The sequence below is a fragment of the Hylobates moloch genome, unplaced genomic scaffold (genome assembly GCF_009828535.3).
Source record: "Hylobates moloch isolate HMO894 unplaced genomic scaffold, HMol_V3 SCAFFOLD_6, whole genome shotgun sequence".
NCBI classification, from domain to species: domain Eukaryota; kingdom Metazoa; phylum Chordata; class Mammalia; order Primates; family Hylobatidae; genus Hylobates; species Hylobates moloch.
Window position 1 is genome coordinate 92206849 of NW_026652281.1, and position 283401 is coordinate 92490249.

The following is a 283401-nucleotide window of genomic DNA, read 5'->3' on the forward strand; positions in this document are numbered from 1 at the left end:
CTCAACTGTGAATTGACATAATAATAGAGTCTGCTGGTAGGAGCAAATCACTTAAAACATGTAAAGAACTTAAAATGGTGCCTGGCTTGTGCTGAGTAGTCTCTAATAGCTTTGATTTTAATCTTTATGCATAGCATAGGGATATTTTTCTACCTCTAGACAAATAAGCCAGGCCTGGTGAGCTTAGCTGTGTGTCCCATGTTGTTCTCATCAATAACAGGAACACATGACCTGTGGCCCAGAGAGGGTCCTCCACTAGTCCACAAATATGGATCCATATTGGATATATAAAGCCACAAGCAAGACAGTCCCTGTTTGCATAACAGATGCAAAAGGATTCCTGCCATTTCTGCTATCACCTGCGCTGTTATTTTCCTTAACATTTTCTCTTAAGTAATCATATTTCTTTAATATATTTAAAGGAAAAGCAAACTCCTTGACACTACTGAGAAAAAGAATCAGTCACACTTGCAGATATGGAAGGTAGCCATAAAATTACATGTATATCCCTTCTGTCACTTCCAGAATTGACCTGGACGTTTGTTTATGTTTAAAGATTTCAAGCAGTAAAGAGGTGCTGAAGACATACCCAGGCCAAAGGGAAAGTTTGCCCTTGACCTCTTTCCCTTGAAAAGCTGACTGGATTGAGACCTACAGTACCACTGTTACTGGTGCAGGGCGTCCAGGTTCTTAGCACCTTGAACAAAGAATTTGACAAAATGTACAAAGTAAGGGAGGGAGGAAGCAACAAAAGCAGAGATTTATTGAAAACAAAAGTATACTGCACAGGGTGGGAGCTGGCCCAGCAAGTGGCTCAAGGGCCTGGTTATAGAATTTTCTATGGTTTAAATATCCTCTAGAGGTTTGTCATCGGTTACTATGTACATGAAGTAGTGGCCCGCTATCAGTCTGACTGATTGCAGAAAGCAACCAATTAGAAGCTGAAGTGAAGTCACAAAGTTACTCCTGTGCAGATGAAGATGTAGCCCAAGACCAGCCCAATTGGTTGCCATAAGGGACAAATCAGCGGTACTTTCAATTTCTCATCTGCCATGCAGAGAAAGTGGGGAGGAGCTGCAAACGAAGTAGCCTCTGGTCCTTTTGTTACTTGGGTATGGAAAGTTGGGGTTTTCCTTTTGGTTTAGTTCTAGAAAGACTGTGAATCAGCCTTAGGTTCACTGCCTCCAGAACCTATTCTCTTGCCTCGGCACTTCCACCCTCTGTCCTGGGCTAGTTACTTAACTCCTTGTGTTGTCGTTGTCTGATTAGTAAGATGCTGTCATAAAGAGTATTCCCCTTGAGGGTTGCTGAGACGGTTCAAATAGCCAAAGTGACTAAACAGGGTCTGGCCGAGACCAAAAGCTCTGCAATAGTCAGAAATTCTGAAAGGGAAATAAGCACTTTCCATGCTTCTTAATTTAATGCAGAGTCACCACATCAGGGAAAAGATCCCTCCCTTGGTGATGTCCCAAGCTTTGGATGTCCTTAGTCTTGGTGGGCCAGCTAGGCTGTGGGAAGCCCAAAATAAGTTAAAGCAAAAGAGGACTTAAACAAATATGCCCATCGCCCCCTCAGGAGTGGAGAATGGAAGGGAGGGTGGCAGGGCCCTATGTCCGGCCTGTTGCTGTGAAGAGGACAAACGAGGCCAAAGGACCTGGGTGACTATGCAGGTGGGTCGAAGGTCACATGGGAGGCTGGTCCTCTGCACACAACTCCCTCGCTGCGCTTCCCGCCTCGGTCCTATCTAGGGACGTGAGCACTAGGCTGGGGTAGCACATGGACTTCCACAGAGGCGGGACTCCCACAGAGGTGGGACTCCCACAGAGTCACTGGTGCGGGGTGCAGGGATGGAGATACCGCGACCACCTGAAGCTGGGATCCCGGACCGCCCAGGGCAAGAATGGAGTGCAATCTCCGGGAAATTCGGGAGGGCCGGGATTATAGCAGGGACGCCGCGTACCGCCAGGAGCACAGCCCCTCCAAAGCGAGCGTGAGCGGAGGCGGCCAAAGGGCCGCCCCCGGGGTGCGCACAAGGCACGTTAAGGAGGATCCTGCGCCCGGCCTGCCCGGTGCGCACAGCCCGGCCCTGAACCCAGGGCGGCGCTGACACTGAGCTGGGCGGTTGCGAGACCTGGGGCGGGGCCTCTGCACCCAGCACCCTGCCCTGACTGTAAAGTCAGGCAGCCTGCTCCTGGGCTCTGTTCCGCCTCCCACTGGTTCGCCTGTTTTTTCGCCTCTGGCTTAGGAACTCCAGCCTCACCTGATCTCCAAATGGACCTCAGCTGCTCCTGCGCCACTGGTAAGGGACGCCTGGTTTCGGATCTTAGGATCTTCATTTTCATACCACAGAATAGAACATCCCTGGGGCAGGAGGCAGATGCATTTTGAGCTCTTCCTAAAGTGGACTCCTTTGCTTTGCACTTCTCCAGCTGTCTCCCCGCCAAACGCCTTCATCACCACTGAGAACATTGCCGTCTTTCCAGTGCCTCCCATTTCTGAGGCGAGAGGACTGAGGCTGAAAACTGCCCGGCTGCAGGTCACCCTCAAGGCCAAAGGTGTGCTGAACTAGGACCCAGTGCTCTGTCCAGCATTGAGTTGCTTGAGGTGGATGGGAGGCACACAACACTCACTGCTCACTGCCTGTTTCTTCCTTGCAGGTGGCTCCTGCACCTGTGCCAGCTCCTGCAAATGCAAAGAGTACAAATGCACCTCCTGCAAGAAGAGTGAGTGTGGGGACTTCCCTGCGAATCTGGGGGCTGGGCAGAGTCAGAGGAGGGATCCCAGATCTCCGCAGACAGGAGCAGACCAGTGACGAACTTCCCACATCCCCTTGCTTCAGCAAATGACTTAGGATCACAGCTGGAAGGACACTAGAGATGGTTAATTCCCAATCTTTATTCTTACCAGGGGGAAACTGACACCAAGAGAGCACACCAGCCTGCCAAGCACAGGCCTGATACCTGAGGACTTTCTTCACTTAGGTATATTATTCTAGGAGACTGTCCTTCCTTTCACGGCAAACAGCATGTCACTCCCTCTCGAGTCTTCTGCCCTGTCCTGGGCACAGGAAGGGTGGGTACCTTTTTCATGGCAAGACTCTCACCGCAAAGATCTCCTGACAGAGCAATGCCATCCTGAACTAAGCGTCTTTTGGGGCTGGAGGCACAGCTTGAGCCAGGCCTCTGTTGGGGCAGGGAGATCCCTGTTCAAGCCTGCTCTGATCTCTCACTCTCCCCTTCTTCCCCAGATTGTTGCTCCTGCTGCCCTGTGGGCTGTGCCAAATGTGCCCAGGGCTGCATCTGCAAAGGGGCATTGGAGAAGTGCAGCTGCTGTGTCTAATGTTGGGACAGCCCCGCGCCCAGATGTAAATAATGCAACCCCTACAAACCTAGTTTGTTTTTTTTTTTTTTAAACACAAACCTAACCCATTTACTATGTCTGTTTTCTTAAGTGAAATATGGGAATGATAATAAACATTATTGGCCTTATTCTGCCTCTGATTTTTTGAGGGGTGTCCTGAAATAAGACATCTCAGACCCAGCAGAGCTGGGATCATCCTATATGCTGAGTGCCTTAAGGCAAGTCGGGTCACCTGCCTCAGGTCTGTTTCCTAGCTAAAAATGTAAGAGCATCATGCCAGATGATAGGAGGGCACAGGAATCAGTCATGGACCTATGCTTTGGTGAGATAAATAGATTGAATAAGTATGAAAAATAAAAATACAAAGTTCATTTTTTATATTCAACAAGGAAATCTCAAAACAACATAAAGAACAAAATAACAGGAAAAATAAAATACTAATGCTGCACATCTGTTGTAAGGTGCAGTGATGTTCAGTAGGAAGGCGGAAGGCCCTGGGTGTCTTGTACTTCATGGCAACTGTTAGTTATTTGGCTATTTGGTGAGGGAATTGCTATTTAATGTTCAAAGAGGAAGAGGAGTCACATGGCCCAAGAGTAAGCATCATGCTGGCCTAAAGGTGCTTTGTGAAGAGGGGATTTCAGAAGGTAGCCTGGCCAGGTACAGTGGCTCACACCACTTCAATGGCTCACGTCATGCTCTGCTCAAGCCAAGGCAGGAGAATTGCCTGAGGCCAGAAGTTTGAGACCAGCCTCGGTAACATAGTAAGAATCTCTCTCTATGTAAAACAAAAAATTAAAATAAAACAAGAAGAGAAAGCAGCCTGGGCAAAGTGCAGGCATTTTGGTGTCAGACAAGCAGGTTCACAGCCCACTTCATCCCTTACTGGCTGTGTGACCTGGGCAAGGCGCTTAACCTCTCTGAGGCTTCATTTACTCATTTGTAGAAAGAAGGTTATATCTCTACATTGGGTTGAAATGTGATAGTGGCCTAGCACCTGGCTAGCACTCAATGAAGAGTGCTGTTATAATCATTTGTCCACATGGACTTTCCAGACAGAGAATCCTGTTAGAGCCCATCAAGCTCCTTGGGAAAGAGCCAGTTCCTTGGAAGCATGACTGTGGACTGGAAGTTGGGAATGGGTTTGGAGTCTTGCTGATCTGGTCTTAAGGATATGTGGATGACCTCCTGCACCAACTCTCCAGCATAAGACACTGCTCCAGCATTTGGACAGAAAACAAGCCTTTCCCACCCTTCAAGTCATTTGATCTTCACACAAACCAGACAGACAGTGTGTGCAGAGGCTTCCTATGCAGGGGAGCACTGTCCTCTAGAGTAGTTAAGAACCCGCCCAAGGTCACACAACTCAGCACTACAGGTATAGATGAACTTAAGGTACAGCTGTCCTCATGCCCCCTCCAGAGCTGGCAGATCATTGTGTAAGTGGATGCTAAGCTCTACCTGTCACAGTTCTTAACCGGAAGGACCCTGGTTAGTTGACTCGATTGTGCCCTGACCGGATAGATGGCACACTGATGCTCAAGGAGGTTAAGAGCTATGAAGAGAGATTGACTGCCAGCTCATTACTCTTCTCTCTGCTGTCCCTGTGCCAGGTTTTTCATGTCCTTGTGTTTTACATGACATAGTGACATAGGGTGGTGGTTGAAGGAATGATGTTGCATAAGTGTAAATTTCAGGTGTGTCATTTATACCAGGGCGACACAACCTCTCTGTGGTTCAGGCTCCTACCCTTTTCCCGTGCATAATTACAGGGTCTGGCTGGTAGGAACAAATCAGCTAATTCATACAGAGAACTTAATATAGAATTTGGCATGTCTCAAGTAGTCTGTAATAGCTATGATTTTATTCTCTTTATTCATAGCATAGGGACATTCTAGTACTTCCAGACAAATAAGCCAGTCCTGGTGGGCTTAGCTGTATGTCCCATGTTGTTCCCATCAATAACATGAGCATATGACCTGTGGATCAGAGAGGAACCCCTACCCATCCACAAATAGGGATCCACACTGCATATATAAAGCCATGAGCAAGACAGTCCCTGTCTGCATAACAGATGCAAAAGGATTCTTGCCATTTCTGTCAACACCTGCGCTGTTATGTTCCATAACGTTTTCTTTTAAACAATCATATTTCCTTAATGTATTTATGGAAAAAGCAAACTCTTTGACACTACTGAAAATAAGAATCAGTCTCACCTTGCAGACATGGAAGGTAGCCATACAATTATATATATATCCCTCTGTATCACTTTTGTTGCTTTCTGGATTAACCTTGACATTTGTTTTTGTTTAAAGATTTCAAGCAGTAAAGAGGTGCTGAAGACATAGTCAGGCCAAAGGGAAGTTTCATCATTGACCTATTTGCCTTGAAAAGCTGAGCGGATTGAGACTCGCGGCACCACTTCCACCCTCTGTCCTGGGCTAATTACTTATCTCCTTGTGTTGTCATCTGATTAGTAAGATGCTGTCATTAAGAGTATTTCTCTTGAGGGTTGCTTTTCATGCTTCTTAATTTAATGCAAGGGTGAGCACATCAGGGAAAAGATCCATCCCTTGGGAACATTCCAAGTTTTGGGAAGCTCCATCCTTGGGCTTAGTGGGCCAGTGAGGCTGTGGGAAGCCCCTAGAAGTTAAAGCAAAAGAGGACTTGGACAAATGTGCCCATCACCTTCCCAGGAGTGTGGAATGGAAGGGAGGGAGGCAGGGCTGTGTGTCTGCTCTGTTGCTGTGAACAAGACAAACGTAGCCAAAGGACCTGGCTGGCAATGCAGGTGAGGCACAGGTCACATGGGAGGCTTGTCCTCTGCACAACTCCCTCGCTGCACTTCCCGCCTCGGTCCTGTCTAGGGACATGAGCACTAGGCTGGGGTAGCACACAGACTCCCACAGAGGCGAAACTCAGGTCACTGGTGCGGGGTGCTGGGTTGGGGACACCGCGACCACCTGAGGCTGGGTTCCCGGACCGCTCAGGGGCAGGAGTGGACCCCAATCCCCTGGAAATTCGGTAGGGCTGGGATTATAGCAGGGACGCCTCCTACCGCCGGGAGCACAGCCCTTCCAAAGCGAGCAGGAGTCAAAGGGCCGCCCCCAGGGTGCGCACCGGCAGCGCTAGGGAGGATCCTGCGCCGGACCGGTCTGCTGCGCACAGCCCGGCCCTGAACCCTAGGGCGCCTCTGACACTGCGGGAGTGGGGGCCAGACCTGGGGCGGGGCCTCTGCGCCCGGCATCCTCCCTAACTGCAAAGCCAGAGGTGGCTCCTGAGCTCTGTTGCCCCTCCCACCAGCTTGCCTGCTTCTTCGCCTCTGGCTTAGGTGCTCCAGCCTCACCTGGTCTCCAGATGGACCTCTAACTGCTCCTGCGCCACTGATAAAGGATGCCGGGTTTCGGGGCCTTAGGATCTCCATTTTCATGCCAGAGGATAGAATGTCCCTTCGGCAGGAGGCAGGTGCATTTTGAGCTCTACATAAAGTGGATTATTTTACTTTGTACTTCTGGTGCTTTTTCTCTTACCAATCACCTTCATTATTATCACTGAGAACATTACCGTTGTCCCAGCGCCTCCCATTTCTAAGGCGAGAGGAATGAGGCTCAAAACTGCCCCTGCTCCAGGTCACCTATAGGCCAGAGGTGCTGAGCTGGGACCCAGTGCTCTGTCCAGCATTTGAGCTGGCTGGGCTGGTAGGGAGGTGGGAAACATTGCTTCTTCAAGATTTCCCACTGAAGTCCCCGTGTGCTATGAAAAAGAGGGCGCCTGCCGATCCGAGCCTTTGTGGAGAAAAGGTGGGGCTGGGCTTCCATGTGCCTGAGTGGAACAAGGTACCAGGTTTCCCGTGCACTGAGCAAGAGGATGCTGAGGGCCTGCTCCTAACCCTGCACCACGCTCACCACTCACTGCCTTTCTCTCTTTCCTGCAGCTGGGTCCTGCACTTACGTCAGCTCCTGCAAATGCAAAGAGTGCAAATGCACCTCTTGCAAGAAGAGTGAGTGTGGGGCCTTCCCTGGGAATCGGGGTGCCGGGCAGAGTCAGAGGAGGGAACCCAGAGCTCAGCAGGCAGGAGTAGGACAGTGACCAGCTTCCCACATCCCCTTTCTGGCAAGTGATTCAGGATCACAGCTGGAAAAACACAAGATAGTTGATTCCCAACTTTCATTCTTAAAATGGGGAAACTGAGGGCATGTGTGTGCACCAGCCTGCCAAGCACAGACCTGGCACTTCAGGACTTTCCTCACTGAAGCATATGGTTCTGGGGAACTGGCTTTCCTTTGTCCCTGTAGCCCCAGTCACTGCCTCTCCAGTCTTCTGTCATCTCCCAGGTATAGGTTTTTCTGGGCAGCTTTTTCACTGGAATACCCTCACCCCAAATATCCACCAGTTGACTCCTAACAGAGCGATGCCACCCTGAACTAAGGGTCCTCTGGGGCTGGAGGCAGGCCTTGAGCCAGGCCTCTGTCAGGGCAGAGAGATCTCCGGTCGAGTCTGCTCTGACCTCTCACTCTCCCCTTCTTCCCCAGACTGCTGCTCCTGCTACCCTGTGGGCTGTGCCAAGTGTGCCTAAGGTTGCATCTGCAAAGGGGCATCGGACAAGTGTAGCTGCTGTGCCTGATGCCAGGACAGCCCTGCGCACAGATGTAGAAAGAGTGACCTATATAAACTTGGAATTTTTCCCATACAACCATGACCCATTTACTCCACTTGTCTCTCTTTTATTAAATATGTGAATGATAAAAGTTGTTGACTTATTCTGGCTCTGGTTTTCTTGAAAACCAGGTTCCCTGTCTCAAATCACTTTTTCAGCTAAAAAAGATTCCTTTAAGATTATAAAATGGTATTTTTACTATACCTTTCTGTGTTTAGCTACACAAATACTTACCATTGTGTTAAAATTGCCTACTAGTGTATAGGTTTGAAGCGTAAGAACAATAGGCTAAAGCAGACAGCCAAGGTGTGTAGCGGCCAGTATCATCTAGGTGTGTGTGAGTACATTCTACAATGTTTGCACAATGATAAAATTGCCTAAAGACACATTTCTTAGAATGCATACCTCTCATTAAGCTACACATGACTGTAATAGGGTTGGACTCATAGATGCCAATGTTTTAATGGATGTAAAGAACTCAGAATGGTGCCTGTATATGACCAGTTGTCTATAATATTAACCACTATTTTGTTATTATTATTCATGGCTGCTATGGCCTGAATGCTTGTGTCCCTCCAATATTCAGGTGTTGAAATCTAACTTTCATTGTGTTGCTGTTAAGAGGTGGTGCATTTGGGAAGTGACTATGGCATGCGGGCAAAGTGGCAAAGTGCTGGGATTACTGCCTTAATAAGAGAGGTCTGAGGGAGCTTGTTTAACTCTTTCCACCATGTGAGGACCCAGCAAGAGAGAGACATCCATGAGGAACGGGGCCCTCACAAGACTCCAGATATGCTGGTGCCTTGACCTTGGACTTCCACGCCTCCAGAACTGAGAGAAATATATTTTTGCTGTTTTAAGGTACCCAGTCTAAGGTATCTGGTGGTAGCAGCCCAAATGGACTCAGACAATAGCATAGTTGGCATTTTTACTCCAGACAAAAGAGCCAGGCCTGGTGTCCCTCCCTGTGTGTCCCCTGTCTTTCTCATCAGCCACATGAGCATTGACCTGTGGTCCGGACAGGGTCCTGCACTCTGCCCACAAAATAGGGATTCAAACCAGAAATATAAAGCCATGAGCAAGACAGTCCCTGTCCCCATCACAGAAATGGAAGGATGCCTGCGAGTTCTGCTACCACCTGCACCAATATGTGACTTAACGTTTTTCTTTCAAATGATTCCTATTTCCTTAGATATATTTATATGAAAAGCAAGCTCCTTACCACTACTGAAAAAAGAATCAGTTTAACTTCCAGACATAGAAGGTTGCCATGAAATTCTCCTTATTCATACCCCTCTGCATCTCTGTTTTGCTTCCAGGACTGACCCTGACGCTTGGTTTTGTTTAAAGATTTCAAACAGTAAAGAGATGAATATACCTAGGCCAAAGGGAAGCTTCATCACTGCCCTGTCTCCCTTGGGAAGCTGACAGGATTTGGACCTAGCAGTAACACTTCCTAGCCCTCTGACCACGGGCTAGTGGCTTGAAATCCTCGTATTGTCATTGTCCAGATTAGGAATATGGGTTCATAAATAGAATGTATGTCCCTTTTGGGTTGCTGTAAGGGTTCAAAGATGCAAAGTGACTAAACAGGGCTTAACATGGATTAATGTTATGTACAATAATAGGAATATGGAAGGAAATTGCTTTCTAATTTCATCCAGGATCTGCATGTCACCTTCGATGATCCCTCTTCTGGGGACATCCCACATTTTCCAAATTGCCATCCTGTAGTAGGGCGGCCAGCTAGGCTGTGGGGAGACCCTGGAGAGATTTACGCAAAGGAGGACCTGGACAAATATCCCCATTCAGCCTCTCAAGAGTGGAGAATGGAAGGGAGGGAGACAGAGCCCTGTGTCTCTGTCCTGTTGCCGTGCACAGGAGAAATGTGACTGAGGGACCGAGGTGGGGACATACTCAGGCAAGTTGGGAAATCCAAAGGTCACAGTCTCCACCAGTCCTTTGCACACAACTCTCTCCCTATGCTCCTGCTGCTGCTGATCCTGAAAGTTGAACACGAGGCTGGGGTTGCACACGGTATCCAGGGAGGGTAACTATGATAACAGTCCTGAGTCAGGCCAGGTCACTGCTCACGGCCCAGGCAGGGACCATGGGCAGTGCAGACTCAGCAGGGGTGAGTGCAAGGGCCAGGGCGGGGCCTCTGCACCCCACCACCTCCCCTGACTATAAAGGGAGCAGCCAGCTCCTGGGCTCCGTCACACCTTCCTCCTGCCCTACTGACTTCTCATATCTTGCCTAGGAACTCCAGGCTTGTCTTGGCTCCAAATGGATCCCAACTGCTCCTGCACCACAGGTATGGGACACCTGGCTCTGGGCCTTGAGATGCCCATTCCCGGCCACCGTACACAGTGTCCCTGGGTTTGAGAAGGTTGCATTATGAGATGTGAGTTGAAGGGAACTCCTTTACTTTTTCCAGTGCTTTCCTCTTGGCCAAGCTCCTGCGAGCATTTCCCTCCTCTGTGCTTGTAAGTCAGAGTTGGGGATTCTGAGGATCAAGGCTGTCCTGCTCCATGTCACCCACCTAGTCAGAGGGCTTCTGGCTGAGCCCCAATGCTCTGCTCTAACTCTGAGCAGCCGGGATGGGTGAGGGGTGGGGGACATAGCCTCTTCAGAGTTCAACACAGAAGGTTTTGGCCTCCAGCCCCAGTCTTCTTGGACTGTGTGTGGAGCTGGGACCTTCCTGATGGGGTATATAAAGGAGGGTGCTTGCCCTTCCCAGCCTGAGTGGAGAGGACATGGGGCTTCTGTTCCTCTGCTCTGAGTGGGAAAGGAGCTCTGAGGGCTGGCCTTGCAGAAAGGACAGCGCACTGGACACTCATTGACCCACTTCTGTACCTTCAGCATCTTACTCATGGCTCACTGCCTTTTTCTCTTCCTTGCAGGTGGCTCCTGCGCCTGCGCTCGTTCCTGCAAGTGCAAAGAGTGCAAATGCACCTCCTGCAAGAAAAGTGAGTGTGGGGTCATCTCCAGGAATCTGGGGCTGTGGTTAAGCTTGGGAGGGAACACAAGGTTGGCCCTGAGTGCACGCTTTTGGGAAGTGGTCTTCCTTCGCCCCTGTTGGCTGTGTCATTCCCTCTCCAGGCTTTCTGCTCTGAGCTCAGATGGGTCAGGGCAGACTTTTTCTATTGGGACACAAACCTCAAATGTACCATCAGAATAGAGCTGTGCCAACCTAAAAATGCATCCTCTGGGTGTGGGGGCTGAATTTGAGCCAGGCCTGCTGTTGGGACAGAGAGGTCCCTGGTCAAGTCGGCTGTGACCTCTCACTCTCCCCTTCTTTCCCAGGCTGCTGCTCCTGCTGCCCCGTGGGCTGTGCCAAGTGTGCCCAGGGCTGTATCTGCAAAGGCTCATCAGAGAAGTGCCGCTGCTGTGCCTGATGTTGGGAGAGCCCTGCTCCCAGACATAAATAGAGGAACAAGTACTAACCTGGATTTTTTTTTTTAAACTACCCTGACCAGTTTGCTACATTCTTTTTTCTATTCAATATGTGAATGACAATAAAACACTTTTGACTTGATTCTGACTCTCCTTTCCTTTGTGTGGCTTGGAAATAACAGTTGGAGTGGGGGACTGAACTGGGAATTTAAAGACCTGGTTCTGGATGGAAATGTGAGCCCCTAACAGTCTGAGTACCTTCAGGCAAGCCCGGTTACCTCCCTGAGCTCCATCTTCTGTAAAATGGAACTGCACTGTGCGGGATCACATGACGGGGTCGGGGGGACACGCATGATCACCTCGAGTCACGTCAAATGTGCAAATGTGGCACAGAAACTTCTCCATCTCTCATTTTTATTTTCTGCCCTGCCCGGCTTCAGTCCCTCATTAGATTTTAGGCTTGAAAGTGATGACGGGGTGGAATCCAACTCCTCAGTTGTTTGAGCTCTACACAGGGCCTCTCAAACTCCACAGTGAAGAGACAGTTTTTAATTCCCATCCATCCCAGGCCTAAACCTTTGTAAATAAAATAATATTAATTACAGATACAATGAAATCAAACACAAAATACAGAAACCATTTTAAGGTTCAACAGGAAAAATTTCAATAAGTATACACAGAAATAATAGGAAAACGAGAGATTCACAAATTTTGCCCATATTTTGCTGATGCGCATTGCAGACTGGAATCAGCAGACTGGTCCCAGGGTGTGGCTCACACACCTTGAGCAGCACTGCCCAGCACGTCCCCACAAGGAACCATCAGGCTTGGCCTGCCTAGTGTCACTGACAGGACACTCGCTGACCCCTGAGAGCTCCCAGTTGTGACTTGGCTCTGAATCTTTGGAAGCTCCACCCAAGCTCAAGCTGAATTTGTTCCTCTTTCTAAATTCCAGCCTTTGCCTGCTTCAAAACATCAAAGCGACTGGAGATTGGAGGGAAATGCCAGGCATGTTCCCAGCAAGGTGCAGTGTGTGTGATCGTGGGTTGCAGAAGAAGTTCTTCGTGTCTGCCCATGCAGGGGTGATGGAGGACTCTGCGGGTGGGAGGGTGTGGTGGTGCTCATTAAGGAGTGAGGCCCTGGCTGATTTATAATAAAAGCCAACCGTTAGTCCCCCTGGCTCTGTGGAAGGTATGCTATTTGATGTTCAGTCAAAGAGGAAAATGAATTTCCTGGCCTAGAAATCAGGACCACGCTTACCCACTGCTTCCCTGTGAAAAAGAGATTTCAGAGGGCAGCCTGAGCCTAGGACATGGATTTTCATGTCAGGCAGTCTTGGTTCACAGCCTGCTTCGCTACCAAAAAAAGAGTAAGATTCTCGTCTCTGAAAAAAAAAAGAAAAAAAGATGAAAAAATTAAAAATAAATAAATAATGAGGCTTATGATTATTCTCTCTACACTGACTTTCTTTTTACTTATTTTTTAATTAATCACTTTTTTTGAGATGGAGTCTCCCTCTGTTGCCCAGGCTGGAGTGCAGTGGTGGGATCTCGGCTCTCAACAACCTCCGCCTCCTGGGTTCAAGCGATTCTCCCGCCTCAGTCTCCTGAGTAGCTGGAATTACAGATGCATACCACCACGCCTGATTAAGCTTTGTATTTTTGTAGAGACAGGGTTTCACCCTGTTGGCCAGGCTGGTCTCGATCTCCTGATCTCAAGAGATGTGCCAATCTTGGCCTCTCAAATGCTGGGATTACAGGTGTGACCCACTGCACATAGCCTACACTACTTTCTTAGACAGATTCTGTTAAATCCCAACAACCTCCTGGAGAAAGGCTCATAGGTTTGGAAGCATTACTCTGGATTAGATGCTGGGAATGAGATTGCAGCCTGGTGATCCTGCCGGGAGGAATGTGGTATTGGATAAGATGCTGCTGCTTGGCATTTGTACAGACACAAACGCCTTTCTCACCCTTCATATCACTGGATCTTCACAGAACCTTGGGAATGAGAGCCACAGGCCTCGGAACTGGGACAGCAAATATGCAGGGCCTGGAGTGCCTGTGCTGTCTTCCAGAGTAGTTAATCAACCTGCCTAAGACCACGTAGCTCAGAAGTGAAGGGATGCATGAACCTATGTTACTCCTGGCCTGTTGTCCTGGTCACAGCTGGCAGAGCATGATCTGCTAATCACTGGATGCTAAACTCTGTCTACCCTGTTTCAAATCTATAAAGATGCTTTGGGATAGACCGATTTTGCACTTGGCTTGAGAGATGAGCATTGAAGCCCAGAGAGGTCACAGCACTGTGCAGGGGGAAAGTGACCGCCAACTGAATGTACTTCCCACTGCTGCCTCTCGGCCAGATTTTCAGTGTCCCCATCTTTCTTGTGACTTGGTAGCATAGAGTGGTGGGTGAGGGCATGATGCTGCCGTTAGCATGCATGAGTGCAAATCCCGCCTCTGTTACTTTAGCTGTGCCTCGTAACCTCTCTGTGTCTCAGCCTTCTCCCCTGTAAAAGGTGCAAAATAATGGCATCTGGCACGTAGGATTAAATAATTTAATACATGTAAGAAACTTGGAATGATGCCTGGCAAGTGGTGAGTAGTCTGTAATATTAGCTGTTGCTTCTTTAGAACAATCATTACACATAGCATAGGGGATATTTGTTCATTCACAGACAAAGCAGCCAGGCCTGGAGTGCCTAGCCGTGTATGCTGTCATTGTCATCTACCACTAAAACACAGGTCCTGTGGACCAGAGAGTCATTCACTGTTCCCACAAAAATGTCATCAACACAGGATTGTAAAGCTATGAGCAAGATGCTGTGCCTCATGTCACAAATAGAATGACAGCCATGTCTGCTGCCATGTGCACATTTTATCATTTCACATTGAAATGATTAATACTTTCTTAAATATATTTTTATGAAAAGCAAACTCTCTTCCACCACCAAAAATGAAAATCAGTCTTATCCATATGTAGAAGATAGCCAGAAAAGTATATATGTGCGCATATGTATGTATGTATGTGTGTGTATGTGTATATATATATATATACATATATATATATATGCATATTACACTTACGGATTGCTTTTGTCATTGCCCACGGTTGTGCTGGTGACTTGCCATTATTATTATTATTATTATTATTATTATTATTATTATTATTATTATTATTTTGAGACAGAGTTTCTCTCTGTCACCCAGGCTCAAGTGAAGTGGTGCAATTTTGGCTCATTGCAACCTCAGCCTCCCAAGTAGCTGGGATTACAGGCTTGTGCCACCATGCCTGGCTAATTTTTGTATTTTTAGCAGAGATGGGGTTTTGCCATGTTGGCCAGGCTGGTCTTGAACTTCTGGCCTGCAGTGATCTGCCCACCTCGGCCTCCCAAAGTGCTGGGATTACAGGCGTGAGCCATGGTGCCCGGCCTGACTTGTTATTATTTAAAAGATTTCAAGCCATAGGGAAGTTCCAGCAATAGAGAAGGCATAGCTGGGCCAAAGGAAGGCTTTATTTCAGAGAATTTCTCCTGAGAGGCTGGCTGGATTCAAATCAGTGCACAACTTTTTAGCTCTGTGACAATGAGCACGTTCCTTGAACTTTCTTTGTTGCAGGTGTCGTCCATTTATTGATATGGGTTCATGTGTAGTACTTCCCTTTACAATTGTGGTAAAGGTCCAAACAATGAAAATGATTAAAAGGAGCCTGGCACAGACTCAACCTTAAGCAATAGCTAGTAATATTGAAGGGAATTAACCACTTGTCTTACTTCTTATTTTAAGTTTTTATTTTTCTTTTTTTTTTTTTTTGAGAGGGAGTTTCACTCTTGTTCCAGGGTGGAGTGCAAAACTGGTGCTATCTCGGCTCACCGCAAACTCCGCCTTCAGTAATCCCGCTTCCCGGGACATCCCACATTTTCCAAACTGCCATCCTACAGTGGGATGCCCAGCGAGGCTGTGGGGAGACCCTGGAGAGATTTATGCAAAGAAGGACCCAGACAAATGTGCCCATTCAGCCTCTCAAGAGTGAAGAATGGAAAGGAGGGGGGCAGAGCCCTGTGTCTTCCGTGTTGCTGTGCACAGGAGAAACATGGCCAAAGGACTGAGGTGGGGGGACAGGGACAGGGACAGGTAATGCTAGAGATCCGAAGGTCACATCCTCGGCCTGTCCTTTGTACGCTACTCCCTTGCTAGGCTCCCTGCTCCCGCCAATCCAGACAGCGGAGCAAGAGACTGGGGTTGCACTGGGACTCCAGGAAAGGCTTAGCTGTTGACGAAGGACCGGGGCGGGGCCGGGGGGCGGGGCGAAGGCCAGGATCTCCAGGTACCCGGAACCCCAAGGGGCGGGTGTAGCAGGCAATCTCGGCGAAACTGGGAAGGGTGGGCAGGAGGGCAGAGAAGCCGCTCACCCTGGCACAAAGCGCCTCCCGCTTGAGCGGAATCCAAAGGGACGGTCCGCGGTGTGCAGCAAGCTGCGCTCAGGGGACTTTGCGCCCGGCCCGTCTGCTGCACACAGCCCACCCAGGACGCAGCGCTGCCTAGCGGGCGGGTGCAAGGACGGGGCGGGGTCTCTGCGCCCGGCCCCCTCCCCTGACTATCAAAGCAGCGGCCGGCTGTTGGGGTCCACCACACCTTCCATCTGCCCCACTGCTTCTTTGCTTCTCGCTTGGAAAGTCCAGTCTCTCCTCGGCTTGCAATGGACCCCAACTGCTCCTGCGCCGCTGGTAAAGAACGCCGGGTTCCGTGCCTGGGGATGCTCGATTCCCAGACACCACAGAGAGTGTTCCCGGGTTTGAGAAGGCCGTATTTTGAGATCTCAACTGAAGGGGACTCCTTGACTTAGTCCAGTGCTTTCCTCTTAGCCAAGCTCCTGAGAGCATTTCTTTCCTCTCTGTGCCTCTGTGTCAGAGTTGAGGGTACTGAGGCTCAAGGCTGTCCTGCTCCACCTCACGCGGTTGGTCTCAGGGCTGTTGGCTGAGCCCCAGTGCTCTGACCAGGCTTTCAGCAGCAGGATTAGATAGGAGGCAGGGGACATTGCCTCTTCGGGGTTCAGGACAGAAAGTCGAAGTCGCCGTCTTCCCAGGCTGTGCCTGGAGCCTGGGACTTTCCTTTGGAGTGCAAACAAGAGGCTTCTTGGCCTTCCCAGCATGAAGGGAGAGTACATGGGGCTTCTCTTCCTCTGCTCTGAGTGGGAAAGAAGCTCTGAGGGCTGGCCCTGCACAGAGGAGGGGGCACTGGAGACTCATTAACTCACTGCTGTACCTCCTGCGGGTCACTCACCGCTCACTGGCTTTTTCTCTTTCTCGAAGGTGGCTCCTGCACCTGCACCAGCTCCTGCAAGTGCAAAGAGTGCAAATGCACCTCCTGCAAGAAGAGTGAGTGTGAGGCCATATCCATGGTCTGGGGCTGTGGCTAAGGTTGGGATGGAACCCAAGGCTGGCCCTGAGTGCATGCTTCTGGGGAACTGGCCTTCCTTTGTCCCCGTAGGTTGTCACTGCCTTTCTAGTCTTCTGCCCTGTGCAGGGCACCTGGGCAGCTTTCTCATAGGAAGACCCACCCCAGATATTTCCCAGTTGTCTCCTGACAAAGCCATGCCATCCTGAACTGAGGGTCCTTTGGGGCTGGAGGCTGTGTTGGGGGCCTCTCTTGGGGAGGGAGGTCCCTGGGCAAGATGGCTGTGACCTCTCATGCTCCTCTTCTTCCCCAGGCTGCTGCTCCTGCTGCCCCGTGGGCTGTAGCAAGTGTGCCCAGGAATGTGTCTGCAAAGGGGCGTCAGAGAAGTGCAGCTGCTGCGACTGATGCCAGGACAGCCTTTCTCCCAGATGTAAACAGAGAGACATGTACAAACCTGGATTTTTTTTTTTTTGATACCACCTTGACCCATCTGCTACATTCCTTTTCCTGTGTAATATGTGAGTGATAATTAAACACTATAAACCTGATTCTGACTTCAGTTTCCCTTATGTGCTTCGGAAATCAGAGACTGGGGTGGGGGGTCGAACTAGGATTGCAGACTCCTGGGCTCTAGATAGCAATGTGAGCCCCTAACAATCCGAGTGCCTTAAGGCAAGCCAGGCTGCCTCACTGGGCTTCCTCTTCTGTAGAATGGAGTAACACTTCGTCAGGTCATTGGTGGGGATCTGGAATACAGGATCACCTTCATTCTCAAATGTGGCACAGAAACTTCTCAATGCCTCCTGTTCCTTCTCTGATTTCTCTGCCCAGCTTCAATTCCTCTTTGGATTCAGGTTAGAAAGTGACTACAAGGAATGGAATCAAACCCCTTAGTTATTTGAATTCTACACGGGGCTTCTCAAACTCCAGGGTGAAGGAGGGGTTTTTAATTCCTATCCATTCCACATCTAAACCTTGGTAAATGAAATAATACTAATGATGGAAGTCATGAAATTAAATTCAATATACAAAATCCAGCCGAGCAGGATGACTCACACCTATAATCCCCGTACTTTGAGAGGCTCAAAAGGGAGGATCATTGACACCAGGAGTTTGAGACCAGCCTTGGCAACATAGGGAGACCCTTGTCTCTAAATAAATAAATAAACACTTAACAAGGTGTGGTGGAGCAAGTCTGTAATCGTAGCTACTTGGAGGCTGAGGCAAGAGAATCCATCTAGCTCAGGAATTGAAGGCTGCAGTGAGCCATGTTTGCACCATTGCATCCCAGTCTGGGTGACAGAAGGAGACCTCATAAAAAAAATTACAAAATCCACTTTTCGACCTAAAGTTCCTATTGAACTTTAGGAAAAAGTTCAATAAATATAAAAGAAATACCAGGAAAATTATAACTTTATAAACTATGTATATGTTGATGGATGCCGTGCATGGCAGACTGTAAACAGCAGACAAGCCCTAGTGTGTAGATTACACACTTTGAGCAGCAGTGGTCATGACATCCTGACAAGGAACCATCAGTCCCGGCCAGCCCAGTGTCACCAACAGGACACTCGCTGACCCCTGAGTGCTCCTGTAGTGACTTGTGTCTGAATCTTTGGCAGTTTCTCCCAAGATTAAGCTATTTTTTTTCTTTAAATTCCAACCTTGATTAATTCAGGGCAGCAAAGTGACTGGAGATGTGGAGGAAAGCGTCATCTTGGCAATGCAGAGTCATGAGAATGACTGGGTCCAGATGAAGGATGCTGAGTGTGCTGATGCAGTGGTGATGGCATATTCTGCAGTTGGAAGGTGTGTTGCTGTTCATCAAGAAGGAGAGAGGAGTCACCCTGGTGACTGGTAGTTAGGCCAACAGTAGGTTGCACTGGCTACTGGTTCGAGAATTGCTATTTGATGTTCAATCACAGAGGAAGAGGAGTCAAGTGGCCCAGGAGTCAGGACCATGCTTGCCCGCAGGTGCCCTTTGTGAAGAGGGCATTTCAGAAGGCAGCCTGGGTCATGTGCAAGTCTGGGTGTCACATAACCAGATTCACAGCCCACTTCACACCTTCCTGGCTGTATAGCTGGCACAAATCACTTAACCTCTCTATGCCTCCATTTCCTCACTTGTAGAAAGCAGATTATAAATATATGTAGGGATTAAATGTGATAGTGCCCTGGCACCTGGCTTGGGCTTAGTAAACAGTGCTGTTATAATCATTTGTCCATGTGCACTTCCTGGAGATAGAATCCTGTTACACCCCATCAAGCTCCTTGGGTAACACTAATCTGCCTGGAGTTATATGTGGACTGGAAGCTGAGGATGGGTCTCTTGTTGATCTGGTCTCAAGGGCATGTGGATGACCTCCTGCACAAAATTCTCCAGGATGAGACACTGCTGCAGCATTTGGACAGAGAACAATCCTTTCCCACCCTGTTGAGTATAAAAAGTAGACTTTGTTTTTATATTTCATACTAATTAATTTTAGTTTATTTTGCCAAAGCTTAGGTCTGTTACAGATGCCCATACCATTATATCTCTTACATGCTATCCTCAACTGTTCCCTTCCTCCCTCTGAGCACCGTCGCCACGAGCTTTGTCTCTCCGGGGTCCGTGTGCAGCTCCATCCTCATGCTCACCTTCTATACTGGCTGTAGCAGGGAGCAGAGCTAGTGAGCAGTGTGCAGATGAGCCACAGTGGAGGTGACTTTTGCTTCTCCCTCGCCCTCCCCTCTCATTGTCTGTCCTTCTTCCCACCTAGGACCCTCAAACTCGTTTCCCCTGTAGACAGAACGTGGTGACCATGGGTTGGCCTCTCTCTCTGTTCCTTGGATGCTCCTCCTCTGAGGTGATGGCGGGCACATTTGTCAGTTTCCTCCTTTTCATATAGTTCTCCCAGACTACCCCAGGCCTGCCAGCCACCCCACTGCAGGATGGCAGTTTTGAAAATGAGGGATGCTCTCCAAAGAGGATGACTTTAGGTGACATGCAGACCCTGTGGTCAATCAAGGAGAGTAGTGGGTATTTCTCTTCAATGTTCTTATCATGTAACATTTAGAATGTTCCAGGCCTCTTTAAATCATTCGTTCTTTGAACACTCCCAACAATCCTAAAGGGAAATACTATTTATGACCCGTTTTACTAATCTGACAACTATAACAAGAAGTTGAAGTAACTTGCTCAACATCACAGAGCTGAAAACTTATCACTGATTTGAATCTAGCCAGCCTCTCAAGAGAAGCTGTCCATGATCAAGCCTTCCTTTGGCCCAGGTATGTCGTCAGCACTTTTCTATTGCTGGAAATCTTTTTTTTTTTTTTTGAGACGGAGTCTCCCTGTGTTGGCCAGGCTGGAGTGCAGTGGCTCAATCTTGGCTCACTGCAACCTCGATCTCGGCTCACCGCAACTTCCGTCTCCAAGGCTCAAGTAATTCTCTTGCCTAAGCCTCCAGAGTAGCTGGGACTACAGGAGTGTGCCAAGATGATGCTTGCCTCTGAGCTGGCGCAGGTGCAGGACCCACCGGCAGGGAAGAGAAAAATGCAGTGAGCAGTGAGTGTGGTGCAGGGTTAGGAGAAGACCCTCAGCATCCTCCTGCTCAGTGCACGGGAAACCTGGTACCTTGTTCTGCTCAGGCACACGAAAGCCCAGCCCCACCTTTTCTCCACACAGGCTCGGATGGGCAGGCGCCCTCCCAATTTTACTCCACAAGACCTTATGTCAGGAATCCCTAAGAGGCAATGCTCCCTGCCTCCCATCCACTTCAGGCAGGTCTAATGCTGGACAGAGCACTGGGTCCCAGCCCAGGACCCTACTGGCTATCTAGGGGACCCGGAGCAGGGCAGTTTTGAGCCTCGGTCCTCTCCCCTCAGAAATGGGAGGCACTGGGAAGATGACAACATTCTAAGTGGTGATGAAGGCACTTGGCAGGAAGAAAGCACGAGAAGTGCAAAGTAAGGGAGGCCACTTTAGGGAGAGCTAACATGCACCTCCCTCCTGCCCCGGGGACATTCTACCCTCTGGAATGAAAATGGAGATCCTAAGGCCCCGAAACCCCGTATCTCTTACTAGTGGAGCAGGAGCACTTGGGGTACATTTCGAGCAGAGGTGCAGCTGGAATTTCTAAGAGAGGGGCGCAGATGCAGTGGGGCAGGTGGAAGGCATGGTGGATTCTATGAACCGGGCGATCAATTTATAGTTAGAGGAGGGGGCCGGGTGCACAGCACCCCCTCCCCCACCCCCACGCGGAATCCGCGACGCCTGCGGTCCTAGGTTGGGATGTGCGCAGCAGGCGAGTAGGGCGCACCATCCCCTGAGTGCAGCCTGGTGGGCCCCCGGGGGCCGTCCCTTGGGCGCCCGCTTCTGCGGGAGGGGCTGTGCTCCCGGAGGTACTTGGCGCCCCTGCCACCCTGAGGGCTATTTTCTATTCCCAGGTGGTCGCGTTATCCCCATCCCCCGCCCTGCACCTTCGTCATCAGCTCTGCCTCTCCCGGGTCCGTGTGTAGTTCCATCCTCGTGCTCACCTTCTTCATTGGCGGGAGCTGGGAGCCCAGAGAGTGAGCCGTGTGCAGATGTGCGGCGGTGGAGGTGACTTTCGTTTCTCCTTCGCGTCCTCCCCCCCTCCCCCCGCACATTGCCTGTCGCTCTTCCCACCTAGGACCCTGAAACTTGTTCCCCCCGTACCCGGAACCTGGCGACCACGGATCAGCCTCTCTCTCTTCCTTCGATGCGATCGTATAACATTTAGATTTTGCCAGGCCCCTTTAAATCATTGCTTCTTTGAACCCTCCCAACAATCCTAAAGGGAAATACTATTTATGAACCCGTTTTACTAATCTGACAATTATAGCATAAAGTTTAAGTAACTTGCTCAACATCACAGAATGGAAAAACTGTCACTGATTTGAATCTAGCCAGCCTCTCAAGAGAAAGTGTCCATGATCAAGCCTTCCTTTGGCCCAGGTACGTCATCAGCATTTCCCTATTGCTGGAAATCTTTTAAACAATGTCAAGCCACAAGCTGAACCATAAGCTGTGACAAAAACAATCTATAACTGTAATATATATACACACACATACAACACACATTTATACATCTTCTGACTGTCTTCTATGTGTGGAATAAGACTGATTTTCATTTCTCGCTGCTGGAAAAGAGTTTGCTTTAAATGAAAATATATTTAAGAAAATATTAATAACTTTAATAATGTATGTTAAGTAAAGTACAGTGACTGGGAGGGCAGAAATGATATTCTTTTTGATCTGACATAAGGCATGGAATCTTGCTTATAGGTTTACATCCCTAGTGTTAGCGAATGTCCCTTTGACCACAGGATACATGTTCATGTAGTAGATGAGAATAACAAGATACACAAGTGAGAACATCTGGCCTGGCTGCTTTGTCTGTGAGTAAATAAATATCTCTCATGCTAAGTATAATGAGAAAAAAAAGCAACAGTTATTGTTGTAGATGACTTACCCCTTGCCAGGCACCATTCTAAGTTCCTTACATGAATTAAATCATTTAATTTTACAAGCCGTACTATTATACTCCAGTTGATAAGACTGAGACACAGATGTTGTGTCACACACAAAGTGGCAGAGGTGGGATTTGCACTCATGCAGGCTGACTGCAGCATCATGTCCTTACCCCATGCTTTATGCCACCAAGTCAACACAAAGATGAGGATGCTGAATGTCTGGCCGGGAGGCAGCTTTAGAAGCACATTGAGTTGGCAGTCAGATCGCTGTGCATAGCCATGACCTCTCTGGGCTTCAGTTCCTATCTCTCAAGCCAAAATTTGTTCATCTCCAAGGTCCTTTATAGCTTTGAACAGAGATTGGCAGGGTTTGGCATCTAGGGATGCCATGATCTGCCAGCTGTGGGCAGGGCCAGAGGCCAGCTGTACCATAGGTTCATCCATCCCTTTCCTTCTCAACTGTGGGGCATTGGACAGGTTGCTTAATTCCTCTGAAAGATGACTTAAGCACACCAGCCCCTGAATATTTTCTGTCCCTGTCCTGAAGCTTGTGACATTCATTCAACAGGTTGCGTGAAGGTCAAATGACATGAAGAATGAGAAAGGATTTTATGTGTGTTCAAATGTTGGGGCAGTGTCTTATCACAGAGGAGTTTCTGCAGGAGGATATCCACACTCCTCTTGGCACTGGATCAGCCAGGTATGCAACCCCTTCACAGCATCCCATCCAGAGCAATGCTTCCAAACCAATGAGCCTTTCTCTAGGAGTGAGTTAGGATTTAATGGTATCTTTTTCCAAGAAAGTCAGTGCAGAGAGAATGATCATAATCACTGTTGTTTATTAAAACCTAGGCAGCAGCCAGACCACTCTCTTATTTTCTTTTCCTTTTTTTTTTTTTGAGACAGAGTTTCATTCTGTTTTGTAGCCTGGAGTTCAGTGGCAAAATCTTGGCTGACTGCAGCCTCTATATCCTGGACTTAAGCAATCTTCCCATCTCAGCCTCCAGAGTAGCTCGGACAGGCACAGGCCACCAGAGCCATGTAATTTTTGTATTTTTTGTAGTAATGGGGTTTCTCCATGTTGCCCAGGCTGGTCTCAAACTCCTGGGCTCAAACAATCTCCCTACTTCTGCCTCCCAAAGTGCTGGTATTACAGGCATGAGCCACTGTGCCCAGCCCACTCTCTCATTTAATCCCTGCATTGAGATATAATCCCCTTTCTACAAATGAGGCACTAGATGCTCAGAGAGTTTGGGTGACTTGCCCAAACTACACAGCCAGTAAGTGGTGGAGTGCGCTGTGAACTAGGACTGCCTGACAACTAAAACTATGCCCTAGGCGCAGGCTGCCTTCTGAAATCGCTTCACAAGGAAGCAGCAGGTAAGCATGGTCCTGACTTCTATGCAAGGAGACTCATCTTCCTCTTTGACTGAACATCAAATAGCATTCCCTCCAGAAATGGAGGGACTAACTTGTCATTAACAAGACATCCAGGACTCTTTCCTTCCTAAGGAACATCACCACACTCAGCAAGCTGCACGATCTGCCATAGCTGTGTTCTGAGAACTTCGGTAAATAAAGTAATATTAATTATGGAGATAATGAAATCACAAGCAAAATTCCAAAATAACTTCATCTGCAACCCATGATCACACTACATCTTGCCGGGAATATGCTGGTTTGAAGTAGTCAAGGGCTAGAGCTTGAAAGAGTAGCAAATGAAGCCTGACCTTGCGAGGAACTTCCAAAGATTCAGAGCCAACTCCCAACAGGGAGCTCTCAGGGTTCAGTAAATGTCCTGAGTGTGCTGTCTGTGACACTGGCTAGGCCAAGCCGGATGATTCCTCATGAGAATGTCCTGGCCTGTGCTGCTGAAGGTGTGTGGTCCACAGTGAGGCCAGTCTGCTGTTTCCAGTCTCCAATGCAACTCATCCATGAACGTGTGTGCAAAGTTTGTAAATCTTCCATTTTTCTATTATTTCTGTATGTATTTATTGATTTTTTTGTGTAAAATATAAAACATGGGTTCTATATTTCGTGTTTCATTATCTTCATAATTAATATTACTTTATTTACAAAGATTTAGGTCTGGGATGGATAGAAAATGAAAACTGTCCCTTCACCATGGAGTTTGAGAAGCCCCGTGGAGGATTCAAGCAACTTAGGCATTGGAATCCACCTCCTGTGGTCACTTTCAAGCCTAAAATCCGCTGAGGATCTGAACTTGGGCAGGGAAACCTGAGAATAACCATGAGGAATGGAGAAGTCTCTGTACCATGTTTAACATGATTGGAGCTGATACCGTATGTCCACATTCCCACAGTGCAGATGCATTTTACAGAAGCTGGAGGTCAGTGATGTAACGGGGCTTGCCTGAAGTTGCTCAGACTGTTCGGCGCTCACATTTCCATCCAGAACCCAGTCTCTAAACTCCCAGTTCAATCTCCCACCCCAGTCCCTTATTCCAAAAAACACAACAGGAACCAGAACCAGAATCAAATCTAAGTGTTTAATTATTATTCACATATTTCACAGAAAAAGGAATGTAGCAAATGGGTCAAGATTGTATCAAAAAACAAAAATCCTGGATTTTACAGGTCACTCTATTTGTACTTGGGAGGGCTGTCCCAACATCAGGCACAGCAGCTGCACTTCTCTGACACCCCTTTGCAGATGCAGCCCTGGGCACACTTGACACAGCCCACAGGGCAGCAGGAGCAGCAGCCTGGGGAGGAAAGGAGAGTGAGAGGTCAGAGCAGACTCGACCAGAGAACTCTCTGCCCCAACAGAGGCCTGTCTCCATCCCTCCAGCCCCAGAGGACCCTTAGTTCAAGATGGCATGGTTTTTGTTAGGAGACAACTGGTGGACATTGGAGTGAGTCTTCCTTTGAGAAAGCTGCCCCACCCCACATAAGCCCTGGAAAGTGCAGAAGACTAGACAGGCAATGACGGCCTACAGGGACAAAGGAAGGCCAGTTCCCCAGAAGCACGCACTCAGGGCCAGCCTTGGGTTCCCTCCCAACCTTAGCCACAGCCCCAGATTCCTGGAGATGGCCCCGCACTCACTCTTCTTGCAGGAGGTGCATTTGCACTCTTTGCACTTGCAGGAGCCGGCGCAGGCACAGGAGACACCTGCAAGAAGAGAAAAAGCCAGTGAACTGTTAGTTAGATGCAGAAGGTACAGCAGTGGGTCAATGAGTGTCCAGTTCCCCCTTCTCTGTGCAGAGCCAGCCCTCAGAGCTCCTTTCCCACTCAGAGCAGAGGAAGAGAAGCCCCATGTCCTCTCCATTCATGCTGGGAAAACCAAGCACCCTCCTATTTGTACTCCAAAGGAAAGTCCCAGGCTGCAGACACGGCTCAAGAAGACGGCGACTTCGACTTTCTATCCTGAACCTGGAAGAGGCAATGTCCCCTCCTATCCAATGTCTCCTATCCAATCCGGTTGCTCAGAGTCAGGTTAGAGAATTGGGGCTGACTCTGAGCAAGCAGCAGAGCAGCAGCCCTGTGACCAACACACAGCAGCCCTGTGACCAACCAGGTGACGTGGAGCAGGACAGGCTTGAGCCTCAGGACTCCCAACTCTGACATAGAGGCACAGGGACGAGGAAAATGCTCTCAGGAGCTTGGCCAAGAGGAAAGCACTGGACGAATAAAGGAGTCCCCTTTACCTCAGATCGCAAAATACGACCTCCTCAAACCCAGGGACACTCTCCATGGTGTGTGGGAATTTGGCATCCCAAGGCACAGAACCCGGGCGTCCCTTACCAGCGGCGCAGGAGCAGTTGGGGTCCATTGCAACCCAAGGCGAGACTAGAGTTCCCAAGCGAGAAGGGAAGAGGCAGTGGTGCACGTGGAAGGCGTAGTGGAGCCCAACAGCCAGCGGCTGCTTTTACAGTCAGGAGAGGGGGCCGGGCGCAGACGCCCCGCCCCGCCCTTGCACCCGCCCGGCTGAGTCCGCACCGCCCGCGGTCCTGGCCTGGGCTGTGCGCAGGAGATGGGCCAAGTGCAAGGTCCCTTGAGCGCAACTGGGTGCACACAGCAGGACTGCCCCTTTCGCACCGGCTCGCGAGGGAGGCGCTGTGCCCCCCCATGTGCGGCTTCTCTCACCCTGCCAGGCCTTCCCAGCTTCCCCGAGGTTGCCTGCTACACCCGCCCCTTGGCGTTCCGCCTACCCCCGTATTCTGGCTTTCCCCTCACCTTCACCAACGCCCAGGTCTCTAGTGAATAGCTAAGCCTTTCCTGGAGTGGAGGGCAACCCCAGTCTTGTGCTCCACTTTCTAGATCTGCCAAAGCAGGGAGCATAGCAAGGGAGCAGTGTGCAAAGGGCAGGCCAAGGGTGCGAACTTCGCATCTCCGGCATTATCCGCCCTGTCCCCGTTCCCACCTCAGTCCTTTGGCCACGTTTCTCCTGTGCACAGCAACACGGAAGACACAGGGCTCTGCCTCTCTCTTCCATTCTCCACTCTTGAGGAGCTGAAAGGGCCACATTTGTCCAGGTCCTCCTTTGCATAAATCTCTCCAGGGTCTCCCCACAGCCAAGCCGGGTACCTCACTACAGGATGGCAGTTTGGAAAGTGTGGCATGTCCCTAGAAGAGGGATCATTGAAGGTGATATGAAGATCCTGCATTAAATTAGAAAGCAAGAGCGCTGGTTATTTTTCCTTTCATATTCCTATTACTCCACATTACACGGGTCTGTGTTTGGCCCTGTATAGTCACTTTCTATCTTTGAACTCTCACAGCAACCCTAAAGGGACATGAGTTCTATTCACAAACCCGTATTCCTAATCTGGACAATGACAAGGAGTTCAAGCCACTAGCCCAGGGTCAGGGGGCTGGGAAGTGGCACTGCTTGGTGTGAATCCTGTCAGCTTCTCAAGGTAGAGAGGTCAGTGATGAAGCTTCCCTCTGTCCTAGGTATGTTTATCTCTTCACTGCTTGAAATCTTTAAACAAAACTAAGCTTAAGGTCAGTCCTGGAAGCAAAACAGAGACATAGAGGGATATGAATAAGTACACTTTGATGGGAGGGAGGCAGGGTCCTGTGCCTTCCGTGTTGCTGTGCACAGGAGAAACGTGGCCAAAGAACTGAGCTGGGGACGGGGACAGAGACAGGCAATGCCAGAGATCCGAAGGTCGCATCCTCGGCCTGTCCCTTGCACACTACTCTCTCGCTGTGCTCTCTGCTCCCACCAATCCAGACAATTGAACAAGAGACTGGGGTTGCACTGGGACTCCAGGAAAGCCTTAGCTGTTGACAGGAGTTGGGCAGGCCTGGGGGTGTGGGGCGCAGGTCAGGATCTAGGGGCATGGGGAACGCCAAGGGGCGGGAGTAGCAGGTAACCTCAGGGAACTGGGCAGGCCCGGGAGGGTGAAAGAAGCAGCTCACCCAGGTGCACAGCGCCTCCCGCGGGAGCCGCTGCGAAAGGGGCGTCCCCGCAGTGTGCACCGACCTGCGCTCGAGGTACTTTGCGCCCGACCCGTCTGCTGCGCACAGCCCAGCCCAGGACCGCGGGCGGCTCGGAAACAGTGGGTCGGGTGCAAGGGCGGGGCAGGGTCTCTGCGCCCGGCTCCCTCCCCTGACTACAAAAGGAGCTGCCAACTGTTGCGCTCCACCACGCCCTCCACGTGTTCCACTGCCTCTTCTCTTCTCGCTTGGGAACTCCAGTGTCACCTCGGCTTGCAATGGACCCCAACTGCTCCTGCGCGGCTGGTAAGGAACGCCCGGGTTCTGTGCCTTACGATGCCAAATTCCCAGACACCATAGAGAGTGTCCCTGGGTTTGAGGAGGTCATATTTTGCGGTCTGAGCTGAAGAGGACTTCTTTACTTCGTCCAGTGCTTTCCTCTTGTCCAAGCTCCTGAGAGCATGTCCCTCCTCCCTGTGCCTCTATGTCAGAGTTGAAGATCCTGAGGCTCAAGGCTGTCCTGCTCCACATCACCCCGTTGGTCACGAGGCTGCTGGCTGAGCCCCAATGCTCTAACCAGCCTCTGAGCAGCCGGATTGGATGGGAGGCATTGGATAGGTGGGGACATGGCCTCTTCGGGGTTCAGGACAGAATGTCGAAGTCACAGTCTTCCCGGGCTGTGCCTGGAGCCTGGGACTTACCTTTGGAACACAAATGGAGGGTGCTTGGTTTTCCCAGCATGAATGGAGAGGAGATGGGTCTTCTCTTCCTCTGCTCTGAGTGGGAAAGGAGCTCTGAGGACTGGCCCTGAACAGAGAAGAGGGAACTGGACACTCATTGACCCACTGCTGTACCTTCTGCATCTCACTCACAACACACTGGCTTTTTCTATTCCTTGCAGGTGGCTCCTGCACCTGCGCCAGTTCCTGCACATGCAAAAAGTGCAAATGCACCTCCTGCAAGAAGAGTGAGTGCGGGGCCATCTCCAAGAATCTGGGGCTGTGGCTAAGGTTGGGAGGGAACCCAAGGCTGGCCCTGAGTGCCTGCTTCCTTTGTCCCCCTAGGCCGTCACTGCCTTTCCAGTCTTCTGCCCTGTCCAGGGCTCCTGTGGGGCTGGGCAGTCTCTCATAGGAAGACTCACCCCAATATCCACCAGTTGTCTCCTGAAAAAGCCGTGCCATCCTGAACTAAGGATCCTCTGGGGCTGGAGTCTGAGCTCGAGCCAGGCCTGCTGTTGGGAGAGGGAGCTCCCTGGTCAAGTCTGCTGTGACTTCTTTCTCCCTTTTTCCCCAGGCTGCTGCACCTGTTGCCCCCCGGGCTGTGCCAAGTGTGCCCAGGGCTGCATCTGCAAAGGGGCACCGGAGAAGTGCAGCTGCTGTGCCTGATGTCGGGACAGCCCTGCTCCCAGATGAAAACAGAATGACACGTAAAATCCAGGATATTTTTTCTACAACCCCGACCCATTTGCTACATTCCTTTTTTTTTCTGTGAAATATGTGAATAATAATTAAACACTTAGATTTGATTCTGGTTCTGGTTCCTGTTGTGTTTTTTCGAATAAGGGACTGGGGTGGGAGATTGAACTGGGAGTTTAGAGACTGGGTTCAGGATGGAAATGTGAGTGCTGAACAGTCTGAGTGCCTTCATGCAAGCCCCGTTACATCACTGACCTCCATCTTCTGTAAAATGCACCTGCACTGTGCCGTATCATTTGGGGATGGGAACATATGCAATCAGCTCCACTCATATTGAATGTGGTACAGAGACTTCTCCATTCCTCATGGTTATTCTCAGGTTTCCCTGCCCAAGTTCAGATCCTCAGCGGATTTTAGGCTTGAAAGTGACCACAAGAGGTGGATTCCAATGCCTAAGTTGCTTGAATCCTCCACGGGGCTTCTCAAACTCCACGGTGAAGGAACAGTTTTCATTTTCTATCCATTCCAGACCTCAACCTTTGTAAATAAAGTAATATTAATTATGAAGACAATGAAACAAAATATAGAACCCATGTTTTACATTTTACACAAAAAAAATCAATAAATACATACAGAAATAACAGAAAAATGGAAGATTTACAAACTCTGTACATATATATGTTCATGGGTGATTTGCATTGCAGACTGGAAACAGCAGACTGGCCCCATTGTGGACCACACACCTTCAGCAGCACAGGCCAGGACATTCTCATGAGGAATCAACAGGGTGGCCTAGCCAGCATCACAGACAGCACACTCAGGACACTTGTTGAACTCTGAGAGCTCCCTGTTGGGAGTTGGCTCTGAATCTTTGGAAGTTCCTCCCAAGGTCAGGCTTCATTTGCTCCTCTTTCAAGCTCTAGCCCTTGACTACTTCAAACCAGCATGCTCCTGGCAAGAGGCAATGTGATCATGGGTTGCAGATGAAGTTATTTTGGAATTTTGCTTGTGATTTCATCATCTCCATAATTAATATTACTTTATTTACAGAAGTTCTCAGAACACAGCTATGGCAGATCGTGCAGCTTGCTGAGTGTGGTGATGTTCCTTAGGAAGGAAAGAGTCCTGGATGTCTTGTTAATGACAAGTTAGTCCCTCCATTTCTGGAGGGAATGCTATTTGATGTTCAGTCAAAGAGGAAGATGAGTCTCCTTGCATAGAAGTCAGGACCACGCTTACCTGCTGCTTCTTGGTGAAGCGATTTCAGAAGGCAGCCTGCACCTAGGGCATAGTTTTAGTTGTCAGGCAGTCCTAGTTCACAGCGCACTCCACCACTTACTGGCTGTGTAGTTTGGGCAAGTCACCCAAACTCTCTGAGCATCTAGTGCCTCATTTGTAGAAAGGAGATTATATCTCAATGCAGGGATTAAATGAGAGAGTGGGCTGGGCACAGTGGCTCATGCCTGTAATACCTGCACTTTGGGAGGCAGAGGTGGGAAGGTTGTTTGAGCCTAGGAGTTTGAGACCAGCCTGGGCAACATGGAGAAACCCTGTCTCTACAAAAATTACAAAAATTAGACGATGTGATGCCATGCACCTGTGGTCCTAGCTGCTCTGGAGGCTGAGAAGGGAGGATCACTTGAGCTCAGGAGGTAGAAGTTACAGTCAGCAAGATCGTGCCACTGTACTCCAGGTTGGGCAACAGAACAAGACTCTATCTCAAAAAAAAAAAAAAAGAAAGAAAAAAAGAGCGAGAGAGAATGAGGAATGATGCCTGGCAAGTGGTTATCTATAATATTGCCTATTGCTTATTTAAAACAATCATTACACATAACGTAGCGGATATTTGTTTATTCACAGACAAAGTAGCCAGGCCTGGAGTGCCTAGCTATGTATGCTGTCATTATCATCTACCACTCAAACGCAGGTCCTGTGGACCAGAGAGCCATTCACTGTTCCCACAAAAATGTCATCAACACAGGGTTATAAAGCTATGAGCAAGATGCTGTGCCTCATGTCACATATAGAATGACTGCCATTTCTGCTGCCATGTGCATATTTTATGTATCATTTCACATTGAAATGATTAATACTTTCTGAGATGAACAAATTTTGCTCCTGGCTTGAGAGATAGGAACTGAAGCCCAGGGAGGTCATGGCTATGCACAGGGGTCTCACTGCCAACTCAACGTGCTTCCACCACTGCCTCCCAGCCAGACATTCAGCGTCTTCATCTTTGTATTGACTTGGTGGCATAGAGCATGGGGTAAGGACATGATGCTGCAGTCAGACTGCATAAGTGCAAATCCCACCTCTGCCACTATGTGTGTGACATAACCTCTTTGTGTCTCAGTCTCATTAACTGGAGTATAATAATGTCTGCTTGTAAAATTAAATGGCTTAATTCATGTAAGGAACTTAGAATGGTGCCTGGCAAGGGGTGAGTCATCTATAACATTAAATGTTGCTTTTTTTTTTCTCATTACATATAGCATGGGGGATATTTACTTACTCACAGACAAAACAGCCAGGCCAGATATGCTCACTTTGTGTGTCCTGCTATTCTCATCTACTACATGAACATGTGTCCTGTGGTCAAAAGGGACATTTGATCTTCCCATATAATAGTCATCAACACTAGGGATATAAAGCTATAAGCAAGATTCCATGCCTCATGTCAGATGAAAAAGAATGTCATTTCTGCACTCACAGTCACTGTATTTTACTTAGCGTATAACATTGAAGGGATTGACATTTTCTTAAATTTTTTTTATTTAAAGCAAACTCTTTTCCACCAGTGAAAATGAAAATCAATCTTATTCCACACATAGAAGATAGTCAGAAAAGGCTGGGCACGGTGGCTTATGCCTGTGTTCCTAGCACTTTGGAAGGCCGAGGCAGCCAGATTACCTGAGGTCAGGAGTTGGAGACCAGCCTGGCCAACTTGGTGAAACCCGGTCTCTACTAAAAATACAAATATTACTTGGCATGGTGGCACATGCCTGTAGTCCCAGCTACTGTGGAGCCTTATGCAGGAGAATTACTTGAGCCCGGGAGACAGAAATTGCAGCGAGCGGAGATCGCGCCACTGCACTCCAGCCTGGCCGACAGAGGAGACTCCGTCTCAAAACAAAAAACAAACAAACAAAAAAACCCAAAAAACAAAAAACAAAACGAAACAAAAAAAGATTTCCAGCAATAGAGAAGTGCTGACAAACTTGGGCCGAAGGAAGGCTTGATCATGGACACCTTCTCTTGAAATGCTGGCTGGATTCAAATCAGTGTAAACTTGTCAGCTCTGTGATGTTGAGCAAGTTACTTAAACTTCTTGTTATGGTTGTCAGATTAGTAAAACGGGTCATAAATAGTATTTCCCTTTAGGATTGTTGGGAGTGTTCAAGGAATGAACTATTTAAAAAGGCCTGGCACATTTTAAATGTTACATGATAAGAACATTGAGGAGAAATCCCCACTTCTCTCCTTGATTGACCGCAGGGTCTGCATGTCACCTAAAGTCATCCTCTTTGGAGGGCATCCCTCATTTTCAAAACTGCCATTCTGCAGTGGGGTGGCGGGCAGGCCTGGAAAGTCCCAGAGAACTATATGAAAAGGAGGAAACTGACAAATGTGCCCGCCATCACCTCAGAGGAGGAGCATGGAGGCAAGAGAGAGAGGCCGACCCGTGGTCGCCACGATCTGTCTACAGGGGAAACGAGTTTGAGGGTCTTAGGTGGGAAGAGGTACAGGTAATGAGGGGAGAGGGCGAGGGAGAAGCAAGTCACCTCCACCGTGGCTCATCTGCACACGGCTCACTCGCTCTGCTCCCCGCTCTAGCCAACGAAGAAGGTGAGCACGAGGATGGAGCTGCACACGGACCCGGGAGAGGCGAAGCTGATGGCGACGGTGCGGGGCGGCGGGAATGGAGGGGGTGGGGACAGCGCGACCACAGGGTGGCAGGGGCGGCGCGTACCTCTGGCACCACAGCCCCTCTAGCACTAGCGGGCCCCAAAGGGGCAGCCCCCGGGAGCCCACCAGGCTGCACTCAGGGGATAGTGCGCCTGACCCCTCTGCTGCGCACAGCTCGACCCAAGACCGCAGGCGCCGCGGATTCCGCGTAGGGGTGGGGGAGGGGGTACTCTGCACCCGGCCCCCTCCTCTAACTATAAATTGAGCTTCTGGTTCCTAGAATCCACCACGCCTCCCACCTGCCCCACTGCTTCTTCGCCTCTCCCTTAGGAACTCTAGCTTCACCTCGCCTCGTAATGGACCCCAACTGCTCCTGCTCCACTAGTAAGGGATACCGGCTTTCGGGGCCTTAGAGTATCCATTTTCATTCCAGAGGATAGAATGTACCCGGGGCAGGAGGGAGGCGCATGTTAGCTCTTCCTAAAGTGGCCTCCTTTACTTTGCACTTCTCGGGTTTTTCCCTGTCAAGCGCCTTCATTACCACTTGGAATGTTGCCACCATCTTCCCAGAGCCTCCCCCCCTTTTTTTTTTTTGAGACAGAGTCTTGCTCTGTCCACCAGGCTGGAGTGCAGTGGCCGGATCTTGGCTCACTGTAAGCTCCGCCTCCCGGGTTCACGCCATTCTCCTGTCTCAGCCTCCTGAGTAGCAGGGACTACAGGCGCCCGCCACCACACCCGGCTAATTTTTGGTATTTTTAGTAGAGACGGGGTTTCACCGTGTTAGCCAGGATGGTCTCGATCTCCTGACCTCGTGATCCGCCCGCCTCGGCCTCCCAAAGTGGCCCTCCCATTTTTGAAGCGAGAAGACTGAGGCTCAAAACTGCCAGGTCACCCAGATAGCCAGTGGGTTCCCAGGCTGGGACCCAGTGCTCTGTCCAGCATTAGAGCTGCCTGAGGTGGATGGGAGGCAGGGAGCATTGCCTCTTAGAGATTCCCGATATAAGGCCTTGGGGAGTAAAATTAGGAGGGCGCCTGCCCATCCGACACGGTGGGGAAAAAGGGTGGGGCTGGGCTTCCGTGTGCCTGAGTGGAACAAGGTACCAGGTTTCCCATGCACTGAGCAGGAGGATGCTGAGGGCCTGCTCCTAACCCTGCACCACACTCACCGCTCACTGCCTTTTTCTCTTCCCTGCAGGTGGCTCCTGCACCTGCACCAGCTCCTGCAAATGCAAGGAGTGCAAACGCACCTCCTGCAAGACGAGTGAGTGCGGGGCCTTCCCTGGGAATCGCGGGGAGGGGGGGTGCTGGGCTGAGTCAGAGGAGGGATCTCAGATTCTGCAGGCAGGAGCAGGCTCATCACTAGCTTCCCACATCCCCTGAAACGGATTCAGGATCAGAGCTGGAAGAACATTAGAGATGGTTGATTCCTACCCAACCTTCATTCTTAACAATGGGGAAACTGAAGTCACAAGAATGTACCAGGTGGCCAACTACAGACCTGATTCTTGAGGACTTTCCTCACTGAAGTGTATGGTCCTGGGGAATTGCCCTTCCTTTGTCCCCACAGTCCCAGTCACTGCCTGTCCAGTCTTCTGCCCTGTCCTGGCTCAGGTGGGGCTGAGCAAGTTTTTCATAGGTAGGCTCTCACTCCAAAGATCCACCATTGTCTCCTGACAGAGCACACCATCCCGAAATAAGGCTGCTCTGGGTCTGGGTGCGAGCTTGAGCCGGGCCCACTGTTGCGGCAGAGAGGTGCCTGTTCAAGTCTGCTGTGACCTCTCTCTCTCCCCTTCTTCCCCAGGCTGCTGCTCCTGCTGCCCCGTAGGCTGTGCCAAGTGTGCCCAGGGATGTGTCTGCAAAGGGACATTGACAAGTGCAGCTGCTGTTCCTGATGTAGGAAAAGCTCTGTTCCCAGAAGTAGAAAGTGTACAAACCCAGAATTGTTTTCCATACAACCCTGACCCATTAGTACATTTGGTTTTTTAAAAATAAAATTTGTTAATGATAATAAAAGCTGACTTTATTCTGGCTCAGTTTTATTTTGTGTGCCTTGGAAATAAGTGACGTGATACCCAACAGAGCTGGGATAAGTGATTGCATTGAGAGTCCAGACACATGGGTGCTGGTACCATGTCCTATCACCTTACACACTGAGTGCCTTACGGCAAATCACATTACCTGTCTCTGCTAAAAAATGTAAAAGCATTATACATGTAGGCCGGGCATGGTGGCTCACACCTGTAATCGCAGTACTTTGGGAGGCTGAGGTGGGCAGATCACAAAAGGTCAGAAGTTCAAGACCAGTCTGGCCAACGTGATGAAACCCCCATCTCTACTAAAAATACAAAAATTAGCCATGAGTGGTGTCGGGTGCCTGTAATCCCAGCTATTTGGGAGGCTGAAGCAGGAGAATCACTTGAACCAGGGAAGTTGTGGTTGCAATGAGCCGAGATTGCGCCACTGCACTCCTGCCTGGGTGACAAGAGGGAAAGTCCAATTCAAAAAAAAAAAAAAGCAGTATACATGTAAGAGATATAATGGCATGGGCGTGGGCATCTGTAACAGACCTAAGCTTTGGGAAAATGAACTGAAATGAATTAGTATGACATATAAAAACAAAATGTACTTTTTAATATTAAACAGGCAAATTATTAATAAATATAAATATATGAAAATAAAATACATACAAAAAACAATATATGAAAAATATATGACTATATTTAAATAAACATACAAAAAACAGAAATATAAAAATTTACAAACATTGCATATATGTTCTAGGGTGTGTATTTCAGACTGGGAACAGTTTGTAGACTGACCCTCGTGCGTGGATCACACACCTTCAGCAGTGCTGGCCTGGACATGTCCGAAAGGAACTATCTGTCCTGAATGGCACCATGTCACTCATGGAACTCTCGCTACCCCTGAGAGCTCCTTGTTCTGACTCGGCTCTGAATCTTTGGAAGTTTCTCCCAAGGTCAGGCTGCAGTCTCCTCCTTCAAATTCCAGCCCTTGGTTACTTCAGGCCAGTGCAGCGAATAGGCAGGTGGAGTGAAGTGTCCAGCATCATCCTGGCAAGCTGACTATAGATAGCAACTGGGGTTCCCAGGTGAAGTATTTGACGCTGCCTCTGCAGAGGTGATGGCATATTCTGTAGTTTGAAGGTGTGTGGTGTTCATTGAGAAGGATGAGGACTGATCATTGCTACCAACAGCTGGTCCCTCCAGCTATCTCCTCAGGGAATTGTTATTTGCGGTTCAATCACAGGGAAGATGAGACAGGTGGCCCAGGAGTCAAGCCCTAGATGGGCTGCAGGTGGTCTTTGTGATGAGGGAATTTCAGAAGGTAGCCTGGGCCAAGTGCAGGCTTTGATGTCACACAACTGGGTTCACAGCCCACTTCACTCCTCACCGGCTGTGTGGCCTGCACAAGTCGCTTAACCTATCTGAGCCTCAATTTCCTCATCTGTATACAGGAGATTATATTTCCATATAGAGATCAAATGGGACAGTGGCCTGGTACTAGGGGCCTAGGGCTTACTGAACAACGCTATTATAATCATTTGTCTATGTGGACTTTCCAGACAGACAATCCTGTTAGCTCCCATCAAACTCCTTGGAAAAGGCCCATCTGCCTGTAGGTATTATGTGGACTGGAAGTTGGAGATGGGTTTAGAGTCTTGCTGTTCTGGTCTCAAGGGCATGTGGATGACCTCCTGCACCCGCTCTCCAGGATAAGACACTGCTCCAGCATTCAGACAGAGAACAAGCTTTTCCCACCTTTCAAGTCATTTGATCTTCACACAAGCCAGAGACACAGTGAATGTGCAGGGTTCGGTGAGATGGCGTTGTCTTCTAGAGGAGTCGTACTGTCTTTTAGAGGAGTTAAGCAATCTTCCCAAGGTCACGCAGTTCAGAAGTAAAGGCATGAATGAATCTATGCTGTGGGTGTCCTCATGCCCTCGCCATAGTGAAAGATCATGCTGTCAATGGATGCTAAGCCTGGCCCCTCACATTCCAGAGCTGGGAGGGCCAATGGTTAGTTAGCCCAGTTGTGCCCCTGACTTGATAGTTGCGGAACTGAAGCCCAGAGAGGACACAAAGCTATGCAGAGGCTCTGATTGGCAGCTCAGTGCTCTTCCCACTGTGCCTCTGTGCCAGAGTTAGTGTCCTCATATGTCACATGACAGGGTGACACAGGGTTGTGGTTGAGGGCATTATTATATGGTCAGCTTGTATGAGTGCCAATCCCAGATGTGTCATCACGTATACCTGGGTGACACAACCTCTCTGTGGCTCAGTTCCTGCACTGTAAAAGGGGCAGAATATAATAATACATCATGTGCTGTATAAGGGCATTTTAGTTATAGACGCATTGCATATGGCGTAGTGGTCCTGCAAGGTTATAAGGTAATCGTACTGTACCTTTCTATGTTGGGCTGCATCTAGATACACAAATACCATTGTGTTATCATTGCCTTCAGTATTCAGTAGAGTAGCATGCTGTACAGGTTTGAAGCCTAGGAGCAATAGGCCATATAACATAGCCTAGGTCTGTGGTAGGCCATAATATCTAGGTTTGTTATTATACACTTTACACTGTTTGCACAACCATGAAATCACCTAACAATGCATTTCTCAGAATGCTTTCCCATCACTAAGCAGCATATGACTGTAATCGGGTCTGACTTGCAGAAATAAATGATTTAGTAGGTATAAAGAAATTAGAATGGTGCCTTGCACATGGCAAATGATCTATAATATTAACTGTTATTTTGTTATTTTTATTCATGGCTGCTATGGCCTAAATGCTTGTGTGCCTCCAATATTCATATATGCAAATCTAATTTTCAGTGTGTTGGTACTGAGGTGGTGCATTTGGGAGGTGACTGAAATAAGAGGACCTAGTGCTCATGAATGGGATTAGTGCCTTAATAAGAGAGGCCTGAGGGAGCTTATTTAACTCTTTCCACCATGTGAGGACCCAGCAAGAGAGAGACATCCATGAGGAACGGGGCCCTCACAAGACTCCAGATACGCTGGTGCCTTGACCTTGGACTTCCACGCCTCCAGAACTGAGAGAAATATATTTTTGCTGTTTTAAGGGACCCAGTCTAAGGTATCTGGTGGTAGCAGCCCAAATGGACTCAGACAATAGCATAGTTGACATTTTTACTCCAGACAAAAGAGGCAGGCCTGGTGTCCCTCCCTGTGTGTCCTCTGTCTTTCTCATCAGCCACATGAGCATTGACCTGTGGTCCGGACAGGGTCCTGCACTCTGCCCACAAAATAGGGATTCAAACCAGAAATATAAAGCCATGAGCAAGACAGTCCCTGTCCCCATCACAGAAATGGAAGAATGCCTGCGAGTTCTGCTACCACCTGCACCAATATGTGACTTAACGTTTTTCTTTCAAATGATTCCTATTTCCTTAGATATATTTATATGAAAAGCAAACTCATTAGCACTACTGAAAAAAGAATCAGTTTAACTTCCAGACATAGAAGGTTGCCATCAAATTATGCTTATTCGTATCCCCTCTGCATCTGTTTTGCTTCCAGGACTGACCTTGATGCTTGGTTTTGTTTAAAGATTTCAAGCAGTAAAGAGATGAATATACCTAGGCCAAAGGGAAGCTTCATCATTGCCTTGGGACGCTGACCGGATTCAGACCCAGCAGTGTCACTTTGCAGCCCTCTGACCCTGGGCTGGTGGCTTGAACTCCTTTTATTGTTGTCGTTCAGATTAGAATATGGGTTCATAAATAGAAGTATGTCCCTTTAGGGTTGCTGTGAGGGTTCAAAGATGCAAAGTGACTAAAAACGGCCTAACACGGATTAATGTTACGTAGAGTAACAGGAATATGGAAGGAAAAATAACCCTGTTTCTTGCATTTTAATTTAATCCGGAATCCGCATATCACCTAAAATGATCCCTTTTCTGGGAGCAGTCCACATTTTCCAAACTGTCATCCTGTGGTGGGGTGCCCGGCTAGGCTGTGGGGCGACCTGGAGAGTTTTATGCAAAGGAGGACCCGGGCAAATGTGCCCATTCAGCCTCTCAAGAGTGGAGAATGCAAGGACGAGGGCAAAGCCCTGTGTCTGTTCTGTCCCTAGACATAAGAGAAACGTGGCCAACAGACCTAGGTGGAGAAGGGAACAGGGACTGGCAATGCAGGAAATCCGAGTGTCACATCCTCGGCCTCTCATTTGCACACTGCCCCCTCGCTATGCTCCCCGCTCCCGCCGATCCAGGGACGTGATCCAGGGACTCTGGGAAATGCAAAGCTACACACAGCGGAGCGGGGGCTGGGGGTGTGTAGACCGCCGGGATTCCGAGTTTCCCGGCACGCCTAGTAGAGGGAGAGGCAGGCAATGTCAGGGAAATTGGGAAGGGCAGGCAGGACGCCAGGGACGCCACGTACTGCCAGGTTCACAACGAGGTGGGGCCAAAGGGGCGGGCCCCGCGGTGCGCCCGGCGCTTGGCTCACGGGTTGGTGCACCCGGCCCAGGATCGCGGGCGGTGCAGACTCAGCTGGGGCGGGTGCAAGGACGAGGCGGGGCCTCTGCGCCCGGCCCTCTTCCCGGACTATAAAGGGAGCCGCCGGCTTCTGTGTTCTACCACGCTTTTCATCTATCCCGCTGCGTGTTTTCCTCTTGATTGAGAACTCCTGCTTCTTCTTGCCTCGAAATGGACCCCAACTGCTCCTGCTCGCCTGGTAAGGGACACCTAACTCCGCGCCTTGGGATGCCCGTTTCCCAGCCACAGTACAGACTGTTCTGGGTTTGAAGAAGTCGCATTTTAAGTTCTGAGCTGAAGGGGCTCCTTTATTGCGTTAGGTGCTTTCTTCCCGTTCACGTCCCTGAGACCACTTCCCTCCTCCCTGTGCCTCTAAGTCAGAGTTGAGGGTACTGAGGCCCAAGGCTGTCCTGCTTCATGTCACCCAGTTGGTCAGGGGGCTGCTGGCTGAGCCCCAATGCTCTGACCAGGCTCTGAGCAGTCAGGGTGGATGGGAAGCGGGGGGCCATTGCCTCTTCGGAGTTCAGGACAGAAGGTTCTGGCCTCCTGTCTTAGCCTTCCTGGGCTGTGTCTGGAGCCTGGGACCTTGCTTGTGGGGTAAAAGCAAGAGAACACTTGCCCTTCCCAAAATGAAGGGAGAGGAGATGGGGCTTCTCTTCCTCTCCCCTGAGTGGGAAAGGAGCTCTGAGGGCTGGTCCTGCAGCACAGAGGAGGGGGCACTGAAGCGTTATTGACCAGCTGCTGTACCTTCTGCATCTCACTCCCCGTTCACTGCCTTTTTCTCTTCTTTGCAGATGGTTCCTGTGCCTGTGCCGGCTCCTGCAAATGCAAAGAGTGCAAATGCACCTCCTGCAAGAAGAGTGAGTGAGGGGCCTTCCCTGCGAATCTGGGGGATGGGCCGAGTTAGAGCAGGGAACCCAGAGCTCTGCAGGCAGGGGCAGGCCAATGACCAGCTTCCCCAAACCCCTCCTTCAATACCTGATTCAAAATCAGACCTCAAATTGCCTTAAAAATGAGTGAGTCCTAGCCTCTTATTACCAAACTAGAAACTGAGGCCCAGAGAGGTTACCAGATAGTGTTGGGGACAAAGCTGGAATGTGAACCTAGGTCTCCTGCCTCCTGATGCAGCCTTCTAACCCTTCTGGGTCCTGAAGTACTTAAGGCCCAGGATCTTGGAGACCCCAGGTGATTTCAAACCTGATGATCCAGCCCTTTCCTGCAGGGGCAGCTCAGAGCTTCCCTGGCCTTCCCCAGAACTGCTGTGTGAGGGGTTTGCCCCCTGTCCTGTCATGAAGACTTTCCTCACTTAAGTGTAGGTTTTGGGGAACTGGCCTCCTTTTGTTCCTGTACCCCCAGTCACTACCTGTCCAGTCTTCTGTCCTGTCCCAGACTCAGGTGGGGCTGGGCAGCTTTTTCATATAAAACCCTCATCCCAAAGATCCACCAGTTCTCTACTGACAAAGCCATGCCATCCTGAAATGATGGTCCTCTGGGGCTGGAGGCAGGGCTCGAGCCAGGCCTCTGCTGGGGCAGGGAGGTGCCTGATTGAGTCTGCTCTGACCTCTCACTCTCCCCTTCTTCCCCAGGCTGCTGCTCCTGCTGCCCTGTGGGCTGTGCCAAGTGTGCCCAGGGCTGCATCTGCAAAGGGACGTCAGACAAGTGCAGCTGCTGTGCCTGATGCCAGGACAGCCCTGCTCTCAGATGTAAATAGAGCAACCTGTACAAACCTGGATTTTTTTTTTTTTTTATAACCCTGACCCGTTTACTACATCTTTTTTTTTCTATGAAATATGTGAATGGCAATAAATTCATCTAGACTATTCTGGCTCTGGGCACCTCATTTGTCATTGGGTATATGGCACTTGGTTCTAGTTGGGTTGTAGGAAACCCAGATTGTGGGGCATTTCAGAGAGGGAACCATGGCAGTGGGGGTCTGGGTGCAAGGTTCCTGCAATCCTGCCTGGCCTTGGCTCTCCTTTGTGAACTATGGCAAACTAGGGGGTTTATTCTACCACCCTCTAGCAACAGTTAACTGGTAGCTTTTTGTGTAGCTGTGACACAGCCTATACTCACCGGCCACCTATGGTGCACCTACTGCATACACAGTTAGGCACGGGGTTCTTAGTGGTGAGAGGAACAGGGAGCTTATGGACTGCTGTGGGAAGAGAGAATGATAGAATAAGGAATCTCATAAAGGAGAAGGTGCTGTGACTGAATGCACTTGGGGTGAGCCTGAATGAAGAACTCTTTCCACTGGGATCTGATAGCTGCATTCCTGCAGAGGGCACAGCTTCAGCAAAGGTCCAGAAATGGGGAAGAGTCTGGCACTCGGGAAACAGAAGGCCAATGTGTGATTGTGTGAGGGGAGAAGCCCATGTTCTGTTTGGAGAGGGGAGGGCAGAGGCCACGTGCCTCATTCATCTGAAGGATGGCCTCACTGGCTCCACAGCTGAATCACTTGGAGAGGCTGGAAAAGTGCTCGAGCCAGTATTCCACTTCCCCCACCCCTGCAGCCCCCTTTCCAATTTGTTTAGGGCTAAGTGGACCCAGGGAACCTACCTTTTAATTTTTAATAAGTACCTAGGTTTGCAACCCACTGAAGCAGTCAGAATTATTTGGTGAAATAAAATGGCCTCTGCCAGTTCCTCTCTGGTCTCAGGACCAGGAGATATTTTCCATCCCAGTTGGTATTTGGAGCAACTCTCCAACATGTGGCTGCCTGTCCTGGTGGCCGAGGGAACCTGGAGGTGTCCAGCTTCCGGCTGGCTGTGGAGGTAGGGGCTGGCAATCTTCACCATGTAGTGTGGCAAATGTCTTCATGGAGACCAAACCAAGCTCAGAGGGTAGATTTGAGCTTCCTTGGGGGCTCATGCTAGGGAAACACCACCTCACTGAGGTTGGGTTGGTGTCTGAGGTGCCATTCTCTGGGGAGAGAATCTGGCAGAGACCTCATAAGGCGTGGGCAGGAGTGTGATGTGGGCACTGCCCTGTTTGTCTGAGATTTGATCCAGAAGCCCTGGTGCCAAAGTCACAAATGCACCCAGCCATTGCTCTTTCATAACTCTGTTTTGGGAAATTGCAGCTGCCAAACCTCTCAAGGGATAGGTACAAAATATTTTTGCCAGGTCTGACAAACATGATCATTCAACTTACAGCTTCTTTTCCAAGTCATGTGTGAAGTGGCATCCTGTTCCATCCCTCACCCCCAGTCCTGAGCCCCATCTTCCTTGGGGCTGGGTGGGGCATGATTATTGTGGATGTCTGTTGGAGAGATTAATGTACAGTCATTCAATTTTTTTTGATGTGGCTCTTATTGGAATGCCTTGTTTAATTTCCAGAAGCTTCAGTGTCAAGCACACCATCATGAAACAGCCTGGTAAAGCAGTTAAGTGCGTCAGCTCTGGAGCCGGGCTGCCTGGCTAGACCCACAGCTCCATTAGTTAGGCGAATTATGTGGTCTCTCCGTGCCTCACATTGCTTAACTGCAATGTGGGGACAATAATAGGGCCTACGCCGTAGGGTTGTGGTGAGGTTGAATGTGGCTAGCACTGTCCCTGGAGCATATCAAGTCCTCAGTAAGTGTGGGCCAGGTGTGGTGTCTGACAATCAGTAGGTGATCCATAAATGTTCTCTACTTAATTCAGTGAGCACTTATGGGACCCCGTTCAGTATGTAAACCATTGTACTGCCCACAGAGGTTAAGATGATATATAAATAAGAGCCAATTCCTTTGCTGGAGATCTTATTCAAGTCTCTGTTGAATTCAGGGAGAAATTATTTACCACTGCAAGATGCAGCTGCTGGGCTGGGACAGAGAGCCACATGGGGGCTAAAGATTTCTACCTCCAGGAGAAGCACTCATTCCACACTGACTCTGGGATAGGCTGGGTGTGAGACAGGTTAAGACAGAGGTATGGACGCTTTGGGAGAAGAATGTGATTTAGCTGGGCCAGGGGAGCAGGAGAAAAACATTCACTCACCTGGGCGCAGTGGCTCACGCCTGTAATTACAACATTTTGGGAGGTGAAGGAGGGCAGATCGCTTGAGCCCAGGAGTTTGAGACCAGCCTGGGCAACATGGTGAAATGTATCTACAAAAATAAAAATAAATAAATAAATTAGCCGGGCATGGTGGCATGCACCTGTAGCCCCAGCTATTCAGGAGGCTGAGGTGGGTGGATCACTTGAGCCTGGAAGGTCGAGGGTACAGGGAGCTGTGATCGTGCCACTGCACTCCATCCTGGGTGACAGAGCAAGACCCTGTCTCAAAAAACAAAAACATTATTTGGTAGAGATGGAGGTCTCACCATGTTTCCCAGGCGGGTCTCAAACTCTTGGACTCAAGCAATCCGCCCGCCTGGGCTTCCCAAAGTGCTGGGATTACAGGCGTGAGTCACTGTGCCTGGCTTAATTTTTTTAAAAACTTGTCACTGAATGGACAAGACGGGCATTGCTGAAAATGTCAGACTCAAATTTTGATAGCAAGAATAATTTCTTTGAGGGGGAAATAGATGATGAGGAAAGTGTGATTTTGACATTGGTGCCAGTTAAAGATGATCCAAATATAGAATAAGTGTTTCTTCAACTTTAATGTCAAACCGGAGAAGCCTAAGAAACACAATAAAGTTCATCTACCTCAAACAAACAAACAATTCACAGCTCCACAAGAGCTAGATGCAAAATACCAGTCTTTCCCTTGCTGACCATTTTGCCTCCCATTAATAAGTTGTGTCGGGAGACTTTGTGGAACTGGTGTCAACAACGAGGTTTGAGTCCTAATGGCAAGAAAATAGAAGTTTATCTGAGGGCCAGTCGTGATGGCTAACGCCTGTAATCCCAGCACTTTGGGAGGCTGAGGCTGAGGTCAGGAGTTCGAGACCAGCCTGGCCAATGTGGCGAAACCCTGTCTCTACTAAAAATATCAAAACAAACAAACAAAAAAACCTAGCCAGGCATGGTGGTTTGCACCTGTAGTCCCAGCTATGTGGGAGGCTGAGGCAGGAGGATCACTTGAACCTGGGAGGTGGAGGCTGCAGTGAGCCAAGATCACACCACTGTACTCCAGCCTGGGTGACAGAACAAGACTCCATCTAAAAAAAAAAATGTTTATCTGAGGCTCCATAGACATGCTTACCCTGAACAACAGCAAGATATTCCTGAAATGTCACAGGAGACCAGATTACAGCCATGGTTGAGGAAACACAAGGCAGTGACCAAGAGCGCAAGGCTTCAGAAAAGTCGTGAGATGAATGAGAAAGCAGAAGAGACTAATACATTTGAAGTGATAACTTCAACTCAGGAAGCCATGTTGGCATCATTGGCAAGAATTGCTGTGAGAACTGTTCAGCCTAAGGCTGTGAATTCATGTTCTATTCCTGCTTCTGTTGAGGCCTTTTTGATGTAAGCCTCTTGTGTCAGGTGTCATGTGGTCCAAAGCAGACTCATCTCGGTAGACACAAAGGGTTGGGTACACCTGCAGTTTCATGCAGGTCAGGCCTGGGTGCCTACCACTCACAGGAGGATGATTTCTCTCTTCTTGGTACCTGCCTGCATTTTTCCATCCTTAGGCATGGAAGATCATATGTTATGTGCTGACTGTGCTAAGAGGAATAAGAAGATGATGAAAAGATGAATGACAATGGAGAAGCAGCAGCAACCGGTTTGAATGCAATGTACTAGAGAAGGAGAGATGTACTTTCACACCATGTAACATACTGTGAAGGAATGGAAGCAAAGACAATTTGAATGAATCCTCACGATCTACAAAACAAAATCAGAGTGATTAGGACTCCACAGTGAAGACGGTTGACTAGTGACACAGCCTCATCTAAAGAGCCCCACAGAAAGTGAGTCTGAAGGCCCATTAAAATAAAGTCACTGCAATTGGCCTTAACAAAAACAAAAACAGGCCAGGCGCGGTGGCTCAAGCTTGTAATCCCAGCACTTTGGGATGCCAGGTGGGTGGATCACCTGAGGTCAGGAGTTTGAGACCAGCCTGGCCAACATGGCGAAACCCAGTCTCTGCTAAAAATATAAAAATTAGCAGGGTGTGGTGGCGCGAGTCTGTAATCCCAGCTACTCAGGAGGCTGAGGCAGAAGAATCGCTTGAACCCAGGAGGCAGAGGTTGCAGTGAGCTGGGATCTCGCCACTGCACTCCAGCCTGGACAACAAGAGCAAGACTCCATCTCAAACAAACAAACAAAACAAAACCCATTTACTCATTCACTCATTCATTCATTCACATGGTCACATCTTGGCCACAGCAGATACAGCATGGATGGGTGGGTTGGACAAGCAGGAGGTTAACTCTTCTGGAGGGGACTGCCCTGAGGCAGCCCAATGTGGATGATGAAGGCAAACTGAACCACTCAGATCCTCTCTTCTGAGAGACCTGAGGGGCTAACAGGGCTGCCAGAGCTCATGATAAAACTGGAGCTGCATCATGAGAATAGTAAAGAACCCACCCTAAATAGTAGCCATGAGGACAATTAGACCAAACCACACGCCTGCTTTTCCGTGGGAACTGCTATATATCTCAGTCCTCTAGGGACCCAGAGAGGCTGAACATCTGCTGACTGGGGTCCCAGTGATACCCACCTCCCTTTGCATCCTGAAAGCAAACTCTGTATCAGTCAGTGTTCCTTGGATGCAAGCGACAGAAATGGACTCCAGCTAAACTAGGTAAAACAAATTCATTGGAAATATACTGGAGACCCATGGAGTCAACTAGAAGGGTGGAAAACTAGGCTCAGAAAATGGGTGGTTGCTGTGAGTGGTCAGGTAGCAGGTCATGTCACAGGAGCAGCCCGGCTGGGCTGCAGCAGTTTACACAGCTGTCACCACTGCTTCTGCTGTCCCCAAATGCCCCCACCACTGCCACTGGCCACTGGTACTGTGAATGAGTTCTAAAGTATTCACTGAATTCTTTACCTCCAGCTTAGGATTCAAAGTCTCAGGAAGTCCACTGGCTGGCACTGGGGAGGAGAATCTGGCCACCTTCAGGTTCCCTAGTGGTACATGGGACTCTGCACACCCTGAGACTCACCCTGTGGAGTTTCTTCCTATGCCAGGAAGAGTCCTGGCAGGAGATCAGTGAGTCATTGGGGAGAATTTAATAAAGGGTTGTTTACAAAGGAGCAGGAAAGATGAAAAGAAATGAACAAAAGATGCAAAGACTCCCAGGCCTGCAGCACTGGGGAGCAATTGCCAGGCCCAGGCGTTTAGCTATCCCTGGAACCCAGAGAAGGTAGCTGCAGGAGAGGGTGTCCCAAAGGGAGCTGCGACTCTTAGATTGTCACACAACTTGGTGAAGAGGGAGTCCATTCGGTAACCTCCTCTCCATTCTGTGACCTCCACTTCTCCTCTCCCATCTCCTGCCAATGCACTCATTGGCTGAACCCAAACAGATGCTGGCCCTACCACTCCCTCCCTCTCTCTGGGTGGCAGAAGGAGGGTAGAGAGCGGGTCTAGAAAATACCCAGCACACCTGCAAATAGGCTGTGTCCCATCACTAAAGGCCATGTGCGTCTTTTCCATACACCCTGGGAGAATGGAACTAATCTAAAGACAAATTCAGCTTAAGGGGTTAGAGGGGGTCAGGGATGATGGTGGAAGCCATGTATGGTGGAAGCAGGAGTCAGGGTGGGGTGGAGGTGGTGCAGGCATTTGAGGGCTCTCAGAATGTCTGTCTGCAGATGTGGCTGAGCAAGTCTGCTCAGAGCCCCGTGAGGAGTGGAGGTCGGGGAAGAACCTGAATCACACACCTGTGTGTCCCCATGGGATGCTTACCTGGCTCCATTTGTGGCATCACAATACCTACTAAGCCACCTTTTTTTTTTTTCCTTCTTTCCAGGTTCCTTTTCTTTTTTTTCAATTTTAGGTTTGAGGGGTAGATGTGAAGGTCTGTTACATAGATAAACACACGTCATGGGGGTTTGTTGTAAACATTATTTCATCACCCACGTATGAAGCTCAGTTTCCAATAGCTATATTTTTTGCTTCTCTCCCTCCTCCCCCTCCCCCAAGTAGGTCCCATTGTCTGTTATTTGCCCCTTGTGTTCATAAGTTCTTATAATTAGCTCCCACTTATAAGTGAAAACATGCAGTATTTGGTTTTCTGTCCCTGCTTTAGTTTGCTAAGGATGATAGCCTCCAGCTCCATTCATGCTCCTGCAAAAGGCATGGTCTTGTTCTATTTTATGGTTGCATAATATTCCATGGTGTATATGGGCCACATTTTCTTTATCCAGTCTGTCACTGATGGTTATTTAGATTGATTGCATGTCTTTGCTATTGTGAACAGTTCTGCAAGAGCCACATTTTCAGGGTGATCCCTGGGGCCATCCCTGGCTGGCCGAAGCACTACATCCACCTCCCGCCCTGGGCAAAGCCGTGAAGTCAGCAAGGCTGGCCCTAGTTCCACTCATCCTTATCAGCCATCCTTAGTTCCTGTCTGGTCCCCTCCACCCTCCATAGAGAAAGATTCTCCCTCCCTGCAGAAACCCACAACTCTTCTATGCAGGGAGTGGGAGGCTAGGGTGGGATGGAAGGGCTGGCTGCTTTTCAGGAGTCAGAGCCCCTCCCTCTTCTGAGCCTCTGTCTCTGCTGGACAGACTTGGGGATTCTTGAGTCCGCATGGGAAGGAGCAGAGACAAGGCTGGGAAGCTGTTGTTGTCACCCAGGCCTAGGTAATATGAAGGGCTCAGTGGACTGGTCCCCTGGGGATTCCAGAGGCAACCTCACAAAGCCAGGGTATAGACCTGCGCCCCATCACCAGCCACTTTGGCCCGCCCAAAATATCATTTCCATCCTGGGGGTGGGCGTACCCCTCTCAAACCTGAGTAAGGCTAAGCCAGAACCTACACCAGTAGATCAATGATCTTGGGTTTCCCAGCCTGGGAGAGTTTGCCAGCATCAGTGGTCCTTCAGAGAGACAGGGCAATGCTTCACCCAGAGAAGTGACTCTCTAGGGGTGCATTTGGGCTGGCATGGGCTTTGGTAAAGTTTGACTGTCTGGTATCCATCTCCCCAATTTACTTTAGGGGAATTCCCCCACCTCCATTGGGCAGAGCCTTGATGGGAGGGGAAAGCCAGGGTCTGGCTTCAGCTATAAAAGCTGGAGGGCCAGAATCTTGTTCTCCAGGGAGCCTCAGTTGATTGGATGTTCCCTTTGGGAACTCTGAGACGTGGGCTAGAATGTGTCTCAAAGGACACCCATCACAGGTGCACACCTCAACCCCACAGCATTTGCTTGATTTCTGAGAATGACCCCACAGCCCCCACCTTTTACCCTTCTAGCAAATGACCCTTAGCTTAATTCTTTTTTTTTTTTTCGAGATGGAGTCTCCCTCTGTCGCCCAGGCTGGAGTGCAGTGATGTGATCTTGGCTCACTGCAACCACCGCCTCCTGGGTTCAAGCGATTCTCCTGCCTCAGCTTAATTTTATTGCTTGCAACCAGAATCTGGACAGATATCCCTTTGATGGGGAAGGTGTTGGTGGCATGAGGGGGCTTTCTCCATGGCATCACAGGGCCAGCCACTGTGACCAAGCAAGACTGTCCTCACCTGACCTCCAGGGCCTGAGACTCTGAGGGTGGAACTGGATGGGGAACTGGATATCACGTCTCATCCCGGGGCAACACTTCTTCTTGTCTGGGCCTGTGAGACACGCCCTGGAGTGAGCAGGTAGGCGTTTCCTGCCTTTGGGGCCTGCCACTCTCAGGCCTGGGAAAACTTACTTTCCTGGCAAGGATTCAAAGCTTGTAACAGTCCGAAGTGGCTCTTCAGAGTCTGGTGGGTCACATGGGCTGAATCCCTGGTACAGATGAAAAGGCCAAGGCAAGGCCAGGCGTGGTGGTTCACACCTGTTATCCCAGCACTTTGGAAGGCTGAGGCAGTCAGATCACTTGAGGTCAGGAGTTCCAGACCAGCCTGGCCATCATGGTGAAATCCTGTCTCCACTAAAAATATAAAAATTAGCCGGGCATGGTGGGACGTGGCTGTAATCCCAGCTACTACGGAGGCTAAGACAGGAGAATTGCTTGAAACCAGGAGACAGAGGTTGCAGTGAGCCGAGATCGTGCCACTGCACTCCAGCCTCGGTGACCTGGGTGATACAGTGAGACTCTGATGATAAAAAAAAAAAAAAAAAAAGAAAGAAAGAAAGAAAGAAAAGGAAAAAGCCAAGCCAAAATCCCCAAGGCAAGCTCCCCTAGAGGGAAAGAGGCCAAAGAGGGCAGATGTGCAGGGCCCTTGGCACCCCTGACTCCCCTTCAGCACACCCACCCCGGTATGGACCCTTGCTTCTCATGGAGGAGGGGATGATAAGAAAAGGCCTAGAGATGTGAAAGAGTCTTGTTTGATCACTTCCCAGGTGATAGGGAGCCACAGAGGGTTAAGGGACAAGGAAACAACGTGATTGGAGGTATTAATTTATTAATTCCTGGCTACTTCCACTGTGCTGGGCCTGTGACAAGGACTTATTAATAATAGTAAACAAGATAATCCTTGCCCTCCTGGGGTCCTCAGTCTATGGCATGAAGACAGGGGAGTCAACGACACAAATAAATTCAACATAGAGTGAAAGAAGGCAGTGTGGCATCAAACCAGCTCCCGTCACTTCCTACCACCCCATAAACTCCTACCATCCCCTCTGCTGTGGGTCCAAATCACCACCTGCTTCTCCTGGATGACTGCCCCAGCTTCCAACCTGCTCTCCCTAGTCTGTCCTTACTACCTGAACCCTACGCTCAGCCCAGAAGCTAAGGGGGTCTTCCTCTCCCACTATGGGAAATTATGCTCCTTGAGGGCAAAGACCTACATAAATTATTTGGAATTCCTTTATACAGGAGATTTTTTTGTTCTCCTTTATTTATAGGAGCTTCACTGGTCCCTGTCTCACTCTGTGTAAGTCAGAGTCCTTACAATGGCCTTCAGGGCTGAAATAGAACCTATGGATCCACGTCCTCTCTTGGTACATTAGAATTTTAAATTTCTGCAGATCAAATGTGTCCAAAATGGTTTCTCATTGTGACTTTAATTTGCATTTTCCTGATCACTAATGATGTTTATTAGTGATCTTCATATATTTATTACCATTTGTATATTTCCTTTTCTGAGAAATGCCTGTCTATATCTTGCCTCATTCAAAAACATTTACTAGGCCGGGCTTGATGGCCCTAGTAATCCCAGCATTTTCAGAGGCCAAGATGGGCGGATCGCTTGCACTCAGGAGTTTGAGACCAGCCTGGGCAACATGGCAAAACCCTGTCTCTACAAAAAATACAACAACAACAAATTAGCCAGGCGTGGTGGCATGCACGTGTGGTCTCAGCTCTTCGGGAGGCTGAGGTAGGAGGATTGTTTTAGCCCAGGAGTTTCAGGCTGTAGTGAGTCGTGAGGGTGCCACTGCACCCCAGCCTAGGTAACAGAGCAAGACCTTGTCTCAAAAACAAAACAAAACAGACAAACAATTTAAAAAAAATTTACTAAAGTCCAATGCCATTCAGATTTTCTCGATTTCTTGCCTAATGCCCATTTTCTGTTCCAGGGTCCCATCCAAGATACCATGTAGTTTGTGGGTCTTCGTGGGCTCTTCTGGGCTGTGATCGTTTTGTCAGATTCTCCTTGCTTTGGTAACCTTGACAGTTTTGAGGAGTCCTGAGCGGATGCATTGTGGGATATCCCTCTGCTGGAATTTGTCTGATGTTTTCCTCTTTCTTAGATTGGAATTACGGGTTTCTGGGAAGAAAGCAACAGGCTCTTCCTCATCGTGCAGTATCAATGGTATAATACTATCAATATGACTTATCACTATTGATGTTGACCGTGATCACTGGTTGTCTGGTGTCTCCACTGTGAAGTTACTCTTTTTTTTTCCTCCTCTTTCCATTTACATGCTGTATTCTTTGGAAAGAAGTCACTATGGGCTGGGCACGGCAGCTCATGTCAGTAATCCCAGCACTTTGGGAGGCCGAGGCAGGTAGGACTGCTTGAGCTCAGGAGTTCGAGTCCAGCCTGGACAACATAGCAAAACCTCATCTCTAGTAAAAATTAAAAAAAATTAGCCAGTTGTGATGGCGCACACCCACAGTCCCAGCTACTCAGGAGGCTGAGGTGGGAGGACTGCTTGAGCCTGGGAGATTGATGCAGTAAGCCCTGATCACACCACTGCACTCCAGCCTGGGTGACAGAGTGAGACCCTGTCTCAAAAAACAAAAAAGTCACTATGTGCAGCCCACACTTAAGGAATGGGAAGTTATGCTCCTTGAGGGCAAGGACCTATATAAATTATTTGGAATTCCTTTATATAGGAGATATTTTTTCTTCTCCTTTATTTATATATTCAATTATTTAGTTATATCAGAATGGATTCATGGGTATGTATTTTATACTTTGGGTTATAATCCAACACCAGTTTATTGTATTGCTCTAATTGTTCCAGCTTTGGTGACTGGGGGCTCTTTCAGGTGGCTCCTGTGTCCCTTTGACATGTCCCTATCCTTATGGACTATCTTTTTTTTTTTTTTCAGTACTCCATTACTTTCTGTTTGCACCCATTTTTCTATGAGTTACTTGTATGACTCTTATTGCATTATAGATGCTCTTTATATATGTTTGAATTGCATCTCTTGCCTGACTGAGTCTTTTCATGGGCAAAACATCTTACTTTTATTTGTTTTTATTTTTACTTTTATTTTTTGAGACAAGCTATCACTCTGTCACCCAGGCTGGAGTGCAGTGACGCCATCAGGGCTCACTGTGATGGCAGCTGCCACCACTCCAGATGGTTGCCATTGCCATCATGCAGGCTGCACACTCCACAGATCAGTCAGGATCCCCACCCTCCTAGATGGGGCTGCAGCGACCCAAACTCTGGCTGCAGATCTGAGCCACTTTGTGTTCTTGGGGGGCCAGAAGCAGGGAGGAGCTCTGCCCCACTGTGTGGGGCCGCAACCACCCAAGTTGTGGCTGCAGACTCAGGCATCCCTTCACTCCTGGGGGAGCAAGAAGGTCCCCCCATGCCCTCACAGGCTCAGAAGTGTCTGCTTCCACTGCCTGGCTTCTCCCTGCTGTCAGTGCACACTCAGGTGTGGGAGCAAAGTCTGGGCTGAGCCTGGGGGCCATGAACCACAGCAGGAGGCAGACAGATTCCTGGGAGGAAGTGGGTGGTCCTGGTGAGGCCCCACCTTTAAGCCAAGCAGGGCCTGAAGGCTGGGGGCCAAGCTGCCTGTCCCACTGACCAAAGTGGGAACTTATGGTGTCTTTTCTGGGTCCGCCCATGGCTACCCATGGGCCAATCAGTGTGCCCTTCCTCCCTTCAAGGCCCATAAAAGCCCCAGACCGAGCTGAGCAGACTGCAGGACAACCACCAGCAGAAAGGAGCTACCCTCTCTGCTGAGAGTTTCAGAGACCTGCAGAGACCTCAGGACTACCAGCAACCCACTCCAGGGCCTCCTGTCTCCTAGGAGCTGGGCAGACATCAGGACAACCAGTAGCAGAGAGGAGCTACCCTCTCCAAGGCCTCCTCCCTGCTGAGAGCTGAACAGTAAGGATAACCTGCCTGCAGAGAGGAGCTACTCACTGTGGGTCTCCTCTGAGCTGTTCTAACACTCAATAAAGCTCCTCTTCGTCTTGTTCACCCTTCGCTTGTCTGCACAGCTCATTCTTCCTGGATGCAGGACAAGAACTCTTGCAAAGGTGCCACCAGCCACAGAAGTGTCTGGCCGGAAAATTGACACCCCAAAGATCCTGTAATGACTGCAGCCTTGAGCTCCTGGGCTCAAGCCATCCTCTCACCTCAACCTCCTGAATAGCTGAGACCACAGGCATGTGCCATCACGCCTGGCTAATTTTTTAATTTTCACAGAGACAGAGTCTCCCTATGTTGCCCAGGCTGGTCTTGAAATCCTGAGCTCAAGGGATCCTCCTGCTTCAACATCCCAAGGTGCTTGGCTTAGAGGTGTGAGGCCACCACACCTGGCCAAGGTCTTACTTTTAAAGTGGTCAAATGTATCACATTTTATTATATAATCAATACTTTTGTGACTTGTTTAAGGAATGTTTTGCTATTTCAGGGTCAAAAAGGTATTTGAATACCTAAAACTATCTAAAATATTTTTTCTAAAGTTTTGTGTTTGATATCTAAGTCCCTTACTCATCTGGAATGGATTTTTGCATATGGAGTTGAGATGGATCCAATTTCATGTTTCCTGGTGAGCCGTCAGGTCCATTTATTGAGTGTTCTCCTTTCCACCACTGAGCTGACTTGCTACTGTCATATAAGACCTGCAAAAGAACTGAAGGAAGCCTGGAAAGCAGTTGAAGTAATTTCTAATTATCCAGTTAATATGCAGTGCTACCCTGAGTAGGAACTAAAGGCTTCCTCTTAGGCCCATTTCATATATAAATATGGTTGTAAAATGCTTAATATGATCTTTTCTTTTTTTTTTTTTGAGACAGAATCTCACTCTGTTGCGCAGGCTGGAGTACAGTGGTGCGATCTCAACTTACTGCAACCTCTGCCTCCTGGGTTCAAGCAATTCTTGCACCTCAGCCTCTCGAGTAGCTGGGATTACAGGTGTATGCCACCACACCCAGCTACTTTTTCTATTTTTAGTAGGGACGGGGTTTTGCCATGTCGGTCAAGCTAGTCTCAAACTCCTGAGCTCAAGCGATCCACCCACCTCAGCCTCCCAAAGTGCTGGGATTACAGGCTTGAGCCACTGCACCCAACCTAATATGATCTTTTAAAAATCTCGTTCAACAATGCATAACAAAATACATTAAGACCAAGTTTTCCTGGTATGTAAGGAAAGTTGAATATGATAAAGTAAATAAATATTAGTTACCACAGGAGAGTATAAGAGAAAAAAACATAAGATTGTGTCAATAGGTACAAGGGAAAGAAGCCATTTGATAAAATTTGACAACAATTGATGATAAGGATTCTTTGTAAGTTACAAGGTAATTTTCTTAACCTGCTCAATCAGTCAAGGTCCAATCAGGAGATGGTATTTTGAACAGAGAAAGTTAAAGTTTACTGTAAAGACTTATTAACAGGGGATTGGAGTAACAGAATTGATGGTAAGAGTAAAGGAAACTCCAAAGAATGCAGGAATGGCAGATACAGGGAGCAGCTGCTATCCTGGGCCTGTGCTAGAGATGGATGCTAGAGAACCCAGGGAGGAAGCAGAGCTGCTCCAGGGCTGGGATATAGACCTTGATGGGGAGGGCTCAGCCCTGGCTTAGTGTTTGGTGGAGACATCACTAAAGTACCTTGCTGATGGGACTTGCTGGGAATCTGCCATCTGGGATGCTGGGGAAAGCTGTGGTCCACAGAATGGCATTGCACGTTGAAACTTGCTGCAAAGTCACCTGAGAGGATGCCAGGGAACTGCTGGCCACTGGCTGCTGGACACCACGCTATAGAACCTGGGAGCTAGAGAAGCACCTGTCTTAGTCAGCTCCAGCTGCCATAACAAAATGCCATAGACTAGATGGCTTAAGCAACAGAAATTTATTTTCTCACAGTTCGGGAGGCCAGAAGTCTGAGATCAGGGTGCCAGCATGGTTGGGTTCTGAGGAAGGCCCTCTTCCTGGCTTGTAGGCAGCTTCCATCTTGCTGTGTCCTCGCATGGCCTTTCCTCAGTTTCACGTGCAGAGAGAAAGAGAGAGAGCTCTCTGATATCTCTTCCTATAAAGGCACTAATCTCATCATGGGGGTCCCACTTGCGTGACCTCATGTAACCCTGATTACCTTCTTAAGCTCCCATCTCCATGTATCATCACATTGGGGCTTAGGGCTTCAATATAGGAATTTAGGGGTGAGGACAAGAGCATTCAGTCTATGAAATCACTCTCTGCGAGAGCCAAGTGCTGGAGAAACCGTGCCGTGTAGGAGCTGGGTGCTGGAGAAACTGCATTCTACAGACTGTGCTGGAGAAAGTGCCCTACCGGAGCCCACCAAAAAAGACACCTGGCAACCCGGAGGAGAAAATGCCCTCCTCCTGCACTGTCCCTCCAGTGCCTTCTGACATGCTTCACCACGCTCCGGATGGCCCGGGAGAAATATTTATGAAGCCCTCCTCCACGGTCCCAGAGCAGAAAGAGAAGGGTAGATCTGGAGCGAAGAGACAATGAACTGGTCACTGGCTTACCTGGTAAGGCATATTCATTTAAAAAACAAAACAGGCTGGGTGTAGTGGCTCACACATCTGTAATTTGGGAAGCTCAGTGGGGAGGTTGTTTGAGCCCAGGAGTTTGAGACTAGGCTGGGCAACACAGCGAGACCCCCATCCCTACAAAAAAAAAAAATCCAGGCATGGTGGCAGCCTCCTGTAGTCCCAGCTACTCAAGAGGCTGAGGTGGGAGGATCACTTGAGCCCACTGAGGCTACAGTGAGCCACGATCATTGCCACTGTACTCCAGCCTGGCGACAGAGGGAGTACAAAATGCAAAGCAAAACCAAATACAAAAACAAAAAAATCCCGAAAAACCCAAATACGTCAGAAAACCTAGAGTGATTCTCTTCAAAGTCAGGAATGAGACAAAGATGCCCACTGGCACTTCCTCTCCACATTCTGTTGGAGGTCCCAGTCAGAGGAATAAAAAAAGAAAAAGGAATAGAAGCATAAAGATTGGAAAGGGAAGAATAAAATGTCATTATTTGCAGGTAATGCATTCATTTACATAGAAAAACAAAAGAATATACATTTAACTTGTTAGGAATAATAGGAGTGTTTAGTAAAGTGACTGTGTACCTACAACAGTTGTTTGTATTTCTATATACCAGGAGCAAACCACTAAGAAGTGCAATTAAAGAGTAAATACCAAGTACAGCATTATCAGAAAATGCCAAGTGCCCAGGAATAAATCTAACAAATAATCTTCAAAATTGTTACAGGGAAAATTATAGAACTTTATTAAGAGATATTAAGACTTTCTAAACCAATGGAAAGATAAACAGTGGTTCTGAAGCCAGCCAGTACTGGCTCATGGGAGTCAATTGTTAAATTTTCAGAAACTTTGCAAACCACTTTCAAACCCAGCCTTTACTAAAAATTATATAAACTTACAATTACGTAAGTTACATTAAAAATAAAGGGAATAGGCCAGGTGCGGTGGCTCATGCCTGTAATCTCAGCACTTTGGGAGGCTGAGGCAGGCAGATCATGAGGTCAGGAGTTCGAGACCAGCCTGGCCAACACGGTGAGACCCCCGTCTCTACTAAAAATACAAAAAAATTAGCCAGGTGTGGTGGTGCTTGCCTGTAATCCCAGCTACTTGGGAGGCTGAGGCAGGAGAATTGTTTGAACCCTGGAAGGTGGAGGTTGCAGTGAGCCGAGATCGTGCCACTGCACTCCAGCCTGGGTGACAGAGAAAGATTCCATCTTAGAAAAAATCAAAATAAATAAAGGGAATAAATATTCAAAACTCTTCAGTTCTTAATTGCTATACTGTATTTTATTAGTATGCAGGCCAGAAGTCTGCATAACATTTCTGTAAAGAGCCAGAGGGTAATTATTTTAGGCCTTGTGGGCCACATACAATCTGTGTTGCATATTCTCTTTTTCCTTTACCTCCTCTTTCTCTTCCTCCCCCTCCTCCTCCTCCTCCTTCTCTTAAAAAAAAAAAAAAAAACCTTTGAAAATGTGAAACCATTCTTAGGCCACTCAAATCTTGCCATTTTTTAGGACAAGCCAGAAATCCAGATTTTTATGTAAAATATCCAAGTTTTAAACAGATTGTGTGGAACCCTGAAAATATTATGCCAACTAAAATTAGCCAGACATAAAAGGACAAATATTTTATGATTCCACTTACATGAGGTGCCTAGAAGAGGCAAATTCATGGAGATAGAAAAGAGAATAAAGGTTACAAGGGGCTAGTGGGAAAGGGAATGGGGAGTTATTGTTTAACGGTACAGAGTTTCTGCTTGAGATGATGCAAATGTTCTGGAAACGGATGGCGGCGATGGTTACACAACACTGTAAATGTACTTAATGCCACCGAGTTATATACCTAAAAATGGTTACAATGGTCAGTTCTATGCTATGCATATTTTACTGCAATAAAAAGTTGCATTAAAAGAAAAGAGTCAGTTCTAGGAGCTTAAACTAAAAAAAAAAAAAAAAAAAGAAGGTAAGATAAAAGAGGCACACCTCAATCTCAACACTTTGGGAGGCCAAGGTGGGAGGATTGCTTGAGCTCAGGAGTTTGAGACCAGCCTGCACAACAGAGTGAGACCCCTATCTCTAAAAAATAAAATAAATAAATAAATAAATAAATTAGCTGGGCATGGTGCCTGCACCTGGAGTCCCAGCTACTTGGAGGCCAAGGCTCAGGACTGCTTGAGTCTGCGAGGTCAAGGCTGTAGGGGCCTGTGATTATGCCACTGCACTCCAGCCTGGGCTAAAGAGTGAGACCCTGTCTCAGTAAGTAAATAAAATAAAGTAAAATAAAAGAAAAAGAAAAGAAAAGAAAGAAAAAGGTTGTGTGGACCAAAGAAAAGTCAGAGGGCCGGGTCTGGTTAATTTGCAGCTTCTGGTTGGAACATCCCTGTCTGAAATACTAATTCTCACCTATTTCCTCTCTACCCAGCAAAATTCTGCTGATCCTTCAAGGACTGGCCCAAATGTAACCCCTTTTTATTCCCCACAGCTGGAGGTCTGGCAATAGTGGGCCCACTTTTTATTTTTTTGAGATAGAGTCTCACTCTGTCACCCAGGCTGGAGTGCAGTGGCACGATCTTGGCTCACTGCAACCTCCACCACCTGGGTTCAAGTGATTCTCCTGCCTCAGCCTCCTGAGTAGCTGGGATTACAGGAGCCCACCACCACACTCAGCTCATTTTTGTATTTTTAGTAGAGACAAGGTTTCATCATGTTGGCCGGGCTAGTCTCAAACTCCTGACCTCAGGTGATCCACTTACCTGGGCCTCCCAAAGTGCTGGGATTACAGGCATGAGCCACTGTGCCTGGCCTGTGGGCCCACTTTTATACATGGCAACAAGCTGAGCTAAGTGGTGATTGTTCTTTTAGAGCCGCGTTCTCCAACTTGCCCCATTCCTCACCACTCCCCATCCCATCTCCTACCTGCCTGCTTCATCTCTTTATATTACCTTCCTGGCCCTGTAGACATCTGAAATTTCAGTTCCTGCAGACTGTCAGTTTCTGGAGGACAGCGATAATATCTTATTTTCCCAGACATTACGGGTGATTCCCCCTGCTGCATTCTAGACCGGGGCTGGGCTACAGAGAGAAGAGTCACCGGGAGCTCAGGTTTCACATCATGAGAGGTAGGACTTTGTTGGTTTAACCCAGGTTGTCTCAGCCTTGCCACCATCAACATATAGGTTCAGATCGTCCTTTGCTGTAGGCCATCCTGTGCATTGCAGGATGTCTAGCGTTATCCTTGGCCTCAACCTACTAGATGCCAGTAGTATTAGATACCCCTAATTGTGACAACTAAAATTTTCCTAAATTATGCCAAATGCTCCTGGGAAGCAAAATAATACCAGTGCCAGTTGAGAACTAGTTTAATTCATTGATTAGTTTATCAAGTAAGTACCTTCTTAAAATTAAGATCCTAGATAAAGGTAGGGGGATTCTAGGCAGTTTGAAAGCTGGGTATGTTAAAAAAAAAAATCAGTAACACAATTCAGCTATGGTTACCAAGAATTTAAGTGCTCCCCCACCCACTGTCACAGATTCTCCGCCCTTCTGTTCACTTCTGCAAAGCCTGAGTACTTTTTCAAAAGGCACTGACTTTGCTTACTGTACGTTTGCTGTCCCCTGGTGGTAATTTCTCTTTATTGCAAGCTGATGGAACTCCCAATTCAGTGTCCCTAATCAACCCAACCAGCACATGCAAAGGTTAAGACGATGGTGAAACCCTGTCTCTACTAAAAATACAAACATTAGCTGGGCGTGGTGGCACATGCCTGTAATTTCAGCTACTTGGGAGGCCGAGGCACGAGAATCGCTTGAACCTGAGAGGTCGAGGCTGCAGTGAGCCGAGATTGCGCCACTGCATTCCAGCCTGGGTGACAATGTGAGACCCTGTCAAAAGAAAAAAAAAACAGGTTAAGACAGTCAGACTTGCTTTCCTTAGATTCTAGAAAGAAGCCCCACAGCTCAGATCACGTGAGAGGTGCACACACAGGCCTTTGAGAAAACAGTCTGGAGTTAGAAAGAGCTGGAATAAGCAGTGACCTGCCCATTTTCCTCAGGCCTACCTTAGTTTGCATGTTTGGGACACCCACTCTGCCCCTACCTTTCCTACTGCTAAAGGTTCCACTTGAAATGCATTTATAATTTATGATCCAGTGCATCTGAATTCTTTCTGTGAGTATATTTTTGAGAATTTTGTATACTTGGAGATAATTAGACACACTCAGAGTGCCATAAGACAGGAACATCTTATACATCAAAGCAGTGTTTTCCAAATTTGTCTGATCATTAGAAATAGACAAATTAATGCACAGAACTTTCCAGCACATTGTTGGGAGCAAGGCCATCTGGGAATCCTGTGTTGTGGGGGTGTCAGAGCTGTTGCTATAGTGACTCAGTGAGCTGGGTGACCTTGAGGGTGAGGAGTCTTCCTGACCCTCAGTTTCCAGGCTTGGGCCACCTCCCTGTCCATCCAGCCCAGATAAAATGGTTATTTGAGGTTTAGACTTGGGCAGAAGTCAACTTCTTTGGCTGTTTTTAAATTGAACAATACAGATGCTCCTTGACTTCAGGGGGCAGGCGGGTGCTACATCCTGATAAGCCCATCATAAGCTGAAAATATTGTAAGTTGAAAATGCATTGAATACTCCTAACCTATTGAACATCATAGCTTAGCCTAGCCCACTTTAAACACACTCAGAGCACTTCCATTACCCTACAATTGGGCAAAATCATTTAACACAAAGCCTATTTTATAAGAAGGTGTCGCACATCTCATGTGGTTTATTGAATACTGCACCGAAAGTGAAAAGGTGAATGGCTGTATGGGTGTTCGAAGTACAGTTTCTACTGAATGCGTTTGCACCATTGTAAAGTCAAGAAATCCTAAGGCAAGTCATCATAAATTGGGTATTTAATAGCAATAACAATGAAGTTTCAAGAGGCTAGGAGATACTTCAGGCGACTGCAGCCAGAACTGTCATGTATTTTCAGCACAGCCACAGGATTCATCCTGGTAGAACAGGTCACTCCTCTGTTCCAAACCCTTCCATGGCTCACCATTTCTCTTGGACTAGAAGCTGAAGTCCTTATGTTGGCCCGAAAGGCCCTTCATGACTCTCTCCCACCACCCACATTTGCCTCTTCCTTTTCCCCAAGATCACCAAGAGTTCCTACCTCAAGGCCTTTGCACCTGCTGCCTGGGGGCCTGGGATGCTCTGTCACCCGGCTCCCTCCCTCCCTCATCTCCCTCAAGTCTTCACTCAGCTCCCTCCCCCTCAGAAACCCATCCCACTCCTCTTCCAGTTTTATTTTTTTTCCCTGAGCCTCTGTCATTATCTAACCTCCCATATTTTTATTTGATGTTGTCTATCTCCCCTGACAGACTCCACACTCCATAAGGGCAGGGATCTTGTAAATGGAAAAATCCTTTCTTACTGCAGACATTAAATGGCAAGGTGTGGTCGGGCACAGTGGCTCACACCTGTAATCCCAGCACTTTGGGAGGCCTAGGCAGGTGGATAATCTGAGGCCAGGAGTTTGAGACTAGCCTGGCCAACACGGTGAAACCCCATCTCTACCAAAAATACAAAAATTAATCAGGCCTGGTGGTGCAGGCCTGTAGTCCCAGCTACTTGGGAGCCTGAGGCAGGAGAATTGCTTGAGCCTGGGAGGCAGAGGGTGCAGTGAGCCAAGATGGCACCACTGCACTCCAGCCTAGGCAACAGAGCGAGACTCTGTCTCAACATAAACAAACAAACAAATAAAGAAATAAATAAATAAAAATAAATACATAAATGGCAGGGTGTATACTTAAGAAATAAGTCACACTCTGGACATGGTGGCTCACACCTGTAATCCCAGCACTTTGGGAAGCTGAGACGGGAAGATTGCTTGAGCCCAGGAGTTTGAAACCAGCCTGGGGAACATAGCAAGACCTCATCTCTACAAAAGAAAAATTCAAAAAATTAGCCAGGTATGGTGGCATGTGCTTGTGGTCCCACCTCCCAAGGAGACCAAGGCAGGAGGATCGCTTACGCCTAGGAGGTTGAGGCTGCATTGAACTGTGATTATGCCATTGTACTCCAGCCTGAGCAACAGGGCAAGACCCTTCTCAAAAAAACAAAAAACAAAAAAGTCAGACAAGGCAAACTTGTAAATTAAAGATCTCCCTCTTTGGAAGTAGGAGCAGTATTTGAAGAAAAGCAATTATAAGCTGACATATATTATGTCATTATAGGAAAAGATGCTTTATAATGATGCATTAAAATATTCTGTCTTTTTGACTTAGCACATGAGGCAATATAATGATCTCACATCTTGGTTTTATAGGCCCAGAGGAGATCTGACTATATTTTTTCTTCTTATTATCTTAAAGATTTATTCAGTCAAGGAAGGAATAAGAACAGCAAAGGGCAATTGTGAAGTAATCACCCTGAACTTCAGAATAACCACACTGGCAGACGAGTGCCAAGAAATGAATCGTGATTGCTGCTGTGGCTATAATAAAAACAAGAATTTCACCCTCAATGGTTCTGGGGTATGAGGTTCTGGAGTCAGTGTTGGACATGGCATCTGAAGGCCTAGGGTCAAGTCCTGTCTCTGCCATTTACTGAGCATGTCCCTGTTGGCCACTCACTTATTTGAGTCAGTGTCGGACATGGCATCTGAAGGCCTAGGGTCAAGTCCTGTCTCTGCCATTTAGTGAGCATGTCACTGTGGGCCACTCACTTATTTTGCTGTATCTCAGTGCCCAGAACAATATCTGGCACGCAACAGGGGCTTAGTGAGAAAGAACAGGTGAGCAAGAAGCTGGGGTGGCAATGCACCCTTGGGAGTACCGGGGTGGGAGAAATGGTAAGAAGACCCCTGGGATGCACAAGGAACCCCAAGTGGGGAGGGAAAGGCACATGTGAAGGACTCCTCTTCTCTGTTGAAGGTCTCTGAATAATGTAAATTTCACCAACTATAATTGATGCCCAGGGGCCAGGCTCAGGGTGGAGAGTGGGGTCGGGGGATGCTGCCGGGAGGTCAGAGGCCAGCAGGGAGGGCCTGCCCTGGGTATGGAAGCGTACACATCCATCCAGTGTGGGCCTGTGGGGTTTGTGCCTGCTCTAGGGGTCTTATCCAAGGCTCAGAGAGCACTGAGGAAAGAGCAGCCTCTTTTTGGAGGGAGGGGCTGGGGAGCAGGAAACTTTGCATGGGGAGGCCTTGAGTAGACAGAATGAACTGGATGCACCCTGGAGGTGAAAGTGGGGGCATATCTTGGCACAGTAATGATACTTTAGTTTCTTTTTTCTTTCTTCTCCCTTCCTCCCTCCCCCAACCTTGATTGCTGAAGTCATATATGCTTGCGGTAGAAAATTCATAATTATAGAAAAGAACTAAGAAACTCTCATCACCCAGAGATGATCCTTGTGAACACTTCAGTGTATATGCATGTAGTCTTGGGCATTATTAATTTTTAATTATGCATGATAGACAAATATATTCTTCTTGTAAAAAATTAAAACATAACAGATAAGTCTTAAGTCTCAGTAGTCAGCCAGCCCCACTCCTGGTCCTTTCCCTTCAACCCTTGTCACCTCTCAGATCAGATGGCCACTTCATCAGGGTAATAAATAGCACTCTGGACTATTCTTTACATACATAGAAATATAGAGACTTTTCTTTTCTTTCTTTCTTTTTTTTTTTTTGCAACAGAGTCTCACTCTGTCACCCAGGCTGGAGTACAGTGGCACAATCTCGGCTCACTGCAACCTCCACTGCCCAGATTCAAGTGATTCTCCTGTGATTCTCCTGCCTCAGCCTCCTGAGTAGCTGGGACTATAGGCACACACCACCATACCCGGCTAATTTTTGTATTTTTAATAGAGACGGGGTTTCACCATGTTGGCCAGGCTGGTCTCAAACTCCTGACCTCAAGCAATCCACCTGCCTCAGCCTCCCAAAGTGCTGGGATTACAGGTGTGAGCCACCACACCCAGCCCCTGTTTTTCTTTATTTTCTTTCTTTTTTTCTTTCTTTTTATAGACAAGGTCTTGCTCTGTCCCCAAGGCTGGAGTGCAATGGCGCTATCATAGCTCGCTGCAGCCTGGAACTCCTGGCCTCAAGTGATCCTCCCACCTCAGCTACCCAAGCAGCTGGGACTACAGGCAATGGCCACCAAATCTGGCTAATGTTTTTATTTTTATTTTTTGTAGAGACAGGGGACTCACTATGTTGCCCAGGCTGGTCTCAAACTCCTGGCCTCAAGTGATCCTCCCATCTTGGCCTCCCAAAGTGCTGGGATTACAGGCATGAGCCAGCCTCTCAAGTAGCTGGGACTACAGGCATGCACCACTGAGCCCGGCTTAATATGGTACAGTTTTAAAAGCCATTTTCCTATTAACGGACATTTAGGCTGTACCTATGTCCTTTCCTGTATGGATTTCTCTATCTAGAAGTGGAATTGCTGGGTCAACGGGAAAGTACATTTCAATTTCTTTTCTTTTTTTTTTAAGCTTTGGGGTCTTGTTCTGTTACCCAGGCTGGGGCACAGTGGTGCAATCATGGCTCACTGAAGCCTTGAACTCCTGGGCTCAAGCCATCCTCCCATTCAGCCTCCCCAGTTGCTGGGATTACAGGTGTGAGCTACAGCACCCAGCTTTCAATTTCTTTCCTTTTTTTTTTTTGAGATGGAGCCCCACTCTGTCGCCCAGGCTGGAATGCAGTGGTGTGATCTCGGCTCACTGCAACCTCCGCCTCCCGGGTTCAAGCGATTCTCCTGCCTTAGCCTCCTGAGTAGCTGGGATTACAGGCCGCACTACCATGTCCGGCTAATTTTTTTTTTTATTTTTAGTAGAGACGGGGGTTTCACCATGTTGGCCAGGCTGGTCTCGAACTCATGACCTCGTGATCCGCCCACCTCAGCTTCCCAAAGTGCTGGGATTACAGGTGTGAGCCACCGTGCCTGGCCTCTCAATTTCTTAATATTTAAAAAAATCTACATACATATAGACTTACTATGTTATATATTAGCCAGTTTTTTCACCTAACTATACAGTGTGAGTTCTTTCTAAATACCATTCAATATGCTACAGCAATTTCTCCATCCATTTTTAACATACATTTTATTATGGAAAATTTCAAACACATACAAAGGTAGAGAGAATAGTAAAATGAACCCCCATGTACCCATTCCTTGAGCTTCAATAAATATCAACTTTTTAAATACTTCATACAGCACCATTAATGATGGCATAATATGTATCATAAGCATGTTTTATGATATATTGAGTCTGTTCCTTACTGTTGGAAAGTTGAGATTGTTTAATTTTTCACTATGACATGTAGGATTTACCTGCCTCGCCTTTGGTAATGGAAGCATGGGAGGGTTTTGCCCTGATCTCCACTTAGCCCACCGCTGCCCCTTTTCTGCCCACAGACACCCCCTCTCCCACTGTAGTGTTGTAAGGAGTTGTCTTACGTCCGAGTTTCTCAGATGCAGAGCTGGAGACAGGGATTCAGGAGCACGTTATCATGATCAGCGACTGCCTGGGGGCTAGCTGGGCTCGGTGGCTCATGCCTGTAATCCCAGCGCTTTGGGAGGCCGAGGCGGGCAGATCACTTGAGGTCAGGAGTTTGAGGCCAGCTTGGCCAACATGGTAAAACCCCATCTCTACTAAAAATACAAAAACTAGCCGGGCGTGGTGGTGGATGCCTGTAATCCCAGCTACTCAGGAGGCTGAGGCAGGAAAATCGCTTGAACCTGGGAGGCAGAGCTTGCAGTGAGCCGAGATGGCACTACTGCATTCCAGTCTGAGCGACAGAGCGAGACTCTGTCTCAAAACAAACAAACAGACAAAAAACTGACTCCCTGGGGGCAGTGTCACAGGTGGTGAAGGAATTTACCAAGACAGCTGTGGGGAAAGAAAGGTAGCTTTATTAGAGAAAAGCAGGACATATGTTCCAAGGGAGCAACGAGCAACATAGCAGAGGGAATGCTGTCTGCAAAAAGGCAGGGGCTGCAGGGGACTTTATAAAGTTGTGCTGTCTGGGCTGAAGGCTTGCAGACAGGAAGCTTGGGTGCAGGTGGGCTGTGAGCTGAATGCTTGCAACAGGATGTTTGGGTGCTAGTGAGCTGTTTGCAGTTGACCCTATTTCTCAGAACATTCACTCCGCTCTACCCCTGTGTCTGTTCTTGCCAGCTAAGCTCATTTTCAATTTTCTTTTAGCTCCTTAGGGCTCCACACGCGTGACTTATTAGAGGAGCAAAAGAAGCCGAATATGGAAGGGGAAAGCCTCGGCCTGATCCAGGGTGCTCTAGAACAAATTCCTCCAACTGAACTGTCCTGCTGTGGGGCAAGCGGGTGAGCGCTGGTTCTGTTGTCAGTCACCATTTGCCCCCGGGGTGGGGTGTAACCTGCAAGGCATCCTCAAGGGACGCACTGACAACAGCAGGAGGATGGTGACAGCCGGTGGGGGGATCTGGAGCACGCCCACGCCCACATCCTGCATGGTGAGACCCTTACTGACACCTATTTACGAGCAAGGCTTATAAAGAAGCATCCGGGGGGCGCCGGGTGAAGGCAAATCTTCAGGGCTCTCGGATCAAACTGGGAGATTTGGGGTTGGAGAAGCAGGCAGCAGGAAATGAATCTGTCTTCTGTTCATATCTGGCTGCAAAGCTCACAAACGCTCAAGCTCAGGCTGCAGCTGGATGTGGAATGAGATGGAAGATCGGGCCGCATGATAGCCCAAATGGAATTACAAAAAGAAACAACAACAAAATCAGTCAGTAGAAAGGTGGCTGGAGACAAAGGGAAAGGTGGAGGGGAGATAACCCTGAACTTTGGCAGATGTGTAGGCCTTTGGACAAAGCAACGGAAAGACCTGGCGGAGGATCGTTCGAGTCTGAGATGGAGCTCCTCTTTGTTAGGAGATGGGGGCATGCAGGCAGGAGAGCAGTTTCAGAAAGCCCTGGTTCAAGGTGCAGGGGAGAGTGGGTTCACAGAGGGCTAAGCACCCTCATTCTTCAAAGGCCTGGGCCTCTGAAGGTCACTGGCCTGCTGCCCATCCTGGTGCAGATCACCCAGGAGGAAGAGGAGAGCAGACATTGCCATCACCCTGGGCTGCAGCACACCTACAGATATGTTTTATTTTTCTGCAACATGGGCTATAAAAATCAAAATCTTAAGAAACCTGGATCTTCCAGAGCCCTGGGCCATTGTTTCTGCATGGCCCCAAGGGCACATCTCAGTAATGGCCACCCCCTTTAAAGCAGTCCTGCCACAGGCCCCACCATTCCCTAATACATCACACCTGCCACTTTAATCATTTACAAGACCAGGCTGGCCCTGCAGGCAGTTGTGGCTTCCCACTCACCAAGGCTTTGAGAAGTCCAACCTCAATCATCTTGTTTTTTAATCTTCAATCATCTTTTGAGTTTCCATCCTCTACCTCCAGCTACAGGAATGAGTCCAATGTTCAGAAAAGTGAGGGTATCGGGGGCAGTGGAGGGGAAAGTCCAGCTCAGAGGGTAAGGACCTGAGCCCTGGAACCGTCTGGGTTAAAATCCTGGCTCTGCTACTAGTTGTGTGAGGTAGGCAAGTTGCTGAAATCCCCCTGGATTTTTAGTTTTCTCATCCCTAAAATGGGAATAATGAAATGAGTAAATACATGTAAAACTTAGCATTGATGAAGTGCTCAGCTAATGTCACCCGTGACTGTGATTACTAGCCCGGACACTGTTGTCACCAGGCATCCTGCTGCACAAACAAGGCTGCTTTGCGGCTGTGCTTCCACTGGCCATTGGCCGCAGCTGCTTTCAGCAGGCCACAAAGATGCCCTCCCAGCCACCCTCACCACTGACCACAAGCCTCCACGATGGGATCCTGTCTACTCCCCCAAGATCCCAGTATTAGGCACCAGTGTCCCCAGATATTCTGGTACCAGCAGTATCTGAGAGCCTCCTCCAGGGCGCTGTGTGCAGCAGACCCAAGACCTTGTGGTCCCCCAGATTTTAGGGAACCACTCCCTTCAGAGCCGCACACCTCCACACCTTCCTCCCTAGCGTGAGCAACCCCTGTCCATCCTGTCTACTTACATCAAAATTCCCCAGGGAAGAAGGGGTGATAAAAATGCCCCAAAATGTCAATTCCCCCTATCTCATTAGTCACAATCTCTGAGCTCAGGGCTAGCAATTTATATACACACACATACACACACATGTAATTTTTTTTTTTTAGACGGAGTCTCGCTCTGTCGCCCAGGCTGAAGTGCAGTGGCACTACCTTGGCTCACTGCAACACTGCCTCCCGGGTTCAAGCAATTCTCTTGCCTCAGCCTCCCAAGTAGCTGGGACTACAATAGCACGCCACCACACCTGGCTAGCTTTTTGTATTTTTAGTAGAGACATGGTTTTGTCATGTTGGCCAGACTGGTCTCCAACTCCTGTCCTCAAGTGATCCGCCCCCTTGGCCTCCCAAAGTGCTGGGATTACAGGCGTGAGCCACCGTGCCCGCACACACACAATTTTGGGGGTAAAATTACATTTACATTTGATAAAATACACTAATATATGTGTGTATATATACATATATATATAATTTTTTTTTTTTTTGAGATGGAGTCTCACCCTGTCACCCAGGCTGGAGTGCAGTGGCACAATCTCGGCTCATTACAACCTTCGCCTCCAGGTTTAAGTAATCCTCCTGTCTCCCAGTTTCAAGCAATTCTTCTGCCTCAGCCTCTGAGCAGCTGGGATTACAGGCATGTGCCACCACATCTGGCTAATTTCTGTATTTTTAGTAGAGATGGGGTTTCACCAACATGGCCAGGCTGGTCATGAACTCCTGACCTCAAGTGACCTGCCTGCCTCGGCCTCCCAAAGTGCTGGGATTATAGGTGTGAGCCACCGCACCCAGCCACACTTTTCATTTTCTTAATGGTATCTTTTGATTATCAGAAGTTTTCATTTTTCCTGAGGACCAGTTTATCGTTTTGTCGCTTTTGTTTAGTGCTAGTTTTCTAAGAATATTTGCCTACTAACAATTTATATTTTTAACGAACTTCTCAAGTAATTCTGTTATGCACTAAAATTTGAGGTCCACTGGTCTCAGATAATGAAGCACTATTTTTTTTTTTTTTTGCCCTGGTTGACACCATTTCCTCTAACATACATGCCTTTGAGTGTGCACGCACACACACACACACACACCTGCCACATAGAACAAGAAACCCAGAATTTAAGAACCCAAGAAATTGTGGGTTAGAGACAATGGATTTGCCCCACTATCTATCCCCTCTTCCTCTTAGTAATAGGAACCTGACAAGTGTCTGGGATGTAGACATACAGCCAAAACTACATTTCCCAGACTATCTGGCAGCCAAGAGTGGCCATGTGACCGTTTTGTCCGATGATTTGTAAGTGGAAGTGGACATAAAACTTTAGGAATGTATCCTTGAAAGGGACGAGGTGCCGCTCTGGTCCCTGTCCTGTTTCCTAATGGCTGGAACAAGAGCATAATGGTTGGAGCTCCAGCAACCATCTTGGAGACTGAGGCAGGATGCTAAGGATGGGGGAGCAGCAATGTAGGTGGCCAGGTCCTTGATGACTGAAGCCACCACTTGGCCTAGATGGCTTCTCTTCATATTTCTCTTATGTGACAGAAATAATGTCTTATCTTGTTCAAGCCACTAAGTGTTGGCATTGTTGTCACCATTGTTTTTTATTTCTTTATGTAGCTGAATTGAAGTCTAATTTCTATATCTGGCTGCTATTCCTGTGAGAGGATAGGGAAAATGAACTTTTTGGTTTTTGTTAATGGATGATTAGCCTGTTTGTGCTGCTATGACTGCATACCACAAACAGTGTAATTTATAAATAATAGAACTTTATTTCTTACAGTTCTGGAGCGGCTGGGAAGACAAAGGTTAGTGTGCTAACAGGTTCAGTGTTTGGTGAAGGTCTGGTTTCTGCTCCAAGATGGCACCTTGGACACTGTCTTCTCACGTGGCAGAAGGCAGAAGGGCAAGACAAAAACAAGCCAAAAAGGCCTAACTAGTTCCCTGCAGCCTCTATAAATGTCATTGTTGTCAACAGGTGTAATGAAACAATGGGCTAAGCCATGCCCAGCCAAACCCACAGCACAGAAGTTATTTCTGTTCTGCTCAGGTTGTTGTATTTCTTTTATTCATTGCATACATGTAGTAATAGCTTATTCTACACAGGGCTTTGCTTGAAGTGAACATATTTGCATTTTATTTGTGGTAATTAATTTCAGGAAAAACAGAATAGAAAAGTTGATTTTTGCCAGCATAGATTTAAAAAAAAAACAGCAGAGAATTTGATTATTTAAAAAATTAAGACCATGACCAGGTGCGGTGGCTCAGGCCTGTAATCTCAGCACTTTCGGAGGCCAAGGCGGGCAAATCATGAGGTCAAGAGTTCGAGACTAGCCTGGCCAACATGGTGAAACCCTGTTTCTATTAAAAATACAAAAAATTAGCTGGACGTGGTGGTGCGTGCCTGTAATCCCAGCTACTCAGGAGGCTGAGGCAGGAGGATCTCTTGAACCTGGGAGGCAGAGGTTGCAATGAGCCGAGATCGTGCCACACTGCACTCCAGCCCAGGCAACAGTGTGAGACTCCATTTCAAAAAAAAAAAAATTAAGACCATATTGGAATAAAAACTCTTCCTTCACACCTCTGAATTTTTCTCTTTTTTTGAGACAGTGTCTCCCTCTGTCACCCAGGCTGGAGTCCAGTGGCATGATCTCAGCTCACTGCAGCCCCAACTTCCTTGGGCCAAGGAATCCTCCTGCTTGAGCCTCCTGTGTAGCTGGGACTACAGGCAGATGCCACTACGCCCAGCTAATTTTAAAATATTTTTTGTAGAGACGAGTCTCACTATGTTGCCCAAGCTCATCTTGAACTCCTGGCCTCAAGCAATCCTCCTGCCTTGGCCTCCCAAAGTGCTGAGATTACAGGCATGAGCCACCACACCTGGCCACACAATTCCCAATTTTAACTGAACTATGAAACTAAAAATCAGACTTCTCATAATACAAAAGCAAATACATTACAAAAAGTAAACGCTGTGAAGACACTTAGGGATTAAAAAAGCACGTAAACATACTTTTCCATGAAAAGCAAATACAACATTGTCAGCCAGATGGATAAAGAAAGTTTTGTTTTTGCCTGTGCATCCTCTGTTTCCTGACTTTTTGCTTGACTTTTTCAAGATTTTTAAAAATTATTACCTATTCTAAAAAAGAATGAGACCTCTAAGACAGCCATCAACCAGGGAGCTACAGCCTCCAGCTTGTGTGTCCTACGGTTTTCAGAACTGTGGGGTTGGTTTACTGAAGTCTGAGTTCTGCCCAGTGGCCAGCATTGGGCAGTCTTATCCTTTGAGGCTGATAAGATCTAGACAGTTACATTACAGAACAGCTGAACTGGCTGACCCCCAAGAGAGGTCATGTATAGGAGCTGGTCTTCCCTGCTATGCCACACATGCCAGTGTTAGCCCCAGTTTGGGTCAAATTTGAGTTAAGACTCTGCCTTCAAGCAATTGGATAACTTGGGTGATTGGAGCTTCCATTCTGAGAGTCTCCTGGCAGGTCATTCAGGACCTTTTTAAACTGACATTCACTGAACACCCACTAATGGACACAAAGCCTTCAAGCGCTTCCATTCTAGTGAAATTTATGCACAAAACAAAAATTGCTCCTGTAATCCCAGTCCTTTGGGAAGAGGAGGCAGAAGGATCGCTTGAGGGAGTTTGAGACCAGCCTGGGCAACATAGAAAGACCCCATCTCAACAAAAAATTTTTAAAAATAACGGGGCATGATGGTATGTGCCCATAGTCCTAACTACTCCAGAGGTGAGGCAGGAGGATTGTTTGAGCCCAGGAGTGCAAGGTTACAGTGAGCTATGATTGCACCACTGCACTCCAGCCTGGGTAACACAGCAAGACCGTGTCTCTAAAAAATAAAAATAAAAAATTGCAACTTTTTATGATGTGTGTAGGGTACTTGACAGCTTTGCACTGGTGGGGCAAGGAGACCTCTACTCAATTCTAGAGTACTGGGGTCACCGGCCTTGCCAAAAATAAAATGGTTAACACTTACTGAGCACCCATCATATGCAAAACTCTGTTCTAAGTCTTTAACATGTATTAAATAACCCAGTCCTTATAACCACCCTTCATGGTGGGTTACCATTATCCCCATAAGAATATCCACAATGTGAAAGAAATAAATCCCTGGGAAGTAAATGGGGAGAAGCTCTTCGTATAGTTACCAAAGAAGGGTGTTGGAAGGCCCCAAAGCCAGCCGGGTTCACTACTGTTCTCTATACTGGCTTGCTGATATTAATTTTCTTCTGGGTTTGCAGAGAAAGACTAAGTTTTCTGATTTCTTTCTTTCTCTCTTTCTCTTTCTTTCTCTCTCTCTCTCTGTCTGTCTCTCTCTCTCTCTCTCTGAGACAGAGTCTCTCGCTGTCACCCAGGCTGGAGTGCAGTGGTGTGATCTCAGCTCACTGCAACCTCTGCCTCCCAGGTTCAAGTGATTCTTGTGCCCTAGCCTCCCAAGTAGCTGGGATTACAGGTGCTCACCACCATGCCCAGCTAATTTTTGTATTTTTAATAGAGATGGAGTTTCACCATGTTGGCCAGGCTGGTCTCAAACTCCTGTCCTCAAGTGATTCACCCTCCTCAGCCTCCCAAAGTGTTGGGATTGCAGGCATGAGCCACTGTGCCTGGCCTAAGTCCTCTGATTTCTAGGAGTGGCAATAGCTACAAGTCTGTTTCTGTTTTCTACTTTCACTCTTGGGGACACTTTTCTTTTATCATTTAAGTTTTTTTTCTTGAAACTCCAGCTGCAAATACATTTAATAATCAACCACAAGAGAGCCCTTGACAGATGGGCCTTGAAACAGATGGCTCCATTGAAAGGCGGCAATTAAAATTGGAGGGTAATTTGAACCAATCAAGAAGATGGGGTCTCTTGGAGGCAAAGTTTCTACAAAAACCAAAACCATATCCCCCAAGCTCCTGTGGTACATTTTTCACCCACAGATGAGCCTTCCTGGGGGTGGATCCAACTTTTTTAAACATCTGGAATGTTGAAAAGGAAGAGAGAGAAGCCCTTGGGCCTTGTCAATCAAATTCACTTTTCTTTTGGCAAATTCAGCATCAGTGACAAATTGTGCAATTTGACATAAACAAAGTTGATAGATGTCGGCAAAGCTGTTTTTAAACAGCAGCAATGGAGAGATGTGTAGGATGGGGATTTTTCTCATTCAACAGTCAGTATGTTTAATAACAAATAAAACAACCAGATGTTGAAAAAAAACCTACCACCTTGACAATGTCATCTGATAGTCAGCTGCTGCTGATTAATGAGTATGGGATTCATTCCAATCTCAATTCAGAAAGCTGGCAGGAATGTCCATGTAAGGACTTCTCTGGATAATTCCTTAATAGAGTTAACGAAGGGCTCTAAATTCACCTTTGAGGCTTTCTTGAGATAAAAAGCACTGGCCTTGATTTTTATTTTTTATATTTTTTTATTTTTATTTTGAGGCAGAGTCTCACTCTGTTGCCCACACTGGAGTGCAGTGATGCAATCTCGGCTCACTGCAACCTCTGCCTCCTGGGTTCAAGTAATTCTCATACCTCAGCCTCCCGAGTAGCTGGGGCTACAGTCATGCACCACCACACCTGGCTGATTTTTGCATTTTTAGTAAAGATGGGGTTTCACCATGTTGGCCAGGTTGGTCTTGAACTCCTGACCTCAAGTGATCCACCTGCCTTGACCTCCCAAAGTGCTGGGATTACGGACATGAGTCACTGCGCCCAGATTGGCCTTGATTTCAGAAGACTTGAGTGCAAGCCCTGGTCTGCCACTCTTTCCTTATATGACTTGGGTAAGTCATTCAATCCCCTTGGAGCTTAGGTTCCCCATAGGATACATAATGATGATAAACTCTGCCCTGTCTACTCCTAAGTTGTTGCAAGGCTCAAGTGGAATAATAGCTGTCAATCACTTTTTCCTTAATTTAAAATTTTTGAGAAATAATTACATCTAGTAAAATGCACAAATCTTAAGTGTATAGCTTAATAAATTTTTATGGCCATGCCCACTGGCTCACACCTGTAATCCCAGCACTTTGGGAGGCTGAGGTAGGCAAATTGCTTGAGTCCAGGAGTTGGAGACCAGCCTGGGCGACATGGTGAAACCTTGTCTCTACAAAAAATACAAAAATTAGCTGAGCATGGTGGCCTGCACCTGTAGTCCTAGCTACTTGGGAGGCTGAGGTGGGAGGTTAGCTTGAGCCGGGGAGGCAGAGGTTGCAGTGAGCTAAGATCGTACCATCGCACTCAAGCCTGGGTGACAGAGTGAGACCCTACTTCAAAACAATACATTAAATAAATACACAAATAGATAAATAAGTAAATTTTTGCATATGTATACTCCTGTGTTGCCACTCAGCTCAAGATATAGAATATTTCTGACGCCCCAAAAAGTTCCCTGTGCTCTTTCCTGGCCCATAGTTTCAAGGAACAATTATTCTCACCTCTATCACTAGAGATGAGCTTGCTTGTTCTTGAAATTGAGATAAGTAGAATCTCATAGTATGTATTCTTTTATGTCTGGCTTTCAATTGACATAGGTTTTGGGGATTCATTTCTATTGGTGCAACAGTCAGCAGTGTGTTCCTTTCCATTGCTGAGTAGTGTTCCACTGGGTGGCTATTCCAGTTTGTTTATCCATTTTTCTCCTGTGGGTAGACATCTGAATTGCTTCCAGTTTGGGATTATTATGAATAAAGCTGCCATTAACAAAAGACCATGAGATCTGCAGAGGAAGAGGGAGAGCTTTATTTTCTCTCTCTCTATATATATGGAAAACAATCTGCAGAATGGGGAGGCACAGTCTTCAGCATAATGAAAGCTTACTCTGGGAAGAATAAAGGTAGAGTCTGGCTTCAGTAGGGAAAATTCTCAATTAGGTCTTCTTATACAAATGAAGGATTCAAACTGGTTCAGTTCTGATTAGTCAAAATAGCCCAGTCCTAAGCCGGGCGCAGTGGCTCACGCCTGTAATCCCAGCACTTTGGGAGGCCCAGGCAGGCAGGTCACTTGAGGTCAGGAGTTTGAGACCAGCCTGGCCAACATGGTGAAACCCAGTCGCTACTAAAAATATAAAAACTAGCCAGGCGTGGTGGTGCGTACCTGCAATCCCAGCTACTCAGGAGGCTGAGGCAGGACAATCGCTTGAATCCGGGAGGTGGAGGTTGCAGTTGGCTGAGATTGCGCCCCTGCACTCCAGCCTGGGCGACAGAGCAAGACTCTGTCTCACACACAAAAAAATTATATATATAATTGAGCCCTGATTGGGTGGTTTCTAAGCCCTGAGCCAGAAGTCTCTATCAAAGGTTTCTTTCAAAAGGCCCGGTGAGGGGAAGGGGCAGTTTATCTTCCCACTGAAAACAGGCACGAGTTTGATTTGATTGTAGAAAGGGAGGTCCTGTGACACTTTTACATCTTTCTGAGATCACAGAGTACATGACTGCTCACTCACCCACCTATGGTTGCCTGGTTCTGTTTTAACTTTGAGCACCTCAGTTTGCCATGGGAAGTCCATTTCGTCTGTTAGCTGGGAGCATATTTTAACACTGCTATGAACATTTTTGTACAAGTATTTTTGTGTACATGTGTTTTAATTTCCCTTGGGTAAATCACCCAGGAGTAGAACACCCGGGTCATAGGGTAGGTATGTGTTTAACGTTCTTAGAAATTGCTAGTTTTCCAAAGCAATTGTGGGTTTTGTGTGTGTGCGTTTTGTTGTTGTTGTTGTTTTTGAAACAGGGTCTTGCTCTGTTGCCCAGGCTGGAGTGTAGTGGCACAATCATGGCTCACTGCAACCTTTACTCCCTGTGCTCAGGCGATCCTCCCACCTTAGCCTCTCAAGTAGCTGGGACTACAGGTGCGCACCACCACACCCGGCTAATTTTTGTATTTTTTGTAGAGACAGGGTTTCACTATGTTACCCAAACTGCTCTTGAACTCCTGGGCTGAAGTGATCCACCCACCTTGGCCTCCCAAAGTGCTGGGATCACAGGAGTGAGCCATGGCGCCCCGCCACAGGTGTGTAATTTTATATTCCCTCCAGATAGTTGTGAGAACTCTAGTTGCTCTAAGTCTTTTTTTTTTTTTTTTTGAGACGGAGTCTCATTCTGTCGCCCGGGCTGCAGTGCAGTGGCGCAATCTCGGCTCACTGCAAGCTCCGCCTCCTGGGTTCACACCATTCTCCTGCCTCAGCCTCCCTAGTAGCTGGGATTACAGGCGCCCGCCACCACGCCCGGCTAATTTTTTGTATTTTTAGTAGAGACGGGGTTTCACCCTGTTGGCCAGGATGGTCTCGATGTCCTGACCTCATGATCTGCCCGCCTCGGCCTCCCAAAGTGCTGGGATTACAGGCGTGAGCCACCGCGCCCGGCCTAGTTGCTCTAGATCTTTATTATGCTTGTTAACTTTAAACTGTGGTGCCCTCTACAATGTACGGGGTATCACTGTTACTCTGAGGGAGGAGATGTAGTGTTGGGATTAATACAAAGCATGGGTCTGAGTCCTGTTTGAATCATTGTTCTGCACTGGGCTCACTACATGGCCTTGAAATACTAAGGCCCTCTAGCCTCATTTTCTGCATCTGTAAAACAGGGCTCTCTATAGCATCCCTCTCCAAGAGTCATTGTGAGGGTTAAATGAGAAAAATCTTGTAGAGACCTTAGCACAGGGCATTGCACACAGTTTGTGCTTAATTAGTGATTGCTGTGGTCTTTCTTTTTTTTCTCTCTCTTTCCTTTCTTGTCTTTTTTTTTTTTTTTTTTTTTTTTTGATGGAGTCTTGCTCTGTCCTCCAGGCTGGAGTGCAGTGACATGATCTCGGCTCACTGCAAGCCTTTCTTGTCTACTTTTTAACATATCCCAGCAGGAGAGAATACCTTTAAGTGCTACATATCTGTTAGGAGTGCTGACAGAGCCTAAGAATTACGATCCATTTTATAGGGTAGGAGCTGTCCACCTTTTTTGACCAGAAACATCTTTACTGCCCCCAAGATGGAGTGTATACTGAGGATGGCAGAGCAGAGAGATGGAAAGACCTCAATCCTTGGGGAGCTGCTGAATCAACCAACCTGACACTCACCTTACCACTGGACTTCTAATTAGTTTAGCTAATGCATTTTCTTACTGTTTAGGCCAATTTCAACTAGTTGCTTGCAGCTCAATCATCCCGACTGACAGATCAAATGGTCCTGGCCTTCCTCCACTGAGCCTGGATTTGGGATTTGCTCTCAGTATCCTTAACCCTTGGCTTCCCACAAACTCAACCAATTGCCAGGGGTTGGTGTTCTAGAGAAAGCCTGTTTGCTATCTTGGATAATGTCAAGTCACCTTCTGTACCGCTGACATGAGACCCATCTGAAAGGCAAAGTAAGAAGCTTCCCTTTTAAGCTTTTAATGACTTTTTTTTTTTTAATTAAGACAGAGTCTCACTCTGTCACCCAGGCCGGAGTGCAGTGGCACAATCTTGACTCACTGCAAACTTCACCTCCTGGGTTCAAGTGATTCTCCTGCCTCAGCCTCCTGAGAGCTGGGACTACAGGTGCGTGCCACCATGCCAGCTAATTTTTGTATTTTTAGTAGAGACAGGGTTTCACCACTTTGGCCAGGCTGGTCTCAAACTCCTGACCTCAAGTGATCTCCCTGCCTCGGCCTCCCAAAGTGCTGGGATTACAGGTGTGAGCCGCTTTGCCTAGCCAAAGCTTTTAATGACTTTTGAGGAATATTGCTGATCACTCAGCCACAGCTCACCAAGTTTCATGTAATTTGTGACTCCCCACTAAGAAATGTCTCTGGCAGCAGCAGCTCAAGATAGGGGGTAACAATTAGTGGAGCTGGATTCTGTTATTTAAGAAATATTTCTTGCTTTCCTTCCATGAACCACATGCTAGGTATTGTGGGGAATACCAAAGAAGGAAAGCAAGGTTCCAGACTGCCAACAATTAGGGAAAGTGACATGAATTTTGGATTGCAAAAATATTAAGTATTCCGTGGTGAAGGGAATATTCCATTTTATTTTTACTTTTTATTGTAGCATAATGAATAATATATGTATGGTAAAGTGCACAAATCTTAAATGTGCAGCTCAATGAATTTTTAAAAAGTGAATACATCCACGCACTCAGCATCCAGATGAAGAAATAGAACATTAAGAGATCTCAGAAGTTTCCTTCATTCCCCTTCCCAGGCAACAACCTCTCCCTGCTTCGTGATAATCACTGTCCTGACATCTGTCACCATAGATTAGTTTTTCCTTACTTGAACTCTATATAAATGAAATTATACTTTTGTGTCTAGCTTTTTTTGAATGACATTATGTCTGCGAGATTCATTCATGTTGTTGCTTGCAGATGCAGTGCATTCTTTTTTGTTTCTGAATTATTTTATTATATGGCCACAACATAATTTATTTTTCCCTTCTTCTGTTAATGGACTTCTGGGTTGTTTCCACTGTTGGGATAGTACAAATAATGGTGCTATGAACATTGGTGTACATAGCTTTTAATGAAAATATGTACACATTTATGCTAAAGATAGATAGATAGATAGATAGATAGATAGATAGATAGATAGATAGATAGATGTACTAGGTCATAGCGTATGTGTATATTTAGCTTTAATATATTTTGCCAGTTTTCCAAAGTGGTTGTACCTATTTATAAACCCTTGGCTGCATATGATGGTCCCAGTTGCTCCACAACCTCTTGGACAGTTAGTATTGTCAGCTTTAAAGTGTAGCCATTTTCTCAACATCATTAGTTGTCAGGAAAATGAAGACTAAAACCACAATGAGATACTCTGTACGTCTATCAGAATGCCTTGAGTAAAGAAAAAACCTGATAATATTAAGTGTGAGCAAAGACAGGAATTCATACATTGCTCCTGGTGGGAATGATACAACCATTGAGAAAATAATTTGTCATTTTCTTATAAAATTATATATATATGTGCATCATATGACCCAGAATTTCCACTTCTAGGTATTTATTCAAGGGAAATGAAAACGTATGTTTGCACAAAAACTTGTACAAGAATTTTCACAGCAGCTTTATTCCTCATAGCCAAAAACCAGAAATAACCCCAAACATCCATCAAAATGAATGGATAAGCCAGGCGCAGTGGCTCACACCTGTAATCCCAGCACTTTAGGAGGCTGAGGTGGGTGGATCACTTGAGATCAGGAGTTCAAGACCTGCCTGGCCAACATGGCGAAACCTCGTCTCTACTAAAAATACAAAAATTAGTGGGGTGTTGTGGCGCATGCCTGTAATCCCAGCTACTTGGGAAGCTGAGGCAGGAGAATTGCTTGAACTCGGGAGGCAGAAGTTGCAGTGAGCCAAGATCACACCACTGCACACCAGCCTGGGCCACAGAGCAAGATTCTGTCTCAAAAAAAACAAAACAAAACAAAACAAAGATGAATGGATAAATAAAATGTGATATATCCATATAATGAATTCTACTCATCAATAAAAAGGAATGAACTATTGATACAGACATCAACATGGACAAACATAAAAAAACATGATGCTGAGTTAAAGAAACCAGACACAAAAGATAAAGTGTGATTACATTTACATGAAATTTAGCCAACAGGCCTTAACTGCAAAGGGACATGAGGGAAACATCAGGATGATGGAAATGTTCTGCGTCTTGATTGTGGTGATGGTCATACAGATATTTACATGTACTAAACATATCTAAGTGTACTCTTAAAACAGTGCATTTTATTGTATGGAAGTATCCTCCATAAAATATCTAGTTATTCTGGTCTGATAGATATGTAGTGGTTTTTCATTATGGATTTAATTTTCATTATCCTGATGACCAATTGTGTTAAGCACCTTGTATATATTATTGATATTGTATTAGTCAGAGTTCGCCAGAGAAACACAACCAATCAGATGTGTGTGCATAGATAGATAGATAGATAGATAGATAGATAGATAGATAGATAGATAGACAGATAGATAGATCTAATATGATTATGAAGCTTGACAAGTCTCAAGATTTGCAGTCATCAAGCTGGAGACCCAGGACCTAGAAGAGTGGTTGGTGTAGTTCCAGTCCCAGTCTGACAGTCTCAAGACCCAGGAAGAGCTAATGTTTCAGTTTGAGTCGAAAGACAGAAAAAAAAAACCCATGTCCCAGCTTAAAGATAGGTAGAAGGAATTCTCTGTTACTTAGCCTTTGCATTTTTCTCAGGCCTTCAAATGACTGGATGTAGCCCACCTGCATTAAGGAGGGCAGTCTGGTTTACTCAGTCTACCCATGCACATGTTAATCTCATCCAGAAACACCCCCACAGACACACTCAGAATAACATTTGATGAAATGTCTGGGCATCCCATAGCCCAGTCAAGTTGACGCATACAATTTAACCATCACATATCCTCTTTTGTGAAATACCTGTTTAGGTCTTTGCCCACTTCTAACAGGATCTGTCTTTTTCTTCTTGATTTATAAGAGTTCTCTATATAGTCTAGATATGAGTCTTAGTTAGATTAGTGTATTGCAAACTTCTTCCAGTGGTTTGCCTTTTCACTCTCTCAGTTCCATCTAATTTATCAGTCTTTTCTTTACGGTTAATGATTATTGTGTCGTTTAAGAAATGTTTGCCAATCCCCAGAACCTCTAGGTCATTAAGCCTATTTTCTTATCTTTAAGAAAGTTTATTGTACTTTTTTTTCACATTCAGGTCTATAAGCCATCTGGAATTCATTGTTGGTTTATGGTGTGAGGTAAGGATGAGATGAATGCTGCTGTTCTTTTTAAATTTTTTATAGAGCCAATAGATTCAATACCATTTATTGAAAATAGAATCCTTTCTCCCCCTGAGTTACTGTTTTTAAAATCAGGTAACTATATAAGTGTGGGTCTGTCTCTGGGCTCTCTATTCTATTTCATTGGTCTATTCATTCTTTTGCCAAGATCATCCTTTTTAAATTATGACAGCTTTTAAATAAGTCTTGAAATCTTGAGGCATAAGTCCCTCTCCCACATTTTCTTCTTTAAGAATGTCTGAAAAGAATGTTTTTGGCCTTTTGCATTTTCAGATAAATTTTAGAATCAGCTTGTCAATTTCCATTAAAAATGTGCTAGGATTATGGTTGGGATTGCATTGAATCCATAAATCACTTTGGGGAGAACTGGCATCTTGAGTCTTCAATCCAAAAACATGGCTTATCTCAACATTTATTTAGGTCTTCTTCAGTTGCTCTCATTAATGCCTTATAGTTTTTAGCATCAAAATCTTGTACATCTTTTTGTGAGGTTTAATCCTATTTATATGATTTTTATGCTAATACAAATGATATCTTTAAAATGTTCATTTTCCAGTTATTTTTCACAAATATATAGAAATATAATTAATTTTTTATATTGACCTGTTTTTTTACAGCTTTGCTAACTTCATTAATTAATTTTAATATTTTGTCTGTAGATTATTTTGGATTTTCTTCTTATGTATTCATGTCATCTGTTCACGATGGTGATTTTATTTTTTTCTTGCCAATCTTTATGCCTACTATTTCTCCTTCTTGCCTACTGCACTGGCTAAGGCCTCTAATACAATGTTGAATATAAATGCTAACAGCTGTCATCTTTGTTATGTTTACACGACTTTAGGAGAAATATTTATATTTTTCCATTAAGTGATATTTGCTGAAAGTTTTTAATAGATACCCTGCATCAGATTAAGTTCCCATCTATCCCTACTTTGCTAAAAGTTTTTATCGTAAATACATGTTGAATTGTATTAAATGCTTTTTATTGGCATCTATTATGATAAACATTTATATTTCTCATTTATGTTGTTAGTGTGGAGAATTACATACATTTTCTAATGTTACATTCTTGGTAAAAAAAAATTCTTCCTATGATCCTGATGTATTATCCTTTTGCTATATTGCTAGATTTGGTTTCTCAATATTTTATTTCAGATTTTTGCCTTTACATTTAGTAGGGCTGTTCTTCTATTTCTTTTCTTGTAGGATCCTGCCAGGTTTTGGAATCAAGGTTATGCCAGCCTCACTGAACTAATTGACAAGTGTTCTTATTTTTTTTTGTTCTCTGGAAGAGTTTATGTAAGATTCGTATTATTTCTTCCCTAAATATTTGAAAGAATTCACCAGTGAAGACATCTGGGCCTGGAGTTTTCTGGTTTTGGTGTGTTTGTTTGATTTGGTGGTAAGTAGAAGGTGTGTTTTGAAATCCTGTCTGTCCCAGAGGCCTTGACACTTGCTGATCCCGAATAGCTCCACATGGCTGCTCCTTCGGGAATCCAGGTCTCTGCTCAGATGCCATCTCCTCAGAGAGGTCTTCCATTACTTCCCCAGCTGAAGCAGCATTCACTCCCCTCAGCTGCACTTTCTTTTTTTTTTTCCTTCTTGAGACAAGGTCTCACTCTGTCGCCCAGGCCAGAGTGCAGTGGCTCAATCATAGCTCACTGTAGCCTCGACCTCCTGGTCTCAAGTGATGCTCCCACCTCAGCCCCCCAAGTAGCTGGGACTACAGACACGTGCCACCACACCCGGCTAATTTTTGTATGTTTTGTAGAGATGAGGATTTGCCATGTTGCCCAGGCTGGTCTCGAACTCCTGAGCTCAAGTGATCCCCAACCTTAGCCTCCCAAAGTGCTGGGATTATAGGCATGAGTCACTGCCCCTGACTCTTTCTATATTTTTTATATACAGGCTTATCACTCCCTGAAATTAACCTTCCCCAAAATCTGTTCATTTGTTTATTGTGTGTTTGCCCTGTTAGCATGTGAGCTCCATGGGGCCAGGGATCTCATCAATTTCATTCATTCTGAGTCCCCAGCACTCAGCACACAGCAGCACTCAACAAATATTCTTCAAGAGGCTAAATGAAAGGAGGTCAAATGGAGGCCCTTTCCCCACAAAGTCACAAGAATAACAATGAATCACTTTTATTTTTTATTTTTATTTTTATTTGAGATGGAGTCTTGCTCTGTCGCCCAGGCTGCAGTACAGGGATGCAATCTCGGCTCACTGCAACCTCTGCCTCCTGGGTCCAAGCAATTTTCCTGCCTCAGCCTCCTGAGTAGCTGGGATTACAGGTGCTCACCACCCTAACTAATTTTTGTATTTTTATTTATTTATTTATTTCTATTTTTTTCACCAGGCTGGAGTGCAGTGGCATGATCTTGGCTCAGTGCAACCTCTGCCTCCTGGGTTCAAGCGCTTCTCCTGCCTCAGCCTCCCGAGTGGCTGGGACTAGACGCACGCACCACCACAATCCAGCTAATTTTTGTATTTTTAGTAGAGATGGGGTTTCAGCATGTTGGCCAGGATAGTCTCAATCTCTTGGCCATGTGATACGCCCGTCTCAGCCTCCCAAAGTGCTGGGATTACAGGCATGAGCCACCGCGCCCGGCCAAATTTTTGTATTTTCAGTAGAGACAGGATTTCACCATATTGGCCAGGCTGGTCTCGAACTCCTGACCTCAAGTGATCCGCCTGCCTCAGCCTCCCAAAGTGCTGGGATTACAGGCATGAGCCACCGTGCCCGGCTGAGCCTTGCTTTAAAAAATGTTTTAATAGACTTTTTTTTAGAGCAGTTTTAGGAGCACAGCAAAATTGAGCCAAAGGTACAGCGATTTTTCACATACCCCCTGCCTGTACACACCTAGCTTCTCCCATTACCAACATCCCCCCCCAGAGTGGTACATTTCTTACAACTGATGAGCCCATTTGACACATCATGATCGCCCAGTCTGTAGTTTACATTAGGGTTTATTCTTGGTGTTGTACATTCTGTGGGTTCAAGCAAATTTGTAATGCCATGTATCCAAAAGCCTCATCTTTTTAATAATAAAAATTGACCATTGTCTTAATCGAACTTACACAGAAACAAAACCATGCAATATAATTCTGTATTCCTTGCCAAGTTACAATGTCATTGTGGAACAAAATGCAACGAACATGAAAATAAGGCTTTCTCAGCTTCTTTGTAAATGGAACTGTTTAATATTATTTTGTTAATGGGTAGAATAAAATGTAATCTGATGGTGAAAACATTCTTCTTGACGTTGTGGAAAATACCTCCCTATACTGCACGTGATGGAAAAGCAATTCAACTGGGAAAAGTTTACTGAGTTAAGTTTACTGAATTCTGGCCTATTGACCTTATAACAAGCATGTTAGATGAGATGCTGTAAGGGCTCAAGTAACACCTGCATCCTTCAGGATTATTTTGATTGCAAGTGATGTAAAACCTCAGTGAAAATGAGCAAAAAATAAAATTTTCTGGGTCATGCAACAAAACATTCCAGGAATAGGGTTAGCTTTAGGCACAGCTTGATCCAGAAGCTGTGTCACAATGTCACTTGAGTACAGGCTCTCTCTCCATCACTACATTGCTCTCTTCTGTATTGTCTTCCTTCCCAGACAAATTCTTCCCTTGTGGACAATAAACAATTAGACAGGCCGGGCATGGTGGCTCATGCCTGTAATCCCAGCACTTTGAGAGGCCAAGGAGGGCAGATCACTTGAAGTCAGGAGTTCCAGACCAGCCTGGGCAACATGGGGAAACCCCATCTCTACTAAAAATACAAAAATTAGCTGGGCGTGGTGGCATACACCTGTAATCCAAGAAACTAGGGAGGCTGAGGCACAAGAATCACTTGAACCTGAGAGGCAGAGGTTACAACAAGCCAAGATTGTGCCACTGCACTCCAGCCTGGGCAACAGAGTGTGACTCTGTCTCAAAACAAACAAACAAACAAAAATTTGAAAGGAATGATAATGCCTACAAAAACATTTTCACAGTTCTAAATTATTCCAGTCATAAAGATAACTGTCTGAGCAGAACATCTTAAGAGTGCATTCTCTTGATCCTATTGGGTTATAAACCAGTTCCTGAACCAGTCCCTGTGGCCAGGGTACTGCAGTACTCTGCTCTGATTGGTGAGGCCTGGGTCACATGCCACCAATCAAAACACAGGGACTGAGATTTGGGGCAGGAATGCTCCACATGGGAGTCCAAGTGTTAAAAGACGTCCCATTAGAGAGCAACTGTCTGGTAATACGGTATAGTGCATTGAATGCACATCCCATATACTCAGTGAGTTCATCTGAAGACTAAGAATATTCAAAAGCGAAATTTAACCAGAGGAGAGTACAAAGGCCTGTGTTTGTTTGATATCATCATGCAGCCAAAAAAGGCAGAATTATACACTTGGTGTGTATAGAAGACATGCAAAATCTGTGTTACAATACAGGTTTCCATCGAAGACTTCCTTTGAAAAACAGGATTCTGTTAAATAATGTTTGGGACCCAGTAAGACTAAATGAGGGAAGGTAAGGACTCTCCGCCACCACCCAGCTCCCTTTTAAGTAGGAAAGAGCTTGAAAATCCCCACCTCTGAGAAAGGGGCCTTGCAGGGGCTCTGGGGCACATCTCAGAACAATTCTCAAGGCAAAGGCTCTTGAAAGATTCTGAGCTCAGATAAAGTGATGTTTAAGAACGCTCTTCTGGCAAGGCATGGTGGCTCATGCCTGTAATCCCAGCACTTTGGAAGGCCGAGGTGGGTGGATCATGAGGCCAGGAGTTCAAGACCAGCCTGGCCAACATGATGAAACCCTGTCCCTACTAAAAATACAAAGCTGAGGCAGAAAATTGTGAACCAGGAGGCGGGTTGCAGTGAGCCAAGTACACCCCCTGCCTCCAACCTGGACAATAGAGAGCTCTGTCTCACTAAGCTATGTAATTAATTGACAGACAGAAACAGCTCCAGAAATTGCTCTGTTACAGATCTTGCCACCAGGAGATAAAAACTCCTGTCTCTGGGGCATTTGGACAAGACGACAGTTCAAGGAGCGGAGTTGGAGGTGAGTTCAGAATCCTCAAAGGAAATTCTTTGAATCATATACCTGGGCAAATATTGGGAAGCTGATGTTGGTTGTAACTCTGTGCAAACAAAACAAAACCAACCAACTCAGTTTTAGTGTATTTTTTCTGATTATTGGAGTTATACATGGTCACTTCATTGCAGAAACCTTGAAAAGTACACTAGCTTTTAAGGACTCATTTGTGGTTCCCCCAGCCAGGAGAGACATCATTCCCACTTCATCATATTTCAATATCCTCTTTCTTTGTCTCTTGTGTATTTATTTATTTAATTTTGAGACAGGCTCTTGTTCTGTAGCTCAGGCTGGAGTGCAGTGGCATGATCAAAGCTCACTGCAACCTCTGCCTCCTGGGCTCAAGTGATTCTCCCACCTCAGTCTCCTGAGTAGCTGGAACTACGACCATGAGCTACCACGCCCGGCTAATTATTATTATTATTATTTTTGTAGAGATGGGGGTCTCACTGCATTGCCCAGGCTGGTCTTGAACTTCAAGGCTCAAGTGATCCTCCCACCTTGGACTCCCAAAGTGCTGGGATTACAGGAGTGAGCCAATGCACCCAGTTCTCTTAAAAACAAAAGACAAACAAACCAAAAAAAACCAAATAATATATTGTTTATGCACAGATACATTTGTGATAAAACTATAAAACATTGGAATGACAAATATGAAATGTCAGATTGTGGTTATCTCTAGCGATAGGAAGGAATATGGGAACACCATCTGGAAAACTGCAAGGTTTTTTAAGATGAGGTCTCACTCTGTTGCACAGGCTGGAGTGCAGTGGCACGACCACGGCTCATTGCAACCTTGACCTCCTGGGCTCAGGTGATCCTCCCACCTCAGCCTCCCCAGTAGCTGGGACTACAGCTGCACACTACCATGCCCAGACAATTTTTTTGTATTTTTTGTAGAGATAGGGTTTCACCATGTTGCCCAGGCTGGTCTTGAACTCTGAGGCTCAAGGTGCCCTCTTGCCTCAGCCTCCCAAAGTGCTGAGATTACAGGCGTGAGCCACTGCGCCTGGCCACTTTTTCCATTTAACATTACGTTTTCAAGATTCATCCATGGTGTATCTGTGGCTGAAGCACACTCATTTTTCACTGCTGTGTAATGCTCCATTGCGTAATATCACACAATTTATTTATCCTTTTTTTTTTTGGTTAACAGATATTTGGCTTGTTTCAATTTTTTTGCTAATATGAACTGTGCTGCTATGAAGATCCTTGCCGATAACTCCTGGTGCATATGTGTAAGAGTTTCTCTAGGGCATATATCTAGGAGTTGAATTGCTGGGTTTTACAATGTAGAAATATTCAGCTTTAAAAGGCAAGTGTCCTGAATTTTCATTTGGCAATATTGCACAAGCATTTGTCTATGTCATTAAAAGTTCTTTTTTTTTTTTTTTTTTTTTTTTTACGTAAAGGAAAAGCAAGGTAAAAGTATAAAACATTATTCAGATGCAAGATACTATTATCTTTGTAGATATTCTCTGACCACAGCAGGGTCTGGTTACATATTTAATAGCTTCAGGGCAAAGGCCACATTCATACATATTGTTAATCAGCACCAATTATTTATAGAGAACTCACAATATGCTAGTGTGAGGTATTAAAAATAAACAAAGCTGGACACTAGTTGCTATAGACTTCTTAATGTTTGTGTCCTCCCCTTTCAAATTTATATGTTGAAACTCTGTCCCCCATTGGGATGGTATTAAGAGGTGAGGACTTTGGTAGGTGATTGGGTCATGAGAGTGAAGCCCTCATGAATGGGATTAGAGCCCTAATAAAAGGGCTCTAAAATATTGGAGAGCTCCCCTCACCCTTCTGTGTGTGGTTACAGGGAGAAGAGTGCTATATTAGTCTGTTCTCATGCTGCTGTGAAGAAATACCTGAGACCAGGTCATTTATAAAGAAATGAGGCTTAATTGACTCACAGTTCCGCATGGCTGGGGAGGCCTCAGGAAGCTTACAATTATGGTGGAAGGCACATGTTCACAGGGCAGCAGGACAGAGAATGAGTGCAAGCAGGGGAAATGCCAGACGCTTATAAAACCACCAGATCTCATGATACTTACTATCATGAGAACAGCATGCCAGAAACTGCCCCGCATGATCTGGTTACCTCCACCTGGTCTCACCCTTGATATGTGGAGATTATGGGGATTATAATTCAAGGTGAGATCTGGGCGGGGACACAGAGCCAAACCATATCAAGTGCTATCTATGAATTAGGAGGCAGGCCTTCATCAGACACTGAATCTCCGGATGCTTTAATCTAAGGCTTCCCAGCCTCTAGAACTGTGAGAAAAAAAATTCTGTTGTGTATAAGCCATCCAGTCTATGGATGAGTCTGACTCCACTTGTCCCTACTCACCATCTTCCAGCCACACACCCCTTCTTTCTAGTCTCCAAACACTAAGCTGGCTTCCCCTGGAGACTTCACTCTTGTTCCCTCTGCCTGGAATTCTTTGAAGCCAGAACTTTGCAAGCCCCATCCTTTCTCATCCTTCTTTATTCAGCTCAAGATGTCACCATCTCAGAACGGCCTCCCTTCAACATCCAAGCATTCTCTCTCCCATCACCCTGTTTTTCCTTCATAGCTCTTCTTGCAAACTGCAGTTATTTATTAGATTTTTGTTTCCCCTGCCAACCTGGGAACTCAATGAGGGCAGCGATCTTGTCTGACGTGGTCGCCACTGTGTTGCCAGTTCCTAGACTAGGGCCTGGCCCTTGGATGGCGCTCAGGAAGGAGTAAGAAATTCCTTTAACTTAGGGAATTCTGGAATCGCTTTCTCCCGGCAGAGCTGACTCTAACCAAGTGGGAAAGGCGAGGTCCGTGGCTGCCTGTGGCCCAGGGGTGACGGTTTGGCCCAAGGCCCCACCTCCGCCACGCCCCCGGCCCCGCCCCTGTTCTTGTCCTCCCCCACGGGTCTCCATAAAGTTCATTTGGCGGCTCACCGCGCGAGGGCTCCTGGGAGCGGCCAGCCTTGGCCAATCAGGAAGCGGGGGAGAGCGGCGCGAGAAGCGGCGGCCGCGTCCTCAAGCCGGCACCTGAGCGGCGGAGACGGCTGTAGTACAAGGTAAGGATGTGTCTGGTCGCGTCCTTGCGACCCTGGGCATGTCCTTGAACCCAGGACCCCGTGACTGGGTGGAGCGCCGTCCCTACGCTCGGAACCCCGCCGCTCACACTTCCCGTTCTCCTCATGGCAGCCGGGCACGCCTGACGCCGGCGACACAACGCCTTGTCGAGCTGCCCCCGAGGCTTAGAGTCGGGCTGCACCCCTGAGGGTGCCTTTCATTCGCCCACTTTCTGAATGCAGAACCTAGGCCTTCCGACTCCCCCTTCCCCACTGTGGTGCCCTCGCGCCACGCCCCTGCCCTCACCTCCACCTCGTGCCTCGCGAGCCCACCCTGCCTAAGCCTGCGCCACAACGCCCCGCCTGCTTACCTTCCTGACAGTGCCCTGCCTGCTCGCCTACCCCTCGTGGACACACCCTGCAGGGAGGCGTTGCCCTGCGAGGGAAGGGGTCTTTGGGGCGAGGGGAACTTCTCCCAACCCTTGGCTTACCTTTTGTACATCCAGGAGGATGCTAGTGATTGGAACCCAGGGGTGGCCCACCCTTCTCTGTGCTTACTCCATCCCGTCCTCTGCAGAGGCGATGCCTAAGTTCGCAGGGTTTCTTTTGAAAAAATTATGGGGCCGGCCCCATGGGTCCTTGGTGAAAGTATGAAAGACCCGTTGACAGAGCCTCTGGTCTGGATTTGCCCTTCTGCTAGACGGTGGGAAGGAGGTTTTATTTATTTTTTATTTTGACCCAGTTGTCTTTCAGCAAAAGCGAGGGTCACCTTTTTGTATTCTTTCCGGGGGATGTGGGAGGGTATCCTCGGTCATCCTAGCTTTTCTTATTTTTTTCTTTAAATTCTCCTTCGTGCATTTGTGTTTGCAATATTTTTATTTTCATTGATGGTGATCTCATAGCATTAAATACCGATATATCAGAGGCTAACAGATTCCATATTTATATCTCCATCTCACCCCTGACCTTTATCCAGCCACCCACTTAATATCTCCAGGGAGATGGGTTATAGGCAACTCAAATTAAACATGCCAAGAGAGGGCTAGCAAGCTCCCCTTCATTACTCTCCCCAAACTGCTCCTGTTGCCTTTTTTTTCCTCATCTCAATAATAGGAAAGACCCTGGCTAATAACCTTTGAGCCATCGTTGACTGCTGTCTTTCTTTTTCTTTTCTTTTCCTTTTTTTTTTTCTTTTGAGACAGTCTCCTTCGGTCGCTCAGGCTGGAGTGTAGTGGTGCCATCTCGTGTCATCGTGTGACTGCAACCTCTGCCTCCCAGGCTCAAGCGATTCTCCTACCTCGGCCTCCCAAGTAGCTGGGATTACAGGCGTGTGCCACCTCACCTGGCTAATTTTTGTATTTTTAGTAGAGACGGGATTTCACCATGTTGGCCAGGCTGGTCTTGAACTCCTGGCCTCAAGTGATCCGCCCATTTCGGCCTCCCACGAAAGTTTTGGAATTACAGGTGTGGGCCACTCCCATGAAAGTGTTGGAATTACAGGTGAAAAACACCCAGCCCTCTGTTTTTCACACCACAAGTAATATTTGCCACCCTAGGTCAGGTCACCACCTCTGGTTTGGATTATTGAAATAGTTTCCCATTTGGTCTTCCTGCTTCTGTCCTGGCCCCTGTTTTTCGCACAGCAGTTAGAGGGATCTTTTTAAAACACAGGCTGTCAGATCGTATAATTTCTTTACTTAAAAAAAAAAATCCCTCCAATGGGTCCCCATCTCATTAATAATGATAGACAAACCCCTTTACAGTGAGCTATAAGGCTTTATGTAATCTGACCCACTGTTACTTTCCCAGTCTCATTTTCTGCTCCCTCCCTTTCCAAACATCAGACATGCTTTAGCGTCAGGGCCTTTGTGCTTGCAAGTTAATATCCATGTAGTTTGCACTCACTTCTTCCAGGTCTTTACTAGGGAGGTGCGTAGTGAGGCTTTCCCCATTTCCCGCCTCCCTTCATTGCTTTAGTTGTTCTTAGCACTTATATTTCACGTATTTTTCTTGTGTATTGTTGTCTTCCCCCTGTAGAATGTGAGGGGATTTTTATCTGTTTTGTTCACTGATGTGTTCCTAGCACCTAGGTCGGCACACAGTAGGTGCTCAAAAAATATGAACTAGATGAATGTTACTGGCACTCTTGCAGGCATGGGGATGCGGTGGTGAATGAGACAGGCCTGCCCTCATTGAACTGATAAGCCTATGGAGGGTACCACTAGCAATAAAAGCACAGATAGGAAGTGTGATGTCAGGGCTGTTTCTTAAAGGAGGACAGGGATATTTGAATAGAGACCTACTTGAAGTGAATGAGCAGGTCATGAGACTATCTGAGAGCATTGCTGGTAGGGGGTAGAGCAGGTACAAAGACGCTGCAGTGTGAGCAGCTGGAGATGTGGTGAGCCTGAGGGTCTGAACCAGCTTCTTGATGGACTGATGTAGAAAATAAGGTTGACGGAAAGATGGATGTGCCAAGGAGGGGGACAGGTTGGAGCAAAGATCCGAAGGTGAGAGGGCCCACTCCTCATGAAAAAGTTTATTTAAAGAATATGGAGTTAGAGGGAAGATCTTTCACAAGGTGTGTTCAGGGAACAGGTCACTTTAATTCAACAAATATGTATCTGATCCTATTATGTGCCAGACTTAATGCTGAGGACTCGGAGTTGAGCATCTGTGGACCTTACCCTATAGGAAATTTGCCACTAGAGAGGGAGACATATGTGTGATGAAATAATCACAACTGCTGCACTAGGGAAGAACAGTATAGAAGATTCAGAGTAGTGTGGGAGGGGTTGGCATAGGTGGGACTTTCCCAGCTGGCTGCAGCGTACATAGGAATTCCCTATGTGACAAGATAGGGGTGGGAATGTGTTATAGAGAGTGTGTACTTAGCATGTAAGGGATTATGAAGGGAGGAAACAGGCACCTCAAAGAATAGAGAATTGCTAAGGTATACAATTGGGGGAAGGCAGCGAGAGATGAGGATAGTAAGGGTGGCAGTGTCTGTTCTATGGAGAGCACCCTTTATAGCTCTGTCAAAACATGAGCATCTTATTCTGTAGGGGACGGAAGGTGTCCCTGATGGACTTAAGGCAGGAAAGCATTTCAGAAAGACCTCCCTGACCATGGGGAGGTTGATTGGAGGAACAAGGAGGCTTAGTCAGCGTGCAAGTCAGAGAAGGGGCAAGAGATGAGGGTATGACTTTGCAAAAGGTTTGAGAAGTAGATCTTGAGATTGGCTGAGTGTTGAGGAGGTGAAGGGGGACGCTAGGGTGACTTGAAAGGTGGTTTCTGGCTTATTTGACTGTGTGCTAATTGTTTTACCAAAAGAGACTGGGAACCCATGAGAAGGAAGCATTGGTGGTGGCAGTGGCTAAGGAGAGAGAAGTGATGAATCTGATTTGGGACATGTGTAGTTTGAGGCACCCGTGAGTCATCCAGGTGTAGGTATTAGGTGGACAGTTGGAAATACTGGCTTGGGAAAAGAGTTGGGCTGGACATAGAGATATGAGAATCCCCTTTGTTTTGATAGATTAGAGTCCTCCTAGCTCACTTATTTGCCTTATATTAATGTCTGTTAATACCTACATCTCTTCTCCCCTAAATAACATAAAGTTTGAAATATTTTGTAGCTTTATACTTTTTTATATCTTCAACAGTGTCCTCAAACAGCTAGATCCCCCATACACAGTTGCTAACAGCCAGAAGAAACTTCCTCAAACCTTGCCGAAAATTCCTACATTGATCTATAAGGTACACCAAAGTTATAGTCTTCCTTCTTTCATTCATGTAACACATATTTATTGAGCATTAGATGCTGTTGTTCAGTGCACTAGGAATGGGGCTGTGGACAGACCAGACAAGGTTCCCAGACTCAAGGAGCCTGTTAGGAGACAGAAAATAAATGAACAAACAGGTAGACATGTGATGCCAGAAATTGATAACATACTACCAACGAGGTAAAACAGAAATGTAGTAGAGTGGACGGTGGGGCTGCTTTAGCTGGGGTGTGCTGAGAAGCTTCTTTAAAAAGGAAACCTTTGAGCAGAGATTTGAAGGAATTAAGGAGGTTAGCCAGGTAGGTATTTTGGAGGAGAATATTCCTGCAGATGCAGAGGAAACAGTGACTGAAAGCCCAAGTCAGCAGTGTATTTAGCATATTTGAAGAAGAGCGGAAGGCCATAGGACCAAAGCACATAATCCTGGGGAAGAATGGTAACAGAAGGAGTTGGGTCGGGGACAGTCATGTAGGCCTCACGGCACAGGGTGAGGACTTTGGATCTCAGCCTATTGAAGGTTTGAGCCCCTTCAGAGGATCCTTCCCAGTGTGGTATGGAGAACAGACTGGGAAGTGGGAGGGGACAAAGTAAGAACAGGGAGACAGGAGGCTACTGTATCACCCAGATGTGACACATGAGAGTGGCTTGCATCAGCATGATAGTGGTAGAAGAGACAAAAAGTGGGTCTGACTCATGTATATATGAATAAATATAGTGTAGAAATGAATTGCTAATGTAGGATGTAAGAGGAGAAAAGAAGTTAGGGACAATGCCACGGTTTTAGGCCTGAGCAGCTTCTAGCATGAAGATACTATTTACTGAAATGAGGAAGATGGGGAAGGTCCAAGTCCTTGTTAGATGCTAGAATATGGCCTTCCTCTTCCTAACCCCTCCCATTCCATACACCCTACTGCCTGCGCCCATCTCTATCTTTCTGACATGGCTGTTGCCCCTGCTGAAAAACCTGTGTACCAGTTGGTCCCTTTGGACACCACAGACAGGTCAGCTGTGAGGATGACATTAGATTATACAAATAAAGCCCATAGTGAGGACTCATACACAGACAGAGCTCAGGAGATGATGTCGGGCAAATAAATGAATGGAGTAAAAGGAATTTAGATGAGGGAAAATTTCTGTAGGTAATGAGCATTGAGGAAGGCCATTTGGTAGGTAGGACTTGAGTTGGTGGTAATAATGATAGCTAATGTTTATTGAGTGGTTACTTTGTGACAGGTGAGGGAGATACAGTTATTTTTCCATTTCACAGATGAGGCCCAGAGAGAGTAAGTAATTTGCCCAAAGTCATCGAGCTAAAGAGTGAAGGAGCTGGCTGGAGCTCAGGGCTGCAGTGGAAGGTTGGGTAGGTGTTTCTTTTTGGGAAAAATGGCACAGAGCAGGACATGTGCAAGGATAGTCAGGGACCAAGTAAATCAGGTGACTGGTACACAAGGTTTATTCTGGGAGGTAGAAAGTTAAAAGCAGTGTCTCACCGGATGCCTGTGAGTGGGTGCCAGTGAGGTTTTTTGAGCAGGGGCAACAGCCGTGTCAGAAAGAGAGGTGGGGTTGGGCGCAGTGGCCCTCGCCTGTATTCCTAGCACTTTGGGAAGCCAAGGCAAGCGGATCACTTGAGGTCAGGAGTTCGAGACCAGCCTGGCAAATATGGTGAAACCCCAAAAATTAGCTGGGCATGGTGGTGCATGCCTGTTATCCCAGTTACTCGGGAGGCTGAGGCAGGAGAATCGCTTGAACCTGGGAGGTGGAGGTTGCAGTGAGCCGAGATCTCATCATTGCACTCCAGCCTGGGGGATAAGAGTGAAACTCCGTCTCAAAAAAAAAAAAAAAAAGGAAGATAGAGGTGGCCACAGAGAGTAGGGTGCGTAGAGTTGGGGGCAGGGCTAGAAGGATGAAGGCCATGTTCTAGCATGTAAGAAGGACTTAGACTTAAAGGAATGAAGGTCTGGCCTTAGGTGATAGTGATGGGGATGAAAGCAATAGTTAGAGGATGTTGCAAAAGTATAAATACCCCATGCTATTTAAATCTGTTTAGGAGCTGGGTGCGGTGGCTCACGCCTGTAATCCCAGCACTTTGGGAGGCTGAGGCAGGCAGGTCACCTGAGGTCAGGAGTTCGAGACCAGCCTAGCCAACATGGTGAAACTCCATCTCTACTAAAAATACAAAAATTACCCTGGCGTGATGGCACGTGCCTGTAATCCCAGCTACCCGGGAGACTGAGTCAGCAGGAGAATTGCTTGAAACAGGGAGGTGGAGGTTGCAGTGAGCTGAGATCATGCTATTGCACTCCAGGCTGGGCAACAAAGCGAGATTCCATCTCAAAAATAAATAAATAATCTGTTTCGGTAATGAGAGTTTGGAGAGTGAGGAATATCATGTTATCTGAGTCTGTAGTATTTCATTTCCTGAGTTTTAGTTAGAGAGTAGCAATAGTTTGGATAATGAGGAATACCTGCCTGCTTGCTATGGAAAAATGTATCTACATGTGTTTGGTTTCTGAGTCTGAGAGTGGAGGAACACCTGTAAATAAACAATCTGAGGGCACACAGAGATGCAAAGGATCAGGGTGAGTTAGAACCTGGGAGACAGAAGCCGGGGCAGAGGCGAAGGAGGAGTTGGGGGTGGATAACTGCATTTGGAGACATGGTGGGTGTGACAGTTATGTGCTTGAGAGGAGATGCACCAGTGGTGCCTGGAAACTCACGGTTGGAGTTTGAGTGCACGGGGGCGGGTGTGGATTTGACAGTCATTGCCATTGAGGCTTCAAGGGCAGTGGTGAGACACACACTCTGAAGTAGGGAATTTAGAGCAATATTAAAATTAACAAGTTATTAAAAATTATGTAAGATCACATATACTCATGGAAAAGAATTTGCCCTGACAAGGGAATCAAATGAAAAGTAGAAAAGTCTCACAACTCTCACCTTGGTAATGCTAGGTTGTTTCTTGCTAAGTTAGTGTTTTGTTTCTTGCTATTCCTTCTAAAAAACTGTGACTCAACCTTAAGTATACAGCTTAGGGAATTTTTACCCATTTATTCACTTACGTGACCACTGTCCATATTGAAATATAAAGCATTTCTGGTACTTTGGTCAGCTTAGATCACCATAATACAATACCAAAATATCTGTTGTTCTGGCTTAAACAGAAATTTATTTCCTCACAGTTTTGGAGGCTGGAAGTCCGAGATCAGGATGCCAGCATAGTTGGGTTCTGGTGAGGGCCCTCTTCCTAGCTGCTCAGTGTGTAGTCAAGACCTTTCTTTGATGTGTATGTGTGGGGAGAGGTAGGTGGAGGAAAGCAAGCTTTCTGGTGTGTCTAAGGGCACTTATCCCATCCTGAAGACCCCACCCACGTCACCTCATCTGAGTCTAATTACTTCCCAAAGACCCCATCTCCAAATAGCATCACATTGTGGGGTAGGGCTTCAACATAGGAAATCTGAGAGAACACAGTTCAGTCCTTAGTACCCGAAAAGCTCTGCTGTGCTTTCTCCCAATCAGCACTCCCCCTACACTCCCAAGGATAACCAGTATTCTGATCTCTAGTGCCATAGATTCGTTTGTCCTGTTTTTAAGATCCGTATAAATGGAGTCATACAGTGCTTGCTTTTTTTTTTTTTTCTTTTTGTATCTGGCTTCTTCAGCTCACTGTGATGTCTGCAAAATTCATCCATGTTCTGTGTAGTCTGTAGTTTCTTTTCCATTGCTGTGTGGTATACCAAGGTATGAATGTACTGCCATAAAAAGCCCAAGTGGGATAATTCTGTACATGCAGTGGTTTTAAAATTATTATGGTAGGGACCCAGACTTTTGTTAGAATCTGCACACCTTCTGCCTCCCAAGTTGTGACAACCAAAAATGTCTCTAGCTATTGCTGAATGTCCCCTGTGGGGCAAAGTTGAGTAGCATTGGTTTAGAGAGAAGAGCCAGAGCCAAAGCGACAGGGCTTTTGGGGCCAACTTGGTGATCTGCCCCTGTTTATGCTAGTTGTAAGACAGAACTAGTATAATTCCTAAGGTTCTCTATAGAGATAATTTCCATCACCACTAAAATGGGGCTGTTTCCCAGGAAGCATCAAGTAAGTTTAAAGACCGAGTTAAAACATCTCACATTTGTAAATTCTTTAAGGTGAGCAGGCCCTTAGAGATCACCTGAGCAACCCCCTCATCAAGAGAGGATCCAGCCCCAGGGACAGAGGGCTGGCGTGGGATGGAGCCAAGCTGTAGTCCACAGCACTTTCTTCCCAGCTGGGCCTTCTGCTGGACAGCCAAGAGTTTATCAGGAAGTTACTTATGTGGATAATTTATTTTTCCTTGTGATGCCAGGTTATTACTTCTCTTTGCTCACTGAAGAGGAAATAATACAAGTGATATTTTATGTATCAGGAAAGCTGATACTACGCATTCCTTATTGCAAACATTGAGTCATTGAGGGCAGTACTGCTGCTAAATCACCCAAGTCTTTTTCTTCTGTCTAGGTTAATTTATTTTAGGTCTTTGTTTTCTCCAGAACTCTACCTTCTGAATAATGATAAAGTCTAACTCTTTTACTTAGTCTCACAGGGCTATAAAGAACTTTCCAACAGTTTTCTTTTTATCCTCTCCTCTCTTTTCCAGAGGTGTCTGAAACAATGATGTCTGTCAAGATTTAATTTTCTTTTGGGTTGCTGTTGTAATTGACAGCTGACAGATAATAGTAAAAAGTGGAATGATATCGTCATCTAGCTAATTTATGTATTCAAAAGAGAGGAGAACAGAATCAGTATTTTAAACTTTTGATACCTCGAGTGGAGGTTTTTCTCATCAATCTTGGATGAGAAAGAAAGAATCATTCACAAGAATGTTGAACACCATTCTTATGTTTTACTCCTGTCATAGTCTGATTAATAAGGTTTGAGGGCAAAGTTTCTGCTTAAAATTAAATGCTAAATTTCTTTTGAATCACACCTTCATTATGGAAATCTGGATTTATAATAAAAAGCATATTTGGTAGTGGGCAATACAACATACATTTAAACATTTTAATTGTCTTCCAGAAGTTCTTACTTAATGATATAAAGTTGTGATTAAATAAGTTATAATTTGGGATTAAATATTTACTAAAAGATTTTTTGAAGCAGAGATGTTTATAATTAAATGATAAAATGTTGCCAAATTGGCAACTTGGGAAAAAAGCTAAAATAGCATTTTACAATGATATAAATCAGCAGAGTTTATAAGATACTTTTATGTATCAACAACTCCTTGAAGTAGGTAGGAATTACCATTTTTAATTGATGAGGAAATTGAGACAGAGAAATTGAGGTTTTATCTCAGAGGTAAATCAGTTTATCTGCTAGTAAATGAACAGTCTGGATTGGAACCAGGTGTTTAGGTTCACGGTGTAATCTTCTCACCCATTCTGTCTAAAATATGTTTTTATTTTCCATTTCTTTTACTGTTATTAAAAACAGTACTGTTTACTGTTATCTTACTGTTATTATTTAAAATATTTAAAATAATCAAAAATAATTATTTAAAATAATCAAAAAAGGAAGAACATTGTCAGTTGTACATTTGGAAGAAAGGATATAAATAGCAACATCTGTTACTTTCTCTGATGTATATAAAATCTCCCCCTTTGACAACATCAAAAAAAAATAGCAGTGCTAACAACTGTCTTTTTTAGGTTGCATGATCTTTGAAGTTGAAAGAGACAATATTTGGGTATGTTACTACATACATTTTACTAAATTAGAATTCCTCAGTCAGTATTGTTTGATTATATTGAAATTCTGCAGGAAAATATCTGGTGTCATCTCCCCATGCAAGTCAGTGAATGGAGAGAGATTTCATTAACATGGAAGAAAAGACAGATGCCTTTGTCTTTATTCTTTCATCTTTTTCTCAGCCCTTTGTATTTCTTGCATAACTGGGCTGTTTGGATTGTGGGTGATAAGGAAAAGGGAAAATTCACATGAGTTTAGTATGTTGCATTATACTAAGAGCCGTGGATTCCCTTTAGCATCCTGTGCATTAGGTCAATGGGACAGGCATCATCATTTACAAAACAGATTTCTTCCCCAAATATGCTGTCCAAATGAACAGTTTAAAGAGGAAACGAGATGGCAACACACCTATTGTGTCACTCATTTTATCTTTTTAACAATGTTTTCACACTGGGGCCTAGTTAGGGTAGCTTATCAAGTCTAGCTTAAATACCTTAGGCCCAAGGGTTGGCAAACTGTGGCCTATGTGCCAGATAAACTAAGAAGGGTTTTTACATCTTTGGATCCTCGGGGGAAAAAAAATCCAGAGAAAAATATTTTATAACCATGTGAAAATTATATGAAACTCAAATTTTAGTGTTCATGATTAATGTTTTATTAAAGTTTTATTAATGTTTTGTTAAAGCCACGGCTGTTGGTTTACATATTATCTATGCCTGCTTTCAAGCTACAACAGCACAGTTGAGTAGTTCCTACAGAGCCTGGCCCACAAAGCCCAAACTATTCACTACCTGTCCTTTTACAGAAGAAGTTTGCTCACTCTTGCCGTAGGAGACTAGAAACTGGGCAAGCGTTTGGCAGATATGTCTAGGATGGATGGCTCTGAGGCTCTTTTATAGCTTCCTTTGTTTCATTTTCCTTTTCCCTTTGTAGCTTTAGTGCTTTAATTTTCTGGAGTATATCCTGGGAGTAACATAGGCTTAAGTCTAGAGAACTAGTGAGTAACAGCTATTTCTGGGATGACTCAGTGATTCCCCAGCTTGAGAGTCCATAAGCCCTGAATAAAGGAAAAGAGGTATTCTACTCGTGGCTGATGCTTTAAAAATAAAAGAAACCAATGAACTAATAATATCAGAAAACAGAGATGTGGGATTTTAATACAGTAAGCATGAATACTATAACGTTAAGATTCAGACCATCTACAAAATCCTGAAGGGGCCACTCTTTGAGAATACTGATTTACAATGGTTTAGAAGTGCTTAGCTGTTTGAATATTTTAGTATCTACTCTTTCTGGCTCGATTAAATATTTAACATAGTTATTATATTCGGAATGTGGAAATGATTTTATTTTTCGTAAGACTCACATGTTAATAGTAAATGAACTGAAATTATTTTGTGCATTTTTGCTCTGCCTTTATATTTAGTTCATTTCACTTTACATGCAGTTTGGGAATTTTTTTCCACCTCATTTATGAATGTTGATATGTCCTAAAGGGACATGTGTTTTAGACACTAAATGACAGGTGAACGCAGACCAGCATGAGGAAGTAGAAGTTTGGCCAGCCCTTGGTTTAGCCCTAGGTAGGAGCTCTCTCTTTCAAACTGTGGGTTTTACTTTTTTCATTTAGTTAATTTGCTCAGCATCCTCTAGGTGTGGTGAAGAGATCTACATTATGGGACCTTCCCACTGAGAACATTCCTGATTTTTAGCATAGTGGGGTATCCTACTGCAGCTTCTGAAAAAAGGTGGGTCATTGTCTTTTGTTTGCTTGGCAGCAGCAGTGGGGCAGGGAGCTTTTTATTGAAGTATGATGCACAAATCATGAGTCTAGATTGACTAATTTTCTGAAAAGTGAGCATACTATCAACCAACGGTGAGATCAAAAAACTGAAAATTGCCAGCCCCCTTGAAGCCTTCCTCATCCATCCCCTTCTGTTCTTCCTCCCACAAATGTAACCAATCCTGCCTTCTAACAGCAGTGATAAGTTTGCCATTCATTTTAAGGTTCTCAGTTGCCCAGGTTGTTGAGGAGTTTCTATGAAGGCTCAGTAGCACTTCTGCCAACTCCTACTTATAGGGAGAGTAATTTGTTGCCCAAGGCCCTGATACTTTGCGATACTCTCTGAAGTGCCTGCCAGTGTTGCCTTGCCAAAAGATTCCCAATCACGCTCAAGGGCTTGGTCACTGCTGTCATACAGGAGCCCTAGTGCTGTTCCGCAGTCCCTGCTGGCCTTTTCCTGTCCAGCCCCAATTGTGCTGCATTGACTGCTCCGGGTCCTGCTTCCGTGGTTTCTTAGTGTTGCTTCTTCCTGTGCCTCTCCTCCATAGTTCCCCAAGGATGCAGCTGGTGTCCAGGCTACATGGCCAGATTTTCCCCACACACGGCTTGGACTTCAGTTTTTTTCCCCCATAGATCATGTTCATTGTCTCTACTGGACAAAGCTTACTGAGATTATTTTCATGATTAGTTTTTAGTCTCTTGGGTCAAAGTTGATTTAGTGGTTTAATCTCTATATTTTGTGGCTAAATTGATATTTATTCTGTGGTGGGGATAAAAATTATCCTAAATTTATGAAATTAGCCATAAATTGAAGCATTTTAGTGCAGTGGGATGATTAATACATCAAAGTATAGATTTAGTTGCACAATGATGGTAACAAAAAATGTATAAATTTGGAAACTTTAATAAAACTTTTTTGTATAATTAATTTCTACTGGTTGAGTAATAATGCAGGACAGATCCAGTTTTTCCCAAATATGGTATTTCATACATATCTCTCTTCTTCTGTGCAGATGTGGAACAAGCTTATTCTCTTTTTACTCCTATCCTGAAGTTATGTAGCAAGATTCTTTCTATATATATCTGTTTCTTTTGATTTGTAATTCTGTTCACCTGGTTTTTGGTCTTGGTATTTAGAGGGAAAGCACTAGTCTGGACCAAGTGTGATATGAATTCATGCCATTTAGACTGTCACTGCCTTATGCTGTGCTGCCTCAGAAATGTTAAGTATCAGTTGGTAATCTGATACCAACTGGAAGGGAATGTTTTTGTTCAGATCTCTGCTAGCTAGTGGGTGCCCATTTGGCAAGGGAGTGCAGGAAGCCTTTGAGAAGGACAGACTCTCACCAACGGAAGAAAAAACCCCTCCTATTCATTCAAAAAATGAGTACCTGCTATGTGCCAGGCACTGTTGTAGAAGCTTGGGGTACGTCAGTGAACAACACTGTGCTTGTGTAGCTTATATTCTTGCAGAGGTGACAGACAGTAAAGGAGATGGGGGATTGCTGGGGGTGGCTTGTTTTTTTAAATAGCTTTCTAGGTTGGCCTCAAAGGCAGGGTGACAGGTGAGCCGAAACAGATAGGGAGTCAGCCTTGAGTGTTTCTGGGGGAGGAGCATTCCAGTAGAGGAAACGCGGAGTGCAAAGGCTGTAAGGCAGGAATGTGCCTGATCCGTTGAGGACCAGCAAAGAGGCCCCAGAGTGGCTGGCACCCATGAAAGGAGTGGAGATAGGGCTGGAGATGAGTCTGAGTGATGAGGGGAGGTGGGGCCCCTTTTGTAGGGTTTCATTCTGTACAAGAGATTTAAGCAGGAGGGATGTGATCTGATTGACTGTAAAAGGATCACTGGTTGCTGGGTTGCTATAGACTGAATAGACTGTGGGAGGCAAGGGCTGAAGCTGGGAGGTTAGGGAGGGAGACTGCTGAGAGAGTCTAGGGAGGCAGCTTGGATGTGGGGAGGTGTCTAGGTAGAGATGGCGAGGACAGGCAGATTCTGGATGTATTTTGAAGGTAGATTTGAAAGGCTTTCTTGGTTGATTGGATGTAGGATGTAAGTTATGGGGCCATCATGGGTTTTGGTCCAAGCAACTGAATAATGAAGTCTTCACACACTGAGAAGGCCAAGGGGCAGGTTTTGTGGATGAAAAGTTAGAGCCCAGTTTTGGGATATTACATTTAGGATGTTGTTCAGAGATTCAACCTTTATTTTACCATTGTCAAAAACAATTCTATATAATTAACTTAAAAAAATCTTTATTAGACCATGTTAAAGTAAATGACTGATTCTGTATTAATTACTTAAACTCAAATTCATTGCTCAAAATCTTTGGGGTGGGCTGGTCATTTAAGAAGCCGAGCATTTCCTTTGTCTGACTTAGGCATGAAATATTAGTTGTATTTCTTTCTTCCTTTATCTTTCTTTGTCTTCTTTTTTAATCATAGAAAAGTTTTGTTTCATTCAGTTCTTTATTTAGGGATTTCCAAAGTTTTCCTCATGAAAGAAAAAAGTGTTTTCTTTTCCTTGACTCTGTTGGAAAAATTATTTTTATCTTAGAGTAAAAATAATGAGCGGGGGGCGTGGGGTGGGGTTCCAGAGAAGGGAATGCTTTGCTTTTCTTTTCCCTTTCTGGTGAATGACCATGGTTTCGTGTAATTAGTAGAATGTCATTGGCCTTGAACATTCCTGAGAAAACACATTTCTCTATCAGGCCGGAGTAGTTGTTTAAAAATGCCCATCTCCTCAAAATTCTTGTGTTTCCTCCTCTCTCCCCGAGGATACCTTGCTAATTCTCCCATCTCCATTTTCTCACAATAAAGATTGCGAATTACAGCCTGATTATATTGGGTCAAAAAAATTACAATATTTGTTTAGAAACTTGAGGTTAAGAGTTATTGTGTACGTCAATTTTTGTTGAAGATTAAAGTTGGCTTGGAACTTCATAAAGAACACCAAAGTGTCTTTATGTTTACTCCAGCTGAGCTATTTTTGTTTTAACCTTGTGCCTTTGCCTTTAAAGTTAATGTCCTTTAATGCTCATTTTTAAAAGTTCTTAATGGATTTATGGCAGTAACGGTGTCCTTTTGACAATTAACCTGTGCTTCATAGCTGACATATAATTATTCGCCAACATGGCAAAACCCATCTCTACTAAAAATACAAAAAAGCCGGTAGTGTCACCCCGACTGGGTGTGGTGGTGCACGCCTGTAATCCCAGCTACTTGGGAGGCTGAGGCATGAGAATTGCTTGAATCTGGGAGGCGGAAGTTGCCGTGAGTCAAGATCGTACCACTGCACTACAGCCTGGCTGACAGAGCAAGACTCTGTCTCCCAAAAAAAGGAAAAAAAGTATCACAAGAGCTATTGTACAAGTAATTTTTTAATGGAAGCTTTGCTTCTTAACCTTTTAGCAATGTAAAATTTTTTTTTTTTTTCAAGACAGAGTCTCACTCTATTGCCCAGGCTGGAATGCAGTGGTGTGATCTTGGCTCACTGCAATCTTCCCCCGCCCTGGGTTCAAGTGATTCTCCTGCCTCAGCTTCCCGAGTAGCTGGGATTATAGGTGTGTGTCACCACGCCCAGCTAATTTTTGTATTTATAGTAGAGATAGAGGTTTCACCACGTTGGCCAGGCTGGTCTCGAACTCCTGACCTCAGGCGATCTGCCCGCCTCGGCCTCCCAGAGTGCTGGGATTACAGGCGTGAGCCACCGTGCCCAATTTTCTTACCATGGTGCTACTTTTTATCTTCTGTTGATTTAATTAGTGGTAGGAGTTAAAAACATTCTCTTGGTCAAGAACCTTATATAAGAATAGTGCAGTATATATTCTGTACTATTGACATTTCTAAAAGTAGCAGGTACAGTAACATATCTAATGTCCTGAATGTCATATATAACAAGCAGGCACAGATCTGTGCTCTCAGTAACCTTGTAAGATAAAGAATGTGTGAATGGAGACCTGGACATGAGTATTTAAAAAAAAGAAAAAAAGAAGAATTTCTTCTATGTTAGTGAAGGAGCCGGTGTGTTAGAGTAACAGTAGGGGAGAGAGGGAGAGTTAGTGGTGGTTAGTCTGAAGAATGCCTATGTTTTCCTGGTCTTGGTTCAGCCAAATCACAGTAGAGAGTATTCTGGGCATGTAACTCAGCCTCTGTGGATTGGAATTTGTTCTTCTTTCTTTGTTCCTCACAGAGTGGTTGTGAGGATCATTTGAGATAAGGTCTTATAAATTGCCTGGTGCTTTTGGGGTGCTTAGAAAAACACATTCCTTAGTGTTTTTCTAAGATGGGTGGAGAATAAGAGGTGCAGGTTTACTGTTCTTTAAGCCTCCTAGAGGTTGCCACAATGGTTTCCATTTCCTTATCTGCTTTGAGTCTGTGGAAGGAGGCAGGAATTCTGGTCTGTGACTTGATATCTGTGCATTTGTTCTGATGGCAGGAATCAATCTCGGGGCTGTCAATACGCACAGAAATGATCTGTTTTTTCACAGCCTGACTCATTTTCTCTGTCAGGCCTGTTCTTGGGCTATGTTCAGGAACAAATCCTGCTTGTTGATGAGCTGTGTCCTCGTCTGTTTACAAAAAGTTCTGCTGTTTTGTTAAGCTTGTAACAGATTCAGGCAGTGTTTGAAACCTGTCTTTCCCTTGATTTAGATCTTTTCATTTTTTTCTCCCATCTAGGATCTGCATCTCCAATGGATACTGAGGGGTTTGGTGAGCTCCTTCAGCAAGCTGAACAGCTTGCTGCTGAGACTGAGGGCATCTCAGAGCTTCCCCATGTGGAACGGAACTTACAGGAGATCCAGCAGGCAGGCGAGCGCTTGCGTTCCCGTACCCTCACACGCACGTCCCAGGAGACGGCAGATGTCAAGGCGTGAGTACTGGTAGAGAGGCGGCATTAGTACTGGGTGGCTTGGGGGCAGGATCTGTTTCTTCTTTCCTGCCTTGAATTCAGATCCAATCTGTGAATGACAGCCACTAGCCAGATTATTGGGAACTCAGAAAGGTGTTGTAAACAGGACAGCAGCCTTGGTTTGTTTCCCTGCCTCTCAGGTTTTCTAGCCTGCCTGCCTCACCAAGTTATGAGCCGATATCACAGGGAGAGATGATCACAAGGTGGGAGGGGGTGAAAGAGCTCTGTCGTGCTGAATCTGGTCACAGTAGTTCCTGCTTGGGTTCAATGACCATTGGGTCATAAATGGCTCCCATTATGTTAATACATATGGGCCCCACAGATAAGTTTTACCTTCAAAGCCAGAGAGCACTCAGTGATGAGGACAGTTTTTAAGAGCATTTAGAAGAAATTGATGAGCAGTTAGTGACGAGAAACCATCCAAGTGAGGAGTGATTCTGTCTGCTCGTTGTCAGTGACCCGGGAGGCTGCTTCTGAAAGGCTTTGGAAATACAGTGCCCCCAGCTGATTGTAGAACAGGAGAGTGGGTGAGCCCCAAGAGAGTGCAGCTGGGGAAAAGTGCTGACTGACTGGGCTGGCAGCCACTGCTGCCACACAGCATCAGTTGGGCTGTTGATTCCACAAACATGTGTTTAAGGTTCACGCTGTGCCAGGTCTGGACCATCTCTGGGGCAACAACCATGAATTAGACATGGTTCTTGCTCTCAAGGAGCTTATAATGTGGGGAGTGGGGCAGAAAAAGACTATGCTGCTTTCCTTAAGAAATTTGATTTACTGATTATTTACTGTGTGTTACAAGCTTGGCTAGACGTAAGATTTTGCTTAATTTTCACGACCATCATTAGGCTACAATCTCCACATTACAGTTGAGCAACAAAGGCTCAGAGAAGGCAAGTAACTCTTCCAGATCACACAGCTGGCAAGTGGTAAAGTCAGGATTCAAACCTAGTGAGGTTGACTCCAGAGTGCATACTCCTCTGATTGTGATGGAAGGGCATGGGAGGATGGAGAGGGTGCTGCTACTTGTGCCTTTGATGGGTCTGGAAAGACACTGAGATTCTGTGCAGGAAATATGGAAAATTGTCAGTCTTCTCCTCAGTCTTTATTCCTTGAACTTGAGAAAGAACTAAGTGCTGGTGTTAACGTGGGACATTGTCTGCTCTAAGCATTTAACAGATGTCACAGGAGTATTATGTAGGAGTGGGCTACATTCCTGTTCTTGAGAGCTGAATGTTTTGGCTGCTCTGTCGAGTCAGTAAGGATGTTGTGGAAATTCTTCTGTAGGCCTCCCCAAAATGTTATTTTCTAAAATAACTAGTTGATTTTGGTTCTGTTGGCATTGGTAAAAGCAAGTCAGAGGAACCCTGGCAGGGATTTTTTACCCTGCAGCCTTGCAGCTAAATGCAGCCAACTGTTTCCCTACACTGCTTTCTCACAGCCCAACCAGCCTTTAGACACTTCTGCTAACTTGCCTTCCCTCCAGGCTCCTTACCTGCTACTCCTGGCTGCCTGCAGTTAGCCCCAGTCTTGAGCATGCAGGCTCTGTGCTGTATGCAAAGATACTGCTGGAGCGAAAGGCCCATGATGCCAGCTTAGTTGCTATAGTTATAATTTAATTGCATCAGCTTTACAGCCTATTAAGAGCAAAAAGGGAAAATGTTTTCTTGGTAACAATTATCGGTCATGCTCTCTTTCTTGTAAATTTCCATTCATTTTCATTTCTTTCTACCTTAAATTCATTATTTTAGGGAGGAGGAAGTTGGAATGTTGAAAGAATGGGTATAGGGTGGGGCAGGTGCTTAAAAAGAAACCAAAGGGCTGATGACTGTATTTTTCCATCTTCTTGATAGGCAGAGACATAAAGTGTGGTGTGAATATTTTAGTACATACAAGATGAGGGCAGAAGAGAGAACTGAGTAGGAAAAATTTTCTTACATGAAATAAGTTTTGAAAGAAAATTCTGTCTTTAAGATTTTAGATTGTAGATTTAAGATTGAAATGTTATGTGCCAAATTTATTTATTTGTCCAAATACACTGTGTTGAATATTTTGTTTTAGAGAATAGCTTTGATAGCTTTTTTTATGTGTGTGTTTGATCTTTTACAATTGTTAAATTTTTTCCACACATAAAGAAGAGTATGCTTAACATATATAAAAATGTAAATCGGGGTTTACAGCCCATGAGCCACATCCAGCCTTGAAGTTTTGTTGGGACACAGCCAGGCTTATTTGTATTGTCTGCTGCTTTTGTGCTACAGTATGACAGTTGAGTAGTTTTGACAGAGATCATGTGCCCTGCAAAGCCTGAAATGTTTACTATCTGCTATTTACAGAACAAGTTTGCTGACTCCTGGTATAAATAATAAAATGAATGAATACCTATGTGCAGTGCACATTGATCAACTGAAACAGAATATTGAGCTGGGTGCCGTGGCTCGTGCCTGTGACCCCGGCACTTTAGGAGGCTGAGGCAGGTGAATCGCATGAAGTCAGGAGTTCAAGACCAGCCTGGACAACATGGCAAAACCCATCTACAAAAAATTAGCTGGGCATGGTGACACACACCTGTAGTCCCAGCTACTCGGGAGGCTGAGGTAGGAGGATTGCTTGAGCCCAGGAGGTTGGAGGGTGCCCATTATCAATTGCATACCCCTCTTTTCTCATCAAAGACGCCGCACTAGATTTTTCCATTCAAACTCTGAAATCAGGCAAGCTAGAGGTGTATAAAGAAAAAGCCAGTAGTCACTCTTTCTCCCTAACTTTGTCATCCAGCGTAACCAATGTTACTAATTTATTTTTTCACATACTTCTCCATGTTCACGCAAAGCATATATAAACATTTATTACCCCAAAGTTTTCCAGCAAATTATAACTCTCCTTGTGATAATACTATAAGCTGTTGTTTAAGCTCTTACTGTTTGTCAGGCGCTGTGCCATACACTTTACACGCATCATATAATTTCTTTTTAAAATAACCCTGTGAAAGTGTTATCTGTATTTTAAACTTGAGGAAAGTCAAATAGTGAGTGGCCAAGCCAGAATTTCAAATCCAACTTAGTAAGAATTCTTCATATTTGTATGCTACTTTTCAGTTTCTGAAGGATTGTCACAGGCACTCTCCTGACTGGTCTGCAGTGCCTGAGAGGTAGGATAGGCACTTTCCCCCACATTCAACAGAGGAAGAAACTGAGGCTTAGAAAGGTGATGTATCTAATATTTTCAGTAAGTGACAGGTGAGACTTGAACCCAGGCCTCTTGACATTTTATATGCTTCCCATGTATGCAGGGAACAGTCCTTGTCCTTCTACTCTCCTGGAACTGGAAGGAGACTCCAGCTTCCATGACTTTCTGCTCATGCGGGACTGCCTGGCTTTTGGGAATTGAAACAGGTAGAAGGCAGGGAACGTTCTTAAGGATTTTTCCACCCTTACAGACTGAAAGTTTCTAGTATAGGCTTTATTTATAAAGCCATCCCTTCCTAGATTCCCTGTCTCCTTCATCAGTCCTTTCTCTCCCTGCATATGCATCGTATAAGCCATACACTGCATAAGCCACACACTGAACAGTTTCTACAGGTGTCAACCACTTAAATGACCTTTCTTTTCTAACAATTCTAGTAGCTAATTTTTAAATTCTGAGGTTCTCAAAATCCTGGTATACATTAAAATTATTTTGGCACTGGATACATTCTTATGTGTCACTGGTACAGTACAGCACCATGGGACAAAATTTAGACATAACTAGCAAAATTGATCCAGCAATTCCACTTCTAGGGTTTTGTCCCAAAGATATACTGGTAAAAAACACACACAAGAAAACCCTGTGCACAGGGATATTCATTACAGCATTATTTGTAATAGCAAAAATTGAAAACAAACAAATGTCCATCAGTAGGTGACTAGTGGAATAATTTAGTATGTCTATGTAGTAGAGTACTCTTCAGTAGTACAAAGGAATGAGAATATACAGTAATATGGAGCGATTCCAGGACATATTATTAAGTAAAAAATGCAGGGTAGAAAAAAGTGTTTAGTACTCTATCATTTGTGTAAGAAAGCAGGTGAAAGACATCCCATGTTCATGGATCAGAAGACTTAATAGTAAGATATTAATACTCCCTAAATTGGTCTACAGATTCAGCACAGTCTCTATCAAAATCCCAGCTGGGATTTTTTGCAGAAAGTGACAAGTTGATTCTAAAATCCATATAGAGATACAAGAGACCTAGAATAGCCAGAACAATCTTTAAAAAGCAGAAGAAAGTTGGAAGAATCACACTTGCAATTTCAGAAATTACTACAGAGTCACAGTAATTAAGACTATGGTACTGGCATAAGGATAGACATGTAGATTGATGGAATGGAATTATTAATCCAGATAAATAAACCCATGTGTCTGTGATCAGCTGATTTTCAACAAGGGTACCTAGACCATTCATTGTGAAAAGAACAGTCTTTTTTTTTTTTTTTTTTTTGGAGACGGAGTCTTGCTCTGTCGCCCAGGCTGGAGTGCAGTGGCTCGATGTCTGCTCACTGCAAGCTCCGCCTCCCGGGTTCATGCCATTCTCCTGCCTCAGCCTCCCGAATAGCTGGGACTGCAGGCGCCCGCCACCGCGCCTGGCTAACTTTTTTGTATTTTTAGTAGAGACAGGGTTTCACTGTGTTAGCCAGGATGGTCTTGATCTCCTGACCTCGTGATCCGCCCGCCTTGGCCTCCCAAAGTGCTGGGATTACAGGCGTGAGCCACCGCGCCCGGCCAGAACAGTCTTTTCAACAAATGATACTAGGACAGTCATGTCAGAAGGACCCAGAAACCAAGGTGAAGAGGCTTCTACTGGCCAAAGATGAGATTATTTGATCATCAGTTAGGATAATAACTGCATTGGATTGAAACGTATCAAATATGTTTAAAATTTATGAGTTTATATACTAAAACAAAACTCATTGATCGCCTTTGGAGAATGCTAGAGAACCAACTCATTATTCAGGGTAATTACATAGTTGATTTTAGAGTTTCTTGGAATGGAAGTATTCCAGCTAATAAAGATGGAATTAGGATAGCACCATTTTGCAACTACAGAGGAGTAAATGGATCTAAGCAATCATCATCAAGACTGCAAATATTTCAGATAGAGATAACCAGATATTAAATACCTCTTGATGAAAAGTATATAGTAATCTAGCCATAGAAATAGTGGCACCTCAATCTAATCAAACCCTTGGAACTTTGAATTTGCAGGAAATACAGAGGACAAAGGAGCGTGTTGAATGATATCATGGGGATTCCATCAGCAAAACGTTTTCTGTGGGAAACTATAGCCTTGCTACTTTGAGTGTAGTCAATGGATCAACAGCATCAGCATCAACCATGAGCTTTTTAGTAATGGAGACTTTCAGGCTCCATCCCAGACCTATTAAATCAGAATGTACGTTTTTAACAAGCTTTCCAGGTGATTCATATGCACTTTTTTTTTTCTACTCTGTACCTTTGTCATCACATGTACATTTAAAGCTTGAGTAACACTGCTTTACAAGATAAATAATCCAGAATCTTCAACAAAGATTATAAGAAAAAAATGAGATGGAGGGGCAACCTATTGATGAAAAGAAATTTAAGAGGCATATTAATCATCCACAAGTAGAGACTTTATTTGGATTTCATTTAAAGAAACAGAACTTTAAAAGTTGTGAAAAAATTAGGCAATATCTTGGATATAACAAATAAGCATATTTGTTGATAGAGAAAAATAGGTAGGGATGTAGATGAAACAGGGTTGGCTACGACATGTGAATTGTTGGGGCTGGGTGATGGGTATAAGGAGGTTTACTATTTTAATTTTTTTTTTTTAATGAAGAAAAGAGGTTTAATTGATTCACATTTTCACAGGGTGTACAGGAAGCCTGGCTGGGGAAGTCTTAGGAAACTTACAATCATGGCAGAAGGTGAAGGGGAAACAGGCACATCTTCACATGGTGGGGCAGGATAGAGGGTGAAGGGGGAAGTGCTACATACTCTTAAACAACCAAATCTTATGGGAACTCACTGTCATGAGAACAGCAAAGGGGAAGTCTGCCCCTATGGTCCAGTTATCTCCCACTGGGTGCCCCCTCCAACATTGAGGATTACAGTTCGACATGAGATTTGGGTGGGGACACAGAGCCAAACCATATCATTCCACACCTAGCCCCTCCCAAATCTCATGTCCTTGTCACATTTCAAAGCACAGTCATGGCTTCCAAATAGACCCCCCAATGTCTTAACTCATTCTAGCATTAACTCAAAAGTCCAAGTCCAAAGTCTCATCTGGGACAAGGCACATCTCTTTTTCTATGAGCCTGTAAGACCAAAAACAAGTTAGTTACCTCCAAGATACAATGGGGGTACAGGCATTGGGCAAATGTTCCCATTCCAAAAGGGAGAAATTGGCCAAAACACAGGGGCTACAGACCCCATGCAAGTCCAAAACCCAGAAAGGCAGTCATTAAATTTTAAAGCTCCACAATAATTTTCTTTGACTCCATGTCTCACATCCAAGCACACTGATGCAAGGGGTAGGCTCCCAAGACCTTGGGCGTCTGTGCTCCTTTGGCTTTGCAGGGTACAGCCCCCTTGGCTGCTTTCATGGGCTAGTGTTGAGTGCCTGTGGCTTTTCTAGGCACATGGTGCAAGCCGTCAGTGGGTCTGCCATTCTGAGTTCTGGAGGATGGTGGCTTTTTTCTCACAACTCCACTAGGCAGTGCCCCAGTGGGGACTCTTTGTGGGGGCTGCAACCCCACATTTCCCCTCCACACTGCTGAGTAGATTCTCCATGAGGGCTCTGCCCCTGTAGCCGACTTCTGCCTGGATATCCAGACATTTCTCTACATTCTCTGGTAGCTATTCGGAGGCTCCCAAAATTTTGTGTTTTTAATTTTTTTCTATAATAGCTTTAAACAAGTGGAACACTACAATGGCTGTAATCAAAAAGATAGTAACAAGTGTTGGTGAGGATGTGGGAAAAATTGGAATCTTTATACATTGCTGGTGGGAATGTAAAATGGTATAGTTGCTTTGGAAAACAGTCTGGCATTTCCTGAAAAAATTAAGCATAGGGTTATATGACCCAGCAATTCCACTCATAGGTATATACCTAAGAGAAATGGAAATGTATACTCACACAAAAACTTGTGAAGGAATGTTCATGGCAACTTTTAAAAATAATAGCCAAAAGCAAAAATAATCCAAATGCCCATCCACTGATGAATGGATACATAAAATGTGGTATGTCCATGCAGTGGAATACTATTTGGCAATAAAAAGGAGTGAAGTACTAATACATGTTTCAACATGAATGAACCTTGAAAGCATTATGTTAAATGAAAGAAGCCAGTTAGAAAGACTGTATATTGTGTGATTGCATTTATGAGCAATGTCCAGAATAGGAAAATTTATAGAGACAGAAAGTAGATTAGTAGTTGCCAGGGTATGGGGGAGGTTTGGGGGGAAATGGGGAATCACCACCTATTGGTCAGGGGTTGCTTTTTGGGGTGATGAAAATATTCTAAAATTGATTATAGTGATGGTTGTACAATTTTATGAATACATAAAAATCACTGAATTGTAGGCCAGGCTGGTCGCTCACGCCTGTAATCCCAGCACTTTGGGAGGCTAAGGTGGGTGGATCACTTGAGCCTGGAGTTCAAGCCCAGCTTGGCCAACATGGAGAAACCCTGTCTCTAGTAAAAATACAAAAATTAGTTGAGTGTGTTGGTGTGCACCTGTAGTCCCAGCTACTTGAGAGGCTGAGGTACAAGAATTGCTTGAACCTGGGAGCTGGAGGTTGCAGAGAGCTGAGGTTGCACCACTGCACTCCATCCTGGGCAACAGAGCGAGACTCTGTCTCAAAATAAATAAGTAAATAAATAACCAAATTGTATACTTTAAATGATAAATTATAAAGCTGGGCGCAGTGGCAAGCATCCTTAGTTCCTGCTACTTGGGAGGCCAAGACAGGAGGATCTCTTGAGCCCAAGAGTTTGAGTCCAATATTAATCACAACTAATCACAGTCATTGGGAGGAGAGTTTGGACTAGGTTACTCCTGAAGATAGGTGATTCTAATGTGCAGCCAGGGTTGAGACCCACTCTTTTTTTTTTTTTTAATTTTAAAAAATTTTACTTTAAGTTCCAGGATCCATGTGCAGAATACCCAGGTTTGTTACATAGATATACATGTGCCGTGGTGGTTTGCCACACTTATCAACCCATCATCTAGGTTTTAAGGCCTGCAAGCATTAGGTATTTGTCCTAATGCTCTCTCTCTCCTTGCCCCCCACCCCGACAGGCTCCGACGTGTATTGTTCCCCTCCCTGTGTCCATGTGTTCTCAGTGTTCAACTCTCACTTATGAGTGAGAACATGCAGTGTTTGGTTTTGTGTTCCTGTGTTAGTTTGCTGAGAATGATGGGTTCCAGCTTCATCCAGCTCCCTGCAAAGGACATGAACTCATTCTTTTTGATGGCTGCATAGTCTTCCGTGGTGTATATGTGCCACATTTTCTTTAACCAGTCTATCATTGATGGGCATTTGGGTTGGTTCCAAGTCTTTGCTGTTGTAAATAGTGCTGCAGTAAACATACATGTGCATGTGTCTTTATAGTAGATGATTTATAATCCTTTGGGTATATACTCAGTAATGGGATTGCTGGGTCAGTGGTATTTCTGTTTCTAGATCCCTGAGGAATTGCTACACTGTCTTCCACAATGGTTGAATTAATTTACACTCCCACCAACAATGTAAAAGCATTCCTATTTCTCCACAGCCTTGCCAACATCTATTGTTTCCTGACTTTTTAATAATCGCCATTCTGATTGGCATGAGATGGTATCTCATTGTGGTTTTGATTTGCATTCCTCTAATAATCAGTGATACTGAGCTTTTTTTCATATGTTTGTTGGCTGCATAAATGTCTTCTTTTGAGAAGAGAGACCCACTCTTTTAGAGAGTTAACTATTTAGGATTATTAGAGGAGAGAGGCAAGATATGGCAACCTGGAGGGAAAGCCCCGGGGATGGCATCATAGTTGACCTGGAAGAGACAAAAATCTATAGGAAGGAACCTCTGGGTAAATGTAATCTGTTGCTGTAGTATTTATTGTATTAGAACTACATATTCGAAATCCTTTCTCTTCTCCAATAAGTCTGTTAGTTCGGGATTGAAACTTTTAGGTGTTATACCTGTAGGTGTTAGGGTTACATGTGCTGCCAAATTCTCTGACTATTAAGTTACTCAAAGTGAACACAAATGTTATCAGTGAGAGTTTTCGGTACTAATTTATAACTAAAAACAGTCTACAAATTAATGGGCTGGATGTGGTGGTTCACGCCTGTAATCCCAGCACTTTTGGAGGCTGAGGCAGAAGGATCGCTTGGTCAGGAGTTTGAGACCAGCCTGGGCAACAGAGCAAGACCCTGTCTGAAAATAAAATAAAATAGAAGAATGGAATGGAGTGGAGTGGAGTGGAGAGTGGAGAGTGGAGAGTGGTGGAATAGAAATTGAGTTCCCCTAAGTTTCTTTTTTCCAGAGAGTGTTCTAGATATTAGTGCAACCTTTTCTTTAAAAAACAACCCTTGTTATGTTGCCCCAGGTGAGTAGAAATAAAGATGGCTATATTATTCCCATTTCTCTTCGAAAGCATTTACTGATCAGATAACAGCCTCCTATATTATTAGACTGGGCGGCAGAGAGGGAACCTGCAGATGTGCTGAACATGGCGTTTGGCTTTTGAAGGGAAGCCGTGGAGAACTGGCCTTGAATTCTGGTTTGATTGCCCCTGGGCAAATCATTGATCACCTTGAACCTTTAGTTTCCTTAGCTCATGAATGACGTTTATACTAGGTTACTCCTGAAACTTCTACAATGTTGTAGTTCACTATATCCATCTACAGAGGCTGTAAGTGTAGGATGGTGGTTAAGAGTTGTGCTATACAACCCGGGAGGCTGAGGCAGGAGAATCACATGAACCTGGGAGGTGGAGGTTGCAGTGAGCCGAGATCATGCCACTGCAATCCAGTCTGGACGACAGAGTGAGACTCGGTCTCAGAAAAAAAAGAAAAGCGTTGTGCCACAGAACTAGATGACCTGCCTCTGCCACTTCCTGACTCTGTGACTTTGGGCAAGCTGGCTAACCTCTTTGTACCTTAGTTCTCTCATCCATAAAATGGGGATGAATGATAGCATGTACCTCATGGGTTTCTTTACTATGACATGTTTGGAACAGTCTAGTCTGTGGTAGTAGTATCGTTTTATTCTAGACAAGGCTCTCAAATTCAGGCATGATTAGAACTTGAATCTGTTACTACAAAGTACAGTGTTATGGCTCTTATTCCAGGTGATCTCTATGGAAAGATATAAAACAACTATGTAAAAGTGTCTGGAGAGTATATAGGAAGTTTTGAATTAAAAATACTCTCCAGTATTTGATGAAGCATATTAGATGTCCTAATCCTACTTTTCCCCTTACTTATATCCCCCTATTCTATATCCTCACATAGGTCAGTTCTCCTCGGGTCTCGGGGACTTGACATATCTCACATCTCCCAGCGACTGGAGAGTCTGAGTGCAGCCACCACCTTTGAGCCTCTTGAGCCTGTGAAGGACACTGACATTCAGGTAAGGGCTGCCAAGTGCAGGTGGAACCCAGAGCATATAACCCAGGCTGAAGACCGTGGCCCTTTATTAACCAGCAGATTGAGGAATTTCAGTTTTCTTTGTTAATTTTCTTCTTCCTCAGATATTAAGAGAACAGTAAATTCAGCTTTGGAGGTATAGTGGAAAACATTGGGTTATTTTCAGAGCTCTCTGTGTGGCTGAATTTAAGAAAGCAATTCCAACCTGCACTTTTTAGATTATTATAATTAGGAGAACAGATTTCTCTTCCTTCCTTGGGCTTAATCCAAGGCTCAGAGACATTAGTCGCAAGTTTCTTTCACTTTCTTTGCTAGATCTCAAATAATTTTACTATTCGTCTTCCACATTTCTTTTTTACATCTTACTTGTATTGGTTGGCAAAGAGCTGGGGACAACTTAGAGTACTATTTACTGAAACCTACTCAATGATTTCCAAGAAGTGTTTGGCTGCATTAGTGGCACCAGGAAATAGTCTAATAGAGCACTCCAGTCTCATTTAACCAAATATGCCACAAGCAATTGATAGCTGTTTTAATCTAATCAGAAACTGACATAAAATTGTTAAGGAAAAAACTCACGGTCTGTTTAGTTTTTGAGGAATTGGAACACTGCATTTGCATTAGAGTGAAGGGACAGTGGGGCACCATTTTATTTTTTTATCATTGATTTACCTGAAAATGAAAGGATGCCTCCTGCAGAGGCAAATTCTAGTAGAAATGGGCAATATTATTTGGGCTCAATTTGAATTAATACTCTCTACCCCAGTAACCTTCCTAAGAACCATTTTAGTCCATCTAATGGCCACATTTCTGCTGCATTTATTTGAATTCAGAAACCTAAAACTACTTTGAGTTGAGAGTTGAAGAACTATAGATATTTTTCCTATTGCTGCTATGTTCCCAAAGTATGAAAATCCAGTTTTTCCAGTTTTATATGCTAAATTATTTTTGCCTGTCAACTTATAGTTGCCTTCTCATTTCTGTGTAATCTTAAAATGGCATGTATACTTTTTAAACTTTTTTTTAAAGTTTTAGCCCCCCTCCCCCGTACAACTGCTTGAGGCTCTCTGTTAACAAATACATATAACAGGGATGAATAATCACCATATATTTTGGGAGCATCCCTAATAATGTGGAAAGAAATGGCACCTGCTGAAAGGGTTTTTGTTTGTTTTTAATGTTGAAAATACCAGAGAAATTGTTTGTTTGAAAAACAAAGTGTTTTTTACATTTTCTTTGATATTCTTGGAGTAGGTATTTGGAATACTCAACAGCATTTTGTGATGCACTTCATGCATTTCCAGTGATGTGAAACTCCATTTTTTTACCTTAAGGTATTGACAGGTTTGTAAAGGTATTGAGTCATAATGATCATTTCATCTAACCTTCTACTTAATGGAAGAATACCCTCCTTCAACACTGCCATTAGATGGTTTTCTAACAATATATGCTTAGTTACATCAAAGAGAATTTCTTAATTTGGAATGAGCACATCAGAGCTTTGGTCCTGTACCACTGGGAAGTCTCTGAACTTTGAGATTAAGGATGCTTCCATTTCAAAAGTTCACCTCTTGGCCAGGCACAGTAGCTCATGCCTCTAATCCCAGCATGGTAGGAGGCTGAGGTGGGAGGATTGCTTGAGCCTAGGAGTTCGAGACCAGCCTGGGCGACATAGTGATACCCCCTGTATTCGGCCATCCTTACATTACTATAAAGACGTACCTGAGACTGGGTAATATATAAAGAAAGAGGTTCAATTGGCTCATGGTTCCGCAGGCTGTACAAGAAGCATAAAACCAGCATCTGCTTCTGGGGAGGCCTCAGGGAGCTTTTACTCATGGCAAAAGGCAAAGTGGGAGCTTGCACGTCACATGGTGAAAGCAGGAGCTAGAAAGAGTTGCGGGCAGGGGCGGGTGCCACTTTCAAACACCAGATCTCATAAGAACTCACTGTCATGAGGACAGCACCAAGAGGATGGTATTAAACCATTCATGAGAAATCTGCTCCCATGATCCAGTCACCTCCCACCAGGCCCCACCCCCAACATTGGGGATTACAGTTCAACATGAGATTTGGCAGGGACATGTATTCAAACTACGTCACTCTGTCTCTACAAAGATAAAAAATTATCGGGGCATGGTGGCGCACACCTGTAGTTCCAGCTACAGGGGGAGGCTGAGGCGGGAACATCACTTGAGTCCAGGAGGTTGAGGTTGAGGCTGCAGTGAGTCCCTCCTGTGTGCACCACTGTACTCAAGTCTGGGTGACAGAGCAAGACCCTGTCTCAAAAAACAAAACAAAACAAAAAAAAAACTCACCTCTTCGTTGTGCTGTTCCAGAATAGCTTCAAAAATGCAAAATGGTCAGTCCAAGATAACTTGATTAATTAGGAATTGATCATCTAGACCTGAAGTAAAAGTTTAAGGCTTACTAGTTTTGAAATAAGTTCTCTGTTGACTTCATCTTCTTGCCAGCAAAGGCTTAAAGGAGAAAATTTAGCTTTGGCCTGATCTGGGGGAACTCCGTTTTATCAATAGGGATTGGAGGTTTTAAGTTGTATTGTGTGGCTCAGTTGACCTGTGCTTAAACTTCCTATACACATGTCCTTCCCTGACTTCTTATTTAGTAACCAAGTATAAGAGCCAAGACAGCTTGCACTCCTGGCATGCAGTGATCCTCCTCTTAATTCTTCTCATAATGTGTTAGTTATCCAAGAAGAGTAAACTTGGACATTTTCAGTGATTTGTCTTTAGAAAAGCCAGATATACTATTTGATGGACTTTTTTTCATTTATTTTAATTGCTTAAATGAGATATAATTCACATACCATAAATCTGATGGACTTTTGTAATTGAACTTTTGTTTTTCAATCAATGCATTTTTTTTTGAGGTGAGAATGCACCCTAATTCCATGTGCTATCAGTCAGAGGGAAATTATTATGTCAATTTATAAGCCACTTAAAGTACTGTTCATAAAAAGGAAATGCTGATGCATTCTTTGACAAATACTGTCCAGGACTTTGTACTATCCATTGTTAGCATTACTTATAAGCCTAAGGGCATTTTGCCATGTATTCATTGTCCTTTTCTATTTGGTAAACATTGATTATATTTCCTTCTGCTTCTAATGGAGCTTGAAATTAATACCGGTTTTTGTTGTTACCATTTCGTTGTTTGTCATAATCAATAATGTTTGTGTGCATTGTGAATGCATTTTAAAAAAATTGCTATGACCAGCAAAGGTAGTATATTAAAGAAACGCCACTTAAATATATGTAGGGATGATACTAGTAGAATTTTTTTGAATGTTTATTGATTTTATTTTTTGGAAATGGTCATAAAGAAGGCCTACATTTGTATAATAGAGGTGAAGAGTGATAACAGGACATGCTACTAAAACAGCTCTACTGGATCTGTTCTAAATGACTTTGTGGTACTTGGGAGTATGCGTCCTTTCACAGAGATCCACTTGCTCACTTCTGTCTTTGGAGAAAAAAATATTGAGGGCATATTGCACATCTTTACTGTGATCTGAACAGACCTAATGTATCATGGATACATGTATTATAAAATAATAAAGTGCAAATTTACATAGTTCAGTTATATTCTGGGTTTTTTCACTAGATTGCATGTATATTTCAAGAAGTCTGTGCAGAAATAGCCTGAGTTGGCCATGAAAATGGGAGCTGCAGTTTCCCAGCATTAGTCTATAATATTTTTAAGTGGCATTAGACTTTCAAAATAACTAAGAGTAGAATTGGAATGTTTCTAACACAAAGAAATGATAAACACTTGAGGCAAAGGGTATCCTGATTGCCGATTTGATTATTACACATTGTATGCTTGTATCAAAGTATCACATGTACAACTTGAATAAATATGATGTATCCCTAATAATTAAAAATATTTTTAATGGCATTAGACCGTTGCAGAGCAATAATAAATAATTGCCGAACTTACTATATTGAATTCCTAGGGATGCTGTAACAAAGTACTGCAAATTTGGTAGCCTAAAACAACAGAAGTTTATTCTGTCACAGTTCTGGAATCCTGAACTTTGAAATCAAGGTATTGGCAGCACCACACTCTCCATAGGCTCTAGGGGAGACTCCTTCCTCTTCTGGCTTCTGATTGGCTCCTGACATTCCTTGGCTTATGGCAGCATAACTTCATCTCTTCCTCCATCTTCACAGGTTCTTCCTTGTATGTGTCAGGTCTATCTTTCATGTCATATAAGGACACCAGTCATTGGATTTAGGACCCACCCTAAATCCAGGATAATCTCTTCTTGAGATCCTTAATTACATTTGCAAAGGCCCTATTTCCAAGTAAGGTCACATTTACAAGGACCAGAGGTTGGGACTTGGACATATCTTTTTGTGGGACACATACTTCAACCCACTGTACTTATAGTGCCAGAAATTTTAAAACTGTTACTGTAAAGAATGAAACATCTTCAAATCTAACTCTATTTCATATCTATGGGCAGTATTGGGATAAGATATCCATTGCTAGTCGTTCAGTACTGCAGATCCCAACTAAGTTTCTCATGTCATCCTCCTCATTCTCCTTTGAGCCTTTGGGAAATGAGGGTGACTACTTTTATCTGATTTCAGAATTTAATAGTAGTTACTCTTTCTAAACATGTTAACAGTCTGTAATGTGTTTGAGAGATTTATCTAGAAACATTTTTCAACTAGAAACTCTCTGCTTCTTAAAGTGTTAAATAATGTAGTTTTTAAGGTAAGTATAGATAGGATTAAATTTTGGCATTTTTCGAAGGTAGAAGGAACTGCTTGTGTGTGTGTGTGTGTGTGTGTGTGTGTGTGTGTGTGTGTGTATGTGTATATATATATATATAAATGCCCAACCCATTCTTTTTTCTTTTATAACTTATATCTTTGCCCACTGCCTTCACTTGTCCTGGAACATCCAAGCCCTAATTTCAGTCTAAGACCCTAAGGCTTTCCTTAGATGTCACCTCTTCGTAGTCTTAATAGACCTGTCTTCCCCACAGCCTCCAAATATAGTATATTGGCTTCCCTGCTTAGGAAAAGACAAAACTTTCTGAATGTTCCCTTACAAAGTAAATAGAAATCTAGATTATGTTGTTGGAATTGACTTAGCCGCCACTTCTAATCATAGTTAAGTGAAAATTCAGCCCCTTCTACCCAAAAGAAAAAAAAAAAAGACTCTGTTCTGAAGGTCTTCATAATCTGTCTAAATCTCCCGGTGGAAATCTGTCCTATATGAGTAAAGAGGAAAAGAAGTGGTAAACAGGATAAAATAACCATAAAAAAATTAGAGTTAGGGAAGCTGAACTATCATATGTAAGACTAAAGGTGTGATAATAATTGACTGTTAAAAACTTGTTTTGCTTGCCACACTGTATCTATAACATATTCATTGTTTTCTTCCTTTTCCTGTACTTGGAAATGTAGAATATGCTCAAACCACTTTTAGTTTGTCTTTTAAATAGTAAGAAGAAACTAAATGGTTTTGGTAAGTATAAAAATGAATCAGTGGCCGGATGCGGTGGCCCACACCTGTAATCCCAGCACTTTGGGAGGCCGAGGCAGGCAGATCACTTGAGGTTAGAAGCTCAAGATCAGCCTGGTCAACATGGTGAAACCCATCTCTACTAAAAATACAAAAATTATCCGGACATGTTGGTGCACGCCTGTAATTCCAGCTACTCAGGAGGTTAAGACAGAAGAATCACTTGAACCCGAGAGGTGGAGGTTGTAGTGAGCTGAGATGGCACCACAGCACTCCAGCCTGGCGGACAGAGAGAGACTCTGTCTCAAAAAATAAATAAAATTAAAAAATGAATCAATAGTGTTGTAACCCCTTATCACCTGAATTATTTTTATAGTCTGTCTTTTAGTTTTCTATCTTCTGCTCCTTAAATGCAGCTATATATAACAGCAAAGAGGAAAAGTAGTTGCTCACTAATTGGGTGTTTGTAGTACTGGCAAGTTGTTGGTTGGGAACAGGTTGCAGAAATCCTGTGGCAGTTTGTTGGAAAGAGGGTCAGATTTACCTAGAATGATTAGTATGTGAATAGCTCTTCAAGAATTACTGGCAAAATATTAATATTGAAGAAAAAGTGCAGTAAAATTTCCTTAGCTTGAATCAGTTAAGGGAAAGTACAGTCTGAATGGGTAAACAGTATCTTAATTCTAAGACTGAAAGAAATACAGTTGTCATTTTGATCTGTTTCTGAAACTGAAACTGCTAAGCATGTTTACCAAGGAAAAGTATTATTACCAGACCTGCTTTAGCAAATCTAAGGAAGAGATGAAGTTCTTAAAAGAGTTGCATCTGTTTGCGTACTGATAATTTGTGTAACGATTCTGGGAAATGGTTTAAGTAGGCAGAACATCCCTATCTTACATCTTGTTTCTGTTCTTAATATGCCTGAGTGGGCTCTTCTGCACAAAATGGTGATCTAGCCCAAATTGGATGATTTTGAACTGATGGACTGTGGACCCTGAGGGAATAAGACTTTGCTGTCTAAATATTTTCACATAATATAAAAATATAAGAGACTATTCCGTGGAATCTAATGGTGTGAAGGCTTTTAGTTTAGCATTTGCATTTATTGATCTCCTTTGTTATATTCCTCTTGTCCCTAAGAGAACAAACAGGATGTTCATGATACCCTTTGAGTTTTTAGAGGGATATAATGGATATTTGAATCTTGCTCTTTCTCAGCTTATGACAGCTGCCCATCGTAGACTTAAAACAACCTATAGTTAATGCTCCTGGGCTCAGTAGGAGTGATGAATCTGATTATCACCAGATCCAAAGTCTGTTAGTTGAAGAGAAATCCTTTCCTGGAACACTGGGTACATTTTAGGCCAAGATTTGGGTGTAGTGACTGAATTGCATGTAGAAAAGACATTACATCTTACTGTGCCCTGTTCTGGTTGAGGGACAATAAGTGGTGCCAAGCTTTGTCCCCTATGTGAACACGGTGGTGTCTACATCACACCTACTTAATAAACATATTTCGGTTCCTTATCATTAAACCCTGACCCAGTATAAATCTTAGAGCTGGTAAAAACCAGTAAACCTGTAAAAAAAAAAAAATAGTGTCTTCACAGAGGCAGGCTAATGTGCCATCCTGTTTTGTGTTTATAATTAGGTAGCCTAATGCTGATCACAGTGGTAAGAAATTGAAATGATTTAATTTTTCTGCCTGTCCGTGATAAGGGAAAAGGTAGGCATTGTGGTCTGGTGGCAAAGTATGCAATTACATTAAAGTATTCTGTGAATGGAACTAAAAATGGTAACTTTGGAATAAAAATGGGTCTGGGGAAAATGTGAAAAACTGCTTTTATGTGAGCCAGGGATATAAGATTTCAGCCTTTTTATTTATCCATTCACACTTACTCCTCAATGCAAGTCTTTCAGAACAAGCAAGTAAATGGATGCTGAATGCATTCGGAACGAGCAGGAAATGACAGGCTTTTTTGTCTTCTAGGAGGTTTCTTATATCCTGTAGTGAGCAAGAGAATATCAATTACCAACTTAAAGAAGAAAGAAGTTGGAATGGTTCTCTAAGAGTATTTTGGAACAAGCCCCGTGGCTAAAATATTTAACATTTTAATAGAAGACTTCAGATATTGGCCAGGCTCTGGTGCCTTTGAACTGGAGTTGAGTCGTCCCCTCCCTCCTTCACCAGCTGTCTCTTCACCTACCGATACCACTGATGCCCCAGCACTTTGGAGATGAGAAACATAGATTGACATCTTCAGTCTGGCATATATAAATTGCTCGGTTGCAGGAACCAGAAATGGGCGTGTCTTTTTATCTGCTGAACTATTTGATACTGGAGTAGTTATGATTTAAATTGTGGTTAAAGCCTTGTCAGATATTGAATGTTTTACTGTAGACCAGTCTGTTGTTCTCAGATGGCAGCCCTTTACCCAGTGTGCCACTTTGATCTGCTTGCCACAGCACCTTGTGATCTCTTATTTCTGTTTTTGGAATGTTCGATCCAAAGCTGTGCAGGCCTGCAGCCTGATGTGGCAGTTGGCAAACTGAGGCTTCTCGGTTACAAAACTTTGGGGCCCAGGTTAGTAGTGTCTCACTAAAAATCCATGATCTGCGATGGAACCGAGAGAGGGGATTACATAGAGGCGAGACCCTTGGCTTTACTTCTTTTCATTTGTTTGTTTGGTAGGGACCAGGAAAAGAAGCTGGGAGGTAAGATGGGCAACATCCCCTACTGACAAGACCTAGACTTAGAATTTTCTTGTGCTGCAGTGCTCTAAGAACCAGTGTGTATCGCTTCCTTTTAAAGCATCTTTCCATTTCACAGATGCCCAGCTTCCATCTTGCACTTCAGATATGGAGAGGCTGAATGCGTTCCCCAAGCCCAGGTTGCTGACGGCCATGCTGGGGCTAAGGCCCTTGATTCTGACAGCTGCTGGTCTGCAGCGATCACAAGATCAGCAGTGGTGCACGCACCACTTTAATTATCCTGGAGGACAGAAGGGCCAGTCCTTGCCTCTCACTGTGGAGTGGCTGTGAGGCTGAGATGCCATCAGCAAAATCCTGCCTGTGCTTTCCAGAAAGCTGCAGCACTTGAAGCACTGCAGCAGAATCTGCTGAGCAGGGCTGGGCGTGACACAGCTGCCAAGAAATTATTCAGAAAGAACCCTTGTCTTATAAGACATATTTGCAATGAAGACTAGACTATTTGTTTAATTTATAAAACAAAAGGGAGGGAGGGTTAGGTCAGCAGAATGTAAGTGGGAGTGTGGATTTACTTGCTGATTTTTAAAAATTACTGACTAATTTGGTTTATTTCTTTGAATGGGATGAACAAAAGGATATGGGGGAGAGTTTCCTCCACTCCTCCCTTTTCTTTTAAAAAAATAGTCTATTTTAAAATGCTATTGCCATCTTAGGGACAGGTAGAAACAGCCATGGAAGGTTATATGATATGCTTGATTTGCTCAAGGTACCAAAATAAACTAATGTGATATTCCCTGGGAGTTTTCTCTCTTCTTCTTGTAGGTTCTCTCACTTTCACAGTGCACATCAATCTTTCTCAACAGGAGGACCGGTCTCTAAATGAGCAGGGCCTGGCGGACCCTTGAAAGTTTGTGGGCATTTACAGGATCATTTAATTCTGTAATGAGGCCCTAAACTGCCCCAGATGTCTTAGCATTGAATGAATATAGTGGTGGATGTTGTTCATTCAAAAGGTGCTTTTACTGAATCAGTGCTTCTCAAACCAGTTTTTTTCTTCATTTTGTCTCAGACTGAGAGATACTTTTATAAAATATAACGAAAATGAATTACTAGGAAAAAAAGACATGCAAAATACAAGCCCTTTTTAAAATTGGATTTGATAGCTATAAAATTACTCAGTTTGCTGTAAAAATCTCTAAATCCTTATTGTCAGTTTTTGCACTTATCTGCTGCAGACTGGGAGCAAACCGTTTGCGGACCGGTGCTCCTTTAACCATATTTTGAGTACCACAAGTTTAAATAGTTGTGTTTTTCTCTCCTTCCTTCTTCCTTCCCTGTTTCTCACCATTGCAGTGAAACGTAGTACCAGAGACACATTAAATTCTTGTCTTTTGGCCGGGTGCAGTGGCTCATGCCTATAATCCCAGCACTTCGGGAGGCTGAGGTGGGTAGATCACCTGAGGTCGGGAGTTTGAGACCAGCATGACCAACATGGAGAAACCCCATCTCTACTAAAAATACAAAATTAGCTGGGCGCGGTGGTGTATGCCTGTAATCCTAGCTACTCAGGAGGCTGAGGCAGGAGAATTGCTTGAATCCGGGAGGCGGAGGTTGTGGTGAGCCAAGATTGCGCCATTGCACTCCAGCCTGGGTGACAAAAGCAAAACTCTGTCTCAAAAAAAAAAAAAAATTTTTTTTTTGGCTAAGTGTGATTGCTCACGCCTGTAATCCCAGCATTTTGGAGGCCAAGGCGGGCGGATCACGAGTTCAGGAGATTTAGACCATCCTGGCTAACATGGTGAAACCCTGTCTCTACTAAAAAATACAAAAAATTAGCCTGGCGTGGTGGCAGGTGCCTGTAGTCCCAGCTACTTGGGAGGCTGAGGCAGGAGAATGGTGTGAACCCGGGAGGTAGAGCTTGCGGTGAGCCGAGATCGCCCCACTGCACTCCAGTCTGGGGGACAGAGCAATACTCTGTCTCAAAAAAAAAAAAAAAAAAAAGTGACTTTTGTCTTACCCCAGCTAACATCAGGGAGGCAAAGCCAAGGTTTATTGAGCATTTATTACGTTCAGACGTGTGCTAAGCACTTCCTAGGCTTGCTCATTTAATCTTACCAGCAACCCTCTGAGGTGGATACTTATTCTTAACCCCACGTCACAGATGAGGAAGCTAAGGCTTACGGAGGCTAGATATGCCAGACCAGAGCTCCAGCCTGTTGATTTGAGTCTGATACTGTGCTCTTAGCTGCCTAGGATTTCAGTTGCATTTGCAGACTAAGACTGTTTTAGTGAAGGAGGGAAGTTTTTCAGGATGTATTAGAAGGAGGAAAGTTAGTGAAAGTATAAAATAGAAGTATAATTGATCATTCATTTAGAGCAAAATAAAGAGTAGAAAGCCCACAGTGCCGAAGAAAAGTGTACCATCTTTTGAATGGATGTGGTAGGCATAGCTCTTATTTACACAAGCTTAGTAGTAAAATAACGTTGATTAAGGGAGAAGCTGGAGCATACTTTCTCAACCCTGATGTGAACTCTTGCGGAGTGTTGGGAGATGGTGGTTGAGGGGCATTTAGTTTTGCAGAAAGACCAAACCTGCTTCATCCGTTTATCTTCAGGTGCTTGCTTTTTTTGCCATAGTTTTCTGCTTGCTGAGCTGTCAGTTTAATTTACTGTCTAAAGCTCAGCCTATTATTTTTCAGGTTTGCTGCCCTACAGGTACACTGTAAAGGATTTCCGTGAAATCCTGGAGCAGCTTTTAGTTTCAAAATGCCAAAGCTTTGTGCTTGTGAAAATAGGTTGTATTCAGCTTCTTGCTTGATCATCTTTGTTTTGTTTTGCTTCTGAAGCTGAACTTGAGTTAGAAGTATGATGCTAGAAGCAATTTAAAGGGCACATCAAATTTTTACTGTAATACTGAACTATTGATTGTTGACTTATTTGTAGGTTTAATGTAAACCCATTTCCTTACTTAGCGTCTGACTGGCCATTAAGCCCTGGCAGTGTGCCAGAATGTTGAAATCTTATATTGCATAATATGATTTGTCTGTCTAAGGGTACTATGTGTATTTGGTTTTAAAGACACAAAGCCCTCAACTTTGTGTGTATATTCCAGAATACAAGACAGATTTCTCTACAGCAAAATTATTCACGTTTAAGAGTCTAAAAGTGAGGAATTGACATTCAGCTGAACATTAACACCTCATGTCTTGCAAACTGGTACTCTTTGAGCTATCTGGCTTTTATAAACAAACAAAAACTAATGTAACAGAATCAGGAAGAGAAGACTAAGCAGGGAAGGGAGAAGGGGTGTCAGTGAGTATGCAAGAGTAGGTGACAATTAGGTTTGCCTGGTTCCACTCTGCTGGCATGGAGTTGAAATTAGAATCTAGCTGAAGGGCTGGTGCAGTATCCTGTTTATGGAGAGAGCTGGCCAGGGGCTCAGGAGTGGTTGGAGAAGTCATCATTGGTCACAAAAAACTTTCACCATCTTCTTTCACAGCCTGGGCATCTTTTGACTGGAATAAAGGGTGTGTTTTCACCCCTTGAGTTAAGGCTGAGGGAGATGACAAAAACATTAAATCTGTGACTTTGAGAGTAAATGAGAACCGAATGGCTTTAAGGGGGGAAAATTGACTTCCCCCACCCCCACCAATCATAAAAATAAGATGGGCTTACTTCAGAAAATTTGGAAAATGGCTCCATAGTCACTTTCTTGACTGTTGTACTCCCCCTTGAAGTTGTTAGGACAGGTACCATTTAGGGAGTGTTGAACTTTTTAAACCAGGTACTTGAAACGGTAGAACATCTTCTGTTTGAAATGACAAGGAAAATTGATAATAGAGAAGTGAGAGACTGGTACATGAAGTGTGTGTTAGAAATAGACTGTAAAAGTGGCCCTCATAGGCCGGGCGTGGTAGCTCACACCTGTAATCCCAGCACTTTGGGAGGCTGAGGCGGGTGGATCACGAGGTGAGGAGATCGAGACCATCCTAGCTAACATGGTGAAACCCCGTCTCTACTGAAAAATTAAAAAAAAAATAAACAAAAAAACACATGAACCTCATAGCTCAAAATTGGTCAATTCCTATAAATTGACACACAGTCTTTTCCTTTATTCTGTAATGGAAAAGCTTCTTTATGTGCAAAATGGGATCAGAGATATGCTGATTTCATGAACAACCCTTAAATCATTTCATTATCCCCTCAAACTATTTGGAAGGCTGGTTATTGAGAAGTTCTGTGACTTTGTCCTAATTTGGAAGATTTAGGGGGAAGTAATAGGCCTGGAACTTTGTATGAAGTTTGAGGGACACATCATAATAATCTTTTCATTTGTATAATACTTTTCGGTGGGCTTTGTCATTCTCTTGTTCCACACTGCAGTGTATGAGATGGATTGATTGAGTGTTGGCATCATCTTTATTTAAAAGGGGAAGTAATTGAGATTAAGATAGATTAGTTACTGTAAAAGGTGGAACTTGAACCCAAATAATTTTTTATACCTTGTCCTGTAGTCTTACTTCTCTTATGCCTTGCTGAGGAAGGCATCAAGTGATGGATTGGTTGGGTAAATGCCATATTATTCTTTTCAGCAAAGACACTAAGCCAGTTCTTTCACCACTGGTCGAATTTCTTAATGTTTTGTCCCTGCCTTTCCTCTGACCATTTCTTACCTGTTTTCTGTGGAATGACGTTTCCATTTATTCCCTCCAGCACAAAAGACTTGCTGATTAAATTAGGGATGGAAATGCTACTTAGAAGAGTAATTTGGCGTGATTGGCTTCTGTGGACTATACACTGAGTGGTGATAAACCTAATTTTTTCCATCTGAGATATACTTTGGAACAAAAAGTGATACTGATGTTTGTTGATACTGCTGACATAGTTTACTGCTGTTTTCCTTTATGTGAAGTAGTGCTGGGTTTATGCTGTCTGAGTAGATCATTGCTGCCAAGCAAATGAAAAGTAGCAAACTGAAACAAATGCCATATTTGGAACTTTAGGTGGACTGGAAGGAATGTCAGGGGTTTTAGATCAGATTGAAGGAAAGATTTCTTTGTTTTGTTTCTGTTTTTGCCATTATTTTGCTTTCTGTTTTATGCTGGATACCACCTTCTCTGTTCCCTTCCTTTTCATTTTCTTTTCATTTTTTGGTCTTTTCTCCTTTCTTCCTTTCACTTTTGCTTTCCTTCTGTCCTTTGCATCCCTCTCTCTGCCACCTGTCCCCTTGTCTCAGCCTTTTTAGACTGGCTGTCAGCAGGAGCTGCCATTGCTAATGGGAGTGTACCAGATGCCTCAGCGGTATTGAGGGCAGAAAAAGGGTAGAGAACATGATTGGGTAGAATTTTTTCTCATTTTTCTGATCAAGTGTTAGCTGTGAAAACATGGCTGTTAGAATGGCTCCCACAGCTTGGCAGTATGCACCCACCAAAGCTATCTTCCTGTGGAATGAACACAGTCAGAGAGTGAGATTGGACTCCGGATTCTTTATACCTTGTCCTGTAGTCTTACTTTTCTTATGCCTTGCTGAGGAAGGCATCAAGTGATGGATTCATTGGGTAAATGCCATATTATTCTTTTCTGCAAAGACACTAAGCTAGTTCTTTCACCACTGGCCGAATTTCTTAATGTTTTATCCCTGTCTTTCCTCTGACCATTTCTTAACCTGTTTTCTATGGAATGACATTTCCCCATCAGGGGCCCGGAAGCTCTGTAGGAGCCTAGCTTTGCTGCCCATCAGAGGTGGGCGTCTTCCTTGTTTCTCCACTGCCCTACATACTCTCATTACTTGTGTTTTCTGCATTTGCAAACCCCAAATAAGTGGAATTTAGTTTTATTTGTCTAGCCAGTTTGCTCATGTTCTGCTCTTGTAATATGTACCTGAAGTGCATTTCCTTACTTTGGCCGTTGCCTGAAGCCTCTGCTAATTTTCTACCTTTGTTTTTTAGTGTCTGACTCAGCTTGGTATTGAGGGCCTGTAAGAGTTTTCTGTTATAGTACTGTGATAGTGCGAAATATGTATTTGGTCTTGGACTCTGTTTCCTCCAGCCTGCTAGGAAGAGAGAGGATCTGAAGGTTAAGTTGATCACCAGTGGCCAGTGGTTTTATCAGGCATGCCTACATAAGGAAGCCTCCGTAAAAACCCAAAAGGGAGTCTTCTGTGTTGATTGTCATTGTGTTGTGAGAGCAGAGTAGACACAGTTTGAATTGGTTTTTCCTCACAAGTACTTAGTAAGCCAAGGTTTGAGGTGAGAGTTGCAACTTATTGATTATTAGGTGATTGATTATACATTAAAGCCAAATCTAAGTAGGGGGAGAATGGGGAAGAAACTGACCAAGGAAAAGAAGACGTTTGGTTGCGTTTCGTGTTTTGGAAATGAAGTTGTAAATTAATCTACCTCCCAACCTCATATATGCTTTTCACTATTTGTTAACTATTCATTCTACTTTCTTTTTTGAGGATGGGGCAGTGTTATGGGATGGGGTTTATTTTAGAGCAACAAACGCATTGCAGAGCCTTTCAGGCATCTAGGCTTTTCCTTGGGGGTTAGGAAGGGGAAGGAGCCACTGATCTCATCTCTGTCTTTGTGTTAACTTTCTAGCTCAGGTTGTGTTTAATTTCCTCCTCCATTCCTCTCCTGCCCTGAACACCTTTGGCAACCAGAAAAAAGCCTTTTGGTCAGTGATTCTAGAGTGTGGCGCTCAGACCAGCAGCATCAGCATCACCTGGGAACTTTTAAGAAATGTGATTCTCAGGCTCCCCGCAGACCTATTGAATCCAAATCTCTGAGGGTGCAACCCAGAGTCTGTGTTTTAACAAGTACTCCAGCTTGAGATCTACTGAATTAAGTGATAACAGAAGTCTACTGTAGGTAAACCTACTTTTCTAGGTGTCTTTGCCAACTTTTAAACTCAGTCCACCTGTGGACTAATACTGAATTTTCACTAAACAAACTGTAAACAAAGCAGCCTGCAAAGCAGTGTATTTATCTTTTAAGTTGAGTCCATAAAGAATTTATAACCACCTTTGTTTTTATCTTTGCTTCATCAAGGACATAGTGTTCAATATAATATATGTTTAAAACATATATATTTAAAAACTTATGACTTATAACTTGTCAGTTATAATTGTTTTCATCATAGAGGTATTGAATCTGATATTAAGGCTGTAGCTCAAAATATACTACCTAAAAAGTAGTCAGAGCCCAGAGGAGAATAAAGAAGAGAGGGAGACATGGGAAAGGGAAGTGGGAGGATTAATAATCCCATCTTAGTTAATCATCATTATCCTCTCTGATTGCTGTGAGCGGATGTGCTGTTGCTTCTGCAAATGTTAATAATTCATGGATGGACTATGCCAAAAGGAGGCCTTAAATCTGGTCTCTCAGCAGATTAAATACACCGTCTGCCATCAGTAGGAGCCAGGAGAGATGAAAGATGGACTTGTTTTTATTCATTAACCTGATTTCTCTGCCTTTCTCCCAGCTCCTCTCATTCTCATTTTGTTCACTTTTCATTTGCTTCTCTCTGTATGCCCCCCACCCCCACCATTAAATGTGTGCTAGGGATCTTGGGTCTACTGCTAATGACATTAGATTTTACTTTTCCTTAGCTGCTAGTAACAACAGATGCCATGAGAGAAAGCAGAGAAGCAGAATAAGTATTTCTTTGGAAATGTCTAAATCAGTCTGCATATTTGAAAAATGTATTAAAATGTGCTGCCTGTGTTTTAGAAATCATTTGAAATGGCTTCTCTTGGCTTTGAAGAGAATCCTATTGTATAGATAGTTGAAAATACATGCAGTGCTCTTACTTTATCCTGGTGTGGTGGTATTTTCTCATTTCACAGATGAAGAAACTGAGGCATGAGGTGAATGATTTGGTTGCCTAGAACCCAGTTGTTCTGACTCTAGCTTCAGTATGCTTTCCACTGGACTTGATCACTGCTTGATTTTAGAAATCATATTTGGGTAGTCCTATCAGTTACCAGATTAGGGTTTTTTTTTTTTTTTTTTTTGAGACAAGAGTCTCGCTCTGTTGCCCAGGCTGGAGTGCAGTGGTGCAATCTCTGCTCATTGCAACCTCCACCTCCCAGGGTCAAGTGATCCTCCCACCTCAGCCTCCCGAGTAGCTGGGACTACAGGCGCATGCCACCATGCCTGGCTAATTTTTTGTATTTTTGCCAGAGACGGGGTTTCACCATGTTGCCCAGGTTGGTCTCAAACTCCTGAGCTCAAGCGATCCACCTACCTTGGGCTCCTAAAGTACAGAGATCGCAGATGTGAGCCACCGTGCCCAGCCCGAATTAAGTTCTAATAATGTGTAGGTAGCTTCATAGGAACACTTCACCAGATTAAATGCTAAATGATAGTTTGCCAAGAAACACTACAGTTGGAAAAGGCTGATGACCATCTGGAGTTATGTAGACATTTCTAGAACTTCTGAATAATAATACTCAGCAATTTATAGGTTAATCAGTCATGTCAAGCACTTATTCTGCACATGATGCTGTGTTAAGCACTTTAAGTAGATATAATATAGTCCCCATTCTTACTACAGGTTCAGTGTTGTAGGTTTTCCTGAGGGAAACTGGCTACTTAAAATGCTCCAGTGTCTTCTTCAGTCTTTTTTTTTTTTTTTTGAGACGGAGTCTTGCTCTGTCGCCCAGGCTGGAGTGCAGTGGCGCAATCTCGGCTCACTGCAAGCTCCGCCTCCCGGGTTCACGCCATTCTCCTGCCTCAGCCTCCCGAGTAGCTGGGATTACAGGCACCTGCCACCACGCCCGGCTAATTTTTTGTATTTTTAGGAGAGACGGGGTTTCACTGTGTTAGTCAGGATGGTCTCGATCTCCTGACCTCGTGATCCACCCGCCTCTGCCTCCCAAAGTGCTGGGATTACAGGCGTGAGCCACCACACCCGGCCTGCCAGTATCTTCTTAAAGGTGTGAGATGGCAAAGTAGTAGAACTGGAAACGTTTTGGTCTCCTCAGTAGTTTGCTGGAGGACTTAGTGTTAAGAAGCATGTTAATAAAACTGGACCATTGTTTTTAAAACCATTTGCGCATCCCTGCTGGAAGGCTGATGGAGGGAACAGTGTGGGGAAAGCGGATTTTAAAATCAGCCTGTTTTTCCAAAAAAAATTTTAGAATTGCAGATCCTTGTGCCCCTATTTTGAGATGAGGAGGGCACAGGTACAGCGATGAAAACCCAACCCAGTATTTTTTAGGGCCCCATAGACAAGGCCACCCCTCCCTTGCCATGTTTGTCTATCCTGACCTGAAGTAGGGGTGAAGAAAGGCAGGGGCCCCCTCACCTCTCACACCCTTCATGTAGGACCAGTATCCCACAGGTCATCATCGTAGTTGCTGTTTCAAATTCATTTTACTGTCATTTCTCATCATTTTTAGTCTGGTTATTTTATAGTTTTTTTTTTTTTTCTTAAAGTTTATATCCTTGAATATACTTTTATTTGTTGGTGCCAGATTTTTTTTTATTGCTTTGAGGAATGCTATTTTCAATTTTATAATAGGAATTGATGAAAAATAGAATTTTGCCTTTAAGTTTTCTTCATAGAAAACTTTGAGAAAGCTACATTTTATTTATGTCAGTGAGTAAAATTATAACCCAATAATGAAAGAAATACAGTTCTTTTTCCCCTTGTTTAAATCGTTGAGGGCTGGATAATTTTAATAATCCTTTTCTTTCTGTTGAGGAGTCTTTTGTATTTTTCTTACCAGTATCTGGCCATATCACTGTTTTCCAGATAGTAGCACAAATAATAAATATGTGCATAAACTATATAAAAATTAAGGTTTTAGTGTCTTTAACATAATAGTAAAATTATGATGGACTCTGCTTTTAATAGGCAAATCCAAATATGAATATCTAGATTTGTAAAAGAAACCTTGGGACAATGTTCAGCTTTAGTATTCCTTCAAATAACAGCTTCCCTGCTGAATTTAAAATAGAATTTGTTTAAAAGAATTCTATTTACAATCAACCTGGCAAGAAATACATCTGTTGTGAAAAGTACATTGGTAACAAGAATTAACAAGCTAGAAGCCGTTCTTGTGCAACCACCACCATCCCCCATGTAATGACTTAAAATTCCATGAAATCTGGGGCTCTAGCAGGCACTCATGCAGTTTTTCTCAGTACGTGTCCCATAGTGCTGTGCCAAGAGCTCTCTCTGTAAGGAAACAAGAAAGCCAGGTCTTAGGCCCAAAGCCAGGAGCTGGGCCAGAACCTGAGTTTGAGTCTCTCTGTGCCTGAAATTTTGTGGCTGTGAATCCAATGAACATATATCTTATTATTTCATTTATTTTTTACTGTGGTAGAACTTCTTCACATATTCTACAAGTTCTTGCTGAAAGTCTCATTTGTTCTCTCTCTCTAAATACCAAGGCTTAGTAGATGCTGAGAGAGAGAGTGAGCGCGCGCGCGTGTGTGTGTGTGTGTGTGTGTGTGTGTGTTTGTATGACAGAAACAGAGACAGACTGATAAGAAAAGAGCCTTTCCCACTTTGATTTTTAGAAATCTGGGAGGCTACTTAAAACTGTAATGAATTGCCCTGGAGAAATATTGAGGACTATACTTCCTCTTCCCATTAGTAATTGCTTTTATTGGGGAACTACTTCTTGAAAACACATTTAAAATGGAAATCTTCTGAAATTTCTTTCACCGAGGTGCATTTCTTATCTGGCCCACTTATAAACCCTGCTCTCACCCTTTTGGTTTATAGTCATATCAAAGGCAGAACCACCACTCTGGGGCAGCAGGAACTTATTAGCTGGGAAAGCTTACTTTTCCCTGTTGTTTCTTGACCTCTGGGCAGTCTAGTTTGTGTATCAGCAAGAGAGAATGAACTGTAATTTGTTTTAGTGCTAAATAAGGCTGTGCAGAAATCTTCTCTTTTTTTATTGACTGCCTAAATCTGGTGTTCCTCACCTAAAATAATATTCAGGATGAAATGTCTGCAATAAATTAGCAGATTGCTTTTTCATTCTCAGCTGATTAGTAAGGACAGATGAGCTGTGAATGCCATACCACTGACTTTGGGTCAGGCCATCTCATTTTCCCCGAACTTCCGTGGCTCTAGTTGCGTATAATGAGGAAGCCAACTTTGGGAATTGAATACTGTTGGTAATGATGCTTAGTCACAAAGAAGAGCTTAGTGCCTCGGCACAGTGGCCAAGAACTGCCTTAGTATCTTACCACCTAAGGCTGGAATTATCTCAGGGAGCTGAAAAGATTTGAAAGAACAAGCAAAAGTAATATTTAGCTCCCTTTTAAGTATAACTGCCTGCATCTACCTGGGCAGGGCCTAGTAGACACTAATAAAAATTAAGAAGTGGTTTTGTTCAGTGCCCATTAAGGACAGCACTATGGAGATAATTCGAATAAATACAAATTCTGGATGCTGCCCTCTGGAAGTTTGTCTTCTGCCTGGAGAGCCAACACCGACATTCCTGCAAGATCAAACTGTCCAAGCTGTGAAAAGTGACAGACAGACTGAATGAGAGCGACACAGGATTCTAAATGCCATGGGAATTCAGAGGCGTGGAAGCAGTTAATAACAAGTGAATTCTGGAGTAGTTGGGAAAGACTCCCTGGAACAGATGGGCCTTGAAAAATGAAATGGGTTTAGCTTGCAGGAAGTGAAAGAAGAATAATAACCTGACCAAAGTCAGGGAGGTAAGAAATGGAAGTTATGTGCTAAGAAGTAAAATCCGTCAGGGAAGGGCAGTCAAACATGGAAGGAGTGACTGCCAGGCAGTGGAGTGTAGGCGGTAGGTGTTGAAAGTTTCGGAGCAGGTAAATGTTGAGAAGAAAGGAGGGAGGGCATGGCAGTGCTTATGGAAGTTGGTTTGGCCAGTGGAAGGATAGCTGCTAGGTGACATTCAGAGGCAATTGTAGTAATACAGCTTTGAGGTGACAACAGCCAGGACCAATGTGGTAGCTGAAAAAACAGGAAAAAGATGTGTGAGGGACATTTGGGATAAAACATCTGCCACACGTGGTGCCTGATGGGCTTAAGAAGGATGTTCAGAAATTACGTGACGTTTGGGCAAGGAGAAGGATGGGTGCTTTTTGTTGAGGCTAAGGAATTGGAAGATTAACTAGATTGAGAGTTGAGATTTCATTTCCGTTTCTGATGTTCTGGTAAGCTATCACTGTGGAAATGCTCCTGAAGCATTTGGAGATGGGGTAAGAAAATTGCTCAGAAAACAGCTCCATACAGAATTTTCGAGAGCCACAGGCCTACAGAGAAGAATTGTGGCAGTAGAAATGAATGTGTAATAGGAGAAATGTTTAGCAGGAGGCAAAGGGCCAAGGTCTCAGTGAGGAGAAGAAGCCAGGAGGAGGCTGGTAGTGGTGGGGTGGAAAGGGAGCAGGGACCTAGCTATCCCAGCTATATCTCGGAAAGCTGGGAGTTTGCTCATAGAGGGAGTCATCACCCAGCTTCACCTGGCTTCCTTCTTTACTCTTAAAAGCACTTACCCACCAGTACTATTGATCTTCCCAGCAGCCTGGAGAACCTGGCAGAAGACAGAGCAGAGCCCACCAAGTATCTGTAAAAGTTTTTCTGGGTAAAGTCCTATATGTGGTCACTGTACCGTAGAGCTCTACAGTTGTTCACTTGAATATTATTTTACCTGGCAATTATTATAGTTCTATTTGAACCACAAAAGTTCAATAGCTCCCTTTTCTAGACTGTAATCTCTACATTTGTTTAAGTGAGCCCACTTTAATCCCTTATATTAATAAATGCTGGACCTGTTAGTTTTTAACCCTTTTCTTTTTTGCTTTAGTTTTTGGTGTCTAGGGTTATGTAAAGCCAAAATACAAAAACAATGGACTACCAAATTTAGGAATAGATTACTTTATGTTCAGTTAGTGACAAATAAGTAGAGAAGCACCTCCTTTGTAAGGTAGCTTCTTGGTAGCATTTTTGTTGTGACCTCCTTACCTGTTCAGCCATCTGGGGTCTGAAGGCAGGATAGTTAACACTTCTGCTCTGAGGTCCTTTCCAGCCAGCATATCTTGCAACTCCAAGTCAGCCACTCATCTAGTTTCCTTGGGATACTCGTAGTTGGAGGAAGAAGGGGCTGAGCTGATTGAGAATTTATTCTAGCATAAAGAAATACCCTCTTAATTTATTTGTTGGCAATACTAAAGAGGAAAAACGTCTTAACAGTGACTCGGTGAGGTTTTTTTCAGTAAATAAAGAGGGTTTTCTTACTCCCCTGTAGTGAACCTCAGATGTATCCCTTGGGAACAGGTTTTAGGTCCGTGAAATAGTTTGACTTTAACCACACTTGGGTCTTTGGGTTCTTTTCATCCCCAGGCAGAGACTCCTATTGCTGTATATCCACCATGCTCCAGTACAGTATTTATTTGATCAGAAACAAAAGAGTTTGCTTCTTGCACTGGTTCAGAGAGAGGTCCCCTAGGATTGTCTTTTGTTCAGTAATTGGAGCATAAGCTGAGCCTGGTTAATTTCAAAGCTACCCTCACACACGTTTCTCCCTCCCTCCTTGTGCAGTTTTCTCAGCTGTTAGTGGTACCTGGTATTGGGTCTGGAACAAAAAAAGCTTGATTGTTGAATGTTAGCTACAACTACTGTGACATCTGCTATGGCACCACATAGCACTGTTGGTGCAGTTAATTTTAAGTTAGGGTAAGAAAACTAGAAAGCTCTTCAGCTTTACAGTGCTTGTTAACACATGCACCTCCAAATTATGCATTTGGTGTTATCACAATGAATAAAACAAAGGAAATCATGAGTTGATTTTTATGCTAGTAACATAAGTTCTTTCATTGTTATTCGCTGTTCAGACACCAGTGTGTTCCTATGTTCATTCTTTTTAGTTTAGTTCGGGTTTTTTGTTTGTTTTTGTAAGGCAGAAATGTCTGAAACATCTCAACTCTGGGTATTTATTTAATTGGCAAAAGTACTGATGTAAGAAATAAGTTAATTATATTTATTCTTTTAAAGGAACAATGTAAGTTGGTTTTGCTTCTTAAAATACAAAACTGATGATGGTAGATGAGTAAGAACCGTCAGTAGTCAAATTCTGTATGCTAAATAGCCAAGTTAATATTTATATAAAAATACATCATGAAATTGGCAAATATTATGTGTCTTTCAGGTTCTGCAGTATAGATGTTGGTTTTGCAACCAACAGATTGCAATCTTAGGGTTTGTGGTTTTTGTTTTTGAGGAGAGAATGGTTCTATTTTCCTTTTGCAGTCTGCACCATGATGATGGCCCATCACCTGACCAGCCTGACTTTAATCATCTGGTGCCTTGGTCTTAGCGTGGCTCTATCTTTGCTTTTTCACAAGCTTTCCTATAATTGTACAGTTGTTTGCCACACTGAATTTCCTTTTTTGACAGTGAAAAACATGATAATATTTTAATGTAGTCTTTAATTTTCAGGTTATATGTTAAAACATGGAGGAAAAAAACCCCTTCCTGAGGAGCACTTTTAAAAAATCATTGCAGTAGAATGGGAATATTCATTACTTACACACCATATATTTTCCCCTAAATGTTGTACAAAGAAGTGACAGTTGAGCTGAGCATATGTTAATAAAAGGTCTGCATTTTCCTGTGTCAGTGACAGTTTCATTGGCTGTATATTCCTGAAATGCAAATAACCTCTGTTCTTTTCAAAGCTATAATTAATCTGAATAGTTATTTAAACAGTATCAAAATCTTTTAACTACTAAGAGGCCAAACATTTAAGATGGCGAATTTACTGTTCTGCTTGAAGGGCAGTACAGTTGACAAGGGCACAATGATCTGAGATGCTTCTGTATGTTGTATCTACACATACTGTAGACTAAAATGGCAGAATCTGTCTGCTGCTGTATAAAATCTTTTAACTACCATTTATTTTAGCATCATGGCATGTGCAAATTCCTGCTGCTCAGTTAAGGGACCAGCTTCACTACTGGTGTTACAGTCTGTGGCCACAGCACTGCATCACAATGCAGCAAATGCATTTTCCACATTAACCAAACATGACAGCTGAAGCGATTATTAACCATGCAAGATGTCGGAAGTCATCAAAAATTCACATCAGAGTAATTGCAGTGGTTTGGGTTGGGGAAAAAAAGTATCATAGCATTCCTTGCCTACATGTTGTCTCTCCCCCTCTTAAATCTTAACTTGGTACAGTCCGTTAACAATAAAATACCCTTCTGTAACCTATAAACTGTTACTCCCATCAGTTTGTGCTTTCAAACTGATGGCTGACTTCTCTGAATTTGTGTAGAGCACAACGAATGGTGATGCTGTGCTCCGGGGGCTGCAGTGCACCCTTTTTAAAGGGACCCTGCAATCTCATTGTTTAATTTGACTCTTTAGTGCTTCAGTCACATCAGCACTTGCAGAGGGGTTGTTCTTTTCCTTTTTCTTCTTTCTCTCTTTTTCTCTTCTCTCTATCCTTCTCCCCACCCCCATCCCTCAATTCAGGCAGTTTGGGGTGGGAAAAACTTGAGCACTGGTTCCGACAGAGCTCATCTCATATAAGAAGGTATGGAAGAGCTGCAGTGATCGACAGCATCGACCGTTCTGTAACTCCTTAAATTTAAGAGCTGCAGGTAGGATTGCCCGTGTTTTGTAAAGAAATTAAGACAAATGCACCCTGGTAAATAGAGTGGCAGCATGTTGTTGCAGTGCCTCTGAAAGACAAGGTCTTGGTTTGTTTGAAAATTTGAGGTAAATTTGGAAGCAGTTAACTCATTTGATAGAAGAAGTACTTGATTCTTCTGAGAATTGTTCAGATTTGTATCTTGCCATTCTAATATTTTTCTTTTAAAAATGGGTGGGGCAGCATTTGCTTAAATATTTAAATAGTTGGTTATTGGGATTTTTGTGAACTTCTTTAAGTAGCAAGTAGTGTGGTCTTTAGGATTTTTAAAGGAGATACATGTGAAGTGCAGAATTCTTGTATGAGGTGGAATATGAAAATAGAATTTATTTTATTTGCTAAAACCAGATCTTTCTTTGGGATTGCAGGTGAGAGTGAGTGAGTGTGTGTGTGTGTGTTTGTGTGTATGGTGTGTGTGTGTGTGTGTGTGTGTGTGTGTGTGTGTGTGTGTAGGATTCTTTAGGAATTCAGTCCTTTATATTTGGTGATTAGAGAAAAAGTACTATTAGAGATTTTTTGAACTATCTCCCAGGAAATGTTTTAGCATAAGGCTTGAAATGAGAAGAATTAAACAGTAACACTAAAGAGGAGGATTCCTAAGTATTTACTAAATATTGGCAATTTAAATTGAGGTGGTTCTTTTTTATTTCTTAAATTCAGCCTCAAAAGAGATGATAGGAGTTTTTTAAGTATATTTCAAATTTTTGGCTAGAGAATATGATTTGTGTAAGTGAAATGAAAACTTCCTAAGTCATGTAAGCATTATCTGGAGGGTGATAGAATTATAAATGTTGCCTGCAATACTTTTAATACCTTGATTAATATCAAAGATACATTTAATTCGGCATTAAAAAGCAGCTTGTTTGTTGCCTTCCCTTAAAAGCAACAACAAAATATGATGATGCATATGGCTTTTTATCCTAAGGAATGTATTTGTATTGTGGGACCTGTGGGGTCTGGACCTCTTTCCGAAGCATGTACTTGGAAATTGTTCATCCTAGTTGAGGGGTTTATTTCCCTTTGGAGGTGTGGGGACTTTCTTTACTCTTAATAATAGGAAGACTTGAGGAGCTGTCAATTGGGGAATAGAGGAGAGCTGCTCAGCAGAGGGAGAGGAACTGTGAGAATTCGGCTCCTCTTGGCATTGGAGTTCTGGATTTACCCATGACTAAAATTCCTTTGAAACTCTGACCCAGTGCAGCATTGCAAAGAATCGATTTCTGAGATGAGACAATGAGATGTGGTTTGCATTTTGTAAAGATGGAGGAAACCTCTAACACTGACCCTGTATGGGAGATGACTCAATTATCCATGCCTTGGTACAGTTGCAAATTATTTTCCTTTGTCTGAAGTGGGTGGATGCCAGCGCCTTCATCAGAGCTCCTTAATTTAATGTATGGAAAATGTCTCAGCCACCATTTTTAACAATTAGCTGTATCATGGTCGAGGTGAGCTGTATTCTGAAGGCAGCTGCAAGGCCATTTCATTTGCATTAGGTTCCATGGCACAGGAGCTTTGTTACTGTAAAACTAAGAAAATGAATTTGCACATTGTATAGAAGAGTTCTTTAGGAAGGTGGAGACTATTCCCAGAAAGAAAATGGAATTCTTTTGTCTACAGTAAGTATTTCTTGTACTCATATAGCGGGGAGAGGTTGAAAATTTGCTTTTGGTTGAATGTGCAAAATAGACTTTTAAATGAACGCTGCAAATATGAAAAGTGTAGCGCAGAGGTTCTTGGATTTTTTTTTTGTTATGTATTTCTCAAAAACCAGGTGTGATATATATACTTAAAATATAGGTTTTGTGAGTGATTTTATCACATGATTTAAATTATTCATCAGTAATTTAAGTTAATGAGAAGTATGAATTTATCACTAGTCATGAATGGAAATGACACTTGAGAGGAAAAAGAAATCTGAATATGGTAAATTTAAAAGAGTTCAGGTTTCTTTTCACTGTCTTTTAAAAGCAGTCTGTTTTCCATTCCTGAAAAGAATTGCTGGATTTTAATTTTAGTGTCCTGTTTTTGCTCTTGTTTTTTATGAAAATGCTTCCGGGTTAATGACCTATAATAGCTGATTAAAATACACAGGAAACAAATGTTTTGACAAAACAAGATTTTTGTTTTCAAAGATCAATAGATTGAGGCTTTCACTCTCACTCATGGGGATAATTTTTAGTGCCTTCTACTTAATTAATAGTTGTGACTTCAAAGCTGCTTGTGTAAAACTCTTGTTTGTAATTGTAAGCTTATAAATCTTGATTCTTAAAATTAATTGGATTTGACCCGGCTTATTTCTTTGTTCCTTTATACTGTTACTAAGAGGAAACAAGTGGATTTTAACTTTGATTTGTGTTTTATTTAAAGGCTGAAGAATTTTTATCTTTTAAACACTGAAGAATTTATAGTGCGTGTATTTTATAGTAAACTTTACCATGAAGAATTTGCTCAACATGCTTTATTAGCTGTTTCAGGAGTTGAAGCTTCACAGAACTGGGTATCTGAGAATCCTTTTAACTTGATATCAAATTTATAAAGCCAGCTGTTCTTCTAGCTCTTGTTGCACTAGCTCCTGTTTATCCTACTCACCGAGTGCTGTCTTCTCTAATTAATAGATGTTGGAAACTAGGGAGAAAATGATTTTCTTCACATCAGCCTTTTCATTGACATAGGAAGGTTCAGTTGTTGTAAGCCCTGGTTAGAATCCTACAAGATCCATAAATCTGTGGCGCAAATATTAACTTACAGAATAAGAGCCTAGATCTCAGCATAATTTTTTAATTATGGGGACAGCATTTAACATGTTTAAATATATGGTAGAATGCAAAGGGATTCTTTTCCCTTGGTTTTTATGAGGCTTGCACCTTGAAATGAAAGAGTTTTAGGTCAGCAAATTAGAACTCCATTTTAACTGCAGATTTGCTTGCATAAAATGTTTGGTTGGATGACACGGGGTGTCACAAAGCCTCCCTTTGAAATTTTTACAGTAAAACTTGGTTGAAGATCCTGGTCTTTTTTCCTTTTGCTGGCTTTATAATAAGGCTAGGTATTAAGTACCCTGGGGGAGGTAGGAGAGACCCAGTTTCTTCCTGTTTTCTTTGCCTCCACCATGGTCTACTCAAGTTTGGCTGCTTGGAAGAGGCTCTCCTTTCTGGTACTTGTAGGGGATTCCTGAACCTCTTCAATCTGGAAACTTCAGTTTTCTCATGAAATTTTAGCCTGGCTGATAGTGAAGAGTCAGGGATTGGTTCTTTTTGCAACAAAAAATGTTTTTGTATCAAACCTTTGACTGCTCTGGCAGTACCATAATGTGGATAAGCAAGCATGTCAGCTAGCTCGCTAGGAAACATTCCGTGGTGCTAAGATGGCAGAGAGGAAGGAGTAAAATGGCGTCACCAGGAACACTGTGGTAAGGGGTGGACCGCACGAATTATTTTCTTTAAATTAAGTTTGAAGACACCTTTAGGAGCACTGCCTTGCCTATTTACAGCCACTTTTTATTGTTAGAAGATAAAAATTTTGAGATTTTCAAAGTAAAGATTTAATTAGCACTTATATGTAGATGGCTTCAAATGTTCCTTCTAAGAAATTGATGGCAAGTATGGTTAAAATAGAATTTAAAGTACTGTGTATTAATACTTCTGAAATGCCTTGCCTTATGCTTTCTTTTTCTTTTTTAGCATAAAAATTTACTCCTTCCAACATAGGGTGAATTTTTAGAAAACAAAGGACAGTATGCTTCTCCTTTATGGTGAGGTGAAGTAACATTCCTACGAAACTATGTTATTTGTCTCTGGTTTTCATTCTAGCTCTTTGTGGGTTTTAGTTATTTTATATATAAAATATATATTTTGGCCACCTTCAAAAACAAAGCTTATTTTCTTTCTTTTGTGGTTCAAGGTATGGATTATTTTGCACGTGAACAATAGTCATAGTGGTAATGACAGTATTGATTTCTCACCTGTTCCCACCTCTCATGAAGTTGGAGTTCTGGTGCTGGCCTTAGGGTTTAGTGCAATCAGCTCATGTTATAGTTAAGTAAAGAAAGGCTTAACTGCAGTTAAATAACTTTCTCAAGGTCATACATCTGGAAAGCAGTCGATTTTGCCCTAAATCTGGACCACCTGACTCCTAATCTGAATCTGTGCTGCGCTGTGTCTCTGTCTGCATCTGACTCCATTTCTTTCTCTGCCAGCTTGCTGGTGACTGATTGATCTAATGGATTGAGCTTTCAGCAAAGTCTGTCTTGTCTTTGCCTTAGCAACCTAACTCACAGAGATGTTCCTTTTCAGCTGTGCCAGAAATTACTTTCTGAGCTGTGCTTGGAGTCTTCCTGGGCCTGTGTTGAAGATGATAAGCATTTATAAACAAACATTTAAAAATAAACTCTATCTTGCAAGTTGAGCTTTTGGGTCCATTGTGTTGGCTCAGCATGAAAGGTGAAGTCTCCTGGGTTGGGCAGAGTTGTTACATTCATGTGCTATAAGCTAGGATGGAGCCAAGCATTCTGACATGTCCTTTCAGCGGGTCACGACCTCTTTAACTCTAGGTGTGAGGGGTCCTGCAGGGCAGAGTCTCCTCTTCTCCTCCCAGTAAGGATGAGCTAGGTGAAAGGTTTTAGCTCCCTGTCAGTTTCAGGCAATTTGTATTTGAATAATGGTCTTACCATCTCTCTTTCTGTTGCCTGTACTTGCCACTCCAGCTAAGCAGTGTTTCATGTTTTCCATACCTGTGGTGACAATGGTGAGTGTTGCATTCTGCAGTATTCCTCAGCTCTGACAGGGTAAAGTCACAATGTTTCCAGACTTAATTAAGGTTTTAGAGAGGGTGAAATCACCAATACTGTTAACAAAGGAATACCTTGATGAATTCCATTTAAGAGAACGTGAAATTACAAAAGGGAAGGTCTGTTTGTTTTAGTAGTCTCCAAACAAATCCATTTTTGAAGAAAGAATGTCTGAATAAGAAGAAACTGCAGCAAAAGCAGAGCTCCCTTTTCTGTGACAGATCTGTGATGATTGGTGCTCCAATCCCATCAGCATAAGCATTGCTGCATAGCAGGAGGAGCTGTGATTTTCGACTGCAGTGTAAATGACTGACACCGTGTACCAGCAGGGAAATGTGAGACTTGGTTCCCAAACATTGTCCTGACTAACAGCGCTCCTTGTGCTTTCTAAGTAGAACTGGAGGCTTAATCCTGAGCGCTGTAGAAATCAGCCTGGCAAAGCTGCTCAGCTCCTACCTGACTGACTGCGAGACACACCCTCTGCTATCCTTTCCTGCTCATGGCCCCCAAATCTTGCTTTTGTTTGTTTTTTCCAAAGGGAAAAAGACACTAGATATGACAAAGCTGGGGATCTTTGTGTGTGCTGTAAATAGTAAAGAATTGCTTTAGTGGGTTCTTGTAGGGTGGATTTCGGGAGCTGCGGGAAGGAATGCTGGTCATGATAAAGGCCATTATTGGTGCATTCCCATTTTATACTGCAGTGCAGTTTTAGCATCCAGAGTCCTTTGGATGTGGATTAATCCATTTCCAAGGTGGAAATCAGTTCCCTAAAGACATTGAAACATTTTTTATCATCCCTGAATGTATCTTCCTTATCTTATCTTTCCCATCACCTTAGCATGACTATGAGATTAATATTTTTTAGATCTATTTATACCTTGGATGAGGAGAGGGCTCTGCTGCTGTTCTTTGAAGCCAGACATACTGTGACACACTGTTAATATTCCATTTGCGAAGCTAGATTGAGCCATTTTCTCCTCCGAATCCTCTCTTTTCTTGTGTCTCCAAAGTTTAGCCCTAACCTTTTTGGAGTGGTTGCAGGAAGGGGATAAAATGCTCACAGTTATCCCTGCTTTCTCTGCTGGGGTTACCTCAGCAGTCTGACAGCAGTTGGCTGGCTGCTGTCCCTCCCCCACTGGACTTCTGTCGGTCCTGCTTCCCCTACCCTCCCAGGGGAGGAGAGAGAGGATGGCCAGCAGAGGTCCTTCCACCACAGCCTGGCACATCCTGCTGCATCACGGCCCTTCTCACTAGGACACGGGCTCTGGCCTGATTTTCTGGAGGTAGTAAAGTAGCAGTACAGAGCAGTCAATTCCTCTCCCTATCCCTCTTGTGACCTCCAAAGGAAAGTTGCTTCTACAACCCTAAAAGGGTAGCATAGGGCTTTACTGGATTTTGGAGAAGAGGGAGGTTCTGCTGAGAAGCATTTTTTCCATTAGTGCCTGGGTGGCCATCATTTATCATTTTATTCATTTATATTATGCCCTTAACTTGTTTCCACTCCATACAGAGTCTCAGAGCCCTTCAATAACTGAGCTGAAAGGACTGCTTCCTGGGATAACCAGAGAGAGAAGTGCAAATAACAGAAATGCCTCAGGGCCCCTAAAAGGGGCAGAACTGGCTTTGCAGCAGTAGCACGGAGATTTAAATGGCCATCATAGGAATGCCCTTAACCTTGGCCTTCCTCCCCAAGTGTAGCAACAGATGCGCTAAGCAGCCCCAGCTTGATACCGTGGTGTAGGTATCAGAAGAGCCATCTAGTCGTTATGTGCCTACATTGTGTTGACAAGGGAGATGTGTCATGCATCTCTGGTCTCCTCAGTACCCCACCACAGGAATGGCATTCCCCATTATTGCAGATGACTTTCCCTGTAGCTTTCCCCTCTGGGTCATAGTGAGTCCACCTCTTATTTTATTTTATTTTTTTTTACCCGATGCTGAAATCTCTGAAGTTGGGTTTTTGTTCCATGATAATTTTTTTTTTCTGTTTTGGGAGGTGGACGGGTGGTAGTAGGTAGGGTCTGCAAAAGGCATTTGGATAGACTTACATTAGTGTCTCTAAGGCCTGTGGCTTTCCCAGAAGGCAAAGGTGCAGATGGAGTTATATCACAGCTGTAATGGCATGCCCCTGAAGGGACCAAGCATGCCAGCACACTTGGGCTAAAGTGTTGCCTGTAAAGCCCTTTGCTGGTCCAGGAGGAGGCATTACCCAGTGCCATGTGTTGTCAGGTTTTGAATCACCTTATGCACATTCAATTCTCTTTAACCTGTGAGAATTTATAGACCATTCTGAAAACCAATTTAAATCATGGGGGCAAGTAATTTGTTTTGCTTTAATGGACACAAATCCATCACATAATTGTGTGAACCTTTTTTTAGCCCAATAGCAGAAACCATGTACAAAATGGGACCCAGCAGTCTGACAGTGACAGATGGCCTGGTGCCCACACAGTGCCATGTTATATCGCCAAGGTCTGCCACCTGTGGCTCCAGAGCTGCCTGCAGCAGTGGTGGATCTGCTGAGCTGGCAAATGGTGGAACTCCACAGTACAGCGTCTGCTGCCACCTGCTGAATGAGAGCAGCTAGGCTTTTGCATAAATGCACAGCAAGAAATCATATAACGGCATTAAAAACATATTACAGTTGGCAAATGTCAGCTCTGCCCACTTAGCACTGCTTTCTGCAGGGTTATTTTTGAAGTTATATATGCAATCTGTGAACAATTTAAAGTATTAAAATTTTTGTAGAAAACAAGCAGTGGGGCCAGGTGCAGTGGCTCACGCCTGTAATTCTTGTACTTTGGGAGGCCGAGGCAGGTGGATCACCTAAGGTCAGGAGTTTGAGACCAGCCTGGCCAACATGATGAAAACCTGTCACTACTAAAAATACAAAAAAGTAGCTAGGTGTGGTGGCGTGCGCCTGTAATCCCAGCTACTCAGGAGGCTGAGGCAGGAGAATTGCTTGAACCCAGGAGGCAGAGGTTGCAGTGAGCCGAGATGGTGCCACTGCACTCCAGCCTGGGCAACAAGAGCAAAACTCCATCTCAAAACAAAACAAAACAAAAAAACAAGCAGTGGGACTTTAAATATCTGAGTTGGAGAATAAAGCCTGGACTTTTGCTATTCAGTCTGTATTCCTTGCAGAAGGAAATTCAGTTTTTCATGGGCCTTGTAAGCTGACGTTTTATGTATTCTTATTTTATTGCAGTAATAGTGGTCTAATGAAATAATCAAACATGCTATAAACCCTTATGGAAGTTCACCCAAATATTGAAACTGCTCAAATTTAAAAATTTCTCTGTTCATTTTCTGAGCTTTATCAGTAATGAACATCTCTTTGCACTTGAAAAAATCCTTGAGGCGCTCTCCGTGTAGTCACCACAAAAGGGAGCTAATGAAAAGCGAGTCCACACCATCTGATAAGCCCAGAGGCTCTCCAGGTACTGGTAGGATTTCTGTTGTGCTCATCTGAAAACAGTATCTTATTTCATCCTTCCTCATTTTCTCCATAAGTAGTTTTTTATCTTTGTACTAATTTTATCCAAGAGAAGTTTTTAGAAGAGGTCATTTCGTTTGTTAAGAAATTGGCAAGAAGGTTTGGGAGAGGTTCAGGGAGTATTTTACTTAGAATGAGCTGAAGCAAAGTAATGGTACAACTTACATTCCTGTCTTCTTAGAATGTGGATACTTCTCCATTGCACTAACTAAAGTACTAACTTCAGTACTAACCGAATGCTTAATAGTATTCCAATACTTATTGGAATTCTTGTTTTATCTTGGAGCAGATCCTTTATTGATTAATTTTTAACTGCTTTATTATATTTTATTTCCTCCTTCATTGCTTTCTAGCTGTTGCTTGTGTCTTAGCAATGGTATTTCAACAACAATGACCATTCCTGATGCCGCTGCTCATTTTGTGTTGATGTTATTTTGATTTGGAATGTTGGCTACAGATTTCCTATCAATTTGTATGTATTGTACATATTAAAATGAGAGATGATACATGATTTTTGTAGCACCTGGCACCTATTTTTGTGTCATACCAGATACCTTCTGGTAAATGTCCAGCCTGCTGTAGATGCCTCACTTTTACATTTTGATATGGTGGATTGCTGGTTGGTCTGTTTAATGGAAAGAGACATGAGATAGTTTCTTGTGTTTTGAAGGCCATGAAAACATGACTATTGCTTTGTAAGCCCAAATTAGACTCTTGTTTATTTATTTTAACAGGAAATTTGTATGTTCATCAATTCAGACTCTATGTAACTGTCCAACTGTCCAGTCACTTATCTGCTATAGGTAGGAAGGACAGAACTGTGAAAGAACCAATGTGAGCACTTTTTTGCCATATGACTTTCCTGGCTAAGGTGGATACTGAATTTTTTTTTTCACAAAGACTTATTTATGTAGTTTTCACTTTTGAGAACAAATAAGCCAAGAGAATTTATTTGGCCATTTGGCAAAAACAAACATCCTTTTGCTTGCTCCCTTTTTCTACAGTAGGAATTAGCTGCCTTATGTATTCTGAAACCCAGAGTCTGCATGATAGTTAAAAATAAGGCGGTTTCATGCCTTTCTTGACCTGAGCCATTTAAGAGCCACCTTGGCTGCCAGGTCCTTGAGATGTGACTACACGTTCCTTAGGAGAATCAAGTTAACCTCGATGTTACGTTCTGGGTTGTTCTTTGCCAGATACATTGCAAGGCAGCGAAGCACTTTCTCTGTCAAAGATGGAACACATGACTGGAGATACTGCTTGGGCAGATGTGTGGCATTTATTGTTCCACAACAATAATAGTAGCACTATTTTGGAACACTATGGTGTTGACCTCTAAAGCAATGAGTTCAAGCTTTTAGACTGTGTGACTCATACACACATACAATCACACATATATAATTGAAACAAAAGTTTCACAAAACAATACCCATACCACATATCTCTGTTGCATTTATTTTATTAAAAAATGCTGATTGGGCCAGATGTGGCAAGAATGTATAATCCCAGCTACTCCGGAGACTTAGGTGGGAGGATCACTTGAGCACAGGAGTTTGAGGCTGCAGTGAGCTGTGATTGTGCCACTTGTCTCCAGCCTGGGCAACAGGGTGAGACCCCATCTCTTAAAAAACAGAAAACAAAAACCAACCAACCAAACAAAAAACTGGTTCATTTCATGATCCAGTTATGAGTTCTGACTCATATTTTGAAAACCACTGTTCTAAAGGAATGCCAAAAACTTGACATTTGTTGTTTCATTTCTTTCCTATGTAATGTATAGTGGGAGGGGGAGAAATAAATGTGCAAACATAAAATATCAGTTTATCTCACCTTGATTTGCTATGATGAGAGATAGCATGGAGAGTGGAAAAGGGAAAACAAGGGGTCACAAAATTTGGGTTCTGAGTCTGAACTTTGCTACGTATGAACTGGGTCATCTGGACATAGAACCCCACAGAGCTTTTAAATTGGTAGAGGCTCAAGAAACCATTTTGTACAGCTCACTCAACTTTTAAATCTCTATTAAGGATATACTTCAAAGTATGATCCAGTTAAGTAGTATTGAGAGACAGTAGCTTTGGGTTAAAAATGAGGGCTAGAACCAGATGTGTGTAACACAATTATACCTGGCACAAAATAATCACCATTTAAGTGTTAGCTATTATTAGTATGCCATAAGTATTCTCTGAGCCTCAACGTAAAGGGTAGCCTGATGATGAAAACAAATTTAAGGAAATTTTACTCTCCTCCTAGGTTCCATCCTTTTAGAGAGAGAAATTTTTTCTTTATTTTTGCTGTTAAGAGGTTTACTCTTCCCTAAGTATCTCAGAAATGGTTGGTCTTGAGAGCCGGAACTGTGTTTGAATGTTGCCTCTGCCTCTTCCCGGTCGGGAATTCTTGCTGAAGTTAGTTAAATTTGGAAATCTCAGCTTCTTACCTGTAAAATGGGGCGGGGGTTGGGGGTAGGGGAAAGTGGGATGATCATGTCTGTTCTTTCATATTGTTAAAGGATTAGCAATAATGTCTTTGAATTGCCTAGAGCAGTGTCTGGCCCTTAATTGCTTCCTGAATGATGGCTATTATGTGTTATAGAAAGCTGGAAACCAAAACACATTTGAGGAGCCAGTTAGGCAAGGGTCTGTTTCAGCACCCTGGCAGTGAGGAGCAGTACACAGATGGGGAAGTCAGGAGTTAGTTTACCTAGTTGGCCTGCAGATGTTTTGGGGGGTGTTCTTTATTGAGCTGACCCACAGCAGAAGGATCAGATGGGGACTGTGAGCAATTATAAGTGCTTGTTGATGGGAATGAAGGAATAGTAGTGATGGGGAGCTCTGAGGGTCATCATTAGATGCTGGCATCTACCAGTGGGAGGTGAACTGTTGGGCCTTTTCTGTGCCCAGGGGGCATCTCAGTGGCAGGGAGCCAATTCATCCTTCACATTCCAGCTCCCTTCTCCAGAGAACTCATTTTCCCATAAGCTATACAAGTACATCTCCTGGGTGAGGCATGAGAGGCGTCTCACAGGAGAAGCAGTCTGGAGAGAAAGGAAACACATGGGTAGGAAAGGGAAGTCAGGAGATCTGTGGGGGACCTGGACTGAGGCAGGTATGATTCTGCCCAACTTTTTAGTTCTTTAATTCCAGTGGGCTGTTACTTTTCCTTGAGGTGTGGGTTATTTGAAAGCAACTAACTGCCACTAGATGGCACACAGATCCCAGCAGTATTCTGATGTATAAATTACTGTTTTATACTTTGGGAGGCTGAGGCAGGCAGATCACGACGTCAGGAGTTCGCGACCAGCCTGACCAATATCGTGACACCCTGTATCTACTAAAAAGACAAAAATTAGCTGGGTGTGGTGGCGTTTGCCTGTAGTCCCAGCTACTCAGGAGGCTGAGGAGGCAGAAGAATCGCTTGAACCCAGGAGGCAGAGGTGCAGTGAGCTGAGATTATGCCACTGCACTCTAGCCTGGGTGGCAGAGCGAGATTCCGTCTCCAGATAGATAGATAGGTAGATAGATAAATAGACAGATACATAGATAGATAGATAGATAGATAGATAGATAGATAGATAGATAGATAGATAGATATGTTATTATTTTAAAAAATATTTTGAAAAAGACCACATGTGTTTTTTAAAATAAAATATGATATATAACCTATTTAGCACTTCATTTTAGAAAGGAAGAAAGGATGAAAAATTAAAATTCAAAATCTATTTTGTGGGCTCAGTTTGTGCTTAGAGCCCAGTTTTTTAAGTATGTAATGGTTAATGGTCTTTGTTTATATGTGGGTGAGGTTTGAATCACACACACATGCTTCATTTAATTTATTGAGAGTTGTAAAATGTAGCTTTATAGTAAATATTTTAAAGACCAGAGTAATCTATCTCAAAGCAATAATGTCTTTTTTTTCTTCTGTTTCATTCTTACTTGAAATTTCATCTCTCAGAAATTTGGAAATAGCATTTCTTACAGAATATTATTTTGCTTTTCAACACATGTGGTCATTGCTTTGCATTTGTGTTGTAAGTGTGTGTGTGACAGAGAGAGAGAGAGAGAGATGTGAACATGGGTGTCATTAAAAGAATGGGATAGGCCGTGTGCAGTGGCTCACACCTGTAATCCCAGCACTTTGGGAGGCCGAGGCGGGCAGATCATGAGGTCAGGAGATCGAGACCATCCTAGCTAACATGGTGAAACCCCGTCTCTACTAAAAATACAAAAAATTAGCCGGGCGTGGTTGCAGGCACCTGTAGTCCCAGCAACTCGGGAGGCTGAGGCAGGAGAATGGACTGAACCCAGGAGGCGGAGCTTGCAGTAAGCCGAGATTGCGCCATTGCACTCCAGCCTGGGCGACAGAGCGAGACTCCGTCTCAAAAAAAAGAAAAGAAAGAATGGGATAGGCTGGTCATTATTGACTGGGAAGAACAAAAGAAACCCAGAGAAGGAATATGACAGAACACCAGACTTAACCCAGGTCCCTCCCCTCCCCACAACCAAAAAGAAAATATTAGACCAGGCTTTGTGAGGCAGTGGTAATCCCCCCCCTCCACTACCCCCAAACGTAGCTTGTTTGGACAATCAGCAGCATATCGGCAGCCACAAAAAGGTGCCACAGAGCACAATCCATGCCTACTCATTGTTTGGGAGCATTAGTCATTGATAATAGTTTCATAGCTTTGTTTGTAAACTGTGACACTAAAGCCTTTAGCTTTAGCTACATTGGAGACCACTAATGAAAATGTGTTTATACTAAAGGTTTGTTGACTTGACATAATCATTTGCTGTGAAAGATACAAACAAGGCCCATTAAAATCTGCCATTGTTTTGTGTCTGGGTCCCCCGTGATAGCCAAAAGCACATAGGTGGTGACAAGCTGCCCCCTTCTGAATGAACCATGTGGGTTCCTAGCTTTATGTGCTCTGGTTTATTGATGTCATTACATTATTAGGCAAATGACCCGATGCCATTCCCCATCCTACCCCAGTTATCAGTATATGTATTTGAGAGTCTTCGTGTTGTGTCCTCAGAGCTGCCTGAGAGGCTGTGCTGGAGGAGTCTTTTTATTTTTATTTTTTGAGATGGAGTCTCTGTCACCCAGGCTGGAGTGCAGTGGCATGATCTCAGCTCACTGCAAACTCTGCCTCCCTGGTTCAAGCGGTTCTCCTGCCTTAGCCTCTCGTGTAGCTGGGATTATAGGTGCCCGCCACCACGGCTGGCTAATTTTTGTATTTTTAATAGTGCCAGGGTTTCACCATGTTGGCCAGGATGGTCTCGAACTCCTGACCTCAAGTGATCCACCTGCCTTGGCCTCCCAAAGTGCTGGGGTTACAGGCGTGAGCCACCGTGCTTGGCCGTGGAGTCTTTAAGAGGGAACTATTTCCTGGCTGCTGGTCATTGTTCCTGTCCATCCGAGTGCACTGCCCAGGTTTTTGGGGTGTGACAGCACGTGTTGGGGAGACATAGGCCAATATGTAAGGAATCTGGGAAATCTATAATTAGTGATGTTTTATTTAAATGTACATCCCCAATATTATCCTGCCTCCCAACCTGCCTCCCCCACCTTCTTAAAAAGACTGAACAGAATACACTAATGTGCCACATAATGATGTTTTGGTCAAGGACAGACCCAAATATACAACAGTGGTCCCATAAGATTACAATACCATATTTTTATTGTACCTTGTCTATAATTAGATACACAGATACTTACCATTGTGTTATAGTTGCCTGTAGTATTCAGTACAGTAACATGCTATACAGGTTGATAGCCTGGGAGCAACAAGTTAAACCATATGCAGCTTGGTGTAATAGGCTATACCATCTAGATTTGTGTAAGTATATTCTATGATGTTCACACAATGATGAAATCGTCTAGTAGGAGCCTTTCTCTGAATTTATCCCTGTTATTAAGTGATGCATGACTATATACTAAAACATTACAGTTGTTAAATTATAAAATGATCAAAAACTAATTAACCATGACAGTAAGTTTCCAATGCAAGAAAACGGTTGTGTTTTAATTTAGCTTGTCATTTTAAAAACTTTTGCCAAATTCTACTTTGTATTACATTTTCCCAAAGTTTCTTTAAAAAGCAAAAACAGAGCTGGGCGTGGTGGTTCACACCTGTAATCCTAGCACTTTGGGGGAGGCCAAGGCGGTTGGATCACAAGGTCAAGAGATCGAGATCATCCTGGCCAACATGGTGAAACCCCATATCTACTAAGAATACAAAAATTAGCTGGGGGTGGTGGCACGCGCCTGTAGTCCCAGTTACTCAGGAGGCTGAGGCAGGATAATCGCTTGAACCCAGGAGGCAGAGGTTGCAGTGAGCAGAGATGGCGCCTCTGCACTCCAGCCTGGCAACAGAGCGAGACTCCATCTCAAAAAAAAAAAAAGCAAAAACATGAGGCTGGGTGCGATCGCTTACACCGGTAATCTCAGCACTTTGGGAGGCAGATCACTTGCGGTCGAGCCAACATGTTGGCCTCATCATGGCCAGCATGGTGAAACCCTGTCTCTACTAAAAATACAAAAACTAGCCGGGTGTGGTGGTGCACACTTGTAATCCCAGCTACTTAGGAGGCTGAGGCAGGAGGATCGCTTGAACCTAGGAGGCAGAGTTTACAGTGAGCCGAGATTGTGCCACTGCACTCCAGCCTGGGTGACAGAGCGATTTTAGACATGTATAAATGCACCAGTAGTGACATGCTTGTACTTTGCATTGGAGTATAGGTGGATCTGATGTGTAAGGTAACTTGAGTTCTTCATATTACAACTAAGATTTTGATCTTTACATGTTAATTGATGGGTCGTCTTCCTTGTTCCTACTCAGCCCCCCACCAGCCCAGGCTATGGAAAAGAAACTGCCCCCTTGTATGAAGAGCAAGGTGTTGGCAGGGAAGTGCACTCTGTATATCTGACTGTCTGTCTGCAACTGTGGCTGTCAGAATAATGTCTCAGCCCTTTTCCTGTCGGATCTCGGCTGAAGCAAATAAGGACAATGAACAGCAGCAAAGAGGTCATCTTGGGTATCTCTTTCACTAATGGAAGTCACCAACAAATCTAAATCTAATCGATTCTAATAATAGAGCTACATGTATTGAGCCTTGGGTCAATAACTTGATTACATTATCTTATTTTTTTTACAAACAAGTAAGCTGAGGTTTAGGGAGTTTGGGCGACCTGGCTAAAGTCCTGCTACTAGTAGTAAATGGAGGCACTAGGATTTGAAACTGTCAAATTTCAAAGCCTGTCCTTTTGGCCATTGTGTTACTGTGTAGTTGCATTTTGCAGGCATTTAACCTGTTTGTGTTAAACTAGACTTATAGGCTGTCTTTTCACCTCACCTATATTAAACGAGCAGTGGACATCATCAAACCTGAAACAGAGCGTGCACATGGCAAAACGCTGGAAGAAATGTGTAAAGAAAGGATTTTTAGAATTTCCCAGATATTGGCCAACAAGTGAAAAGCACATAGACAAGTGGGCAATGATGATGTCATCAATGTTAGGAAGAAATTAAACCAACAGAGAAATATAGACTAAGGAACAGTTAGAGGAACTGTCACTAGCTCCATCACCAAGGCTGTATCTGCAATATGAGCCATTTAGGAATTTTGAAGGACAGTCTTGACTTTCCACTTTTTACACGTTTATGGGATATAGAACCCCACACTGTTGTTTCGTGGGGACTTTACTTTCTAACAATCATCATGTGCTCCCAGAATGGAAGAAACTAAGAAACATCTGTAAAAGTCATCTATGTTGATGTTTTCAAGTTGGGAGAGTTTTGTGAGGTGTAGGTAGCGTAGTAGATATCATTATGGTTATTGTTTGTCCTGCAGTATACTTTTGATTTTTTGAAAGTTAATTTTAAGTTGTGTTAATTTTTCCCCCATTTATAGGGCTTCCTGAAGAATGAGAAGGACAATGCCCTGCTGTCTGCCATTGAAGAGTCCCGGAAGAGGGTAAGAAAATTAACCAAAATGTAGATGTATACAGATGAGGGCAAGAGGGCTGGGCATGGTGGCTCACACCTGTGATCCTAACACTTTGGGAGGCTGATGCAGGAAGTTCACTTGAGCCCAGGAATTCAAGATCAGCTCAGGCAACATAGTGAGACCCCATCTTTACAAAAAATGCAAAAAATTAGCTAAGCATGATAGCACACGTCTGTGATCCCAGCTACTCCAGTGGCTGTGGGAGGATTGCTTGAACCTGGGAGGTAGAGGCTGCAGTGAGCCGAGTCGCGCCACTGCGCTCCATCCTGGGGGACAGAATGAGGAGCGAGATCCTGTCAAAAAAAAAAAAAAGCAGATGAGGGGTAGCAGTATATACTAGGGGAGTGTAGGATCTGGAAGCTGGAATCTGTCCCATGCCTAGTTCTCTCCTACAGAGTTCTACAGGAACCATTTTTTGAGGAGAATACCATGCTTTATAACTCTATGTATTTAGTGACTGAAATGCATCTGAGACACTGGACTGGACAATTAACTATTAAATTAATCTTAAAATGGAAACACCAGGAAATTAGTGGTTTCATTGTTATTGTATAAATGGTATTTTGGTTTGTACTGAATCAGCAGTTCAGAAAAGCAGCTGTGATCACTGACAATTTCCTTCAACTTATTTTCCTTTTATTACACAATATGAGTGGACCACCTTTTATGTTAACAATTTCTCCAAGCTCAAAAAACATAAAAAAAGCACACACACATAAAACTAGCTCCATACTTGAAAAGATGGTAAATAAGTCCGCCAAAGAGCAGCCATTATATGTGCAACAATGTTCTGCAACAAGCAGTCCTGCAAGATTCTCAAAGATTGTTTACTAACATGTGAGTTATCTCCATTTATTTCTGACAAGGATCCAAATATCAAAACCTTTCCATAATATCCCATTATAGTGAAAGAGATTTTTGGGCCATTGGGGCCTTTTGATGAGGGAAAAGAAAGGCTAGTTGTCCTGTGGAATTGGTTCTAGAAGTGCAGCTTTCCCCAGGAAGGAGGCTGGCAGGGTACATTCCATCAGCTAGCAGTGGCCCTCTCTGCAAAGGGAGTAGGCTTGAAGTGACACCTCTATTTTGCTGTTTACTTATTTAATTCTTATATCCAGTGAAATTTATTTATTAGTTATGTAGTTCAAAAATAATAAAGTGAAAAAAATGCTGCTTCTCAGTGTTCTTTATTAAAATATTCTGTGAGGGTGAACATGGCTCGGTAGTACTGAGGTGAAATAGGGCAGCAGGGAGACTTGCCAGCTCCAGTTTATAAGGAAATGTTCCAAAGTCATTATTTAAATGACTGATATGTTTAATTATCAAAATAAAATTCCCATCATGCACAGTGGCTCACGCCTGTAATCCCAGCAATGTGAGAGGACAAGGCAGGTGGACCACTTGAGGTCAGGAGTTCAAGACCAGCCCAGCCAACATGGCAAAACCCTGTCTCTACTAAAAATACAAAAATTAGCCAGGTGTGGTGGTGCACACCTGTAGTCCCAGCTACTCAAGAGGCTGAGGCAGGAGAACCGCTTGAACCTGGGAGGCAGAGGTTGCAGTGAGCTGAGATCGTGCGACTGCACTCCAGCCAGAGTGACAGAGTGAGACTCTGTCTCAAAAAAATAAATAAAATCCCCAAAATGTCATTAATTGTATTGTTGGCAATAGTACTTAGTCATAGATACAGAGAAATTCACTTGATTCAGATCTGAAAATATTTTTTAAAGGATTTTTTTTTGGTTCACACATTGAGTTACTCACCAACATTGATTCTCCTGCTGTAAAGGACCAATGAAATTAAATTAGGATTGTTGAATGCTACCAAGCTTTATTAATCCATTTACCCCACAGAATGTGTTTCTGGAATTGGCAGTCTCTGAACATTGTGCCATACTGAGACTAAATGTGCAGCCAGCCAAAACATTTAGGTGACATACCACAGTGCAAAATGTGTGCATATGTGTTTGTGAGGGAGGCATTCCAGTGTTGGGAGCCAGCCTAGGGGGAGACCTTTGACCAGTCTGGACACCAGGAAACTGCCACTGAGCAAGAATCATTTTCACACAAAAAGTGAGCAACTTTCTGGTATTTTTGTGACTATTTCATGTTTGAATAACTTGCCAATGTCCTGCTGAAATGCCAAGAAAACAAGCTACAAAACCAGAAGTGTGTCCTGTCTTTCCCCATTTGGTACATCCCAGCAAAAACAGAACAACATTATCAGAACATATGCAGTGTTTCTAAAAGCCAGCAACAGTGCAGTAATAAACGGGTGTGAAGTCAAAGCATATTGCCCTCTTCCCTTTATGAAAATGGGGTTCAAATGCTCCCCACCTGCTCTTAATTCAGCTGCCCAATTCTTTCCATGCTTTTTTTCTGAACTGTGTTCAAAGAGAAATATTTTCCACACAGAACAATAACTTGAGAGATTCAGATTTAATTTATAATAGTTTCTCCACTGTCTTGTCATTTTCTGTGGTTTGTTTTGCCTTCCTTTTAATTTTTGGATCTCTCCATACCCTTCCAGCTTATCCTTTTTCTTTTCTCTTGAGTTTCTTATCACTGCTTCCCACCTCACCTTAGACTCTCATTGCCTTCCTCTTCTCTTAGTTATTAGTTGAGCAGTTCTGTTGATTCCCTCTCATTGGTTCCTCTAGTTAGCATTCTTCTTTGCACTTTAGTTCAATGGTTCAGATGTGGATATAAACAGAATAGATTGGAATGGGACAGATGGGTGGCTGATCATCCCTGCTTAGCCCACAGATTGAATGTTCCATTACCTCTAATGTAATTAAGCTAAGCTGGGGGTGATGCAATGAAGGGAAGAGAATTTTGATATTGGATCATTTATTTATTTTTTGAGACAGGGTCTTGCTCTGTCACCCCGGCTGGAGTGCAATGGCGTGATCTTGGCTCACTGCAACCTCCATCTCCAGGGTTCAAGTGATTCTCCTGCCTCAGCCATCCGAGTAGCTGGGATTGCAGGCGTCTGCCACCATGCCCAGCTAATTTTTGTATTTTTAGTAAAGATGGGATTTCACCATGTTGGCCAAGCTGGTCTCGAACTGCTGACCTCAAGCAATTTGTCCGCCTGGGCCATTTATTTTTATTTGAAGCTCCTTATCACACTAATGGTAAATAGAACTACAGCACTGTTCATTCAGGTTTTGAGGGTGTTTCTAAATGAGTAGCCTGGCATACTTTCAGATATATCTGAGGATTTGAACCCGGAAAGCTGATAGTTTTCAAACTACTTTCAAAGTACTAAGCAGGAGTTCTTGGCACACAGGCAGGCAGCCCAATTAACAGGGAATGGTTAATTCCCACTGTCGTCATTCTGACCCTTACCTGATGCTGAAAGTCTGTCTCCACTGTCCTCTTCAGCAGTCTCTGTGGGTGATGTATTGTCTGTTTTCTTTAGTTGCCTTTGCTACTCTGCCACTCTTAGCCAGAGGTCTTGTCCTTAAGAAAAAAGACTTGCTACACTTTGTGGTGTGCTCACTTCGTGTTGCAGCTCGGTAGGCTGTATAGCGTATCAACCTCCCCCTGCCTCCTTACTTCTACCCTACCTGATCCTTGTGCTACCTGGCCCTCCATTTTACCTTGCTGGGAGAGGCTAGAGGCTGAGGAGGCAGTTGGTTTGACCACTATATAGGAAAGTTTTAGACAAAATTGTGGCTTACACTTGTCCATTCTTTCTGGACAACTTCTAAGAAAATTATCTCTCCCCCCCACCACCCCACCTTTGTGTTCCATCATGCGTCTCTTGATTTAAAATGCATAACTTTCATGTTTAAGTTTACTGATGTGAGCAAGAAGCAAAGGTTTTTCTCTGGGTATTTTTCAGCTCAGGCTAACTGACTGGAATGCTCCATTCTGCCTGACTCTCAGTGAAAAGAAAAAAACCAGTTGGAAGACTGTTTTTAAAATTTGTAATTATCATTTCTCCTGTGTCTGCAGAATATGTATTAGAAAAGGGCCCAGCAACGCACCAACCTTCTTCTTAATCACGTGTCTGTGTGTGTGTATGTCTGATGTCCTTTTTTCACATTTTAATAAATATTGGTCTAAAACGAAACATCCCAATTGTAGGAAGAGTATATGTATGTAATTTTTCTAACATCTCCCCAAAGCTCATGCATATCAATATTATCAGTATAAATTATCTGTGTTGCCAATAATAAAGCAGGCATTGCTAATACTCATTCCCATATTGCTGCCTAATTAGATGCCAATCTGATTGTAAATGAAATGGCTTTTTGAAAAGGCTTAAGCTGATGGGAAACCTCGTCTGCCAATTGGAGAATAATAGGCTGAGAATGGTCATAATTCAATATATCTATGTTGTTTTAATTCTCAGATTTTTTTTTTTTTGTCATCTTCCTTCTTCCCTCTCTTGCCCCCTCCCCAGACTTCCTTTCTTTTTTCTTTTCCTTCTGAATGCCTTTATTTTGGCAGCTACCTGCAACTACCAGTAGACAGTGGCTTTTCAGAACTTTGAGTAGCCTGGTAGGCAGTTTAATCCCAGAAGGCTCTTTTTCTTTTACTGGTTTGCTTCCTCCTACGAAAGTATTAGTGTTTCTTTAAAAAATCAAATCAAATCACTGGGGCCTAGTGCAGTGGTTCACGCCTGTCATCCCAGCACTTTGGGAGGCCAAGGCGGTCGGATCACTTGAGGTCAGGAGTTCGAGACCAGCCTGGCCAACTTGGTGAAACCCTGTCTCTACTAAAAGTCTTAACACAAAAGTTAGCCGTTTGTGGTGGCACATGCTTGTAATCCCAGCTACTTGGGAGGCTGAGGTGGGAAGATGGCATGAACTCAGGAGGCGGAGTTTGCAGTGAGCTGAGATCATTCCGCTGCACTCCAGCCTGGGCAACAGAAAAAAGAAAAAATAATAATATAAAACACTGGGAGAAACTTGTTTTTTCTTATCTTAGATGTTTATTATATCGTAAGATACTATTGATTTTATAATCCATCATTATTTTATATGCTACAAAGAAAAAATACTGCTATGACATATGATCTAATTTCAGAGCTTTTATAAAGATGTTTATATTAATAAGCACATGGAAAGATGCTCAACATCACTAATCATTAGGGGAACATAAATCAAAACCACAGTGAGATACCACTTTACACCCATTAGGATGGTTACAAGCAACAAACAGGGAAAAATATATATATATATGGTTTTTATGTTTTTGTTTTCTGTGACAGTCTTGCTCTGTTGCCCAGGCTGGAGTGCAGTGGTGCAGTCACAGCTCACTGCAACCTCTGCCTCCTGGGTTCAAGTGATTCTCATGTTTCAGCCTCCCAAGTAGCTGGGATTACAGGCACATACCACCATACCCAGCTGATTTTTGTGTTTTTGGTAGTAATAGGGTTTTGCCATGTTGACTAGGGTGATCTTGAACTCCTGACCTCAAGTGATCTGCCTGCTTCGGCCTCCCAAAGTGCTGGGATTACAGGGATGAGCCACCACGTGTGACCAGAAAACAACGTATTAAGTGTTGGTGAGGATGTAGAGAAATTGAAACCCTTGTGCACTTCAGGTAGGAATGTGAAATAGTACAGCCTCTATGGAAATAGTATGTCGGTTCCTCACAAAATTAAAAATAAAATTACCATGCAGTTCCACTTCTGAGTATACACCCAGAAGAATTGAAAGCAGGGATATTTGTACACCCACGTTTATAGCATTATTCACATAAGCCAAGAAGTGGAAGCAACCCAGGTGTCCATCAGTGAATGAATGGATAAAGAAAATGTGGTATATTCTTACAATGGAATATTTTTCAGCTTTAAAAAGAAAGGAAATTCTGACACTTTCTACAACTCTTAAGGACATTATGCTGATTGTCTCTGGCTTATTTCACTCGCAAAAAGACAAATACTGTATGATTCCATTTATGTGAGGTACCTAGAGTAGTCAAATTCACAGAAACAGAAAGTAGAGTGGTGGTTGCCAGGAGCTAAGAGATGGTAGTGATGATTGCACAACAATGAGAATGTACTTAATACCACTGAACTATACACTTAAAAATGGTTTATGTGGGCTGGGCACGGTGGCTCACACCTGTAATCCCAGCACTTTGGGAGGCCGAGGTGGGCAGATCACCTGAGGTCAGGAGTTCGAGACCAGCCTGGCCAACATGGTGAAACCCCGTCTCTAGTAAAAATATAAAAATTAGCTAGGCATGTTGGTGGGTGCCTGTAATCCCAGCTACTCGGGAGGCTGAGGCAGGAAAATCACTTGAACCGTGGAGGCAGAGGTTGCAGTGAGCCGAGATTGCGCCACTGCACTCCAGCCTGGGCGACAGAGTGAGACTGTGTCTCAAAAAAAAAAAAAAAAGTTTATATTTTACCAAAGTTTTATTAAAATGTCTTAAAATCAGTGAAATACGGTATGTTGCAAACAGTTGTCAGTAAGTTTATTTATTTATTTTTGGAGACAAGGTCTTGCTCTGTTGCCCGGGTTGGAGTGCAGTTTGTTTTGTTTTGGGACAGGGTTTTGCTCTGTCACCCAGGAGGGAGTGCAATGTTGCGATCACAGCTCACTGCAGCCTCGACTTCCTGGGCTCAAGTGATCCTCCCACCTCAGCCTCCCAAGTAGCTGGGACTACAGGTGCACACCACCGTGTCCAGCTAATTTTTTGTACAGAGGGTTTTGCCATGTTGCCTAAGCTGCTCTTGAACACCTGGGCTCAAGCCATCTGCCTGCCTTGGCTCCCCAAAATGCTGGGATTACAGGTGTAAACCACCATGCTCAGCCAGTAAATTCTTTAAAGATAATTTTTAAAGTAGATTGCTTTTTCTCTACCTATGGAGAAGTGGTTTGTCTGGAGGGCTTTAGGTTTCTGTTGGGTCTTAAACCATGTTTTTTTTGGTTTTTTTCCTGAGGGTCATTGTTCTCTGTTCCTTTCTGACAGACCTTCGGCATGGCTGAGGAGTACCATCGAGAGTCAATGTTGGTTGAGTGGGAGCAAGTGAAACAGCGAATTCTGCACACACTACTGGCATCAGGAGAAGACGCCCTTGACTTTACTCAGGAAAGCGAGGTAGCTTGAATGCAAAAGATAAACTACTCTTAATAAAAACATGAAGTCAAAGAATGCTTGTCTACTTGACTAGTATTTTTGGCACAGTGGATCACTGTCTTCCCCTTGAAACACTTAGCTTTTAGGATGCCACATTTGCCTGGACTTCCTCCAACATGTCTGCCTGCTTCTTCTCAGTCTCCTTTGCTGAGCTTTCCTCAAATTGCCTGACGTCTACAGGTTTGAGTGTCCCAGGGCTCAGTCCTTGACCTCTTCAGTTTCTCTCTCAATCTCTGTCCTGTGATTTCATCTGGGCTTGGGGCTTTAAATACCTATCATCTATATGTCAAAGAGTTTCAGATTTACGCCTGCAGCCTTGAACCTTAGTGTTAACTTACCTAGTTAATTTATCTAGCCAGTGTTAATTTATCTAGTTGCCTTCTTGGCTCTGCTTATGTGTCTCATTGCCATCACAGGCTAAATATGTCCAGAATTGAGTCATGATAGCAACTCCTTCCCTATCCCCCTTCTCTTCTCACAGAGTTCCCTATCTTTATAAATGGCAATTCCAGTTTTTCGCTTGCTCAGATCAGACACCTCAGCCTCACTTTTGTTCTCTCCATCTTGCCCATCTCACACCCAGTTTCTTTCACATGTTGACAAATCCATTTAACCCTATCTTAAAATATACCCAGAATCCAACCACTTCTCACTGCCTCCACTTTTAACACTCTGGTACAAATCACTGTCATCTCTTGCTTGGATTATTGAACTGGCCTCCTAACTGGTTGTTGTTATTGCCATGTAACAGATTCTCCAAACCTTGTTTGTTGAAAACAAGTGTGTAGCTTCTTACTTGGTATTTCTGGCTCAGGGTCTCTAGGCACAATCAGGATATTGGCCGAGGCTGCACTCATTTCAAGGCTAGATGCAAGGAGCATCTACTCACAAGGTCATTCATATGGCTGTTGGCAAGCCTTAAGTCCTCTCTGGCTCTTGGCTGCAGACATTATTTTCAAATGGGCCTCTATATTGTGCTGCTCACAGCGTGATAGCTTGCTTCCCCTAGAACAAGAGGGAATGGGTCCAAGGGAGAGCTAAAGAGCCCCCAAGACAGAAACTATTATCTTTCTATAACTTAAAAGTAGTATCCCACCTCTGTTGGTTAGAAGTAAGTCACTAAATCCAGCCTACACTCCAGGGGAGAGGATTATACAAGGGCTTGACTACCAGGAGGTGGGAGTTATTGGGGCCATCTTAGAGGCTGCTGACCACTCTGGTCTTTCTGCTTTTGCTGTTGCACGCTGCTACAGTCTCTTCTCAACACAGCAGCAAGAACACAACTGTTAAAAGACAGGTTAGATTGAGTCACTTCTCTGCTCAGAACCCTTCAGTGACTCTCATCTCACATGGAATGAAAACCAAAGTCTTCACTTTGACATGTGGGTCCCTACATGACATGATCTTGTTGCCTCTCCAAGCTCATCTTGTGCTGCTTTCCCCATTGCTCTTGCTGCACCAGCCGAACAGGCTTCTTACAGGTTCCTTCAGCAAACCTGGTAGCCCTGCTGCTTCCTCCAGTCCTCTGTGCTTCCTGTTGCTTCTGCCAGGAATGCTCTTCCCCCAAAGGACTGCATGGCAGTCTCTCTCACTTCCTTCAGATATTTACCCATTGCCATCTCAGACCTTCTAAGGCCCTGAAATCCAAACCAACCCCTTCTTATTCAACACTTTGCATATCCCCTTCTCTTGCTGTATTTTTCTTTTTGGCACATCCTTCTATGTGCCATGGTGTATGTTTTATGTCTTTATATTGTCTCTTTCTCCCATTAGAATGTAAGCTTAGTGAAGATAAGGATCTTTGTTTTGTTTATTCCTTTATCTCCAGTGCCTGGAATACTGTAGAAGCTCAGGAAATATTTGTTGAGTGAATCATTTGGCTGTAGCTAACTTCATACTAACTGAACTATTAGGGATATATTGAAACAGTGTATTATAGAATGGTTATGTTAAGTAGCCCTTTTCTTAATTGCCAGTGTTAACTGACTGACAGTAGTGCTAAGTTGAGATTTTTTTCCCTGTTTTTAAAATTTAATTTAAAAATACAGGCAGTGTGGCCCGGGCGCGGTGGTTCATGCATGTAATCCCAGCATTTTGGGAGGCCAAGGAGGGCAGATCACAAGGTCAGGAAATCGAGACCATCCTGGCCAACGTGCTGAAACCTGGCCTCTACTAAAAATAACAACAATTAGCTGGGCCTGGTGGCATGAGCCTGTAATCCCAGCTACTCCGGAGGCTGAGGCAGGAGAATCACTTGAACCAGGGGAGTCGGAGGTTGCAGTGAGCTGAGATCCCGCCACTGCACTCCAGCCTGGCGAAAAGCGCGACTCCCTCTCAAAAAAAAAAAAAAAAAAAAAAAAAAAATATATATATATATATATATATATATATAAATACATATATATATATGCAGTGTGGTTGTATGATTCAAATATTAAAGCACGCTGTCCCCAAATACCCTATTCTCTTCTCCCTTTGTCTTCCCCATAGCTAATCACCATTAGTACTTTCTTGTGTAAATTTGCAAAGTGTCTTTATACAAGTATATGAGACTGTATGTTCTTATCCCCATTCCTTCTTACAGAAATGTTAGCTTACTGCATGCTCTGTTCTGCATTTTTTCTTTTTTCCCTTCATGTATCCCAGAGGTCTTTCCTGAGAGGGATTTTGAAGCTACATCTAGGAGCAGCAAAAAAGAGTGTCTCCCTTTATCTGTGATTTTTGCCTTAGTGCCAGAGGGAGCCAGGGCTTGCCACACATTTACCACCCTGCTGTTGAGGGAGGACAGCCCTGGGCTTTTTCCTAGCTTTTCCAAATCATCAGTGACTAGTTCTGAGGCTTTGTCCATGTTATTTAATTAACGCTGCAGACCTTCAGGGTCTTTACTGATTGAAATAAGATTATTGGGGAAGATAGTGATAATGTAAAGCATCTGACCCATAATAGCCATTCCCTATTGTCTTTTAAAAAGCAGTTTCATGTAATTTAGAGGTGAAGATTTAAAATTACATTACAAAAATTATGGTGCTGGATATTTTCAGGTAATATCATCAGTGCTTCCTGATGTCTTTTTTTCCCCAGAAGTTGTTTCATGAGTAGCTAAGATTCTTTTTGCACATCGAGATAAGAAAACTGAGGCTCAGAGAGACACATAATATGCTCGTGAGACCCAGGACAGTTGACCTGTGGACTCTTACTCTACTGAAGTCTAGGTCAAGGATAGGTAGGTTTGCAAAGGGTAACTGCACATCCGGTATCTCTTCCTGGTTTGTTCCTGATGTAAACACCAGGGTTTTTGGTTTTGTTTTATTAAACTAGCCCCCAAATAAATAGATGCCAAAGTCATTGTGTTGGGAAATTGCTCATTAAGGACCCTGTCCCTTATTTCTTAGACTTAAAACGATTTCAGACTGAAATCAGAGTCTTTGGGAATGAAAAACAAATGTATAATATTGTTGGTCAGCCTAATGTTTCTCAATTCTTTGTGAATCTGAGCAAATAATTAGAACAGCTCATGGTTTTATAAACTTCACTTTTTAAAATGGTGTTAATAGGTTGTGTTCTGTATTGGGATTTGGATGTAATTATAAATTGATAATGGGATGTTCTTTCTTGATTGCTCTTCTCTTAAAAATAGAGTAGTCTGTTTAGTAGACTCTTCTTACTTGACCTCAAATCCCCTTGGAAGGGAGTTATCTATGTTTTTGCTATTCTCTATTGTGACACCTGGCAGAGTAGTTTGTAAATGTTGGCAAGTGATGCATACAGGTCTTTCTTCACTTCAGATTATCCAGAGAATTGCCCTTTTCTGGAATCTTACAGATTTTGTTGTTTGTTGTTTGAACTTTTTTCCTGATGTATAACGTATAGATGGAAAAGTGCACAGACGTAAGTATGCAACTCAGGCTGAGTGCAGTGGCTCACGCCTGTAATCCCAGCATTTTGGGAGGCTGAGGCAGGAGGATCACCTGAATCCAGGAGTTTGAGACCAGCCTGGGCAACATAGTGGGACCCCGTCTCTACAAAAAGAATTTTTTTAATTAGCTGGACATGGTTACACGCTCCTGTAGTCTGGGCTACTCAAGAGCCTCAGGTGGGAGGATCGCTTGAGCCCAGAAGGTTGGGGCTGCAGCAAGCTGTGATCGCACCACTGTACCCCAGCCTGTACACCCAGCCTGGGCAACACAGTGAGACTCTGTCTCAAAAAATTAAAAATTTTTTAAACAGTATACAACTCAATGAATCATCACAAATGGAACACACCCAGATGAGGAAACAAAACATTGCCAGCGCCCCAGAAATCCTCTTTGTGGTCCTTTCTGATCACCACCCCCTATCAACAAGGGAAACCACTATCTTGACATCCAATATCATAAATTAATTTTGCCTGTTTTTGAACTTTATGTAAATGGAGGCATACAGTATCTACTGTTGTTTCTAGCTGCTTTTATGTAACCTTTTGTATATTATTGCATGTACTTTTAAACCATTCATTCTCATGGCTAAACAGTATAACTGCAATTTGTTTATCCATTCTAGTATTGGTGAACCTTTTAGTTTCCAGTCCTTTTATAAATAGTACTATTGTGAGCATTTTTGTGTGTTTTGGTGAGCACATATTTGCATCTCTGTTGGGTACACCTAAGAGGGGAATTACTGAGCCAGAGGGTATGCATATTTTCAGCATTAGTAGATACTGCCAAACTGTCTTCCAAAATAGTTGTATTGGTGTACCCTCCCACCAGCAGTATGTGAGAATTCCATTTGTTCCATATCCTTGCCACACTTGATGTTTTCTGTCTTAAATTTAACCATTCCAGTGTGTATGTGGAACCTTGTGTTTTTATAGGCCTTTTCCATATAATTTCCTTCAAAATAATGGAAAGGTGATACTTCACATGGACGGACACCTTGTCCACCCTCTTTATAGGAGACTACACAATGTAAAAGGCATAAGACAGGTTTTGGTATTCAGCAGGCTTTGGGTCCCCAAGCCTGGGCTTCCTCATTATGAAATATCATTTTGTTTTTGTTTTTTTTTTGAAACAGTGTCTCACTCTGTCACCCAGGCTGGCGTGGAATGGCGTGATTCTCATGCCTCAGCCTCCTGAATAGCTGGGATTACAGGCATGTGCCACCATGCCTGGTTAATTTTTGTATTTTTAGTAGAGACAGGGTTTCACCATGTTGACCAGGCTGGTCTCGAACTCCTGACCTCAAGTGAGCTGCCCTCCTCTGCTTCCCAAAGTGCTGGGATTACAGGTGTGAGCCACTGCGTCTGGCCATGAAATGTCTTTCTTAAAAAACTGTTGTTGTAAGGAATGTAGAATATGTAAAGTGGCCGGCCCAGTGCCTAGCATAGCGTACACAGTCAGTATATTCTAGCATTCTTTGTGCGATTGTTGGTATTTGGTAAGATACACATTTTTACTTTAATCATTTTAATATGGATCCATCCCTTTTTAAGTGTTTTCCTTGATTTATAAAGTATTGTTAGGAATCAAAAAAGTCTTTGCATATAAATAGAGGAGATAATTAAAGGAGTATGACAATATCTAAAACATTCTTTTCTGGGCACCTTATTGTCAGGAATAAGGCCGTTGGAATACAGAGTCATTAGTTAAGAAGGCAGCTTCACATAATTTTGAGCTGACCTTAACACTTGAAGGAAAATGTCCAAATTTTGGTAATTTAATATAAAGAGAGGCTCAAAGCTTTTTTTTGTTGTTATTGTTTAGCAAAAAGTAGACTAGGATATAGTGGTTTCTGAAACGTGTTTCTCCCACACCTTCCAATAACAGGAGTTTCCCCCAGTTCCTTCTAAAGGAGACAGTGGTAATATCTGTTCCTAGCAAGTTGTTTTTTTTTTCTTTTTTTGAGACGGAGTCTCGCTCTATCACCCAGGCTGGAGTGCAGTGGCACGATCTTGGCTCACTGCAAGCTCCGCCTCCTGGGTTCATGCCATGCTCCTGCCTCAGCCTCCCGAATAGCTGGGACTACAGGCACCGCAACCACGCCCGGCTAAGTTTTTGCATTTTTAGTAGAGATGGGGTTTCACCGTGTTAGCCAGGATGGTCTGGATCTCCTGACCTCGTGATCCGCCCGCCTTGGCCTCCCAAAGTGCTGGGATTACAGGCGTGAGCCACTGCGTCCGGCCCCCCTAGCAAGTTTTAATAAAGGAAATGATGCTTCAGTAGCATAGCGTCAATTTGGGAAATTAATTTCCTTAGGATGTCATTGGAAGAAAAAGGTATACTTTTTAGAGGAAAGTAGGAATTGAAAGATTGTTACTAACTCTTTAAGTTGTGGTGTGAATAAAAATGATGTGCTTTGAAATTAAAATGAGACCCCTGGCTACGAATCCTCACATCCCAGTTTTTGCGTCTGCTCAGCATGAGGAAGAACTTCCCTGTTGAGGCTTGCATGACAGCATGCAGGATTTGAGCAGTTTGGGGAATCTGTGATGTACCTTAGCCAACTTTTAAAACAACATTTAAAGGTAAATTTAACCTGAGTGTAGTCTAGTGGCTGCTTTGTGGTATTAGACATAGTCAATGAGCAATCCCTTAATGTATTGTCTGGAACATGACTCAGCAAGAAATCTCACTAAAGAAGCTAAACTGTGGCTTAATAAGTATAGATAATGATAGTAACATTCCACACTATGATATGTGAACAGTAAATGTTGAACATAGTCTCTAATTTTGATAACTCTTAATACCATATTCCATCACTTATCAGTCATGCATGTGTTTTACATCTCAACAGCTCTCAAATCAGGATATGTCTTAAATTCAGCATTATATCATTAACAGCATTTTAAAATTTCTTATTGATACATAACAGTGTTTTACAATAGGTGGACTGTTAGATGAAATACAGTAGAATATGAACTAAGTTTGAAAACTGTGGACCATAGGATTCTGAGCTGTATTTTGTGGTTCCCTGGCAGTTTCCTTGGGGATGGACCCAGTTCACCTGTTAGGGGTTTGAATAGGAGTTCAGGTATAGAAAGTGTTCTGCTGCTCTTTCAAAAAGATTTTTTAAAAACCTCAACTCAACAGGCCTTTGTCTGATCTTGTGCGCTTTTCTGACAGTAGAGGAATGTAGACCCACTCTGCTGCTCTTCCCCATCCTGCACCCAAACACAACCTGTCAGTGGTGCACACCCTTCCAGTTTCTCCCAGGGGCTTACATGCACATCTGTATATCTTATTGATTTATTATCTCAAATAGTATCATTTTATATGTTAGTTCCTATAATTTTGCATTATGTTTTTTCACATATTTTACAACTTCTCCTAGGTTAGTACACATAGGTGTCTGTCGTTTTTTAGTAGTTTTAATAGTGTTCCAGCCCATGTGTGGCCCAAGTATTCCTCTCATTTTGTCCATGGTCACACAATCATTAGTAGGGTTAATAAGATCACACAGTTATTAGCTGGATTGCATTTAGGACCCTAGTCCTCCCTGGTCCCTGGTTGGTGTTTTTTTTCCTAGTAGTACTGGACTTTTGCCTACAGATTTTAAAGCTAACTATTGTAAATTAATCACCGTGTTTCCGTTTTGCTTACATAAAGCCAAAACATTCCACTTAGAAATTAAATTCTTTTCCGTCTGCAGTATCATCGTATTTCTTACTACCCTATATTCATTTTGCTAGGAGTGCTAGTTGCATTCCTTTTTTTCTTATTCTCCCCCACCTTTGAGACAGGGTCTCTGTCACCCAGGTTGGAATGCGGTGGCGCAATCTCAGCTCACTGCAACTTCCGCTTCCTGGGCTCGAGCGATCCTCTCGCTTCAGCCTCCCAAGTATTATAGCTGGGACTACAGGCGCGCTTCGCCACACCCAGCTAATTTTTGTTTTTGTTTTTTGTAGAGACAGAGTTTCGCCATGTCACCCAGGCTGTTCTTGAACTCCTGGACTCAATCGATCCACCTGCCTCAGCCTCCCAAAGTGCTGAGATTATAGGCATGAGCCACCACACCCTGCCTGCATTTCTTTTTTTTTTTTTTTTTTTTTTGAGACGGAGTTTTGCTCTGTCTCCCAGGCTGGAGTGCAGTGGTGCGATCTCGGCTCACTGCAAGCTCCGCCTCCTGGGTTCACGCCATTCTCCTGCCTCAGCCTCCCGAGTAGCTGGGAATACAGGCGCCCGCCACTGCGCCCGGCTAATTTTTTGTATTTTTAGTAGAGACGGGGTTTCACCGTGTTAGCCAGGATGATCTCGATCTCCTGACCTCGTGATCCACCCGCCTCGGCCTCCCAAAGTGCTGGGATTACAGGCGTGAGCCACCGCGCCCGGCCTGCATTTCATTTTTTTCTAACTAGAATGTGCTTTCCTTGGGAAAAGAGTTTTATGCATCCCTGGATACACTTTGTACAATAGTAGGTGCTTAATAAAAGTTTGCAGTTCCCTCCTGCCACTTTCGGTCACCATCCTGTCCTGGAATGGCTGTCTTGGGAACACATCTACTCTGACGAGACTGTTCTCAGTTTGTGCTCCCAGAGGCTGCTGTTTTTTCACATGTCTGTCTCCAGACTCCTGGGTGAGCTGCTTGTTTTCTTCTAAAAGAAGAAACCCTGTTGTCTTCCCTGCTCTTTTGGTCTCTGGCTCCCTGCTCCTGTCATCTTGTCCTGTCGTCCTTGCTATGGCTCCGCCAAGCCCCAGTGCAGAGAACCTCAGAGATTGGTGGCTTTCCCAGCCCTCAGGCAGTCCCTGGCTGTGGAATTCCAGCTAAATATTTGCCGGTTCCTCTGTTCAGGAATGTGCACGTACACATCCTCTTGTGGATAATTGACTTTATGTGTGGTGAAATAGCGGCTTGGTCAAGGGCAACTGAAGGATAGGTACCTTTGAAAACAAGAGCATTAGGCAAAATTAATTTAAATGGAAATTTGAAGGCTGAAACCCAGCTACTTCTTAAATGGATAATTTTAAAAATTAGGTTTTTAGCACTGGAAAATATTTCTCAAGGCTGCTCATGTATATTTAGCTACAACAACCGTGTCCTTGCGAAAATGCTTTAGTGCTGTTCTCCTTTTCATTTCCTTGTTTATTCTCCTTGACTAGGTTACTGGAATTAACAGGCTTAGTGCTGTGTCCTGTAAAAAGACTGTGGAATCTCCAGCTTTTGGATAGCTCTGTTTTAGAAAGGTGGCTGTCTTAGAGAACAGTCCTTAATACAGTGTTAATAGGAAGACTCAGAATGAGTCCAGAAGTATAAAATGCCCTGGCCGGGGGGCTTGAGGGGGCCTCCATCAAACAAGGAATGTGTATTCATTGTAGAAAAATGAAATGAGACTTTCAGCCTGCACAAAGTAAAATACTTTAGTTCATATTTCTGAGGTGTCCATATTTGTCCAGGTGTCCACATCTGTCTGAGGTGTCCATATCTGTCCAGGTCTGTTGTTGTTGAGCGTAGGATTTGCTCCTGTGTTCATTGTGGTGGTTTCTTTTTGTTTATAAAGTGATAACAGCTAGCGTTTATTGACCATATGTTGGACACTGTGTTGAGGTCTTCCACTTATTCCTCACAACAGTGCTGTGAGGTAGGGATTCATACTATTTTTCTCCCCATTTAATCTTCATCCCAATCCTATGTGGTGGATACCATTACCACCCCCACTTTACAGCTAAGGAAACTGAGGCTTAAAGGCAGCAGTATGCTCCAGGTCACATTGTTATAAGTAGTGGATCCAGGATTTCCAGCTGCTACTACTACCACTACTACTACTACTACTACTACCACCACCACCACCACCAGCACCACCACCAGCACCAGCACCACCACCACTACCACTACTAGTCTCTACTGTTCTGTGATGACTGTTTTTGGAGAGTTGCCCTGGGCTGCCCTGGCAGGCAGGATAGAGCAGTAGCAAAGAGTACAGAGTGTGTTACCAGACTGTGGATTCAAGCCACAGCTCCACTGCTTCCTACTGAAGTGAACTTGGGCAAATTGCTTCACCTCTCTGTGTGCCTTTGTGTCTTCACCTGTAAGATGGATAAATAAATAAAAGTACCTACTTCATAGGGTGGTGGAGTTAATAACATGGAAATTCAAACAGTGCTTGGCACATAGTAAGTGCTCATTAATAGCTGTTGTTATTATTGTAACCCAGTGGTTTTTTAAATTAAATCTGTGTTTCAGGTAGGAATGCTTTCAGCTGTGAGTAGTGGAAACCTTGAGCTTTAGTAGCTTGAATAGGGATGTATATTTCTCACCTGCCAAGATGTCTGCAGGTGTGGAGAGTGTTGATGTTAATCCAGTTCTGCAGTGCCGTCAGGGACCCAACACCTTTCTGTCCTGGCACACTACCCTCTCTAGCACATCCATCTACTTTAGGTTCACAAGATGGCTGCAGGAGCTCTAGACATTATATTTGCATTCAAGGCAGAAAGAAGGGGAGAGAGCTGAAAAACCATGACAGGCCCCCTGCCTCAACCCTCTAATCAGTAAAAGCAGAAGCTATCCCCAAGTGTACTAGCAGGCTTGTGTTTTCATCTCATTGGCTAGAACTAGGGTGTGCCATTCCTTGCTGCAGTAGAGTCTGGAAAAGGGTGTATTCAGTGGTGTATAGGGATCAGCACATGAGGACCTGTTGTTAAATTTTCAAGGAATTTGCAGTCTAGTTGATATCACCTTGAGTAGCTTGAAATCTGCCATGGTGGGAGAATTTAAACCACAGACACCAGCAATGCTACCCATCGTCCCTTTTCCCAAGAGCTGGCTGTTAAAAAACATTCACCAGCACACTATTGGGTACATTTATTAGGTTGGTGCAAAAGTGATTGCCGTTGAAAGTAATGGCAAAACCCGCAATCACTTTTTCACCAACCTAATAACTGTAAATGCCAGCTTGAAAGGTGGCAGAGTGTAAAGATGTGAGAAGTAGGAATTGGGAATGGTCATTGGGCCAGCCAGCAGCATCTACCCAGATCAGTGAACTGTTTAAGCTCTTTTAATACCAGTGTTAGCTGGAGATCAGAGCTGAGGGGACCTCTCAAGATCACCTAGGATAGCCCCTTCATTTGACTAATGGGAATCTGAGGAGGTGCTTTGCTCCAGAACCCAAAGCCAGGGCGTGAAATGGCCCTCCTGGAACCCAGGCGTTCTTGACAGTCCAGTGTTCATTCTCCAGAACCAAGGGCTTCAAACTGCCTTTCTGATAACTCCCCTCCACTCTCTCCCCCACTCCTGGTGCATGCCCACTGTACTATTCCTTTTACCAGCTTCATAGTGCTGGGAAGCTTGGCTGTTATCTTCCCTATTGGTTTCACAGAAAGCCTAGTTTAAACTGATTTATTTTAGATTTTAGTATATGGAATATTCAGCTTTTTTTTATAAATGAGATAAGCTTAAAGAATTTGATCTCTGCTATGCTACAGTACAAACTAGTCAGTGGGAACTTAAGAATTTACCTAATTTTGATCTGTATTTCTTTATAGAAGGAATAAGCTTAGCTAAAGATGAATATTCTTTCTTTAAAAAGACTGAAACTTTTTTCATACACAGTCATGCACTGCGTATGTGATGGTGGCTGGCTTCATAAGATTATACCATATTTTTATGTGCGTTTTCTATATTTAGTTATGTTTAAATATATACATACTTACCATTGTGTTACAGTTGCCTACAGTATCCAGTATAGTAATATGTTTTACAGGTATGTAGCCTAGGAGCAATAGGCTATGCATACAGCATAGGTGTAGAGTAGGCCAAACCATCTAGTGTGTGTAAGTATACTTCATGAAGTCCACACAATGACGAAATCTCCTAATGATGCATTTCTCAGAACCTATCCTCATTGTTAAGTAATATATGACTATTTTTATTGCACTCTCCTCTTCAGATTGTAAGCTCTTTGGGGACAGGCTTTGCAGGCTGACTTGTTTTTGTTCTTATGGAGATGGATATATGCACAGCTGTGCATGTGGCAGGCACTTAGCAAATATTTGCTGAATGAATGTCCAACTTGCCCTGGTCTCACATCTTCAGATAACAGAAAAGTAATCAGCAGCTGTTGTCTTAGTGTGGACTCTAGTGTGGAAATGTCTGAATCAGGTGTTTGACTCTATAAACTGCTTTCCCTCAACTGCCTGATGTGATTGAAGGAGGCCCACTGATAAAAATAATGGCCTCACTAGTGTGAAGACATGGGAAGGGAAGATGAGGTAGAGAGGGGGCTTGAGATTGAAACAGAATATTGGAAAGATGTACATTTCCAGAAACAGTCATTGAGGTATCGATAGGGTTTATGCAGCCCCTCACTCTTTTTTAGTTAATCCAATCTCATGCCTGCTCTCTTCTCATGTGTTCACAGTAAAAGTTGCATGTTATTGAAATCCCTAAAATCATCATTTTGAGGAATTCTTAACTAGGAAACAGACTTTTCACAGCTCTGTTAAAGACAAGAATATGTTTATGATGTGATTTTATTTCTTCACATGACTGAATACTGTCCCTAACTGATTCTGAATGTGTATTTATCCACAGCCAAGCTACATCAGTGATGTGGGACTCCCTGGTCGAAGCTCTCTGGATAACATCGAGATGGCCTATGCAAGGCAGGTGAGTGTGATCTCAAGGGGGATTAAGCCAGGAAAAGCCTTTGTGAACCTCTAGGGAGTAAAAGGAAACAAAAACTTGTAAAAGTCAAACCCTGAAAGCAAGTTGTATTTTTTCATTTAGAGAACCAGTTAATATTTTACCATAGGCCACTGGAGAATTCTATCAAATAGGGTAATAGAATTACTCACATTTGATTTGAGGAAATTGAAATCTGTCCTTTACACTGACCACAGCATCTCAGTATGCATTTTTGGCAACAGTCCCATGTACAGTAAAGCTTCAGGTAACTGTGCTGCTTAGCAAATGGAGTTCCGTATTAACTGAATTACCTGGTAGGCTGATGGTATTAACAAATCCTTTTTTCACTCTTTGTTGAGAGAAATTTTCTAAATGCTTTTTTGTCTTGATAAGCATAGTGTATTCACTACTTAATACCACTGTTGTCCTAGAAAAGCTCATAATATTTTAGGGGTCATCCTGGTTGTAGATGAGGACCGTCCAATAGTATGGATATGGATTGAGATGCTTTGTGGTAAGCACAGGAATTCTGTTGGGCTGAAACCACCCTGAGGACCATACATAGCTGGAATTGACTTTTTAAATAAAGTAGTGCCAGCCGACTTTGTGCTTTATTGTAATTTGCTGCTTTCTCCCACAAAGTACAAAGAAGGAAAAATATCCTGTTTCTTGAATTGAGGGCAGTGGGCCTCCATCCCCTTAAGATTATCCTCCACCAGCAGTGGTCCAGGAATATCTGCTCGGCCATTACCACCTCCCAGTTTCTTTGAGGGGAACCCAAGAGTCCCACTTGTGACCCTCAACATTACCCACCTCATCCTCCTCCAGCCTGGAGTAGGGTGGTTGGAGGCAAAAACAGAGTAGCTATGAAGGTGAGCAGAGGGCAGTGAGAAACTGTTAGACCCTGTGCTCTTTAACCAAGGGGTCTCTCTTCAGCTGCCAGTTATTTAGTCAGTGGAGTTCCACATGAATTGAATTACCTGGTTAGCTGATGGTATTATCAGAAGTCCCTCTTTTACCCTTTGTTGAGAGAAATTTTCTAAATGTCTTTTTAAAAGTCTCTCTTCTTTGGGGTGCCATTGCCACGTCAAACTCCAGGCAGCTGAAACCCCCAGCTTCATTACCTTCCCACACATGAGATCCCCTCCTTCCAACCCCCTCATGTTTTGCCACTGGCCTTCATTTATTTCCTCCTGCTCCAATTTTATACCTCTCTTTTTACTCCCCCTGTGCATCTGCATCCTTTACCCTTCACCTTCATTATATGGCTGACTCCTCTATTGCCACGGAGAGAGGCCTGATGAAATACAGGCTTCTGAGAAGAGAGACTGTGTGTCTTCTACACCTGCAAAGACTAAAGATGTCATTAAACTAACATTTCATAGCACATACAACACAGTAATGTTGTGTCTGTTTACACGGCTGTCCTCTCCACTAAAGAGTGAAGCTTTATATCCCATGTTGAACAGTACCTTGCAAAGGAAGGCCTGTAAGAAATGCTCATTGAGTGAATAAGTACTATGTCATGGTTTAAAACCATTTTATTGATTGGTTGGTTGATTGATTGAGATGGAGTCTTGCTCTTTCACCCAGGCTGGAGTGCAGTGGTGCGATCTCAGCTCACTGAAGCCTCCGCCTCTGCCTCCCAGATTCAAGTGATTCTCCTGCCTCAGCCTCCCAAGTAGCTGGGATTATAGGCATGCATCACCACACCTGGCTAATTTTTGTATTTTTAGTACAGACCAGGGTTTCACCATGTTGGCTAGGCTGGTCTTGAACTTCTGACCTCAGGTGATCCACCCGCCTCGGCCTCCCAAAGTGCTGGGATTAAAGGCGTGAGCCACTGCACCCAGCAAAACCATTTAATCTTCATAACAGCCCTGGAAGATGAATGATACTGATGTTCTCCATTTAACGTAGAGGAAACTACAGTTCAACAGAGTCATGATTTGTCTAACATGACTACCATGGGAGAGCAAAGACTTCATTTACAAAGTAGAATCTTCCACAAGAAGATTTAGAACTTAACTAGTTAAGATTTAGAACTAGTTAAGCTCTAAATCTTAACTAGTGAAGTCCTGTTTCACTTCCCTACCAGGACTTAACTAGTTCTGAATCTAGAAGAGTGAATTTACGATTTCTACTATGATCATTGTAGCTCCTTGAAAATAAAATCTAAAGTAAGAGTGGCTTTCCCATAACTTAAATATCACATAGTTCATTTTCCTTAAGAAAATTTTACCTGAAGAACAGAGATTCTTTCCAGGAGAAATGGATATTCCACATGTGCCACACCTGCTGTTCTAACACTTGTGGAGGGAGGCAGTGCCCAACATTCCCCACTCCATCCATGAACCCTATACCAGGGCCATTCAGTCCTTTTGAAAGAATTGAGTCCTTTGCCTTGGTTACTAGGAAGCAGCAGCCAGAGCCCTTCCATTCTCCTTTCTTCCCCTGGGTGCTTCCTCACTAAGACATGGAGGCACAGACCTGCCTGTGGTTCTTCTCCCCCTGGACTCCGCTGCTCCCATTCCTCAGGTGTTTGGAAGGTGGGGTGGCAGTTAGCTTTGGTGTGTTACCCACAACCCCAACGCAACTGGGGAGCTGGCCAGTGTGGATGGCTCAGCCACTCCGAGGAAGGAAAGGTTGGCCAAAGCTTCTGCCAGCCATTGCCTGCTTCAGGAGGTTTAAAAAGAAGAGAAAATAGATACTGTGCCATTTACTTTGCTTTTTATCATTTCAGATTTATATCTATAATGAGAAAATTGTAAATGGACACCTGCAGCCTAACCTGGTGGACCTTTGTGCTTCTGTCGCAGAGCTGGATGATAAGGTAGCACCTAGAGCTAGCTCAAGTAGAAACCAGGGTCCAGTGTTCCGATGGGGCTAGCAACTTGCCGATTTGGCTGAAATGTGCTGCGGGGACACCCCATTCTGTGGAATGAAATGTTAACTGTTCTTCATTTTTATTTTAAATAACTTTGGGTGGTTTTCTTGATGATGAATTTTTTAAAATGCATCTTCAAAAGGCCCTGCTAGTATCAATTGATAGTCACAAGAGTTCTCTTCAAGCCGTATTTGCTTTGAAGTCCTGTCAGGCTTTTACTCCCCACTCACCAGTTTCCCTCCTTACACAATCTAGTAGGCTCCTTAATGAGAGCTGAATTGTCAAGGTGATGGCTTTTCACACCTGTGAGCCCTCGAACTTGACTTGGTGGGGCCTTTGTGAGCATTCTTTATATACCATTGGTTCTGTTCCTCTGACACACACATATACTGCCTTTATTTATTCTCTTCCCTCACCCCTTATTCCTGGCCAGTTTTCTCCCATAAAGGGCAAAAAAATTTAAAAAAAAAAAAAAAAAAAAAAAAAGTGGATGGATGACTACTTGGTAGGTGGCTAGGAGGAAGGAAGAAAGGAGGGAAGGCTATTATGGAAGCAAGCACCCATACACAGATTTTTTTTGTCTTTTTAAAAATTGCTCAGCCCGGTGTGGTGGCTCACATCTGTAACCCTAGCACGTTTTGAGGCTGAGGTGGGTGGATTGCTTGCACCCAGGAGTTCAAGACCAGCTTGGGCAACATGGCAAGACCTCCTCTCTACAAAAAATAGAAAAATTAACCAGGTATGGTGGCATGCACCTGTAGTCCCAGCTACTCGAGAGGCTGAGGTGCGAGGATTACCTGAGTCCAGGGGGATCAAGGCTGCAGTGAGCCATGATGATGTCAGTGTACTCCAGCCTGGGTGACAAAGAGTGAGGCCCTGTCTCTCAAAAAAAAAAGTAACTTTTTTTTTCCTTTTTTTTTCTTTCTTTCTTTCTTTTTTTTTTTTGAGATGGAGTTTCACTGTTGTTGCCCAGGCTGGAGTGCAGTGGTGAGATCTGGGCTCACTGCAACCTCCACCTCCTGGGTTCAAGCGATTCTCCTACCTCAGCCTCCCGAGTAGCTGGGACTACAGGCACCCGCCACTATGCCTGGCTAATTTTTTGTATTTTTAGTAGAGACAGGGTTTCACCATGTTGGCCAGGATGGTCTCGAGCTTAATTTTTTTAAATACTAAAATATAAGACAATGTAAACAGATCTAAAGAAGAAAGTCAGGTTTCACCAGTCATTCCACCACCTAGGAAGAGTCACATTTGTCTGGACATTCTAAAGTTTTAATTTTTGAGAGAGACCATGAAAACAGGATTTTCTCTTTTGCTTTGGAACAAGTATAAACCTGCTTTTTCTCCAATCAGTACTATCCTGCAAGGACTCATACATTTAAAGTATTGCCAAAGGTTCAGGGAACACGTTGTTTTTAAGGAGCGATTTACAGGCAGAAGGATTCTGGGGAGAGGGAGTCCCAGCTGTGTGGTGGTAACACTGAGGAAAGAACGCCCGCTCCTTTCCTGGGAGGCGTCTTTTGAAGGGAGTGAGTGGGAAGGAAAATGGGAGGCTCTGACGCTCACCAAGTAAGGTAAGAGCGGTGGCCCCTGGAGCGTCTCTGGGAGGACAAAAACCTGTATTATTAGGTTAAACTCTTATTTTAAGCCTTTAGAAACTCAGATAACCTTGTAAGGACTGAAATGCAGCTCTTTGAGTTTAAACTTCTAGAACTTTGGATGACTATAAATGGATTCCTTCTCTCCGAAGGGATAACCTGCTGAGATTCAGTGTTCTTGCGACTTGTGTGTGGTTTTAATTATGTACGTGGTTATGTCAGACCTGGAATAGTAATTGATCTGAAAACCAACTCAGGGCAGGGGTAGGGGTGCTCATCGGTGGATGGAACTCTGAAGTCTGGCCAGCAGAGACACATCTTCTGCACTGAGCTTAAGCCTAGCCGTCACAGACAGATGACATTAACCTCATCCCCCACCACATTCTGCCCGCCTTGGAGGTCAGAGTGCCACAAAGAACTAGATAATTTCTCTGGCCCTGCAGCATTGTCACATGCAGTTTCGTTTATGTGCAGAGCATTTCTGACATGTGGACCATGGTAAAACAAATGACAGACGTGTTGTTGACACCGGCAACTGATATCCTGAAGAACCGCAGCAGCGTGGAAGTGCGCATGGAGTTTGTCAGGCAGGCCTTGGCGTACCTTGAGCAGAGGTAAGGCAGCAGTAGCCCAGTGGGGCTGGCTTTCACATCCCTTGCAGTCAACTGTTTCTCAGATCTTAAGTTGTCCTCAGGCTAAGTGTGCTGTAGGTATAATTTAAGATTTATTATGTTAAATTGAACAAGGCTCAGAGTTGTAATCCTGTTTCAGAAATCCTGTTTCACTTCCCTACCAGGACTGTTTCTGCAGTGGTATAAAAATCACACATTAAAAAATCATGGTAAGTGAGCACTGTTCGAATTCCCTTTTTCTTTCTCCACACTCTCTTAATACGTAAGGCCGTAGTGCCTTAGGTCATAATCTTTTTCTAATGTGGTTCAGCCATTACTCCTTAGGCTCTTTTCTTCTCTTTCCACATTTTAATTTTACTCCCAGGCATGTTACTACCTTCAAACCCTAGGAAAACTCCTTTCCCCTTATTTTTGTTCTGACTCTACTTGGTGAATTCCCATAAGTCAAGGTCATTCTGAGCTGATATGATTTATGATTCTGAGCCTGTGATTTATGCCTGGGTTTCTTTGCCACCTCCTCACCGATCAGAGCTGGTCACTGAGGGGTTTGTGGCAGTGCCTTTGTGCCCAAAGTATTGTTCCCTTCGTTAGTAGGACCCATGCCATCATCCCTCCCTGTGGACACTCCTTCCAACTCTGAATTGGCCAGCAGGGGTTGTCATGAGTGTGCAATAGAATCTGTTTATTTTAGAGACAGGGTGCTGGGCCCCTCCCTGCTGGCCTGAGAAGAGAAAGCCAAGTTGAATACGCTTGCTAAATTGCAGGCCTTTGCCACTCAGCCTCTGCACCTGCCAGCAGCCTTGCAGTGAGATTGCCTTTTGTCAATAAAACAATACTTCATTAGGAAGTCAGAAAATTTCCTTGTATGTTACTGAGCTAATTCAAACTTGATACAGCAGAGAATAGGTTTTTATACCAAATACTATATTAATTAGATGAGAGCTATTGAAATGAACACCATCAGACACATTACACTCACTAGCTTCCATTCCCTGGTTAAGAAAAATCTGGAGCTCAAAATGGATTTTTATTCTCCCAGTATAGGAATAAAGGGTTTATAAAATAATTCATCCAAGCTTTGGCTGAATTTTTGTGTTTAAGTTTTGGGTTTATCGATCTTCAGCCATAAAGAACCTACATACATAGTAGCATTTATTTGTTACCAGTTGGCAAAATGAGTCAGAATTTCTTATACTATATAAAAACTTCCAGGAATTTTGTTGTTGTTGTTGTTAGACGGTCTGGCTCTGTCACCCATGCTGGAGTGCAGTGGCATAATCTGGGCTCACTGCAACTTTTGCCTCCCAGGCTCAAGCAGTCCTCCCACCTCAGCCTCCCAAGGTGTGTGCTACCATGCCCAGCTATTTTTTTTTTTCTTTTTTTGAGATGGAGTTTCGCTCTTGTTGCCCAGGCTGTAGTGTAATGGTGTGATCTCGGCTCTGTGCAACCTCTGCTTCCCGAGTTCAGGCAATTCTCCTGTCTCAGCCTCCTGACTAGCATGGTAGCCTGCCACCATGCCTGGCTAATTTTTGTATTTTTAGTAGAGATGGGGTTTCACCATGTTGGCCAGGCTGGTCTTAAACTCCTGACCTCAGGTGATCCACTGGGCTCAGCTTCCCAAAGTGCTGGGATTATAGGCGTGAGCCACCGTGCCTGGCCTAGGATTTTTTTTAATTTTAATTTTTTTTCAGTGAGTGTAAGTGTATGACTGCTCATGACTACTTTTTTCTTGATCACCCTAATCCTTAACATTGGTGCTTGACTTCACCAGTGGTACTAGGCTGCTTTCCTTGGTTTTAAATTGCTGGTAAGCCAGTCCATTTCTTTTAGTCTTTTCGTTTAGTTTTAAAAATTATCTTGTTCCATTAATTTCTTTAACAGTGCTTCTTGGAGCTATTTGGGAATTTCCTGTTCATAATTGTAATCTTAAGTTTATATTTCACTCTAGTGGCATCACTCTCTGATGGCATCTTTTGTAAGCATTCATTGTCACCTTTGATAAGGGTGGTATTTTAGAATAATTATACTTAGTTTTAAAATATTTTTCTCTGCCGCTGATTCACTGACAGTATGCATATGATAGTTCAAGTGATGTAATGCACCAGATGGCAAAGTAGACCAGTCCCAAATAATTTTTCAATTACAAGGCTGAAATGTTGTGAAAATATAAGATTGGTCTGTCTCTTCCCTGCCACATTCTAAGATTTGAGGCTTGATATATCTTTCTTAGCCCTCAAGGAATTTGGACTTCTTCAGCTTAGGCCCTTGTCAGCACATGGACTGTCTTACTTCAAATTGGAAGAGACCATAGTTGGCATCTGTTTGTCCTGACTGCTACAGAACTCCTCAATTTCTTATCCAACCTCTGCTTATAAATACTTCCAGGCCAGGCGCAGTGGCTCACGCCTGTAATCCCAGCACTTTGGGAGGCCAAGGTGGGTGGATCACCTGAGGTCAGGAGTTCAAAAACAGCCTGGCCAACATCGTGAAACCCCAATTATACTAAAAATACAAAAATTAGCTGGGTGTGGTGGTGTGCACCTAGCACAAGTCCGAGCTACTTGGGAGACTGAGGCAGGAGAATCACTTGAATCTGGGAGGCAGAGGTTGCAGTGAGCTGAGATCGTGCCACTGCACTCCAGTCTGGGCAACAAAGCAAGACTCCGTCTAAAAAAAAAAAAAAAAAAAAAAAAAACTTCCAATGATGGGGAACTCATTAACATTTTTTAAATTTTGTTTGTTTTTCATTATAAAAATGATACATCCATATTATAGAAACTTTGGAAGATGCTAAAAATAAGACGTGAAAAAAGAGGGGAGGACCCGTATACCATCTAGAGGCTCCTATTACCTTGTTATATTTCTTTTTTCCCCCTGTTCTTGACTTGTATTTTTTTTCATAACTGCATAAAATTTCACTGAGTCAGCCGGGTGCAGTGGCTCACGTCTGTAATCCCAGCACTTTGAGAGGCCAAGGCGGGCAGATCATGAGGTCAAGAGATTGAGACCATCCTGGCCAACATGGTGAAACCCCTGCTCTACTAAAAATACAAAAATTAGCCAGGCATGATGGCGTGCACTTGTAGTCCCAGCTACTCAGGAGGCTGAGTCAGGAGAATCGCTTGAATCCGGGGGGCAGAGGTTGCAGTGAGCCGAGATGGCGCCACTGTACTCCAGCCTGGGGATGGAACGAGACTCCGTCTCACAAAAAAGAGAAAAAATTTTTTTGTTGAGTCTGTTTCCTGTTATTAAGATTTAGGTTGTTTCACTCTCTGTGTTGTTTTACTTAACCTGGTGTTGAACACCTGAGTTTTTGAGGTAGTCTCCTGTTTTTGATAAGAACATATATTATATTTAGAAAGTTATTACATTAACCACATATTTGGGTATCTGTGAATTGGACTATTTAATCTTGGTATGGAAACACTTAAAACCACTACAGAGGATTTTAAGAAGCATGCTAAGCAAATAAATGAAGAGGGAATGGTAGAAAAATCATCATTTTGCGACCACTGGTGTAATAACTGGTACAGTAAGGACCATCAATGGAAAGTAAAACCGTTGAATAAAAGAGTGTTGGTGAATAGAATACTTGCATGACTTCCACGTATTGCCCCACTGACTACTTATTAAGTACAAAGAGAATAATAAATTGTAACGGAGAAATCTGGTGGACGTCTTTCAAGCAAGTGAATCATATCTAGTGTTACCAATAAAGAAGCAAACCTACTACCTACTTCATTGTGGGATTCGGTGGGAAGTGCCAGCATTAGCTATGTAGGGCTACTGGCAAAAAAGTTGAACCTGAATCAAATAATGATCCAGCTTACAAGATATTCTACCAGACAGCTGGACTGGACTCTATAAATAAAAGGTCAGTGTCCAGCTGAGCATGGTGGCGTGTAACTCTAGCCCCAGCTACTCAGGAGATTGAGGTGGGAAGATTGCTTGAGCTCAGGAGTTCGAGGCTGTAGAGTGCTTTAAAGGCACTTGTGGGCCAGCCGTGGTGGCTCATGCCTGTAATCCCAGCACTTTGGGAGGCCAAGGTGGGAGGATTACTTGAGGTCAGGAGTTCGAGACTAGCCTGGCCAAAATGGTGAAACCCCGTCTCTACTAAAAATATGAAAATTAGCTGGGCGTGATGGCCCACGCCTGTAATCCCAGCTGCTTGGGAGGCTGAGACAAGAGAAATGCTTGAAAACCCAGGAGGCAGAGGTTGCAGTGAGCCAAGATCACGCCACTGCACTTCAGCCTGGGCAACTAGAATGAGAATCCATCTCAAAAAAATAAGGGCACTTGTTAATAGACACTGCATCCCAGCCTGGGAACCACAGCAAGACCCTGCCTCTTAAAAAAAAAAAAAAGAAAAGAAAAAAAGATCATTGTCATGAAAGACAAAAATAGTGGTAGAATTAATGGAATTATCTTAGATTAAGGGAAAGTGGCTTGACAATTATATTTTCTTGATGAGATTCTGGATTTAAAAACTAAAGGACACTATTAAGAAATGTGGGTTATATTTTTGATAATAATAAATTAATGTTAAGTTTCTTGGTATCATAATGATATTGAGGTTAGGCAGGAGAAGGTCCTAGTTCTTCAGAGCCATATGGTATTTACAGATAAAATAGCCCCTGATTTTTATAACATATTTTCAAGTGGTTTGAGGGGAGAAAAATGTTATGTGTGTGTGTAGAGAGAAAGCATAAAGAAATGTTAAAAATTGGTGAATCTAGGTAAAAGGTTACGTGCATTCATTGAACTATTCTTTTAATGTTTTGTAGGTTTGAAAGTTTTCAAAATAAAAAGTTTAACAAGAACCCACCAGAGCATTAGGCTGTGAGCTGGAGCAATTATTATTCTGTATATCCACCCTTAATGTATTTGAAGTCCACAGTTGTGTTCCTCCAGGGATTCTTGTGAGTTTCTGCAGTGATGAGAAATCCACTGTGATCCACAGCCCACTGAGTAATAATGTAATTTGCTTCATTAGGCATGTACTATTTCCTCTTCTGCGTTGAGCTGAAGTCTAGGCCCTGCCCTTCCAAGCTACAGTGTAATGTCATGGATATGGGCATAGAGATGTGTAATAAATGTTTTCAATCTTCCCTGTTTTTTCCTTTAAAATTTTTCCAGTTATAAGAATTATACCCTTGTGACTGTCTTTGGAAATTTGCATCAGGCCCAGCTGGGCGGGGTGCCTGGGACTTACCAATTGGTTCGAAGTTTCCTGAACATTAAACTTCCAGCTCCCTTGCCTGGACTACAGGTACTGACAACTTTCTCTGTGTGATCAGTTACACCCCCAGAGCAGTTGCCCTCAGATGGGCATTTTCAGTTAAAATGAGGATATCTGTGGAGACTACTGTATGGAGATGAGACGAGAGAGGGGTGAGGACGGAAGGTGAAGACCTCTTAGGAGGCTGATAGTACAGAAGTCTAGGTGATGGTGGTAGTTGTTCAGCCCAGGGTGGAGAAGAGTGCATGGAGAAGATGTCATTGGGTTCTGGACATGTTTTGAAAGCTGAGCCAATAGGACTTGCTGAAGAACATGGATTTGAGTGTGAGAGGCAGAGTCAGGGATGACTTCTGAGATTTTTGGCTAAAACAGCTGGAAGAATGGAGTTGAATGTAGTTTTTAGGATGTGGTCTGTTCTCAGCTCATGGTCCAGTTGGGGAGATTATCATACAGTAATGCAAAGCCCTAAACTGGAGCCTTATGCAAAGGGTGGCAGGATACAGAGGAGATTAGCTGCATAAAGAAGGTGAGATTTGCACTTGCTCTTAAAGAATAGGAGTTCACCAACCTGAAGTTTTGGAAAAGAGTATTCCAGGAGGAGGTAACACATGCACAAATGCATGGAGGCAGGAGAGAGTATCTGGAGGACTGGGTGCACAGTAGGGCTTGGCAAGCTTGGGGCCCACTAGTGAAGGGCTTAAGTGCCAGACCCAGCACTTTGGACTTAAACAGCTCAAAGGGGTTTAAGTGGGCAAGTTCAGATCTGGGTTTTAGAAAGAGTCCTGTTGAGGGAAGGGTGGAAGTGCCAAGAAAGGAGGCCTGAAGTCTACTTCTGGAGGAGTTGAAGAAAAGCAAAGACAGAAGCGTAAGCGCAGGCCGCTGTGCAGACAAATGGCAAAACCAGACTTGGGATAAATAAGCTGTAGTATTCAGAGAGTGGGAACGGAGCTGTCCCTCAGATCCCCAGTGCCCAGCAGTACCTGACGCCAAGATACTGGGTAAAATGTTTATGACATTTTATAAACTTGAGTACTATAAGGATAGTCTCTTACTGGTCAGTGACATCTTTAGCCTTTGCTTTGTGGGATTGTAGGAGTGCATGTGTGTATATTATCACAAAAGAACATTACCCAGTTACTATGGGCCCCTAGGATTCCATGGAAAAACCACAGGGTGGCTTTGGATCAAGTTGGGTACATAGCGCTTCAGAGGAAAAGCTCTGGAGCCATATTGCCACTTAACGGCTTACTTGGACAGATGACTTAACCCCTCCATGCCTCAGTTTCCTTGTTTGTAAAACAGGAAAAGGCTGTTAATGGTTCTCACTGCAGGGAGCTGTTCTGCAGATTAAGTGTCATATTGTAAAGGAGAGGGGCTTAGCTCGGTTTTAGCACATGTGAAAGCAGTCAGCTTTTCCTTGTTTATTTTGAGCAGTTAACATTCCTCTTTTAGGATGGAGAGGTGGAAGGCCATCCTGTGTGGGCACTAATTTACTACTGCATGCGCTGTGGAGACCTGCTTGCCGCTTCACAGGTAGTTAATCGAGCCCAGCACCAGCTGGGAGAGTTTAAAACCTGGTTCCAGGAGTACTTGAACAGCAAGGACAGAAGGTATGGTGAATGAGGTGGCACGCCCAGGGGCAGCCATGCAGAATCAAAGGGGCAACCTTCACTATCATTATTCTCTTTTCCCTGGATGGGCCCAAAACAAGTTTCTGCTTGGGGGAAAGAGGAAATTTTGAAAGCAAATAGAACTCTCTTGGGAATAAGGAGTGAAAACATTAAAAGAATGCCCCATTCTGACACTGATGTCTAGGCATGCATGCATCTGTGTTTGGGAATTTTTCTGTTCCTACAAGGGAGGGCCAGGTTCAGAAGCATGATTTGACTTATTCTGTAAATCTAAGGCACATCAAGGATCCTTCATAAAATGGGACTTTTTAGAAGTTACACTTGTTAACACTTAGTGCTTTTTTGGTCAACCAATATGAAAATAGGTTGTCATGTACTTCGTAGCTTAAAGGCTAGAATTAGAAGTTAGTAAAATTGAAATATAATCATTGAATTGATTCATTAACTTTTTAAGTTCTCTTGCATTAAGGAACTGCTAAGCATTAATTTTCCTTGGATTTTGCTAATGTAATTGGACTTAAGTTCATACTCAAACTGAGGTTTTATATATATATGTACATGTATGTAGAAGAAATGATGGCGGTTACTGTAGTTGTACTTGTGAAAAACTAGGATACTTTTCTTGGCAGCATTAATAATGTCATGTCAAGAGATTGCCTCAAACCACAAGCCCCCGTCTTGCTCATGTTAGAATTTAAAGTAGGGTTAATGTCTTAAGGTTCCCCCAGAAGGAGATTTGAATGCAAGTTGTTTGTTTAGGAGGTGATCTCACATGAATAAGGGAGTGTGGAGGCCAGAGAGGGGCTAAGACAGTTAAGGGAAGGATTCACTCCTGTCCATCACTGCTTGAGTGCTGCTGGGGTGTGGAGTGGAGTTCTAATTCCCTGGCATTTCTCACCTGCCCATGAAGGCCTCAGCATATAGAAAACCTGCAGGCCAATAGATGCAGGTGCTGGTAGTTGCAAGTCAGGTGAAAGCGATGGTACCGAGGAGAGGGGATGGGGCAGAGACAGTGTCTCTTACCCCGGATGAAGGAAGGCTTCCCTGCTGTTACGTGTTTGGGACCTGGGACGCTTTCAGATACCCTTGAGGATCTTTATTGAGTATGTATCTGTCTTTCTGTTCCCTTATGTCTGTAGATTGTCCCCAGCTACGGAAAACAAACTCCGGCTGCATTACCGTAGGGCCCTCAGAAACAATACAGATCCCTACAAGCGGGCCGTGTACTGTATTATTGGCAGATGTGATGTCACCGACAACCAGAGTGAAGTGGCGGACAAAACTGAGGATTACCTGTGGCTGAAGGTAGGCACTGTTTCCCCCGCCTGCGCAGGGCTTTACCCCTTTTCTGTGCTCATGTCCCCACAAAGATTTTACCTGCTTAATGTATGATGCCAATACAGTGATCAGGACCAGTGGGTTCCTCGTCTCCTGTCCCCATTTTTTGTTGTGTAATTCCCAGCTCATAACCATAGCCTTAAACACAGCTTTCAGCTGACATCATTGAGCATGGCTGCTGAACAGCTATAACTGTGCATGTGGCTCAGGGTATAGTTTGTACCAATGCATGTGTTTCTCTTGGGGATTTAGTTGAACCAAGTGTGTTTTGACGACGATGGCACCAGCTCCCCACAAGACAGGCTTACTCTCTCACAGTTCCAGAAACAGTTGTTGGAAGACTATGGTAAGATTCTGGACATAACCACCTTTCCTTTCTCTTGCCCACTTAAGGTGACTACTTCAGTTTTCCTCTGGGAAAATTTTTCATCTCTGAACTTTTGTCTTTCTTCCAAAACTCCTATAGATTGTCAAGGCAAAACACAACAAAACTACCATTCCAAATTCAAATAAAGGGCATGTGGCCTTAAGAAATGCATAAAACTTATATGGTCATACACAATAATCTGTTTTCTCTAATTCTTTGAACTGTTCTAATAGACATATGCTCAGGGAGAGACAAAGAAGACTTAACTGTTGCTTCCTAGTAGATCTTACCAGTCACTAGATCTGAGCACAAAGGAGAGAGAGAGAAACAGCCTTTCTTCTTTTTTCCTGTATTTTTTAAAAACTGAGAAGAAGAGAAGATTCCAAATAGTGGTCACCAGTTGTTGCATTCAGATTTCTGTGACTGTGAGTAAACTGAAACTCCTTTGAAATCTTCATTTCTCTCCTTGAGTGACTTAACAGGGTAAAGGAGTTGAACACTGTCTGTGGTCCATTTTAAGGTCCTTAGCTCTGTTTCTCTCCCACCTAATGCAAGCAGTTGGAGTTTTACAGCACAGTCACAGTTTCCAGTAATGTTATGAGGTCTAGAGAAGGTGGAGGAGCCAGGTCACATTTCACGTGGCAGTTTACTGTATTCAAGGCTCCCTTGATCAATTCAGACTCAATCTGGTGCTTTCTTGCTGTCCAGCAAGTCCTGTGGGCTCACAGGGCTGCTGCCTGGGGGTTGGGCCACCAGTGAGCACCTTCTTTCTGAGTTGGTTTTATCTCCTCTCCTCTCCTCTCTCCTAGGCGAGTCCCACTTTACGGTGAACCAGCAACCCTTCCTCTACTTCCAAGTGCTGTTCCTGACAGCACAGTTTGAAGCAGCAATTGCCTTTCTTTTCCGCATGGAGCGGCTGCGCTGCCATGCTGTCCATGTAGCATTGGTGCTGTTTGAGCTGAAGCTGCTTTTAAAGTCCTCCGGACAGAGTGCTCAGCTCCGTGAGTATTTGGGATTGGGTTGACAGTAATGTAACCACAGCATGTCCCCCTTTGGGCGACGGTGGCCACAAAACTACAACCAATAAGGATTTGAACAAAGGGTACCAGTCATTTTAGAGCATGTGGACAGTTGAGCTTTTTAGATGATTAGCGTTAAGGGTTCCTGCTTTCCCCCCCAGCATTAGTATTCCCTTGGAAGTTAAGTATATAAAGTGCTGTTCAGAGTGCTGGCTTTGTGTCCAGTCTGATTGCCTGGAAAATGGTGAAGAAGCAGCCCCTAGAGTTATGGGTCTGATTCCCATTAGGGCTAGCTTTAATGACATTGGAAACCCCAGCCAGGCGTGTGCATACCTGCCTAGGATGAGAGAGTCAGGGGAGAGAGAGGAAGTAAATGTGGATGAATGGCTGCGGGTTCCTTATTGGTGCAGCAGAGTCATCCCAGAGCACATGCCATAATCGTCAGTTGGATTATCTTTTCATTCAAAGGCCAGCATATTAGTAATTTATGGCAAAGTGCTGTTTTCTCCACTCGGCCTGGGGATGAATTGAGGATAGGATGGTAAAAGGGACTGGCCAAAGTTTATATTGGCAAACATTGACTGGGCTGCAGGAGTAGATGCTGCTGGGTCTGTGGATTCAGCGTTCATAGTTTCTGGGTTGCATGGGTCAGAGGGGCAGTGTGGTTGTGACCCATTCTGACCCCCACAATGCAGTCAGCCACGAGCCTGGTGACCCTCCTTGCATGCGGCGGCTGAACTTTGTGCGGCTCCTCATGCTGTACACCCGGAAGTTTGAGTCCACGGACCCAAGGGAGGCCCTCCAGTACTTCTATTTCCTCAGGTAACATTTGCTTTTGACCATTGACTTCAGCTAGTTTCAATTTCTGCCATTTTGAGAATGACTATTAGAGACCTCATGTCCAGACTGGAAACTGAGTTGTTTTTTTCCCTTTCAGGGATGAGAAAGATAGTCAAGGAGAAAACATGTTTCTGCGCTGTGTGAGTGAGCTTGTGATTGAAAGCCGAGAGGTGAGTGGGTTTCCTTTTCTCTCCTCCCCATGGTTTTCAGTGTGCATGTCCCATGCTCATTCCGTACTGTGTGTTTACTTCAATATGGTTGTGGTGGATAAGGCCTAGGGAGTTTTTGGAGTTTCTTTGGTTTCTAACAATGAAAATATTTATTTCAGTCACACTGATTTTTAGTTTGCGTTAAGACTTATCCCATTCATCCCTTTTGATTCCCCTCTTTTTTCTCTGAAGACTTATGGAGTATGTTTATATCTTTGTCCAATAATTTGGGTAAACTTTTTTCCTTTCACAGTTCGATATGATTCTTGGGAAACTAGAGAATGACGGAAGTAGAAAGGTGAGTTAAATGCATCCTTAGAGAAATGTTCGTTAGCCATTGGGGATTTATAAATATGAAAAGAATACACTTAGATTTTAAGATTCAAGGTACTAAAGATGCAAATCTGAACAGAGTTGCTTAATTTAAAAAATGGAATGAAAATTATGGGCCCAAATGATGACCTTGGTTTTACACACACTTATTTCTCCTTAAAATATGTTAATTTGTGATTACATAGCTTTTTTATTATGTTCAGAATATTCGTTTATTCATGCCTGTCATTTTTTGAGCTGAGAATGCTATTATACATTTCTGCCATTCTTGGCTCAGAAAACATGCAAGGAAAAGAAATTGATTACTGCACCCATTCTTCCAATATAGGAGAGTTAGACGTGCACTTAACCTCCTTCAAAATGCAGTTTCCAAGGGCTTTGAACTCCACAGTGACCCTGGAAATACTCCTGGAAGCTTGAGGGATTTCAGGACTCACTATGCCCATTGGTTGTCATGGCAGGAGAGTCAGAGGTCCTGTTGTCAGAGACCAGTCCTGACCCTGAATCTCCCTGTGGCCTTTGGAAAGTCACTTGCCCCTCAGGGACTGACTTTTCTCATTTGTAAAAATGAGTGATTTGAACCCAGCAATCTGTAGATGCACTCACACTGCTCATACCATCTACCTCAGAAGAAAGGCAAGTGACAGTGCTGATGACAGTAGCCTTGCTTATTGGGCGATGACAATCACCAGGCATTGTGCTGAGCACCTTGCATAGTTTGTTCTTTAGCAGGCTGCACTGGGGCCAGGAGGCTCCCGGTGTGTGTGAGTTGACAGAGCTAGAAACATAGATAAGACCTTATCCTCTGCTGCCTCCTGAGTGGCAGGGCAAGTCACCTCGACCTGGTCCAGCCACCTCGACCTGGTCTAGCCCTGAGAGTCCAGTGCTAGCAGAGAAGCAGAATGGCCAGGCAGAGATGTTATGCACTTGCCTTCATTCTCCCAGGGTGCCTGAGGCCTCTCTCATGCTGTCCTGACCATTTAGTTGCTGTTGAGTGGTGATGGTGATTTTTTTAAAGAAATGTTCTGTTACCAGCCGGGTGCGGTGGCTCATGCCTGTAATCCCAGCACTTTGGGAGGCCGAGGCGGGCCTCAAGGTCAGGAGATGGAGACCATCCTGGCTAACACTGTGAAACCCTGTCTCTATTAAAAAATACAAAAAAATTAGCCAGGCGTGGTGGCGGGTGCCTGTAGTCCCAGCTACTCGGGAGGCTGAGGCAGGAGAATGGCGTGAACCTGGGAGGCGGGGAGCTTGCAGTGAGCCGAGATCACGCCACTGCACTCCAGCCTGCGCGACAGAGCAAGACTCCGTCTCAAAAAAAAAAAAAGAAAGAAATGTCCTGTTACCACTTTCTGTGTGTTTTTTCAGCACTGAGTTCCTTTTGCCATCTGTCTTAGAAAGCAAATCCAAAATCTTTCGGATATTTTCTCTAAGCCTCCTGATTTTTCTCTCTAGTTCCTACTCATCAGCAAATTTAAAATCATTGATTTCACTGACTCTCTGGGTCATTTTGGAAAATTAGAAAGCACAGATGTCTTATTGCTGACTCCTCTGTACTTCTAGTAAGTCTGCCCTTTCATGTGTAATTTCCTTGGTCTCTTTTATAGTTTTAATAGGACTTTATATCTTCAAGAAAGCCAGAGTCTGGCTGATGAAATATATGCGTTGCCCAGGGCAAGCAATTTCACTTGAAGTATTTTTTGGATCCTAATTGCTTCTCTGTGTTTAAAATAATAGCTCTGTACACCCGTCTCTCCCTTCCTCCCCCTCCATAATTTGTCTTGTCAGCCTGGAGTCATAGATAAGTTTACTAGTGACACAAAGCCTATTATCAACAAAGTTGCTTCCGTGGCAGAAAATAAAGGACTGTTTGAAGAGGCAGCAAAGCTGTATGACCTTGCCAAGGTAAAGTGTGCCCGCTTCCTTCTTCTGCACTTCACAGGTCTGCCGGCCTTTTGGCATTAAATGTGCAGCCACTTGGACAGTGTCATTGTTGTAGCACCCTCCCTGCAGAGGCGTTTGCTCTAGTGCTTAGACAGTTAATGGTCCAGTCAGGACAGAATTCCCATTTTACAGCATTATTTCTGCCCATAAGATTTTTCTGACCAAACAACATATTGAAAGGATGTCCTGCAGGCATTGAACTGTTGTCTCACTTGGCAGCAGAATTACCATCCATCACATTTCGATGGTGAAGCCACTGTTGAAAATGACATTATGCTGACCCTGGCAGCCACAGACACACTGGGGAACAGGGGTGTTAGAAAATAAGACCACATCAGTGTGCAGGAAGGAGTGAAAGAAAATAAGACCACAGCTGGGCGTTTTGAGAGGACTAGAATACATGTTTCTACCGAAGAACAAATGATGACTAAGAATATATGATAACTGCTAAGGATTCTATGACCTAAACAAGATTGCATTCTCTCCTTTATCAACTGAGAAAAGTAGACAAAAAAGCAGCTGTAGGCCAAGTGCAGGGGCTCACGCCTGTAATCCTAGCACTTTGGGAGGCCAAGGCGGGCGCATCACTTGAGGCCAGCCTGGCCAACGTGGCAAAACCCCATCTCTACTAAAAATATAAAAATTAGTCAGGCATGGTGGTGCATGCCTGTAATCCCAGCTGCTCAGGAGGCTGAGGCATGAGAATTGCTTGAACTTGGGAGGCGGTAAAAAATGTTTTGATTGAGGTATAATTAAGATGTAGAAAAATGTGCAACAATTATATGTATAGCTTGACGAATTGTCGATAGGTGTATATCTTTGTAAGCACCATCCAGATCCAGATACCAAACATTTCCATCCATCACCCCAGAAAGTTCTCTTTGGTGGGTAGGGGGCATTATATAGTTGTTGCTTTTATTGATTACTTTATTGATTGCTTCCTTAATTTAAAAAACTTGAGCAGAATGCTGACAAGGTACTGGAGCTGATGAACAAACTGCTGAGCCCTGTCGTCCCCCAGATCAGTGCCCCGCAATCCAACAAGGAGAGGCTGAAGAACATGGCACTCTCCATTGCCGAACGGTAAGCCAGGAGCTGGCTCCATGGGACCCTGAGGGTGCCACTGCCAGTGCCAGGACACCTATGTCCACCCATGCACACCCAAATGCATGTTCAGCTTTACTAGGTAACAGCAGACAGCTTTCCAAAGTGGTTCTACTAACTCACCATGCCACCACCACTGTGTGAGTTCCTTTGTCCCCACATCAGAACTAGTACTTGATACTATCAAACTTAACATTTTTGCCAAAGAAATGGGTATGAAAGGGCATCTCAGTATTTTAATCATGCACATGAAGTTTAATTTTAAGCATTATGCTCACCTATATACTGTTATATACTTTCATCAGCCCTCTCAAAGGCATTCAAGACCAAAGCTAGTGATGGTTGGATGGGGGAGATTCTTAGAGGTGTCGTGGCCAGTGTTTCAGACTACCTGGATCCCCAGTGAGTTAGCTGAATTATCAGACTTCTAACTAGTTTAAGTCCCAGGCTGAGGCTAACAACATTACTTTTTGCGCTCTCTGTAGATATTCCTAGTAAAATGACCCAGAGAAAACTGGATTTGGGGTGCCTTCCCGGGATAACAAAAAAGAACATTCTTTGGTAAATGAGATATCTCCACCTAGCAAACAATCCCCAGTGATGGCCGCTGGGCTTTTTGCCCGTCACGACCTTTCATGAAGATTGGATGCTGAGATGATGGTCAAGGCTAGAGAACCACGCTCCATGTGGAGTACCTATAGGTGGATTCATACCACGTCCACTATCAGTGCTTGGCTCTTTCAAAATAAACACCATTTTACACTAATTAACTTCACCCAGAGAGCTCAAGAGGTTTTGATGCTTTTTATATATTTTTTGTATGTTGAGACAGGGTCTCCCTGTATCACCCAGGCTGGAGTGGAGTGCAGTAGTGCAGTCATAGCTCACTGTAACCTTGAAATCCTGGGCTCAAGCAATCCTCCCACCTCAGCCTCCTGAGTAACTAGGACTACAGGCATGTACCACCACACTCGGCTAATATTTTAATATTTTGTGGAGATGGGGTCTCGCTGTGTGTCCAGGCTGGTCTCTGACTCCTGGCCTCAAGCAATCCTTCCACCCCAGCCTCCCATGTAGCTGAGATTACAGGCGTGAGCCACCACACCCCACTGTCTTTTTAAATGCTGTTCCACTGTTACGGATTACACAGAAATTCATGATACACTCTTACTACCCCCACCCCGTTTTTGTCTTTTAGGTATAGAGCTCAAGGAATAAGCGCAAATAAATTTGTGGACTCCACGTTCTATCTTCTTTTGGACTTGATCACCTTTTTTGACGAGTATCATAGTGGTCATATTGATAGAGCTTTTGATGTAAGTTTCAGGAAAGGTGTTTGAAGTGCAGGTTAATGTACACCCTTGAAAATTCAAAACACTTCATGGAATTTACTTAAAACAAAGGGGCTGTTGCCAGTATGTTTGTTAAATGAAGAAGGACTAGTAGAATCCTGGGACTTAAAAGGAGTTTCCTGTGTTGCTTTTTTTTTTTTTTTTTCCTATTCCTTTCCTCTTTAATCAGAAAACAGATAAGTTTCTCAAAGTACTTTGAAATCTCAGAATTTTAAAAATTGTGTCAGAAAATGAGGATAAGAATTAAGTTAGCTAGTTAGAATCAAAGACTTTGTGTGTACAAGGGGGAATGGCGTTTTCTATGAAGAAGCCCTTTGGAGTATGTGATGTGCTGACTTTACATGTAGAGAGATGAAATGACTCTGATGGTTGTGTTACATGGGGCCGGTGGTTGTTTTAAACAGATAATTGAGCGCTTGAAGCTGGTGCCCCTGAATCAGGAAAGTGTGGAAGAGAGAGTGGCAGCCTTCAGAAATTTCAGTGATGAAGTAAGTTCCTTCTTCCTGAGTTATGGAATTCCTTTTTCCCCACTTCCACCAAAAGCTTTTTCTTCTCCTGTACCTAACAGCTTTAAGAATTCTACTTATAGTAACTGTCCAGACTGAGTTTTCCAGAGTGGTTCCCTTTCAGATACCTTGGCCTGGCTTTTCTGTGAGTGCATACATCCCCATCAGATTATTGTCTGAATTCCTAATTGAGAAAATACAGTCACTTCAGTGATTGACATGTTCTTGGGAGAAACAGGTTTCTGGTTGATCCTGTGAAGTCTGATTTAATTCTTCTATTATCCACTTGTGCTAGAGGGTATTTTAGTGCTTAACTCTGATCATCTTTAAGTAGTTCCATTGGGTACATGAAACACATCATGATTCACTGCCACTCTTGCCCTCCCTGATCTGTTTGGGGTTTTTTTTATGGTTTTTTTTTTTTTTTTTGAGACGGAGGAGTCTCACTCTGTCGCCCAGGCTGGAGTGTATTGGTGCAGTCTTGGCTCACTGCAAGCTCTACCTCCTGAGTTCACACCATTCTCCTGCCTCAGCCTCCTGAGTAGCTGGGACTACAGGCGCCCGCCAACACGCCCGGCTAATTTTTTGTATCTTTAGTAGAGATGGGGTTTCACTGTGTTAGCCAGGATGGTCTCGATTTCCTGACCTCGTGATCCGCCCGCCTCGGCCTCCCAAAATGCTGGGATTACAGGCGTGAGCCACCGTGCCCAGCCAATCCGTTTTGTCTAAAGAAGCAAATGCAGTGACCGTGGACTAAGCTATCACCCCATATGCCCCAGAGCCACTGTCTGTCTATCGGGTTTCTATCATATTGCCAGCATCTAGTCTAGGGTACTCAGCTGGGCTGCATACTGGCATCTCTAGAAAAGTTTCTAAAAATCCTCATGCCTAGACCCCAGAGATTCTGTTTTCCCTGATTGCTGCAGCCCAGACCTCCCCCAGTCATTCCAGTGTGTGGCCCAGGTAAATTCTTCTCTACAACTACAAACACTCAACTCAGCTGTCGACACTATAGACTCTAGAACCAGCTGCCTGGCTCTGGGATGTCACTAGTGGTCTTTCAGTTTAAAATTCTTCCTCATTGAGCATATGCCTTTTATAAAATGTCTCCAGCCAGGTGCAGTGGCTCACGCCCATAATCCCAACATTTTGGGAGACTGAGGCGGACTGATCACCTGAGGTCAGGAGTTCGAGACCAGCCTGGCCAACATGGTAAAATCCCGTCTCTACTAAAAAATACAAAAATTAGCTGGGTGTGGTGACGCATGCCTGTAGTCCCAGCTATTCCAGAGGCTGAGGCATGAGAATTGCTTGAACCCGGGAAGCAAAGGTTGCAGTGAGCTGAGATTGTGCCACTTCACTCCAGCCTGGGCGATAGAGGGAGACTTTGTCTCAAAAAAAAAAAGGTTTCTGTTTTAGAGAAAGAAGTAAGGCCAGTTCTGCACATGAAGAGGGATGTTGACTACTGTGGTACACACAGTTCAGAAGGTCTTGCCCCTTGCTGACCTTTCCTTTATACCTGCTGTGGCTTCTACCCTTAGCCACTTGCTCCTTTGTTATTTCTAGCCTTTCCTTGAATGCATCCTTCATTGCATCAGGGATTAAAGTAGTACACCAGGGCCTGGCCTTGTAGACGCTACCAAGGACTCTGATAGGGCCATGCAGATCCAGTGGAAACAGCCCAGTGAGTTTGAGAGAGTGGGGAGTGGTAGGGAGTGTGGAGAAGTAGCGTGTGCACCTGTACCTCCTGACATTCAAGTTCAAATTATTTAATGGCAGCCATTCTGCTGGCCAGTCTAAGCCTAATGCTAACCAGATGTCAGCATGCTTTTGGCTCGCTGCCCCTGACTAAGGGAAAAACAGCATAAAGGAGCAGGAACAGTAACCACCTGACCTGAGCAGCATTGCTTGGGTTTTTTTCTCACACTTGACGTTTCAGTGCCATGAGCTCCTTTTGGGTGACTGTGTGGCTCTCCACCTGGCAATGGTGAGGAGTGATGCAACCAGGCCTGCCTGGAGCAGCCCACCCTCCCTCCATCTATGGTTGGCCCCAAAGGCTTGGTTCTTTTTTTTTACTCTGTTTTTCTCTCTATGTAGATCAGGCACAACCTCTCAGAAGTGCTTCTTGCCACCATGAACATCTTGTTCACACAGTTTAAAAGGCTCAAGGGGACAAGTCCATCCTCGTCATCCAGGCCCCAGCGAGTCATCGAGGACCGCGACTCTGTAAGATCCCAGCATTCGCGAGAAACATTGCTAAGCACCACCTTTCTGGTTTGGAATCTGTTGCACTCTTATGAGACCACATGACCCAAAACTGCTCTTTCTCCTTAGTACCTGGCAGCTGGATAAATCTCATGTTGGGAGGCTCCCGGAGGAAATCAAACATTAAAGGGATTGCTGCTCTTCTCAAGCTTAAAAAAATAAAAAGATGTGCTAGGTCTGCAAATCTTACCTTTTAATAAATCAAACACAATGCTAATTTCTAGTTGACTCCATAAGAACTTCCTGCACATTTTAAAAGATAAGTTTATTTTGTTAGTCCTAGCTCATTAGTGAACACTTTTATTAAAACTATATTTTTGATCAACACATTAATGTGAACCCTTGTTTCTCCTGTCACCTGTGTTCACAGTGACCCTAGAGAGGTAACTAGGACAGCATCTTATCCCCTCTCACAGCTGAGGAAACTGAGCTGTGGAGTTGGGAAGCAACGGCCCTCAGGTGGCAGGTAGGTGAACGGGCCATGTCTGGAGGCTGGGTCTCTCTGACACCTGTGCCCTTTCTGCTGCCTGTGGGACCTCCAGCAGTGCATGAGTCAAGTGGAGTCCAGGTAGCTAGAACCCTGGAGCTCACAGCATGTGTTGTCTGATTACAAAAAAAAAAGAGCAAAGGTATTTTTTGACCCAGTGGTGTTTGCTTTTTTTTTTTTTTTTTGAGGCAGGGCCTGGCTGTGTCGCCCAGGCTGGAATGCAATGACACGATCTCAGCTCACTGCAACCTCCACCTCTTGGGCTCAAGCCACCCTCCCACCTCACCCTCCCAAGTAGCTGGGACTACAGGTACATACCACCACACCCAGCTGAGTTTTGTACTTTATATAGAGATGGAATTTTACCATGTTGCCATGTTGCCCAGACTGGTCTCGAACTCCTGAGCTCAAGAGATCCCCCAACCTCGGCCTCCCAAAGTGCTAGGATTACAGATGTGAGCCACCGTTCCCGGCCCCACAATGGTGTTTTTTAAAATTACCTTTCCTTTAACCTTTCCGCTTAATTTTTAATGAGACTCTCAGGATCTCAGTGTCTAACATCAGACCTGGTTTTGGCAGCCAAGAAGCCTTGATCTGTCTTCTGCCTCCAAGGATGTCTGTGAGCTCTTTCCACTGTGACCCCACAGGCATTGTTGTTGACAAAACTTGTGCTTAGTGAAAGATGGCGGAAATTTCCACCTTTAGGAATGTGGGTAACAGTGCTCAAGAGTGGTCCACTGAAGTGGTCAGCCCATCCAGGTGTGCACCAGAGCATTTGCTGGTCTTCTCCCTAGCCCGGACAGATAGGAGTCTAAATGTCAGATGTGCCAGTGGTGGGCTCATGGTGCCCACCATTTGGCAGGAATCTTTTTTGATGATAGAAACTCAGTGCAGTGATGTTTGTGAATGTGAGTATTGAGATGGTGGATACTTCTTGGTGCTCTGTGTGCTGCTTACAGTTCAGGGGGGCTTGCCCACTGAGAAGAGCTAGTCCCCTGGCAGGCCATGTCCCATGTCTGAAGATCATTATCCTGTCTTCCTTTTGCCCACCACTGTCCTTTTTCTTTCTTTTTCTGAAAGGTAGGGAGGGATAGGATTAAGTAAAAGGTTATATATAAAAGCTGTGTGCCCAAGAAGTCTGCAAGCCCACTGATGTCCTTGGTTTCCTGGTTTAAAGTGAGATGCTGCCCAGTAAGGGGGTGAATCCTTTTACTTGAACATCCCTAGAGCTCATTTAGCAAGAGCCCATGCACTTTTATTCACTTCTAAAGAAAATACAATGGATATTTGCATCACAAAGTCAGATTTCTTTTCGTTTGGACATTAATAAGGACATACACTTGCTAGTTTGTTTTACACATCAGGTAAAAAGCATTTGCTTTTCCGTTTTCTTCTGGAATGGTCCTTAAGTAAGCCTAGTAGATGATTCTTCAGTTTTTCTTTAAATTCTTGTTACTAGTCCAGAAAGGTGTTGGTGGTAGATTCTCCCTTTCTAGTCCAGATTTGGTTTAAATTTGTGGGGCCACCTTTTTCCCTCCTGAACAATCCAGGAATTCCATAAATACTGTTGCCTGGGGAAAGAAGGGCTAAGCATGTATGTCAGGAAGGGAGAAACAGGAGGAATGAAAGGAAAGAAGAGGAAAGATACATGGGAGGAAGAGAGCCAGATTGGGACTGCACAGTCACAGCCCTTGCCTCCGGTGTTACAAGGGCCTCATGGGGCTCTGGAGACTCAGATCCCTGTGAAAGCAGATGGACAGAAACCAGCCAGAGAGAGAGGCTCAGAAGATTGGAGCAGGCAGTTCTGAAGCTCAGGGCTGTGTCAAAAGCTAGCCAAATGTGTTGGGGCGAGGCGGCTTGCCTGGCAAACCCAAATGCTTTTTGCTTAATAGATGGGTTTGGATGCTTGTGGAACAGGGGCTTCGGGGGATGAGCTTTGTTAACTTTGTGTCATGCTGAAGGAATATGACAGAGGAGGGTATGACTGTCATCCACCCACCAGGGATCTGTCCCTGACACCCCGGGGTAGAGGATAGAAAAACATGGAATAGTGCCCTGACTCGAAAGTTAACCGATTTCCTTCCCTTCCTTCCCTTCTCTCTCAGCAACTCCGAAGTCAAGCCCGCACCCTGATTACCTTTGCTGGAATGATACCGTACCGAACGTCTGGGGACACCAATGCGAGGCTGGTGCAGATGGAGGTCCTCATGAATTAAGTGCCATGCTTTGGGGGCATCTGGGTCGGCACACTGTCAGTACATCAGGCACATGGGCCCACTAGGGTGGGGTTTCTGGTTTTGTTTCTGTTGTGTTTTGTTTTGGTTTCTGTATTACGTATTTTTGTCAACACCAATAAATTTCTTTGATTTGTATTTCTTTTCAACATTCTTTTCTTTTTTTTTTCCTTTGAAATTTTGTTTACATTTTTATTTGTGTAATGGGAAATGCTGTCACTAGCTCTTGGGCCAGGGAATGAGAGGCTATGTAGATATTCATTATTTGGTTAAATTGACCTTAAATAATTAAAAATTTACCCAAAATGAGCCAGGAAACAAAGCCTTTGGGAGTTACTTTTATTTAGATATAATATTCCATATAGCAGAGTCACGATTCATTTTCACATTTTTATTTGAATGTGAAAGTCAACCTCAGCCTTAGAAGATGTAAGATTTGTGTGTGAAATATCAAGCACTCCATGTCCTCTTCTCGAGTGTGACTTAAGTCCAGATGGTCCAAGACCATCCCCCAAATCATCAGCTCTGATTGCAGGATTCATCAGTTTACTGTTCTGTTGCAAACCCAGTGGAGATAAAAGCATCGACCTAGAAAAAGCCTTAAGAAGGAAGGTTGCAAGTGCCCCAGCTTGCACTTGAGGAAGGGGCAGACCTTGCCACTGCACTCCTCTGTAGCTGCTCCACTGTGAGTTGACTGCTCGGGCTTGTACACGCCCTTCCTAGAAAGACGTTTAAGCCCCTCTTTCCCTTCTCTGGTGGTCAGTTCCTCTGCTCAGACGACCCCCTTCCCTACTCATTAAGGTAATTGGCCAGGCAAGCTCATGGGTCACGTACTGAGTCTGCAATGTATAGAATCCAGACCACCACATGGCATCAGCACCGTGGGTGTTTGCTCCCTGAGCAGTAGTTGTCACCCATCACTTGCTCTGTTTCCCCCACCATCAGTCCCAAAGCCCTAGACTAAACCAGAGAGCAAATTAGGTCGTGTTTGTTCCTGAGTGGGCCAACTGGAGCCTTGAGGCACTGGGCAGCGGTCTGCTCTGCTGGTTTGATGGACGGCTCCCTGAGGTAGTCTCTTTCCCAGCGGAATGTTAAGATCGCCAAAGGATCCCCAAAGGTGCCTTTGCTTGTAGGGAGAAGTTTCTGTCTTGTCACAGGGTGTGGTCATCCCCACTGTCCCCCAGTTGTTAATTGTTACCTTTTGGGAAGAAATAATCTGTAGATAATGGAACCAACTGATGCATATCGGTAGGATTCCATGTTCCAGGAAGGATGCGGCCTGAGGGTCAGTGGAGCTGTGGTCTGCCTTCCTCCTCCAGTCCCATCTTGTCACCCTGGAGGACTGTCTTCAATTGAGCTTTACTAGAAAGTCTTGAAACATGAGCACTGCAGAGGCCTTGATTTAGCAAGTTGTGCCCTGCTTATATGTGCTGATTTAAGCTAATCAAATGATTTAATAATGCTTTTTAAAAAAGAGTACTCCTGGCTGGGTGGGGTGGCTCACACCTGTAATCCTGGCACTTTGGGAGGCTAAGGCAGGTGGATCGATCACCTGAGATCAGGAGTTCAAGACCAGCCTGGCCAACATTGTGACATCCCGCCTCTACTAAAAATACAAAAATTAGCTAGGCATGGTGGTGGGCACCTGTAATCCCAGCTACACAGAAAGCTGAGACAGGAGAATTGCTTGAACCCGGGAGGCAAAGGTTGCAGTGAGCCCAGATTTATGCCACTGCCCTCCAGCCTGGGTGAAAGAGCGATACACCATCTCAAAAAAATAAAAAAGGAGTACTCTGGCCAAGTGCAGTGGCTCACTCCTGTAACCCCAGCACTTTGGGAGGCCAAGGCAGGCGGTTCGCTTGAGGTCAGGGGTTTGAGACCAGTCTGGCCAACATGGGGAAACCCCGTCTCTACTAAAAATACAAAAATTAGCTGGGCGTGGTGGCAGGCGCCTGTAATCCCAGCTACTCGGGAGGCTGAGGCAGGAGAATCACTTGAACCCAAGAGGCGGAGGTTACAGTAAGCCGAGATTATGCCGCTACACTCCAGCCTAGGCGATGGAGTGAGACTGTGACTCAAAAATAAAAATAAGAGTACTCTGTGGACTTCTCATAAAGTGCGACTTAGCGCTTTGTTTTTCTAATACTAGATTTCACTTGCAGATAGAAATATAACAGTGCCACAAATGAGAAGGCTCAAGTTGTTTAAATACGTCTTTGCTCCTGGCTTACCTCTTCACTATCCCATGAGAATCGTGGATTTGCCTTTCCTTGCATCATGCAGTTCTACTTGTCCCAGAGAGAACTGCACACCAGCCCTGCATCCAGGGGATGAGGTTCTTTGACCTGTAGATGAGTCTTAAAATGAGAAGGGAGAGAAAAGCAGCCAGACCTTGAGCTGCTCTGCTAGGGGAGCTGTGAGTTGGGAGAAAAGTGGTCACTGGTTGGCAGTTGAGGACTTGCTGAGAGAGACATTTGTAGGAGAAAGAAGATAAGTAGGTTCATACCAGAAGGGCCAGGCCTCGGATGGAGCAAATCCCAGTTCTTGTCCTACAAGCTGATTCTGTGATTGAGCACAGGCCTCTAGAATTGTGCAGAGATGAGAAACCGGCTGAATTTGCAAGGCCACAACATTAGGTTGTCATGTACCCATGATTACAGCTTATGCCCAGAAGTCATGACCCTGTGACAGGTTATTAGCTTAAAAACTCATCTTCAGCTCACTTTTTCAGAGAACTAACTCTTTCCTTAGATGTTGGGCCAGGATTTCACTATTTACCCAGAGAAACTAAGAGAAAGTGGCACTAGGCGTCTTGTCTTCTAGATGTGAGATTTCAATCTTTCTAATGAAATTGGGGGCACTTGGAGACTGTCAGGGTTTGTTCCTGTCTCAGAATGGCTCATAATAAACTCACTGAAACACTCAAAGGAAAGTACTGACTTGATCTGGATCCTTTTCAGAGGCCTGGAGATTTAATTTCACAGATTCTCTTCTTTTGGCTTAACAACAACAACACCACCAAAAAACTCTTGACTCCCCAACTTCAGAGGGAAAACTGAAGCGAAACTGGTGAGCTCTGCCACAGCAGATGCCTTCTTTTATCACCCATGAGCTGGGCGGGCTCATCAAAGAGCAGAAAGTGCCCATTTACACTGGGGCCAGGATGCAGACCCAGCTCCTGTCCTTCTCGAACTTACAGTCTAATTAGAGCCTCTTAAGGACAATTTGGCAGCCACTGTTAACTCTTTTGATACATCATTTAAATCTTAGAATAGGCAACTTTAAAGCAAAGAAGTAGACTTTTCCGCAGTGTCCAGCATTTGCTGACCGAAAGAAAACCTGAGGGTGATTTTTCTCTCTTTGAATTTTTACCCTTGCCTGCACCTAGTCAGAGCCCTTAATACTAAGTTTAGCAATTATATGCAGCTCTGCCAACGCCTTCCTGCTTTAGACTGGATCTCTACTATCCTTTTTCTCTATTAGGCACCAGAACCCTTGTCTAGTTAATTAGATAGTTCACATCACTTGCCAAATTTCCAGCATGCCACTCAGGAAGTGACTTGAGCATGCTGAATGCTGAGTCAGAAAATGAAGCCCTGGGCTGGCGGGTTGCCCCAGGCCTGCCAAAGTCTTCGCAGTCCCCACACTGACTGCAAACTCTCCCCTTAGCCTCAGTCAGCTGGGAGAGGAATTGAGCCCTGTGTCAGCAAATTGGGAGAAAGTGTTACATATAAAATTCTTGATGGAAATGTGCGTTTTATATCAGAATTGGGCTTTTGTTCCTGCATCTCAGAAATACCAGGAAGAAGTCAGCATCTCATTAAACAGGAGTTGTCTAAACTGTGGAAGAAAATATCCCCCATTCTTTATCCTACGCTGAATCCAGAAGTCATCCCATCTTCCGTCATCTTCTGACAATTCCATAATATGTATTTGTATCCCTCACAGGGCAGAGGCAGGAAGGAAATAAATCTGTCTTTCTGCCACTTGTTTCCAACTGAAAAGGAAAAAAGTTAAAAATTACTAAAGTGTTCTGAAAAGAGATTTCAAGTGGTCTGTGCTGCTTTTTTGCCTTGTTACACACATAACTTGTGATTGGCTAGATAGGCCACATGTATTTATCAGCCAAGGTTCCATTTCAGCAGATCATTTCAAAACCTCTTTGTGTGCTGGGCTGTGCTAGGTAGCTGGAATATCTGAGGTAAATCAAGCACTGATTTGTTCCCAGAGTTGTGCATAATTCTTTAAAAGTAGGCTCGTTTTTTTTCCTCTTTTGGCCAGGATCACCTAAGTGAAGTACTCGTGGTTCTAAGTTGCTAACCCAGGGAAAGAGGATATTTTCCTGTCCTAACCTTGGTTTTTGAAGTATGCTTCTCCTGTGTGCCCTCTCTGGGGTATCTGGCCCACAGTAGATTGCTCAGCAGATATTTGAATGAGCAGATGCTTTGCTTTGTCCTCCTGTGCCAAGCTCCTCCCCACATCCTCTGGATCAGCTCCATGTACCTAGATTCAGACTCCGTGATTCACCGTGGGGGCCCTTAATAGGCATTCAGTCTGAAAGAAGGTGGAGGAGAATAATGTCTCCCAGGATCAGATGAGACTCAGGGCTGTTCCTTCAAAGACAGAAACTTGCATAGCTGCACAGCAGCAGGGAAACATTGAGAAGGGGGTGGAAATTTGATGTACTGTGAATAATGAAGGCCAGATCTTTAAAAAGAAAAAGGGAGGGGGTGCTGGCAGAAACCCAGCTCTGCGCTAGCACACTCTGTACGCCCGGCTGCCTTTGCCCTTGAGCTTCTATTTCTTGGGGATGGGGAGGGCAAAAAAGTTTGCCCCAGACACTGGCTTCTGTTTGAGCAGGAAGTGGGGAGCCAGTGATCCCAGAGGGGACTTCAGCATCAGAACATATGCTTTGGTGGCCTCAGCAGACCTGGCCTAGGCAGGCTTTCAGGTGGTACCCAGGGCTTTATGGCCTGCAGGTAAGGCCCCTTCATCTGGGTCAGACTTAGCAAATAAAAATATAGGACACTCAATTAAGTTTGCATTTTGGATAAACAGTGAAGAAGTTCCCAGTGTAAGTATGTCCCAGTTCTATGTGGCTGCCCTATCTGGGCTTGCCTCTGCTGGTACTTGCTGCCCAGAGACCTTCAGGCCTGCCACGGGCTGCTGGGAGCTCTCTAGTGGAATTGGATTACCCTGATTTTGTGCATTGTTTGTGCTTGTGTGGGCATCGGAAATGACAGTGAGATACGCAGTTTTGAAGAGCTAGGCAGGCAGCTGAGCGGGATAATGTGGGCCCCAGTTGACCTCAGTGGCTGTCATCTACTGTGTGTTTCTCAACCAGGAATTTCAAGTACTGTATATTTTAGAAAGAAAGGAAAGAGCCAAAGTACAGCCTTTTCTCACTTGATCAGTAACTTGTGTTAGAAACTCAGTGGGGGAGAATTCTTTGCGTTTTTCAGTTGACTGATTATTTTCCTTTTTTTCTTTTCTGCTTTTCTCGAGTCACTCTGTGTGGTGCTTGTGGGAGAAGGGAGAGGGTGGGAGAGCGTTGGTGGATGTGTTCTGCATGTTCCTTTCTGTACAGTAACTTCTGCATTTACTCTGTTTAGGATGGTTCCTTCACCACCACCCCTGTCTGTAGCCAGTAAATTTCTGGAATGTTCTCCCAGAGTGCCATGTGCCCCCTTTGTTCAGTCCTTCAGTGGAGCAGGAACCTCTCTTAGGCCATTCCTGGGAATATCTTTAGCTGAGGCACAGCCTGGGGGCTCCTCAGAAGGTGACAGAAGTGCCTCTACCTGGCCTCGGGGGTTAATGAGCCAGGCCCCTTCTCCACTCCCTGCAAAGAAGGCTCCTAAGGCCTATCCAGTCCCTGGGTCTGCGATGTCCCCAGAGGTCTCTGTAAGTACAGGACTCCCATCCCAGCTCTGAATTTGTGCTTTCTCCCCCTGAACTTCAGAATTCTGGGGGGAAAGGTCAGATTCTGGCTGCAGGTGTGGTGGGACAGTAAGTCAGAAGCATTCTGGTGATAAACCCAGCATGCGGCATGCATTCTGCGGCTAGGAACAGCTAAGATCTATAACCCCTTATTTTAGACCTTCAGTGGAAAGCATTTTAAATGGGGGTTGAGAGCCACTTATTGGCCTTGGGGAAGGGGAGCCGGAATTTGGGGGCCATGTTTTGGTGGGGTGGCAGAAGAGGCTTGGGCCTGACCTTGGGACAGATGTCTCCTGCTCTCTTAGACAGTAGCTGCCTGTGCTTTTGACCAGGGCAGGTGTTTTAGGATCTGGGTCATGGGATTCTGCTCAAGGATGTGCAGATGGCTAAGGAGGTAGGGTGTTCATATCTCTCCACCTGGGGACCTGCCCTAACAGGAGCTCTGAAGTGACGTGGGTCAGCTGCCCAGTGGCCCAGTGTGCTATCCCTGAAGGGGCTCCACACCCATGTGCTATCCCTGAAGGGGCTCCACAAAAGAGTTTCAGCCCCTCACCTTTGCCTGGGGCCCTCAGCTTGTGCTGGCATCTGGGAGGCCGTTTCCTGATGAGTCACCTGGGAATCTGGGCCTCAGACCCCATCAGCTGGTTTAATGGCCTCCTGTGGGACGGCACAGCACCTCCTGGAGCTGGGGCTGGCAGCCTGTGGCTGTGGAGGGAGACTGTCAGGGGCTGGGAGTGGATGGAGAGAGGGCCTCTGGGGGTAAGGGTGGCCTGTTTATTTGGGTTTCTTTTTTTTTTTTTTTTGAGACAGAGTTTTGTTCTTGTTGCCCAGGCTGGAATGCAATGGTGCAATCTCAGCTCACCGCAACCTCTGCCTCCTCGGTTCAAGCGATTCTCCTGCCTTAGCCTCCCAAGTAGCTGGGATTACAGGCATGCGCCACCATGTCCAGCTAATTTTGTATTTTTAGTAGAGACAGGGTTTCTCCATGTTGGTCACGCTGGTCTCGAACTCCCAACCTCAGGTGATCCGCCCACCTCGGCCTCCCAAAGTGCTGGGATTACATGCTTGAGCCACCACGCCCGGCCTCAGGTTTCTTAAGAGCTATAGACTTTTCAGTGGGGTGAAGATTGTTTCTGAGTCCTCAGTTAAAACCATTAGAATGCCACCCAGATGGCAAGGGAAGAAGACAAAGTTAAGGCCATTGTTCCCCCAACATGAATGGCACCTCAGCTGTTCCTGGAAACGGCCAGGTTTGCATAGAAGCCCTGAGAAGCAAACAGCCACAGAGAAATATGAGGACTGATGGTGGGAAGTGAGGCCCCAGAAGCTGGGGAAGCTGCCTGCTGGGAGTGCTATTGCGGGGAGAGACATTTTCATTGGAGAGGTTGGCTGGAAATTCTTTTTCCTCAGTTTTCCCAAATGTCTCCTTCCCATAGCACCAGTCTAGAGGCATCACCCCCACCACACCACTGACCCTACCACGCTCAGGGTGGGTCTCTGATCAGCTTGACGGAGCAGCTGGCTTGAATTTTTAGGAAAATTCGAACCAAACCAAATAGAGCACTTTTTTCTTCAAAAACAGACGTTTAAGATGTGGCCCTCTGGTGGCTGGCAGCTGCCAGTAGCATCAGAAAGCACAAGAATGTCAGACTTCTTTGAAAACTAAATTCTGCATGTAAGGGTCTTCCCAACAGCGGAAGGCGGAGGATGGGAAGAGGGAAAGGTAAGGAACATGGAATGACTGTGCCCTGGCCAGAGGGAGCAAGTCCTGGCCAGGCAGCCACCCTGCACCACAAGGCTTCAGAGCTTGGGAGCTGCGAGTCCTTCCATTGCTCTGAACCAGTTTGCTCTTGTAGGAAGCAGGCATGCCAGTTTCTATTCCATCAGGCCACTGGGAAGAGGAAGTTAAAACCTGTTGCCTGTCGCACAGGGGGCTCTCCATAAATAAACGTTCATTGTGGCCACCCAGCTCCCTGCCTTGTGGAGACAGTCTCCAAGGTTGTAGGCGTGTCCTCCACCACTCGGCTTCTGTCCTTCACAACAGGGCCTGCACATGGGTGCAGGTCAAATCAATAACTCCCACTTCAGGGATGCCTTTTTTTTTTTTTTTTTTTTTTGGTAAGAGACAAAATTAGGTCAACATTGATGAGCCAAAATTTGCTAATGGGGAAAGACATTGACATGTCAAGTTCAACTTGCGGTTCCTGTTTAGGAACTGCCAAGTGAAGTGGAGAATGCAGTTCAACAAATGTTTAAGAGTCTACCCTGTGCCAGGCATTGTTCTAGGCACAGGGTCACAATGGTGAACTGAATCAAGATCTCTGCCCTCAAGGAGCTTCCTTCTTACTGGGGTGAGAGACAATAAGGGGCCTCTTCCTATAAGGGTCTCTCTTTCCAGGCTGACTCAAGAGCTTCATTCATCCATTTAGCATCCACCATGGCCCTTGAGGCAGGCTCCCACTCTGTCACCTAGGTTGGAGTACAGTGGCACGATCTTAGCTCACTGCAACCTCCACCTCAGGGGCTCAAGCTATCCTCCCACCTCAATCCTCTGAGTAGCTGGGACTACCGGCACGTGCCACCACATCCAGCTAATTTTTATGTATTTTTTGTAGAGACGAGGTTTTGCCATGTTACCCAGGCTGGTCTCGAACTCCTGGACTCAAGTGATCTGCCAGCCTCAGCATCCCAGAGTACTGGGATTCTAGGCGTGAGCCACCGTGCCCGGCCCACTGTGGGGTGATTTCTGAGACTCAGGTACAATCCCTGCTTTCTGAGGTTCACTGTGTGGTTGGGGAAAAGAGAGAAGCAGGTTATGTACATGTGCACACAGACACACCATAATCAAATAAGCCTTAAGAAATGCCACAAGGGGCCTGGCATGGCAGCTCACACCTGTATAATCCCAACATTTTGGTGGCTGGGGCAGGAGGATCACTTGAGCCCAGGAGTTTGAGACCAGCTTGGGCAACATGGTGAAACCCTGTCTTTATTAAATATATATATATATATATGTATACAAAAGTTAGCCAGGTGTAGTGGCATGAGCCTGTAGTCCAGCTACTTGGGAGGCTGAAGCAGGAGATAGCTTGAACCCAGGAGACAGAGTTCAAGGCCACAGTGAGCCAAGATTGAGCCACTGAACTTCAGCAGCCCCTGTGACAGAGCAAGACCCTGTGTCAAAAAAAAAAAAAAATGCCACAAGGAAGGGCCATATGAAGGGGAAAGATTCTGGCCGGGGATGCAGGAGCTGTCTGCAAGTGACCAGGATTCAGACCTACAGGGATGAGAGAACACTGTGTGGGTGTGGCCATCCTTCTAGCCCAGGATGCAGGGACCCCCAGGTCCCCTCGGCCTGCTTCATATGCCCCAGCGGTGTCGTGCAGCTGTTAATCTCTCCTATGACCCTGAAGCAGGAGAAACAGCAGGACTCAGGTGAGTTGAGGGGCCTGCCAGAGGTCCCAGGCCTCATGTTCATCCCTTCCCTGGCTAAGCAGAAGCCTGACTAGGGCATCTCCCTTGTTCAAGAGGTAAGTATATGGCAGGTATGGAGGGCACCTGGGGTGTATGTGGCCCATGAGGTAGAGAGATGAGTCAGGGGTGGTCTGACTTGGGGGCACACACTTTCTGTGCAAACCAATAATTATAAGGTTACCTGTTGTCTTTGGGCAATGAATCCAGCACAAAAGGGCTGGTAGCCAGTTTATGTATTCCTGTGTCTAATCAGGAGAGAAAAAGCTCTTTAAAAGCCTTTTACAACATGAAAGATAACTTTTAAAAAAAAGCTTGAGATCAGCAATCCCTTTATCAGGAAGAGCCAGATTCTGTGCTGCACACAGCCTTAGTTAATGTCGTCTTTCCTCTAGCTCACAGCGCCAGCCCTGCAATTCACAGCCCTGGCTTCATCTTAGAATCACCCAAGAAGTCCTTGCCGCTACTGATTTCCTAGCCCGTGCCCTCTGAGCTTCCCACTTAACTGGCCTGGGGAGGGACCGAGGCACTGATTCTTGTTTTTTAGAAGTTCCCCAAGTGATTTTCATCCCCTGCTAGTGTCAGGGACCATTGCTGTGACTGAAGCAGGGAGTGATGAAGTAAGCCTGTGGATCTTTCTAAATGTGGAAATCCCCCAAACCCCACCCCCAGCACAGATTTTCATACAATGTCTGAGATGTACTAAATAGGAAGATACAAATTCTATCTGGTTAGGGAAAATCATGCACCACCCCAAGTCCCATTGGGTCAGCTTGCCAACTCTATACCCATCAAGGTCAAAGCCAGCCTAGCCGTCCAACATGGTTTTTAATGTTGGGAAGTTAACCATTAAAAATGGCATCAGAAGCCGGGCGCGGTGGCTCACACCTGTAATCCCAGCACTTTGGGAGGCCTAGGCAGGTGGATCACTTGAGGTCAGGAGATCGAGACCAGCCTGGCCAAATGGTGAAACATCGTCTCTACCAAAATACAAAAAAATTAGCTGGACGTGGTGGCGCCTGCCTGTAATCTCAGCTACTCGGGAGGCTGAGACAGGAGAATGGCTTCGGAGGTTGCAGTGAGCCGAGATTGCGCCACTGCACTCCAGCCTGGGCAACAGAGTGAGACTCCCTCTCAAAAAAAAAAAAAAAACCACACACATTAAAGAGCATCATTGTGTGTGAGGGGCTCAGGGGGCACATTTTTCAGGAGATCACAAGTGAATGAGCACTTGATAGCTCTGGTTGGAGCCCAGGGACCCTGATCAAAGATGCTCTTTCCCAGTGTCCGGCTGCCCCTGGCCTTCCTGCATTCACCACTGGCAGGCACGTGCCCTGAATGGGCTTGTCCTGAGCCTCTTCAGTGCACAGTGCTGTCGCTAACTGCAAGCTCCTTTGGGGTAAGGAGCTGACTTCTGTTCTCCAGACCACCCCTCAAACTTCCTGCTGTGGGGCTCCATACCCTGCAGGACCTGCACCGAGCCAGAGCACGAATGTCCACTGTAGCCCCAGCCTGGAGTGCAGACTCCCGTTGGAGGCAAGCCCCAGTGTCTTCTTGCATCTGCACCCTGAGGTGCTGGGTGACCACTGGCAGAAGATCATTTAGAGCTCTGCTGGGGGATGGTAAGGAGGTCAGCTGCTTATTTCAGGTATCTGGCGGAGAGTCAACCAGATGATGTTGGAGAGCCTCTGGACACTGAGCTTCTAGGATGCTGAACGTTGTCTGCTTTTACATGCATGCAATACCTGTCAAGGCCTGGGCTCTGATGATTCTAAAAGCCAACTCTCTGTGTTTCTGCTTTTGGACCTGAGCTGCTCCTCTTCCCACTCCTCCCTCTGCCTCAACTTTTAAAAATTAAAAACAAACCAACAAACAAAAACATGTAGCAGCTGCCCTTACCAAAGAGCACTGCCTTAAACAAGTAGAGGATGAGTGCGTTTTCTCCCACCTTTCTTTTCTGGTAGCTTAAGGGCTAGAACCAAAAAAACCAAAAAGTTTACATTTGCAGAGCATTATTAATGTCCTCCAAAATGCTGCTTTCACAGATCCCCTCTTAATATTATCAGAAAACCCATGGCTGGGTAGAATTATCTGCATTTGACAAACGGTGACCTAAAAGCACCAGGTCAGAAAGTAGGCTGTACAAATCTCAGCCAGCCTCTCAGCTCACATCCTTCCTCACTCCCTGGACTGGGCCTGGCTTGAGGGAGTGGGTCGGGGAGCTTAGCTTTCGAAAGCAGCTCTGAGATTCTAGGCCTCCTGGTTCTGGTCACAGGAGCAAGTCCTAGGCCCCTAGACTCCAAAAATATCCATTGAAGAGTGTTCTGATTAGAAGTCTACCTGTGGAATTCAAAATGGAACAGAATGATCATGTTTCCCCTATTGCTTTCAAGAAAAAAAGAAAAGGTTTCCAATGAAATTTGAAAATGAAAGGCTGGCCAGGCACGGTGGCTCATGCCTGTAATCCCAGCACTTTGGGAGGCCAAGGCAGGTGGATGACTTGAGCTCAGGAGTTTGAAACTAGCCTGGGCAACAAGACCCTGTCTCTACAAAAAATGTTTAAAAAGTTAGTTGGGTGTAGTGTAGTCACAGCCTGTAGTCCCAGCTACTTCGGAGGCTGAGATGGAAGGATTGCTTGAGCCTGGGAGGTGAGGCTGTGGTGGGCTGTAATCGTGCCACTGCACTCCAGCCTGGGTGACAGAGTGAGACCCTGTCTCAGAAAAAGGTCAAAGATAATGAAGACAATGGGTTCGAGTCCTTGGTTTCTTGGAGAGCACATTGGCAGAGTCATCAGGGTGGAGGAACATATGCTTGTGTCTATTATTACAGGACTGAATTTTTATTAGAATTACTGCTCCAATTCATGTTGATGCAGCAGGGTTGAGCACCAGCTAAACCTGCACGGATAGATAAAGAGTTGATGGGGATTTATTTGTTTGTTTGTTTGTTTGTTTGTTTATTTATTTTTAACGAGAAGAGGAAGAAGGGAAGAAAGTAAATCTCACTCTTTCATCAGGTAGTGACTACTGATCATGACTGTGCTTTCTGCCTTGGCTGCCACGAAGCTCCAGGCTAACATTGGACTTTGTCCTTAAATAATTGCTTATCTTTTTGCTTTCTGTGTCATCTACCTCACTCTACCCTGGTACAAGCCAGAGGAAATCATCCTCTCTCTGAACACGTGTAGCATTTTATCCAGGGATTTATGTCTTCCTGCCTCGGCTTGTGGCTATTTGTTGGCTTTACCTCCTCTGATGAACTGTATGCTCCTGAGGACGATGACCGTGCCTTATCCTTCTGTGTGTCCTTCAAAATAGCCAGATTGTGATTAATGCATTATTAATATCTACAAGTGTGGAATGAATGTTGGCTAAATAGGGTTTTGTTTTGTTTTTTTTAAGTCTGTCCATGAAGAAAAAGGAACTAGGAGTACTCCTTTCTTTCTTTCTTTTTTTTTTTTTTGAGACAAAATCTCAGACTGGAGCCAGGCAAATAGTTCACTGCAGCCTCAACCTCCTGGGCTCAAGTGATCTTCCCACTTTAGCCTCCCAAGTAGCTGGAACCACAGGTATGCAACACATGCCTGGCTAATTTTTAAAATTTTTTTGTAGAGACGGGATCTCTCTATGTTGCTCAGGCTGGTCTTGAACTCCTGGGCTCAAGCAATCATCCCGCCTCAGCCTCCCAAAGTGCTGGGATTACACGCGTGAGCCACCACACCTGGCTGGGAGTCCTTCCTTTAACAATGAAAATGTCTTAACTCATCATGTATGTTTCCTTTTTTGCTTTAGCTATCGATAGTTTCAAGTACCTTAGTGTCCAACTGCTATAACATTGTCCAGGTAGAGGACCAGGACTGCAATAGACACACCTGTGTGCTCCTCAAGGCTCAATTTCTTTCTTTTTTTTTTTTTTTTTTGAGACGAAGTCTCACTCTGTCGCCCAGGCTGGAGTGCAGCGACGCTATCTCCTGCCTCAGCCTCCCGAGTAGCTGGCATTACAGGTATCTGCCACTGCGCCCGGCTAATTTTGGTATTTTTAGTAGAGACGAGGTTTCACCATCTTGGCCAGGCTGGTCTTGATCTCCTGACCTCGTGATCCACCCGCCTCAGCCTCCCAAAGTGCTGGGATTACAGGCGTGAGCCCCTGCACCCGTCCTCAAGGCTCAATTTCTCGGTCTTGGTTGCTGGAGGGGTTGCAGTCCAGCCTCTGGCTTCCCAGGCCTTCCCAGTGCTCAGTACCTCCATTGTTTCTCTGCACCCCCTGCATTGTGCAGGTTTGTTTTATGTCTGTTCCCCTTTTCCCCATGAACATCAAGTCTGTGAGCCCCTTGCGGGCAGGGACCCACATTCCACCATATGCACCCCTGGGCCCTGGTGCCATACTGGCCTGGGGCAGCCATTGGTTGGGGAAGATGTTGTATGGGTTCATCACTGTCTCAAAACCGGAGGAGTCACAGCCCAGAGGAGGAAGCCGGCGGAGTTCTGGTATCGTTGCTGCAGCTGGTGTTGTGAATCAGGCCGACGAGCAGCGCATCCTCTTACCCGGCTATTTCACGACACCAGGGTTGCATCATACCCATCCTCTCCAGGCGAGCCTCGTGGGACCAGGCCGGACGCAAGGACCTGGGGATGGGGTTGGGGTGGGAGTCTGTGTGTGAAAGCTTGTCCTCTGTAGCTCACTGGATCTCAGCCCAGACTGCTCCTCAGAATCACCTGGCAGCTTTCAAAAAACTCTGATGTCTGCCCCTCACCTCCTCTTGCCCAGGTCCACAGAATCTCCAGGGTGGGGCCCTGGAATCAGCATTTGTTAGAGGTTCCAGTGTGATGCCGAAGTCTGTGAGTAGTCAAGGGTGGGCCCTGGAACTCATAGCCAGGGTCATTGTCTGTTCCAGCCTGACTGTTGCCATAGCCTTCGCCTGGCCCTCCCTGGCCCCATTTCTTTCTGCCTTGCACCGTTCACCACACCACTGCTGCCTGGGCCAGCTTTTCAGAAACAGATGGGGCCTGAGACCCCAGGACAAAGGCCAGGCTTCTTACCCTGGCCTTCAAGGCCTTCCCATCAGGGTTCTCTACTTGGAAACACTACAATAATTTCCCCCATGGAGCTCTCCCGGGTCCCTCCTTCCTTTGAACCCTGCCCCACACAAATCCACATGCTGGTTCTGTTGGCTCTGCCTTCAGAATCTATCTCACCTCCCAACCCTTCTCACCATCCTGCCATCCCACAGCTGTTCCCTAAGTCTGGCCATCACTGTCCTGTACCTGCAATGGCCCCTGACTAGTTTTTTTTTTTTGAGATGGTGTCTTACTCTGTCACCCAGGCTGGAGTGCAATGGGGAGATCTCAGCCCACTGCAACCTCCGCCTCCCGGGTTCAAGCAATTGTCCCACCTCAGCCTCCCGAGTAGCTGGGATTGCAAGCACCCGCCATCATGCCCAGCTAATGTTTGTATTTTTGTAGAGACGGGGTTTCATTGTGTTGGTCAGGCTGGTCTTGAACTCCTGACTTCAGGTGATCTGCTTGCCTCAGCCTCCCAAAGTCCTGGGATTACAGGTGTGAGCCACCATGCCCGCTGACTAGTCTTACCTAGCCCTTCTACCTCAGCCCATTCTCCAGACAACAGCCAAAATAAGCTTGTAAAAATAAACCTGACCATTGTAGAATAGAATAGGACACTTCTAACCCTGGCCTATAAGGCTGGATGTTCCCTTTTACATGTCTCCAATGCCAACTCCTTGGTCCCTCTGCTCCAGCCACACAGGTCTTCTTGCCAGTCTCGAAGCCCACACCACAGTCCTGCCACAGGGCCTTTGCACATGCTTTGCTCTCATCTGGAACCCCTGTGCTCATACCTGCTCACATGTGGGTGGCTCCTTCTCATTGTTGGAGCTTGGCTCAAATTTCTCAAAGAGGCCTAATGTACCCTTCCTAAGGAAAAAAACTTTGTTTTCTTAACAGCACTTATCACTAAATGTATTACAATAATTGCTTATTTACTGTCTCTCCCATTAGAATGTGAGCTCTAGGAGGGCAGGGTCTCTGTCTTGTTCCCTGTGGTGCCTCCCTTGCCTAGCACAGGGCGTGGTACGCAGTGGGCACTCAATAAACGCAGTGGAATGAAGAAACAATTGGATCCCTTTTAGCCTCATCTCCCACTATTTCTTCCCTCCTTTCCCCACCCCACAGCACTATGTGGGCCTCAGTCCCACTGCGTCTCCCCCTGCACTGACCACACCCCTCCTGAGCTCCTTTCCGTCCTCTCCCCTGTCCTCATTTCCCCTCCATCCTCACCCACACACCTCCCTTCCCCTCTCCCCTCTCCTTCCTCTGGACAGCCTTCCTCCTCTGCTGGCCAGTTGAATGATCTCCTTGCTGGTCTGTCTGCCAGTTTAGGCTGTGAGGTCCAGTGCTTGGTACACAGGAGGAGCACAATAAATGCTGAGTTGCCTCTGTAGCTGCAAAGACAGGAGGCCCTGAGATTCTGAGGTTGCAGCAGGGCCTTCTGTCCTCACCATTTCAGGACCTGCATCTGGGGTTTCTGCTTCTCTGGGGTTTCTGCATCTCTGGTTTCCTGACTGCTGAAAGTTTCAGTTTCTTCACTGCTCCTGTTCTGTCTGAGATCCAGGAGATCCGAGGGGCCCACTGCACTCAGCCAGGGGCAAGGGATGCCTGGTAGAAGTGTCATTTCCATTTTGCTGCTGCAAAGCTGATGTTCACCCAGGTCAGTTTCATGCTCAAAGTCATACAGAAACGGCCAGAACTGAGACTCTGCAGCCAAATCAAGGGCTTTGCTCCAGGTACATAGAACCTCAGATCAGAAAGGCCTGGCCCATTGGGTTCTCCTGGAAGCCAGAGTCCTGAAAGGTAGGGACTGTGTGTGACCTAGCACTGTGTCCCCACCGACCATCAAAAAGAGTGCCTCTGTAAACATGTCTGAAATTGATTAAATTCCATCCAAATGCAGGCTTCCCCTTCCTGGGGGTCTGTGCTTTGGGACAAGGTGTCTGACAGTCTCTCAGCATGTCCTATTGATGAGTCCTTCAAGGGGACCTGCTAAAACCCTCTCTTACCCCATAGAGAGGCAGAGGGGCAGAAGAGGTTTCTTGAAGCAGCAAATGTCCCCCTCCAGAGCAGAAAGGGACTTTGGAGCTGACCAGGCCAGGGTTTTCTGGAGGGAGGAGCAAGTGACTTGCCCAAGGTCACCCTTGGCAAGCACAGTCAGGGCCCCTCACTCTGCCCAGGACCACAGCGCTGCTGGAAACCAGCCCAGGCCCCTTCAGGCTCCTTCCTGTGTGAGATCTTAATCAAGAATTTTCCACAGCTGTCCAGGGACGGGGTGTGTAGGAATGGTGTGAGCAGATAAAGGGCAGCTGTGATTTTCGCCAGTCAAATGGCAGTTTAAGAGGGAGAGGAGTGATAAGATCTGCCCCGAGGGCCCAATGGGAGGGAATGAGCAGTGAGAGGCCTCTACAAATCCTCTCCCCTAACAAAGCCAGGGTGGGGCCCTCAAGCCTTCAGCCCCACTGGCAGATGCCTCTCTGAGGAGGGGCTGGGAATCCAGGGAAGTGGGTAGGGAGGCCTGTGGGTCATTAAGAGGTGCCCTGAGAAGATTTAAAAATTAACACATATGGTAAATGTATAAGCTTTGCCAAAAAAAAAAAAAAAGTGCACAGTGATCGTAACCTTTGGGGTTTGTCATTGAAGTCCTGTTATCCTCAGCTCACCTCTAGATGCGAAACTAGATGCTGAATGCTGAGCTGGGAGGGCCTGTGGAGTGGCCACTTTCATCAGCCTCGCTTGGGGTCATTCTGTCAGCCAAGGATTTCCATGGAACCACCCTTTGCCCTCTTTGCTTCTGCGTCCCATTCATAATTCAATAAGCGTTTGTTGAATACCCACTCTGTACTGTTTTGTTGCTTGGGATTATCACTGAACAAAACAAGGCCAGATCCCTGCCCTTGTGAGTCTAACAAGGTGGATAAAATTTCTGTCTCCTCCCTAGAAAAGTGCACTGACGTATGAAAACTTATCCATGATTTTGTGGGACTCCTAGACCCTCATCTTGGAGGTGGATTCCCCAACAGTGTTTGCTGCCCTAACACAGGCTGAGCATTTCATCTACCCCTTCTGCCTGGCCCTACAGCTGGGTGGGTACACCTGTCCCCAGCACCTCTGGACGAGGAGTAAGAGGTTAGCAAGAGGGACAGAGTGAGCCAGCCAGGCCTTCCTGTGAGTTCTCAATCATCCAGTGCTGACTTGCTGTTGGGGGTCATGGAGCCCTAAGGATTTCGGGCACCATGGAGCCAGTCCTCTGGGGGACCTGTGTGACCTCTGTGAGCCCAAGCCTGAGAGGCAGGGCTAGGGAGGGAGAGGAAGTGTGTCCCTCCATGTCCCTCCCAAGGATGACCAGAGCTAGAGCATAAGCCAAGCTCAGATGTCTAGAGCTGGCGATGATAGCCTTTCTATCCCCTGCCTCCAGGAAGAGCAACTTATTCTCTAAGAATCAGGTCAGGGGTCCCCTCTTCCGGAAGCCTTCCCTGGTTGTCCCTACCCTGACCCTCCTCCAGGGACATCTCTCCCATTGCTACCCTCACTACACAGCTGGGCTGATCTGTTTCCACGCTGATTTCCCGAACGAACTCAGCAGCATCGTGAGCACAGGCGCAGTGCCCACCATGTGTGTCCTTGGCTCCTATCACCACCTATGGCATGGTGGATGGTCAGTAAAAGTTTGTTGGGTGAATGGCTGCAAGATGGAAAACTCAGCAGAGGTGACAAAGAGATCAGTGATTTTCTGGTCAGCCGCTAGATCATCCTACTCCTGAGTAGCAGACTCCAAGATAGGGGAGTGTGTGCAGGGCATTCAACAGGGAGCCTCTTGTGGTCAGTACTAGTGGGTAGAAGGGAAGGAAGCAGGGCTGGGCAGAGGGAGAAGTGAGCTTCGGTGTATACCCAAAGCCTCAGCTGGGGCAGGGTGTCAGCTCTTTATACCCACATCCATCAGTCATTGAATGCTGGCCTCTTGGAGGAAAGGTGACAACAGGTGAGGCCAGCACCTTAGGGGCTGACACTGAGAGCCCTTACAACAGCTGGGAAAATACGCCCTCCGTTTCTGGTGACATATCAAGTGTGCGCCCACTAACTCATCTCTCCAGACCCTAACTCACCTCTTTCATCCCCTGACAGCTCAAATTTCAACCACTGCCTCCCTGCAATGGCTTAGGCACCTCTGGTAACAAGAGTGCTGCTCCCATTGCTACCTGCATTCAAGGTGTGGCCTCAGAGTGCTGGCAAAATCGGGTCCTGATCTGGTCCAGCACTGATAGGGTGACTGCCCCTATGGGAGCTGGGGTGCATTGTCTGGGATGGCTTCAGGAGCCAGGAAAGGCGCTGGCTCCCCAAGCTTTATAACCCAGTGGCCCTGCAGGTAGAGCCCAGGGAAACATGGTCCACACTTTGGATGATGCCTAGGGGCCTTGGAGGCCACTGGCTGGTCCCAAGCCCCAGGGCTTGTCAGTCTGTTGGTGGATATGGATTACAATTCTGACCTGCTGAGCTCTGGTTTGGAGTTGCTTGTAGATGTCTCTGGAGGGACACATAGACATTGGGAGACAGGTTGGAGCTAGAGAGACTAACTTGTGTGTGTGTGTGAGTCTGTGTGTGTGTGTGTGTGTGTGTATATATATATACATCTTTTTAAATGTTATACCAGCTAAGCGCAGTGGCTCACGCCTGCAATCCCAACACTTTGGGAGGTGGGAGGCTGAGGTAGGAGACTCACTTGAGTCCAGGAGTTTGAGACCAGCCTGGGCAACCAGGGTCAGGTGGTTGGGGTGACTTGAGACCCCATCTCTACAAAAAGTAAAAACAAATTAGCCAAACATGATGGTGTATGCCTGTGGCCCCAGCTACTTGGGAGGCTGAGGTGGGAGGATTCTTGAGCTCTGGTGGTTGAGGCTTCAGTGAGCTGTGATTGTGCCACTGCACTCCAGCCTGGGTGACAGAGCAAGAGCCTGTCTCAAAAAAAAAAAAAAAAAAAATTATATAATTCGTCTATTCAAAACTACTAAATATATACATATTTTTTTTTGAGACAGAGTCTCACTCTGTCGCCCAGGCTGGAGTACAATGGTGCGATCTGGGCTCACTGCAACCTCTGCCTCCTGGGTTTGAGCAATTCTCCTGCCTCAGCCTCCCAAGTAGCTGGGACTACAAGTGCCCGCCACCATGCCTGGCTAATTTTTGTATTTTTAGTAGAGACGGGGTTTCACCATGTTGGCCAGGCTGGTGATCCATCCACCTCAGCCTCCCAATACTAAATAAATTTTTTAAAACCAAATACTAATATGAGAGGTTTTTGAACTCTCATAGAGTAGGACCCATAGTGTGTCCTCAGGCTAATGCAGGAGACCACCCCTCATATTGTCTTATGCCCAATTTCTGCCTCCAAAGAAAGAAAAATTAAAAATTAAAAGGCAGAAATGAAATCCACAAGCAGACAGCCCGGGGCCACACCCTGGGCCTGGTAGTTAAAGATCGACCCCTGACCTAATTGGTTATGTTATCTATAGATTACAGACATTTTATAGAAATGCACTGTGAAAATCCCTGTCCTGTTTTGTTCCAATCTAATTACCAGTGCATGCAGCCCCCAGTCACGTACCCCCTGCTTGCTCAATCAATCACGACCCTCTCACATGCACCCCCTTAGAGTTGTGAGCCCTTAAAAGGGACAGGAATTGCTCACTCGGGGAGCTCAGCTCTTGAGACAGGAGTCTTGCCAATGCCCCCAGGCCAGATAAACCCCTTCCTTCTTTAACTCGGTGTCTGAGGGGTTTTGTCTGCGGCTCGTCCTGCTACAAGGCCACCAGGCTATTTCTAGGATCCCTTATAGGGCCCCTCAGGGTCCTCTCTGACAACTCTTTCTTGGCTCCTGGCTGAAGATCTCTGCTGCCCCCAGACTCAGAAGAGCCACTCCAGGACTCAGGGAGTGGCTGGCTTTGGGCCAGCCCAGCCCTCCAGATCCAAGGCGGGTCCCCTATCTCCACAATCAAATGGTGTTCTGCCTCCCGCCCTGTCCGGGGACCCTGCTCACCAGCCACGGGCGGTTTAGGCCAACCGCCCTGCCTCCTCTCCAGTGCAGACGCAGCCTATAAAACCACCCTGTGTGTCCTTGCCGACCCTGGCCCCTCCCTGGACACCCAGGCGACAATGGCAGAACTGCCCACAACAGAGACACCTGGGGACGCCACTTTGTGCAGTGGGCGCTTCACCATCAGCACACTGCTGAGCAGTGATGAGCCCTCTCCACCAGCTGCCTATGACAGCAGCCACCCCAGCCACCTGACCCACGGCAGCACCTTCTGCATGCGTACCTTTGGCTACAACACGATCGATGTGGTGCCAGCATACGAGCACTATGCCAACAGCACCCAGCCTGGTGAGCCCCGGAAGGTCCGGCCCACACTGGCCGACCTGCACTCTTTCCTCAAGGTAAGTGCTGTTTCAGAAGACTGGCCACTTCCCTGCTGTGTGACCTCGACCCAGCTACCTAACCTCTCTGAGCCTCAGTTCTATCATCTGTGCCTTGGGGATGGAGGAGCATCTTCTTCCTGGGTTGAGAGGCCCCAGTGAAATAGTGGAGCTGCAGAAATCTGGGCACATGTTGGAATGTATATTAGCCAATCACTAGCAACCCAAAGCTAGAGTGGGAGGCCTAGAGAGGTAATGAGCTTCCAGTCAGTAGAAGCATGCAAGCAGGTGCACACCCCTGAAAGAGACAGGGAAAGAAGGGCCTGGGAAGGTTCACCTCAGAGAGGGGGCTCGCTGGGTTTGCTGCCTGGGAGGCTGGACTGTGAAGATTGGAGGGCTGGAAGGTGGATTGTCATAACCCCTGCCTGGCCTCACTTTTCTCGTATGATAATTGGGCCGAAGTGTTCTTTTTTCTTCTCTTTTCTTTTTCTTTTTTCTTTTTTTGAGACGGAGTCTGGCTCTGTCGCCCAGGCTGGAGTGCAGTGGTGTGATCTCGGCTCACTGCAACCTCCACCTCCTGGGTTCAAGTGATTCTCCTGCCTCAGCCTCCCGAGTAGCTGGGATTACAGGAGCGCACCACCACACCCAGCTAATTTTTGTATTTTTAGTAGAGACAGGGTTTTGCCATGTTGGCCAGGCTGGTCTTGAACTCCTGACCTCAAAGGATCCACCCACCTTGGCCTCCCAACATGCTGGAATTACAGGCATCAGCCACCACACCCAGCCCAGAATTGTTCTTGATTCTGAGGCTAAGACTTACTAAGTTCGCAGGACTTTTCCCCACCCCAGAGCAAACCAAGACATGGCCCTTGGCTCCATACTGAGATGAAGTGCCAGGAAGAAAGCCCCAGAGGAGGGCATCAGTCACTTGGGGCACAAACCAGGAGACCTCCCAGTGCCCCAGAGGGAGAGGCCTGGTTTCAAGACCCAGCCCTCCAGGGACCAACTATGTGGCCTTGGACAAGCTTTCACCTCTCCAGGGTGATAATAATCCTGTCCCTTGTTACAAGGCTGGGCAACTGTCTAATCACTTCTAAGGCCACTGCTCTCCCAGCGGGAGGAGGTGTTATGAGCAGGAGCGCCCAGGACTCCGAGTCTCCTGTGGCATCTGATCTTGGATCACTGCAACCTCCACCTCCTGGCTTCAAGAGATCCTCCTGTGTCAGCCTCTCGAGTAGCTGGGACTACAGGTGCACGCCACCATGCCCAGCTAATTTTTGTATTTCTTAGTAGAGACAGGGTTTTACCTTGTTGCCCAGGCAGGTTTTGAACTCCTGAGCTCAAGCAATCCACCCACCTTGGCCTCCCAAAGTGCTGGGACTACAGGTGTGAGCCACCGCTCCTGGCCTAGGGAGCATTTTAAAAGCCTCTCAAGCAGCTCAACACCCAGTGGGTTGAGGGGTCGGAGGGTGCTCGGTATGGGGCGCAGTGGTGCAGGTCAGTGGGCTGGATGCAGAGACGCTGTCCCTAGCACCCCTACTTGCCTGACTTGTGGTCTCTGGACTGCCAGCAGGAAGGCAGACACCTGCATGCCCTGGCCTTTGACAGCCGGCCCAGCCACGAGATGACTGATGGGCTGGTGGAGGACGAGGCAGGCACCAGCAGCGAGAAGAACCCAGAGGAGCCTGTGCGCTTCGGCTGGGTCAAGGGGGTGATGGTGAGTGGGGTGTGGATGGTGCGTGATGTCCAGAAATGGAGGTGGGGTGGCAGAGCTCCATCCAGGCTCAGCTCTGACTCTCAGGCCCTGGTGGGGCTTCAGTTTCCCATTCTGTACAATGAATTCAGTGAGTTAATAGATCAATGGACAATAGATTAATGCCTGCCAGGGAGTAATTAGAAGAAACTGTGTTTCCCTAAAAAGCCACCAGGGGGCTGCACTAAACACACACATCCGTAAAATGTGTTTTTCTCCTCCATGAAGGGAAGGAAAAGGTTTGCTGTAGTGTAGAGCAGGATTAAGTTTCCAGACAGCAGAGAATCAAGTACACATGGCTTTGGAGACATTATGGGACTTTACAGAGGGGATCTTATGGGATGTAGAAGGCTTTAGCCCTGCTCTGGGAGGCAGGAGGCTGGGATTCTGATCTTAACGCTGCCAACTGGCTGTGCCTCCGTTTCTCCATCTGAACCACGAGCCCTCCCCGACCCCCAGATGCTCATATTCAGAGCTGGGATCTCCCTCCCGGGCTGTGTTGCCAGAGCCAGGAAAGGCCCTGCAACTCAGTGGGGCCAGCGACCACACCAGCCCCTCCCACCTAGAAGCTTCAGCCTCCATCTTGGCCTCTGGCTTTGCTTTAAATTTGGAAGCTGAAGTCACAGCCACCTGAGCTCTGATATCTGCTTGTACATGGGGCACTGGCTCACCTGGCATTTGCTGAGTTCCCTGTAAATGCCAGGCTCTGGATCAACTGCTGACCACTGGGGCCATGGTCGGGGCTGGCAGACACAGGATCCTGGGCTTGGGATGGATACAGTGAGGGGGAACAGTGCTCGTAGCCCAGCGTCAGGCCTCAACAGGAGGGAGGGAAAATAGGTGGGAGGGATAGGTGGGTCTCTGGGTGACTCTCACCCTCTTGCCCCATAGAACCAGACTCGGAACCTACTGAAGTGGGTGAAGAAGGGACCCAGGTGTCCCCAGGGCCTAGGTGCTCGATACCCTGCCATAGTAAGGGACAGAGACTTGTTATTTGGCCTTTGGGTGTCCACCCAGGTGGCCTGTGACCCCCCTGTCCTCCCAGATTCGTTGCATGCTCAACATTTGGGGCGTGATCCTCTACCTGCGGCTGCCCTGGATTACGGCCCAGGCAGGCATCGGTGAGTGCCCCTCTGGGGAAGAGGAGGGAGGACCTGCCTGAATCCTGTTCTTCCCAAGCCCCAAGGTTGCAGGATAAAACTTAAGCTGCAGAGACCAAAGGGCCAGGCCTTCTCCTCCCTGGTTCAGTCTCGGGCCCCTGCAGTGACAGGGGTCGGGGTGGTGTGGCAGAGGCACGCTGGACATGGGGTCAGAAGGCCTAAGGGCTGTTTGCCTTCAGTAAGCCAGTTAACCTCTCAGAGCCCATTTCTACCTCAAAGCTTGCAGGTTAGAAAGCTGCACTCTGGCCAGGCATGGTGGCTCACGCTTTGGGAGGCTGTAATCCCAGCACTTTGGGAGGCCGAGGTGGGTGGATCACGAGGTCAGGAGTTCAAGACCAGCCTGGCCAACATGGTGAAACCCTGTCTCTACTAAAAATATAAAAAAATTAGCCAGGCATGGTTGGCAGTTGCCTGTAATCCTAGCTACTCAGGAAGCTGAGTCAGAGAATTGCTTGAACCTGGGAGGCAGAGGTTGCAGTGAGCCAAGATCACACCACTGCATTCCAGCCTGGGTGACAGAGTGTGAAACTCCATCTCAAAAAAAAAAAAAAAAAAAGAAAGCTGCACTCTGGACAGAACAGGACTCAGATGCTAGCTCTGTAGCCTGCTATGTGACTTTGGGCGAGTTTCTTAACCTCTCTGAGCCTTGGATTCCTCCTCATTAGGAAAATGAGGGTGATAACAGAACCTACCTCATGGAGCCGTTGTGGGGTTTACAGGATGCAAGTAAAAACACAGCACAGATCTGGCTCCCAGAGGTGATCACGGAGTGGTAACTGCTACTTTATTTTTTATTATTAAACGAGGGTAGCTTCCCCTCCATACCTAACAATCCAATAAATGCTGGCTCAAAGTCTCCCTGGCTATTCAGAGTATGGCAGGAGGTAGACAGAGACCCTTTTTTTTTTTTTTTTTGAGACAAAGTCTCACTCTGTCACCCAGGCTGGAGTGCAGTGGCGTGGTCTCGGCTCACTGCAACCTCCGCCTCCTGGGTTCAAGCTATTCTCCTGCCTCAGCCTCCCAAGTAGCTGGGATTACAGGCACGTGCCAGTATGCCCGGCTAATTTTTGTATTTTTAGTAGAGACGGGGTTTCACCATGTTGGCCAGGCTGGTCTTGAACTCCTGACCTTGTGATCTGCCCTCCTCGGCCTCCCAAAGTGACAGAGACCCATTTTTCAGATGAGAAAACTGAAGCTCAGAGAAGGGAGATGAACGTAGGTCGCATGGTGAATGAGTAGGCAAACTGGGGCTCCTCCCCCGGGAAATGCCCTGCCTAAGCTTTGGGTGCCCCCTGCAGTCCTGACCTGGATCATCATCCTGCTGTCGGTCACGGTGACCTCCATCACAGGCCTCTCCATCTCGGCCATCTCCACCAATGGCAAGGTCAAGTCAGGTGGGCCATCCCCCTTCCCACCAAGGCCCTCCTCTCATGGGCTCCTAATCCTGGGAACAGAACTCCCAACTTCCCCAACCCAATGGGACACCCAGCCACTCCTGTGGTTCCAGGAGAGGGCTCTAGGCAGGCTGTCTACACCATGAGATGGCCTCAGCTATCTCCTGCCTCGTGGGTCCTGTGGCCTCTGCTTGCTCTGAGTCCACCCCAGCCAACCGACTCATCTGGTTTCATGGTTGCCGACTCTGCCCTGATAGGTGGCACCTACTTCCTCATCTCCCGGAGTCTGGGCCCAGAGCTTGGGGGCTCCATCGGCCTCATTTTCGCTTTCGCCAATGCCGTGGGTGTGGCCATGCACACTGTGGGCTTTGCAGAGACTGTGCGGGACCTGCTCCAGGTGAGGCTGGGGGCTGGACCCTGGGTAGAGGGATCTGGGCAGCCCACTGCACTCTCCTCCGCCCCATCTGGGCTGGGCCCTCCTGCTGCTCTGCCTGACTTCACCCATCAGGAATCACAGCCTGATCACTGTGGGTGAGCGTGACAATCTCATCGAATAAAGGCCATTCCTTTCCCACAAGTCCCCTTTGGGGGTGTGTGTGGCCTTTAGGGCCACACTGTCCAGGCCCATGCAGCAGCTGCTTTGGGGACTCGATGGCAGCGGTGGTGCTTGAGTTAACATCGTCCTAGTGGAGTGCACCCCACAGGAGGTGCCTCCTAGGTGGGCAGAGTCTGGGGGATGGGGAGTTCAGAGGGTGGCTTGCAGCCTGACCCATTTTCCCTCCCCAGGAGTATGGGGCACCCATTGTGGACCCCATTAATGACATCCGCATCATCGGCGTGGTCTCGGTCACTGTGCTGCTGGCCATCTCCCTGGCCGGCATGGAGTGGGAGTCCAAGGTGAGGAGGCCATGGAGGAGGGGGACGTGGAGGTGGTCACGTGGAGAAGCGAGGGTCACCAGGCCTGGGCCCTCCCTGGTCCTCTGCCTTTTCTTTTTCTTTTCTTTTCTCTCTTTTTTTTTTTGAGACAGACTCTTGCTCGATGTCCATGCTGGAGTGCAATGGTACCATCTCGGCTCACTGCAACCTCCACCTCCTGGGTTCAAGTGATTCTCCTGCCTCAGCCTCCTGAGTAGCTGGGATTACAATCACCTGCCACCACACCTGGCTAATTTTTGTATTGTTTGTAGAGACGGGGTTTCACCATGTTGGTCAGGCTGGTCTCAAACTCCTGACCTCAAGTGATCTGCCTGCCTTGGCCTCCCAAAGTGTTGGGATTACAGGTGTGAGCCACTGTGCCCTGCTGCTTTGTATCTCTTTTGTGTGACAACCTAAGTCCACATGGCCCAGAGTAGGCATGGTGGCTCCAGGGGGCCGGGCACCCAGACTCCTTCCGTCTTGTGCTCCCTCCATCCCTGCGCCATGGCCTTTGTCCACCTGGTCCACCGTGCCCCCATCCCCTCCAGTCAGAGGGAAAGCAAAGAAGGGGGAAATGAAAGGGAGGGAATTCCCTTTTCTCTTTCTCTTTATGGCACCATCCAGAAGTTGCACTATGGCTGTCACGCACGGCTGCAAGGGAGGCTGGGGAGGTGTGGCCTTCAACTGAATCATGGATCCTGCTGGCAGACTCAGCCGGACAGGCCCTACAGGCAGGGAAGGACCTGACCCCTGCAGCCTGTCCTCTCCCCGCATTCTCTGACCTGCAGCTGTCAGAGGGTGGCCTCCTCACTCTTCCTCGGATGCCCTGAGCTGAATTCCCTGGACAGTTCTCTGGCTTGTTCGTTCTCCTACTTAAGGTGTCTGCTAAACACCTTCTCTCTGGTGACACCTTCCCAGGTCATCCTGCTAAATGAGCTCCACCCAGTCCCCATCACACTCCCTGTTCTTTCTTTCTTTCTTTATTTGTTTGTTTATTTATTTATTTTTGAGATGGAGTCTCGTTCTGTCACCTAGGCTGGGGTGCAGAGGCGTGATCTCGGCTCACTGCAACCTCAGCCTCCTGGTCTCAAGTGATTCTCCTGCTTCAGCCTCCCAAGTAGCTGGGATTACAGACACCCACCACCATGCCTGGCTAATTTTTGTATTTTTAGTATAGATGGGGTTTCACCGTGTTGGCCAGGCTGATCTCGAACTCCTGACCTCAGGTGATCCTCCCACCTCAGTCTCCCAAAGTGCTGAGATTACAGGTTTGAGCCACTGTTTCCGGCCTGTATTTTCAGTAGAGACAGGGTTTCCCCATGTTGGCCAGGCTGGTCTCAAACTCCTGACCTCAGGTGATCTGCCCACCTCGGCCTCCCAAACCTCTTCTTACTTTAAATTCATCCTCATTTATCAGCCAAGACAAGAGGCTTTGGCGGTCTTGTTCACTGCTATATTCCCAACTCCTCGAACAGATCCTGCTGTATAATGGGTGTTGAATGAATGAGTGAGTGAATAATGGAGAAACGGGCCCTGGGCAAATCATTTTCTGGCCGGGCTACCCAGAGAGGTAGAACCAGACTATCTGACCTCTAGGGTCCTTCGTCCCCCGCAGGCCCAGGTGCTGTTCTTCCTTGTCATCATGGTCTCCTTTGCCAACTATTTAGTGGGGACGCTGATCCCCCCATCTGAGGACAAGGCCTCCAAAGGCTTCTTCAGCTACCGGGGTATGTGCTGATCGAGGCCCTGACCATGGCTCTGGGGACAGGGACTCTCTACTCAGGAATCTGGCCCATTCTGTGGACACTGGGAGGATGAGATTACCCAATCCCATGGTCAGGGGCTGCCTGCCCAGTGGGTCCCAGCGAGGGGGGTCAAGCCCTCCAGGTGAGCCTTACTCATCAGGCCTCGCTTTTCCAGCGGACATTTTTGTCCAGAACTTGGTGCCTGACTGGCGGGGTCCAGATGGCACCTTCTTCGGAATGTTCTCCATCTTCTTCCCCTCGGCCACAGGCATCCTGGCAGGGGCCAACATATCCGGTGACCTCAAGGTGAGCAGAATACTTGTCTCTCCCCTGTCCTGGCACCGCACAGGGGCTGTGAGCAGAATCCTGCTCCCTGCTCTACTGGCATCTGCTGCTGGGCACTGAGACCTGGGAGGCAGGGCTTCTAAAGTCCAGTCCAGTCCAACTCAGCTCAGTTCAACCCAATCCAACTGATTCCATTCCATTCTGAGGTTGTTTATGAAGGCCAGCTGCATTCTAGGCTTGAGGGATACCACAGAATGGCTAGGTTCCTCCCTAGTTCCCAGAACTCTCAGCCTTAGGGGAAGACTGGCCCAGCTGTGACCTTAAGAGCTCAGCCTTGATTGTGCACATCTTTGCTGGGCTGACATCCTCCCAGGTCTCCCCACTGCCTTGCTGCAGGCAGGCTTCTTGGCTTGGCATTCAAGGCTCCCGCCTGCCTGTCTAGCCTCATCCCTGACCAGTGCCACCCTTTCCATGAGCTTGCTCCAGCCCTGAGGCTCTACTGCTTTGCCCATGTTACCTTGTCCCTCCTCCATGCCTTTGCCTGTGCTGCGCCCTCTACCTGCAACTCCATACGCTTGCTTTTTTACCCTGAAAGTCTGTTCTGTTTCTCTTTCTTTCTTTTTCTTTTTTTTTTTTGAGATGGAGTTTTGCTCTTGTTGCCCAGGCTGGAGTGCAATGGCACTATCTTGGCTCACTGCAACCTCCGCCTCTCCTGCCTCAGCCTCCTGAGTAGCTGGGATTACAGGTGCTTGCCACCATGCCAGTTAATATTTGTATTTTTTAGTAGAGATGGAGTTTTGCTATGTTGGCCAGACTGGTCTCAAACTCCTGACCTCAGGTGATCCACTCGCTTGGGCCTCCCAAAGTGCTGGGATTATAGGGGTGAGACACCATGCCTAGCCTCTTTTTTTTTATTTATTGCTTTTTTCTTTTTTCTTTTGAGATGAAGTCTCGCTTTGTCACCCAGGCTGGAAGGCTGGAGTGCAGTGGCACGATCTCAGCTCACTGCAACCTCCGCCTCCCAGGTTCAAGTGATTCTCATGCCTCAACCTCCAGAGTAGTTGAGACTACAGGCACCTGCCACCACACCTGACTAATTTTTGTATTTTTAGCAGAGACAGAGTTTCACCATGTTGGCCAGGTTGGTCTCGATCTCCTGACCTCAAGTGATCCACCCGATTTGTCTTCCCAAAGTGCTGGGATTACAGGAGTGAGCCACTGCTCCTGGCCTGTTTCTCTTTCAAATACCTCCTTCAACTCTCATCTCTCCCACCCCTTCCATCAGAGTCATGGTTCCCCAGCATAATGATGTCGGGCCAAATGCGTATCTGTTACCCCAGCATCTGGAGAACGGAGACTTGCCTCTATCTCCCTATTCCCTCCCAGCTCAGAGCCTGGCACATACTAAGTGCTCTGTACATGTTTGGTGACTGAATCATGGTGAAATGCAGTGTTTGAGCAGTAGCACAAGTGCTGCACCATCAGGGAGAAGGAGAGACTAATGTTGGCAGGGGTTCCAGCAGAATTTCTGGGTGCAGGAGGCGCCAGAGCTGGGCTTTGAAAGGTGAGAAGCTGGTGGAGCCTTTGCTCAAAGGAGGTGGCAGGCAAGAGGGGGTGATGAATGGGGAGCTAGCCCCATGCTGGAAATCACAGCTAACCCCTACCCCAAACCTCCAGTCTCATTTGGAAGGCGCTCCTTGACGCATTTTCTTAAGCAAATTAAGAGCTGTGCATTGAGCCAGGCACAGTGGCTCATGCCTGTAATCCCAGCACTTTGGGAGGCCAGAGCAGGTGGATCACTTGAGGTCAGGAGTTCGAGACCAGCCTGGCCAACATGATGAAACTATGTTTTAGTCTCCACTAAAAACATAAAAATTAGCTGGGTGTGGTGGTGGGCTCCTGTAATTCCAGCTACTTGGGAGGCTGAGGCAGGAGAATTGCTAGAACCTGGGAGGCAGAGGTTGCAGTGAGCCAAGATCGCGCCACTACACTCCAGCCTGGGTGACAGAGCGGAACGCTATCTCAAACCACCACCCACCAAAAAAAAAGACTGCACATGGAGTCGACTATGAAGCCAGCCTGGCTTTAACCAGCTATGCACCAGGCGGTGTTGGGCAGGGCCTGGAAATTGGAGAACAGCCGTTGGTTTGGCTCCTCTCCTTTGTCTGGGGAATGGCCAGCAGAGGCCTGGTCTGCCTGCCCCGAGGTCCTGCAGAGGTTGGGCCTGTGCTCAGACAGCCTGGATTCCATGAAGCCTCATTAGATCGTTGCCTGGGAATTTATCTCGATGTCCCATCAAGCTTTTTAGGTTACAAACCAGCAGGCGTCAGCTGTCTCGAAGCTGGGTGAGGCCCGCACGCCTGCACTCTGTCCTAAATGCCCTCAAGCTTTAAGGGGCTCTTGGATGGCCTGCACCCATCCTGTGGGACAGCATCCTCAGCAGCAGAGCCACTGTTTGTGGAGCCCTCATTGCGACATTTTGGGCAAGTCCCTTTACAACTCCCTGGGCCTCAGCTTCCCCAATTCTAAAATGGGACGAGTACAGCCCCCGCCTTCCAGGGTGGTGGGGAGGATTCCATGTGCTAATTCATGTAAAGTGCTTAGAATAGTGCCTGGCTCAGAGCAGGAGCTAAGAGCTTCTTGTCATCATTGTCATTTTTACCATGATATAGACAAGCAAGCCAAGGTCAGAGAGGTTCGGGGGCCTGCCCAGGACTACACAGGTGGCAGAGGAGCCGGAAGGCCAATTTCTACAACAGAGAGGCCTCAACTACATCACAATTTCATCATCTAACAAATATGTTTTGTGCTGCCTCAGGGCATGCCCCTGTGCAGAATCCTGCCCCCACCCCAATAGCTCACATTTATGGGCACTTGTCACCTGCCAAGTTATTTTCTGATTCCACAGATGGGGAAACTGAGGCTCAGGGATGTTAAGGGGCTTCTCCCAGTGCACATAGCAGGGAAGAGGTGGGCTGAGATGTGGACCTGGATGTGCCTAACTTTGTTAAATCCCCAGGCAACATTCTCAAAGTTAGGCACATCCAGGTCCACATCTCAGCCCACCTCTACCCAGCTCACCTCTTCTCTGCCTGCCTCTTCCCAGCATGTCCAGGGGCTGAGATCTCAGATCTAGATGCAGGAGGCAGGATGGGGGTTGATGGCTGGCTTATTTGTGTTTTCACCACAAATTGGGTGGCTTAAACACAGACCTATATTCCCTCCCAGTTCAGGAGGCTAAAAGTCCGGGATCCAGGTGTCGGCAGGACCAAGCTCCCCCTGAAAACCCAGGGGAGAATCTTGCCTTGCCTCTTCCTAATTTCTGGTGGCTGCTGACAGTGGCTTTCCTTGGCTGGCAACTGCATCACTCCAGTCTCTGTCTCTGTCTCATGTGGCCTTCTTTCATCTGTGGGTCCTTTCCTTGTAAGGACACCAGTCACTGCATTTGGGGCCCACCCTAATCCGGTATGACCTCATCTTTACCAACTGCACCTGCAAAGACCCTGTTTCCAAATAAGGCCACATTCTGAGGTTCTGGGTGGATGTGAATTTTGGGGGACACTATTCAATCCACTAGAGGCAGGGTGGGAGGCTGGCGTGTTCTGTTGGCTTTGGGACTGGGGACCCCATGTGCATGGCCCAGTTGAGTCAAACAGGTTTGCCGGGCAGGGCTGGCAAGTCTATGCCTACAGGGGCCCCGCAGAGCCCTGGGGTGGAGACTCCACCCAAAGCCCTGGGAGACCGAGGCAGAGAGAAGAAATTCAACAGCTCCACGTCTGGGTCACAGAGAGCACTTGGTCAAGGCTTGGAGATCCCAGCAGACCTGGGCTCCAGAGACTCCAGCTCTACGTCTCTGTTCCCATTTTTCTCAGGCCTGCCACATCCTCCCTCCCACCTCCTCCTGGCAGCCCCCCGACACACTTTGACTTGCTCCTGATCTGTGGTGCCATCTGCTAACTGGATGGTGAGCAGAACAGCCCAGGGAAGGCTGGGGGGCGGGGGTTATAAATTGACTTCCCGTGGCAGGCCTGGCCTTTGCCTCCAGGTTGGGGTCTGTGTCTGGAGGGTGAGCAGGTCTTGAACTTACTGTAAAAATCCCAGCCTGTGTTGCTGCACCCAGGATTAGTCCTTGGAGCCCGAGGCTGTGGACCTTGGTGTGGTCAGGCCCAGAGCTGGGTCCTCCTCACAGCTCTCTGCACTCAGCTTCCCCACCAGCTGAGCAGGGGTGTCCAGGCCACTTCTCAGGAAATTACATTTGAGAAAGTGCCTAGAAGAGTGGAACACACGCTGTGTTCGTGGAGGCTTGTTATCACTGTTAAGAAAATACGAGCGGCCAGGCGCGGCGGCTCACGCCTGTAATCCTAACACTTTGGGAGCCCAAGGTGGGTGGAACACTTGAGGTCAGGAGTTCAAGACCAGCCTGGCCATCATGGTGAAACCCCTTCTCTCCTAAAAATACAAAAATTAGGGCACCTATAGTGGTGATACATGCCTGTAGTCCCAGCTACTTGGGAGGCTAAGGCAGGAGAATCGCTTGAACCCAGAAGGTGGAGGTTGCAGTGAGCCAAGATCGTGCCACCGCACTCCAAGCTGGGTGACAGAGCAAGACTCTGTCTCAAAAAAAAAAAAAATAAATAAAAAATAAAAATAAAGAAAGCAAGAAAATACGAGCAGAGATTTATTTCTCAGATTGGAAGGAGAAAGTTTGGGGTGTATCCTATTTATGGTTGAGGAACCAGACAAATCAATTGGTGCATAATGATTGAACATACCGTGAGGGCTGGCGGGGAGGGGAGTCCTGATCTGGGATGTCAGTGTGGATTAATTTATTTCACCAACATCCCTGACAGATGAGGGGCCGGGGTGTGGGAGCACTGCCCCCTGCCCAGCTGGCCGCCTGGAACTGAACCCAGGCAGACCGACTCCAGAGCCCACCACCCTGCCCCTGCCCTCACCACCCTCAAAGCAAGCCCTGGCCAAGTGCCCTTTGTGGCCCAGGCGTGGAGCTGTTGAATTTCTTCTCTCTGCCTCCATCTCGCAGGGCCTTGGGTGGAGTATCCGCCCCGTGGTCTTGGTTGTGTTCATCCCTCTCTGGGGGTCCTCAGTCATGAGGCTCCTTCCTCTCTGTGCTGGAACGGGGGCTCTGAGGGGCCAAGGTCAGAGGTTGCTGCCCCCAGCCTCAGCCTTAGACAAGGAAGACAGGCCTGGAAGGCGGCCCAGGGGCTGCCTAATGCCCTCTCTCCCTCCCTCTCTCCCTCCCTTCTGCAGGACCCTGCTATAGCCATCCCCAAGGGCACCCTCATGGCCATTTTCTGGACGACCATTTCCTACCTGGCCATCTCAGCCACGATTGGTAAGTGGCCGGCCCAGCCGGTCAGGAAGAGGAGGGACCTGGCTTCCACCCTGCAGTGTCCCAAAACCCCAACCACTGGAGGGGATCAGAGGGTGGCGTTCGACTCTCTAACAACAGGGAGAGCTGGGCTGGGAGGGTGTGGCGGCCTCAGGATGTGAAGCCTTGAACCTATCTCTGAGGTATCTTGGCAATGATCAGAGCATCTTCATGGCAGTGGACATGGCGGGGTCAGACCAGGCTCCTTGGGTCCCTTGAAGGCCCAGATTCATGAGTGTGAAAATCCTACAGGACAAATCTAGGAGTGATGATGATGATGATGATGATACCAGCAACTGACTTCCCACGTGCCCCGCCCTTTGCATTCCAGTCCTATCACTGTCATTTTCCCTATTTCACCAAGGAGAAAATGGGGGCTCAGAGACGTTAAGTGACCTGCCCAGGGTCACACAGCCACTGAATGGTGGAGCTGGGCTTTGAGCCCAGGCCTGGGCTGTTAACACCTGCCTTGAACTGAGATCCTCACAGGTGCATTTCCCCTAAGTGGCCCCGTTTGAGGCAAGCTGTTCACAAATGGCCAAGGGAGTTGGTCCAGCTCACAGCCACTTGAGGCTTGAGATCCAGGTCTCCGATCTAAGGAGAACATTGTGATCTTGGTCACTTAAGCTCTCTGCGCCTCTGTAAAATGGCGACGACAACAAAAATAATAGTAAGCCTGCTCGTAGGTTGTTGTAAAGTACTTAGCATGGCTCCGGGCACACTTCCATTGTCATCATTATCATTGCATAATCATTATCATTGCATAATGAAGGGACAGCTGCCCATCATCTGCAGCACCTCGCCCTCTGCAGAGGTGGGGCTGGAAGAGGACAGAATAAGGAGGGAAGGGAGACCTCCCCATGCTCTCCTTCCTCCTCTCAGGCTCCTGCGTGGTGCGTGATGCCTCTGGGGTCCTGAATGACACGGTGAGCCCCAGCTGGGGTGCCTGCGAGGGGCTGGCCTGCAACTATGGCTGGAACTTCACCGAGTGCACCCAGCAGCACAGCTGCCGCTACGGCCTCATCAACTATTACCAGGTACCACCAGGAGGGCTGACCCACCAGATGCAGTGGGGGCTGGGTGGAGGCTGCAGGGCCCCTTGCAGGCCTGGAAGTTTGTAGGGGGGGACATAGTTTTGGGGGTTGGGCCCTAGGCTTAGGAGAGAGGGGTTCAGAGCCCAGGTCTGTCCAGTCCCGACCTGTGGGTGGACAATGGGATCTCTAGGGGTGGGTCGTGGACTCAGATGGAAGCTCAGGACCCAGCCCCTGCCCGCAGTAGGGAATGAGGTGCCACAGATGGGGGCTCCTGGCTGAGCCCCCACTGTGGAGTCCCTGAGCCCCAAATCCCCACAGACCATGAGCATGGTGTCAGGCTTTGCGCCCCTGATCACGGCTGGCATCTTCGGGGCCACCCTCTCCTCCGCCCTGGCCTGCCTTGTCTCTGCTGCCAAAGTCTTCCAGGTGAGGCCGCAGAACGGGGTTGAGATGACAGGGGGTGGGGAGCCTGGGCTAGAGGCACAATAGGGCAGGTCCCTGGGTGACTGCTACAAATACCTGAAGGTGTCATTAGAGTGGGGTGTCTAGCCAGAAGGGAAAAGGAGCTATCAGCAAACTCTTGGAGGAAGCAGCCCCCTCCAACTTGACGAACACCTGCAGTCCCCACCCCAAACTCCCACCTGTGCCACCTGCATCCTGTCTGCAACTCCACCGTTCAAGCTCTACCCAAAGCCATCCACCCCCCAGTCATGCTCTTTTACTGTCTTTATGGTAGGGCGGGGAGGGTGAAGGGGGGTGATCATCCCTGTTTAATAGAAACAGACACCAGGACCCAGGTTGGGGAGGTCACAGAGGGCACTGAGCCGGGGCTGGAGCTCAGGTGGCCCCAGGGGAGGGGAAGTGGCAGATCCCAGCCTGGGGGTGAGTGCGGCATCTGGTGCTGCAGTGCCTTTGTGAGGACCAGCTGTACCCACTGATCGGCTTCTTCGGCAAAGGCTACGGCAAGAACAAGGAGCCCGTGCGTGGCTACCTGCTGGCCTACGCCATCGCCGTGGCCTTCATCATCATCGGTAAGGCTCTGCCAGGGCTCACAGGGCCTGGCCTCCTGTTCCCCTGGCCAGCCATGAGGGTCTTGGGGGCCGGGCTCTTCTCCTGCCTCCTCATCTCCCTGCCGGGCCCGACAGTTAGTGGGCACTCAGAGGCTAAGTCTTGAGGGGTGAGGCTCCACCTAGGAGGAGACATCGGGGGGCCATGTGATCCTTCCCCTTCCCACCTCCAGGCAGGGTGGCTCCCAAACCATGTCAGGCAGCAGAGCCTTCTGCTTTGTTAGAAGAGAACCCACCTGGTCCCCTGGTCTGCATTCACGTGTCCTGGCAGCTAGCATCCCCCTCCCCAGGCCTAAATGAACCCGAGAACACCTTTGGAGCATGGGACAAGCTGACTGGTCCCTCCTTGGGATGGGATACCAATGGCTGGTCAGTATCCTCATAGGTATATAAACTAGACAAACCCAGTTCCTCAGGCCTAGGGCTTCTAGACTCCTTGGGCTTCAAGGTGGTAGATGTCTTAAGAGAAAAGAGCCCAGGTAATCGGTTCATTAGATCAACTTCCTATCCAGGCTTTGCCATGTGCCAGCTGTGTGACCTTAGACAAGTTACTTCACCTCTCTGAGCCTCATTTTTCTCATCTGCAGAATGGGAGCGATAGTGCCTAACAGGTGTGTCTCAGATGGGCAGGAAGTGACCACGTGTGCAGGAAGACCTACATGCATTCATATATGCACACGCACTCACATATGCACACATATTCACATGTGCACACGCCCGATACTTGCCTAATTTACTTAGCCATGGAGGCAGAACTCACGAGGAGAGAGGTGGCCATGCTGCAACATGATGTCCCCTGGCCCCTGCTCCCTATGCAGGAGTGGGGTGGGGGTGGATTACTGGCCAGCCTCCCTGGGCTCGTGGGCACCCTCCTGCCAACAGTGAACCCATGCTGTTCAGGCTGGCATCACAGTCCATGAGATTTGCCCTGATAGCCTAGTCACTATTACCCAAGGTAAGCTTTCCAGACACCGGGCACTACTGGGTCCTGGACCACATGAAGAGGTGGCAGGGATGGAAAAGTCTGGTCAGACTTGATGTTCCCCGGGCCCCATCTCTGCTTCCTGCTCACTGGGGCCCAGAAACACATTTCCCTGCAATGTACCCTGATTCAGATTCAATGTCCTTTCATCTGGGTGGGTCTGACTTGACTTCAGACTGAGGACCATGATCTCAGATGCTCCAGGCAGGGTTCTTAGGTGATTACATGAAATCATGGACAGAGGACCTGGCACATTGGTGCACATCGTGTTTTGGGATCCCCAGAAGCAGGCCCTGAGACAAGGATTCATATGTAAAAGTTTATCTGGGGTGCTGGGGGCAGTAGCAGGGGAGGGGAACAGGGAGACAGGGAAGAGGAAGCAGTTCTTGGGTGGGTTACCACTGGGGTACCAGTGGGGTGGAGCTGTGTTACAGCCTTAGGTGTCCTGGGCCACATTGCAAAATGTATTTCTGGCCGGGCACAATGGCTCACACCTGTAATCCCAGCAGTTTAGGAGGCTGAGGCAGACAGATCATTTGAGGTCAGGAGTTCGAGAAGAGCCTGGCCAACATGGTGAAACCCTGTTTCTACTAAAAATGCAAAAATTAGCTAGGTATGGTGGTGTACGCCTGTAATCCAAGCTATTAGGGAGGCTGAGGCAGGAAAATTGCTTGAGCCAAGGAGGCAGAAGTTGCAGTGAGCCGAGATCATGCCACTGCACTCTAGCCTGGGTGACAGAGCGAGACTCTGTCTCAAAAAAAAAAAAAAAAAAAAAGTATTTCTTGCTGTCATTTGTGGTCAAAACAGTGTGACAGCCACTACCCTTGGTCATCCCATAGCCTGATGTGGTCTACTCTCACACTGACCCCCACTTTCTTAAAAGCTGGGCGCTTACAGTTTACAAGACACCATCCCTTTAAGCTTCACAAAAGGATGGACCCATCTCACAGATGAGGTGGACCCATTTCACAGATGAGAAGGTTGAGACTGACTGAGCCTTGGTGCCCTGTCTGGGGTCCCCCACCCTGGGAAGGAGGGTGCTAAACCAGTCCTTGGCAGAGTTGCCCAACAGGCTATCCTCTCTCTCCCTGGGTCCCCGAAGCTGAGCTCAACACCATAGCCCCCATCATTTCCAACTTCTTCCTCTGCTCCTATGCCCTCATCAACTTCAGCTGCTTCCACGCCTCCATCACCAACTCGCCTGGTAAGCAAACCCTTCACCCACCTCAGGAGGAGGCACCCAGGGGGTAGGGGGAACTGGGACATGGAGGGGGAGTGGGAGGCATGGGTGGAGGTCGGCAGCCCAAGGTCACCTCTCAATTTAAAACCACTGAAAGGGAACATTAATATAATAATAGCAGCTCTCGGCTGGGCGCAGTGGCTCATGCCTGTAATCCTAGCATTTTCTGGAGGCCGAGGTGGGTGGATCACTTGAGGTCAGGAGTTTGTGACCAGCCCAGCCAACATGGTGAAACCCTGTCTCTACAAAAATACAAAAATTAGCCAGGTGTGGTGGCGGTCACCTGTAATCCAAGCTATTCGGGAGGCTGAGGCAGGAGAATCACTTGAACTGGGAAAGGGGAGGTTACAGTGAGCCGAGATCGCGCCATTGCACTCCAGCCTGGGTGACAGAGCAAGACTCCATCTCAAATAATAGTAATAATAATAATGATAATAATAATAGCGGCTCTCCTTTCTCACACACTGACAGTGTGCACTTTACATGGATTCATACATTGTTTACCATCTATAGGGGTTTTCCAGTCTTTTCCTTCCCCAGTTTTACAGGAATCAGAAGCCTGATTCCTCAGAGAAAGAGAATTGCCCAAAGTCACAGCTAGGGCTGTCACACACAGTGCTGCAGGTTACACACTGCATAACTCTAGGAGGCACCATTCATATCATAGATTTCATACATTTGCATGTTTATGATGGAAAACTTCTGGCAGATGGCAATAAAGAATCTTGAGGAAGAGTTTTTCTTTCTTTTTTTTTTGTCACGGAGTCTGGCTGTGTTGCCCAGGCTGCAGTGCAGTTGCACGATCTCGGCTCACTGCAAGCTCTGCCTCCCGGGTTCATGCCGTTCTCCTGCCTCAGCCTCCCCAGTAGCTGGGATTACAGGTGCCCGCCACCACGCCCAGCTAATTTTTTGTATTTTTAGTAGAGATGGGGTTTCAGCATGTTAGCCAGGATGGTCTCAATCTCCTGACCTCATGATCCGCCCGCCTCAGCCTCCCAAAGTGCTGGGATTACAGGCGTGCCTGGCTGAGGAAGACTTTTTCTAACCAGCTCCAAATTGCCATTGTCTTTTACCAGGCCACCTTTTACATAGACCCCAATGTGTGTGATGGCCCTGGAGTTGCACCATGAGGCAGCTGTCACTAGTGGCTGCCCTGGCCTGGCCTGCTGGTGGGGAGCCAGGCAGAATCATGTCCTTCCCCCTCCATCTCACACTCTTGGCGCCATGGGAGCTGGTGCTGTTGCTGACATGGGATGTCCTGTGGCTGTATTTGGCCAGAGCTGGATGCTCCTGGTGAAATGCCAGCCGAGGCAGGCGTGTGGTTTGCCCCAGAGCCTGTAGACCCAGCCCCAGGAGGCAGGGTAGGTGGTGCTCATGGCTGGTGGGTACAGGCTGGGATCCCAGCTCTGGGCACTGTGGCATTACTGCCAGGCCCTGCCCAGCAGCTCTGGCCTAGAAAGAGGCTCGACTGCCAGGCATGCCCGCTGACTGGTGCCCTCGGCCCAGGGTGGAGACCTTCATTCCAATACTACAACAAGTGGGCGGCGCTGTTTGGGGCTGTCATCTCCGTGGTCATCATGTTCCTCCTCACCTGGTGGGCGGCCCTCATCGCCATCGGCGTGGTGCTCTTCCTCCTGCTCTATGTGATCTACAAGAAGCCAGGTGTGCATCTCAGCTGCGGGGCCGCGGCCCTCCTCCCCTAGGGTAGCCATGCAGGCGGCCCTGCCCTCCGCCCCGGTTGGAGGGCCCTGAGTCGGGCTCTGTGCTGTCCAGGGCCCCTCTCTGCCCCTCCTCTTTATCCCTCCCCATGTGGCAAGGAACCCCAAGGGATGTCCCCACTCAGGGCCTATGCCTTGACTTCTAAGCCATCCCTGGGTACCCAGGACCCTGGAATCCCCTGTCCGAAGGACCCTGAGTGAGCTTCCAGGGCCTGCTTCGGCCTCTTCCCTAGGGCTGTCCCCAAAGAGGAGCCAGCAGGCTGCTGTGCACACCTAGGCCTCAGGGGTGGCCGAGGGCTGGCTGTGTGGATGGCAGGCAGACAAAGCTTGGACTCCAGGCAAGGTCTCTACTTGGCTGCAGGCAAGGACCCTGGAGTGGCAGTGACCTGAGGGCAGGAAACAGGACTCTGAGAAAGCCTGGGATTCTAAGTCTCAACCTGGGCTTCTAGGCCATGGGATGAAGGTTTGGCAAGACAGGAGGATATCGTGTGGAACTTGATGTGTAACTTTTTTGGGGGGGACTGGGGGGCAGAGTCTCATTCTGTCACCCAGGCTGGAGTGCAGCGGCACAATCTCAGCTCACTGCAACCTCCACCTCCCGGGTTCAAGCAATTCTCCCGCCTCAGCCTCCTGAGTAGCTGGGATTACAGGTGCATGCTACCACACCCAGCTAACTTTTGTATTTTTAGTAGAGACAAGGTTTCACCATGTTGGCCAGGCTGGTCTCGAACTCCTGACCTCAGGTGATTCACCCACCTCGGCCTCCCAAAGTGTTGGGATTACAGGTGTGAGCCACCGTGCCTGGCCTTGATGTGTAACTTTTCAATGTGCAGCCACACGGGTCCGTAGGCCTCCACCCTGCAGGCTGCCCATCCCAGGTGGCCCTGCTCCCACGGGTGCCTGGTGCCTAGAGAAGGCCGACATTGCCTCTGTCCCTCCATGTGTCTGGTTTCTTCTAGCGATTCCTAACACTGCTCTCACCCCCGCTGCTCCCTTGCTCCCCCAGAGGTAAATTGGGGCTCCTCGGTACAGGCTGGCTCCTACAACCTGGCCCTCAGCTATTCAGTGGGCCTCAATGAGGTGGAAGACCACATCAAGAATTACCGGTGAGCAGAGCTGCTGGGACCCACATGGGACCCTGGGGCCAGTGGTGGCTCTACCCTGGGAGTTTCCAAGCCTAGACCTGTCACCTGACCCAGGCAGACCCAGGGTGTGTGCAGCCTCCACTCAGAGAGGGAACAGAGGTGGAGGAGCCACCCAGCCACCACGAGACAGGGGTGGACATATCCTGATGGGGACCAAGCAAGTCAAGGGGGCCTCTCCATGCCTCAGTTTCCACAGTGGAAACATGCTTTGTTGTCGAGCTGATTGTTGCTGCAGCTCCCATCACAGTATCCTCGGAGCCAATGGTGACGAACCTCCCCTGGGTACCCTTCAAAGCTGATACCCCTCTTTGTAGAGGAGGTTTATGCACCTGCCATCCTCTTCCCACCAGATCCTAATAATTATTGGCAATATCTATTTATGTCATGCTTACTATGAGCCAGGCACTTGCAAAGTGCCTTACACAGCCCTACAAGAACCGGCTGAGGTCCAGGAAATTACTAACCCAGTCATGGACAAGAACACTGAGGCACAGAGAGGTTAAGTAACTGGCCCCAGGTCACACAGCTAGCGAGTGGCCGATTAAGTCTGGCTCCAGTTGACTCAGGTTGTGGCCCTTGACCACTGCCCTCTGCTGCCTCTTGACGCAGAGGCTGAGTCACCTTCCTGAGTAACTGATGAGTTTGTAAGTGACAGGCTTCCTCACTCCCAGACTTGGTTCTTTCCCCTACCGTGCTGGGCTAGGCAGGGCAGGGGACATGCATGGGGGGTAGCATTTGGCGGCCTGAGCAGGAAGGACCAGAGAGACTAGTGTGGAGGTCACCAAAAGAGCAGGAAGGGCCCCAAAAGTCACCCTGGATTTATAGGCGGGAAGCCGAGGCCCCAAGCATGTAGGGTCATGCTGGTGGCCATACCACCATTCAGGGAGCCTGGGAGGTGCCTTTCGCACCCAGACACCCGTGGGCTCTCTCCTGATGGCTCCTGCCCTTTTCCCTTCCCTCCTCAGCCCCCAGTGCCTGGTGCTCACAGGGCCCCCCAACTTCCGCCCAGCCCTGGTGGACTTTGTGGGCACCTTCACCCGGAACCTCAGCCTGATGATCTGTGGCCACGTGCTCATCGTGAGTGGCCCCTGGAGGGGTGCAGGGCAGTACTCCCGGGGGAGCCGCCTGGGTGTGACGTCCACCCACGGAGTGGGGGCCGAGGGGATGCGGAGCAAGGGGCGCCCAGCCAGGAACCCCCTTGGACCCCATTCTCTCCCCTTCCTGGCCCCTCTTGTTGGCTTCTCCCCCAGCTGCCCTGACTCTTTTCTGCTCCCTCCCTCTCCCTTCCTCCCCGCTTTCTCCCCCACTCCTTGTGTTTCCCTTATCTGGGCAAAAGAAAAGGGCACCGTGGGTGCTGCCAAGCCCCTGGGGTAGCCTCCAGGGTAGGAGAGGGGCTGAATCTCAGGCTGGAGGGTGAAGGCAGCAGGTGATGTCCCTTGCCCCTCCCACCCATAGGGACCCCACAAGCAGAGGATGCCTGAGCTCCAGCTCATCGCTGATGGGCACACCAAGTGGCTGAACAAGAGGAAGATCAAGGCCTTCTACTTGGATGTCATTGCCGAGGACCTCCGCAGAGGCGTCCAGATCCTCATGCAGGTGCCGTGGACTGGGGGCTCCCCTGCAGGACTTATGACTCAGTGGCACAACCTGGAAGGCAGAAAGTCTTGGGGGCCCCTTGCTTAAGCCCCTTTTGGTGCAAAAGGAGCCCCAACTTTTTTTTTTTGAGACTTGTTTTGCTAGTCGCCCAGGCTGGAGTGCAATGGTGCAATCTCAGCTCACTGCAACAATCTCCACCTCCCAGATTCCTGCCTCAGCCTCCCGAGTAGCTGGGATTGCAGGCACCTGCCACCACACCCGGCTAATTTTTTTGTGTTTTTAGTAGAGACAGGGTTTCACCATGTTGGCCAGGCTGGTCTCAAATTCCTGACCTTGGGTGATCCACCTGCCTTGGCCCCCCAGAGTGCTGGGTTTACAGGCATGAGCCACCATGCCTGCCCAGAGCCCCAACTTTCTTATGTCTCCAGATGTGCTGATTCTGGGCACTTTCTCGGAATGCCGAGGACCTGGGAAACTGACTTGGAAGCCTGTGGGGGCTGGTGTCACCTTGGCCAATTCTAACTCTTGGGGGCCCTGGGAGGGATGTAGGGTGTTGGTGACCAAGCGAGAACTAGAATCGAGGATTCTGGAATTCAGATATTTCCTCCCATCAGCCATCTTTCTCCCAATAAAGTTTTGTTTTGTGCAAAACAAAAATTTTTAAGATTATATATGCATATATATATATATTTTTTTGAGAATCAGCACATCTGGAGACATAAGAAAGTTGGGGCTCTGGCCAGGTGGATCACCAACTCTGCCCCTCTGATGGGTTCCCCATCTCACCCCTATCCCCTGGTAGGCCGCAGGTCTCGGGAGAATGAAGCCCAACATTCTGGTGGTCGGGTTCAAAAAGAACTGGCAGTCGGCTCACCCGGCCACAGTGGAAGACTACATTGGCATCCTCCAGTGAGTCGGGGGAGGGGAAGGGGCTTGGGATCTGTTAATTTGGGCCACTGGGCCTTGAGACGTGGAAAAGAAGTAGTGGGTGCTTAAAAAGTTGAGTCCTGCTGGGCAAAGTGGCTGACATCTGTAGTCCCAGCTACTTGGGAGACTGAGGCAGGAAGCTCACTTGGGCCCAGGAGTTGGAGGCTGCAGTGAGCGAAGATTGCACTGCTGCACTCCAGCCCAGGCGAAAGAGCAAGACCCCATCTTTGAAAAAGAAGTTGAGTCCATTTGCTCAAAGTTAAAGAAGAAACAGGCTGAGGCTGAAGATGCCCGTCTCTGACCTATGAGTCACGGATACCAAAGCCAGCCGGGGCCAGGCAGGTAGCACCACGAGTGAAGTGGGCCAGGCATGGGGTGATAGGGAGCAGTGGAGACTGTGGCAACCCAGTGAGAGTGGCTCCTACTTGGCTCGTGTCCATGCAGAATGGGCTCTAGTGCCCGTGCAGAAATGTGGGCCCAGTGTTGCCAGATCTTTTAATTTTTCAGAGTAACTGCAAACGTGAGTTTTTAGGTGAGAACCTCATGCCTCCCTGTGGGCTCCAGAAGGTGCACAGGGAGCCAGCTCAAGAGCTCTGAGGCGGTGCCCCTGAACAGGGAAGTGAAACCAGGCCCTGAGGATGGAACTCCCTGGGGACTTCAGGGCTGACTCCAAACTCTTCATCAGTGCTTGCTGTGTGAGGTCCAGAGATGCCTCCCTGAGTGGCTTTTCCGTGTTGATGTTGTTGTGTGTGGTATCACTGAACAACATGAGGCTGAGGGTTGGGGCCCTGAGACCTGCTTGCAGGTATGCTGTTAACCAGCTGTAGGACTCAGAGCAATCCTCTCAGCAGGTGCTAACAGAATTACAGCAGCAACTGACAGAACACCTGATCTCCAGCCTCCCTCCAGCTCCAACATTCCAAACCTTCAAAAAGCAGGGCCTGAAAGGTCCTTGTCCTGGAGATATGTGATCTAAGGAGCCCAGGGAGGGCAGTGCGCAGCCCATTGGCCCAAACCCCAGTGATGGGCAGGATCTTGGGCACTATGTCAATCAGGCAGTACATACACCTTTGGAACAAGAGTCTTCCAGACATCTTTAACTTTTTTATTTTATTTTATTATTTTTATTTTTGAGACAGAGTCTCGTTCTGTTGCCCAGGCTGGAGTGCAATGGTGCGATCTTGGCTCACCACAACCTCTGCCTCCCAGGTTCAAGCCATTCTCTCGCCTCAGTCTCCCGAGTAGCTGCGATTACAGGTGCCCACCTCCACACCCGGCTAATTTTTGTACTTTTTAGTAGAAACGGGGTTTTGCCATGTTGGCCAGGCTGGTCTCAAACTCCTGACCTCAGGTGATCTGCCTGCCTTGACCTCCCAAAGTGCTGGGATTACAGGCGTGAGCCACTGCGCCCGGCCTCCAGACATCTTTATAGACAGCGTATTGCAGGAGTAAAGCTCCTCTCATGAGCATGTCTGTCCTTTGGTCCACAGTCTCAGCCATGTGATTCTAATCCCAGCTGCTCACTCCCTTAGCTGTGTGATCATGGGCAAGTTACTCTCCAAAACTCAGTTTTTGCATCCATAGAATGGAGGTAATAATTACCATCCCCACCTCCATGGGCAGAGTTGTGGGGGATTATCCAAAAGTATCAAGAGGACAGGGCGGACTTGGTTCCCCTGAGTACCAGATCTGCAGGATCCACAGTGCCACAGACTGTAGAGCTGGAGGAGTCCTGGGGTACTCTCCAATTCTGCCTGTACAGGATACAGATGGGGAAACTGAGGCCCAGAGAACAGAAAGGGTGTGGTAAGAGGCAGAGCCAACTCTAGACATCTGGTCTCCTGGGTGCCAGGTCACCTCCCCGGTGGGAGCTGGGGGAGAAGCTGTACCTCTCCTCCTCTCTTTCCAGCGATGCCTTTGATTTTAACTATGGCGTGTGTGTCATGAGGATGCGAGAGGGACTCAACGTGTCCAAGATGATGCAGGCGCACAGTGAGTACATGCCCCACCCACTCCCAGAAAGTTCTAGAACCCATTTTTTTTTTTTAAATGCAGAGGGAAAAATGAGTAAGAAATAAAAGGTTACAGACTCACAGAAAGTCACCTCTTAATGGTCCCTTAGAGCCCATCAGGTTTCCTAGAAAGAGAAAGCAACGCGTTCAAGGTCATGCTTCCCAGCTAGGGCAGAGCCAGGACTGGAACTCAGAGTTCCCCGAATCACAATCGGGTCGGGGCAAAAGGATCTAATATAGGCCGGACATGGTGGCTCACGCCTGTAATCCCAGCACTTTGGGAGGCCAAGGCGGGTGGATCACCTGAGGTCAGGAGTTCAAGACCAGCCGGGCCAACATGGTGAAACCCTGTCACTACTAAAAATACAAAAATTAGCTGGGCGTAGGGGTGGTGCACACCTATAATCTCAGTTACTTGGGAGGCTGAGGCAGGAGAATCACTTGAACCCAGTAGGTGGATGTTGCAGTGAGCCGAGATTGCGCCATTGCATTCCAGCCTGGGTGACAAGAGCAAGACTCCATCTCAATAAAAAAAAAAAAAAAAAAAAAAAGGATGTAATAGAAAACCAGGAAAGAGGGGAGAGGAAAATGCCTGCAGGAAGATGCCAGAATATGAAAATACATAATGACCATGGGAACCGGGCATTTTGGTCCACTGAGTAGGGATGTGTTTTGCATTTTAAAGTCATATATGACTGCAGACTCTGAATTAGAAATATTTAGAGAGGCTGGGTGTGGTGGCTCATGTCTGTAATTCCAGCACTTTGGGAGGCTGAGGCAGGTGGATCGCTTGAGTCTAGGAGTTCAGGACCAGCCTGGGTAACATAGCAAGACCCCGTCTCTACTAAAAATAAAAAATTAACCAGGTGTGGTGGCACGTGTCTAGAGTTCCAGCTACTTGGGAAGCTGAGGTGGGAGGATCGCTTGAACCCAGCAGTTTGAGGCTGCAGTGAGCCGTGATTGTACCACTGCACTCCAGCCTGGGTGACAGAGCAAGACCCTGTCTCAAAAAAAAAAAAAAAGGAAATATTTAGAGGCGTGAAAGCAATAACGTGTATGGCAACAAATGCGAGGCAGTGCTGGAGAGGCTGGGAGCTTGGAGTCTGCGTCTCTTGCAGCCAGGGGCTGGGTCCATTCATTTGTGCCATTGCTGAGGGCATGCCTGGCACACTGCAGCTGGTCAATAACTATTTATGCCACCAATATTTACAGAGCAGTAACTCCACTCCTGACCAACGCTGCTTTTGGTGCTGGGGTTACAGGCACACCAAAAGCCAAAAAGCCTCTGCTCTTGAGAAGCTGACACTCCAGAGGGAAAAGCAGACACTTCCCAGTGGACCCATAAGTCATTTAGATCGTGAGAGTGTCTGGAGAAAACGGGTGCCGGGCGTAGTGGCCAGGGAAGGCCTCCCTCAGGAGGGGGCCTTTTGCTGAGGAGGCCAGGGCTAGGGGAAGTATGTTCCAGCTCAGGGCGCACCCGCCACCACGGCCCAAGGTGGGGATGAACGTGGCCTGTTTGAGGGGCAAGAGGAGGCCAGGCGCGACTGGAGTGTAAGGAGCCGGGCAGGAGGCAGGCCAAAGGGAGGCCAGGGCCAGGTGTAGTAGGGCCATGGAGGCCAGGCGGGGCGTCGGGACTTTCTTCCTAGCAGTAAGGGAGCCCTGTCAAGGAGGAACCCACCGTGCCCTCAGACAGGGAGAGCCTGTGAACAAAGCTGCCTCTTCTTTTGCAGTTAACCCCGTGTTTGACCCAGCGGAGGACGGGAAGGAAGCCAGCGCCAGAGGTGCCAGGCCATCAGTCTGTGGCGCTTGTCAGTGTTCCCACTCAGAGCTCAGGGCACTCTCGCCCTGTGGGGCAGCTAGGGGTGGGCCACCTGGGAACTTGGTCGAGGACAGGTGTTTTTTTCTTGTGACAGTGGTGCCTGAGTAACTGGAGTTGGGAACTGGAGGGGCTTGGCCATGTCAAAGATTGCCAGCAGCCAGGCGCAGTGGCTCACGCCTGTAATCCCAGCACTGTGGGGGGCTGAGGCAGGAGTTCCAGGCTGCAGTGAGCTGTGACCGCACCACTACATGCCAGCCTGGGTGACAGAGTGAGACCTTGTCTCAAAAAAAAGAAAAAATATTGCCAGGAGGTGGAGAATTCGGGGTCAGGGCATCATGGGGACCCACCTAGCAGGCTCTGGGGCCCTTGTCCCACCCCTGCCAAGGCCCCTCTAGCCATGCAGGGTGGGGTGGGATTTTCCTTCGTCCTCTCCCACCATCACTCCAGGAGACAGGGGGCCTGCAGTGCAGGCGGGAGGGCTGCTGTGGGCATTTGTGAAGGGTGCAGGGGGGTGTTTAAGGGAATGAAGAGTGCACTTCCCTACCTACCCAGAGGGCTCTGGGACTGCCCCCACCCCCAGTACTCACCAGAATCCTGGGAGAGAGACGCTGAGAGCAGGGCAGGGGCACATCACAGCACTCAGCATCCTGGGCCTCGGTTCCTGTTCCACCTGCCAGAGAACCCGTGTTCAACATCAGAAGGGGCACTGGTGGGGCCCTGGGCCAGGCCTGCCCAGATGCGCGGCAGCTGGCTCTGCTCTGACCCGCCCCCACCTCCTGCAGTGGACCCCAAGGCCCTGGTGCAGGAAGAGCAGGCCACCACCATCTTCCAGTCGGAGCAGGGCAAGAAGACCATAGACATCTACTGGCTCTTTGATGATGGAGGTCAGTGCCCCCCTTGGATCAGCCCTCCTGCCCAGCGGGGGCGGGGTGGTGGTGGTCTTCCTTCCTTCTCCTTCCTGGCCTGCTCTCAAAGGGGACAGGGGCTCCTGGGCCCACCAGTGAGCTCAGGGGAGCCTGGAGGGACCCCTCTGTCTGGCCTCTAGTTTTTTGGTTATAAAATGGGAAGCTTTGAGAGAAGAGCTGAAGTCGCCATGAGATGGAACCTTCTGACTGGATGGCCCTTAGGGGCACAAGCAGGTGATATAAATGGGGAGATGGGCGGTGCCCAGGAAAGCTGGAGGAATATTTTTCACTTCACAATGAAATATACCCTCTCCCATTTAAAAAAAAAAAAAAAAAGTGACTTTCAGCTTTATTGCTCCTACCTTTGATAGAGTCACAGACAGAAAGAAAATGTCTTTGCTCCAATGGAACGAGTCCTGTTAATAACTGCCAAAATAGTCTGAGCACTTACTACCTGCCTGACAGGGAATTCCCTACTTAACGCAGTCCCCAGGTAGAAGCTGTCATGATTAACTCTGCTGTATAAATAAGGAAACTGAGGCACAGAGGATTACAAGGTGATATGTGACAGCTGGCCCTTGGTCTTGTGTGGAGAGACAACAGAGAGGGATGAGGGCTCCCACATGCTGGTCAAATATTCACTCTTCAAGAACTGCCAATGACCTCGGTTTTTATGTGAAACTCCTCAATTATTAAATGACAACTTTTGTTTTTTATTATTGTTTTGGAGACGGAGTCTCGCTTTGTCGCCCAGGCTGAAGTGCAGTGGCATGATGTCGGCTCACTGCAACCTCCGTCTCCCGGGTTCAAGCGATTCTCCTGCCTCAGCCTCCTGAGTAGCTGGGACTACAGGCGGCTGCCACCACGCCCAGCTAATTTTTGTATTTGTATTTTTATATTTATTTATTTATTTATTTATTGAGTTGGAGTCTCACTCTGCCGCCCAGGCTGGAGTGCAATGGCGCGATCTTGGCTCACTGCAACCTCTGCCTCCTGGGTTCAAGCGATTCTCCTGCCTCAGCCTCCTGAGTAGCTGGGAATACATGCGTGCACCATCAGGCCCAGCTAATTTTTTGTGTTATTAGTAGAGATAGGGTTTTACCATGCTGGCCAGGTTGGTCTTGAACTCCTGACCTCAGATGATCCTCCTGCCTCGGCCTCCCATAGTGCTGGGATTATAGGCATGAGCCATGGCGCCTGGCCATGTTTATTTAAATATGCTGCACAAGCACAAATAAACCCTACCCCACAGAGCACCGTGTGCAACTTGGGTTTAGTCAGGCATGTTCATTATACAGATGGGTCAGCTGGGGTCCAGCGAGGAGAGGAAGGGGTTTGCTGATGGCAGAGCAGGGCAGGAACCTGCATAGTGCTCTGTCCTGAGTGTATTCTTGTTGTGACTCATGGGGACTCTCCTCGCCAGGCCTCACCCTCCTCATTCCCTATCTCCTTGGCCGCAAGAAGAGGTGGAGCAAATGCAAGATCCGTGTGTTCGTAGGAGGCCAGATTAACAGGATGGACCAGGAGAGAAAGGCGTAAGTGCGGAGGGCTGGCCCGGGGGCAACTGCAGGGACCAGTGCCATCTTAGCTCCACCCAAGGCTGTCCTCCACCCCGGATCCTCTACCACCGCCCCCAGGTGGGCTCTGAGATTGTCCCAAAGCCCAGGGCCAGCTTTCTCCAGGCCATGGCAGGAGCAGGAGCAGGAGCAGGAGCAGGAGCAGGTTTCTCTCCATTCCAGAAGTTGTTCTGGTTTCCTGCCCCCTCGATAAATGCAGATGCCCTAGGCTTTGCCACGACAGGGAGGGGAGTTAGGTTGTAAAGTCACAAATCTCTGGGTTTGGATAACAAGAAGTATAAAAATAAGAAAGAAAAGGAATCCATTTTTTAAATTTAAAGTTAAAAAAAAGACAAGAAAAATTGAAAGAAAAAAAAGATAGAAAAACAAAAAACAAACCTCCTCCAGGAGGAACCTGTATGAAATGAAGGATGGGCTGGGCCAAGGAAGTTGGATCCAGGAGTCCAGGAGTTCGAGACCAACCTGGGTGACGTGGCAAAATCCTGTCTCTATGTTTTAAATTTTTATATGTTTTAATTTTTTTTTTTTTTTGAGATGGATTCTTGCTCTGTCACCCAGGCTGGAGTGCAGTGACGCAATCTCGGCTCATTGCAACCTCCGCCCCCTGGGTTCAAGCAATTCTCCTGCCTCAGGCTCCCTAGTAACCGGGATTAGAGGCATGCACTACCATGCCCAGATAATTTTTTTGTATTTTTAGTAGAGACAGGGTTTCGCCATGTTGGCTAGGCTGATCTCGAACTCCTGACCTCAAGTGATCCACCCACCTCAGCCTCCCAAAGTGCTGGGATTACAGGTGTGAGCCACTGCCCCCAGCCAATATTTTAAATTTTTATACAAATATTTTATATATATTAAAAAATGTAAATATATATAATTTTTTGAAAAAAGGAAATGAAGGATGGAGAACATACCTCCTCCTGAGAAATGAAGTAGGGGCTAGAATCCTTTAGGGCAGCAGTCCCCAACCTTTTTGGCACCAGGGACAGGTTTCGTGGAAGACAGTTTTTCCACAGGCTGGGGAGAGAGTAGCGGTTTTGGGATGATTCAAGCTCATTACATTTATTGTGCACTTTATTTCTATTATGATTACATGGTAATATATAATTTAAAAATTATACAACTCACCATAATGTAGAATCAGCGGGAGCCCTGAACTTGTTTTCCTGCAACTAGATGGTTCCATCTGGGAGTGATGGGAGACAGTGACAGATCATCAGGAGGGTTCATGGCCCTCTAAGATCCTGCAAGAGGGTTCATGGCCCTCTAAGAGTCTAATGCCACTGCTGATCTGACAGGAGGCAGAGCTCAGATGGTAATGCAAGTGATGAGGAGCGGCTGTAAATACAGATGAAGTTGCATTCACTGCCATGCACCCGGTTCCTAACAGGCCATGGCTGGTACCTGTTGGCAGCCCCGGGGGTCAGGGGCCCCTGCTTTAAGGCAATGTCCCCAATGCATGGGATGCAGGCTCTGGTGAGACAAGAGGTGACTTTAGTGGCCAGGGATTGAGGTAGCAAATACCACTGAGTCTTTTGGTGAGAAGTGCCTTTTAATTCTCCTCCAATTCTGGGGCTGATTCTGCAGAAGGTCCTGGTTTAGCCTTGGCCTGTCCTTCCTTTTGGTAACCTGTGCTTGTCTCCCTGAGCAAGAGAAGTAGGCTGGATGCATGGGCTTGGCAGGCAATGGCATCTGGCCAGAACTTACTGACCCTGGTTTATCGACATGGGTTTTATTGGACACCTCTTCCTGGCAAGAGGTGCTGGTTTTCTGTTTAAAATTGTGATGTCGGCTGGGCACAGTGGCTCTGCCTGTAAATCCTGGCACTCTGGCAGCAGGCCAAGGTAGGGGATTGCTTGAGGCCAGGAGTTTGAGACCAGGCTGGACAACATAGTGAGAGCCCGTCTCTACCAAAAAATTTTAAAAAATTAACTGTGAATGGTGGCATGTGCCTGTAGTCCTAGCTACTTGAGGCTGAGGCAGGAGGATTACTGAGCCCACATCAAGGCTGCAGCGAGCTATGATTGCACCACTGCACTCCAGCCTGGGTGATAGAGCAGACACTGTCTCTATTTTTAAAATAATAATAAAAATAAAATAAAATTTAAACAAATAAATAAAATCATAATATAAAATTTCCTTTTGAAATGTATCTAAGTTTGGGCCAGATGTGGTAGCTTATGCCTGCAATCTCAGCACTTTGGGAGGCCAAGGCAGGCGAATCACCTGAGTTCAGGAGTTCCAAACCAGCCTGACCAATATGGTGAAACCCCACCTCTACTAAAAATACAAAAATTAGCTTGGCATGGTGGCATGTGCCTGCAGTCCCAACTACTCAGGAGGCTGAGACAGGAGGATTACTTAAACCTGGGAGGCGAAGGTTGCAGTGAGCTGAGATTGTGCCATTGTACTCCAGCCTGGGCGACAGAGCAAGACTCCATCTCAAAAAAAAAAAAAAGTATCTAATTCAGAATATGAGTTGATTTAGACAGAAAAGGAAGTAAATAGTAAGGCAGATGGCACACAAGTGTGGAGTTGACAGGTATCGGCAGGTGGAATTGGGCAGCTGCTGCTTTGAGCCAAGTTCAGGTGAAGTGGGAGGTGGTAGGCTGGAGGTTGGCTGGAGGGTACGGACAGATGGGGCAGTTTGCCCAAAGTCATCCAATTAATTAGCCAAAGAGAAGAGCCCCTGCCCGGTCTCTAGTGCCCTCTGCAACTATCCTGGCTGTGATGCCCCAGGGTCAGAGTAGGAGGGGATCCCCCGGCCTACACCACCCGGTCCTATGCCAGGATGGCCTCCCATGCTCCATTCTCTATCACCCGCAGTGTGAGTTAAGGGAAACCCGGCAATCCTATCGCTTTGTCCTCACCCCCCACTAAGAACTTTCTCCTGGGAAAGCCCCTTTTCAGCAATGCTAAGGAAAGTGTTGCTTGGGAAAAGCAGCATCTGCCTTCTCTGTGATCTCCAAAAAGTAAATAACATATGAGATTGCTCTGCAGTCTCTGCTTCCTGTCCTGGCTCTGAATAGAAGCTGGGTTCCGTAGGTTTGGTATAGCTCAAGGCTATGGCAGCCTGGGCTGACAGCATGTCCTTGGTGGGAAGGTTATGTAACCCTTCCTCTGCCTCCCTCTGTCCCTTGGTGGGCCACATCCTCTGCTGTCTACATAATCCTGGGGCAGGTCTATGCTGCCCTTGCCTAGGCACTGCCCAGGCCTGCCAGCCTCCGCTGCTACTGCACACCAAGACAAATCTGCCCACGGCTCTGCTTTCAAAATTTCACTCCCCAAGGTCAGGGGCCAGCAGCGGCTTTCCTGCTGGGTCCCAGCCTGGTCCTCCAGGCTTGTCTCCCATTTCTTCCTCTCTCCCAGCACACTCCATGCATCCCAGCCAGCTCCTCACTGCCCTGTTCCACCCCCTGCACCCCGATGCCTTCCCTCCTTTTGACTGTTCCCCACCAAACAGTCCAGTGGTCCCTAACCAGGCTGGCATATCGGAATCACCTGGGGCATTACCAAAACCATGTCCTTCCCAGGGATTCTGACTCAATGGTGGGCAAGGGGGTGGGGGAGGGCCCAGGCAGGTGTATTTTGTTGTTGGTTTGTTTTGGTTTTGGTTTTTTTTTTTTTTTTTGAGATGGAGTCTTGCTCTGTCACCCAGGCTGGAGTGCAGTTGGCTCACTGTAAGCTCTGCCTCCTGGATTCACGCCATTCTCCTGCTTCAGCCTCCCGAGTAGCTGGGACTACAGGCACCCGTCACCACGCCCGGCTAATATTTTGTATTTTAGTAGAGACAGGGTTTCACCATGTTAGCCAGGATGGTCTTGATCTCCTGACAGTGCTGGGATTACAAGTGTGAGCCACCGCGCCCGGCCAGGTGTATTGTTTTTAGTTTGTTTGTTTTGAGATGGAGTCTCACTGTGTCCCTCAGGCTGGAGTGCAATGGCACGATCTCAGCTCGCTGCAAGCTCCGCCTCCTGAGTTCAAGCAATTCTCCTACCTCAGCCTCCTGAGTAGCTGGAATTATAGGCGTGTGCCACCATGCCTGGCTAATTTTTGTATTTTTAGTAGAAATGGGATTTCGTCATGTTGGCCAGGCTGGTCTCGAACTCCTGACCTCAGGTGATCCACCCGCCTCAGCAGGTGTATTCTCAGGTGTAATCTCAGCACCCAAAGTGCTGGGATTACAGGCGTGAGCCACCGTACCCAGCAGGTATATTGTTTTGAATGCTTCTTGGGTAATTTCAGTGTAGACCCTCCCCTGCCCCACCCGCTTTGGCCTGTAACAATCTTACCCCTCATTCACCATCCAGCCAGACTGCCACCTCTGTGAAGTCTTCCCTGACTGCTACAAACCACAGTGGGCTTCTCCTTCCCTGTTAGACACAAAGTCAGCGCTGTCTGTCTTGCTACTCCTGGTTCTGTACCTAGTTTCTTGTGTGTTATCTTTGCTTCCTCAGCCACTCTAGAATTTCCTTTATTCAACTTTCCTATTCCTTAGACCTTTGTTACTCAAAGTGTTGTCTGTGGACCAGCAGCATTGCATCCCCTGGGAGTGTGTTAGAAATGCAGAATCCCAGGCCTCACCCCAGACCAGCCGAATCAGAATCAGCATGGTAACAAGATCCTAAGCAGACGCGTAGACTTGTGAAAATTTGGGGTGCGCTAGTACACAGATGGCCACCAGATACTTGGGAAAGTCTGGTCAATTACTTTTCTGTTTCACTTGTCATCATCTAACCCATTTTATGGGTATTCGTTTCCTGTCTGCTCCTACCCCCATGTTCTACAAGGGCAGGCTTTGATCTGTTTTTCTGACTGCTATGTAGTCAGTAGGTGCTCAGTAAAAATTAGTTGAATGAATGAGTACATTTTAAAAACTCTCAGGCTGGGCATGGTGGCTCCCGCCTATAATGCCAGCACTTTGGGAGGCCGAGGCAGGAGGATCACCCAAGGCCAACATGGCGAAACCCTGTCTCTACCGAAAATACAAAAATTAGCCAAGCGTGGTGACACACATCTGTAATCCCAACTACTTGGGAGGCTGGGGCATGAGAATCGCTTGAACCTGGGAGGCAGAGGTTGCAGTGAATTGAGATTGCACCACTGCACTCCAGCCTGGGAGACAGAGCAAGACTCTGTCTCAAGAAAAAGTAATAACAATAAACCTCTCCATGTGTCCTCCAGGATCATTTCTCTGCTGAGCAAGTTCCGACTGGGATTCCATGAAGTCCACATCCTCCCTGACATCAACCAGAACCCTCGGGCTGAGCAGTAAGTTCTGTTTTGGGGTTTTCAGGCAGAAGGGCCAACTGTGTGCCTGGAGACCCCTCTGCCAGCTGTCCCCTTTTTCCTTGGTAAACTAGGAGCAAGGGGCTCTCCTCCAAGCCCTTCCTAGATGTGTCAGAGGGCACAACTTCTGCAGTGGCTGTGGCCGGGGCGTGTCCCCTCCCTGGGGCTGAGGGGACCACAGGGCAAGGCGGCTGCAGCACCTGACATTGTGTTAACACATTGGTGCTGGGAGGGGGGAAATGTTGAGTGACCTGGGCAACAACTTCCTTCCTCCTTCCACGCAACGGCAAGAGCACAGATTTTAAGCAAACCCCTGTGTGAATTTGTAGCAATGACCAACGGTAGGTTCAGCAGGGACTGTTTGCTTTCCAAATGGTATAACTTCATCTTCTTCAAATTAGACATTTACAAACAGGATTTGTATTTTGTCAATCAGTGTGCACGAGGTTTTCCAGGACTCTCTCCTCACTAAAGTATGTTTCCTCCTGACCTCCTAGCCCTAACTTTTCTCTTACGTCTCCCAGCCATAAGGATGTCCCCCATCTGGACAGGGAAGGAAATCAAGACAAGCAAAAAGGAGCTATGTAACAGTGATGGATACATTGGCTCTGACCATTTGTTAGGAGCTGTGCTTGATGCTGCAGAGGCAGAGATGAGGAATCTGCAGCCCCATCCTCCAAGCATGGCTACAGGCTGGTGGAAGCCAAGGGCAGTTGCAATGCTGCAGAGACAGATCAGGGTGCCAAGGAGAGTAGGATTGTCTCTGTTGGTGGAAAAGCAAAGCCTTGCGAAAGGCTGGCCTTGATGATCAAAAGGAGATCGGGAAGATCTTCCAGGCAGAAGAGACAGCAGGAGCAACATACAGACCCCATCTAGCATCTGATATTTATTTATTTATTTATTTATTTATTTATTTATTTATTTATTTATTTATGAGATAGAGTCTTGCTCTGTCACCCAGGCTGGAGTGCAGTAGTGCAATCCCAGCTCACTGCAACCTCTGCTTCCCAGGTTCAAGCAATTCTCCTGCCTCAGCCTCCCGAGTAGCTGGGATTACAAGAGCACACCACCGTGTCCGGCTAAATTTGGTATTTTTAGTAGAGATGGGGTTTCACCACGTTGGCCAGGCCGGTCTCAAACTCCTGACCTCAGGTGACCCACCCGCCTTGGCCTCCCAAAGTGCTGAGATTACAGGCGTGAGCCACTGCACCCAGCCTAGCATCTTATTTTAAAAATCCCCTCCATTGACCTTTCATCTGCCTCCAGCTCCTGGACCATTTCTCTCCTCCTTGGCAGAGGCAGACTCCAAGATGTTTGCACTCTTTGTTGACCCCTCCTCCCCTCCCCTAATCTTCCTGCTCCCAACCCACTGCCCCCGCTGTCTGAGACCACTCTTGCCAGCATCATCAGTGACCTCCATGTTGCCACACCCACAGAGTCCTCTCTCTCCACCTTTCAGCTGCACTTGACAGTGATCCTTCTTGAGACCATTCCTTCTTTTGGCTTCCAAGGCACCCCCTCCACTGGTTTCCTCCTGCATCAGGGGCCCTTCCTCCAGTTCCTCTGCTGGTTCTTCCTCCTTAACCTCACTCGCCCTTGCTGGCATCCTTGGGGTTTGGCCCTGACCCTCTTCCCTTCTCTCCGTTTATTCTGTCCCAGGTGAGCTCATCCATCCTTGTGGCATCAGATAGCAGATAGCATCATCTGAATGCCAATCAGCCCTACATCTCTCTCTCTCTCTTTTTTTTTTTTTTTGAGACAGTCTTACTCCATCACCCAGGTAGGCTGGAGTACAGTGGTACCATCTCAGCTCACTGCAACCTCCGCATATTGGGTTCAAGTGATTCTCCTGCCTCAGCCTCCTGAGTAGCTGGGATTACAGGTGTGTGCCACCACACCCAGCTAATTTTTGTACTTTTAGTAGAGACAGGGTTTCGTCATGTTGGCCAGGCTGGTCTCGAACTCCTGACCTCAGGTGATCTGCCCACCTCGGCCTCCCAAAGTGCTGGGATTACAGGCGTGAGCCACCGTGCCCGGCCCCCACCCTAAATCTCTGTCTTTAATGATGTGAATCACATTGCACAAAAGACCCGCCAGCAGCTTCCGGTCTCACTTGGGGCAGATAAGGAAGCCCCGCCCGACTGGGCCCTCTCTGCCTGCCTGTCCTCACCTCCTCCTACCCTTCCCTGCACTCACCTTGCCCCAGCACACAGGATCCTTCACTACTCCTCATATGAGCCAAACACGCTCTGCCTCAGGGCCTCTGCATGTTCAGTTCTGTTTGCTTCTGCATCCCCTGTCCCGTGCATAGCTGGTTTTGCAAGGACAGACTTCCTTCAGGTCCCAGAAGGGCCTTCCTCACCCATTATTCTTTGTCCCAGTACTTGGTTGTCCCTTCATAAAGCTTCCACTTCATATTTATTTGCTACTTGCTTATAACCGTGGGCTCCGTGAGGACTGGGGACACAATCTGATTTGGTCACTGTTGTGTAGCACAGAGCCTGGTACAGAATCATGCTCTGTAAATACCTGCTGGATGGTCCGGTGGGTCATAGGTCAGTGGTTGTAGGCAACTTGTGAAAGTTCAGTTGGATGCCAGACTCAGCCATCAGAGCTGAATTCAACATGGAAGCCACTTCGTAAATGGCAGTGTCCGATGGGTTTCAGCCTGAAAATGGGAGCTGTGGCACCACCACCAGCTCCCCGCAGGGACCTGGCACCCCTAGAGATGGGGCTATCATCTCAGCCGGTCTCAACCCACTCTCTCATCCCCAGCACCAAGAGGTTTGAGGACATGATTGCACCCTTCCGTCTGAATGATGGCTTCAAGGATGAGGCCACTGTCAACGAGATGCGGCGGGACTGCCCCTGGAAGATCTCAGATGAGGAGATTACGAAGAACAGAGTCAAGGTGTGGAGAGGGGTGGGGGTGGGAAACACGACACATCACTGGGTCAGGGACGGGTGTGCTGCATGTCTTGAGCTCCCCCAGCTCTCCCCTCGATCCTCCACCCTGCCTTCTGCTCTGGCCCCTGAGGTACCCTCAAGCCACAGTTGCTCAGGCTGATGGGTAACCTGGCTGTGGAACTCAGTGCTGTCCTTGACCTGGGAGCCTGGTCCTCCTGCCCATCTTGAGTGAGCTCTGGCAGTGGGCTTGACTGCTAGGAGTCCTCCTCCTTCTCCTCCACACTTCCTCTATGCTGGGTGGAAGAGATTCCTGAGACTCATGGTGACCCAAGGTATAATTAGTCCTGTTAGGCAGTGCGCGGTGGCTTACCCTGTAATCCTGGCACTTTGGGAGGCCGAGGCAGGTGGATCACTTGAGGTCAGGAGTTCAAGACCAGCCTGACCAACATGGTGAGACCCCATCTCTACTAAAAATACAAAAAAAAATTAGCTGGGCATGGTGGCAGGCACCTGTAATCCTAGCTACTCGGGAGGCTGAGGCAGGAGAATCGCTTCAACCTGGGAGGGGGAGGTTGCAGTGAGCCGAGATCGCGCCATTGCACTCCAGCCTGGGTGACAGAGTGAGACTCCGTCTCAAAAAAAAAAAAAAAAAAATTGTCCTGTGGGCCAACACAGCTGCCTGACTTTCCCTGCTTAGCCTCTAGACCCTACCCCTGCCACAGCTCAGAGCCATGGTGCCCCTTCCTGGACAGCACCTTCAGGACTCTAAGGGCTAAGAGTCTGTAGCCGTGCCTGTAGCCGTGCTGTGACCGTGTCAAGGTGGGGCAGGCTCTAGGAGTGTGAGTGATGGGGGCAGGGGCTGGGTCCTACTTCTACCCCCAGTGTCAGTCATTCTCCACCATGAGTTATTTTACCCCCTGGGGGACATTTGGCAACCTCTGGAGACATTTTTGCTTGTCGCAACTCAGGGATGGGGCTGCTACTGTCAGGCAGTGAGGAGAGACCTGCGATGCTGCCAAACATCCTACGATGTGCAGGACACTTCCCACAACAAGGACTTGTATGCCCCAAATAACTACAGTGCAAGGTCCAGAATCCCTTACCCAGGTTAACTCCCTTCCCCTCGGTCTCCTGGTCTCCAGAATAGGGCATCCGTCCACGATCACCTCCTGAGTGTCAATCATTTCTGAATAATTTGAGATAGGCCTTGGGTTGGAAGGAGTCTCCCACCCCCAACCCAGTCCCACGCAAGTTTTGGGGACTTCCCTAATCTGTCAGCCCCGAGACCCTGCCCCAAAGGGCCCATGCAGCCATCTGGCTCTTTGGAAAATGCTGAATAAAACCTCGTGTCTGAAGAAGACCTTCCAATACTCTGTTACAGAAGAAGTGGGGCGACCTGTCTTTTCTAGAGTATTTTTTGTGTACCAGGCCCTCTGCTGGGTGCTTTTGCATAGGTTGTCTCATTTGATCCTCCCCAAATTCCCCTGGAGAAGGTATCATCATACCCATTTTACAGATGAAGACGGTGAAGGTCAGGGAGGCAACCTGACTTCCTCAAGTTCTCTCTGCTACAAAATGTGAGAGCTGAGATCTGAACCTAGTAAGGTGTTCTTTCTTCCCTCTATCCTGCTGGTTATGGTCATAAAGTCAGGCAAGGAAAAGCCACAGAATGCTTCTTGGAGGAGGTGAGCTTCGTGCCCCATTACTCTGAGGGTCCCCTTCTTCTTGGAGGCAGGAGACTCTATAAGAATTTATGAGGCAGCAGAGTCTACAAGTAAATCATGAATCCAGTTGAAAATGTTAATGAGGCCATGGACGTGGTGAAGGATTGAGTGACCTTGACGATATGGGAAGTGACCACTTGGCTTTCTTCCACCCAGTCCCTTCGGCAGGTGAGGCTGAATGAGATTCTGCTGGATTACTCCCGAGACGCTGCTCTCATCGTCATGTAAGTAGTGCCTGGCTGGTGGGAGGACCAGTCTGTCCAGAGTCAGGTGTCTCAGGTCTGGGAAGGGGCACCATGGAGGACCCAAGCCATCCCCTGGGAAGCAGAAGGGCCAAAGTTCCCATAAATGTAGCCCTGGTGATTCTTAGCATGTGGCTGGGCCTGAGCCCGCCCCACACCTGAGCTCCATCTGGCAGGGGTCGAGGGCCTCACGTGTCCCAGGCATCAGTGACCTCCCCTTGCCATTGCTTTTTCCTGTTGGCTACCTTTTCCTACCAAATTCCACTTGGCAAAGAGGGAACCCGGCTCTTTCCAGAAGGACATCGACTCCTGGTTGTTCAGGAATCTCTTGGCCCTCCTTGGCTATCAGCCATTCCCAACTGATGTTTGTTCCAAGCCTGAGCAACAGAAACAGAGGCCTGCCCTAGCCCTGGCTGTTCCTACTGGACCCACATCCAGTTCTGAGCCACCCCTGGAGTGTGTTAGCCAGGGCTGAGCAAGCAGAATGTGGGATGGAAGGTGACAGCTAGCAGCAAAGGTCTCAGGGTGGCTCTGCTCTCTCTGAGGCCTGTAAGAACATGATTGGCCAGGCACGGTGGCTCACGCCTGTAATCCCAGCACTTTGGGAGGCTGAGGTGGGCAGATCACCTGAGGTCGGGAGGTCAAGACCAGCCTGACCAACATGGAGAAACCCCGTCTCTACTAAAAATACAAACTTAGCTGGGCATGGTGGTGCATACCTGTAATCCCAGCTACTCGGGAGGCTGAGGCAGGAGAATTACTTGAACCTGGGAGGCAGAGGTTGCAGTGAGCCGAGGTTGCACCATTTCACTCCAGCCTAGGCAACAAGAGCGAAACTCTGTCTCAAAAAAAAAAAAAAAAAAAAAAGGAAGAAGAAGAACATGATCAGCCAAGCCCTCAGCTCAGGGGACAAGGGGTCTTTGCCAAGGCAAGTAACTGGCCTCTTCTACATTTCCTGGGGGCCAACCACCTGGGAATCAGACAGAAGGGATCTTTCAGCTCTGGTGATGCAACCCACTCCCAGACCTGTCACCATCTGACCTGGACTGCAGATGCCAGGTTCTGCAGGACAGCTGAAACGTCCGTGGAACCTGCTTGTTCATATCCTGAAGCCAGGACCAACTACCCAATTTGCAAGGCCCAGGACAAAACGAAAATGTGGAGCACCTTGCTCAGAAAATATTAAGAAGGTCTGTGGTCTTCCCTTTCAAAGCAATCTCCCTTACATTCTCACATAGGATGTATGGAATTTGTTTTTTAAAAAATCTCGTGGTGATGGAAACGAGGAGGGGGTGGGGGTTCAACACAACTGATCATAGGTTGATCATTGATGTAGACAGATGATGACGTGGGCATGAAACTTCAGGGTATTATTTTTCAACGTTCACCTGTTTGAACGTTTCCATAAATCTGCAAAATGCATCCTGCCTTGGAGAGCAACCACAGGTGCCTCATCAAGCTTGCTTTCTCTGGCAAGAAGGTCCCCAAAAACCTAGCACCACACACTGTTCTAGGAAGATGTGCTCAGATAGGAGGGATCCTTCAGCTCTGGTGATACAACCCATTCCCAGACTTGTCACCATCTGACCTGGACTGCAGATGCCAGGATCTAAGGATATTAGATTCATGAGAGGAGACCTCAGAACAAGTGGTCCATTGAGGGTGATAAAAGCAACTCAAACTATTTTCCCACTACTTCTGTTGCTTGAGTACTATATAAGTTGCACGCATCCCTTACTGCTGTGTTTACAATACCCTCTTTCAGGAGAGCACCAGCAATGTTTCTTTTATGTAGTGTAAGTGCCCCTTTGAGAAGATCAAAACAACAAATGGGTTCAGACTGAAAATGGCCAATGGCTTCTAGCAGATAAGCAGATAAAGCTTGAGGATATGCATCCTCCTAGGTCTCATCAAAGGCTAGAAGCTAAGCAACCAGTTTGGAGACCTGACCTGGAGGTTTCTGGATCTCTAGTCTGTCTTAAGATGTCCATGAGGGTTTTTCCTCCCTGGATGTCTGAGGATTGACTGCCATCCTGAATGAATCAGTAAGTATCCAAACCAGGAAGGTCACGACCAACTGACTACTTCAGAGGAAACAAATGGTCATCTATGTCCTTCACGCTGGGAAGGCAACAGTACCTAAGATAGAAATTCAGGACCAACTAGCCAAAATATACAAGACCACACTGGATATCATCTTTGCATTTGGATTTAGAACTAATTTTGGTGGTGGCAAGACAACTAGCTTTGGCATGAGTTATGATTCCTTGGATTATGCAAAGAAAAGTGAGCCCAAACATGGACTTGCAAGACATAGCCTGCATGAGAAGAAAAAGACCTCAAGAAAGCAATTAAAAGAGCGCAAGAACAGAATGAAGGAAGTTAGGGGGACTGTAAAGGCCACATTGGTGCTGGCAAAAGGTGGGCTGGAGATTGGATCACCACCAAAGGAGTAAAGGGGTGGTAGTGATGTTATCTGCGGCCATTGTGGATTTTTTACAAGAAGATTAATAAACCAAAAACTCTCACAAGAAAATAAGATGCCCAGGAGAATTCAAAAGGCACCAGCACCAGTTACTCTTCATTGATAGGGCAGAGGTAAAATTTTTGCTTTTACCAATTAGCGGAATTTTGTCACGAGGAGAGTGGTTCAGGCAATTAGAAACGTACTCGGGGCTGGGCACGGTGGCTCACACCTATAATCCCAGCACTTTGGGAGGCCAAGGTGGGTGGATCACTTGAGGTCAGGAGTTTGAGACCACCCTGGCCAACATGGTGAAACCCCATCTCTACTAAAAATACAAAAAAAATTAGCCAGGCATGGTGGTGCATACCTGTAATCCCAGCTACTTGGGAGGCTGAGACAGGAGAATTGCTTGAACCTGGGAGGCAGAGGTTGCCATGAGCCAAGATCATGCCACTGCACTCCAGCCTGGATGACAGAGCTAGAAATGTGCTTGGATAATACTCAAACGCTACTTCCACACATGAAAGCAGTTTTCAGAAATCATGTTTTAGAACATTCAGGCTGCTATAGCAAAATGCCATAGACTGGGCTTATCAATAACAGAAATTTATTTCTCATGGTTCTAGAGGCTGGAAAGTCCTAGATCAAAGCATGGTAAATTCAGAGTCAGAGGCAGGGCTCCTTTCCTGACTCATGGATGGGTCTTCTTGCTGTGTCCTCACTTGGCAGAGGGAGCCAGGGAGCTCTCTGGGGCCTCTTTATAAGAGCACTAATCCTATTCATAGGTCATAGGGCTCCACTCTCATAACCTCATCATCTCCCAAAGGCCCCACCTCCTAAAACCATCACCCTGGGGATATGGATTTCAATGTGTGAATTTTGGGGGGACATGAATATTCAGACTGTAGCAAATGGTTCTGACTTATAGTTTCTCTTCTTGCCAATCACTTCCTATGTGCCAGTAGACAGTAGAGCATGTAGAATTCTTCATGATTCCTAATATCCTATGCAGTGTGCAAACCCTTCTTAGCAGATGAGTGTAAGAGCACAGAAGTCTAACAACAGACCAGAAGCAGACCATTATCAGTCTGCCCCTGGGACTCAGTATTCCTCATGCCCTGATGTTCCTAATGCCAGTGTGTGCTTTATTTTTTCTTTTTTTAAAGAATGATTGTATTTATTTCTCAAATAGTGATATAACTTTTTTTTTTTTTTTTTGAGACAGAGTCACTCTGTTGCCCAGGCTGGAGTGCAGTGGTGAGATCTCAGCTCACTGGGTTCAAGTGATTCTCCTGCCTCAGCCTCCTGAATACCACCATCTCGCCCAGCTAATTTTTTGTATTTTTAGTAGAGATGGGGTTTCACCATGATGGCCAGGCTGATCTCGAACTCCTGACCTCAGGTGATCCACCCACTTCAGCCTCCCAAAGTGCTGGGATTACAGGTGTGAGCCACGGTGCCCAGCTGCAGATAGTGATATAATTTATAGTGTAGTCAATTGGGTTGAACTGCCACTTGCAACATTTTCTTGTGTGACTTAAGGCATTAGAAAAAAAGAAGAAGAATGTCAAGACGGTGACAGCAGGGCATTAGACAAACAAGGGACCCTCCTGAGCAGAAGGCCCCATGTGACTGTGCTGGTTGCACACCCAGGAAACTGGCTCTGCCCAGAACAGTGCATCCTGGGGCCTTAGGGACATGATTTTTTTGTACAAAGAAAGTGCCCCATGTTTCCCTGGAGAACAGTGATAAGGAAAGGGCCTGGGCTTATCTCCAAACCTCTTGCCAACACCTAGCAGAGAATGTTCCTAGGGCAAGGTTGGTCCAGGGTGAGCGCTGGGTCCGAGTGCAAGACAGTGGAAATGGCTTTGTCCTGGGATGTCTCCCCAGACTCCTTCTTGGGTATGGTGCCTGGTGGTTGTGCATGGGTGTGCCAGACCACGGCTTAATGAGTGCTGCCTCTGTTCAGAGAGGCATGTGTGCATGTTGTCTACACCATTAGCCCACTGTGTGGCCTTGGGTAAGACCCCATGTCTCTCTAGCCTCAGTTTCCCTAATTATAAAGAGTTAGCAAGGCTGGGCACGGTGGCTCATGCCTGTAATCCCAGCACTTTGGGGGGCCGAGGCAGGCGGATCACGAGGTCAGGAGATCGAGATCATCCTGGCTAACACGGTGAAACCCCGTCTCTACTAAAAATACAAAAAATTAGCTGGGCGTGGTGGCGGGTGCCTATAGTCCCAGCTACTCGGGAGGCTGAGGTAGGAGAATGGCATGAAGCCGGGAGGCGGAGGTTGCAGTGAGCCGAGATCACGGCACCGCAGTCCAACCTGGGCGATAAGAGAGAGACTCCATCTCAAAAAAAAAAAAAAAAATGTGGAAAATGCAAGTTCCTCAGTGCCTTCCAGATCAGGCTCTAGGGTGGAGCCCAGAAATTCTGAGGAAGGGAAAAAAAAAAAAATCTCCCAAGCCTCGTTGAAATGATTAGATCACATTGTCTAGCATTTGGGAGAGTGTGCTTGGAGCGTTTTCTAGAGCCAATCTGAGGCAGTACTTGGTTGATTGCTTTTCGCTAATCAGTGGGTTATCAAATGGCCCCGGGTTTGAGCACAGCTGATAAACCAGCCTCATAAAGAGCCCAGCAAGCTTTGACTAGCCTAGCAACATATTCCTGTTGGGTCCAGAGACCTCTTTTTTTCTAAAAACACTCCCTCCTCAAAGCCAAACAGCAATAATCAAAATAGTAATAATCAACACTTCATTTTATGGCTTGGGCCTCTATATGGTACTCAAGGCATCAGGCCTTATGAATTTGCAAAGCCCTGATTTTAAGACAGCATCTCACTCTATCACCCAGGCTGGAGTGCAGTGGCAGGATCTCAGCTCACTGCAACCTCTGTTTTTTTTTGTTGTTGTTGTTTTTTCTCTTTTTGTAACCTGTGACTCAGGCCTCTTTGGGCCTCTTTGGTCCTATAATTTTCTTTGTTTTGGGGGCGGGGTCTTACTCTGTCACCCAGGCTAGAGAGCAGTAGTGAGATCTCAGCTCACTGCAACCCCCACCTCCCGGCACTCAAACAATCCTCCTACCTCAGCCTCCCGAGTAGCTGGGACTACAGGCACATGCCACCAGGCCTGGCCAGTTTTTTGTATTTTTTTATGGAGACAGGGTTTTACCATGTTGGCCCAGGCTGGTCTCCACCTCCTGAGCTCAAGCAATCCACCTGCCTTGGCCTCCCAAAGTGCTGGGATTACAGGCATGAGCCACTGTGCCTGGCCTCAAAACTATTATAATCACCCCCCCACTCCCACTTTAGAGATGAGGAAGCAGCTTCAGAGGAGTTAAGCAACTTGGCCAGGGTCTTGCAGACAGGAAGTGGGAATTGCATCTGGAGCCTGTGACTGTGGTTCTGATGCAGGGCTGTCTTTCACATCTAGGTTAGATCTGAAGTCGCCTTTCTTTGTGGCTAAGAGATGTAATTCTGAAAAAATGTTCCTTTGTTCTGGAACAGCTTTATTTCTGAAGATTAGTAGCTCAAGGCGTGCACATCCTGTGAGCAGGAATAGAGCACGTCATTGATTGGTGTGGGGGTGGGGGTGATTTTAAAGACAGCTGTCTCTCGGACAGGTGGACAGGCTCTGCTGGGGGAGGGAACTCCATGCTGAAGCTTGAAAGTCTGCTGCAGGAGTGATGGATGTTCCCCACCCCCATGGTGCAGGCACCATTTCTCTCGTGGCCTTTGAAGTTTTCTGAATTCAGTCACTGAAATCATGTACTATTTCCTGGATGGTGTTGTCCACCTCTTGCATAACTGCTCAGTCAGGAGAGTTTGGTCTCAGTACCCCTATGTCCCTTTCTCCTGGAAAGTCACTAAACATTTGAACTCAGATGACTATAGCTTAATGAAATGGACTTGGTCCAACCCACCTTCCCTAATTTTTGAGACTGTTTTTTTGTTTGTTTGTTTCTTTTGCGACAGAGTCTCACTCTGTTGTCCAGGCTGCAGTGCAGTGGCGCAATCACGCTCACTGCAGCCTCGACCTCCCAGGCTCGAATGATCCTCCCGCCTCAGCATCCTGAGGAGCTGGGACCACAGGCGTGTGCCATCATGCCAGCTAATTTTTGTATTTTTTGTAAAGACAGGGTCTCACCATGTTGCCCAGGCTGGTCTCAAACTCCTGGGCTCAAGTGATCTGCCCACCTTGGCCTCCCAAAGTGCTAGGATTACAGGCATGACCACGCCCGGCCCGGGACATTGCTTTTTAAAGGAGGGTAGGGCTTGTCCCAGGTGAAGCTTTGTGGATGGAACTTCAAGTGTGACATAGCTGTTTAGGATCCCAGTTACCCTTGTCAGAGGAGGTTGGAGTTGCTGTGAGCAGAGGCTGCTGCGGAGGGAAGATGCCAAGACCTCGGTTCGAATTCCAGCTTTGCCGCCGCCGGCTTAGCTGTCCGGTGCTGGTCAGTACTAAGTGATGATGACAGCTGCTGACCTTACAGAGTGCTCACTGTGTGCCAGGCATTGTGCTGCGCCTGCGTGTGCTTTGCGGGCTTTAGCATCACAAACACCCTGCGAGGGAGGTTTTTGTGTTCTTGCTTTAGGGAAGAGAAACTCTGCAAAGGTCACCTGGCTGAGGAAGTGGCAAAGCCACGACTCAGACACCAGAGCCTGGCTCTGACCTCAGCGCTCCAGCATCCTCCCGCCCCAGTTCTCCCAGCTGTGAAGGAGCGCGGTGCTGCGGGCCCTGCCCTTTCCCCAGGGGGATGTACTTGGGGAAAACAGACATTCAAGTGAGTCCCACGGAAGGTGCTGGTGCCCCAACTTCACGTGGCACCAGCTGGACCTGTGAGACACTGCTGGAGCCCAGAGACCCTCCTGGAGCCCAGAGCTGGGCAGCTGTGGCCACCCCAATGCATTTTTGGAATTCTCCAGATAGTAGAAAAGTCACTTCCTGAAATAGTTGGAAGACATGGCTGAACAGCATTCCCAGGGCATCTTTTTATTCACGCAGCATTACACAGTTAAGACAAGGGGCCTCTCCATAGGCAGCAGTGGAGTCTTGCTCCCAGGGCCTCCTGTACAGGGCAGGAGGCAGGACAAAGACGCTGAGCTGGACAATGAATGAACAGGAACATATCACGTTGCTGTGGCCACAGGCCGGCACAGGGCTGGAGAGGCAAGCCTGGCGTGAAGCGGGTGGCCCGACAGGGAAGAGTCGCCCACTTAACAAATATATACTGAGCCCAACTGTATCAGACTGTGTTCTAGGTACTGGGAAAAGGGGGGTGAACAAGACAGATCTGGCCTGCTTGTGAGCGAACATTCTAATGTGGGGAGACAAGCACATAAATCAGAAGATGCTGTTGGGACTGTGGAGGGCTCTGAAGGCAGTAAAGTGGGGGTGATGTGAGGAAGAGGTGTGGGCGGCCTGCCCTGGAGGAGTGATCAGGGAAGGAGGTGGGTGCACTTGCCTGACTCAAAGGAAGTGACCAGGTGCAGAGCTGGAGCCGCTCCTTTCCCGGTGGGTGGGGAGAATGTCAAGTGCAAAGTTTGGAGGCAGGAGCGAGCTTGGCATTTTTTTAGGAATGGAAAGAAAGCCACAGGGCATCTGGGGTGAGCAAGGCGAGGGTGGGAGGAGGTAAGATCGTGGGCTTGGCAAGGACTGGATCCCACAGGGCTTGTGGGCCATGGCTTTGTTTAGAAACGCTTCACGGCAGAAGGTCCATTCTGGGTCATGTTTGTGCGGAAAGTGGGGAGGTCATTCTTAGGGTGGGTGGAAGGAGCTCTGAGGGACAGTAAACAGACTCGCTGTTCTGAAAACAAACCGGGAGCTGGGCGTGTGGAGAGGCCCCGTGGTAATCTCTCTTCTGCCGCTTTTTCATGCCTTGCAGCACTTTGCCCATAGGGAGGAAGGGGAAGTGCCCCAGCTCGCTGTACATGGCCTGGCTGGAGACCCTGTCCCAGGATCTCAGACCTCCAGTCATCCTGATCCGAGGAAACCAGGAAAACGTGCTCACCTTTTACTGCCAGTAACTCCAGGCTTTGCCATCACAGTCCACGGCTCTGAGTGTGTGGGATGAGTTGGAACTCGACTGCCTCTAGTCCACAGGGATAAGACTCATGTTCTGTTGCACTTTAAGTGGCAGTATCTGATGATCTCACCGAAAAAGATGGTAGATTTCCAAATCTGGCTGGACTCCACTTCCATGGGACACATTCTTTGGGTCTTGTTTTTATGAGCTAGAGAAATAGCAGATGGAGCTGCAAGGAAAACTCTCTAAAGGATCCTATTCCTTTTAAAGGATTTCTTTTGATTTTGATGACCATTAATTAAGAGTTCAGTCTTTGATTTGTATGCAAATTGGAGTCCGAATGCTGGGCGTGAATCTTGACAGTTTCTACAGACCTTCCTGGGTGAAAGTTCCTAAACCATGCCCCACTTCCTCCAATAGGAGAATGGGAGCCCCACCTGTAGGACCTACAGGCTCTCTAAAGAATGCAGATCTCTCTCTGAGCCTCCACAGCCAGGCAAATATATATATATATTTTTTTTTGAGATGGAATTTTTTTCTCTTGTTGCCCGGCTAGGGTGTAATGGCGCGATCTCAGGTCACTGCAACCTCCGCCTGCGGGGTTCAAGCATTTCTTCTGCCTCAGCCTCCTGAGTAGCTGGGATTACAGGCGCCTGCCATCACGCCCAGCTAATTTTTGTATTTTTAGTAGAGACAAGGTTTCACCATGTTGACCAGGCTGGTCTCGAGCTCCTGACCTCAGGTGATCCGCCCGCCTCGGTCTCCCAAAGTGCTGGGGTTACAGGCCTGAGCCACTGCGCCCGGCCCAGGCAAATTTCTTGAACCACTTCTCACTCCCATCACTTTCAATAATGGGTCTTTGATGTCTTCACTGGTTCTTTGGACGAGGGACTTTTCAAACTTTTTTGGTTGCAACACACAGTAAGAAATATATTTCACACTGAGACTTGCAGCGCACACGCACGGAAATGACCAAAACAAAAATGTCACAAAACAATACTTACACTTCCCTGGGGGACGTCCTCCATCCAGCATGTTCTGTTCTATTTATTTTTCACTGTTGGTTGCAATCCAATACAATGACTTTGGGATCCACTCATGGGTGGTGACCCACACATTTGAAAGGCATGGCCACCTTTCTGTTGTGCCTTGCATTTGTCCACACACAGGGAGTCTGGCTGAGCTGGGGAAAGGCCACGGCTGGGTGTCATTGCCATTTTCCCAGCTCATCTCACAGGGAAGAAAAGCAGATTGACAGAACACATGAGGAGGGGTATTGATGGCAGGAGAGTCAAAAAAGAGTTTTAAAGAAGGGGCAAGATTGAAGGAGTCTAGTGGCAAGGGTAAGATTTCAGGCATGGTTAAGAACAGAGGACAAGGATGTCAGGAATGAGGATGTGGAGTGGGGTGTAGAGATGGCAAGGTTGGCAAGGAACAGATAGGCAGGAGCAGATACAAGCCCAGCCTAAGACCAGGTGAAAGGAAAGGGGAGGAGGAGCCACCTGCAAGAGATGGAAAGAGCAGGCGGCAGAGGGGCCTGGCAGGGAGGGGCTGTTAAGAGTGGGGCTGGAGGTGGGAAAGAAGCTAGGACGAGGGAGATGGAGAAAGGACCTATACCTGGCTCACGGAAGGCATTCAGGTTGAACATCCCCAGTGTTTGAGTCCCCAAAGCTAGGGTGCAAGAGCACTGTCATCGAATGCCAGTGGGTGAGGCAAAGTGAGAGGGTATTTGCAGCTCTAGACATAACCAAGAAGCGTAAAGGTGAGTTGTTTGGTGGTACAACTGCCTGTGCCTTCTTCCAATGGCACTGGGGTGGCTGAAGGAACAGACATCTTTGGGTTTCGTCAGCCTCCTCCAAGACTGCCGCGGTGCCTACACTTTAGACTTCAGAAGGAGACTAAAGACTTCTAGAATTTAGAAGGAGATCTGAAGTCTCCTTTCTGGAGTTACAACCCAAAGGATGTTAGCATTTCTCAGGTCATCCCACTGCAAAGCCCAGAAGGCTTGGGGCTCCCAGGCTGTTCTAAAGCCCCACCGTCTGACTGCCTCAGGGCTTGCTGTGAGGGACTAGGGCCTGGCCAAGCTGACTAGGAACAGCTCTCCTGCTCCTGAGGGACCTGGAGGATGGGCCTGCCTCCCAGCCATTGAGCTGGACCCTGGGACAATTCTTAACTCCAAATAAGGGGAAGCATCCATCAGGGAATACTGGCCTTTCTAGAGCCACATGGAAAACAATTTTCTGGTTCTTCAAACCTCAAAGAGTCCTTGGTCCAAAAAACAGAATGTTTTGGGTTTGGGTGTCAAAAAATTTTTTCACAATGTCAGAAATAGTATGTTTTTAACAATAATAATAGCTTTGTAAAAAAAAAAAAAAAGCTTTAACAGCGAGGCCATAAACAATGAAATCAATAAAAACTATGGTCACTCAGTCAACGGAACTTATTTGTTTTGGAACACATTGTTTTTCAACTCTGCTGAGTGTTTTGAAAAAACTATTGTTTTTCCAACCCTGGGTTGAACTCTTCTCGGAGCCCCTACTGGTTCTGCAGGTCATAGTGCCAGATTTCAACATAAATATTTATAGGAGCCATTTATTTTCCCTTTGATACTCTTCCATGCATTTGCAGACTCACGGGGAACCATTTTTCTCAGCCTTTATCAAAGTCTCCCAGCATTTCCCATCTTGCCTGACACAGAGAGGTAACGGGTTGAGTGGAAGGAGCCATGGCAAGGCCACCAGGTGACTGGGATTTGAGTTTCAATGTCTCCCCAAAACTGGCTATGTGACCTCAGATATGCCCCTTCACATCTCTGGGAGGCCGCCAGTCTATGAAATGGAAGAATTGGACCAGAACAGGTGTCCGCAGCCAGCTGACCTGACAGTGACTGTGGTTTGGCCCAGGAGTGGTTGACAAAAATTGTGGCTGCATCAGGAGGTGGGGGTTAAGGGGAAAGGGTACACATCCCTTGGTCACCCCCAACCCACTGCCCTTCCCAGCCCACCACTTCCTACTCCCCTGTGGTGTGAGCCTTTGGATCCAAGGATTTCGAGTTTCTCTAGATCATTATTTGGCCTATTAGCATAACAGATATAGGGCCACATTGCCTCTCTGTCCCTGCCTTTGGATGACAAAATGCTTCCCATTTAGGAGTTTGTGCGGTAGGAAGTACTTACTATCCATGAAGCCTTCCCTTCCTCTGTGCTGGCAGAGGAGGGAACCATCAGGGCCAGGGCCAGCCTCAGCCCCAGCAGCCACCCCAGCAGGGGCTCCTCCCTCCTCTCCCCTGGGATCCACTGCCCAGTTAGCTCCCAGTTTTGCCCTCAGCATTTCAGCCTCCAGATTTAGTATCCTCCCTCAGTGCCTGCCCAGACTTGCTATGGCTTTGAAGTAATTGCAGTACCACCTATTTTTCACCCAATGGGCTCTCTGGGCTCTGCTTACCCAGGCAGAAAGCTGTGGGCCTCCTTAGCACATGGAGAGTCCTCGTGTGGACTGAATTCCCTTCTAGACCCTTGCCTGGACTGTCTAGAGTGGTGAGGGGGAGGAGGGGTTCACAGGGATGAGACCAGCTAGAATGTTCCAGAAGAACCGCCTGGCTGGGAGGCCTTCAGGCACATGCAAAGCAGCCAGGTTTGGTTCATAGCTGTGTACAGCTCAGGATATCAGGGAAAAAATGCTGCCAACTTCAAGAATGTTCACAGAAATGGGGCGCAGGAAAGCCCAGCCACTGGCTTCATTGGTAATTTCCCACTTGAAGTGAGGTTTCATCCTGTGACCGAAAGCAAAAATATAACATATGCACCCACTTCCTAAAAGGGAGCCATCACAAATACGGTTTCTATAAATACTCTCAGAAGAACCACCTGGCTGGGAGGCCAGAGAGCAAAATGTCTGATAGATGAAAGACAGCGGCAAGAAAGGACAAGTGGTTTTATTCTAACTCATAAAAGTTACAAAGAAAACATTCTACATTTGCAAAGGAGGGAGCAAACACATAAGGTCAAGGGGATTAGGAAAGTCTATAGGGAACATGGTGTACAAAAGGGGTACACGTTCCTTGGTCACCCCCAACCCACTGCCCTTCCCAGCCCACTACTTCCTACTCCCCTGTGGTGTGAGCCTTTGGATCCAAGGATTTCAAGTTTCTCTAGATCATTATTTGGCCTAATAGGTTCCAGAGATTGGTGGGATTCAATAGAAAGAGAGAAATGAGATCTGGGGTGGGAAGAAGGATTTCTGGGCAGCAGGGGTAGCTTGAGCAAAAGACAGAGTAAGGATTGCCCCGGGCATGTCTGGAGAACAAGAAACAAGCCAGTTTTCCTGGAGTGTGAGGGAAGTGTGCATAGGAAAATAAGACTCGGCCGGGCACGGTGGCTCATGCCTGTAATCCCAACACTTTGGGAGGCCAAGGCAGGGCGATCACCTGAGCCTACAAGTTTGAGACCAGCCTGGGCAACATGATGAAACCCTTTCTTTTTTTTTTTTTTTTGGAGATGGAGTCTTGCTCTGTCTCCCAGGCTGGAGTGCAGTGGCGCAATCTCGGCTCACTGCAAGCTCCGCCTCCCGGGTTCACGCCATTCTCCTGCCTCAGCCTCTCCGAGTAGCTGGGACTACAGGCGCCTGCCACCACGCCTGGCTAATTTTTTGTATTTTTTAGTAGAGACGGGGTTTCACTGTGGTCTCGATCTCCTGACCTCGTGATCCACCCCCCCCCCAAAAAAAATTAGCTGGATGTGGTGGTGCACACCTGTGGCTTCAGCTACTCCAGAGGCTGAGGTGGGAGGATCACTTGAGCCTGGGAGGTTGAGGCTGCAGTGCTGTGATTGTGCCACTGCTCTCCAACCTGGGTGACAGAGAAAGACTCTATCTCAAAAAAAAAAAAAAAAAAAAAAAGAAGGAGGAGGAGGAGAAGTAGCAGTCCTGTCATATGAAGGGCAGAGTAACAGGCTTAATGCTGAAGGGAAAGAGAAAGCAAATTGATTTGGGTTTGGTACTTTAAGTGTGGTCTTGGAGCCTGGGAAGAGCTCAAGGTGCTCCCCTGTTAGCCTGCAGCTCTTTGAGAGCAGTGACCATAAATAGATCTGGGAGTCATGCTCATGGTCAGGGACATGGAAGTCATAGCTTGGGTGAGATCAAGAGAGAAAGTACAAAGAAAGAACAGGGCTAGACCTTGAGGAGGGCTATATTTAGGAGGCAGAATGAAGAAGGGTCAGTGATGAGGCAGACTTGAAAACAGCATTGGAAGGACAGGAGGAAAACTCAGATCACCGAGGAGGCACCCGAGAAGGGGATCAAAGAAGCTCAGAGTCGACCACGTAGTAGCTGTCTGCAAAGGGGCTGGAGCCGCTGAAGGTGCTGTTGAATTTGGGGTTGAGGCATCATTGGGAGCCTTGCAGCAAATAATTCGGTAAAGCGGCAGGTCAGGGGCCAGGGATTGAGGAATGAATTTGTGGACAGGAAAAGAAAACAGCAGCCCTGCTTAGAGACTTCATACTTGAGTAAGCCAGCAATGGAGAGATTGATGGAAATACAGTGGAAACCTGAGGGAATAACAGACTCAAGGAAAGGTGCTTTGACTGTTGTTATCATAGGGCGTGTATTAGGGTAATGCTAGGCTATGCTGCAGTAACAAATTGCCCTCTCGACGTTAGGGGCTTACATGACAAAGTTCTGTTTCTGTTACAAATATTCCTACCACAGTCAGGCTCTTCGGGGTTCCTCTTCTCCACATCGGGACTCAACGATCAAAATTACTCCCGTCTTGGGAAGCCACCACCTTGACCAGTAGCTTCCAGCTCACTGAAGAAGGCAAAAAAGAGCTGGAGGGTCATGCACTGGCTTTTAAATGCTTCCACCCAGAAGGGACGTTATTTATTTCCACTCAAAGCCCATTAGCCAAAGCCAAATAGTCAGACGGCTCCACCTAACTGCAAGGGTGCTGGGAAATTTGGGGGAAGATATGAATATTCACTGAACAATAAATGTCTCTGTTACAGAGTGAGGGTGAGTAATAGAGACCTGAGTGAATTGATAGGTCAGACGGAAGAGATTGAAGATGCAAGGAAAAGAATAACTGCAGAAAAGGTAGCAATGATGAATCAACAAAACATGGGGACATTTTTGCCACACAGCAGGAAAGGTGTAGCTGAAGTCTGGTAGACCTGGGGTGCAAAACTCTCAGGACCCTTGCCCTTGTGATCTGCCCTGGCAGGGCCCCTGAGCACCAGGTCAGAAAGCAAACATGGAAATTACAGGTGACATGTTTCCCAACAATGGGGCTGGCCAAGCAAAGAGGGAAGGAGAAGGCACGAGGGAGGGATTCAAGAATGATGACTGTGAGCTCCCAGTTGGATGGGGAGACCAGAAGTGAGCTGCAAGACTTGACAAGACTTGAAATGCTAGTAACATGAAGACAAAAAGAACATGCAGGCTGGGCGTGGTGCCTCATGCTTGTAATCCCAGCACTTCTCGAGGCCAAGGCAGGCAGATCACTTAAGGCCAGGAGTTTGAGACCAACCTGGCCAACATGGTGAAACCCTGTCTCTATGGAAAAAAAAAAAAAATTAGCCAGGCATAGTGGTGGCCACCTGTAGTCCCAGCTACTCAGGAGGCTGAGGCAGGAGAATCACTTGAATCTGGGAGGCAGAGGTTGCAGTCAGCCAAGATCATGCCACTGCACTCTAGCCTGGGCAATAGAGTGAGACTCTGTCTCAAAAAAACGCAAAACAACAACAAAAACATGCAGTGGGCCGGGTACGGTAGCTCACACCTATAATCTCTGCCCTTTGGGAGGCGAAGATAGGTGGATCACTTGAGGTCAGGAGTTCTAGACCAGCCTAGGCAACATGGTAAAACCCCATCTCTACTAAAAATGCAAAAATTAGCCAGGCATGATGGCATGCACCTGTGGTCCCAGCTACTTGGGGGCTGAGGCAGGAAGATGGCTTGAACCCAGGAGGTTAAGGCTGCAGTGAGCTGAGATGGTACCACTGAACTCCAGCCTGGGCAACAGAGTGAGATCCTGTCTCTAAAACAAACAAACAACAACAACAACAGAGAAGAATATGCAGTCGATGTGGGAGATGGGGAGATGGAGAAGAGCAAAGTTTGTGATCAGTACGTGTGCACTTCACAGCTTGACATTCTGGAGGAAGACCAGACTCTAAGGTGTCCACCATTTGCCTATGAGGTCTACAAAGGTGGGATTTGAGATGTACCTTTTAGTTGCTGGATGGGAGGGAGACCAGAGGAGGGCCCAGGGCAGCTGAAGGGCACTCGGGGCAGGGGCTATGGACCCAACAGGCACAGGGGTATTTCAGTATCTTAACTGCTGAAGCAGCTGAATGACTGCATGTCAGCTTTGAGGGTGAACATATCTGATTCATCTCTTACCCTAGGGTGCAGCACAGGGCTTAGCAGAGTAGACACTCAATAAATGTTTGCAGAATGAATGAGTGAACGACGAATGAATGGATCATACCAATGGGTGGTAGAGCAAAGTGGAGACAAGATAAAGGGAAGTGAGCTAAATATCCTGAGAGTGTGAGCTGGACACTGGAGTTGTTAAAATGGGCAAGGCGTGGAGGGGAAGTTTGTGAGCCAGTTGTCAAAGGTGCTGAGTGAGAGCTTGAGAGAAATCCCTGGAGGTCACTACCTGTACCTGCAGACAGGTAAACCTTCAGATCAGAAAAGGGAGCTGAATGATGAGAGCACATGGACACGTGGGAGGGAACAACACGCACTGGGGCCTGTCAGTGTGGGAGGGGGGTGAGGGGAGGGAGAGCATTGGGAAGAATAGCTAATGGATGCTGGACTTAATACCCAGGTGGCCGGGTGCGGTGGCTCATGCCTGTAATCCCAGTACTTTGGGAGGCCGAGGCAGGCAGATTGCTTGAGGTCAGGAGTTTGAGACCAGCCTGGCCAACATGGTGAAACCCCATCTCTACCAAAAATACAAAAATTAGCCAGGCGTGGTGGTGGGCGCCTGTAATCCCAGCTACTCGGGAGGCTGGGGGAGGTGAATCTCTTGAATCCAGAAGGCAGAGGCTGCAGTGAACCGAGATTGCACCACTGCAGTCCAGCCTTGGTGACAGAGTGAGACCCTCTCTCAAACAAACAAACAAACAAAAACAACAGAAAAAAAAAAGAAAAAAGAAAAAGAAATACCCAGGTGATGGGATAATCTCTGCAGCAAACGACCATGGCACCTATGTAACAAACCTGCATAACCTGTTCGTGTACCCCAGAACTTAAAAGTTGAAATAAAAAAAAAGAAAAGGCTGCTAAGATATGCACCAAATTAGATGCAGGTATGCTCTTATAAGCACACATAGGACGTGGGCTGGGAGGGAAGAACCTCCTTCAGTGGTGTGATATTCAGGGTCCTTTCCTGGAAAAAGACAGGGTTGGTTAATGTCAGGGGTACTAGGGCAAGGCACGTATCGGGGAGGGGACTGGAGCCTGTACACAAAGAACTACACCCAGGGGTTAATTCCTGAGATCTCAGTGATGGATATGGGCCTAGGGCAGGAAAGGCCAACTGGGCCACGTCAGAGATAAGAGTTGGCAGAATACGTGCAGGTGTTTGCAATGGGCTAATAAAGACAGGAGGATAAGTCCAGGACTTAATGTAACGGCTAAGCAAGCAGAAATAAATTCATGGAGGAGATCAAAAAGTCCCACCATTTGAACAAAAATGTTGCCTAGGCTATTTCTGGTGTCTTACGCATCTTTGCTGAAGTGCTGGGTCTAGTCTGAAGTCAGCTTGGGGAAGGTGGGAGTTTTGCTGGGTGAAGAAAGAAAGAAACTAACACAGGATCAAAATCCTACTTAGGGTACAGAATATTCTGTGTACAAGAAAAGGTACATGAGGCTGGGCACAGTGGCTGATGCCTGTAATCCCAGCACTTTGGGAGGCCAAGGCTGGTGGATCACCCGAGGTCAGGAGTTCAAGACTAGCCTGGCCAACATGGTGCAACCCCGTCTCTACCAAAAATACAAAAATTAGCCGGACATGATGGCAGGTGCCTGTAATCCCATCTACTCGGGAGGCTGAGGCAGGAGAATCACCTGAACCTGGGAGACGGAGATTGCAGTGAGCCAAGATTGTGCCATTGCATTCCAGCCTGGGCAGCAAGAGTGAAGCTCCATCTCAAAAAAAGAAAAGAAAAGAAAAAAAAAATGAAAAGGTACATGACATTTAAGATACATTTTTTTTTCTTTTCTGTTTAAAGTAAAATGCTGGACAGCAATCAGAATATTTAGAAGGAAGCTGTGATGGGGGAAAAAGAATGTGGGCTTTAGAGGTTACCTGGGGCCTCCAAGTTCAGCCATGACCCTTGCCCTAGATGCTAGCCTGGAGGGCGGGCTCCACCTGACTCTTGTTTGTCCTGGGTCCAAACCTGGTCAGCCAGGGAGAGCCATAAACCTGGCATGCTCTAGGGCAAAGGCAAGTATTTACTGTTGGAGAGACAACCAAATCAGGTAGATGCCTCCCATCTACCCGTCCTCTCCAGGATCTAAGTCCTTTGTTAGAGTAATCAGTGAAAGTTTCCTATGTGTGGTGGAGGTGATTTTATTTGCCTTCCTCCCACTCTTGGAAGAAAGGCTGGGGAGTAGCACTCAGAACAGGGAAGCCCAAGCAGGGTTGGTCTTTCTTTCTTTCTCTTTCTTTTTTTCTTTCTTTCCTTTCTTTCTTTCCTTCCGTCTTTCTTTCTTTCCTTCTTTCTTTCTTTCTTTCCTTTCTTTCTCTTTCTTTCCTTCCTTCTTTCTTTCCTTCTTTCTTTCTTTCCTTTCTTTCTCTTTCTTTCTTTTCCTTTCTTTCTTTCCCTTTCTTTTTCTTTCTTTCCTTTCTTTCCTTCTTTCTTTCTTTCCTTCTTTCTTTCTTTCCTTCTTTCTTTCTTTTTCTTTCTTTCTCGTTCTTTCCTTCTTTCTTTCTTTTTCTTTCTTTCTTTCTCTTTCTTTCTTTCTTTCTTTCTCTTTCTCTTTCTTTCCTTCTTTCCTTCCTTCCTTCCTTCCTTCCCTCCCTCCTTTCTTTCCTTCTCTTTCTTTCTTTCTTCTTTTCTTATTTTATTAAAAAAAGACAGAGAGAGAGGCGGGGTCTCACACCCTGGTCTTGAACTCCTGGCCTCGAGCGATCCTCCAGCTTCAGCCTCCCAAAGTGCTGGGATTATAGATAGGCATGAGCCACTGTGCCAGGCCAAGGTCTTTAAAAAATTGTGGTAAAAGACATAATGCAAAATTCACCATTTTAACTATTTTATTTTTTTTGAGACAAAGTCTCACTCTGTCACCCAGGCTGGAGTGCAGTGGTGAGATCTCAGCTCACTGCAACCTCCACTTCCCAGGTTCAAGCGATTCTTGTGCCTCAGCCTCCCAAGTAGATGGGATTACAGGCACACGCCACCAGGCCCAGCTAATTTTTGTATTTTTTTTTTTTTTTCTGTAGAGACGGGGTTTCGCCATGTTGGCCAAGCTGGTCTCCAACTCCTGACCTCAGGTGATCCGCCCACCTCGGCCTCCCAAAGTGCCGAGATTACAGGTGTGAGCCACTGTGCCCGGCCTTAACTATCTTAAAGTGTAATTCAGTGGTATTTAGTACATTTACAGTGTTGTGCAACCATCACCATCTCATTCCAAAACATTCTCATTGCCCCAAAAGGAAATTCTGGACCCATTAAGCAGTAAATCCCCACTAACCCCTGGCAAGCATTCATCTGCTTTCTGTCTCTATGGATTTGCCTGTTCCAGATATTTCATATAAGTAGATACAATATGTGGCCTTATGTGGCCTTTGGTGTCTGGCTTTTTCACTTAGCATCGTGTTTTCAAGGCTCATCCATGTTGTAGCATGCATCAGCACTTCATTCCTGTTTAAAGCTGAATAATATTGCATTGCGTGGATATACCGTATTTTGCTTATTCACTCAGTTGGTGGACCTTCGGGTGGTTTCCACCTTTTGTGCTATTAAAAATAATGCTGCTATGAATATTCATGGACAAATTTTTGTGAAAAGTGCTTTCAATTCTTTTGGGTAGATAGATATCTAGGAGAGGAATTGTTGGGTCATCTGGTAATTCTATATTGACTTATCTAGCAACTCTGGGTACACTGTAAAACTTTCTAAGGGCTGAGTTTAAGTATCAGACACATTGTTCTGCTGCCATAGCTTGGCCCCCGTTGTCAGTCTCGAATGATCTTACCCTCTGGTGTCTCCTATTCAAGAGACACTTTGAGGTTCTCAAAAACTAGCTCAGTTTTCATTTTCTTCCATTTAAAAACTGTGTATAACAAACTCCTTTAAGAATCAGGTAGCGGCCGGGTGCAGTGGCTCACGCCTGTAATCCCAGCACTTTGGGAGGCTGAGGCGGGTGGATCACAAGGTCAAGAGATTGAGACCATCCTGGCCAACGTGGTGAAACCCTGTCTTTACTAAAAATACAAAAATTAGCTGGGCGTGGTGGCACACGCCTGTAGTCCCAGCTACTCAGGAGGCTGAGGCAGGAGAATTGCTTGAACCCAGGTGGCAGAGGTTGCAGTGAGCCGAGATCATGCCATTGCACTCCAGCCTGGTGACAGAGTGAGACTCCATCTCAAAAAAAAAAAAAAAAAAAAAAAAAAAATCAGGTCGCACAGTGGAATAATGGAAGTGGGTGCCCCAAGTCCTGAAAAGTTGATAACCACAGTCTGAGATTCCTCCTTCCTTCAAACAAAAACACTTCCCCATCATGGGCCACAATGTTAAGTGAGGATTTGCCTTGGGGGGCTACTTCTTGTACAGAAGGAAAGCTGCTTCTGGCTTAGCAAGGGCAGGAGAGTTGCTGTGGGAAGGGTTTCATGAGTACGGAATAGGACATCCATTTCTTGGGCTAAAGAAGGTGGCTCATGTGGGTGGTCAAATTAGGACTTCAGAATGACCATAAAAAGCACAGATTCTGGTTAGAGTTTAAATTACTTCAAAAACAACAACAACAAGAACAACAAAACAACCAAGAGTTCAAAAAACAAAGTATAGAAGTTCAGCAGGGCCTAAGACGCCAGACTACTTCAAATAAAACATGAGTACTGGCAATGATCTCTTGCTGACTCGGGTTTTGCAAAGGCCCCTTCTCTACCTTCACAGCCTGATTGTAAAATAAGATAGGCCTTGATTCTTCCATTCCTGTCCCCATCTCAGAATGCAAACGGGAATTAGATCACGGCAGAGAGACCGCAACACTGCAGCACTACCACAGTCAAGCTAAAGAGTTTCCATGTTCCTTTCATTTCCACGTTTTCAGAAATCCCACTGAACACTGTGGATTTCCCTTCAGCTTACTAACTTGCATTCCCTTACATGCTTTCTCTCCCACTTTATTTCTTTTTTCTATTTTTTTTTTTTTTTTTTTGAGACGGAGTCTTGCTCCGTCACCAGGCTGGAGTTCAGTGGCGCAATCTTAGCTCACTGCAACCTCCGCTTCTGGGGTTCAAGCAATTCTCCTGCCTCAGCCTCCTGAGTAGCTAGGATTACAGGCGCATGCCACCATGCCCAGCTAATTTTTGTATTTTTAGTAGAGACGGAATTTCACCATGTTGGTCAGGCTGGTCTCGATCTCATGACCTCATGATCCACCCGCCTTGGCCTCCCAAAGTGTTGGGATTACAAGCATGAGTCACCAGGCCCAGCCTATATATATATATTTTTTGAGATGGAGTCTTGCTCTGTTGCCCAGTCTAGAGTGCAGTGGTGTGATCTTGGCTCACTGCAACCTCCGCCTCCTGGGGTTCAAGCAATTCTCCTGTCTCAGCCTCCCAAGTAGCTGGGATTACAGGCGCCCACCACCACGCCCGGCTAATTTTCGTATTTTTAGTAGAGACAGAGTTTCGACATGTTGGCCAGGCTGGTCTCAAACTCCTGACCTCAGGTGATCTGCCTGCCTTGGCCTCCCAAAGTGCTGGGATTACAGGTGTGAGCCACTAATCCTGGCCCACATTTCCTCTTGAATGAACTGATCAGTCTCCTGGCCTTGAGTCTCTCCCCCTCCATAATGACGTGGATCCATACTGATTCTGATCTGTCCCTTCTACTGCTCAAAAACCTCCCATTGTCCACAAAATAAGGCCCAAACTCCCAAGGGTGACCACTCAAAGTCTTTTCTGAGCTGGCCCCAAGACTTTTTTCCAGTCTTACCCATCACTATTATCTGATATTATCATTATCTTAATGATAATGATGTGGTCATTATTCTTATTTAAAAGTATACCCTGGCCAGGCATGGTGGCTCATGCCTGTAATCCCAGCAGTTTGGGAGGCCGAGGCAAGCAGATCACCTGATGTCAGGAGTTCGAGACCAGCCTGACCAACATGGAGAAACCCCCGTCTCTATTAAAAATACAAAAAAAATTAGCTGGGCATGGTGGCAGGCGTAATCCCAGCTACTTGGGAGGCCGAGGCAGGAGAATCGCTGGAACCCAGGAGGCGGAGGTTGCAGTGAGCCAAGATCACGCCACTGCACTCCAGCCTGGGTGACAAGAGCAAAACTCCATCTCAAAAAAAAAATGTTCCTGGAGTGATTTTGTTGCAGTCAGATTTGGGATCCACTGTACTGGACTCGGTCCAGTCCTCTAAATATTAATGGCTAACATTTATTGAGCACATGGTAAATGTCTGGGTTTGTCCCAAGAACTTTAACAACTTTGTACTATTTAAGCCTCACAAAAACCCTATGAAACAGAAGATACTGTTATTATTATT

General features: G+C 46.2%; 9 protein-coding genes, 1 long non-coding RNA gene and 2 pseudogenes across 17 annotated transcripts; 10 read left to right on the forward strand and 2 right to left on the reverse strand.

Annotated features, from left to right (window-relative positions):
• Positions 1 to 2232: 2232 nt before the first annotated feature.
• LOC116471282 (putative metallothionein MT1DP) lies at positions 2233 to 3488 on the forward strand. The gene is made up of 3 exons (XM_032157398.2): positions 2233 to 2299; positions 2658 to 2723; positions 3248 to 3488. The coding sequence occupies exons 1-3, from the start codon at positions 2272 to 2274 to the stop codon at positions 3337 to 3339; spliced, it is 186 nt and encodes a 61-aa protein (XP_032013289.1). The 5' UTR covers positions 2233 to 2271; the 3' UTR covers positions 3340 to 3488.
• A 6745-nt stretch (positions 3489 to 10233) lies between these two features.
• LOC116471281 (metallothionein-1B) lies at positions 10234 to 11555 on the forward strand. The gene is made up of 3 exons (XM_032157397.2): positions 10234 to 10331; positions 10921 to 10986; positions 11324 to 11555. The coding sequence occupies exons 1-3, from the start codon at positions 10304 to 10306 to the stop codon at positions 11413 to 11415; spliced, it is 186 nt and encodes a 61-aa protein (XP_032013288.1). The 5' UTR covers positions 10234 to 10303; the 3' UTR covers positions 11416 to 11555.
• Positions 11556 to 15970: 4415 nt separating this feature from the next.
• On the forward strand, positions 15971 to 17360 carry LOC116471277 (metallothionein-1F-like). The gene is made up of 3 exons (XM_032157392.2): positions 15971 to 16142; positions 16728 to 16793; positions 17126 to 17360. Exons 1-3 carry the CDS (start codon positions 16115 to 16117, stop codon positions 17215 to 17217), a joined length of 186 nt encoding a protein of 61 aa, XP_032013283.1. The 5' UTR covers positions 15971 to 16114; the 3' UTR covers positions 17218 to 17360.
• Positions 17361 to 24850: 7490 nt separating this feature from the next.
• LOC116471279 (metallothionein-1F) lies at positions 24851 to 26131 on the reverse strand. Its single transcript, XM_032157394.2, has 3 exons — positions 26053 to 26131; positions 25354 to 25419; positions 24851 to 25012 (listed from the first exon to the last, which is right to left on the reverse strand). Exons 1-3 carry the CDS (start codon positions 26078 to 26080, stop codon positions 24921 to 24923), a joined length of 186 nt encoding a protein of 61 aa, XP_032013285.1. The 5' UTR covers positions 26081 to 26131; the 3' UTR covers positions 24851 to 24920.
• Positions 26132 to 27900: 1769 nt separating this feature from the next.
• LOC116471280 (metallothionein-1L-like) lies at positions 27901 to 29218 on the forward strand. Its single transcript, XM_032157395.2, has 3 exons — positions 27901 to 27999; positions 28595 to 28660; positions 28987 to 29218. The coding sequence occupies exons 1-3, from the start codon at positions 27972 to 27974 to the stop codon at positions 29076 to 29078; spliced, it is 186 nt and encodes a 61-aa protein (XP_032013286.1). The 5' UTR covers positions 27901 to 27971; the 3' UTR covers positions 29079 to 29218.
• Positions 29219 to 33370: 4152 nt separating this feature from the next.
• Positions 33371 to 34906, forward strand: LOC116471283 (metallothionein-1-like; annotated as a pseudogene).
• Positions 34907 to 39616: 4710 nt separating this feature from the next.
• MT1X (metallothionein 1X) lies at positions 39617 to 41353 on the forward strand. Its single transcript, XM_032157390.2, has 3 exons — positions 39617 to 39732; positions 40328 to 40393; positions 41120 to 41353. The coding sequence occupies exons 1-3, from the start codon at positions 39705 to 39707 to the stop codon at positions 41209 to 41211; spliced, it is 186 nt and encodes a 61-aa protein (XP_032013281.1). The 5' UTR covers positions 39617 to 39704; the 3' UTR covers positions 41212 to 41353.
• A 2638-nt stretch (positions 41354 to 43991) lies between these two features.
• On the forward strand, positions 43992 to 45197 carry LOC116470597 (developmental pluripotency-associated protein 2-like; annotated as a pseudogene).
• Positions 45198 to 65609: 20412 nt separating this feature from the next.
• On the reverse strand, positions 65610 to 88560 carry LOC131383675 (uncharacterized). Of its 2 annotated transcripts, none has more exons than XR_009213865.1 (3): positions 88068 to 88560; positions 67070 to 67150; positions 65610 to 66400 (listed from the first exon to the last, which is right to left on the reverse strand). It is a non-coding gene; the product is annotated as an uncharacterized LOC131383675 (long non-coding RNA). The 2 variants fall into 2 exon arrangements; XR_009213866.1 differs by having other exon boundaries at positions 67070 to 67332.
• Positions 88561 to 88690: 130 nt separating this feature from the next.
• NUP93 (nucleoporin 93) lies at positions 88691 to 207134 on the forward strand. Of its 4 annotated transcripts, none has more exons than XM_058441016.1 (23): positions 88715 to 88773; positions 92433 to 92526; positions 104735 to 104927; positions 115497 to 115614; positions 155696 to 155758; positions 162725 to 162853; positions 175391 to 175465; positions 178227 to 178316; positions 180443 to 180582; positions 185737 to 185869; positions 187292 to 187449; positions 188610 to 188775; positions 189061 to 189154; positions 189985 to 190176; positions 190890 to 191016; positions 191132 to 191204; positions 191497 to 191541; positions 193365 to 193481; positions 194485 to 194603; positions 195823 to 195940; positions 196381 to 196464; positions 198580 to 198708; positions 201340 to 207134. In XM_058441016.1, exons 3-23 carry the CDS (start codon positions 104749 to 104751, stop codon positions 201448 to 201450), a joined length of 2460 nt encoding a protein of 819 aa, XP_058296999.1. In that variant the 5' UTR covers positions 88715 to 88773; positions 92433 to 92526; positions 104735 to 104748; the 3' UTR covers positions 201451 to 207134. The 4 variants fall into 4 exon arrangements, with proteins under 4 accessions (XP_032013290.1, XP_058296999.1, XP_058297000.1 ...); XM_058441017.1 differs by lacking the exon at positions 88715 to 88773 and adding an exon at positions 89344 to 89473; XM_032157399.2 differs by lacking the exon at positions 92433 to 92526 and having other exon boundaries at positions 88691 to 88773.
• Positions 207135 to 222060: 14926 nt separating this feature from the next.
• Positions 222061 to 272104, forward strand: SLC12A3 (solute carrier family 12 member 3). 4 transcript variants are annotated; one of them, XM_032155952.2, is made up of 26 exons: positions 222061 to 222371; positions 223921 to 224067; positions 225149 to 225224; positions 226562 to 226657; positions 226915 to 227054; positions 227444 to 227554; positions 229188 to 229299; positions 229493 to 229623; positions 234871 to 234955; positions 235874 to 236028; positions 236344 to 236451; positions 236933 to 237056; positions 239177 to 239278; positions 240821 to 240976; positions 242039 to 242138; positions 243143 to 243254; positions 243633 to 243773; positions 244576 to 244682; positions 246610 to 246692; positions 248443 to 248520; positions 249314 to 249415; positions 250860 to 250971; positions 256195 to 256281; positions 259075 to 259210; positions 261087 to 261154; positions 269525 to 272104. In XM_032155952.2, the coding sequence occupies exons 1-26, from the start codon at positions 222090 to 222092 to the stop codon at positions 269664 to 269666; spliced, it is 3093 nt and encodes a 1030-aa protein (XP_032011843.1). In that variant the 5' UTR covers positions 222061 to 222089; the 3' UTR covers positions 269667 to 272104. The 4 variants fall into 4 exon arrangements, with proteins under 4 accessions (XP_032011843.1, XP_032011845.1, XP_032011844.1 ...); XM_032155954.2 differs by having other exon boundaries at positions 248443 to 248493; XM_032155953.2 differs by having other exon boundaries at positions 223924 to 224067.
• LOC116470282 (small ribosomal subunit protein eS24-like) lies at positions 263212 to 263628 on the forward strand. Its single transcript, XM_032755742.1, has one exon. The coding sequence runs from the start codon at positions 263272 to 263274 to the stop codon at positions 263626 to 263628; it is 357 nt and encodes a 118-aa protein (XP_032611633.1). The 5' UTR covers positions 263212 to 263271.
• Positions 272105 to 283401: the final 11297 nt, after the last annotated feature.

What these genes read in the sequence shown, in the direction of transcription:
- LOC116471282 (XM_032157398.2), top strand. Translation starts at nt 2,272, where the DNA reads ATGGACCTCAGCTGCTCCTGCGCCACTG. An exon ending in CAGCTGCTCCTGCGCCACTG is followed by an intron (nt 2,300 to 2,657) that starts GTAAGGGACGCC and finishes TCTTCCTTGCAG; the next exon opens with GTGGCTCCTGCACCTGTGCC. An exon ending in ATGCACCTCCTGCAAGAAGA is followed by an intron (nt 2,724 to 3,247) that starts GTGAGTGTGGGG and finishes CTTCTTCCCCAG; the next exon opens with ATTGTTGCTCCTGCTGCCCT.
- LOC116471281 (XM_032157397.2), top strand. Translation starts at nt 10,304, where the DNA reads ATGGATCCCAACTGCTCCTGCACCACAG. An exon ending in CAACTGCTCCTGCACCACAG is followed by an intron (nt 10,332 to 10,920) that starts GTATGGGACACC and finishes TCTTCCTTGCAG; the next exon opens with GTGGCTCCTGCGCCTGCGCT. An exon ending in ATGCACCTCCTGCAAGAAAA is followed by an intron (nt 10,987 to 11,323) that starts GTGAGTGTGGGG and finishes CTTCTTTCCCAG; the next exon opens with GCTGCTGCTCCTGCTGCCCC.
- LOC116471277 (XM_032157392.2), top strand. Translation starts at nt 16,115, where the DNA reads ATGGACCCCAACTGCTCCTGCGCCGCTG. An exon ending in CAACTGCTCCTGCGCCGCTG is followed by an intron (nt 16,143 to 16,727) that starts GTAAAGAACGCC and finishes TCTTTCTCGAAG; the next exon opens with GTGGCTCCTGCACCTGCACC. An exon ending in ATGCACCTCCTGCAAGAAGA is followed by an intron (nt 16,794 to 17,125) that starts GTGAGTGTGAGG and finishes CTTCTTCCCCAG; the next exon opens with GCTGCTGCTCCTGCTGCCCC.
- LOC116471279 (XM_032157394.2), bottom strand. Translation starts at nt 26,080, where the DNA reads ATGGACCCCAACTGCTCCTGCGCCGCTG. An exon ending in CAACTGCTCCTGCGCCGCTG is followed by an intron (nt 25,420 to 26,052) that starts GTAAGGGACGCC and finishes CTCTTCTTGCAG; the next exon opens with GTGTCTCCTGTGCCTGCGCC. An exon ending in ATGCACCTCCTGCAAGAAGA is followed by an intron (nt 25,013 to 25,353) that starts GTGAGTGCGGGG and finishes TTTCCTCCCCAG; the next exon opens with GCTGCTGCTCCTGCTGCCCT.
- LOC116471280 (XM_032157395.2), top strand. Translation starts at nt 27,972, where the DNA reads ATGGACCCCAACTGCTCCTGCGCGGCTG. An exon ending in CAACTGCTCCTGCGCGGCTG is followed by an intron (nt 28,000 to 28,594) that starts GTAAGGAACGCC and finishes TATTCCTTGCAG; the next exon opens with GTGGCTCCTGCACCTGCGCC. An exon ending in ATGCACCTCCTGCAAGAAGA is followed by an intron (nt 28,661 to 28,986) that starts GTGAGTGCGGGG and finishes CTTTTTCCCCAG; the next exon opens with GCTGCTGCACCTGTTGCCCC.
- MT1X (XM_032157390.2), top strand. Translation starts at nt 39,705, where the DNA reads ATGGACCCCAACTGCTCCTGCTCGCCTG. An exon ending in CAACTGCTCCTGCTCGCCTG is followed by an intron (nt 39,733 to 40,327) that starts GTAAGGGACACC and finishes TCTTCTTTGCAG; the next exon opens with ATGGTTCCTGTGCCTGTGCC. An exon ending in ATGCACCTCCTGCAAGAAGA is followed by an intron (nt 40,394 to 41,119) that starts GTGAGTGAGGGG and finishes CTTCTTCCCCAG; the next exon opens with GCTGCTGCTCCTGCTGCCCT.
- NUP93 (XM_032157399.2), top strand. Translation starts at nt 104,749, where the DNA reads ATGGATACTGAGGGGTTTGGTGAGCTCCTTCAGCAAGCTGAACAGCTT. An exon ending in ACTTTACTCAGGAAAGCGAG is followed by an intron (nt 162,854 to 175,390) that starts GTAGCTTGAATG and finishes ATTTATCCACAG; the next exon opens with CCAAGCTACATCAGTGATGT. An exon ending in GCACTCTCCATTGCCGAACG is followed by an intron (nt 194,604 to 195,822) that starts GTAAGCCAGGAG and finishes TTTGTCTTTTAG; the next exon opens with GTATAGAGCTCAAGGAATAA.
- SLC12A3 (XM_032155952.2), top strand. Translation starts at nt 222,090, where the DNA reads ATGGCAGAACTGCCCACAACAGAGACACCTGGGGACGCCACTTTGTGC. An exon ending in GACTACATTGGCATCCTCCA is followed by an intron (nt 244,683 to 246,609) that starts GTGAGTCGGGGG and finishes CTCTCTTTCCAG; the next exon opens with CGATGCCTTTGATTTTAACT. An exon ending in CAGAACCCTCGGGCTGAGCA is followed by an intron (nt 256,282 to 259,074) that starts GTAAGTTCTGTT and finishes TCTCATCCCCAG; the next exon opens with CACCAAGAGGTTTGAGGACA.
- LOC116470282 (XM_032755742.1), top strand. Translation starts at nt 263,272, where the DNA reads ATGGTCATCTATGTCCTTCACGCTGGGAAGGCAACAGTACCTAAGATA.